The sequence below is a fragment of the Coregonus clupeaformis genome, chromosome 17 (assembly GCF_020615455.1).
Source record: "Coregonus clupeaformis isolate EN_2021a chromosome 17, ASM2061545v1, whole genome shotgun sequence".
NCBI classification, from domain to species: Eukaryota; Metazoa; Chordata; class Actinopteri; order Salmoniformes; family Salmonidae; genus Coregonus; species Coregonus clupeaformis.
Window position 1 is genome coordinate 49739293 of NC_059208.1, and position 207074 is coordinate 49946366.

The 207074-nt window shown below is 46.0% G+C and overlaps 2 protein-coding genes and 1 pseudogene across 3 annotated transcripts; 1 reads left to right on the forward strand and 2 right to left on the reverse strand.

The window, feature by feature from the left end:
* Positions 1-20608: 20608 nt before the first annotated feature.
* LOC121585795 lies at positions 20609-75110 on the reverse strand (annotated as a pseudogene).
* An 18115-nt stretch (positions 75111-93225) lies between these two features.
* LOC121586688 (tax1-binding protein 1 homolog A) lies at positions 93226-145817 on the forward strand. Its single transcript, XM_041903605.2, has 17 exons — positions 93226-93340; positions 94077-94296; positions 97974-98076; positions 99643-99833; positions 99937-100095; positions 102295-102443; positions 103680-103770; positions 128255-128440; positions 129880-130131; positions 130372-130560; positions 130916-130984; positions 131423-131641; positions 132866-132952; positions 134649-134835; positions 135449-135663; positions 144020-144105; positions 144331-145817. The coding sequence occupies exons 2-17, from the start codon at positions 94105-94107 to the stop codon at positions 144539-144541; spliced, it is 2586 nt and encodes an 861-aa protein (XP_041759539.1). The 5' UTR covers positions 93226-93340; positions 94077-94104; the 3' UTR covers positions 144542-145817.
* A 65-nt stretch (positions 145818-145882) lies between these two features.
* Positions 145883-175897, reverse strand: LOC121586689 (juxtaposed with another zinc finger protein 1). Of its 2 annotated transcripts, XR_006003956.2 has the most exons (6): positions 175634-175897; positions 154557-154629; positions 150414-150610; positions 149180-149349; positions 147560-148729; positions 145883-147501 (listed from the first exon to the last, which is right to left on the reverse strand). XR_006003956.2 is itself a non-coding variant. In XM_041903606.2 (5 exons), the coding sequence occupies exons 1-5, from the start codon at positions 175746-175748 to the stop codon at positions 148553-148555; spliced, it is 732 nt and encodes a 243-aa protein (XP_041759540.1). In that variant the 5' UTR covers positions 175749-175897; the 3' UTR covers positions 145883-148552. The 2 variants fall into 2 exon arrangements, 1 of the variants encoding a protein (XP_041759540.1); XM_041903606.2 differs by having other exon boundaries at positions 145883-148729.
* Between the last annotated feature and the right edge of the window lie 31177 nt (positions 175898-207074).

Genomic DNA, 207074 nt, shown 5'->3' on the forward strand with positions numbered 1-207074 from the left:
CCTTGAAATGCTTCTTACGAAGCCACTCCTTCGTTGCCGGCGGTGTGTTTGGGATCATTGTCATGCTGAAAGACCCAGCCACGTTTCATCTTCAATGCCCTTGCTGATGGAAGGAGGGTTTCACTCAAAATCTCACGATACATGGCCCCATTCATTCTTTCCCTTTACACGGATCAGTCGTCCTGGTCCCTTTGCAGAAAAACAGCCCCAAAGCATGATGTTTCCAACCCCATGCTTCACAGTAGGTATGGTGTTCTTTGGCTGCAACTCAGCATTCTTTGTCCTCCAAACATGACGCAGTTGAGTTTTTACCAAAAAGTTATATTTTGGTTTCATCTGACCATATGACATTCTCCCAATTCCTCTTCTGGATCATCCAAATGCACTTCAGACGGGCCTGGACATGTACTGGCTTAAGCAGGGGGACACGTCTCGCACTGCAGGATTTGAGTCCCTGGCGGCGTAGTGTGTTACTGATGGTTGGCTTTGTTACTTTGGTCCCAGCTCTCAGCAGGTCATTCACTAGGTCCCCCCCGTGTGGTTCTGGGATTTTTGCTCACCGTTCTTGTGATCATTTTGACCCCCACGGGGTGAGATCTTGCATGGAGCCCCAGATCGAGGGAGATTATCAGTGGTCTTGTATGTCTTCCATTTCCTAATAATTGCTCCCACAGTTGATTTCTTCAAACCAAGCTGCTTACCTGTTGCAGATTCAGTCTTCCCAGCCTGGTGCAGGTCTACAATTTTGTTTTTTGGTGTCCTTTGACAGCTCTTTGGTCTTGGCCATTGTGAAGTTTGGAGTGTGACTGTTTGAGGTTGTGGACAGGTGTCTTTTATACTGATAACAAGTTCAAACAGGTGCCATTAATACAGGTAACGAGTGGAGGACAGAGGAGCCTCTAAAGAAGAAGTTACAGGTCTGTGAGAGCCAGAAATCTTGCTTGTTTGTAGGTGACCAAATACTTATTTTCCACCATAATTTGCAAATAAATTCATTAAAAATCCTACAATGGGATTTTCTGGATTTTTTTTTCTCAATTTGTCTGTCATAGTTGACGTGTACCTATGATGAAAATTACAGGCCTCTCTCATCTTTTTAAGTGGGAGAACTTGCACAATTGGTGGCTGACTAAATACTTTTTTGCCCCACTGTAGATGGGGAGAGAGAGAAAGAGATGGGGAGAGAGAAAGAGATGGGGAGAGAGAAAGAGATGGGGAGAGAGAAAGAGAGATGGGAGAGAGAAAGAGAGATGGGGAGAGAGAGAAAGAGAGAGAAAGAGATGGGGAGAGAGAGAAAGAGAGATGGGGCGAGAGAGAAAGATGGGGAGAGAGAAAGAGATGGGGAGATTGAGAAATAGATGGGGAGAGAGAGAAAGAGATGGGGAGATGGAGAAATAGATGGGGAGAGAAAGAAAGAGATGTGGAGAGAGAAAGATGGGGAGAGAGAGAGAGATGGGGAGAGAGAGAAAGATGGGGAGAGAGAGAAAGCGATGGGGCGAGAGAGAGAAAGATGGGGAGAGAGAAAGATGGGGAGAGAGAGAAAGATGGGGAGAGAGAGAAAGAGATGGGGAGATGGAGAAAGAGATGGGGAGAGAGAGAAAGAGATGGGGAGATGGAGAAAGAGAGATGGGGAGAGAGAAGGAGAGATGGGGAGAGAGAAAGAGATGGGGGAGAGAGAGAAAGAGATGGGGAGAGAGAGAAAGAGAGAGAAAGAGAGAGAAAGAGATGGGGAGAGAGAGAAAGAGAGATGAGGAGAGAGAGAAAGAGATGGGGAGAGAGAAAGATGGGGAGAGAGAGAAAGATGGGGAGAGAGAAAGAGAGATGTGGAGAGAGAGAAAGATGGGGAGAGAGAGAAAGAGATGGGGAGATGGAGAAAGAGAAAGAGAGATGGGAGAGAGAGAAAGAGAGATGGGAGAGAGCAGGAGAGATAGGGAGAGAGAAGGAGATGGGGAGAGAGAAAGAGATGGGGAGAGAGAAAGAGAGATGGAAGAGAGAAAGAGAGATGGGGAGAGAGAGAAAGAGAGAGAAAGAGATGGGGAGAGACAGAAAGAGAGATGGGGAGAGAGAGAAAGATGGGGAGAGAGAAAGAGATGGGGAGATGTAGAAATAGATGGGGAGAGAGAGAAAGAGATGGGGAGATGGAGAAATAGATGGGGAGAGAGAGAAAGAGATGTGGAGAGAGAAAGATGGGGAGAGAGAGAGAGATGGAGAGAGAGAGAAAGATGGGGAGAGAGAGAAAGAGATGGGGAGAGAGAGAAAGAGATGGGGAGATGGAGAAAGAGATGGGGAGAGAGAGAAAGAGATGGGGAGAGAGAAATAGATGGGGAGAGAGAGAAAGAGATGGGGAGAGAGAGAAAGAGAGAGAAAGAGAGAGAAAGAGATGGGGAGGGAGAGAAAGAGAGATGGGAGAGAGAAAGAGAGATGGGGAGAGAGAGAAAGAGATGGGGAGAGAGAGAAAGAGAGATGGGGAGAGAGAAAGAGATGGGGAGAGAGAGAAAGAGAGATGGGGAGAGGGAGAAAGATGGGAGAGAGAGAAAGAGATGGGGAGATGGAGAAAGAGATGGGGAGAGAGAGAAAGAGATGTGGAGAGAGAAAGATGGGGGAGAGAGAGGAAGAGAGATGGGGGGAGAGAGAAAGAGAGATGGGAGAGAGAATGAGAGATGGGGAGAGAGAGAAAGAGATGGGGAGAGAGAGAAAGAGAGAGAAAGAGAGAGAAAGAGATGGGGAGAGAGAGAAAGAGAGATGGGAGAGAGAGAAAGAGATGGAGAGATGGAGAAAGAGCGATGGGGAGAGAGAGAAAGAGCGATGGGGAGAGAGAGAAAGAGAGATGGGGAGATGGAGAAAGAGATGGGGAGAGAGAGAGATGGGGAGAGAGATAAAGAGAGATGGGGAGAGAGAAAGAGAGATGGGGAGAGAGAAAGAGAGATGGGCAGAGAGAAAGAGAGATGGGGAGAGAGAAGGAGAGACGGGGGAGAGAGAGAGAGAGAGATGGGGAGAGAGAGAAAGAGAGAGAAATAGAGAAAGAGATGGGGAGAGAGAGAAAGAGAGATGGGGAGAGAGAGAGAGAGAGATGGGAGAGAGAAAGAGAGATGGGAGAGAGAAAGAGAGATGGGGAGAGAGAAAAAGAGATGGGGAGAGAGAAAGAGGAAGAAATAGAGATGGGGAGAGAGAAAGAGATGGGGAGAGAGAGAGAAAGAGAGATGCGGAGAGAGAGAAGGAGAGATGGGGAGAGAGAGAAAGAGATGGGGAGATGTAGAAAGAGATGGGGGAGAGAGAGAAAGAGAGGGGGAGAGAGAAAGAAGGGAGAGAGAGAAAGAGAGATGGGGAGAGGGAGAAAGAGAGATGGGAGAGAGAAAGAGAGATGATGAGAGAAGGAGAGATGGGGGAGAGAGAGAAAGAGATGGGGGAGAGAGAGAAAGAGTTGGGGAGAGAGAGAAAGAGAGATGGGAGAGAGAGAAAGAGAGATGGGGGAGAGAGAGAAAGATGGGGGAGAGAGAAAGAGATGGGGGAGAGAGAGAAAGAGAGATGGGAGAGAGAGAAAGAGATGGGGGAGAGAGAGAAATAGAAAGAGATGGGGAGAGAGAGAAAGAGAAAGAGATGGGAGAGAGAGAAAGAGATGGGGGAGAGAGAGAAAGAGAGATGGGAGAGAGAGAGAAAGAGAGATGGGGGAGAGAGAGAAAGAGAGATGGGGAGAGAAAGAAAGAGATGTGGAGAGAGAAAGATAGGGGAGAGAGAGAGAGATGGGGAGAGAGAGAAAGATGGGGAGAGAGAGAAAGAGATGGGGCGAGAGAGAGAAAGATGGGGAGAGAGAGAAAGAGATGGGGGAGATGGAGAAAGAGAGATGGGGGAGAGAGAAGGAGAGATGGGGGAGAGAGAAAGAGATGGGGAGAGAGAGAAAGAGAGAGAAAGAGAGAGAAAGAGATGGGGAGAGAGAGAAAGAGAGATGGGAGAGAGAGAAAGAGAGATGGGAGAGAGAAAGAGAGATGTGGAGAGAGAGAAAGATGGGGAGAGAGAGAAAGAGATGGGGGAGATGGAGAAAGAGAAAGAGAGATGGGAGAGAGAGAAAGAGAGATGGAGAGAGCAGGGAGAGATAGGGAGAGAGAAGGAGATGGGGAGAGAGAAAGAGATGGGGAGAGAGAAAGAGAGATGGGAGAGAGAAAGAGAGATGGGGAGAGAGAGAAAGAGAGAGAAAGAGATGGGGAGAGAGAGAAAGAGAGATGGGGAGAGAGAGAAAGATGAGGAGAGAGAAAGAGATGGGGAGATGGAGAAAGAGATGGGGAGAGAGAGAAAGAGATGGGGAGAGAGAGAGAGAGAGATGGGAGAGAGAAAGAGAGATGGGAGAGAGAAAGAGAGATGGGGAGAGAGAAAAAGAGATGGGGAGAGAGAAAGAGGAAGAAATAGAGATGGGGAGAGAGAAAGAGATGGGGAGAGAGAGAAAGAGAGATGCGGAGAGAGAGAAGGAGAGATGGGGAGAGAGAGAAAGAGATGGGGAGATGTAGAAAGAGATGGGGAGAGAGAGAAAGAGATGTGGAGAGAGAAAGATGGGAGAGAGAGAAAGAGAGATGGGGAGAGGGAGAAAGAGAGATGGGAGAGAGAAAGAGAGATGATGAGAGAGAAGGAGAGATGGGGAGAGAGAGAAAGAGATGGGGAGAGAGAGAAAGAGTTGGGGAGAGAGAGAAAGAGAGATGGGAGAGAGAGAAAGAGAGATGGGGAGAGAGAGAAAGATGGGGAGAGAGAAAGAGATGGGGAGAGAGAGAAAGAGAGATGGGAGAGAGAGAAAGAGATGGGGAGAGAGAGAAATAGAAAGAGATGGGGAGAGAGAGAAAGAGAAAGAGATGGGAGAGAGAGAAAGAGATGGGGAGAGAGAGAAAGAGAGATGGGGCGAGAGAGAAAGAGAGATGGGGAGAGAGAGAAAGAGAGATGGGGAGAGAAAGAAAGAGATGTGGAGAGAGAAAGATGGGGAGAGAGAGAGAGATGGGGAGAGAGAGAAAGATGGGGAGAGAGAGAAAGCGATGGGGCGAGAGAGAGAAAGATGGGGAGAGAGAGAAAGAGATGGGGAGATGGAGAAAGAGAGATGGGGAGAGAGAAGGAGAGATGGGGAGAGAGAAAGAGATGGGGAGAGAGAGAAAGAGAGAGAAAGAGAGAGAAAGAGATGGGGAGAGAGAGAAAGAGAGATGGGAGAGAGAGAAAGAGAGATGGGAGAGAGAAAGAGAGATGTGGAGAGAGAGAAAGATGGGGAGAGAGAGAAAGAGATGGGGAGATGGAGAAAGAGAAAGAGAGATGGGAGAGAGAGAAAGAGAGATGGGAGAGAGCAGGAGAGATAGGGAGAGAGAAGGAGATGGGGAGAGAGAAAGAGATGGGGAGAGAGAAAGAGAGATGGGAGAGAGAAAGAGAGATGGGGAGAGAGAGAAAGAGAGAGAAAGAGATGGGGAGAGAGAGAAAGAGAGATGGGGAGAGAGAGAAAGATGGGGAGAGAGAAAGAGATGGGGAGATGGAGAAAGAGATGGGGAGAGAGAGAAAGAGATGGGGAGATGGAGAAAGAGATGGGGAGAGAGAGAAAGAGATGGGGAGAGAGAAAGAGATGGGGAGAGAGAGAAAGAGATGGGGAGAGAGAGAAAGAGAGAGAAAGAGATGGGGAGAGAGAGAAAGAGAGATGGGAGAGAGAAAGAGAGATGGGGAGAGAGAGAAAGAGATGGGGAGAGAGAGAAAGAGAAATGGGGAGAGAGAAAGAGATGGGGAGAGAGAGAAAGAGAGATGGGGAGAGGGAGAAAGATGGGAGAGAGAGAAAGAGATGGGGAGATGGAGAAAGAGATGGGGAGAGAGAGAAAGAGATGTGGAGAGAGAAAGATGGGGAGAGAGAGGAAGAGAGATGGGGAGAGAGAGAAATAGAGATGGGAGAGAGAATGAGAGATGGGGAGAGAGAGAAAGAGATGGAGAGAGAGAGAAAGAGAGAGAAAGAGAGAGAAAGAGATGGGGAGAGAGAGAAAGAGAGATGGGAGAGAGAGAAAGAGATGGAGAGATGGAGAAAGAGCGATGGGGAGAGAGAGAAAGAGCGATGGGGAGAGAGAGAAAGAGAGATGGGGAGAGAGAGAGATGGGGAGAGAGATAAAGAGAGATGGGGAGAGAGAAAGAGAGATGGGGAGAGAGAAAGAGAGATGGGCAGGGGGAAAGAGAGATGGGGGAGAGAGAAGGAGAGACGGGGGAGAGAGAGAAAGAGATGGGGAGAGAGAGAAAGAGAGAGAAATAGAGAAAGAGATGGGGAGAGAGAGAAAGAGAGATGGGGAGAGAGAGAGAGAGAGATGGGAGAGAGAAAGAGAGATGGGAGAGAGAAAGAGAGATGGGGAGAGAGAAAAAGAGATGGGGTGAGAGAAAGAGGAAGAAATAGAGATGGGGAGAGAGAGAAAGAGAGATGCGGAGAGAGAGAAGGAGAGATGGGGAGAGAGAGAAAGAGATGGGGAGATGTAGAAAGAGATGAGGAGAGAGAGAAAGAGATGTGGAGAGAGAAAGATGGGAGAGAGAGAAAGAGAGATGCGGAGAGGGAGAAAGCGAGATGGGAGAGAGAAAGAGAGATGATGAGAGAGAAGGAGAGATGGGGAGAGAGAGAAAGAGATGGGGAGAGAGAGAAAGAGTTGGGGAGAGAGAGAAAGAGAGATGGGGAGAGAGAGAAAGAGAGATGGGGAGAGAGAGAAAGATGGGGAGAGAGAAAGAGAGATGGGAGAGAGAGAAAGAGATGGGGAGAGAGAGAAATAGAAAGAGATGGGGAGGGAGAGAAGGAGAAAGAGATGGAAGAGAGAGAAAGAGATGGGGAGAGAGAAAGAGAAAGAGAGATGGGGCGAGAGAGAAAGAGAGATGGGGAGAGAGAGAAAGAGAGATGGGGAGAGAGAGAAAGAGATGGGAGAGAGAGAAAGAGATGGGGAGAGAGAGAAAGAGAGATGGGAGAGAGAGAAAGAGAGATGGGGAGAGAGAAAGAGAGATGGGGAGAGAAAAAGAGAGATGGGGAGAGAGAAAGAGAAAGAGATGGGGAGAGAGAGAAAGAGAGATGGGGAGAGAGAGAAAGAGAGATGGGGCGAGAGAGAAAGAGAGATGGGGAGAGAGAGAAATAGAGATGGGGAGAGGGAGAAAGAGAGATGGGAGAGAGAAAGAGAGATGAGGAGAGAGAAGGAGAGATGGGGAGAGAGAGAAAGAGATGGGGAGAGAGACAAAGAGATGGGGAGAGAGAGAAAGAGATGGGGAGAGAGAAAAAGAGAGATTGGGAGAGAGAAAAAGAGAGATGGGGAGAGAGACAAAGATGGGGAGAGAGAAAGAGATGGGGAGAGAGAGAAAGAGATGGGGAGATGGAGAAAGAGATGGGGAGATGGAGAAAGAGATGGGGAGAGAGAGAAAGAGATGGGGAGAAAGAGAAAGAGAGATGGGGAGAGAGAAAGAGAGATGGGGAGAGAGAAAGAGAGATGGGGAGAGAGAAAGAGAAAGAGATGGGGAGAGAGAGAAAGAGAAAGAGATGGGGAGAGAGAGAAAGAGATGGGGAGAGAGAGAAAGAGAGATGGGGAGAGAGAGAAAGAGAGATGGGGAGAGAGAGAAAGAGTTGGGGAGAGAGAAAGAGAGATGGGGAGAGAAAGAAAGAGAGATGGGAGAGAGAGAAAGAGAGATGGGGAGAGAGAGAAAGAGATGGAGAGAGAGTAAGAGAGAGAAAGGGAGATGGGGAGAGAAAGCGAGGGAGCGAGAGAAAGGGAGAGAAAGAAAGAGTAACTACACACAAACAGAGGGGAAAGAGGAAAGAGATCCACATCAAGGAGAGAGATGAATGAGAGACTAACAGAGAGGATGAGAGAGGGAGAAAGAGACAGTACCACAATATATAATGAGAGGTGAGGAGGGGACAGGTAGAAAGAGCCCCCCACCCACCCCACTGTTATGTACCCATGTTGTTGAGTAGTGACCTCATAATCCACCAGCGGGGTCGATGCATCATAACAGCTCAATACATCCTCATAAATATCCTAATGATGATTCCATAGGAATATAATTAGGCTGTGTTGTGTGCCTTCCTGTCACCAGTGAAATATTGTCAGTGGTGAAGTGCTCTTCATTACTGAACCTAAGTGGTGTGGAAGTACTACATTATATGTACAGTTGAAGTCTGAAGTTTACATACACCTTAGAAAAATACATTTAAACTCTGTTTTTCACAATTCCTGACATTTAATCCTAGTAAAAATGCCCTGTATTTGGTCAGTTAGGATCACCATTCTATTTTAAGAATGTGAAATGTCAGAATAATAGTAGAGAGAATGATTTATTTCAGCTTTTATTTCTTTCATCACATTCCCAGTGGGTCAGAAGTTTACATACACTCAATTAGTATTTGGTAGCATTGCCTTTAAATTGTTTAACTTGGGTCAAACGTTTTGGGTAGCCTTCCACAAGCTTCCCACAATAAGTTGGGTGAATTTTGGCCCATTCCTCCTGACAGAGCTGGTGTAACAGAGTCAGGTTTGTAGGCCTCCTTGCTCGCACATGCTTTTTCAGTTCTGCCCATACATTTTCTATAGGATTGAGGTCAGGGCTTTGTGATGGCCACTCCAATACCTTGACTTTGTTGTCCTTAAGCCATTTTGCCACAACTTTGGAAGTATGCTTGGGGTCATTGTCCATTTGGAAGACCCATTTGCGACCAAGCTTTAACTTCCTGACTGATGTCTTGAGATGTTGCTTCAAAATATCCACATAATTTTCTTTCTTCATGATGCCATCTATTTTGTGAAGTGCACCAGTCCCTCCTGCAGCAAAGCACCCCCACAGCATGATGCTGCCACCCCGTGCTTCACGGTTGGGATGGTGTTCTTCGGCTTGCAAGCCATCCCCCTTTTTCCTCCAAACATAACGATGGTCATTATGGCCAAACAGTTCTATTTTTGTTTCATCAGACCAGAGGACATTTCTCCAAAAAGTACAATCTTTGTCCCCATGTGCAGTTGCAAACCGTAGTCTGGCTTTTTTATGGTGGTTTTGGAGCAGTGGCTTCTTCCTTGCTGTGCGGCCTTTCAGGTTATGTCGATATATGACTCGTTTTACTGTGGATATAGCTCCTGTTGTATCTGTTTCCTCCAGCATCTTCACAAGGTCATTTGCTGTTGTTCTGGGATTGATTTGCACTTTTCGCACCAAAGTACGTTCATCTCTAGCAGACAGAACGCGTCTCCTTCCTGAGCAGTATGACGGCTGCGTGGTCCCATGGTGTTTATACTTGCGTACTATTGTTTGTACAGATGAACGTGGTACCTTCAGGCATTTGGAAATTGCTCCCAAGGATGAACCAGACTTGTGGAGGTCTACAATTTATTTTCTGCGGTCTTGGCTGATTTCTTTTGATTTTCCCATGATGTCAAGCAAAGAGGCACTGAGTTTGAAGGTAGGCCTTGAAATACATCGACATGTACACCTCCAATTGACTCAAATTATGTCAATTAGCCTATCAGAAGCTTCTAAAGCCATGACATCATTTTCTGGAATTTTCCAAGCTGTTTAAAGGCACAGTCAACTTAGTGTATGTAAACATCTGACCCACTGGAATTGTGATACAGTGAATTATAAGTGAAATAATCTGTCTGTAAACAATTGTTGGAAAAATTACCTGTGTCATGCACAAAGTAGATGTCCTAACCGACTTTTATTTATTTATTTTTATTTCCCCTTTATTTAACCAGGTAAGCCAGTTGAGAACAAGTTCTCATTTACAACTGCGACTAGGCCAAGATAAAGCAAAGCAGTGCGATAAAAACAACAACACAGAGTTACATATGGAGTAAAACAAAACATAAAGTCAGAAATTCAACAGAAAATATAGATACAGTGTGTGCAAATGTAACAAGTTATGGAGGTAAGGCAATAAATAGGCTAAAGTGCAAAATAATTACAATTAGTATTAACACTGGAATGATAGATGTGCAAGAGATGATGTGCAAATAGAGATACTGGGGTGCAAATGATAAAAAATATATAACAATATGTGGATGAGGTAGTTGGGTGGGCTAATTTCAGATGGGATGTGTACAGGTGCAGTGATCGGTAAGGTGCTCTGACAACTGATGCTTAAAGTTAGTGAGGGAGATAAGAGTCTCCAGCTTCAGAGATATTTGCAGTTCGTTCCAGTCATTGGCAGCAGAGAACTGGAAGGAATGGCGGCCAAAGGAGGTGTTGGCTTTGGGGATGACCAGTGAGATATACCTGCTGGAGCGCATACTACGGGTGGGTGTTGCTATGGTGACCAATGAGCTAAGATAAGGCAGGGATTTGCCTAGCAGTGATTTATAGATGGCCTGGAGCCTGTGGGTTTGGCGACGAATACGTAGTGAGGACCAGCGTACAAGAGCGTATATGGGGCTTTGGTGACAAAACGGATGGCACTGTGATAGACTACATCCAATTTGCTGAGTAGAGTGTTGGAGGCTATTTTGTAAATGACATCGCCGAAGTCAAGGATCGGTAGGATAGTCAGTTTTACGAGGGCATGTTTGGCAGCATGAGTGAAGGAGGCTTTGTTGCGAAATAGGAAGACGATTCTAGATGTATCTTTGGATTGGAGATGCTTAATGTGAGTCTGGAAGGAGAGTTTACAGTCTAACCAGACACCTAGGTATTTGTAGTTGTCGACTCCAACACCATCATTAAGTTTGCCGACGACACAACAGTGGTAGGCCTGATCAACGACAACGATTAGACAGCCTATAGGGAGGAGGTCAGAGACCTGGCCATGTGGTTTCAGGACAACAACCTCTCCCTCAACGTGACCAAGACAAAGGAGATGATTGTGGACTACAGGAAAAAAAAGAGGACTGAGCACGCCCCCATTCTCATCGACGGAGCTGTAGTGGAACAGGTTGAGAGCTTCAAGTTCCTTGGTGTCCACATCACCAACGAACTATCATGGTCCAAACACACCAAGACAGTCGTGAAGAGGGCACGACAAAGCCTATTCCCCTCAGGAGACTGAAAAGATTTGGCATGGGTCCTCAGATCCTCAAAAAAATTCTACAGCTGCACCATCGAGAGCATCCTGACTGGTTGCATCACCGCCTGGTATGGCAACTGCTTGGCCTCCGACCGCAAGGCACTACAGAGGGTAGTGCGTACGGCCCAGTACATCACTGGGGCCAAGCTTCCTGCCATCCAGGACCTCTATACCAGGCGGTGTCAGAGGAAAGCCCTCAAAATTGTCAAAGACTCCAGCCACCCTAGTCATAGACTGTTCTCTCTGCTACCGCACGGCAAGTGGTACCGGAGTGCCAAGTCTACGTCCAAAAGACTTCTCAACAGCTTCTACCCCCAAGCCATAAGTCTCCTGAACAGCTAATCATGGCTACCCGGACTATTTGCACTGCCCCCCCACCCCATCCTTTTACGCTGCTGCTACTCTGTTAATTATTTATGCATAGTCACTTAAACTCTGCCCACATGTACATATTACTTCAACTACCTCAACTAGCCGGTGCCCCCAGCACATTGACTCTGCACCGTACCCCCTGTATATATAGCCTCCCTACTGTTATTTTATTTTACTTCTGCTCTTTTTTTCTCAACACTTTTTTTTGTTGTTGTTCTATTTTTACTTTTTTGTTAAAAATAAATGCACTGTTGGTTAAGGGCTGTAAGTAAGCATTTCACTGTAATGTCTGCACCTGTTGTATTCGGCGCATGTGGCCAATAAAATTTGATTTGATTTGATTTGATTTGTCCACACACTCTAGGTCAGACCCGTCGAGAGTAGTGATTCTAGTCGGGTGGGCGGGTGACAGCAGCGTTCGATTGAAGAGCATGCAATTTAGTTTTACTAGTGTTTAAGAGCAGTAGGAGGCTACTGAAGGAGTGTTGTACGGCATTGAAGCTCGTTTGGATGTTTGTTAACACAGTGTCCAATTAAGGGCCAGATGTATACAAAATGGTGTCGTCTGCGTAGAGGTGGATCTGAGAGTCACCAGCAGCAAGAGCGACATCATTGATATACACGGAGAAAAGAGTCGTCCCAAGAATTGAACCCTGTGGCACCCCCATAGAGACTGCCATAGGTCCAGACAACAGGCCCTCCGATTTGACACATTGAACTCTATCTGAGAAGTAGTTGGTGAACCAGGCGAGGCAGTCATTTGAGAAACCAAGGCTATTTAGTCTGCCAATAAGAATGCGGTGGTTGACAGAGTCGAAAGCCTTGGCCAGGTCGATGAAGACGGCTGCACAGTACTGTCTATTATCGATCGCGGTTATAATATCGTTTAGGACCTTGAGCGTGGCTGAGGTGCACCCATGACCAGCTCGAAACCGGATTGCCATAGCGGAGAAGGTACGGTGTGATTTGAAATGGTCGGTGATCTGTTTGTTAACTTGGCTTTCAAATACTTTCGAAAGGCAGGGCAGGATGGATATAGGTCTGTAACAGTTTGGATCTAGAGTGTCACCCCCTTTGAAGAGGGGGATGACCGCGGCTGCTTTCCAATCTCTGGGGATCTCAGACGTTACGAAAGAGAGGTTGAACAGGCTAGTAATAGGGGTTGCGACAATTTCGGAGGCTATTTTTAGAAAGAAAGGGTCCAGCTTGTCTAGCCCAGATGATTTGTAGTGGTCCAGATTTTGCAGCTCTTTCAGAACATCAGCTGTCTGAATTTGTGTGAAGGAGGGGGGCATGGGTAAGTTGCAGCGGAGGGTGCAGAGCTGGTGGCCGGGGTAGTGGTAGCCAGGTGGAAAGCATGGCCAGCCGTAGCAAAATGCTTGTTGAAATTCTCGATTATTGTAGATTTATCGGTGGTTATAGTGTTTCCTAGCCTCAGTGCAGTGGGCAGCTGGGAGGAGGTGCTCTTATTCTCCATGGACTTTACAGTGTCCCAAAACTTTTTGGAGTTAGTGCTACAGGATGCAAATTTCTGTTTGAAAAAGATAGCCTTTGCTTTCCTAACTGCTTGTGTATATTGGTTCCTAACTTCCCTGAAAAGTTGCATATCGCGGGGGCTATTCGATACCAATGCAGTACGCCACAGGATGTTTTTGTGCTAGTCAAGGGCAGTCAAGTCTGAGGAGAACCAGGGGCTATATCTGTTCTTAGTTCTGAATTTTTTGAATGGAGCATGCTTATTTAAGATTGAGAGGAAAGCACTTTTAAAGAACAACCAGGCATCCTCTACTGACGGAATAAGATCAATATCCATCCAGGATACCTGGGCCAGGTCAATTAGGAAGGCATGCTCGCTAAAGTGTTTTAGGGAGCGTTTGACAGTGATGAGGGGTGGTCGTTTGACCGCGGACCCGTTACGGATGCAGGCAATAAGGCAGTGATCGCTGAGATCCTGGTTGAAGACAGCGGAGGTGTATTTAGAGGGTAAGTTAGTCAGGATGATATCTATGAGGGTGCCCATGTTTACGGATTTAGAGTTGTACCTGGTAGGTTCCTTGATAATTTGTGTGAGATTGAGGGCATCTAGTTTGGGCCGGGGTGTTAAGCATATCCCAGTTTAGGTCACCAAGCAGTACGAACTCTGAGGATAGATGGGGGGCAATCAATTCACATATGGTGTCCAGGGCACAGCTGGGGGCTGAGGGGGGCTGTAGCAAGCGGCAACAGTGAGAGACTTCTTTCTGGAAAGGTGGATTTTTAGAAGTAGGAGCTCAAACTGTTTGGGCACAGACCTGGATAGTATGATAAAACTATAGTTTGTTAACAAGAAATTTGGTTGAAAAACAAGTTTTAATGACTCCAACCTAAGTGTATGTAAACTTCCGACTTCAACTGGCCTGTATGCAAAGTACTAGATATGATTTGTTACACTTGGCTGTACATGTGTACTGTTAGTGTAGGTTTAAATAAAGGGTGAATTTGTGGCGTGTTCATGTACAGATGTAGAATCTTTAATTTGATCACTCTTTTGTTGCTGAGAATTTTCCTGCATAGCAGGAAATGCAAACTTGTAGTGTATTCGAGGTTTAAAAAGGCTTCCAAAGTTTGTATTTTCCACTTTAAAATGTCAGACTTGATTTGCCCTAACAAAAATGTATAAACCCCTACAAAAAATTTCCATAAATTATAATCCACATAATAATTCAAATTTCTTGTTGCTGCACGATGACTTTTTATAGCAAACTGGCTCAAATTAAGATCCTGCATCTGTATTTGCGCAAGACAAGTGTGGTCCTTTGTTTTACCTGCCACCAGGCTCTCCATCAGTCTCTCCAACAGGCCCTCCATCAGGCTCTCCAATCAGCCTCTCCTATCAGGCTCTCCAACAGGCCCTCCATAAGGCTCTCCAACAGGCCCTCCATCAGTCTCTCCATCAGGCTCTCCTATCAGGCTCTCCAACAGGCCCTCCATCAGTCTCTCCATCAGGCTCTCCTATCAGGCTCTCCAACAGGCCCTCCATCAGGCTCTCCAACAGGCCCTCCATCAGTCTCTCCATCAGGCTCTCCTATCAGGCTCTCCAACAGGCCCTCAATCAGGCTCTCCATCAGGCTCTCCTATCAGGCTCTCCATCAGGCCCTCCATCAGGCTCTCCAATCAGCCTCTCCTATCAGGCTCTCCAACAGGCCCTCCATCAGGCTCTCCAATCAGCCTCTCCTATCAGCCTCTCCTATCAGGCTCTCCTATCAGGCTCTCCAACAGGCCCTCCATCAGGCCCTCCATCAGGCTCTCCAACAGGCCCTCCATCAGGCTCTCCATCAGGCTCTCCTATCAGGCTCTCATTTTACATTTTACATTTGAGTCATTTGGCAGACGCTCTTATTCAGAGCGACTTACAGTTAGTGAGTGCATACATATATATATATATATACTTTTTTTTTTTCATACTGGCCCCCGTGGGAATCGAAACCCACAACCCTGGCGTTGTAAGCGACATGCTCTACCAACTGAGCTACACGGGGCTACACGGGGCCTATGGGGCCTAATCCTTCTACCCCGCCCTTACCCCACCCCCCAAAAAACAAATATATATATATTTTAAAGTGGTTATCCCACTGGCTATAAGGTGAATGCACCAATTTGTAAGTCGCTCTGGATAAGAGCATCTGCTAAATGACGTAAATGTAAATGTATAGGAGAGCCTCTCCTATCAGCCTCTCCTATCAGCCTCTCCTATCAGCCTCTCCTATCAGGCTCTCCTATCAGCCTCTCCCATCAGCCTCTCCTATCAGGCTCTCCATTTTAGGCTTATCAAAAGCCACTGATTAATGAAAGAGAAGGACGAGAAAGAGATGGAGGGACAGGAAATGGTGCAGTCACACCATTCCAGTCACACAGCCACTAATACTTCTGCATTTCTAGGTTTCTCGCTCTCTCTCAGTGCGTGTATGTGTGTGTGTGTGAGAGAGAGAGTCGTTATGCACCACTGAGTGAGCTATTATTCCTGCTAATACACAGCCACCAATTCACCCGCGCGCCACTTAACGCCCGTTTGATATGAATCACGGGCAGCTTTGTAGGAGACTCATTCCCCCCTCTTCGTGAACCCAGCACTCTCTCTGCTTTAAAGAGCAAGTCGTTAAATTAAACCGCGGAGGGGAAGGATCCACTGACGGTTAAAAACTGAGAAATAATGAACATTGCTACCCACAGGTATTTATCACAGCATCTAGCCTACTAACTACTTCTGTTTAACAGAGGCACATAGTGAAGGGGCAATTAGTGTGCCACAAGCCATGGATACCCCTGACATGGTGGGCAACAAGCCCTGTTTACCCCTGACATGGTGGGCAACAAGCCCTGGATACCCCTGACATGGTGGGCAACAAGCCATGGATACCCCTGACATGGTGGGCAACAAGCCCTGGTTTCCCCTGACATGGTGGGCAATAAGCCCTGGATACCCCTGACATGGTGGGCAACAAGCCCTGGATAGCCCTGACATGGTGGGCATGCAATGATACAATTTAGTAGGGCTCATATGAGTCAAACCGGGTATTCAGGTTTCCAGGAAAGGCTATGAGTCAAAAGGAAACCCTTTCTTGTGCTACAGGGATGCATCTTTCTAACTTTCTCCATACAAAACAACAGTGTGAATCACTCAGTGGAGAGCTAGGTGGGAACAGTATCATGTTGCTTATACCCTGACCTATCCAGCACTGAAGGGCCAGAGTTAGGTGCTAGGCTGGAAACAGGGCTTGTTTTTAGACCAAATCAACAAATACAGGCCACTGCTCAGACAGCTGAATAACTTCAGCAACAAATACACATCCAAAGCCCACTGTCCCACCACTGGTTGACTGGCTGAGGCAGGGTGAGGCCGTGCAGACTGGTCCTGTGTCCCAAATTGCACCCTATTCCCTACATAATGCACTACTTTTGACCAGGGCCCATAGGGGAATAGGATGCCATTTGGGACTGGGGAAGGCTGTTCTGGGCCATTCCCGTCGTCGCGTCGTCCCATAGCCTACATACGTCAGCACGCGGCCGGTCTCACCACGGCTCCTTTATAGCGCCCTTTCATGTCCTCTTAATGAGGAAACCGCCGGCTCAGCTGCCTGCTCATAAACACAGACGGATTAAAACACTCAAATATGAAATCAGATAGGTTATAAGGTTAGGGCTGCTAGAGTAGAGTGTAGCCTGGACTGGCATAGACTGACCACAGACAGAATATCCCTTGGCCAGGACAGTCAGATGCTACTGGACTGGACTGGTATAGACTGACCACAGACAGAATGTCCCTTGGCCAGGACAGTCAGATACTACTGAACTGGAGTGGAGTGGAGTGAACCAAACTGTCTGACATTTTAGTGGCCCCAGTGACAAATCACAGAGTAGGCTAAATAAGTAGTACATTTGTTTGACCCACCATGAAACAAAGCAGTGTTTATATGCACAACTGTCTTCCGCTTCTCCTTCGACCCAGTAGGATTTAACCACAACCCACCAGTGTGTGCAAATCCACCTTTAATACTGAAGTGATCATAGCTTCAACATGAAGCTTCAGTATGAAAATGTATGCACTCACTAACTGTAAGTCGCTCTGGATAAGAGCGTCTGCTAAATGACTAAAATGTAAATGTAATGAAGACCACCCGGCCTCAAGGCTACTGCACTGGGTGTTTGCTGACAGCCTGACACTGAAGTTTTCCCTTTTTGGTTATGAGTGGCATTCTCTGTCCTCACAGTCTTGTAGGCTTGGATGTGTGTTAGTTCAAGTTCAGTGTCAGGTCTGTGCAGGTCTCTGCCCCGTCGGTGCACCCCGTGGCAACGAGACTACCAGCTCTGGTTGCTGACACTGAAGTTTTATTTTTGAGTCATTAGTGTTATCCTCTGCACAGTCACTACAATTTTTGGGAGTGTTGCTGTAGACTTGGGGTTGGGTTAATTGGGGTTAGGGTCGGGTGTGTGCAACATTATCCCAGGGTTAGCAATACTAATGTTACCCATTGTTATAGTTCAATTTTAGGGTCAGGCCTGTGCAGGTCTCTACCCTGTCTGTGCTCCCAATGGCCCTGAGACTACAGCTCTGTGCCGTGCCAGGCCTCAGCCCTGTGGTCGACTGCCTGCCTGTTGTTCCATTGTTCCTCTCAAGCTCTCTACCAGAGGCTCGTATAACGCCCAGCGTCACACAGGGAGAAATAGAAGCACTAATGTCAGAATGATACCCTTATTTCCATCATTACAATGAAATGGGAGGGGGAAAAAACATGGCTTGGATATAAAAAAATATTTGGTTTAGTGTTTTTATTTTCCCGCTGTGTTTTATTAAGCTGGTGCCATCTAAAGTGCCAGTCAGACAGTGCTGTAGCCCTGACGGAGGTACATGTGGGATTGTTGGGTTGTGATTCACACTGTTAGTCTTAGTAAATAACAATCAACATGTTTCCCCACCCCAATGATCAATAAGCCAATCCTTTAGCAGAGCCATGCAGTCTTTACCTGTTTTATTGTCCATTCAATATGAATATATACACTGCTCAAAAAAATAAAGGGAACACTTAAACAACACAATGTAACTCCAAGTCAATCACACTTCTGTGAAATCAAACTGTCCACTTAGGAAGCAACACTGATTGACAATAAATTTCACATGCTGTTGTGCAAATGGAATAGACAACAGGTGGAAATTATAGGCAATTAGCAAGACACCCCCAATAAAGGACTGGTTTTGCAGGTGGTGACCACAGACCACTTCTCAGTTCCTATGCTTCCTGGCTGATGTTTTGGTCACTTTTGAATGCTGGCGGTGCTTTCACTCTAGTGGTAGCATGAGACGGAGTCTACAACCCACACAAGTGGCTCAGGTAGTGCAGCTCATCCAGGATGGCACATCAATGCGAGCTGTGGCAAGAAGGTTTGCTGTGTCTGTCAGCGTAGTGTCCAGAGCATGGAGGCGCTACCAGGAGACAGGCCAGTACATCAGGAGACGTGGAGGAGGCCGTAGGAGGGCAACAACCCAGCAGCAGGACTGCTACCTCCGCCTTTGTGCAAGGAGGAGCAGGAGGAGCACTGCCAGAGCCCTGCAAAATGACCTCCAGCAGGCCACAAATGTGCATGTGTCTGCTCAAACGGTTATAGAAACAGACTCCATGAGGGTGGTATGAGGGCAAGACGTCCACAGGTGGGGGTTGTGCTTACAGCCCAACACCGTGCAGGACGTTTGGCATTTGCCAGAGAACACCAAGATTGGCAAATTCGCCACTGGCGCCCTGTGCTCTTCACAGATGAAAGCAGGTTCACACTGAGCACATGACAGACGTGACAGAGTCTGGAGACGCCGTGGAGAACGTTCTGCTGCCTGCAACATCCTCCAGCATGACCGGTTTGGCAGTGGGTCAGTCATGGTGTGGGGTGGCATTTCTTTGGGGGCCGCACAGCCCTCCATGTGCTCGCCAGAGGTAGCCTGACTGCCATTAGGTACCGAGATGAGATCCTCAGACCCCTTGTGAGACCATATGCTGGTGCGGTTGGCCCTGGGTTCCTCCTAATGCAAGACAATGCTAGACCTCATGTGGCTGGAGTGTGTCAGCAGTTCCTGCAAGAGGAAGGCATTGATGCTATGGACTGGCCCGCCCGTTCCCCAGACCTGAATCCAATTGAGCACATCTGGGACATCATGTCTCGCTCCATCCACCATTTAAATTGCGACATGTAGCCAACATGAACCTTAATTTAAACAGCTGCCATGGTTACAGTTACAGCAGGATGAGGATCTTCAGAAAGACAGAGGCTGTTGAGATTAGAGAGAACCTCCTCTTTATTTCAGACAGTAGTGTGATAGAGGATGTCTTCACAAGACAGAGAAAGACAGACAGACAGAGAGAGAGAGAGAGAGAGAGAGAGAGAGAGAGAGAGAGAGAGAGACAGAGAAAGAGATAGAGAAAGAGAGAGAGAGAGTGAGAGAGAGAGAGGTGCTCTAGTAATGTACAGCGAAAAATAACATGTGACGGCGAGGATTCTCTGGTTCTCCTTAATACAGCCAACAAATAAATATACATTATGTACATGCACACAGGGCGGGATGGAGCCTACCCTAGGTGGCGCTTTACACAGACATGCTGCATGTTCTGAGCGACAGACAGAAAGAAGAGGGAGAAAGAGAAGGGGATGGAAAGAGAGGGAGAAAGAGAAGGGGATGGAAAGAGACAGAGCAAGGGAGAATGACCGAGCATGAAAAGAGAGGAGAGAAGTAAAAGAAAGCGACGAAGGAGAGGTACTGAGCATTTTGACAGACAGTAAAAAGATAAACAGAATGTTCCATAGGTCATGAAAATGAAACTACAGATGTATATAAAACAGAAGCTGAGATTACAGTATAGATGTATAGTAAAACAGAAGCTGAAACTACAATAAAGGAGGTATATTAAAAGGACTAACTGGCCCCGCTCCATACTGATTGGTCAGAGTGACCAGGGAGCTGCTGCCAATCACGGCTCACAGTACTGGACAGTAGTAGTGAATCTGTCCAATGAGAAGTGACCATGGTGGATGATCCCACATTTTTTTTACACAAACACTACTGTGCTCGAGTTGAAAACACGTGACTAAATGAAAAAATAAGTGAATGAAAAAATGAATAAATGGATGGACAAATAATGGAAGGTCTACATTAGTAGAATGGTCATGTGTATATGTGAGTCCTTAGACAAAGGGCAGTGGTATGCCCTTCCCTAATTGTCTTGAGCTCTATGGTGTCATCATCATAATCATAATTAAATCAGGCTAATGCTGAACAGGTGGGACATAGTCAGTCTCGCAAACATATCTATCGCTGTTCACCCAGACTAAACCATGGAGGAGTGCTGCTGCTTTTCTGCTTGTTTCTGACAAAGAGGCAGGATCATCGGTCGTAACGTGGGCAAGAAAAACTAATAGTATTGAGCTCGATGGTGTCTTCTAACTACAGATCTAGGACCGGAGCACCTACCCCGAGTCCTAACCTTAACAATTAGGGGGATGAAATCATACCTGACCATGGATCAGCAGTTAAAAGGCAAATTCTACCCACCCACTTCTCAGCCAAGGTGGGACAGAGGGAGAGTAGAATTAAGTCGCTCCTAGAAACTGATCCAAGATTAGTTTTGAGTTTTTACCTTAATAGTTACTGTTAAGACTCAGCTAATCCTAATCTGATTCTAGATCTGTGCCTAGGGGCAAATTCAAATTCTACCTACTGGGGGAGTAAGGGTGTGGCTGGGGGGTACTGGGGGAGTAGGGGTGTGGCTGAGGGTACTGGGGGAGTAGGGGTGTGGCTGAGGGGGTACTGGGGGAGTAGGGGTGTGGCTGGGGGTTACGGGGGAGAGAGAGAGAGGAGGGAGATGGAGAGAGAGAGAGAGACAGAGACAGAGACAGAGAGGGATAGAGAGGTAGAGATACAGAGAGGTAGAGATACAGAGAGGTAGAGATACAGAGAGGTAGAGATACAGAGAGGTAGAGAGAGGTAGAGGTAGAGAAAGGTAGAGGTAGATAGAGGTAGAGATAGGTAGTGATGAGAGAGTGAGTGAGAGAGAGTGATAGAGAGAGGTAGCGATAGAGAGAGGTAGAGATAGGTAGAGATAGAGAGAGGTAGAGATAGAGAGAGGTAGAGATAGGTAGAGATAGAGAGAGGTAGAGATAGAGAGTGAGTGATAGAGAAAGTGAGTGATAGAGAGGTAGTGATAGAGAGGTAGTGATAGAGAGGTAGTGATAGAGAGTGAGTGAGAGAGGTAGTGATAGAGAGTGAGTGATAGAGAGAGGTAGTGATAGAGCGAGTGAATGATAGAGAGAGTGAGTGATAAAGAGAGGTAGTGATAGAGAGAGGTAGTGTTAGAGAGAGTGAATGATATAGATAGTGAGTGATGGAGAGAGGTAGTGATAGAGAGGTAGTGATAGAGAGAGTGAGTGATCGAGAGAGTGTGAGAGAAAGAGTGATAGAGAGAGAGTGATAGAGATAGAGTGATAGAGAGTGATAGAGGGAGAGAGTGATAGAGGGAGAGAGTGATAGAGGTAGTGATAGAGGGAGGTAGAGATAGAGCGAGGTAGTGATAGAGAGAGTGAGTGATAGTGGGAGGTAGTGATAGAGAGAGTGAGTGATAGTGGGAGGTAGTGATAGAGAGAGTGAATGATAGAGAGAGTGATAGAGAGAGAGCGTGAGAGAGGGAGTGATAGAGAGAGGGAGTGATAGAGAGAGTGAGTGAGTGAATTATAGATACTGGTAGGCCAATAGAGAAAGAGAATGAAAGAGTGTGTGAAAGAGAGATACTAATACAGTGATCGAGAGAGCGTGATATTGGAATAGAAAGAGAGAAAGAAAGAGGGAGATAGTAATATAAAGAAACAGAGAGAGAGAGAGAGCTGGTGACCTATGTTGAACCCAAAGTCCTGTCTCTCTCAGTTCCATCTCTCAGTGTTAATGGCTGGTTAGGTGGAGGACTGGGTAATGCTGCCTAATGCAGTATTGATGTTTACCCCTCCTATCCTTCATCATCCCTCCATCACGGAAGAAAGAGGACAAGTGGTTAAGGAGCACAGGGGGCCATAAACCTTGCTGACACACACAGATGTCCACACATACACACACAACCCCTTCCCCCGCCTCATTCAACAGCACTCTGCCTCCAGAGGCAAGGGATGAAGACAGCACTAGGTAGAAGGAACAATAACTACAGGAAATGTGTGTGAGCGTAGAACGTCACGTGACTGAGTGAGTACTAAGTAAGGTATCAGGTGTGACATCATCAGGTTAACCAACACACCTCCATATTACAGCAATATAACATAGAAGAGGAGAGAGTATGAAATAAAGTGAAAAGGTGACTTTTAGGGCACAAGTCTTGAGAGTGGGTGTAACTTACTCTGTCGTCTGTCTGGTGCGTAGTGCTAGTCATCTGTCTGTGTGGCTGGTGTGTAGTGCTAGACATCTGTCTGTGTGTCTGGTGCGTAGTGCTAGTCATCTGTCTGTGTGTCTGGTGCGTAGTGCTAGTCATCTGTCTGTGTGGCTGGTGTGTAGTGCTAGTCATCTGCCTGTGTGTCTGGTGCGTAGTGCTAGTCATCTGTCTGTGTGGCTGGTGTGTAGTGCTAGTCATCTGTCTGTGTGGCTGGTGTGTAGTGCTAGTCATCTGCCTGTGTGTCTGGTGCGTAGTGCTAGTCATCTGTCTGTGTGTCTGGTGCGTAGTGCTAGTCATCTGTCTGTGTGGCTGGTGTGTAGTGCTAGTCATCTGTCTGTGTGGCTGGTGTGTAGTGCTAGTCATCTGTCTGTGTGTCTGGTGTGTAGTGCTAGTCATCTGTCTGTGTGGCTGGTGTGTAGTGCTAGTCATCTGTCTGTGTGTCTGGTGCGTAGTGCTAGTCATCTGCCTGTGTGTCTGGTGCGTAGTGCTAGTCATCTGTCTGTGTGGCTGGTGTGTAGTGCTAGACATCTGTCTGTGTGTCTGGTGCGTAGTGCTAGTCATCTGCCTGTGTGTCTGGTGCGTAGTGCTAGTCATATGTCTGTGTGTCTGGTGTGTAGTGCTAGACATCTGTCTGGGTGGCTGGTGCATAGTGCTAGTGGTTGTGTTGTAACAGTTTTAAAGACAGTGTAAAGTTGGCCACATCAAGCCCTGGCCGTCTCACCCTGGCATAGGTTACAGGACCATAACTCTATTCTGCTCTCAATATGACTATTAAAACATCATGGCTCCTTAAGGACAGAATGTGGGCTTCCTAGGCCAGCCCTCCCTCCTTCCTTTTCACTCTCTTCCCTCCCTCCACCTGGCTCTCATTCTACCATTACTGCCTGAGCTTTTATTGGCTGTCTACTAACTAATTAAGACAGGGACTTTCATTTAGTCTTCCTCTCCTTCTCTATCACTTTCTCTCCTCCTCTCTCTCTCTCTCAATATATTTTACACTCAAAACATTTATGTCTCTCCTTTTCTCAATTTTCGCTTCTTTTTCTCTGTCTCTCCCTGGTCTTTCCAGTGTGTTTTGGAAATGTGGGATAAGTGACACTGTGTGTGTGTGTTTTATGGAAGTCTCACTCATGATGGCTTTTTCAGTTTATGTCTGTATACTGTCCTGCTGCCACACTCCTTCACTCCCCCTCCTCCTTCTCCTCTCATTCCCTCGCTCCATCCTGCCCCAGCCGACACCTTCCTGTCTAAGGACTCAAGGGGACATGTTTGACATCCTCACACACACGGCCCAGCCCTCCCAGTGCCTGTGTTCTGGGTCAGCAGCTGAAAAGGTTACTGGCTGTGCTACAATAAAGCACGCCCGGGCTCACAGATCGTTTGTTACAGCGGCCAGATACACCGCTGACACAGAGCTGTTGTCGTCTGTTTAACTATAAATCAATGATCCTCCCTCTCCTATCACTAACTCACACACCCTATCGCGGTTATTAGCCATGAGCCCCCCTCCCTTTCCTATCACAGTTGTGGTTATTACCCATGAGCCCCCTCTCTTTTCTATCACAGTCGCGGTTATTACCCATGAGCCCCCTCTCTTTTCTATCACAGTCGTGGTTATTACCCATGAGCCCCCTCTCTTTTCTATCACAGTCGTGGTTATTACCCATGAGCCCCCTCTCTTTTCTATCACAGTCGTGGTTATTACCCATGAGCCCCCTCTCTTTTCTATCACAGTCGTGGTTATTACCCATGAGTCCCCTCTCTTTTCTACATTTACATTTTACATTTTAGTCATTTAGCAGACGCTCTTATCCAGAGCGACTTACAGTTAGTGAGTGCATACATTTTCATACTGGCCTGCCGTGGGAAACGAACCCACAACCCTGGCGTTGCAAGCACCATGCTCTACCAACTGAGCTACACAGTCGTGGTTATTACCCATGAGCCCCCTCTCCTTTCTATCACAGTCGTGGTTATTAACCTTAGCGCCAGTGTTGTTCTTTAGTGGTGCAGTTAATGTGTGTGGAGAAGAGGACATGTCACGCTTCAACAGGATTGACATGGATACACACACAGTACAACAAACGTGCTGCAGAGAGATCCCATCACAGCTGACGGAGAAACAGCTGAGAGAGAAAGGGAAAGATACAAAAGGAGACAGAAGTAGAGAGAGAGAGAGAGAGAGAGAGAGAGAGAGAGAGAGAGAGAGAGAGAGAGAGAGAGAGAGAGAGAGAGAGAGAGAGAGAGAGAGAGCAACTGAAAGAGGGAGAAAGAGGGAAAGATGGAGAAAGAGAGAGGGAGAAAGAGGGAGAGCGGGACAAAGAGAGAGAGCGGGAGAAAGGGGGAGAGAGGGAGAAAGAGGGAGAGAGGGAGAAAGGGGGAGAGAGGGAGAAAGAGCTAGACAGGAAGAGAATTGAGAGGTAAAAAGAGAAAAAGATGGAGAGGGGGAAAAGCTAGTAAGGGAGCAGAAAAGGACAGAGGGAGAGGGACAGAGGGAGAGAGAGGGACAGAGAGAGAGAGGGACAGAGCGAGAGGGGGACCGAGCGAGAGGGGGACAGAGGGAAAGGGACAGAGAGAGAGGGGGACAGAGGGAGAGGGACAGAGGGAAAGGGACAGAGAGAGAGAGAGAGAGAGAGAGAGAGAAGGACAGATAGAGAGGGGGACAGAGAGAGAGGGGGACAGAGGGAAAGGGACACAGAGAGAGGGGGACAGAGGGAGAGGGACATAGAGAGAGGGACAGAGAGAGAGGGGGACAGTGGGAAAGGGACAGAGGGAGAGGGACAGAGGGAAAGGGACAGAGAGGGGGACAGAGGGAGAGAGAGAAGGACAGAGAGAGAGACACAGAGGGAGAGAGAGACACAGAGAGAGAGGGACAGAGAGAGAGAGGGACAGAGAGAGAGAGAGGGACAGAGGGAGAGGGACAGAGAGAGAGAGGGGCAGAGGGAAAGGGACAGAGGGAAAGGAGAAGGGACAGAGGGAGAGGGACAGAGGGAAAGGGACAGAGGGAAAGGGGAAAAGGACAGAGGAAAAGGGACAGAGGGAGAGGAACAGAGGGACAGAGGGAAAGGGACAGAGGGAGAGGGAAAAAGGGAACGGGACAGAGGGAACGGGACAGAGGGAACGGGACAGAGGGAAAGGGTCAGAGGGAGAGGGGAAAGGGACAGAGGGAGAGGGAGAGAGAGAGGGGGACAGAGGGAGAGGGGGACAGAGAGAGATGGGGACAGAGAGAGATGGGGACAGAGAGAGAGGGGGACAGAGGGAGAGGGACAGAGGGAGAGGGACAGAGAGAGAGAGGGACAGAGAGAGAGGGACAGAGAGAGAGAGGGACAGAGAGAGAGGGGGACAGAGAGAGGGACAGAGGGAGAGAGAGAAGGACAGAGAGAGAGAGAGACACAGAGAGAGAGAGAGAGAGACACAGAGAGAGAGGGACAGAGAGAGAGAGGGACAGAGAGAGAGAGGGGCAGAGGGAAAGGGGAAGGGACAGAGGGAGAGGGACAGAGGGAAAGGGACAGAGGGAAAGGGCCAGAGGGAGAAAGAGAGAGATGGAAAAAGAGGGAGAGAGGGAGAAAGAGGGAGAGAGGGAGAAAGAGGGAGAGAGGGAGAAAGAGGGAGAGAGGGAGAAAGAGCTAGACAGGAAGATAATTGAGAGGTAAAGAGAGAAAAAGATGGAGAGGGGTAAAAAGCTAGTAAGGGAGCAGAAAAGGACAGAGGGAGAGGGACAGAGGGAGAGAGAGGGACAGAGAGAGAGAGGGACAGAGCGAGAGGGGGACAGAGCGAGAGGGGGACAGAGGGAAAGGGACAGAGAGAGAGAGAGGGACAGAGAGAGAGAGAGGGACAGAGAGAGAGAAGGACAGAGCGAGAGGGGAACAGAGGGAGAGGGACAGAGAGAGAGAGGGACAGAGAGAGAGGGGGACAGAGGGAAAGGGACAGAGAGAGAGGGGGACAAAGAGAGGGACAGAGGGAGAGAGAGAAGGACAGAGAGAGAGACACAGAGGGAGAGAGAGACACAGAGAGAGAGGGACAGAGAGAGAGAGGGACAGAGAGAGAGAGGGACAGAGAGAGAGAGGGACAGAGAGAGAGAGGGACAGAGCGAGAGAGGTGCATAGGGAAAGGGACAGAGGGAAATTAGAAGGGACAGAGGGAGAGGGACAGAGGGAAAGGGACAGAGGGAAAGGGACAGAGGGAAAGGGGAAAAGGACAGAGGGAAAGGGACAGAGGGAGAGGAACAGAGGGACAGAGGGAAAGGGATAGAGGGAAATGGACAGAAAAAGAGGGGAAAGGGACAGAGGGAAAGGGTCAGAGGGAGAGGGACAGAGGGAGGGGGGAATGGGACAGAGGGAAAGGGACAGAGGGAAAGGGACAGAGGGAGAGGGGAAAGGGGCAGAGGGAAAGGGACAGAGGGAGAGGGGAAAGGGACAGAGGGAAAGGGCCAGAGGGAAAGGGCCAGAGGGAAAGGGCCAGATGGAGAGGGACAGAGGGAGAGGGACAGAGGGAGAGGGACAGAGGGAAAGGGACAGAGGGAGAGGGACAAAGGGAAAGGGACAGAGGGAGAGGGAAAGGGACAGAGGGAAAGGGACAGAGGGAGAGGGACAGAGGGAGAGGGACAGAGGGAGAGGGGAAAGGGGCAGAGGGAAAGGGACAGAGGGACAGAGGGAAAGGGACAGAGGGAAAGAGACAGAGGGGAAGGGACAGAGGGAGAGGGACAGAGGGAGAGGGCCAGAGGGAGAGGGTCACAGGGAGAGGGACAGAGGAACAGAGGGAAAGGGACAGAGGGAGAGGGGAAAGGGACAGAGGGAGAGGGACAGAGGGAGAGGAACAGAGGGACAGAGGGAAAGGGACAGAGGGAGAGGGGAAAAGGGAACGGGACAGAGGGAACAGGACAGAGGGAACGGGACAGAGGGAGAGGGGAAAGGGACAGAGGGAGAGGGACAGAGGGAGAGGGAGAGAGAGAGGGGGACAGAGAGAGAGGGGGACAGAGAGAGAGGGGGACAGAGGGAGAGGGACAGAGAGAGGGGGACAGAGGGAGAGGGACAGAGAGAGAGACAGAGGGAGAGAGAGAAGGACAGAGAGAGAGAGACACAGAGAGAGAAGGACAGAGAGAGAGAGGGACAGAGAGAGAGAGAGGGGCAGAGGGAAAGGGACAGAGGGAAAGGGCCAGAGGGAAAGGGGGAAAGGACAGAGGGAAAGGGACAGAGGGAGAGGGACAGAGGGGCAGAGGGAAAGGGACAGAGGGCGAGGGACAGAGGGAACGGGACAGAGGGAACGGCGAAAGGGACAGAGGGAGAGGGACAGAGGGAACGAGACAGAGGGAACGGGACAGAGGGAAAGGGTCAGAGGGAAAGGGCCAGATGGAGAGGGACAGAGGGAGAGGGACAGAGGGAAAGGGACAGAGGGAGAGGGACAAAGGGAAAGGGACAGAGGGAGAGGGGAAAGGGACAGAGGGAAAGGGACAGAGGGAAAGGGACAGAGGGAGAGGGCCAGAGGGAAAGGGCCAGAGGGAGAGGGACAGAGGGAAAGGGCCAGAGGGAAAGGGCCAGAGGGAGAGGGCCAGAGGGAGAAGGACAGAGGGAAAGGGCCAGAGGGAGAGGGACAAAGGGAAAGGGACAAAGGGAAAGGGACAGAGGGAGAGGGACAGAGGGAGAGGGACAGAGGGAGAGGGACAGGGACAGAGGGCGAGGGACAAAGGGAGAGGGACAAAGGGAAATGGACAGAGGGAGAGGGACAGAGGGAGAGGGGAAAGGGCCAGAGGGAAAGGGCCAGAGGGAGAGGTACAGAGGGAGAGGGACAGAGGGAGAGGGACAGAGGGAGAGGGACAGAGGGAGAGGGACACAGGGAAATGGACAGAGGGAGAGGGACAGAGGGAGCGGGACAGAGGGAGAGGGGAGAGACACAGAGGGAGCGGGACAGAGGGGAAGGGACAGAGGGAGAGGGCCAGAGAGAGAGGGTCACAGGGAGAGGGACAGAGGAACAGAGGGAAAGGGACAGAATGAGAGGGGAAAGGGACAGAGGGAAAGGGACAGAATGAGAGGGGAAAGGGACAGAGGGAAAGGGACAGAGGGAGAGGGGAAAGGGACAGAGGGAGAGGGACAGAGGGAGAGGGACAGAGGGAGAAGGACAGAGGGAAAGGGCCAGAGGGATAGGGACAGAGGGAGAGGGGAACGAGACAGAGGGAGAGGGACAGAGGGAGAGGGACAGAGGGAGAGGGACAGAGGGAAAGGGACAGAGGGAGAGGGGAAAGGGCCAGAGGGAGAGGGACAGAGTGAGAGGGTCAGAGGGAGTTGGACAGAGGGAGAGGGAGATGGACAGAGGGAGAGGGAGATGGACAGAGGGAGAGGGACAGAGGGAGAGGGACAGAGGGAGAGGGACAGAGGGAGAGGGACAGAGGGAGAGGGACAGAGGGAGAGGGAGGGCCTGCTGTTGCGTGATGTGTAGCAGGTGGAGTTAATTTAGAGGGATATTAACTTTCTGTTTCATTACGATTAGCTTTAATTCATTCTCTAAACCACAAGAGATGAAGCGTGCTCAACATTTATTATTAGATTAAAGGGGTAACAAGCCTGTTTCCAAACACAACACGTACACACACTTACAGTTACAGACACACACACCATTTAAGAGGTAACAAGCAAGTTTATCACATGACTTTAATCTATCACTGGAACATATGCTCTCAATCCAATACACTACAACCAGAGAGGGAGTGTGTGTGTGTGTGTGTGTGTGTGTGTGTGTGTGTGTGTAACTGTATATGTATTTATGCATGTATGCAGGTCTGTGAGGTGAAGCGTAAGCTCCAAAGCCCTTATCTCCATCTCTCTATCCCTCCCTCTGAGTCATCCTCTCCTCTCTTCAGGAGCATCATTAAAAATAGGTCTGCTCCTCAGACAGACTGAAAGATACGAGCCTGAGAAGAGACAGACCAGAGGGAGTGGGCGATAGAGAGAACGAGAGAGAAAGAAATGGGGAGAATTTATTTTTAAAAGAAATGAAAGTGAGAAAGGTAAACATAGTGAGGAGAAAAAAAGAGACTAAACTCCCCCTGAAAAACAGATAGAAGAAAAAAACAGAGAGAGAAAGAGGGAGAGTTTAGCGCAATGTTCCAAATATCATCAAGGTTTTCATTTGTTTTCATTTTCATGAGCGTTCTGTCTTTTTGGTCTCGTCTCCTTCTGTGCTGTGTGCACTGTGCACCTTCCCACTCGCACACAGACACCAAGCCCCTCTCCTTGCTACTCAAAGCAACAAAGATGAAAGCTCATTTCTTTCTGTCTGATAACAAGCAGTTTCAACTCACTATTTGCATCTGAGGTTTAGTCCAACATAAATTGGTCGATTCCCCTTCTAACGATACCCTTTTTATTGTCTCAACTCCCAAAATGTAGAACAGAGCAGACCCTACTAAAACAGGAGTATCAATGAACCTGATTGTGGAAAATGAATGCTCAGTTTGTCGAGCAAGGATTTGTGGTACCGCTAGCAGCATTATAGCCACAGACTTATGTGCTAGTTTCTAATCTGTGTATTATACATGTGCAGTATTAAAATAAGCATTTATATAAGGAATTGGCAACTCGTTCTCTTTCTGATAAATAATAATCTTCTTATCCAGGTAGTTCCACTTGATTTCAACATCTAAACAAAGTGAACAGGCTGTTGTTCAAACAGTTGGCGACAGACAGGAGGGTGAGTTCATAACAGTTCAACTGTTCTACATTTTTTAGCAAGCAAATAGATCAAAGTTGTCTAGACTTGAAATATAAAGATTAGCTGGCTACTCACTAGCAAATGGGCTTGTGCTTCAGGAGATCAGAACTGTGTTAATGTTCTATAATGCCTGCTACAAGTTGGTCATTATTAGTGGATGTGCACTGTGAATGGTTCCGGTTAAATTTGTAACAAAAAGGCAATTTTCAGACATGATGAGGCCAGATCAGTGATTATTGCAAAAAAGCAGGTTAAATTATTTTTTTATAAAATAATGTCATTATTAGTGGGTTTTATGGTTGTGGAAGGCTTATGTTTAGCCTAGGTATAATTTTACAATGAATTCATGCCCTGAATTCATTAGATTAGTCCTGATGGTTAGAAATGCAGTGTATTGACCTTTAATTGTGCAACAAAGCTTATTAAGAGAAAATGTTAAAAAATATATATATATATTTTGTGAATCGCCCATAAGTTAAAACAATATTTTTCGGCCATATCGCCCAGCCCTAGGGGGAGAGAGTGTGTGTGGTTATAATTGTCATTCGGGGCCCTTCTCTGCTCTAAGGGAACGTCATGCTCTGTTGGTGACGGCCCAACCTTCCATCTGAAATCAACAAATTAGCCGTGTGGACGGTACAGGCAGCGTGTGTGTGCGTGTGTGTGTGTGTGTGTGTGTGTGTGTGTGTGTGTGTGTGTGTGTGTGTGTGTGTGTGTGTGTGTGTGGGGACAGGTATTGGAAAGGGCAGCTCTATCAGGCCCTACTCCAGCATGATCAAATGTTATTGCTGTTTTCCTGTAAATTGGCTCCGAGCGTGTGTGTGTTCTTGTTCCCTTCTGCAATGCAGCGTAGGAGATTTATGGCCGTCTCCTCTCTAAACGAAGACAGTCTTTGTCAACCCCCCTAATAAAGCTCCAGAGATGGACACACACCCACGCACAGTCGAACACACTCTCCATAGATGGACCAGTCACTGTTAGAAAGATATGAAATGATATAAACACACTGTATGTGCAAGTGCAAATGTGTGTAGCACAGAGTGGTATGTACATCTCTGTTGATTTCCTGCAATTCTACACATTTTGCCATGGGGCTGAGATAATTTTCAGTTTTAAAGCTAATTTCCTGCAATTCTACACATTTTGCCATGGGGCTGAGAGAATTTTCAGTTTTAAAGCTAATTTCCTGCAATTCTACACATTTTGCCATGGGGCTGAGATAATTTTCAGTTTTAAAGCTAATTTCCTGCAATTCTACACATTTTGTCATGGCGTATGCCTTGTTCTTATGCTATCTGAGTGACAAACATTATAACTAAATCAATTGGGGCCCCATGCCATGACATTTTGGAATTTCAGATTCTCCCTGACGACTAGTTTTTATTTTGGTGATTGTTAGTTCTCAAAGATTATATATATATATATATATATATATATTGCGTCATTATCTCTACATACTCTATATCTGTCACGCCCTGACTCAGGGGACTCTTATTTGTTGAGTCAGGGTGTGATTTTCTATGTGGTGTATATCTATGTTCATGTTCTAGTATGTGTAGTTCTATGTTGGCCGGTGTGGTTCCCAATCAGAGGCAGCTGTCACTCGTTGTCTCTGATTGGGGATCATACTTAGGCAGCCTATTGGCACTCGTTAGTTGTGGGATCTTGTTCCGTGTAAGGTATGTTGTTTGTGTCTACCTTGGACTTCACGTTTCGTTTCGTTTACTGTTTTGTCGGGTGTTTATTAAGTTTAAATAAACATGCATATCACGCTGCGCCTTGGTCCGACCCGTCCTTCAACGAACGTGACAGAAGATCCCACCAAACAAGGACCAAGCAGCGTGTCCAGGAGCAGACAGCCTGGACATTACATTTTACATTTTAGTCATTTAGCAGACGCTCTTATCCAGAGCGACTTACAGGAGCAATTAGGGTTAAGTGCCTTGCTCAAGGGCACATTTACGTCATTTAGCAGACGCTCTTATCCAGAGCGACTTACAAATTGGTGCATTCACCCTATAGCCAGTGGGATAACCACTTTACACTTTTTTTTTTTTTTTGGGGGTAGAAGGATTACTTTATCCTATCCCAGGTATTCTTTAAAGAGGTGGGGTTTCAAATGTCTCCGGAAGGTGGTGAGTGACTCCGCTGTCCTGGCGTCGTGAGGGAGCTTGTTCCACCATTGGGGTGCCAGAGCAGCGAACAGTTTTGACTGGGCTGAGCGGGAACTATGCTTCCGCAGAGGAAGGGAGCCAGCAGGCCAGAGGTGGATGAACGCAATGCCCTCGTTTGGGTGTAGGGACTGATCAGAGCCCGAAGGTACGGAGGTGCCGTTCCCCTCACTGCTCCATAGGCAAGCACCATGGTCTTGTAACGGATGCGAGCTTCAACTGGAAGCCAGTGGAGTGTGCGGAGGAGTGGGGTGACGGAGAGAACTTGGGAAGGTTGAACACCAGACGGGCTGCGGCATTCTGGATGAGTTGTAGGGGTTTAATGGCACAGGCAGGGGAGGCCAGCCAACAGCGAGTTGCAGTAATCCAGACGGGAGATGACAAGTGCCTGGATTAGGACCTGTGCCACTTCCTGTGTAAGGCAGGGTCGTACTCTCCGAATGTTGTAGAGCATGAACCTGCAGGATCGGGTCACCGCCTTGATGTTAGCGGAGAACGACAGGGTGTTGTCCAGGGTCACGCCAAGGCTCTTCGCACTCTGGGAGGAGGACACAACGGAGTTGTCAACCGTGATGGCGAGATCATGGAACGGGCAGTCCTTCCCCGGGAGGAAGAGCAGCTCCGTCTTGCCAGGGTTCAGCTTGAGGTGGTGATCCGTCATCCATACTGATATGTCTGCCAGACATGCAGAGATGCGACATGGGAGGAGATCCTGGAAAGAAAGGGATCCTGGACATGGGAGGAGATTCAGGCCGGGATGGATCGCCGTCCTTGGGAGGAGACAGTGGAGGCCCGGTATAGAGAGGAGCAGCGGCAACGCAGAAGGCGCCGGCAGAGGAAGAAGCCCGGTAGACAGCCCCAAGATAATGCTTTGGGGGGGCTAAAAGGGTGGTTGGCAGAGCCTAGTGTTAGAGCAGAGCCAACTCCCCGTACTCACGCGAGGAAGCGTGACTGGGCAGGCTCCGTGTTATGCGGAGCTACGTACTGTGTCGCCAGTGTGCCGGCACAGTCCTGTACGTCCTGTGCTAGCACCACGCACGTGCCGTGCGAAGATCGGCATCCAGCCAGGACGGGGTGTGCCGGCTCAACGCTCCTGGTCTCCAGTACGCCTCCTCGGTCCCGCATATCCTGCGCCAGTTCTACGTACTGTATCGCCAGTGCGCGTGCACAGCCCTGTGCGTCCTGTGCTAATGCCTCACACATACTGTGCGGAAGTAGGCATCCAGCCAGGACGGGTTGTGCCAGCTCTCCGCTTCAGACCTCCAGTCCGCCTCCACAGTCCGGTACGGCCTGTTCCTGCTCCTCGCAGCAAGCCAGTGGTGCGCGTCGCCAGCCCGGCCCGCCCTGTTCCTGCTCCTCGCACCAGACCAGTGGTGCGTGTGTCCAGTCCGGCACGGCCCGTGCCCGTTCCACCGGTGCCTGGTCCGGCACCAGTCAGCAGCTCCAGTCCGGAGCCAGAGTAGTCCGCTCCACCGGTGCCTGATCCAGCTCCGGTCAGCTGCTCCAGTCCGGAGCCAGAGCAGTCCGCTCCACCGGTGCCTGATCTAGCTCCGGTCAGCTGCTCCAGTCCGGAGCCAGAGCAGTCCGCTCCACCGGTGCCTGATCTAGCTCCGGTCAGCTGCTCCACTCCGGAGCCAGAGCAGTCCACTCCACCGGGGTCCAGTCCAGCGCCGGTCAGCGGCTCCACTCCGGAGCCAGAGCAGTCCGCTCCACCGGTGCCTGATCCAGCTCCGGTCAACGGCTCCACTCCGGAGCCAGAGCAGTCCGCTCCACCGGGGTTCAGTCCAGATCCGGTCAGCTGCTCCACTCCGGAGCCAGAGCAGTCCGCTCCACCGGTGCCTAGTCCGGCTCTGGTCAGCGGCTCCACTCCGGAGTCAGAGCAGTCCCCTCCACCGGTGCCTGGTCCAGCTCCGGTCAGCGGCTCCAGTCCAGACCCAGACGTCAGCCCCTCTCCAGGTTCGGGGTCTCCCACACCAGGGTCCAGACAGGGCTTGGAGTATAGTGGGAGGAAGGAGAGGGGAAGCAGCGCGCCGAGGTCCAGACCAGACCAGGGGCGCAACAGGGAGGCGGAGAATAGGTGGTTGTCACGCCCGGAGCCGGATCCGCCTCCGAGGCGGAATGCCCACCCGGGCCCTACCCTGTTAAGTAAAGGTTGTGCGGTCGGAGTCCGCACCTTTGGGGGGGGGGTACTGTCACGCCCTGACTCAGGGGACTCTTATTTGTTGAGTCAGGGTGTGATTTTCTATGTGGTGTATATCTATGTTTATGTTCTAGTATGTGTAGTTCTATGTTGGCCGGTGTGGTTCCCAATCAGAGGCAACTGTCACTCGTTGTCTCTGATTGGGGATCATACTTAGGCAGCCTATTGGCACTCGTTAGTTGTGGGATCTTGTTCCGTGTAAGGTATGTTGTTTGTGTCTACCTTGGACTTCACGTTTCGTTTCGTTTACTGTTTTGTCGAGTGTTTATTAAGTTTAAATAAACATGTATGCATATCACGCTGCGCCTTGGTCCGACCCGTCCTTCAACGAACGTGACAATATCTGGTTTTAGTCATTTAAGTTTACACTGAAAACGTTTTACGATCCCTCCCCCCACAAAAATAAAAGAATAACAAATATATTTTTTAAAAACTGCAGTGACTGCCACGATTTAGCAGCGGCGGTGCAGGACTGCTAAATGCATATAGGCGAAACACTGCTCTATGTACGTGTTCATACTGTGTGTGCATTTAATGTGTGTTTGTGTATGTATGTGTATGTTTGTACTCTGCGTCTGTGTGTGTGTGGCAGGAACAGTGGTGTGTGAATCTGTGTAACTCTCGTTATGCCTCCATATTTCAGAGGCCTGGGGGGGGATTTATGTTTGTCTGCCCGTGACAGTTTTCCCCCTCTGTCTCCGCACAGATAAATCAGCAGCACTAATACAGCTGCACTAAGGACACACACACTTACGCACACCCAGGCACACGCCCACACACATACGCATGGAGGCACACAAGCACGGACACAAGCACACACGCACCCATAAACACGCAGGCAAGCACACACACACAAACACACATTGCACCTACACACCGCACCAGAGGCAAATACAATACACACATTTGATACAATGATGGGTACAATAATCATATGACTGTGTATACATGAGCACATAACAGACACACACACACGCACACCCACACCCACTACAGCTTCACACAAACACACATTGTTTGACTAGAGGCCTCAGACACAACAGAGAGGAATAGATGAATCCTTCACAACCCTAATAGCAGAAGCAATGGCAGGACAGAGGGATGGGGAATATAGTTTGTCTTTTTATTTATTTATTTATTGATATATAAAAAGACAAACCATATTCCCCATTCCTCTGTCCGGCCATTGCTTCTGCTATTAGGGTTGTAAAGGATGCATCTATTTCCTCTATGTTGTATCTATATATTTTTTTAGATCAGCTTTAATATTCCAGATATATTTTGGGTTCTAATAACTGTTTGCATCATTACGTTTTTCCCCCAACCCTACCACCCCTCCCCTGATTGGAGTAAACTAATGGACAACAATACGTCTTCTTCTGCTACTTACAGCTATTTTCGCTCACATATACAGTACATGTAGTTAACTAATTATACAAATATTCCTAATTTTCTCTTTCTGGAAGTGCTGGATTTTCACCCACAGCGGTCAATCCACCATTCATTCCGATCTTAATTCCAACCCTCCGATGTCCACAGATTAACCCATCTTTCCCAGTCTAATGCCATTTTGCTATTTCCTTCTGCAATACATCCCTCCATTTTACTGTGATGTCCTACTGAACTACTGAAGGGTCCTGATCCTCCCTATTTGTAACATTTCTACCGATATTGCCCTAAAAATAAATACTTTACCCAAGAGTATAACGATATTTCCCATTGCCTGGTTGTCTTTTCAGATCCCCTAACAATACAGTTTGCATGTCCATCTGAACCCTGATATTATGACATTACAACCATTCCTGGACCTGACTCCAAAAGCGACCCACCGATGGACAGTACCAGAAATTATGTTCTCTTAATTCTGTTTCCTTGTGGCAGAGTCTGCACAGGGCTGACTGTTCAATGCCTCATATATTGAGCTTTCTTTTTGTATTTTATATAATAGCTTAAATTGAAACAAACGGATTGATGTGTGAATTGTTGTTTTATATATGTCAGTTCATAGACCTGACGCCAAGGTATTGGGACACCAAAGACCTGTTCCCAACTGACTTGAATTTTATGCGGCATAGCTGTCAAACCTTTTGACTAAGTGAAACTGATAAATTTTTCGATTTATACTAAATCCTTTTAAGCCATTGTTTTTTAATAGGTGGAAGAAAGATCATTCTTTAATTTCTTCTTTAAGTAATTGTAGTTTTACAGTCTTATCGACTGAGGCAGTGTCAGGGCTGGGAGTGATGGAATATGTAGTTTGTAAGCAGCTAAGTCTCAAGGCTGGGAGTGGTAAATGCTGGGAGATGTACACTTCCCCACGTATTTATTTGGACAGTGAAGCTAAAACTTTTAATTTGGCTTTATACTCCAGCATTTTAGATCTGAGATCAATTGTTTTATATGAGGTGGCAGTAAGAATGTCACCTTTTATTTGAGGGTATTTTCATATCTGTTTTACCATTTAGAAAGCACTATGTATCTAGTCCCCCCGTTTGAAGGTATCATAAGTATTTGGACTACATTCAATTTAGTCAAAAGTGTAGTATATTTGGTCCCATATTCCTAGCAGGCAATGACTACATCAAGCTTGTGACTCTACAAACTTGTTGGCTGCATTTGCAGTTTGTTTTGGTTGTGTTTCGGATTATGTTGTACCCAATAGAAATGAATGGTAAATAATTTATTTTGTCATTTTGGAGTCACTTCTATTGTAAATAAAAATAGAATTTGTTTCTGAACACTTTTACATAAATGTGGATACTACCATGATTACGGATAATCATGAATTAATCGTGAATAATGATGAGTGAGAAAGTTCATGCTGGAGTATAGAGCCAAATTAAACATTTTAGCTTCACTGTCCAAATAAATACGTATGGGGAGTATAGTTTGTAAGCAGCAGGGCTGGTTGGTTGTGAGTTGGCTGTACTGAGAGCTCAACCAGTCGATGTAAATGAGAGTCTCTTCATCAGTCTCCCTCTACCGCTGACAGCTCTGAGGGTTGGGCTGAGCCCCTTAAACCTCCCCCCACACACACCACTTTTTCTGTGCTTGTAGTTGATCCCCCAAACTGTTTTTTTTTATATTTTATTTTGTTATAGAGAAAATTGTTTGTCACATTTTGCTGGGACCTCACTTGCCATTGACTACAATGCATTATGAAAATGTGTCTAAAGCATGTTATGAAACGCTCCAAAACACTCCAAACACTCATATTACATCAGAATCTCATTCTGGATAATGTCTCTGCACAAAATTATTTATTTATTTTTCACTGTGCCTTAAATCCATGTTTGAATGATGCTGTTTATAACAAAAATATGCAAATATGGATTTATGGGACAGTGGAACATAAAAAATAAAAATGGAGTGCAGAGAATTATCTGGAATGAGATTCTGATGTAATATGAGTTGGTTTGGAGTGTTTTGGAGCATTTTATAACATGCTTAGACACATTTTCATAATGCATTGTAGTCAATGGCAAGTGATGACTCTCTAACGAAACAAAATATTTAAAAAACAGTTTGGGTGATCAACTACAAGCACAGAAAGAGTGACAATAAGGCCACATGTAAAAATGGGTGAACTTCCCCTTTAATTGGTTTCTGGCTGGGCAAATAAGTGGAGGTGGTATAGCTCATCTATATGTTTGCTCATCTATCACTGATCAGAAACATTTAGCATGCAATAATGTAGCCTAAATCGAGTGTAGGCCTATTATTTTGCTCGATCGCGTATAGTAGTGTTTCCGCTACAGTGGTAAAATCATTGCCGCCACGCCAAAGAATATGAAACATGAAAAAATATTTGTCAAGGCGTACTTTGAAGATGCTAGAACAGTCCATATTAACTTTTCCTCTGCAAACAAATAAGTAATGAATAGAAAAATCTGACAACCCCATAGTAGAATAGTTTATCTATTTACCTAGTTGGCTTGTTGTGTGTTCTATGCGTGATACATTTTCCTCTCGAGGCGCATTCAAGTTACGAGTGCCATAGGGAGGGAAACTTGCAATCATGCAAGAAATGGCATTTGTTAAAAAGAGGGCGATCCCAGCTTTCCATTCCTACTTTATTTCTCAACTCCTAAATACTGTATGTTGAAACTGTACCCTTTTAAACACAGAGTTTTTAGCAGCGTCATGGTTCAGCTTGTTACCGCTACGCAATTCGCCATGAGTGCGTGGGGGAAAGTAGGGCTACAGTGCATTCGAAAAGTATTCAGACCCCTTGACTTTTTCCACATTTTGTTACGTTACATCCTTATTCTAAAATGTATAAAATAATTGTTTCCCTCAATCTACAAACAATAACCCATAATGACAAAGCAAAAACAGGTTTTTAGATTTTTTTGCAAAAATAAATAACGGAAATATTACATTTACATAAGTATTCAGACCCTTTACTCAGTATTTTGTTGAAGCACCTTTGGCAGCGATTACAGCCTCGAGTCTTCTTGGGTATGACACTACAAGCTCAGCACACCTGTATTTGGGGAGTTTCTCCCATTCTTCTCTGCAGATCCTCTCAAGCTCTGTCAGGTTGGATGGGGAGTGTCGCTGCACAGCTATTTTCAGGTCTCTCCAGAGATGGTCGATCGTGTTCAAGTCCGGGCTCTGGCTGGGCCACTCAAGGACATTCAGAGTCTTGTCCCGAAGCCACTCCTGCGTTGTCTTGGCTGCGTGCTTAGGGTCATTGTCCTGTTAGAAGGTGAACCTTCGCCCCAGTCTGAGGTCCTGAGCGCTCTGGAGCAGGTTTTCATCAAGGATCTCTCTATACTTTGCTCCGTTAATCTTTTCCTCGATCCTGACTAGTCTCCCAGTCCCTGCCGCTGAAAAATATCCCCACAGCATGATGCTGCCACCACCATGCTTCACCGTAAGGATGGTGCCAGGTTTCCTTCAGATGTGACACTTGGCATTCAGGCCAAAGAGTTCAACTTTGGTTTCATCAGACCAGAGAATCTTGTTTCTCATGGTCTGAGAGTCCTTTAGGTGCCTTTTGGCAAACTCCAAGCGGGCTGTCATGTGCCTTTTATTGAGGAGTGGCAACCGTCTGGCCACTCTACCATAAAGGCCTGATTGATGGAGTGCTGCAGAGATGTTTGTCCTTCTGGAAGGTTCTCCCATCTCCACAGAGGAACTCTGGGGCTCTGTCAGAGTGATCATCGGGTTCTTGGTCACCTCCCTGGCCATTGCCCTTCTCCCCGGATTGCTCAGTTTGTCTGGGCGGCCAGCTCTAGGAAGAGTCTTGGTGGTTCCAAAATTCTTCCATTAAAGAATGATGGAAGCCACTGTGTTGTTGGGGACCTTCAATGCTGCAGAAATGTTTTGGTACCCTTTCCAAGATCTGTGCCTCGACACAATCCTGTCTCGGAGCTCTACAGACAATTCCTTCGACCTCATGGCTTGGTTTTTGCTCTGACATGTACTGTCAACCGTGGGACCTTATATAGGCAGGTGTGTGCCTTTCCAAATCATGTTCAATCAATTCAATTTACCACAGGTGGACTCCAATCAAGTTCTAGAAACATCTCACGGATGATCAATGGAAACAGGATGCACCTGAGCTCAATTTCGAGTCTCATAGCAAAAGGTCTGAATACTTACGTAAATAAGGTATTTGTTTTTTATTTGTGATAAATGTGCAAAAAAAATTTTTTACCGGGTTTTCGCCTTTTCATTATGGGGTAGTGTGTAGATTGATGAGGAAAAAAATGAATTTAATCCAGTTTAGAATAAGGATGTAACGTAACGTAAAATGTGGAAAAAGGGAAGAGGTCTGAACACTTTCTGAATGCACTGTACACACTCAACTCTCTCCTCCTGTTTCCTTGTTTTATGTATTTAGTGGGTAGATCAGCTTTAATATTGCAGATAGATTGTGGCTTCCATCAATGTAATTGTCTGCATCATTTCCAATCCCCAATATTATTTTTGTAAATATAAATATCATTAAAATATTTATTCCTTTATTATTTTCCCCTAACCCTACCACCCCTCCCCTAATTGGAGTAAACTAATGGACAACACTTAGGCTTCTACTTCTAGCTTATACATATTTTACGGACACAATATATTTTACAATAGTTATCTTTTGTTTGTTTTTAGTCCCATCCTTCAGCTCCACTCAACCCCTCCCATCTATCTCTGAACACCATCCAGTTTGGATTTCTATTTACCATATATATTTTTCAACTGTGCTGTGATGTTTCACAAAAGTTCTGAACCTTTCTATTCTCATAGATTCTACTGATTATAAATTAAAGATAAACATTTTTGGTAAGAGTATTATTATATTATTGATCGATTGACTATTACTTTTTAAATCACCCAGCAGTGCTATTTGCAGAGTTAGCTCCAGGTAAATGTTGCAATTCTTCAGCCATTCCTAAACCTGCGACCAAAAACAAGCTACATATGGACACTACCAAAACAAATGATCTAATGATTCTGTATCTTCGCAGCAAAATCTGCAGAGCTGGGATGGTTATATCCCCCATATATATATAACATTCTATTGGTTGCAAGAATTTTGTATAATAATTTAAATGGAAAACCATTTTGAATCCAGCGTTGTTTTGTGTATCAGTTCATAAACCATGTGCCATGGAATCGGTACATCGAAAATCTCTTCCCAGCTATTTTTCAATCTATATGGCACAGCTGTCTCCTTGTTCCCATATAGGCCTTAACACTCTCCGAACACAACGCAAAAATAAACCTCAAAACAACAGACATCCAGTCCAGGTCCAGGTCCAAGACAAAAACCTCTTTAAAAAGACAGTAAACCTATTCATGGTGAATGGAAGTGGAACTGAGATGAAGGCTTGCTAACCAGGGTAGTGGTTGACTGTACCTGATTCCGAGGTTCATGGTCTCTGCAGTCCCGATCATCCCAATCGCTAACAGCATGTTGTTACAGATCCTAGCTGCCTGTGAGACAGAGAAACTTACTTTTCAGTGCATGGCATTTGCTTGTGTATGTAGGCTATAATACAGAGAGATTGTGTGTAGGTGTGTGTCTCTCGATGTGTGCATGTGTGTCTTGGTGTGTGTGTGTGCGTGTCCTCTGTGTTAGTTACCGGTCCCGTGCCGACCTGTCCACAGTACACAACGTTAGCTCCCATACAGGTGAGGAGTTCATGGGCTGCAGTGTACTCCTCCTCTACCCCTCCTACCATGAAGGTTAGCTTAGCCAGGCTGGCTGCTCCCACACCTACAACACACAGGACACAATATATGGTCATTAGTACACTTCCTGCTTTTACTTCCTGCTTTTACTTCCTGCTTTGCTCCCATGGGTACACTCACAATGGCCGCCAGTCCACCCATAAAGCCATCATTGCATTGAATGGAGACGCCCATTCTATTCATTCTATTTCTATGGCAGCACATGCAGGACGAGCAGAGGAGAAAATGTGCATTCAAAAAGTAATACAAAATTGTTTTGCTATTCAAACAGTTATAAACGGAGACCACGGTCACTTGGTTGGCCAATTACAGTCATCCAAAATTCCATGACTATCACAGCTCTAACTCCTACCACTCCTAAAATGTTCGTAAGCGCTCACAGGCTCACAGACACATTGCTAAATGGTTTACCAGTAAAGAAGTAAGCCTTGGATAAGTAAGTCTTGTTTCGAGCCAGAACGGCCCATAGGGGCAAGAGCCTATCTCCGGTCCCTGTAGCCTACAAGTACACCCCCTGGACAAGACGCTAGGTTCACCAGTAAGGGCCCTATCCAAAAAAACTCAACATCATGTCAGTCTCATGACGGTGTAATGAAGGTTAACGTGAAGAGTTGCCAGAAAGCTCTCTCACAGTACAAGAATACTATTTTAATAGCAGCCAGATTATTTTATTTGGTCTATGGAGCTCAGCATCAGTTAACCACTTAATGTGTAGAGACAATCTGGGATAGGGTTGTGTTTGTTGTGATGGGACAGGAGTGTTAAGGAGAGGCACACCAGAGGGACAGGGGGCGTCTTTAAAAGCCAATTGTTCCCATCATCCTCCACACGACCCCCATGGGAGGGGTCCCATTGTCCCCCCCACCCCTCTCTTTCTCCTTCACTCACTCACACACACACAACTCTGTCACACACACCACTAGCCCCCTGCCCCACCCCACCCCAAAGCCGACAGCTGTGCCCGAGGCTCCCCCCCCGGGAGTATCAGTGACAGCAGTGAGGGGTAATTAACTTTACACTTTATCATGTTCAATTAGGCCTCTCACACACACACACACACACACACACACACACACACACACACACTCCCCCGTCCCCCTAGTGCCTGATGGCTTAAGGAGCGTTCCGTGTTTTGGCAAGGACCTCTCCGCCCCCCGACGGGTCCTGATGACACAGATAGATGGCCAGAGACATGCCAGATTAACACAGAAATAAAACAGTTAAAACGGAGGCGGAACCCTCGCTCCCAAATCTCATCTGCCACGGCCTGGCCCCTTCATGTACCATTGATTAAACACATACACGCACACACGCAAATTGTCGCTACCTGTAAGTATTCAAAGAGCACAACTTCTTCATACTGTATTCTGGTGATAGGTAAACAAAAAGCACTCACATCTATACTATCTAGTAGATATTTACAAATACTGAATCCCAGAGTTTCTGAAACCCAGGGATAGATCCATAGAACAGGCCATGTTGAGCTGTGCTTGGTAACAGTGGACAGGACAGTGTGTCATATGTCCCATTCACAACCACCTAAAGAAAATACATATTAACAACACTGTTAGAGGTGTGTGTATTTAGAATGTCTTAACAATGGGAAGTGTGTGTGTTTGTTTGATGGAGTGTGTGGTGTGTGTATGAGTGTGCTCAAGGAAGTCGGAGGTTGTGTGTGTGTGTGTGTGTTCAGTCTTCAGGGTGCTGTGTTGCTCTAATGAAAGGCCACTTGATGGTGAAGGCCTAATAATATTGGTGTTAATAATTAAAGAGGGCGAGAAAAGAGCTGAAACCACACAACCAGGAGGAGGAGAGAGGGAGTAGAGGAGAGAGGAGGAGATAGCAGAAGGGGGAGAAAAGAGATGGGAGAGAAGAGGGGGAGGTGGAGAAGGGAGGAGAGGGGAAAATGAGATGGGGAGAAAGGGGGATGAGAGGGAAGGAGGGGAGGTACAAAAGAGTGACTGAGGTACACTGTGAGTTGACTGTACTGTATGTTGCGGTTGTCCATTGAGTAATGGTGTGTATGCATTACCCTAACAATCTCTCTTCCTACCCTCTCGCGCTCTGATAATTAGCGATCTGTCTGTGAGCGTGTCTGTGTGTGTGTGTGTGTGTGTGTGTGTGTGTGTGTGTGTGTGTGTGAGATACAGCAGTGATGGCTTGTCAGTTAGGCCACATAATGAACCCAGTCCATACTGCAGCAGCTGCCTATGGACCACAACATACGCTCTACACACACACACACACAGGTCATACATACATATGTTCAACACAGATCATTCAGAACACAGTGAGAGAGAAGGCTCTACCTTTGGAAAAAAAGAGGGAGATAGAGAGATTGAGTAATCAGGAGAATAATAGAGAGAGATGTTCTGAATCCCAATCACCATACAGACAACCACCAACATTCACACTAACACTAGGTTTAGATAATGCTGACACAACCAAAGCCAAGCTAAGCAGCATTGCACATTTCCACTGGTTCATTAGTGGGAGATGACTGGGGACAGGATCATTAAAGACGAGATTATTGATATCACAGTCAACATGCTGATCAATATACATCTCTACACAGAGGGAGAGGGGGAGAGAGAGATAAGATGAAGAGGGAGAGGGGTGAGCGATGAAAGCGGGATAGAAAGAAACAGAGAGAGAGAGATGGAGAGTGGAGGAATACTTTCTCTCTCTCTCTGCACTGCTTACCTCCCCCCTCCCTCTCTCTCTCAGAATAACTAATCACCCATAATAAGCTCCTATGATCTGTAGTGGATTTCTATAAGCAGTGACAGAGGGATGATGGAAGATCGCCGGTGCAGGAAGAAGAACACATCATTAGCATAAAAGAGAGGGACAGAGAGTGTTTTTTTCTTGAAAATGTGTGTGTGTGTGTGTCTTCTTGAAAATGTGTGTGTGACTTCTTGCAAATGTGTGTGTGAGTGTGTGTGTGTTGAGGGACGTCCCGTGGCCCGGTCAGTCCCGTACTAGACGGATTAAACAGGAATCCTAATGAAGCTGTGGGAGCATTGGGAATGCGATGGGAACACTGCCTGCTCCGGTCTGTCTCATCCATCCCACAGGAGAATGACACTCCTGCATCGTTAACACAGACTTGCCACACATCGCCCCCTAGGGCTAGCTGACGGGAATATACCCAGAGAAAGAAAAAGGGTGACAAATTGAGTGGGAGAAACTGAGGGGGAGAGAGACAGACTGTTAGGAAGAGGTAGAGACCTGAATGCTCAGGTCTATAGTGAGGGACTGTGGGGGAGGTAAAGAAAGAGAGGTAGAGGCAGAGAGAGAGAAAGAGGGAGAGAAATGGAAGGGAAGAAGAGGCAGAGAGAGAGAGAGAGAGAGAGAGAGAGATAAGGGTAGAGAGAGACCTAGACCAGGATAGCTGAGCCTCTATTCTCTGAGAAACAATTCCCTTGGGAAAGAGCAGACAAGAGTCCCTCTTATCCTGCTCCAGGGACAAGTAATGGCTGGCCAACATTAAACCCAGAGGCTCAGTCGAACCAGCCTGACCACGGTACAACCACGGTTAGACCACGGTGAGCTGGCGTTGGTATTAATGACCGTTAGAGAGAGGGGACAGCCAAAGCCACTCCTAGTCCAACATTGTGGGAGGTAGATTCAATGACTGGGAGGCTGGGAGCATTTCAATACCCTAAAGAGGCTTCCTTTCCTTGTCTCCTCTCCTTCAAGGAGAGAGGGTGAGGTGGGGTGAGACGGGGGATGGTGATCAGAGAGAAGTCTTTGGTTTCTAACAAGAGCTGAATTAATTCCCGCTTGTTTCATTACAGACAAATTATTAACTGAAGCGATTCATTATTCTAATAGCCTTTTAAACTGGAGCCCTTTTTGAAGCGGTCTGTCTGTGTTTGTGTGTGTAAATCTTTGTGTATGTGTGCGTGTGTGTAGCATCAAGGACAGGTGTAGATCCCAAACTTGGCCGTCGTAGAGACGTCAGCCGATGCTCCTGAGGCAATATCCTCAGTGTTACGAGGCTCGTGTAAAACAGTAAGCACTTTTATTGGTGGTAGGGTTAAATTAAACTACATGTGTGAATATGAGGTTGTACAAACACACACACACACACAGTGGCTGTTCCCACACATTAGGAGTAAATGACACATTTGACCGTGTTTGTGTAGAATCCCCTTTACAGGACAGTCCTATAGCACTACCGACAGCATTAGGACATGGGGCCAGATGTATCAAGAGTCTCAGAGTAAGAGTGTTTTTAGGATCAGTTTATGATCAGTTTACCTTTTAGATCACAATGAATCCATTCCATGGACGGGACGGGACGGGGGAATCTGATCCTAGATCAGTACTCCGACTCTGAGACACCTGATACATACGACCGTGGCTGATTTCTACCAGAGCCCACACACCTGAAGAGGGAACTCGGGCGCTGCAAGTACACTGGCCAAAAGTATGTGGACACCTTCTCATCAAACATCTCATTCCAAGATCATGGGCATTAATATGGAGTTGGTCCCAAATTTTGCTGCTATAACAGCCTCCACTCTTCTGGGAAGGCTTTCCACTAGATGTTGGAACATTGCTGCAGGGACTTGCTTCCATTCAGCCACAAGAGCATTAGTGAGGTCGGGCACTGATGTTGGGCGATTAGGCCTGGCTTGCAGTCAGCGTTCCAAATCATCCCAAAGGCGTTAGACGGCGTTGAGGTCAGGGCTCTGTGCAGGCCAGTCAAGTTCTCCACACCGATCTCGACAAACCATTTCTGTATGGACCTCACTTTTCTGCATGGGGGCATTGTCATGCTGAAGCAGGAAAGTGCCTTGCCTAAACTGTTACCACAAAGTTAGAAGCACAGAATCATCTAGAATGTCATTGTATGCTGTAGTGTTAAGATTTCCCTTCACTGGAACTAAGGGGCTTAGTCCAAAACATGAAAAACAGCCCCAGACCATTACTCCTCCTCCACCTAACTTTACAGTTGGCACTATGCATTGGGGCAAGTAGCGTTCACCTGGCATCCACCAAACCCAGATTCATCCACCGGACTGCCAGATGATGAAGCGTGATTCATCACTCCAGAGAACGCATTTCCACTGCTCCAGAGTCTAATGGCAGCGAGCTTTACACCACTCCAGGCGACGCTTAGCATTGCGCATGGTGATCTTAGGCTTGTGTGCGGCTGCTCGGCCATGGAAACCCATTTCATGAAACTCCCGACGAACAGTTCTTCTGCTGATGTTGCTTCCAGATGCAGTTTGGAACTCGGTAGTGAGTGTTGCAACAGAGGACAGACGATTTTTACGCGCTACGCGCTTCAGCACTCGGCAGTCCCATTCTGTGAGCTTGTGTGGCCTACCACTTCGTGGCTGAGCCGTTGTTGCTCCTAGACATTTCCAATAACCTCACAGTTAACCGGGGCAGCTCTAGCAGGGCAGAAATTTGACAAACTGACTTGTTAGAAAGGTGGCATCCTATGACGGTGCCAAGTTGAAAGTCACTGAGCTCTTCAGTAAGGCCATTCTACTGCCAATGTTTGTCTATGGAGATTGCATGGCTGTGTGCTCAATTTTATACACCTGTCAGCAACGGGTGTGGCTGAAATAGCCGAAGCCAGTAATTTGAAGGGGTGTCCACATACTTTTGTATATATAGTGTATCTTTGGAATAGTTTGGATCTGGAAACTGACTACCTGTACAAAACAGTGATCTTCTCCTGGAAATCTAAAGGGATTGATAAGCGATCTTTGTTCTAATCATGGGAGATAAATCTCTAGTGGAAACATTTCTCACAGCATTCTAAACGTTGATAACGTTTCTCAGTGAGGCTTCTTAACGTTGCAGTAACGTTTCCCCCTCCCCAAACCCCTGGGCAGAGCCTGTTTTCAGGCCTTCGGTGCAGCCTCATGTGGTCCAGTTACATAATTATACCCAATAGGAGATATTTTCTCAAAACTAAAAAACAAGCGCCGTAAAAAATATCTACGGATATCAAGTAAGTAACTAAAATGGAGAGAGAAGAGGGAGAGTGCTAACCCAAATCACACACACATAAAAAAATCTGCACTTTCAACAGTTTATTTGCCAAAGTCGCTAACGCTAGTCCTTAATGTTAAAAACAGAGTCTTTATCTGCTGCGTTAACGAGCGCAAGCCTGAGAACCACCCTACACTGACACGCACACACACACGTCATGAGAAAACACACACACACACACACATCATGAGAAAACACACGCCTCATGAGAACAAACACACACACAAACCACGAGAGACTGAAGCAGAGAGGGAGAAAGTCTCAGAGAATGATGCTGAAAAATATGCAACAGCAGAGTCTCTCTTCACAGTGCATCTTCATTGACCAGTACCCTGACCTCATCATCATCACTGCCTGCTCTATTTCATGGGGGAGAGTGGTCAATGCCAGGAGACAGAGGAGAGAGGGAGAGGGAGAGGTGTAGGAGAGATGAATGAAGAGGAGAGAGAGATCATTCCAGAATCAATCCTTCCTCTGGTCCAAAGCAGACCCATTGAGTTTGAGGTAGACTGATAATGATCCCTAATTAACAGCCCTGATACAGAGGGCCTAAACACACACACTGCAAATGTTCTTAAGATGAGTGACATACAGGGTGTGGTTAAGGGGAATTTGATGGACAGAGCTTTATAGTAAGACTGGCACATACAACAGCTGACAAATAGGCTTACACACCCACAGAAAAAGACACCACACACACACACTGCGTTGAAAGAGCCAGTCCCCCAGCTGCTGTGGGTCTGCTTCCATCTGGAGTTCAGGCTAGACCCCCACCCCCTTACGCCCCTCCTCTCACCCCCTATCCTCCCCCACCCCTGACTGCCCTACCTCCTTCTCCTCCATTACCTCCTTCCTCTCTACCCCCCTAATCAGCCTCCCCCTGTCCCCCTGGTCCCCCTAGTGAAGGGCTTGTTATGCTAATATAGTCAGTCCAGTGCTGGTTAGTTAGTCATCACTGACAGCAGGCCCAGCCAACTACCCACGACTATGATCCCTACTAGGCCTCTCTCTCCTGCTCTCATTCCCTACCCTAGACCCTTGTAAGGTTCTTAACATGCCTTCTTTTGGCCACTCTCTTACTTGGACAATGGTTAGCTGTGGTAATGTGCCTGTGGCCTGATGCAGAATGCAATGAGCTACAAGGTAGCGGTTCCACACACAGGTCACACAGAAAACCTGCACTGTCTGAGACACACTGTATACAAACACATTAAGCTCCCACGGTCGCACCAAAGTTAGTGCAGCGCAGTCCCTTAACCAACACACACACGCGCACACACACACACACACACACACACGCTCCCGACCACTGATAGTGTGCAGTTCCCAGCGTTGGGAAAACAATGAAAGGTTTTTAAAGCCTTTTAAAGTCGCCGTCCGTTAGCGATGTGGCAGCCCACCGCGGGCAGACAAGATGCAGGCATGCGGGGTAATTACCGCTAATGACCCCGCCGCTCGTTAGCTACCGCTCCCATTTCTGCCATCGCCATGCCAATAGAACGAGCCTGTGACGTCAGAGCCCGTTTTGTTGTGGGTCTAGTTTGCATGTGGATACTTTTAACAACACCAGACAGTGGTGGAAGTGTGTGTGTGTATTTCAGTGTCCATGTGTGTGAGTGTGTGCCAGGACACAGCTGGGGTCAGGCAGGGCTAGGCCAGACAACTGGTCAGAAAGAGCAAGACCGACAAAGAGAGAGAAAGAAAGCAAGGACATTATTGTTGTTTTTTAACAAGGTTATTATTCCTCGTCTTACACCCCAGGGGCGACTGCCAAACCCCTAGTGACGCACTCGAGGTGGGAACCACACACACACACACAACTTTTAAAAAACACACTACCTCACTCAGCACTCAGACCAGAGAGGATTCATTTTGAATCTAAATAAAATCTATATGAAAAAACTAAGAAAACCATCTGCTGCTGTGAGGATGCATGAGTGTATGAAGTGACTGCAAATGTGTGTGTGTGTGTGTGTGTGTGTGTGTGTGTGACAGTGCTTTATATATCATAAGCATTAACTCACACAAACAGGAGTGTGTCAGGGGTCAATGCATATCCCTGTGTCTGTGTGTGTGTGTATCTGTGCCTGTGTGTGTATCTGTGTCTGTGTATCTGTGTGTGTGTGTGTGTGTGTGTGTGTGTGTGTATCTGTGCCTGTGTGTGTATCTGTGTCTGTGTATCTGTGTGTGTGTGTGTGTGTGTGTGTGTGTGTATCTGTGTGTGTGTGTGTGTGTGTATCTGTGTGTGTGTGTATCTGTGTCTGTGTGCAGTGGCGACTTCACAATATAGATTAAGTGTGTGTGACTGTGTTTATATCTGGATCTGATATCAAGAGATCACAAGAAGCAAGTGATGTTCTCCCTCTATCACACACAGACACACTACAACCATACACACGGCTCTCCATGGCTCCCTATTGGGATAGAGTGCCACCTCCTGGACAAATGCAGCAAGTGAAATCCCCTCCCCCACTCTACCAGAGAGAGAAGCCCCCACAACACATCACACACTGTAGTTTACCCTCCATCTCCTGACATCTCTCTCAGTCTTATCATCCATCTCCTGACATCTCTGTCTTCTACTCCTCCTGACCTCTCTCTCTTCTCCTCCTCCTCCTGACCTCTCTCTCTCTCTTCTCCTCCTCCTCCTGACCTCTCTCTGTCTGTCTTCTCCTCCACCTCCTCCTCCTCCTCCTAACCTCTCTCCCCATCTTCTCCTCCCCAAGTTCAGCTTATCACCGATGGGCCACTTTCATCCTCAGCAAGGGGGTTAGAGGCCAGGCCAGTTATGTTAGTAGTATGTGTACATGTCTGAGCTTTAGATAGTGGGCGGTCAAGTGTGTGTACATTTGTGTCTGAACGTGTGTGTGTGTGGGGGGGGGGGGGGGTAGCAGATAAATCATTTGCCATTCCAGAGCAGTAAACCAGGCTTAGCTAAGAGCCCAGAGAAGACGTGTGTAAACACTGTACCTGTGTGTGTAACAGGCTTAGTAAAGAGTCCTTCGAAAACGGGTCTCCACACAGGACGGCACACACTAAATACAGGCTGTCTACACTGCACAGACGCCAGCCTGTAAACAGACAGAGGGTGTGTGTGTGTGTTGTATGTAAGGAATGTGTGTGAGAAAATGAGTGTTGGCAGGAAAGCATACGACCACGCTGTGAGCTGTTGGTGATCGTCAAAAAGTGTATCTGCAGAAACGTCAATCTGTGTGTCTGTGTATTTGTGTGTTTGTGTGTGTCTATTTGCATGTGTGTGTGTTCCCCACTGGTTGGTCTGGCCAAGGTTAGAGGGAGAGTTTTACAGCTACATGTCTCCCTCCAGTCTTAACTCCCCCTCTCACTCCCTGTGGGGCCAGTTTCTCTCCTCTTTATGGCTCTTTATCTACATTGTCTTGCAAAAGTATTCATCCCCCTTGGCATTTTTTCCTATTTTGTTGCATTACAACCTGTAATTTAAATTGATTTTTATTTGGATTTCATGTAATGGACATACACAAAATTGTCCAAATTGGTGAAGTGAAATGAAAAAAATTACTTGTTTCAAAAAATTTGAAAAAATAAATAACGGAAAAGTGCATATGTATTCACCCCCTTTGCTATGAAGCCCCTAAATAAGATCTGGTGCAACCAATTACCTTCAGACGTCACATAATTATTTAAATAAAGTCCACCTGTGTGCAATCTAAGTGTCACATGATCTGTCACATGATCTCAGTATATATATACACCTGTTCTGAAAGGCCCCAGAGTCTGCAACACCACTAAGCAAGGTTGCACCACCAAGCAAGCGGCACCATGAAGACCAAGGAGCTCTTCAAAAAGGTCAGGGATAAAGTTATGGAGAAGTACAGATCAGGGTTGGGTTATAAAATAACATCAGAAGCTTTGAACATCCCACGGAGCACCATTAAATCCATTATTAAAACATGGAAAGAATATGGCACCACAACAAACCTGACAAGAGAGGGCCGCCCACCAAAACTCACGGACCAGGCAAGGAGGGCATTAATCAGAGAGGCAACAAAGAGACCAAAGATAACCCTGAAGGAGCTGCAAAGCTCCACAGCGGAGATTGGAGTATCTGTCCATAGGACTACTTTAAGCCGTACACTCCACAGAGCTGGGCTTTACGGAAGAGTGGCCAGAAAAAAAGCCATTGCTTAAAGAAAAAAATAAGCAAACACGTTTGATGTTCGTCAAAAGGCATGTGGGAGACTCCCCAAACATATGGAAGAAGGTACTCTGGTCAGATGAGACCAAAATTGAGCTTTTTGGCCATCAAGGAAAACGCTATGTCTGGCGCAAACCCAACACCTCTCATCACCCCGAGAACACCATCCCCACAGTGAAGCATGGTGGTGGCAGCATCATGTTGTGGGGATGTTTTTCATCGGCAGGGACTGGGAAACTGGTCAGAATTGAAGGAATGATGGATGGCGCTAAATACAGGGAAATTCTTGAGGGAAACCTGTTTCAGTCTTCCAGATTTGAGACTGGGACGGAGGTTCACCTTCCAGTAGGAGAATGACCCTAAGCATACTGCTAAAGCAACACTTGAGTGGTTTAAGGGGAAACATTTAAATGTCTTGGAATGGCCTAGTCAAAGCTCAGACCTCAATCCAATTGAGAATCTGTGGTATGACTTAAAGATTGCTGTACACCAGTGGAACCCATCCAACTTGAAGGACCTGGAGCAGTTTTGCCTAGAAGAATGGGCAAAAATCCCAGTGGCTAGATGTGTCAAGCTTATTTGCTGCAAAAGGTGGCTCTACAAAGTATTGATTTTGGGTGGGGTGAATAGTTATGCACGCTCAAGTTTTCTGTTTTTTTTGTCTTATTTCTTGTTTGTTTATAAAAAAAATATTTTGCATCTTCAAAGTGGTAGGCATGTTGTGTAAATCAAATGATACAAACCCCCCCAAAATCTATTTTAATTCCAGGTTGTAAGGCAACAAAATAGGAAAAATGCCAAGGGGAGTGAATACTTTCGCAAGCCTCTGTACATGAAAGGCACCGACACGGGATAACCGCCATTACGTAATGAAAATGTATGCACTCACTAACTGTAAATCGCTCTGGATAAGAGCGTCTGCTAAATGACTAAAATGTAAAATGTAAATTACGGCTCAATCAACATGAAAAACACTGACACGGGATACTCCATTGCGGCTCAAGCCATTAAGGAGAACGCTGTCCTGTGCACTGTCATGAAGCCATCAGACAGGACTAACATATTGATGACTTAAAACCTTGCCTTTAAGACCAGGTCAAAAGCAACAATAAAACCAACTTACTGGACTGGCTATCCTGCTCTATGCTGACTACAAAGGGTGTTCACTGTCTGGCCATGCTAGATTGGACGGAGGAACTACTGCACCAGAAACAACGGACTTGAACTAGCTACCTTTACTGGAATTTTTTAGATCAGGGTCGTATTCACTAGGGCACACAATAGCAAAACGTTTTGCAACGTAAAACGAAAAACTAGCATTTCTTATTGGACAAATTCACGTAGTTCTTCCCAGTTTCGGACAGTTTGCTTCTGTTTCGTTTCAAGAGAATAGGATCCTGATCTGACAATATTGCCTTAAATATGTTGCCATCAATTTCCACCAGCTGTTGATCTGTCACCGGTGTAAAGTCAGTGGCCTGTAGCCTACATACGGTTTCAATTATAATATATAGCACCAGAGTCTATAAATACAAGCACTAGGGTATCTATAGATACACATAGGAACACATGACAGGGTTAGCATTGCTGCTAAGGCTCTACAGTTGATGTGTCTGTGTCAAAGGTGAAATGACTCTATACAGACAGAGAGAACGAGAGAGACAGAGAGAAAGAGTGAGAGAGAAATAGAGGAGAGAAAGAGAATGAAAGAGAAAGAGAGAGAGAAGGAGAAGGAGAGAAAGAGACAGAAGGACAGAAAGAGAGAGAGAAAGAGAAAGAAAGAGTGTGTGTGTGTGTGTGTGCGCGCTATCATGTCTATCCAGAGACTGAACGACAAGTAGGCCAGAGGCAGGAGGAGGAAAACCTTTCTATGGACATGGCTAGTATGTGATCGCCATACCAACGGAATGTTGACATCCCACACCCCACCTTTACCTCCTGACACGGGAGCGTCCATGAAGATGGCGCCTATCTTCTCGGCGGCGAGGGCAATCTCCTTGGAGACGGTTGGGTTGATGGTGGAGGAGGCGATGAGCAGTGTTCCCCTTTTCACTTTCCTGAGAAAGAAGAACAGGAGGAGAGGGTGTTCTTTAATCGTAGTCCTGGGGACCCACAGTACCGTGCTCTGTTTTAGGGCCAGCACTAGCACACCTGATTTAACCCCTTATTTTTGGCACTAAACAGTCTCCATATATACATCCATTAATTTTTTTAGCTGGTACGGGGGACCTTCAGACAAGTCTTGTGAGGCCTGTGGGCGTCCTAAAGCCAAATAAAACCGACATGTATGTGTTCATGAGAGTCATCTTTAAGTTTGTAGGCCATACCGTTCGTACACTACAGACAATTTTGTGAGAAGACACATTTTCGGGATGTCTCATGGTCTGACAAACACCGCTCTAGCTCTGTCACCTTTCACGGCAGATGTGGAAGTGTGACATAGGCGGATGCGGTGGACTGAGACGCATCCAATGCAAAAACAGATATCTCTAGCTTAAGCTGACAGATTTTTATGGGGATTTTTAAAATTATGATAATTAGATTTCCACTGGGGCGCCGACATCAACCTGACAGAGACCATGACCTCTACCTAGCCTTCCAATGAGGCTTACAACAATCCAATTCCTTCCGATTTGTGAACACCAGTTATAGGAGATAGGCCAGTTATAGTGGGCAGGATCGTTATAAGGGACAGGCCAGTTATAGGGGATCAGGTCTGTTTCTACACCAATTTCTTTACATCTATAGTTCCGGGGATGAGGACCAGAGAGAGGGAGCTGCTTACTTGAGGATGCCGTTGGGTCCAGTGTAGACCTCCATGACGTTGGGACTGGAGGGTAGCATGGTGATGATTCTGTCTACTTTATCTGCAACCTCCGCTGGGGAGTCCAGGATCTGGACAGGGAGGAAACAGAAGGAAAGAAGGGGTGAGAAATACAAAGAAACACTGACAGCGATACTATAGGTTGCATCCTTATTCTCCACTTGCACACTCCTCTGTCATGGATTTAAAAGCGCTGGATTGGTGTAAGCATTGGCTGAAGGGAGTTTTCACCATTGGTAAATCCATGATGGGAAGTGTGCAAGTGCACACTTTTGAGAGAAGGGTGGAGAATCGGGACGCAACCCAAGAAATACATACAAACCGATCTACTTTGACCATCACCTCAAGACTCTAGGTACACGAAACACCAGAGTTGTGGACTCGAGTCACATGACTTGGACTCCAGTCTCACTGGAGTTACACATTTGATGAATTGAGACTCGACTTGATAGAAAATAAAATAACTTGAGACTTGGAGCCTCAAGACTCATTCACATTTTAGCCAACGCTCTTATCCAGAGCGACTTACAGTTAGTGAATACATTTTTTTTTTTATACTGGCCCCCCGTGGGAATCAAACCCACAACCCTGGCGTTGCAAACGCCATGCTCTATCAACTGAGCTACATCCCTGCCGGCCATTCCCTCCCCTACCCTGGACCAATTGTGTGCCGCCCATGAGTCTCCCGGTCGCGGCCGGCTGCGACAGAGCCTGGATTTGAACCAGGATCTCTAGTGGCACAGTTAGCACTGCGATGCAGTGCCTTAGACCACTGCGCCACTCAGGAGACACTCGACTTTGACTTGAGACTGATGACTTGAATTTATCTGGCCAGGATTTGTAATGTTTTGTCACTCATTGTGTGGCAGAGTCTACGTGGATTACTCTACAGGCAGCCAGAGACTGTAGCCGCAGCATCGACCTTGCAAAAAACCTGCAACAGATTGGCAAGTGAAACGCAGACTCGGCACTCTGATTGGACCAGCAAACTGTCAATCAACACAGGTCGGTGGTGAGCTAGCGAACAGATTGCTGCTTTGCTATACGGCTATAGGATCGGGTGCAGCACAAACGTCAAACTATAGGAAGAGAGGATTGCCATAATAAATAAATATGCAGCTCCAAAATAAATGTGTGAACAAGAATATGAACTGTACTATAACCTGGACACCCAACTGAGCGACCCATACACCAAAGAGAAGTTCCCATCTCTTTTATGGACCTGCTGTGAGTATGCAGCCTAAACAGAGAAATAAATGCGGTCAGAGACCTACTTGAGCAGCACCGCCCCCTCAGGATTCTGAGCCTGCCTGGCAGGGTTGGTCCTACAAAGCCAGAGCCCCCTGATGGGAGAGCATAATATACAAGGAAATTCTCAAAGCTGCTAATGAGAACCTTTACGACCTTTTTACCTAGCCGGTGGGGATTCCGGTGGGGTACGCCCACCCAGGTAGTGGCAGTGCTGGCAACACTGGCTGCAGTAACCCATGGGGGAGGGGTCACACTCGGACAATCAGAGAGGGGGTTTATCATTGTGGCCCAGGTGGCACAAAATAATCAAAGGTCTGACCGCATGGAGATGCTTGGGAAAATGGTTACAACAGGGGATCAGAGTGTTTGTGTCTCAGGTGAAGAGGGTGGATCTGATCTCCATCACCTAGGACTTGACATATATTAACTAGATTAATCAAATCTCACATTGTTATCAATTTCTGCTCAATCTGCATGCTTTCTCAATCAGCTTTAACTGTATGTGCACTCGTAAATCAAGTTATTTCTTGAGTTGGGCTCTGGGATATAACAGCCGTTGAGTATCTGATTTTATGGTGGATTGTGGAGGAGGGGGGTTGAGTGTGTTGGAGTATGTGAGTATGTGCGTGTGTGCTTGTCTGGCATCTGTTGTGGGGGGGTGGGGATGTTGGGGGGAGGGTATGGGATGGACCGCGGGGATTATTTGCTAGGATAATAATTGCTTGTCAATGAATTAAGTGTAATACAATGGCAATCCGGGTTATATGTTGGAATCCTACGTGTGAACTGCCGACATTATTACGCATATTAATTGATAATGATGGAAAATAGGATATGCATAATTTAAAAACAAAAAAAAATATATATATATAGAGGTGAAAGCATTGGAAATGCTTTTGGCGGTTAATCTGCTTCTGTTTTGTGGGTGCCACTGTGTGCTGTTTTCGATGGATGGGTCCTGGCCTCGCGGGGCCTTAGGGATACGGAGGGACGTGGGTGGGATGCTGATCACTGGGATGACGGCTCAACTTGGGATGGGGAGGGGCTTTAGCGGGGGAATTAGTGGAGAACAATTGAAGGGTTAGTCCGTAGCAATGCAAATATCATGGTACAGCTATATGGACACTCAATCATTATGCTATTTTTTATTGGTAAATTTACAAACATATATAATGATAAATAGACTTGAAACTTGTATCTCATTATGGTGTATGGTGAAATAAGTATAGCCAGTTATAATTGTAATGGCTTAGCTGATAATAACAAAAGAAGAACAATATTTACATGGCTCAAAGAGAAGGAATATAATATCTATTGTATACAGGAAACTCATTCAACAATTCGAGATGAAGTAGCGTGGAAAAAAGAATGGGGGGAAATATACTTCTCCCATGGGCAAAGAAATTCAAAAGGGGTGATGATATTAATTAATAGTAATTTCGATCCGAATGTGCAAATTGTCCAAATAGATACGCAAGGTAGATGGATTATTTTAAATATGTTATTGGACCATAAACAGATATGGCTCATTAACCTTTACGGACCAAATAATGATGATCCACAATTCTTTGACAATATATATAATAAATTATCAAGCCTGCAAGCAACTCAAGACAATATTATTATGGTGGGGGATTATAATACTGTTTTAAATAGCTCAATGGACCGTAAAGGAAATCACACCACAAACAATCACCCACATGCTCTTAAGGAAATTGTGAATGTCATGGATACATTAGAACTAGTAGATATATGGAGGCTTAAATATACTGATCTAGTGAGATACACATGGCGGAGACTGAATCAAGCTAGTCGTCTTGACTTCTTTCTTAACTCATTCTCGTTGGCACCAAAAGTAAAAAAAAGTGTTGATAGGGGACAGAATGCGGTCGGACCATCATATAATAGGCATATACATTACTCTTACTGAATTTCCACGTGGGCGAGGATATTGGAAATTTAATCAAAGCCTATTGGATGATAATTTTTTCATAATTAGAACAAAGGAATTTATAACTGACTTTTTCCAACATAACATAGGTACAGCGAATCCCCTTATTGTATGGGACACCTTTAAATGTGCCTTTAGAGGCCATGCAATTCATACTCATTGTCACGCCCTGGCTCTGGGGACTCTAGTATGTTGAGCCAGGGTGTGAGTTTTCATGTGTGTTGCTTCTAGTTGTTGTTTATCTATGTTGGCCAGGGTGGCTCCCAATCAGAGACGGCTGTAGCTCGTTGTCTCTGATTGGGAGTCATACTTAGGTAGCCGTTAGGCATTCATTCATTGTGGTTTCTTGTTCCGTGTTGGTTTGTGTTGTAACCAGGGACGTCACGTTTTCGTTTTGTTGTTTTTGTTTCGTGTGATCATCTATTAAATAAAATGTTCGCATTCAACGCTGCGCATTGGTCCTCTGTTCCCGACGATCGTGACAGAAGAAACCACCAAAACTGGACCAAGCAGCGTGTCCAGGAGCCATCGCCAGGGGAGTCGCTAGCAGATCTCCGTGGCAACCTCGACTGGGTCAAGCCTAATGAGGAGCAGAGAGGGTGGACTTGGGAACAGTGGAGGAAGAGTCTCGACTGGGTCAAGCCAAAGGAGGAGCAGAATGGCTGGAGTTGGAAGCAGGAGAGCGAGAGTTGGGCGAGAACGATAGAGGCCTGGTCCACGGGGAAGAGAGACCCCCAGAAATTTTTTAGGGGGGGGGGCTCACGACGTCGGGGCTGCAGGAGGCCGCGATAGAGCGGTCCAGCGGGTTGGCAGAGGAGGCCGCCAGGTTACGGGGGCCACTGGTCGAAGAGGGGATGGAAGGTGTAGAGGCACGGCGAGAGGTACTGGGGTGTGTTACCAGTCCGATCCGGCCCGTTCCAGATCCCGGTGTAGGGCCAGTGGTATGTGTCCCCAGTACGGTCCGGTCGGTTCCTGCTCCCCGCACCAAGTCAGTGGTGCGCTTCGTCAGCCCGGCTCGGCCCGTTCCTGCTCCCCGCACCAAGTCAGTGGTGCGCTCCGTCAGCCCGGCTCGGCCCGTTCCTGCTCCCCGCACCAAGTCAGTGGTGCGCCCGTCAGCCCGGCTCGGCCCGTTCCTGCTCCCCGCACCAAGTCAGTGGTGCGCCCGTCAGCCCGGCTCGGCCCGTTCCTGCTCCCCGCACCAAGTCAGTGGTGCGCTCGTCAGCCCGGCTCGGCCCCCCTGCTCCCCGCACCAAGTCAGTGGTGCGCTTCGTCAGCCCGGCTCGGCCCGTTCCTGCTCCCCGCACCAAGTCAGTGGTGCGCTTCGTCAGCCCGGCTCGGCCCGTTCCTGCTCCCCGCACCAAGTCAGTGGTGCGCTTCGTCAGCCCGGCTCGGCCCGTTCCTGCTCCCCGCACCAAGTCAGTGGTGCGCTTCGTCAGCCCGGCTCGGCCCGTTCCTGCTCCCCGCACCAAGTCAGTGGTGCGCTCCGTCAGCCCGGCTCGGCCCGTTCCTGCTCCCCGCACCAAGTCAGTGGTGCGTTTCGTCAGCCCGGTTCGGCCCGCTCCTGCTCCCCGCACCAAGTCAGGGGTGCGTTTCGTCAGCCCGGCTCGGGCCGTTCCTGCTCCCCACACCAAGCCAGTGGTGTGCGTCGTCAGTCCGGCACAGCCCGTGCCTGTTCCACTGGTGCCTGGTTCAGCACGGGTCAGCTGCTTCACGACGGAGCTAGAGCAATCCCCTCCACCAGTGTGCAGTCCAGCTCCGGTCAGCAGGGCCAGACCGGACCAGGGGTACTTTGGGGGGTTAGAGAGCGAGTGGGGATCATGCCCGAGCCGGATCCGCCGCCAAGGCGGAGTGCCCACCCGGTCCCTCCCCTGTAGATTTGGTTGGCGCGGTCGGAGTCCGCGCCTTTAGGGGGGGGTACTGTCACGCCCTGGCTCTGGGGACTCTAGTATGTTGAGCCAGGGTGTGAGTTTTCATGTGTGTTGCTTCTAGTTGTTGTTTATCTATGTTGGCCAGGGTGGCTCCCAATCAGAGACGGCTGTAGCTCGTTGTCTCTGATTGGGAGTCATACTTAGGTAGCCGTTAGGCATTCATTCATTGTGGTTTCTTGTTCCGTGTTGGTTTGTGTTGTAACCAGGGACGTCACGTTTTCGTTTTGTTGTTTTTGTTTCGTGTGATCATCTATTAAATAAAATGTTTGCATTCAACGCTGCGCATTGGTCCTCTGTTCCCGACGATCGTGACACTCATCTCGAAAACAAAAGCAATTTAGGTCAAAAGAGTTTATACTAAGAAAGGAAATAGAAAATCTAACAGAACAGATAGATGGCAATAAAAACTGTAACATAGAGGCTCTGAATAAATTAGAGGAAAAACAAAAAGAAATGGAGAAACTTATTCAAGAAAGATCAAGTGTAATATATTATAAAAATAAAGCAAACTGGATGGAATATGGGGAAAAATGCACAAAATTCTTTTTTAATCTTCAACATAGGAATGCTACCAAAAAGAACTTAATGAAACTGGTTACAATTGACGGAGTCACCCATAATTCACCAAATGATATTTTGAAGGAAGAAACAAAGTACTTTAAGCATATGTTTTCTTTTCAGTCGCCTCCATCTCCTCTAACTGAAGCTAATTGTAGAGATTTTTTATCTATTGATAATGTCAAATTAACAGCCACACAGAAAGACTCATGTGAAGGTGAAATTACAGAGGAGGAACTTCTGGATGCAATTAAAGACTTTAAGTCCGGGAAAACTCCAGGGTTGGATGGCATACCAGTCGAGGTATACCAAACCTTTTTGATATACTAAGCGGACCGTTATTAGCATGTTTTAACCACTCCTATGTAAATGGTAGATTATCTGACACTCAAGAAGAAGGTCTGATCTCATTATTACTGAAACAGGATACAAGTGGAAAATATAAAGATCCAGTCCATTTACAAAATTGGAGGCCCCTTACACTTCAGTGTTGTGATGCAAAAATCCTAGCAAAATGTATAGCGCATAGAATTAAAAAGGTATTGTCGGATATTATTCATTCTAATCAGACAGGTTTTTTACATGGAAGATACATTGGAGATAATATAAGGCAAGTATTGGAAACAATAGAACACTATGGAAAATATGGGAAACCAGGCCTGCTATTCATAGCAGACTTCGAAAAGGCATTTGATAAAGTTCGACTGGGGTTTATATATAAATGCCTGGAGCATTTCAATTTTGGAGAATCTCTTATAAAATGGGTCAAAATCATGTATAGTAACCCTAGGTGTAAAATAGTAAATAATGGCTATTTCTCAGAAAGTTTTAAACTGTCAAGAGGAGTGAAACAAGGATGTCCACTATCGGCATATCTATTTATTGTAGCCATCGAGATGTTAGCTATTAAAATCAGATCCAATAATAATATCAGAGGATTAGAAATACAAGGCTTAAAAACAAAGGTGTCATTGTACGCTGATGATTCATGTTTTCTTTCAAATCCACAACTAGAATCCCTCCACAGCCTCATAGAGGATCTAGATACATTTTCTAACCTCTCTGGATTACAACCAAATTATGACAAATGTACTATATTACGTATTGGATCACTAAAAAATACAATTTTTACATTACCATGTAGTTTACCAATAAAATGGTCTGATGGTGATGTGGATATACTCGGAATACATATCCCAAAGGAAATAAATGATCTCACTTCAATAAATTTTAATAGAAAGTTAGCAAAAATAGATAAGCTCTTACTACCATGGAAAGGAAAATACCTGTCAATTTGTGGAAAAATCACCCTGATTAACTCTAGTATTATCCCAGTTTACCTATTTGCTTATGGTCTTGCCTACGCCTAGCGAACAGTTTTTTAAATTATATGAGAAAAAAATATTCAATTTTATTTGGAACGGCAAGCCAGACAAAATTAAAAGAGCATATTTATATAATGAATATGAATTCGGAGGACAGAAATTATTAAATATTAAAGCATTAGACCTATCACTAAAAGCTTCAGTCATACAAAAGTTATACTTAAATCCGAACTGGTTCTCAAGCAAATTAGTAAGATTGTCTCACCCAATGTTCAAGAAAGGCCTTTTTCCCTTTATTCAGATTACAACCTCTCACTTTCAGTTATTTGAAAAGGAAATAATCTCCCAAATGTCACTATTTCTAAAACAAGCCATAGAAAGTTGGTTGCAATTTCAATTTAATCCTCCAGAAACGACAGAACAAATAATGCAACAAATATTGTGGTTAAATTCAAATATACTAATTGACAAAAAACCTTTATTTTTTGACAGAATGTTTAAAAAAGGTATAATCGTCGTAAATGATATCATCGGTAGGACTGGTGGAGTTATGTCACACATGCAGCTAACAAAAACATATGGAAATGTCTGCTCTACCCAAAACTACAACCAAATAATTGCAGCCTTACCGCAAAAGTGGAAGAGGAAAGTGGAAGGGGGAGAAAGTAAGGAACTTGTCTGTCGGCCTTGCATTAAAGAACATAATTGGTTAAGGAAAACTGTGATAAATAAAAAAGTATATCAGTTTCACTTAAGGACCAAAGGATTGACAGCCGTCCCATATAGATTGCAAAATAGTTGGGAAGAGATCTTTGACGTACCGATCCCATGGCATAGTGTTTATGAACTGACACGCAAAACGACACCGGATTCAAAAATTAGAATCTTTCAATTTAAATTATTATATAAAATTCTTGCTACCAATAGAATGTTATTTATATGGGGGATACAATCTTCCCAGCTCTGCAGGTTTTGCTGTGAAGAGACAGAATCATTAGATCATTTGTTTTGGTTCTGTCCATTTGTAGCTTGTTTTTGGACACAGGTCCAGGAATGGCTAAAGGATTGCAATATTTACCTGGAACTAACCTTGCAGATAGCATTACTGGGTGATCTGAAAAGTCATAGTCAATCAATCAATAATATAATAATACTTTTAGCAAAAATGTTTATTCTTAATTCACAATTTGTAGAAGCAATGAGAATAGAAAGGTTCAGAATTTTTGTAAAACATCACAGTACGGTTGAAATATATATGGCAAATAGAAATCCTATATGGATGGTGTTAAGAGATAGATGGGAGGTATTGAATAGAGTTGAAGGGTGGAACTAATAACAAATAACAACAAATAATAACAAAGATAGCTAATAATGTAAGCATACTGTGTCCATAATAAGTATATAGGTTGTATGTTGGGAGCTTTTGGGAAGGAGCACAGTTAGAAAGATATGCCATATAGAAGCAAACCGGATGGACACCATGAAAATGATCGGAGAGGTTGAGAGTAGAAGAAGTTCAGGAACAAAAAAAAATATATATATATATATATATATATATTTATATATATATATATATAATAAAATTATTGTAAAATTAACTCTGTCCATAAGGTGTAGATAGTAAGTATAGACCGGAAGTAGAGGCCTGGGCATTGTTGTTCACTAATTTACTCCAAGTAGGGAAAGGATGGTGGGGTTGAAAAGTAATAAAGGGGAGTATATATATAAAAAATAAAAATAAACATGGGGGATTGGAAGTGATGCAGACAATTACATTGATAGAAGATACAATCTATCTGCAATATTAAGCTGATCCATCCCCCCCCAAAAAAAAATAATTAAAAAATTAAAAAATTAAAATTAAAATTTAAAAAAAAGAATATGAACTGTTTACTTTGCAAGCTCATCAGAAATCGGGCAACAAATACTAGTATAGGCCTACTGGTATTTTGGTATGTAACAATTGCTTGAAACTGATAATTTATTTATGAAGCTTGCATTTGGAATTTGTTTTAAATGAATTATTACTGTGGCGAAGACGCACCATAGGAGCGGCTCTTCACTTGCGCTCTCCAAACTCCCGCCAGTGGAGAGTGATTTTTTTCTCGTTTAAATGTTTGCTCTTGCTTTCACACGTTTAAATGCACAGGCCCTATGTGGTAAATCTATTTCCCATTTAATGCTACAATAATAGCTAGCGTTTCAACATTCCATCCCCGTACGGTCTATTGCAACACGTTGACATTTCTGTTTCATGTTTGATAGGCCTACGATACATTTTCATTTCGCCAACCATTTCTTACACGCTGAGTGGACGCGATGTTTATTGTGCATATGAACGTTCACAAGACTCACGAGGTAAAAGTTATGTTTATTTAAATGTATGGTTTCCTTTGTTCATATTTCCTGGGTTATGTCTGAGTTCCGTGTGTCCGTGTCCTATGTCTGTCATTTTGGTTGTAAGTAATAGGATCGCACGCGCCTCAGTGCGCATAGAAATAGGCTACATGTCCTGCGCTCCACGCTTTGGTGTCAGAACGTTGAATAAGAGAAAATGATTGTTCCATCTATGCATGGTGTTGAAATACCATTAATAATCATTAAGTCTGATTAAGCCGAATGTACCAATGGATGTGGAAATTGCCTTTTACATTGTACAACCAGTTTATTGGTTGTAATTGCCAATTGGGTAATTGTATGGTGCTGGGGGCCAAGTGCTTTTATTATGTAGGCCTACCTGTTTGAGCTCCTGTGAGACAGATTCGATTTGGTTTCTCAAGGGGAACCTGTACAGTCTTGCCCTCTACTTGTGTCCGTTCCAATAGGACAGGTTAAGCCTGATACAGAGGTTATTTCTTTTGGGCTATTGCATGTGTATACTGTATTTGGTAAATGTACTTGTATATTTTGTATGATATGGCACTTTCACCATTGGATCACCAAGACCTGTAAATAAATCTACACTCTGAGCAAGTCAAAATGCCTTGCCTTCTGCTGATTTCACGCCCTTACGACTGCTACAAGGTCCCCATTTTACAACTACATAGGCTAATCAAAATGTGTTGTAGACAAAATAATGAAAAGGGTTGTCTGGTAGCCTCAATAAATAGACAAAGATTTGTAGTTGAACAAGTCATTGCATGTATAGATTTTTTTAAAACTTGACTTGAGGCTTGACTTAAACTTGTGACTCGGCTTGACTTGCTCTTAGAATGCATGACTTGGACTTGACTCGAGTCTTGACCCATTCTACTTGTGACTCGACTTGAGACTCAGACCTTGTGACTTGTGACTCGAATAATAGTGACTTGGTCCCACCTCTGCAAAACACACACACAATACTGTTATCTGTAGACGACACAACACATAGGCTACAGATAACAGTATTGTGGCCTATGCTTGTCTCCCTGCCATACAAGTGTGTGTGTGTGTGTGTGTTGACCTAGTGCTATGATTCATGGGTAATGTAGAGCAATACTGTAAAGTCATAGAGAATACATACCAGGTCGACGAATGGTTAAAAGATGCAGTGGGCATCCTCCTATCGCCACTGACCAGAATATCGGCCTTCATTATTTTATAGATTTCCGGGCGTTTCAACAAGACATCCAGCAGGTGATCTATAGCGCATGGTCAAAACTCATTATGATGTGTCTTGCCTACTGCTATGATTCAGTGGTAATGTAGAGCAATACAGAAAGTAGGCTAGGTGACGTAAGTAGGTATTTACATTTACGTCATTTAGCAGACGCTCTTATCCAGAGCGACTTACAAATTGGTGCATTCACCTTATGATAGCCAGTGGGACAACCACTTTACAATATGTTTTTTTTTTTCTCTTTGGGGTGGGGTAAGGGGGGATAGAAGGATTACTTTATCCTATCCCAGGTATTCCTTAAAGAGGTGGGGTTTCAAGTGTCTCCGGAAGGTGGTGAGTGACTCCGCTGTCCTGGCGTCGTGGGGGAGCTTGTTCCACCATTGGTGTGCCAGAGCAGCGAACAGTTTTGACTGGGCTGAGCGGGAACTATGCTTCCGCAGAGGTAGGGGGGCCAGCAGGCCAGAGGTGGATGAACGCAATGCCCTCGTTTGGGTGGAGGGATTGATCAGAGCCTGAAGGTGCGGAGATGCCGTTCCCCTCACAGCTCCGTAGGCAAGCACCATGGTCTTGTAGCAGATGCAAGCTTCAACTGGAAGCCAGGGGAGTGTGCGGAGGAGTGGGGTGACGTGAGAGAACTTGGGAAGGTTGAACACCAGACGTGCTGAGGCGTTCTGGATGAGTTGTAGGAGTTTAATGGCACAGGCAGGGAGCCCAGCCAACAGCGAGTTGCAGTAATCCAGACGGGAGATGACAAGTGCCTGGATTAGGACCTGTGCCGCTTCCTGTGTAAGGCAGGGTCGTACTCTGCGAATGTTGTAGAGCATGAACCTACAGGATCGGGTCACCGCCTTGATGTTAGCGGAGAACGACAGGGTGTTGTCCAGGGTCACGCCAAGGCTCTTTGCACTCTGGGAGGAGGACACAACGGAGTTGTCAACCGTGATGGCGAGATCATGGAACGGGCAGTCCTTCCCCGGGAAGAAGAGCAGCTCCGTCTTGCCGAGGTTCAGCTTGAGGTGGTGATCCGTCATCCACACTGATATGTCTGCCAGACATGCAAAGATGCGATTCGCCACCTGGTTATCAGAAGGGGGAAAGGAGAAGATTAATTGTGTGTCGTCTGCGTAGCAATGATAGGAGAGGCCATGTGAGGATATGACAGAGCCAAGTGACTTGGTGTATAGCGAGAATAGGAGAGGGCCCTGGGGGACACCAGTGGTGAGAGCTCGTGGTGCGGAGACAGATTCTCGCCACGCCACCTGGTAGGAGCGGGCTGTCAGGTAGGACGCAATCCAAGAGTGAGCCGCGCCGGAGATGCCCAACTTGGAGAGGGTGGAGAGGAGGATCTGATGGTTCACAGTATCAAAGGCAGCAGATAGGTCTAGAAGGACGAGAGCAGAGGAGAGAGAGTTAGCTTTAGCAGTGCGGAGAGCCTCCGTGACACAGAGAAGAGCAGTCTCAGTTGAATGACCAGTCTTTAAACCTGACTGGTTTGGATCAAGAAGGTCATTCTGAGAGAGATAGCAGGAGAGTTGGCTAAAGACAGCACGCTCAAGAGTTTTGGAGAGAAAAGAAAGAAGGGATACTGATCTGTAGTTGTTGACATCGGAGGGATCGAGTGTAGGTTTTTTGAGAAGGGGTGCAACTCTCGCTCTCTTGAAGACGGAAGGGACATAGCCAGCGGTCAAGGATGAGTTGATGAGCGAGGTGAGGTAAGAGAGAAAGTCACCGGAAATGGTCTGGAGAAGAGAGGAGGGGATAGGGTCAAGCGGGCAGGTTGTTGGGCGGCCGGCCGTCACAAGTCGCAAGATTTCATCTGGAGAGAGAGGGGAGAAAGAAGTCAAAGCATAGGGTAGGGCAGTGTGAGCAGGACCAGCTGTGTCATTTGACTTAACAAACGAGGATCGGATGTCGTCAACCTTCTTTTCAAAATGGTTGACGAAGTCATCCACAGAGAGGGGGGAGGGGGAGGAGGATTCAGCAGGGAGGAGAAGGTGGCAAAGAGCTTCCTAGGGTTAGAGGCAGATGCTTGGAATTTAGAGTGGTAGAAAGTGGCTTTAGCAGCAGAAACAGAGGAAGAAAATGTAGAGAGGATGGAGTGAAAATATGCCAGGTCCGCAGGGAGTCTAGTTTTCCTCCATTTCCGCTCGGCTGCCCGGAGCCCTGTTCTGTGAGCTCGCAATGAGTCGTCAAGCCACGGAGCAGGAGGGGAGGACCGAGCCGGCCGGGAGGATAGGGGACATAGAGAGTCAAAGGATGCAGAAAGGGAGGAGAGGAGGGTTGAGGAGGCAGAATCAGGAGATTGGAGGGAGAAGGATTGAGCAGAGGGAAGAGATGATAGGATGGAAGAGGAGAGAGTAGCAGGAGAGAGAGAGTGAAGGTTGCGACGGCGCATTACCATCTGAGTAGGGGCAGAGTGAGTAGTGTTGGAGGAGAGCGAGAGAAAAGGATACAAAGTAGTGGTCGGAGACTTGGAGGGGAGTTGCAGTGATATTAGTAGAAGAACAGCATCTAGTAAAGATGAGGTCCTTTAGACTTTTGGAACTACAGTGGGGAAAATAAGTATTTAGTCAGCCACCAATTGTGCAAGTTCCCCCACTTAAAAAGATGAGAGAGGCCTGTAATTTTCATCATAGGTACACGTCAACTATGACAGACAAAATGAGAAAAAATAATTCAGAAAATCACATTGTAGGATTTTTTATGAATTTATTTGCAAATTATGGTGGAAAATAAGTATTTGGTCAATAACAAAAGTTTCTCAATACTTTGTTATATACCCTTTGTTGGCAATGACACAGGTCAAACGTTTTCTGTAAGTCTTCACAAGGTTTTCACACACTGTTGCTGGTATTTTGGCCCATTCCTCCATGCAGATCTCCTCTAGAGCAGTGATGTTTTGGGGCTGTCGCTGGGCAACACGGACTTTCAACTCCCTCCAAAGATTTTCTATGGGGTTGAGATCTGGAGACTGGCTAGGCCACTCCAGGACCTTGAAATGCTTCTTACGAAGCCACTCCTTCGTTGCCCGGGCGGTGTGTTTGGGATCATTGTCATGCTGAAAGACCCAGCCACGTTTCATCTTCAATGCCCTTGCTGATGGAAGGAGGTTTTCACTCAAAATCTCACGATACATGGTCCCATTCATTCTTTCCTTTACACGGATCAGTCGTCCTGGTCCATTTCCAGAAAAACAGCCCCAAAGCATGATGTTTCCACCCCAATGCTTCACAGTAGGTATGGTGTTCTTTGGATGCAACTCAGCATTCTTTGTTCTCCAAACACGACGAGTTGAGTTTTTACCAAAAAGTTCTATTTTGGTTTCATATGACATTCTCCCAATCCTCTTCTGGATCATCCAAATGCACTCGAGCAAACTTCAGACGGGCCTGGACATGTACTGGCTTAAGCAGGGGGACACGTCTGGCAAAGCAGGATTTTAGTCCCTGGCGGCGTAGTGTGTTACTAATGGTAGGCTTTGTTACTTTGGTCCCAGCTCTCTGCAGGTCATTCACTAGGTCCCCCTGTGTGGTTCGGGATTTTTGCTCACCGTTCTTGTGATCATTTTGACCCCACGGGGTGAGATCTTGTGTGGAGCCCCAGATCGTGGGAGATTATCAGTGGTCTTGTATGTCTTCCATTTCCTAATAATTGCTCCCACAGTTGATTTCTTCAAACCAAGCTGCTTACCTATTGCAGATTCAGTCTTCCCAGCCTGGTGCAGGTCTACAATTTTGTTTCTGGTGTCCTTTGACAGCTCTTTGGTCTTGGCCATAGTGGAGTTTGGAGTGTGACTGTTTGAGGTTGTGGACAGGTGTCTTTTATACTGATAACAAGTTCAAACAGGTGCAATTAATACAGGTAACGAGTGGAGGACAGAGGAGCCTCTTAAAGAAGAAGTTACAGGTCTGTGAGAGCCAGAAATCTTGCTTGTTTGTCGGTGACCAAATACTTATTTTCCACCATCATTTGCAAATAAATTCATTAAAAATCCTACAATGTGATTTTCTGGATTTTTTTTCCTTAATTTGTCTGTCATAGTTGACGTGTACCTATGATGAAAATTACAGGCCTCTCTCATCTTTTTAAGTGGGAGAACTTGCACAATTGGTGGCTGACTAAATACTTTTTTTCCCCACTGTAGCTAGGTGTTACCTGTGCTCCCTAGTCTTGCAGCTCCTTAGGGAAGACATCGGTGGCGATGACAGGGTGTCCGTGCTTAATAATATGCCATTTAGCAGACGCTTTTATCCAAAGCGACTTACAGTCATGCGTGCATACATTTTTTTGTGTATGGGTGGTCCCAGGGATCGAACCCACTACCTTGGCGTTACAAGCGCCGTGCTCTACCAGCTGAGCTACAGAGGACCAGGTTCTTGGCCATGGGACTGCCCATGTTCCCCAGCTCAATGAACACCACTGGAGTCTTAGAGGCCATCGACCTGCTCGACACTGGACAGCGCAGAGGCAGTAATTCAATACATAGGCATACTACAGACAATTGTAGTGGCATAGGCTATGGTTAAGTTAGCACATTACAACTTAACCAATCATTTAGCCATTTTATGCAGTTTGTATTGTGATATCTTTGAGAGCTGAAGCACGACTTTGGCATTAGTATAATTTGTGTCTTAAGTGAACGGTTTATCATAGTTATTTTAGTCTGGTTCCATATCCCAGTGTGTTTACCATATATTTTACTCCTTGCTGTGGCAAACCCCCCCAAAGCAACATTCAGGGCTGCAAACGCCAAACCTTTCAACTGTAACCAATACAGGGCCTATTTTTTTGTAGTTGAGGGCGAGGCAACAGAAAGTAGCGTTAATGGAAAGGGGAACTGATATCCCGCTGCCACAGCCACAAAGCCAGGTTAGGCTAGCTGATAACAGCGCTGGTTAACATACACTGAGTGTACAAAACATTAAGAACACCTTCCTAATATTGAGTTGTCAGGGCATGGACTCTAAAAGGTATCAAAAGCGTTCCACAGGGACGCTGGCCAATGTTCCCTCAAAATGTGGTCCTCTGTAGCTCAGCTGGTAGAGCACGGCGCTTGTAACGCCAAGGTAGTGGGTTCGATCCCCGGGACCATCCATACGATTTGATTAGTGTAATGTTAGCTAGCTACATAGTTGTATTTGTATCAAAGATAAAGGTGTAGTATAGAGAAACTATCGAGGTTAGCTAGCCAGCTACATTCGTTCGCAGCGACGCCGTTTTTCAAACAAAGTCAACACCGCAGCCATTGCTAGCTAGCCAACGCTACCAGCTAGCAGTACTGTAGCAACTAAATCCAATATAATTTTAGCCAGCTACATTCGTTCGCAGCGACGCCGTTTTTCAAACAAAGTCAACACCGCAGCCATTGCTAGCTAGCCAACGCTACCAGCTAGCAGTACTGTAGCAACTAAATACAATATAATTTTAGCCAGCTACATTCGTTCGCAGCGACGCCGTTTTTCAAACAAAGTCAACACAGCAGCCATTGCTAGCTAGCCAACACTACCAGCTAGCAGTACTGTAGCAACTAAATACAATATCATTTTAGCCAGCTACATTCGTTCGCAGCGACGCCGTTTTTCAAACAAAGTCAACACCACAGCCAATGCTAGCTAGCCAACACTACCAGCTAGCAGTACTGTAGCAGCTAAATACAATATAATTTTAGTCAATGAGAATTTTGCAACATAAAGCTTCCCTTTCTGAACATTCGAGATGTGTAGTCCACTTGTGTAGCTAGCATGACTGACTTTGTGCTAGCTAGCCAACGTTTAATTATTGCTGCATTATGAAAGGAACTAGACACGGACACGAATTATCTGTTTAGTGCGTTAACACACTATTGGTAGTTTGTTGTAACCAAGTATTGGTGCTAAACCGTGTGTTATTGGATGCTAGCATGCTAGTTAGCTATGGCGTCATAGGATACGGTGCCCTGGGCGGTTTTCATGGAAGAATACTGTACCAAGTTAGCTAGCTGAATAAAATAAGTTAGAGTCTATTCCTAGAAACATTGAACCGCTGTAGTTTACAACAATTATAATTTCTAAAGTGGAAGTTGGGAGAGTTATATTCGGGTGTTTCAGTGAAACAATTATAGTTTCTGAGGTGGAAGTTGGGAGAGTTATATTTGGGAGTTGTGGTGAGGGAGGCCCCGCTCTCTCCTTTCCCAGATGTTTAGTTCATTTCATTCCGATCTCCTCTGCATTATTGTAGCCATTTGCTGCAGCCTGTCAACTATGCCTCTGCCTATCCCTGTACTCTCCTCTCCGCACAGGCTACACAAACGCCTCACACCGCGTGGCTGCTGCTTCTCTAACCTGGTGGTCCCTGCACGCACCACCCACCTGGAGTTCCAGGTCTCAGGCAGCCTCTGGAACTGCCGTTCTGCTGCCAACAAAGCAGAGTTCATCCCAGCCTATGCTACCCTCCAGTCCCTCGACTTCTTGGCGCTGACGGAAACATGGATTACCACTGAAAACACTGCTACTCCTACTGCTCTCTCCTCGTCTGACCATGTGTTCTCGCATACCCCGAGAGCATCTGGTCAGCGGGGTGGTGGCACAGGAATCCTCATCTCTCCCAAGTGGACATTCTCAATTTTTCCCCTAACCCATCTGTCTATCTCCTCATTTGAATTCCATGCTGTCACAGTCACTAGCCCATTTAAGCTTAATATCCTTGTCATCTATCGCCCTCCAGGTTCCCTTGGAGAGTTCATCAATGAGCTTGACGCCTTGATAAGTTCCTTTCCTGAGGATGGCTCACCCCTCACAGTTCTGGGGGATTTCAACCTCCCTACGTCTACATTTGACTCATTTCTCTCTGCCTCCTTCTTTCCACTCCTCTCCTCTTTTGACCTCACCCTCTCACCGTCCCCCCCTACTCACAAGGCAGGCAATACGCTTGACCTCATCTTTACTAGATGCTGTTCTTCTACTAATCTCACTGCAACTCCCCTCCATGTCTCCGACCACTACTTTGTATCCTTTTCTCTCTCGCTCTCCTCCAACACTACTCACTCTGCCCCTACACAGATGGTAATGTGCCGCCGGAACCTTCGCTCTCTCTCTCCCGCTACTCTCTCCTCTTCAATCCTATCATCTCTTCCCTCTGCGCAAGCCTTCTCCCTCCAATCTCCTGATTCTGCCTCCTCAACCCTCCTCTCCTCCCTTTCTGCATCCTTTGACTCTCTATGTCCCCTATCCTCCCGGCCGGCTCGGTCCTCCCCTCCAGCTCCGTGGCTTGATGACTCATTGCGAGCTCACAGAACAGAGCTCCGGGCAGCTGAGCGGAAATGGAAGAAAACTAGACTCCTGCGGACCTGGCATCTTTTCACTCCCTCCTCTCTACATTTTCTTCATCTGTTTCTGCTGCTAAGGCCACTTTCTACCACTCTAAATTCCAAGCATCTGCCTCTAACCCTAGGAAGCTCTTTGCCACATTCTCCTCCCTGCTGAATCCTCCCCCCCCCTCCTCCTCTCTGTGGATGACTTCGTCAACCACTTTGAAAAGAAGGTTGACGACATCCGATCCGCGTTTGTTAAGTCAAATGACACTGCTGGTCCTGCTCACACTGCCCTACCCTATGCTTTGACTTCTTTCTCCCCTCTCTCTCCAGATGAAATCTTGCGACTTGTGACTGCAGGCCGCCCAACAACCTGCCCGCTTGACCCTGTCCCCTCCTCTCTTCTCCAGACCATCTCCGGTGACCTTCTCCCCTACCTCACCTCGCTGATCAACTCATCCTTGACCGCTGGCTATGTCCCTTCGGTCTTCAAGAGAGCGAGAGTTGCACCCCTTCTCAAAAAAACAACGCGATCCCTCTGATGTCAACAACTACAGACCAGTATCCCTTCTTTCTTTTCTTTCCAAAACTATTGAGCGTGCCGTCTTTAGCCAACTCTCTTGCTATCTCTCTCAGAATGACCTTCTTGATCCAAACCAGTCAGGTTTCAAGACTGGTCATTCAACTGAGACTGCTCTTCTCTGTGTCACGGAGGCTCTCCGCACTGCTAAAGCTAACTCTCTCTCCTCTGCTCTTGTCCTTCTAGACCGGTCTGCTGCCTTTGATACTGTGAACCATCAGATCCTCCTCTCCACCCTCTCCGAGCTGGGCATCTCCGGCGCGGCTCACTCTTGGATTGCATCCTACCTGACCGGTCGCTCCTACCAAGTGGCGTGGCGAGAAGCTGTCTCCGCACCACGTGCTCTCACCACTGGTGTCCCCCAGGGCTCAGTTCTAGGCCCTCTCCTATTCTCGCTATACACCAAGTCACTTGGCTCTGTCATATCCTCACATGGCCTCTCCTATCATTGCTACGCTGACGATACACAACTAATCTTCTCCTTTCCCCCTTCTGATAACCAGGTGGCGAATCGCATCTCTGCATGTCTGGCAGACATATCAGTATGGATGACGGATCACCACCTCAAGCTGAACCTTGGCAAGACGGAGCTGCTCTTCCTCCCGGGGAAGGACTGCCCGTTCCATGATCTCGCCATCACGGTTGACAACTCCGTTGTGTCCTCCTCCCAGAGTGCGAAGAGCCTTGGCGTGACCCTGGACAACACCCTGTCGTTCTCCGCTAACATCAAGGCGGTGACCCGATCCTGTAGGTTCATGCTCTACAACATTCGCAGAGTACGACCCTGCCTTACACAGGAAGCGGCACAGGTCCTAATCCAGGCACTTGTCATCTCCCGTCTGGATTATTGCAACTCGCTGTTGGCTGGGCTCCCTGCCTGTGCCATTAAACCCCTACAACTCATCCAGAATGCCGCAGCCCGTCTGGTGTTCAACCTTCCCAAGTTATCTCACGTCACCCCGCTCCTCCACACACTCCACTGGCTTCCAGTTGAAGCTCGCATCTGTTACAAGACCATGGTGCTTGCTTATGGAGCTGTGAGGGGAACGGCACCTCCGTACCTTCAGGCTCTGATCAGTCCCTACACCCAAACGAGGGCATTGCGTTCATCCACCTCTGGCCTGCTGGCTCCCCTTCCTCTGCGGAAGCATAGTTCCCGCTCAGCCCAGTCAAAACTGTTCGCTGCTCTGGCACCCCAATGGTGGAACAAGCTCCCTCACGACGCCAGGACAGCGGAGTCACTCACCACCTTCCGGAGACATTTGAAACCCCACCTCTTTAAGGAATACCTGGGACAGGATAAAGTAATCCTTCTACCCCCAAAAAAAAAATATAATAATAATATTTTTTTGTAAATTGGTTATCCCACTGGCTATAAGGTGAATGCACCAATTTGTAAGTCGCTCTGGATAAGAGCGTCTGCTAAATGACGTAAATGTAAATACACAAGAATGTATGCACGCATGACTGTAAGTCGCTTTGGATAAAAGCATCTGCTAAATGGCATATTATTATTATTATTAAAATGTTTTGGCCACTGAGCAAATTCCAGGTCTGCTGAGCACAAACTTGAACATTATGAAAATTCTGTCGCACGTTTATTGTGAACACTGAGGGTGTACCCGCTTTAAGTTACAGTTATAACAGTGGCCATTTGATCATAATGTAGGCCTATCAGAGTGGCCTACCATAAAAAACTATGGAGAAAATGCATCCCATAACATTTTAACATGGAAATAGCAGTTATATCATTCAGCCTACAGTAGCAGCCAATGTGTGGTGTCCAATGTAGTCCTACATTCCATTAGACTTTTGGAAAAAATATGCAGGGCTTGACATTAACCTGAGGTGACTGAAAATGTGTTGTTTGATGCAAGAAACCACTTTACAAAATAAAGTTCATTATTATTCCCATACCATTATTACAGAGAATCAGACAAATGCTACCCTCTGCCTATTGGCTACTTAGCTAATTCAAGCCTGTCTCAAAATACAACATTGCCCCTTTAAGACAGAAAAATTTGTCTTTACCTGACATGCTTTTCAAAGATGGCTAGAAATGCACACATTTTGTGCTCTTATAGGAAGCAACAACTCCCCCATTGCTGACTACAAATGAGCTATAACTGGTGCAAATAACTCACTTACTAGCAAATAATATGAAAATGTGCACACGTGGCTACATGCAGCTCTCGCTTTGATCTCAAAATAAGCGCATCTACTCGTGACCACTCATGCTGTAAACACAGTCCAGTTCAAAGTGAATGGCACAGATCCATGACAATGGTCTATTTGCATATAGGGATACTGCAGCTCTGATTGGTTATGCCGCACCGGTCTGTAGAGTATGGGCTGAGTCGTGCCTGTCAATGCAATAGAATCCTACTCCGGTGCGTTCTGCCTACAAGAAAATCTCTTGACTAGTTAATTTTGTTTCGGTATGTTGCATTGAAAGTGGCTAATATTGGCAATTCCACAGTAGTGGGAAACTTTGATAATGTTAACTAAAGGGGAAAAGGCATGGCGTTTGCAACGCCAGGGTTGTGGGTTCGATTCCCACTGGGGGCCAGTATGAAAAAAAAATATGCACTCACTAACAGTAAGTCGCTCTGGATAAGAGCGTCTGCTAAATGACTAAAATGTAAAAATGTATCTTCTTCCTGGGGTGCTTTTGTTAAGAGCCCTGACGCTTGCTCTAAACGTGAACATGTATCACTTGCGTTACAGTTTCGGAAACATATCTTTCATATCAGGGAGAAATAATAATTTAAAAAACAACACTTAAATTACTACTCACCTTTATAGGGTTAGGGTTCCCACATGGTCATATCTCCATGTTTCAGCGCGTTTATGGAAGACAGGCGACCACCTGTGGTAACTAGCTAACTAGCATGCCTCCGAACACCTGTTTGTAAAGGAAGAAGGCTGCCAGAAACATGTTGTAACTGAAAAATACTGTCGGCTGCAACTGTGATAAAACGGGTTAAAATACTGTACAGTAAGAGTATATTTTGCATTTGTGAAATTATTTTGTTGTGATATGAAAGTAAAGGGCTTTATGTTTCTAGAACCATACTGCAATTGAGAATCGATTGACGTTTAGATGCCAGCCTACCTCTGAAAACAACATAAGGTCCTTGGACCTTAAGGAGTAATGGTAGGACACTTCTTAATAAGAGTACATTCTTGGGCTATGACATAACAAGAGAAACTGCACACAGATGCACTACCAAATTTCGAAATTGCACCTTGTGTATTCTACCATTTTAATGCTCAATAGTGTCAAGTTGCGTCAATTCAAATCTAGTATAGGAACAAAAAGAGGTCAATACACGTCTTCTAAAATAGACTAGTATTTTAATTAATGCAAACACTTGAAAGGTAAATATGATGTTCGTATATATGGGCCCACTGAAACACCACGCAGGGCAGTCAGAGAACTGAGCCATTGTTATAAGTTCTTCTTTAAATACTCTGACAGAGATAGTTCCCGCTCCCTGCTGGGCCTGTCAGAGTAGAGGCTGGGTGTGGTTTAAACTTACCCAACCTATCGATGGCGCACAGGCTGGTCCCAGCCGCTTGGTGCTTCACTGTTGCCGGGCATTAGTTGTTATCTTTACAATTTGTCTCGAGTCAGCAAACTCAGACATAGTTTGTTCTTCTTTGTAGCAGAACACATGTCCTTGAGCGGTTTAACAAAGAGGCAGTGTGTGTGTGAATCACAAGTCTGTCTCAGCCTACCCCCTAACGGTTCCTCACATTAATCACAGCTTGTTATGTTAAACAATCTATATCAGTACAGCACAAACGTATTATGTTTAATCATTAATGTATTCTTTCTAAGCTAGGCATCACATCTAGTTATAAGAAAATAGATCCCCACAATCCCCCTTTTCACACCCGCTGGGTGTGAACCCAAAATAAGAAATTGGGTGTCACTCATTAAAATACAATACAAACAAAAAGAATCACACTTTTATTAATAGGCAATAATGATAATAAAAAGGCCTTCAGTCCTTCCATCTACACCTAACTTGTACTAGGTTGGCTACCAGCCACCCAGGAACTTCAAACCTTCACATAAGGAAAGACAAATATTCACAATAGTTAAAATGGATTTATAAAACATAAAAACACAAACAGGGAATTTTGATTCCCCCTTTAGACACCCACTAGGGTGTCACTCCACCACCTCACCAATAGCAAACCAAGGGTCATCCTTTGTCAACCCCAGTTTCCTCCGAAAGCTAGACTCAGTGTCTGCATCTCCTTCTTGAGCCCCTAGGAGGGGCATCATACCAGCCGTATGCATGACATCTGTAACAGACTTTCTCAAACAAGGAATTACACAGGCAGCACAGCACATTAATATTAGAAACACAACTACTAGGGTCAGAAATCCAGTAACCACCAGTGCAGCATACTTACCAAACCACTCTCCCAACCAGGAGAACAGTCCGTTTCCCTCCATTCCAGCCATGCTCTTCATTTCAGCTGATAGTTTATCTAAACCAACTAGGGCTTTAGAGATACTCCCGTCAGGACTGGTATTGTTAGGGATAAACGTACAACAATGGCTTACCATTCTATAGACACCACCCCTTTCTGCCTGATCTAGAGCCAACCTCTTTTTACTAAGTCATAAGAGTGAGATGGCGGATAATTGTTCAAAGATCCCTTTTGTTGCATCCCTAGTCTAGCCAATAAATCGTTGTTGGTCGTAACAGATATAATTAATCCAATCCACAATTTTGCTTGTCACCCATCAAAAGAACGTGGTAGTAAACCCTTCCCCTAATTGTTTCATAGCTCGGTATTCATCCGATACCCCCCTTGGTATCCCAATCGCATCCATCTAAATAGGGCTATTCTCCTTCTTGTTAAAACTCCTCCTACATCTGTTTAATCCTTGGTTCCTGGTGACTAATTCTAACTAGCTGAACCAGTAGAACCAGGGCACACGTATCTAGCCACCCTTTTGGAATTCTCTGCCTTATACTGCCTTTAATGGCACACGCCCACCACACATCGGTTACAGGGGCTGTAAGGTTTAGAATTCTCTCCTGTGCTTCCGAATTTAAGTCTGTCACATTACTACTATCTTCAATTGATAATTGGTGATGTCTTTGTTTCTCTTTACCCCCCATCTGGATGTTCAGTCCCCCTCGGTCTCATATCCCCATCCCCAAGTGTGTTTAAACACTTGAGTCTAGGAACAATCCGCCGTGGGGGCCGAAGACGAATATAATGGGATTTTATAATCCCAAATTGCTTATTGACATGTACCCCACCCATTGGCTACGTCCCTAACCCTTATTCTGAATCTGACAGTCTGCCCTTCTCTGACTCCCATTTTGTAGGCCACTCGTCCTTGACGGTCAGTATGTCGGGTCGCTTCTCTTCTCTTTTACTTCTTAACAATGATAAGGGCATAGCACAATTGGTGGTGGATCTTGACATATCAAGACCATTGCCGAGACTATGATGCAACTCAAGTTATCCATATTCCCAAAAACCGCCAACCCTCTCCTGTCCTCAGTCTTTCTGCTTGGTACTACCCCATACTCACACCCTGAGAACACACTACAGTGATGATAGGTCGGGGTAGGAGATCTTCGTTAACAGAGGTGATCCCCAGACCCTATTGGTCCAGTTCTTCTCTCTAACTCTGCATGTGTTCAGTGGTGCTTGCATGTGTTTTTACCTTTTTGCAGTGGGTAACGTGGACCCAGGTTGCTCTTTCTGCTATTCTAATGGCAAAGGCAGTGACCAATATAACCTGATAGGGCCCTTCCCAACAGGCCTGCTTCCAGTTTTTCTTCTTTAGGGACTGGATGCTCACCAGTCACCTGGTTAGATAGAGTGGGTCACCTTCTCCTTTAGTTCACCTGTGGGGCACAAAACCTCTGACATACGGGTGTGGTTAATAAACTATCTTCACACGTGTTCAGCTCTCAATTTCTGACTGCATTCTCTTTCTAGACTGTATCTAAAAAATTTTTTTATTTTTTTTGTATTTTGTCCTCTCCTTCGTATATATTTATTGTTTAATCCTACCATCTACTATCATCCCCCTTTTGACACATGATTCTGCTCATGTGTCAATATTACCACCTACCTAAATAATCACTTAGGTAATATTGGTAATTTATCATCCAATTGCCATCCCTTATTTTATTATATTTTTTTAGACTATCCCTTGCTTCTTTATTGCTCCTCCCACTTCCTTTGTATTTTATGGCGGCTAAATTAGACTTTCATTCAGTTCAGAATCAATAGTAATCCAATCAATCAATCCCTTATCTTGTAAAAACACTCATGTTTAGTTCAAACTCTGTTCTACCCCGGCTCTCCCGGGCTTGACCTGAAGACTGATGGTTGGACATGACAGGTCCATATTTAAATCTTTCAAACCTAACACAAACCCCCTAAGTTTAACATAACAACCCTTTATAACCATCATACTAGGTGTGTTGTTTTTTTATTTGAAAAACCCAATTTGAAAAACAACAACCACAAATAGCCAGGCCCCACTTAATTTGGTAGCTCACTTTTATGACCTAAATACTGCCTAACTTCACTACTGCTCCCCCTCGCCCTGGGCAACATTCCAATGAGATAAGCTAATCTCTTTCTCCTGGTTATACATTTTGTTAACCTTCAATTACCATCAGTAATCTAAAGATGGTAGTACACACAAAACATGATACAGATATCCCCAGTCCTAACCCATCAATAATTGTTTGTATCAATCTAATTCCTCATAACTAATCCATAAAACCACTAAAAATTCCTCGAGTATACAATGATTATTTAATTGATTACCCTAAATCTGCTACATGTGATCTCATCTCAAATGATCCATTATCAATTATTTGATCAACCCCCCTAGGAAAATCTGTCTCCCCTTCTATTGTTCCTGTCCCCCCTGTAAATGTCATATTTCATTTTTTTGCCAATACAATCACGGTTACATCAAATGTTCCCTCCTTTGGCCATTTAGTTACTATCTTTCTGGTCCTTTTTCTCATTTGTTAGAGATATTACCAATATCTTCACTATTTTCTGGGAACCTTCTCTTCATGATTGCTACTGGTGATCCTGCCATCTCTACTTCTGGTGTGGTCTAATGTCTATATTAGGGTGTAAGGTAAATTATTCCTGTTGTCTTTTTCAGCTAAACATTTTATATCCCTCAGTTAATGGTATTTTCTCCCTAATATATCTTCATACTCTTCCTCTTTCCCTAAATGAGATTTAATCCCTTGCCTTTCCTCTACTATCCTTCTATCATTACTGGATCAATGATAATAACTGTAATAACTATTAATAATAATTGTAATAACTATTTAACATTAAATTGTGCCTTTTTCTGATAATGTTATAATTGTAGCCTATTGCATTACTTTAGTTTAAAATATACGTTTGTTTATTTAACAAATCTAGAACCCACTATAGGTTGGTGCTATTCCCTCAGCATAATAGCTAAAGCTACTTGCATCCCCTGGTCCCCGTAACGAAAATAAATTATCGTTCTAGAATTCACCACTGGTGTTAAGCAACCTATCGAATAAAGTAATAACAATTAGAATTTATCAAAGCACTGCTTTCCAGTCAAGTATTTAGACCTCTACTTGAAATCTTACAGCTCAATCTAACTCGCTGGTCTGTCTCTATTTTTTTTCTCTCCCGCTAACCAGAGCCATAAATTATTCTCCTTTGTCCTCAACTCAATTTTCACAGCTCTATCGCCATTTCAGTTCGCTATTCAATTTCTTTAACTGTTCTCTCTGAGGCTATTACACAATTCAGTTATTTTCCCAACATACTCTCCGTGATCGGCCCATGGCAAAAGTGTCCTCTGGGCATCCCCTGAAACCCATTGCCCTCTAACGGCAGCCCAAACCTTACTATTCCTGTTTTGGGGTGGGTCATTCCTTCTACCGCTCTGGCCACATCCTCTGTGTTCATGGCCTGTCTGCTAAATGGCATATTATTATTATTATTATTACTGTATACATCTAAGGTTGCTGGGGACCCTTTCATTCCCCGCCAATAGATTAGGTAAGGCTATCAGTGGGTACTGGCCCCCTCCTAGTCTCTCTCTCTCTCTCACTGCTTCTTCATGCTCTTCTCCCATGTCTATATAGTGCCCTCTGGGAGGTGAAACCGGTCTGTGCATCATTTGTGGAGAGGTTGCTCTACTTCCTTGTTTCCTCTCCTCGCTCAGGTCTTGCATAGTTTGTTCCATTTCCTTCAGCTGTTTCGCGCCTCTTCTTACTTCCTCTTCCAATATTTTCACTTTCCTTTTTCTTTCTTCTCTCTCTCTGTCCTCCCTTTCCTGATTCTTCAGTTCTGTTTGGGTCAAACCCCCATCAAGCATCAGGCTTCCCCTGTCGCCGTCACCCATCAGGCTCATACGACTTTCTTCTTCCTGTAATCTGGACATGTTCTCAACCCCGTCTCGTATAGCTCTTGCTGCTTCTAGCAGTGCCCCACAATATCCAGTGTTGGAGCCATTAGCTTTGGTGCCTCGTATGGGGGTGGAGACGTAGGCAGTTCTGGGTATAATCTTGGTGGCGGTTCCGTAGGAAACCTGGATCCTTCCTTCTTGTTCTGCTTCTCATTATTGTTCTGTTGTTCTTCCCACATTTTCTTAAGTTTTCCCAACATTGCCAGTCCTATTCTTTCCTTCAGCCTTGCTTTTTCCATTGCTTCCTTGATTTTACCCCTTCTGGGTTCTCCCTCTTTCTTCCATTCCCCCTCTGTTTTCTGGGTTTTCCGCTTCAACGTTTCCAGTATTCTCCCTGGTTCGCCTCCTACAGGCACTCCATCGGGGGATAGTATACAACCATTCTCTATCCATTCCTTATAGAGTTTCTCTCCTCGCCTGCTCCATTCCTTCCCGTCCTTTCCTCCATTAGTTTCAAGTGTTATTAGGCTTGGTGGGGGTGAATTAGGATGTCGTTTATTCAGCGTGAATTGGCAGAGAGAAACAGTTCAGGGTGGAATAGCTTCAGACCGGGGTAGGAGCTGAGTGGGGGGGAGAGCCAGTAGTCCGGAGAGCTGGATGACGAGGATATCAGACAACAGATGAGCAGGTTGCGGCGTCGGAATGGCAGGTAGGCAGGCAGCAGGAACAGACGGGATCTGGTCGAAGGAGAGACAGGTTACAAAACGTGGCAGAAACAACTATAATGCTGAGATAGTAACAACTAGACTGAGATTGCTGTACGGGGCCAAGTTACCACAGGTAGTGTAGGAACGAACTGGCGCTGGAGAGGTGTCCAGCCCGGGTAGATAACTGCTGGTTGATTGATGACAATGAGCCGCAGCTGGAAGTAACGGAGCATGAGAGAGAATGGCCACGCCCCCTGACCTAGATCCTCTGACTGGGCTGCACAGCAGGGGGAGACAGACACAGACAACACACACACACAGGGGGAAAAAGGAAAAGGGAAACAAGCGGGAACCGGACCAACAGTGCCGAACCGTAACAGTACCCCCCTCAACGGGCGCCACCCGGCGACCCACCCGGCTTGTCAGGGTGGTCCCTATGGAAGTCAGCCACCAGCTGCGGATCCAGTATAAATCGTCGGGGAATCCAGGACCTCTCCTCGGGACCGTATCCCTCCCAGTCCACCAGGTACTGAAGCCCTCTACCACGCCTCCGGACGTCCAGCAGTCTCCGCACCGTGTAGGCTGGATGGTCGTCAATATCTGCGGTGGCGGAGGGGGATCCACAGGCGGACACAAAGGGCTGGAGGAGACCAGCTTCAGCTGGGACACGTGAAATGTAGGATGGACTCTCATGGCCTGGGGAAGCTTCAACCCGAACAGCCGAAGGGTTGATGATGGAGTCGATCTCGAAAGGACCCAAATACCGGGCGACAGCTTACGGGAGTCAGTGCGCAGGGGATGTTGCTGGAGGAGAGCCAGACTCGCTGACCAGGCTGGAACTGGGGAGCGACTACCCTGTGCCTGTCCGCCACCCTCTTGTTACGCTCTGCTGTCCGTAGAAGGGCCTCACGGGTGTCCACCCACACCTTGCGGCAGCGACGAAGGTTATCCTGAACTGACGGGACGGCTAACTCCTTTTCTTGAGACGGGAACAATGGCGGTTGGTACCCCAAAGCCGCCTCAAAGGTGAGAGGCCGGTGGCAGATGAGGTGAGGGAATTGTGGGCATATTCGACCCACGGGAGATGTTTGGCCCAGGTGGACGGGTTCTGGGATGTCACACAGCGTAGAGCAGCCTCCAGGTCCTGATTGGTCCTCTCAGTCTGGCCATTGGACTGGGGATGGAAACCTGATGAGAGACTGACAGAGGCACCCAGAGCCGAACAAAACTCCTTCCATACCCGAGAAATGAACTGTGGACCTCTATCGGACACTATGTCCACAGGTATTCCATGGGGACGGAATACATGTAGGACAAAGAGGTCGGCTGTCTCACTGGCAGACGGTAATTTTGGTAATGCAACAAAATGGGCAGATTTAGAGAATCTGTCCACGATGGTGAGTATGGTGTCATTACCCTCAGACATAGGAAGTCCAGTGACGAAGTCCAAGGCCACGTGAGACCAAGGACGACTCGGGACTGGGAGAGGCCGCAGCAGGCCCGAAGGAGCCCTGTGGGAAGCCTTATTTTGGGCACAGATGGAACAGGCCGCCACGTACTCCCGGACGTCAGCCTCGGCGGATGGCCACCAAAAGTGCCTCTTAAGTAGCGACAGTGTACGGTTCATACCAGGGTGGCAGGAGAATCGTGAGGTGTGGATCCAGTTGAGCACTTGCGGCCGCACGGCTGCGGGAACATAGAGAAGGTCGGGGGCCATCGGCCGGTCCAGGTTCCAACTCTTGTGCCGATCGGACGAGGGACTCGATTTCCCAGTGAACAGCCGCCACCAAACAGGAAGCGGGCAGAACAGGTTCAGGATTGCTGAAGTCTTCATTGTCTGTAAACTGGCGAGAGAGAGCATCAGGCTTGACATTACGTGTGCCAGGACGATATGTTAAAATAAACTTGAACCTGCTGAAGAACAGAGCCCATCTGGCCTGACGGGAGTTCAGCCTCTTGGATGACTGGATGTAAGCCAGGTTCTTGTGGTCTGTCCAGACTATGAAGGGTTGCTCTGCTCCGTCTAGCCAGTGCCTCCACTCCTCCAACGCCAACTTGACAGCAAGCAACTCCCGGTTACCCACGTCGTAGTTCTTCTCAGCAGGGGTCAATCTCCTGGAGAAAAAGGCCACAGGATGGAGCTTCTGGTCCGTGGGGGAACGTTGTGACAGGACTGCCCCCACCCCGAATCAGAGGCGTCCACTTCCACAATAAACTGCAAACTAGTGTCTGGATGAATAAGAACAGGTGAGGTGGTGAACAGTTCCTTCAATGTACTCACAGCTGACTCGGCCTCAGGCGTCCACAGGAATGGCACCTTAGGGGAGGTGAGCTTGGTCAGGGGGCAACCACTCGGCTGAAACCCCTGATGAAGCGGCGGTAGAAGTTGGCGAAGCCCAGGAAGCGTTGTAGCTGCTTCCGAGACGTGGGTGTGGGCCACTCCACAACCGCTCTGATCTTGTCAGGGTCTGGTGACACTTGTCCCCGCTCGATAATAAAGCCCAAAAAGGGGACGGACTGCCGGTGGAACTCACATTTTTCTGCTTTCACATACAGTTTATTTTCCATGAGGCGTTGGAGAACCAGACGGACGTGGGAGACGTGTTCATCCTGTGACTTAGAGAATATTAGAATGTCATCCAAATAGACAAACACAAAACGGTGTAGAAAATCCCTCAACACATCGTTAACCATGGCCTGAAACACTGCTGAGGCGTTAGTGAGACCGAATGGCATGACTAGGTATTCAAAGTGTCCGAGAGGGGTATTGAACCCAGTCTTCCATTCGTCTCCCGGCCTGATCCTAACGAGGTGGTAAGCGTTACGTAGGTCGAGTTTGGTAAACACGGTGGCACCATGAAGGGGTTCAAATGCTGAGTTGATGAGAGGCAGGGGGTACGTATTTCTGACTGTGATGTTATTAAGTCCTCTGTAGTCAATGCAGGGGCGTAATGTTTTGTCCTTCTTCTCTACAAAAAAGAACCCAGCACCAACAGCGGAAGATGAGGGACGAATGATGCCAGAGGCTAGGGAGTCGCCTATGTAGGTTTCCATAGCTTCTCTCTCAGGACGGGACAGATTGAAAAGCCGACTGGACGGCAAAGGGGCTCCAGGCAGTAACTCAATAGCGCAATCGTATGGCCTATGAGGTGGTAATGAAAGTGCCTTGGACTTACTGAATACCTCGGCCAGGTCCAGGTACTCCTCAGGGACTGAAGAGAGGTCTGGGGTTTTGACAGGGGAAGCAGGGGAACCTACCGAGGGCGGAATAGCCGACCCAAGGCAAACAGAATGGCAGTGAGTGCTCCAACTGTGTATTTTGTGGTTTTGCCAGTCAATATGGGGGTTGTGAATGCTAAGCCAAGGGAAACCGAGGATAAGGGGGAGGCCGAGGAGGAGACTACTTTAAACTGGATGGTTTCTTTGTGATTGCCGGACAGCATGAGAGAAACGGGGACAGTTTGATGGGTGATGTTGGCAAACTGATGGCCGTCAATAGCGGTTACTGTTATAGGCTTAGGCAGGGGCTTAACAGGGATCTCAGCCTGAGTGACCAGGTTAACGTCAAGGAAACTATCCTCAGCACCAGAGTCGATGAGAGCAGCTAGTGGGAGAGATAGATTCCTGAACTGGACTGTAGCTGGGATAACTAGACGGGGTGCTGTGGGCATTGAGTCAGGTGTAGCACTCGCAAGTATGCCCACTTTTACCTGCGAGCTTGGTCTTTTGGGCGAACCGGACAGTTAACCAGGAAATGAGTGCGGTCCCCACAGTACATGCACTCACCAGCCCGCATGCGCCGTTCCTTTTCGGCAGGGGACAGACGAGCACGGCCCAGCTGCATGGGCTCGTCTAGTTCCGTGGAGGGATCCGCTGCGGTGTGTGGGCGGTGTCCGAGTGGTGGTGTAGCTCGGGCTGCAGAAAGCGAGGGGGCCCCGCCTGCGGTGTGGACCCGACCGCCCCTCTCCTGTCTCCTCTCCCGTAGCCTGTTGTCTATTCGTGTAGCAAGGGAAACGAGAACATGAAGGTTAGCAGGCTCATCACGAACAGCTAGTTCATTCTTAATCGTGTCACTTAGACCGTTAACAAACGCTCCCTGAAGAGCTTCGTCATTCCACTTGGAATCGGCTGCCAAGGTCCAAAAATCAATGGCGTATTCAGCCACGCTACCCGTGCCCTGTCGTAGCTTCAATAGTCTCTTTGTGGCGGTCCCGGCATGGTCCGAGTGATCAAACACAACTTTCAATTGAGAGGAAAAATCGTCAAACGACAGGCTGGCAATCTGCTGAGTAGAACAAGCCGCTTCTGCCCAAATCAAAGCTTTGCCCCTCATTAACCCCAGTGCGTAATGTACCTTTGAGGATTCCGTGGAGAAAGACAGGGGCTTCTGTTGGAACACCAAGCGGCACTGAAGCAGGAAACCACGGCATTTGTTCAGGTCCCCGGTGAAAGGTTCGGGTGAGGTTGTAGGGGGTTCCCGAAGGGCAGGAGCGGAAGCCGAGCCTGGAGCCACTGTAGGAGGAACAGGCGGAGGAGAAGCAGAGGGAGGAAGGGTAGTGAGTGTTACCAGGTTAGCTACCTGAGAGGTGAGATGAGATACTTGATCCAACAACTGCTGGTTGTTATCCACAAGAGTCCGGATGAGTTGGTCGTGTTGTCCCAATAACATTCCCTGTGAATGGAGGGCGCATTGTACGCCATCACCCGTTGTTTCATGTGGCATCTCTGCTGAGTCCATGTTTGGCCAGTTCGTTCTATTAGGCTTGGTGGGGGACTCAGGTGCAGAGACGGACACACGGACAACAGAGGGTGAATTAGGATGTTGTTTATTCAGCGTGAATTGGCAGAGAGAAACAGTTCAGGGTGGAATAGCTTCAGACCGGGGTAGGAGCTGAGTGGGGGGGAGAGCCAGTAGTCCGGAGAGCTGGATGACGAGGATATCAGACAACAGATGAGCAGGTTGCGGCGTCGGAATGGCAGGTAGGCAGGCAGCAGGAACAGACGGGATCTGGTCGAAGGAGAGACAGGTTACAAAACGTGGCAGAAACAACTATAATGCTGAGATAGTAACAACTAGACTGAGATTGCTGTACGGGGCCAAGTTACCACAGGTAGTGTAGGAACGAACTGGCGCTGGAGAGGTGTCCAGCCCGGGTAGATAACTGCTGGTTGATTGATGACAATGAGCCGCAGCTGGAAGTAACGGAGCATGAGAGAGAATGGCCACGCCCCCTGACCTAGATCCTCTGACTGGGCTGCACAGCAGGGGGAGACAGACACAGACAACACACACACACAGGGGAAAAAGGAAAAGGGAAACAAGCGGGAACCGGACCAACAGTGCCGAACCGTAACAAGTGTGGATTTTAGAACCTTCAATATTCTTTCCGCTTCTCCACTGGTAGTCATGTTTTTCGTTTTAATTTGTAATATTCGTCCGTTATTTAATTATTTAAAGTATATCTATCTATTTATTTAAATCAAATTATTCCCACCTAATTAGTTAAAGTCGGTGCATATTTATATTTCAACGATAAACCAAATTATTTCAGTCTAATTATTTAACCAGTATTTTGCAGGGTCAAACATCAAACGTTAAATTAAATAATAAACCAAATTGCTTCAACTTAATTATTTAAAACCAGTATTATGCTATGTCAAACATCAAACGTTACAGTTCAGTTATATCAGTTCAAACGTTTCAGTTTAGTCATACTAGTTATTAATTATTCTACCTTTATGTTCCCAATTGTTATTAACGGGTTATACGGTTTAAGCAGCTACAGACTTCTTTAACTCCTAATTTGTTTTCTATCAAGGTATAAAGGTTTATTAATTTTAATAACCCGCATTCACTCTTTTATTTCATTTGCAATCACTCTTTTATTACACTGGGATCATTCGCACTCTCATTCATACAACACCCTATACTTTAAAGTGCTCCTCCGATCTGGGCTGTACCCCCAAGTACAACTCCCTGCCGAAGCGCAACACTATAGTGTACTTTAAAGTGCTCCTACGATCCTAGCCGTACTAGTTACGGACCTTGCCGATAGCGCAACACTATCTAAAATTTTAAGTGTCCCTCTGATCCTAGAAGTACCCTCGTAGTTACGATCCTTGCCAGTAGTGCAACACTTTTAATCCAATAATTCCCTATACCCCCAGTTCCCACCCCTGGTGTTCCTAGCCTGAGGGTTTCAGTATTTTCCCCGATCCTAGCCGTACCCTCGTAGTTACGGACCTTGCCGGTAGAACAATACTTTATGGTACCATGGTTTAACATCACATTCACCACAGGTTTGCATGTCACAATATGGTGCTTATCTACTCAGAATAATTCGTATAATAATTCATAATTTAGTTCACTTACATCAAACAGGTGTTTCACAAAATTAATTTGGATAAAGCCAATGTGCAGAACTTTAGTTATATAACAATAGGTGTCTGCTTACCTGTTTTTAGTTGTCCGGACTCTTTGTGAAACACACCGTCCAACGACAGCGATGTCCAATCGGCCGGACAATACCCAGCGAAGTCCCTCTACCAGATCACGTCGGGGTCACCAATTGTCAAGTTGCGTCAATTCAAATCTAGTATAGGAACAAAAAGAGGTCAATACACGTCTTCTAAAATAGACTAGTATTTTAATTAATGCAAACACTTGAATGGTAAATATGATGTTCGTATATATGGGCCCACTGAAACACCACGCAGGGCAGTCAGAGAACTGAGCCATTGTTATAAGTTCTTCTTTAAATACTCTGACAGAGATAGTTCCCGCTCCCTGCTGGGCCTGTCAGAGTAGAGGCTGGGTGTGGTTTAAACTTACCCAACCTATCGATGGCGCACAGGCTGGTCCCAGCCCCTTGGTGCTTCACTGTTGCCGGGCATTAGTTGTTATCTTTACAATTTGTCTCGAGTCAGCAAACTCAGACATAGTTTGTTCTTCTTTGTAGCAGAACACATGTCCTTGAGCGGTTTAACAAAGAGGCAGTGTGTGTGTGAATCACAAGTCTGTCTCAGCCTACCCCCTAACGGTTCCTCACATTAATCACAGCTTGTTATGTTAAACAATCTATATCAGTACAGCACAAACCTATTATGTTTAATCATTAATGTATTCTTTCTAAGCTAGGCATCACATCTAGTTATAAGAAAATAGATCCCCACAATAGTAAATTGAGACTGACTGACATAAATTAAAATGATCAGGCTTGTGCAGGGATGCTGGTAGTTACTACAGTCACGAATAACGTTGGGTTCCATCCAGTTGGTCGCATGAAGAGTCAAGGAAACATGATTTTACAGAATTGACTGATAGGGATGTGAGATAGAGGAGCGTATAGCCATGTCCATTGTTACAAGCTGTCACTGGAAATCAGTTCATGGTTAAAATTGACGTATTTCATGAACGTCAACTTGGGAGGAAATTGTATTTAACTAATGCAAAACAAAAACACAGCGGGTAACCAACTGTTCAGAAGATATGCAGAAAAACCGCCACTCACATACCACAAATTCTTATCTAGGATGTATTTTTCGGTTGCATTTTCTGTTATTATGTACATGCACACCACGAAAAAGACGGTGAAAACATGTAAACACGTTACCGACTGTCACGCCCTGGCTCTGGGGACTCTAGTATGTTGAGCCAGGGTGTGAGTTTTCATATGTTTTCCATTCTAGTTTAAGTATTTCTATGTTGGCCAGAGTGGTTCTCAATCAGAGGCAACGAGTGTCAGCTGTTGCTGGTTGTCTCTGATTGGGAACCACATTTAGACAGGCTGTTTTCCCACAGTGGTTGTGGGATCTTGTTCCAAGTAGGTTGTGTTTATCTAAGGACGTCACGTTATCGTTTTGTTGTTTTTGTTCGTGTTATCTTATTTAATAAATATGTTCGCAAATAACGCTGCGCATTGGTCCTCTGTTCCCGACGATCGTGACAGAAGATCCCACCAAAACTGGACCAAGCAGCATGTCCAGGAGCCATCGCCAGGGGAATCTCTAGCGGATCTCCGTGGCAACCTCGACTGGGTCAAGCCTAGTGAAGAGCAGAGAGGGTGGACTTGGGAGCAGTGGAGGAAGAGTCTCGACTGGGTCAAGCCAAATGAAGAGCAGAGTGGTTGGACTTTGGAGCAGTGGAGGAAGAGTCTGGCGAGAGATAGGGAGGCTTGGTCCACGGGGAGGAGAGACACCCAGATTTTTTTTAGGGGGGGGCTCACGCCGTGGACGACGGGGCAGCAGGAGGCCGCGATGGAGCGGTCCAGCGGGTTTGCAGAGGAGGCCGCCAGGTTAAGGGGGCCACTGGTCACAGAGGAGAGGGAAAGTGTAGAGGCACGGCGAGAGGTACTGGGGTGTGTTACCAGTCCGGTCCGGCCCGTTCCTGATCCCTGCGTAGGGCCAGTGGTGTGTGTCCCCAGTACGGTCCGGCCTGTTCCTGTTCCTCGCATCGAGCCTGTGGTACGTGTCGTCAGCCCGGCCCGGCCTGTTCCTGCTCCCCGCACCAAGCCTATGGTGCGCGTCGCCAGCCCGGCCCGGCCTGTTCCTGCTCCCCGCACCAAGCCTATGGTGCGCGTCGCCAGCCCGGCCCGGCCCGCTCCTGCTCCCCGCACCAAGTCAGTGGTGCGCTTCGTCAGCCCGGTCTGGCCCGTTCCTGCTCCCCGCACCAAGACAGTGGTGCGCTTCGTCAGCCCGGTCCGGCCCGTTCCTGCTCCCCGCACCAAGCCTATGGTGCGCTTCGTCAGCCTGGTCCGGCCTGTTCCTGCTCCCCGCACCAAGCCTATGGTGCGCGTCGCCAACCGGCCCGACCTGTTCCTGCTCCCCGCACCAAGTCAGTGGTGCGGCGTCGCCAGCCCGGCCCGGTCCATTCCTGCTCTCTGCACCAAGTCAGTGGTGCGCCCGTCCAGCCCGGTCCGGCCCGCTCCTGCTCCCCGCACCAAGCCTATGGTGCACGTCGCCAGCCCGGCTCGGCCTGTTCCTGCTCCCACACCAAGCCAGTGGTGTGCGTCGTCAGTCCAGCACAGCCCGTGCCTGTTCCACCGGTGCCTGGTCCGGTACCGGTCAGCTGCTCCACGCCGGAGCTAGAGCAATCCGCTCCACCAGTGTTCAGTCCAGCTCCGGCCAGCAGGGCCAGACCGGACCAGGGGTACTTTGGGGGGTTAGAGAGGGAGTGGGGATCATGCCCGGAGCCGGATCCGCCGCCAAGGCGGAGTGCCCACCCGGTCCCTCCCCTGTGGTGTTTGGTTGGCGCGGTCGGAGTTCGCGCCTTTGGGGGGGGGTACTGTCACGCCCTGGCTCTGGGGACTCTAGTATGTTGAGCCAGGGTGTGAGTTTTCATGTGTTTTCCATTCTAGTTTAAGTATTTCTATGTTGGCCAGAGTGGTTCTCAATCAGAGGCAACGAGTGTCAGCTGTTGCTGGTTGTCTCTGATTGGGAACCACATTTAGACAGGCTGTTTTCCCACAGTGGTTGTGGGATCTTGTTCCAAGTAGGTTGTGTTTATCTAAGGACGTCATGTTATCGTTTTGTTGTTTTTGTTCGTGTTATCTTATTTAATAAATATGTTCGCAAATAACGCTGCGCATTGGTCCTCTGTTCCCGACGATCGTGACACTGACAACCAGGTCGATATGTTTATTACACCTTTGCAATAGATTCCGAGACCCTCTGAACAAGGCATCCATGCTTATTTCCCCTTGACCTCGGCGTTTATAGGGTCATGTCTAATAAGAATACAGCTTTTGTCAAATTGACGTCAAAAGTTGTTGCATTTTAGCTAACCCTGACGGACCCTAACCATTTTCCGAACCTTAGCCTAATTATCCTAACCTGCTACGTTAATTATCCTAACCTGCTGCGTAAATTCTCCTAAACCTCTTCGTGAATTTTGACAAACGCTGTATCCCTTCTAGACAAAAACCCCTTCACAATGTTGACAGCTGACAGCCAGGACTAAAGGGGAGTTGGTCATGATTGAGCGCTATTTGGACCACTCACGAATCTTAGCTGAGCGCAACAACCAATGGGAAAAAATGTAAAGGCGGGACATCCTGTGTGTTAATATCTTAACCCCCCTGTACAGGACATTGTTTGTCAGGTAATGCACCATAACGTTGGATGCCAGCCGCCGATAAACCCCACTTAAGAAGAAGAAGAAGAAGAAGAAGAAGATTGTTTGTCAGATACAGTAATTAACTGGTCTCAAACGCTAACAGCAATGTTTTGAGTGCAGCCTCTTCGTTTGATACAAGATTACTGAATATAACGATTAAAACTACTCAAACGCAAATCGTTTGTGGTCATTAACATGTTTCAACATAATATTTTCGGATAAGGGGAACCTTGATTACGTTCAATCAACCATAGTTTGCAACCATACTTTCTAAACATGCTGTGCAAATGTAATAGTTCCGGCAGTAATATTTGCTATTACCCTAATTGATGTGCATGCTCAGTAGAGTAATTTGATTTAGGCTATCAAATGTACTTAACGTTACAGTGGTGTAATGCAGTGGTTCCCAACCAGGGATACTAGGACCCCTGGGGGTACTTGGCCTATCCACAGGGGGTACTTGAGAAGACTCATGAGACCATAGGCCTAGTGGTAAAATGCACACAAGGGGGTACTTCAAGGGTACTCTGGGCAGAGCAAAATTCAGTTGGTGGTACAGTAACCGAAAAAGATTGCGAACCACTGGTTCTGTGTGTCTTTTTGGTGAATTCATGCCCGTATCTCTATCAAAATACATGCAGAGACTCACTCCGTCATCACTCTGTGTTGCATTCGTTTCGCTCTATTCCCAGTGAAAATATGCAGCAACTGTGCAAATAACCTGACATTTGCCAGAGATAGCTACTAAATTATAAATTATTCATAAATTATAAGCATTGCTTTATACTTGCAAATAGATTGTTTTGAGGCATCACATCATTGGAATTTGCGCGTGGGACAACTGGAATCTCTCTCCTCAGCACCACCACCATCCCATCCCGGAAGTGACACCATCAGTTTTCCCATTTCAGGAAGAGCATCAGCATCTTCAATGCGTTGACAACGGAGGTTGAAGCCGTGACCACAACCGCGTTTGGACTGTCACATTTTTTCTTTTAAAACACAATTTGTCGCAGTTTGGATTCATAAGACAGGTAATGAATCGATTCAAGCGGAAACAATAGCTGTTGTTGTCATATTGCTAGGGGATTTGGCCTGCTAAGACATATAGCTAACCCTGAGGTTATTGCTAGCTAGCTAGCAAGATAAGCTAGCTTGTTGTCAGATCCACTTTAGCCAACGTGACGTTAGGTAGCTACAAGGCCCTTGCAGGTTAATGCGTAGATATCTTAATCGATCCAGTTGTCAATGAACATGATAGTTACGTTAGGGAAACGTTATATATACGAACAGTATAGCTAGCTAGCTAATCATCTTACATGTGTTTGTGTCAGATGCAGGCTCTTGGAAAATGTCAAGAGAATATTAGCTAGCTACCTAGCTATAGTTAGCCACTCCCCGTGCGCCTGTGGTAAGTGACACCTGTGCTGGCTGTGTTGTTAAATTTGTTCGTCCATGTTTTGGCACTCACGCGCTTCAACTCTTGGCAGCTTTTAGTGTGTTTTTTAGTTGACATGATCTCATGCAGTCTGACGTTTGCAATATCCTTATTTCAACATGCGTAGGCAGGCTTGGAATTCTTCTATGTTACATTTCAGTTCACTGTAGCCTTCATTTACATTTTATTGTAAATGGGTAAAATGTCAATTTGATAGGTGTGTGTGAGAGAGAGAGGGGGAGGGAGAAGGAGAGGAGAAAATATGCATGCCCAACCAGACATTTTTTCATATCCCTTCCCTATATTCTCTGTCTTAATTATTTTCCCTGCAGTTCGGACAAATGAAGTGACAAACAGGATATGATGTCATCGTTCCAGGTGGTGGGCTCTTCGCCCAGCAGTGTCATCGGCGTCATGGAAACATCAAACTTTGCCCATGTCATCTTCCAGAACGTTGGGAAGAGCTTCCTGCCCCAGGAGGCACTGGAGTGTCGCTACACCCTCACCTCCTACATCACCCCCAACCCCAAAGACTGGGTGGGCATCTTTAAGGTACAACCTACCCTACTTACAACCCACCCCAAAGACCAGTGGGCATCTTTATTAAGGTACACCCTACCCTATCTACACCCCACCCAAAGACTGGGTGAGCGACACTAGATCTCGCTTAGCCCTGCATCAGTACTTCTCACACAGTTTGGTGCATTGACTCATCAGAAGCTATTCAGTCATCCTATGCAGTCATCACAGGTCCTAAATGTAGCTTCATGACCCTCCAACTAAAAGATCATGTCTTTTTTGTTTTACTTTCTTTCATCAACCTGATTCTCTTCTCTCTATTTCAGTGTTTTGGTTTTTGCCCTAACGTTACACAGTTGATTGAAATTATCAAAGCTTGATAGTGCTAGGGCAAAAACCAAAACGTGCACCCCTTGGGGTCGCGAGTACAGCTGGCCTATTTCCTTCTACAGATATTTTTCCAGTAGCTGTGGTGTGGTTATTAAATGTACAGAGGGAGGTGGGAGGAGGCAGGGAGAACAGATAGGTTTTGCTGGGGGGTATTTTCTGGTCCGTCTCTCTGGTCTAACCAGATATTTTTTTCTATTTGCACACATCCTTATTTCTTTCTCTCTCTTCCACCTCTCCCTCTCTTGTTGCCCTCTCCCTCTCTCCCTATTTCTCTCTCTTCTCTTTCATCAGGGCCATCAAATCTCACACTGAATTAACAGGAAATGTGAACGAGGAAACCTAATGTCTCGTAAAGACACAAAGCAAACATTTATCATCCTTTAAGAAGTTACTTCAAATCCACCCAGCTAAATTAAAAAGGAATATAGATGGTGGGTTTATTTGGAAAATGTAGATTGGAAAATGTAGATGGTTAATCTGCACTAATGAAAACTGTTTCATGGTGAAGTGTTGTGTGTGATAAAGAGTGTTTATTTCCGCAGTTAGAGGTGGTAGGCTTTTCACATGAAAAGCTTGGCATGAAAGAGTGAAACTCGGTCACAGGAGAAATTATCAAAAACCGTCAGTTTTTCAACCCAACACTCCTCCCTCTTCACGCTTTTATCTTCTCCTAATGCTTTTCTCTTGTGCCATGACACTAACCCCCATCCTCCTTCCCCCCGTCTCTCGCTGTGTGTATGTGTGATTGCACTACTGAGAGAGCTCCAGACACATACATCTAGCACAGCTGCTTGGGCACTTACTCACACTACCCTTGACACACACACACACACACACACACACACACACCCTGAGGCTCGCTGACACACAATATGTAGGTTAGGTACAGGCTCCCCCTACTGGCTATATACTGTCATTGATACTTGCTTCCAAAACCCAGGTTTGGTAACACAGGGATTGGTATTGGCAACACAAGGCCCTGATGATACCATGTTGATACCATGATAATAGTCATACACTTAACACACTTACCCATGTATCAAACAAAGTAAGATTGGAATGAGATTTTAAGTTTTTAGACATATTGTTTTCTAATGCAATTATATGCATCAATGCACTTGGATCAGCTCTTATGATGTAAAACACACACACACACACACACACACACACACACACACACACCTCTATAGCTCTGAAAAAGCCCCTGATTCAGGAGGTAGTGGAGTTGTGGCATGTAGCTGGGAGAAACCCGTGCAGTAAGAGTGTAATTAACATGTCATCGGACCGCGTGCATACACCTCTAAGTCGTGATGGATGGAAGCTTCGTCTGTGATTATTTTATAACATCACTCCTGAGTCTGAACACTCCAAACCAAACTCCAGTCACCTGCAACCTGCAACCCTCCACTATACAATTAGCAAGTAATTTATGTGTTTAAACCTCCCCATAGATCAGTGTTTCCCAAACTCGATCCTCGGGCAAACAATCTAGGCCTTATTGCAATTTGACTTGTGATTTAGAGCAAAACACTTGGGTGAACTGTTGGAATCATGGAAATAGAATAATAATTCTAATTCTATAGTTAGAATATAATAGTGAGCACTTTGAATACAGTGTTTGACATGACAACAAATAAAAAATGCCAGGTAGGAGTTATTGTGACAGGGTAGAAACCAAAGTGTTGACAAGTGTTTTCTTGGGGACCCTATCATCTTTGGCTACATTTAATGTTTTCTCCTAGCTACTTCATGTAGCTAACATTCTTGCTTCGTGTATTACTCTTTGATTTAGAAGATACTGTTGCACAAAAAAAACATTCCCCTGTAGGTCTATGCCATCACTGGTATTATCAGGCTGTATAGCTAGTTAAGTTTGCTCTGACTCAGTACATTATTAGCTAGCTAGCGATTAGCGTTAGCGGCTAACAAGATTTAGGCCCAACTTGCTAAGAAAAGACAAACTAGCTGTTTGCAGATGTAAGAAACACAAACTAATAGTGTAATTCTAGAACGTTAGTGGATTTACATTAAGAAGGAAAGTGAAAACAGCATCGTCATCATCAACATTGTTGCATTGACCATGCAGACTGAACGCAAGTGTCTCGTGGTCGAGGAACAAATCCTTGAGTGACGGGGCAGGACTAGGTCTGTGTGGAGAGCGGCATGGAGAGCGAGAGAGAGGAGAGGGATGACTCAAGTAGCGAAGTAAATTATAAAAATGGACGTTACACACAGCATATCACATTTTAACAAACCAAACATTCAAATACCGTTATAGAAGGTCAAGTAAAAACCCAAACCGGTCTGTGCATCAACACCGGTATATGGTAATAGACATTATACTGCCCAGCCCTACATCAAGGTAATACTGGCCTGGGGTGTAGTTCCATAGGATGACTCATGTTGAGTAAATTATGGTCTGTTTCAGTAACTCTCAGCCAAGGCCGTCTCCATGGAGATCTGGTCAGAGTGAATGCCCTCTCACCTGAGTTTGAACTCAACACTAATTTCAAGTATTTAGGAGAATATGAATGTTTCATAATCTTGTTAGGTTTTTTTGTTAGAGAGAGAGAGAAGAACAGAGAGAGATGGAGAAAAGGAGGGAGAGTGATTGTGAATGACAGTTTTACGGTGTATGGTTGGTTATGATGTTCTGTCGTCTCTTCATCAGCCGTCACTTAACAACACGACATTCATATCATTACATCTCTCTCCCGCCATTTAGAAGAATGTGTAAAATTAGCACCTCTTTCTCTTCTGCGTCTTCTTCCGTTTTAAACTAGGCTCTGCTGCTCCCCTCTGTCAGCCCTTAACACACACACACACACACACACACACACACACACACACACACACACACACACACACACAGGCTCACTTGCACGCACACACACCTTCTCCAAGGAGAGAACTGGAAAGGATTGAGGGAGGGATTGGGGTTTTAAATAAATGTATGTAGAACATTATTTTGGTTTAGCCTACTCTTAAAAGATAAAATAACTGGTGTGCATGATGTAAAACGAACTGATTTGATGCTCTCATTAACCCATCTTCAACTTTGGCTTTCTTTCTATCACAACTCAGCTGGGATATAAATGCTTTTTACTTCTCGGCTGCTGGGCTGTTTAAACTTGTTGATCTTGCTTTGTGCAATACCACTCTTGTATTATGATTAACAAGGTACGTAACAGGTATTTGTGAGATCCTAGTCTTGTTGTGTGTCCTGTGTTGTTGTGAGAACAATATGGTAGTGTGTGTGTGTGTGTGTGTGTGTGTGTGTGTGTCTAGCTGTAACCTGTCCTCCTGCTTTGGGTCTGTAGGTGGGTTGGAACACAGCGAGGGATTACTACACGTTCCTGTGGTCTCCCATGCCGCAAGACTATCAACCTGGAAGCACCGTACACAGGGCTGTGGTGTTCCAAGGTACACACACAGTTTACATTTACACACACACACACACACACACTGTACATTGACACACTTACTTACGAACGTACACACACACACTGAGCATGGGAAGCACTGTGGTATACTAAGGTAACCCCTGGATTTAGCAGTCCCTGTATTAAACCAGCTACCTTATTTTATTGATGGAACAGAACCGTGGTCAGAGACTTGAAAACCTCTCTCCCTCTGTAGAGATATTACACACACACACCATGGAGGGCCGGTGAACTGGTTTTACAGGAGCTGACATGGTCAGATATGACACAGTGAAAATATGAGCCCACTGTGGTGTCAGTGGAACTCTGCATATGTTTATATCACAGACCATGATCTTTACCTCAAATACAGTGCAGTTGAATTACTGTACTTTTACTCTGATTGTAACTCTGACCTTTGATTGAATTAAGTGTTTACTATGAGTTTAAGATGTAAGGTAGGGAAGATAAGTGATATATATATATATATATATATATACACATTAGATTTATACAAAGTCAGGATTCAGCCCATGGACTGTGAACTGCCGACGTTCACAATGCCTCTCAGAGTGCTGATCTAGGTTATTTATTTTTTTAGATCATAATGCATATGATTATATGCACAGGGGGGACCAGATCCTTGATTAGCACTCCTATTTAGGGCACAGTTAATCGAATATCCGAACGGACGTTAGTATTCGATTACTTGGGAGAGTATTCATTTTTGAGGCTTTGTCTAAAAGTCAATAAAATGATCTATGTGATATTGCTACATAGCCTATAAGGACAGACCATTACAAGTAACATTTAAATAAAACAACAGTTTCATGACAGTTGTTAAGAGTGTGCCCCATAAAAAAAAAGACGCACCATTACCCTAAACACTTGTTTCACACGTGTAGCTTGTTGTTATTGTCGGTCAATCACAGCGGCGCTACAGTCAGAGGCTTCATGTGAAGTGGAAGATTTCTAATCAATGCAAAATGGAATTAAAATTACGGAATTCAGTTGGCTAAATGAGAAGGAGTAGGCTACAATGATCAACCAACAGGTAGGCTGTTGTTTAATATGAATGGAGTTGATGTAGACAAGGATGGGAAGCGCAGGCAAAATAGCCTCAATTAGCCTTGCTACTTTAGCTAGCTAGCTGGCTAACTTAGCTGGCTACTGTAGCTTCTTTACAACGATTTGATGTAGTCAACAGGCACTACCAGATGGTATGATAGATGAACTTGTTGCTTCCATAAGTTATCTAACTAGCGCAAGTCGGTTTGGCTACTTTCTCTCTCATGTCCCCCCCACATTCTGAAATTGCATTTTTGTCCCCCCCAGTTTTATCTTACATTTACATTTACGTCATTTAGCAGACGCTCTTATCCAGAGCGACTTACAAATAGGTGCATTCACCTTATAGCCAGTGGGATCACCACTTTACAATGTTTTTTTTATTTTTTTTATTTTTTTTAAACAAACAAAACGCAACCAATTCACCTGACGATACTGTCTCATAATGCCACGCTGCACAACCTTCCAAACATTCTCACACTGTCTCCTCCCTCCGCAGGGTACTATGTTCCCAAGAGTGATGGGGAGTTCTATCAGTTCTGTTACGTCACACACACGGGTGACATCAGAGGCGCCAGCACGCCTTTCCTGTTTCGCCCGGCCACGCCCACCGAGGACTGTCTCACCGTTACCGAGGACGACAGCAACTCAGACATACTGGTGGTGACCACCAAAAGCAGTGTGCTGGAGGTACACACACACACACACACACACACACACAGCGAGAGCGATACAGTATAGCCGTCTAAATGTTACCAGTATACAGTCTCCTCTTCTCTCCTCTGGTGAGCAGCAGCGTATAGAGGAGGCGCAGCAGGAGCGCAGGGAGCTGTTGAAGACCATGCACCACCTGCAGGAGGAGAACCAGCAGCTGCAGGAGGAGCACAGGAGGCTGCACAGAGAGAGGGAGCAGGAGAGGGAGACCTGCAGCCTGCTACGCATACACAACCAGGTGAGGAGGGGGGACGAGAGGAGAGGGAAATACTTAGCACAGGAGACTGTACAGAGCGAGGGAGCAGGAGAGGGAGACCTGAGTGCCAGTTCCTATTCAGTGATCACAGGTTCAAAACATCAACATTTAGGAAGTTTAAGAATGATCTGTGTCCATAGTTGAACACACATAACAGTGTGTGTGTGTGTCTCTGTGTGCACTATGTATTTGCACAGAGTGTGTCATATTTTTCTTTTGTTTCGTGTGTGTGTGTATGTATGCCCGTTTCTCTGTCCCTCGTTAACGAGCTGACTCACTGGGCCCGGATGCTAACTGGACGCGGTCTCCCGGGCATCTGGCATCAGGGCAATGCCATCTCAACCACAGAGTGAGCAAATATGGCATCAAGGCCACACACACACACAGACTACTACTCCTCCCCCCACACACACATTCTAATTCACACCCACATACACACACTCAAGCCCCCTTACACACACACTCACAATGCCACCCACTTGCAACCTCTTTTAGAATGCGTGTGGAATGAGAGACGGTTATCTGCAAAACCGCCTGAGTGAAAAAACGCCCTGCACAGTTTAGGGACTAAGATGACTCAGTCACGCCATTGTACAAGGGCACTACTCTCTCTCTCGCGATCTCTTTCTCTATCGCTCTCTTTCTCTCTCATCTTTCATCTTAGTACAACTGCTGAGAATGACTTCAATTTTGTAATTTATTTTAAGTACCATTTGGTGTGTTGTTCAGTGAATAAACATTTCCATATGACTTAACCAGCAAAGTAAGATTTAACCCACTGAAACTAGAAGAAAGAGGGGGAGGATTAAAGGAGAGAGGAGGAAACTGTCAGGGGAGAAGGTTGATGATATGGAAACAAAACCAGTCTCTTACTGCCCCCTGGTGCTTTTTCCTAGTGTGTGTTTTGTTTTAGTATCCTTATGGGGACCAGAAGTCCTCACAAGGATAGTAAAACAAGGCTATTTTAGGCTTAGGGGTTAGGTATAGGGTTTGAATTAGGGTTAGGTTAGGGGTTAGGGAAAATAGGGTTTTGAATGGGAATCAATTGTTTGGTCCCCACAAGGATAGTAAAACAAATGTGTGTGTGTGTGTGGTAGACAGCTTTGAGAGATGTCCTACTTTGCTCTTTTTATGAAGTACTAAATCGCTGTAAATAAAATGTACACAGATTATTATTATTAATGTCGGATTCTTCATTCAACAAGGGTTTCTCTTATTAAATAAGTAATGTGTGTGTACTCGTGTTCGTTTGTGTAGTACACAATAACATTTTGAGTATATTCACCATGGCCCTATAGTGCAGCACTGATGAAAATATCCTTTAGCTGGACCATGAAAACGTAAGTACATATTTTGCGGCTGCTAATTTTACGACAACACGTTTTATAAGGTCTTTATGCGCTGCTAAAGTGCCTCCCAAACGGCTGCAGTTAAATCATACAGTCATCCAGGGAGCCAGAGGGCTGTACCTGAACTACACATGACATCTGGGTGTGACACTGTGTGTGCAAATATTATATACTACACCTGTATATTTGTGTTTGATGGATGTGCTGTATCTGTCTATCTGATGCACAAGTGTGTGTGTGTGTGGGTGTGTGTGTGGGTGTGTGTGTTGAGAGATGGAGGGGTGTTTATGTAGGCGTGCTGGTCTGTCAGGTGCAGTGTGCTGTGGGTGAATTAATGTCCTCTACTTCGCAACGTGTTCCAACAGGGGAGATCACTGGCAGGACCAGGTACAAGATACAGGATATATAGTACGCCAACTGGCTTCCTCTCCTTGTCTCCTCTTATTCAGAACATTAGGATGGAAAACTACGCTGTGCTTTTGAAGGGAAATGGGCGGTTCAATGCCAGACATTCATTATCACACAGCATTTTGATAAAGGAGGGTCTAACTCAGGGGTGTCAAACTCAATACAAAGCCAAGCATCTACAGCATTTCCCCCCTCCCTTTTACTTGATCGATCAATTAAGGTCATTGATTAGATAGGAACTCCCCACATCTCGTTGTCCAGGTCTTCATTGAACACAAATTGAGAGGAAATGACAAAAACCAGAAAACACTCAGTCCTCCAGGAATTGAGTTTGACACCTCTGGTCTAACTGGACAGACCGACAGGACCTGTGATTGGTTAACAGTGTGATTGACAGCTGAAGCTGCCTGTGGTGTGGTTGCAGGAGCTGCTGCGCTCCTCCCAGGGCCTGTCAGAGGAGAGGGAGGAGGTGAGGAGGAGGCTGCAGGAGGCCACAGACAGGGTCAGACAGCTGGAGGAGGACCTACTGGGAGTCACACAGAAAGGACTGCAGAAAGAGACCGAACTGGACTGGTGAGGAGGAACGCACACACCAGGGTTTTCATTAGGAAAATGTGGCACTGGACATTTGGCCGGCAACATTTTAATTTACCGGGCATTTGAGAAATCTGCCGTTCTCATATGCATTGGGTGTGTAACCTGATTAAGGCGTCCACCCACACTGCTCAGAATGAAAGAAATCACATTTTAATTATGGTAATTCATATTAACAGAACATGCAAGTTGAGCATGCAACGATGTGTGGTCCTTCATACCGAATTCTGATGTGCACTTTGAAGATGTTAGAATAACTGTCCACATTTGCTTTTCCTCAGCCAACAAGACGAGTAACGAACAGCAAAATCACTAGCCTATGTCAATCCTCAATCCCCCATAGTAGAAGAGTTTACCTATTCTATTGGTCAGCTTGTCGAGAAATAGCCTATTCCAAACAGACTCTGGAACAGTTGTGGGAAGATAGAGCTCAAATTCATCCAACCAGTAGGTCAGAAAGTTTCTTAAAATGTTGATAAACTATTATTTCTTCACATTATAAGCACAGCATTGCGCACAAGGCAGTAGTCTACACGCAAATGTTTGTTCCAATTAGCAAATAACACCTTTGTCAAACACCGCACATGGGAGCGGTTTCATGTCACAGAGATGAAAATATCTGTAAGAAATTTTAGGAAGAGATCTAATAGGCTACTTTGAAGCAAGGTAAGACATGCCTCATAATATGTATTAAAATATTTCAGGTTTCAAACAATTTAAGTATGCCTTTACAAAATGCATAGCCTACTGCCTCCAGCCCATTGCCAAGTGGTGTGTGACGCGCTGATGAAGCCTGCCTTCTGTTGCAGTTTGAGATGCTGCAGCAGCAGCTCTTGCGCTGTCTAATAGATTTTCCACTCAAAGGCGCTCTATCTGTATGCTGTAGGGGTGTGATAAATACGATCCATAACGAATATACTGTAGACCGATAAGCATGACCAATCAAATGTATTTCCATCTATGAAGAGGATAAAAAGCATTATTTCGCAATGGATTTTTTCTTCTTCTGGCGGCAATTTTAATTACCCCCCCACACACACACACACACACACACACACAGCTAGACTACTGGGAGTCACACAGAAAGGACTGCAGAAGAAAACTAACTGGACTGTTGATGAGAAACACACCATAGATACTATACTCAAATGACATACAGTACAGAAAACTAGAGAGAACATTATTGGTATTAATGAAGTTGTTGTTGTTGTCCAGTCTGAGAGACAGGTTGGAGAAGCTGACAGCAGAGAGAGACAGTCTGGAGACCCAACTGAAGAATGAGAAGGACGAGAGGGACCTCTACAAGGTGAGAGGATACACTGTGTGTGTGTTCATAATGGTCTGTGTGTCTATAATGGTCTCTCTGCGTCTGTGTGTCTATAATGGTCTCTCTGCATCTGTGTGTCTATAATGGTCTCTCTGTGTCTGTGTGTCTATAATGGTCTCTGTGTCTGTGTGTCTATAATGGTCTCTCTGTGTCTGTGTGTCTAATGGTCTCTGTGTCTGTGTGTCTATAATGGTCCCTCTGTGTCTGTGTGTCTAATGGTGTATCTGTGTCTGTGTGTCTATAATGGTGTCTGTGTGTCTATAAAGGTCTGTGTGTCTATAATGGTCTGTGTGTCTATAATGGTGTCTGTGTGTCTATAATGGTCTCTCTGTGTCTGTGTGTCTATAATGGTGTCTGTGTGTCTATAATGGTCTCTGTGTCTGTGTGTCTATAATGGTCTCTGTGTCTGTGTGTCTATAATGGTCTCTCTGCGTGTGTCTATAATGGTCTCTCTGTGTCTGTGTGTCTGTAATGGTCTCTCTGTGTGTCTATAATGGTCTCTCTGTGTCTGTGTGTCTATAATGGTCTCTGTGTCTGTGTGTCTATAATGGTCTCTGTGTGTCTGTGTGTCTAATGGTCTCTGTGTGTATGTGTGTCTATAATGGTCTCTCTGTGTCTGTGTGTCTAATGGTGTCTGTGTCTATAATGGTCTCTGAGTCTGTGTGTCTATAATGGTCTCTCTGTGTCTGTGTGTCTATAATGGTCTCTGTGTCTGTGTGTCTGTAATGGTCTCTGTGTCTGTGTGTCTATAATGGTCTATGTGTGTCTGTGTGTCTATAATGGTCTCTGTGTGTCTGTGTGTCTATAATGGTCTCTGTGTGTCTGTGTGTCTATAATGGTCTCTGTGTGTCTGTGTGTCTATAATGGTCTCTGTGTGTCTGTGTGTCTATAATGGTCTCTGTGTGTCTGTGTGTCTATAATGGTCTCTGTGTGTCTGTGTGTCTAATGGTCTCTGTGTGTCTGTGTGTCTAATGGTCTGTGTGTCTATAATGGTCTGCGTGTCTATAACGGTCTCTCTGTGTCTGTGTGTCTATAATGGTCTCTGCGTCTGTGTGTCTATAATGATGTCTCTGCGTCTGTGTGTCTATAATGGTCTCTCTGTGTCTGTGTTTCTATAATGGTGTCTCTGTGTCTGTGTGTCTATAATGGTCTCTCTGTGTCTGTGTGTCTATGATCGTCTGTGTGTCTATAATGGTGTCTGTGTGTCTAATGGTCTCTTTGTCTGTGTGTCTATAATGGTCTCTCTGTGTCTATGTGTCTATAATGGTCTCTGTGTCTGTGTGTCTATAATGGTCTCTGTGTCTATAATGGTCTCTCTGTGTCTGTGTGTCTATAATGGTGTCTGTGTGTCTATAATGGTCTTTGTCTGTGTGTCTATAATGGTGTCTGTGTGTCTATAATGGTCTTTGTCTGTGTGTCTATAATGGTGTATCTGTGTCTATATAATGGTGTCTGTGTGTCTATAATGGTCTCTCTGCGTGTGTCTGTGTGTCTATAATGGTCTCTCTGTGTCTGTGTGTCTATAATGGTCTCTCTGTGTCTGTATGTCTATAATGGTGTATGTGTGTCTATAATGGTCTCTGTGTGTATGTGTGTCTATAATGGTGTCTGTGTGTCTATAATGGTGTCTGTGTGTCTATAATGGTCTCTCTGTGTCTGTGTGTCTATAATGGTGTCTGTGTGTCTATAATGGTCTCTGTGTCTATGTGTCTATAATGGTCTCTCTGTGTGTCTATAATGGTCTGTGTGTCTAATGGTCTGTGTGTCTATAACGGTCTCTCTGTGTCTGTGTGTCTATAATGGTCTCTGCGTCTGTGTGTCTATAATGATGTCTCTGCATCTGTGTGTCTATAACGGTCTCTCTGTGTCTGTGTTTCTATAATGGTGTCTGTGTGTCTATAATGGTCTCTCTGTGTCTGTGTGTCTATGATCGTCTGTGTGTTTATAATGGTGTCTGTGTGTCTATAATGGTCTCTCTGTGTCTGTGTGTCTAATGGTCTCTTTGTCTGTGTGTCTATAATGGTATCTCTGTGTCTGTGTCTATAATGGTCTCTCTGTGTCTGTGTGTCTATAATGGTCTGTCTGTGTGTCTATAATGGTCTCTCTGTGTCTATGTGTCTATAATGGTCTCTGTGTCTGTGTGTCTATAATGGTCTCTGTGTGTCTATAATGGTCTCTGTGTCTATAATGGTCTCTCTGTGTCTGTGTGTCTATAATGGTCTCTGTGTGTCTATAATGGTCTTTGTCTGTGTGTCTATAATGGTGTCTCTGTGTCTGTGTGTCTATAATGGTCTCTCTGTGTCTGTGTGTCTATAATGGTCTCTGTGTCTGTGTGTCTAATGGTATCTGTGTGTCTATAATGGTGTCTGTGTGTCTATGTGTCTAATGGTCTCTCTGTGTATGTGTGTCTATAATGGTCTCTGTGTCTGTATGTCTATAATGGTGTATGTGTGTCTATAATGGTCTCTCTGTGTCTGTGTGTCTAATGGTATCTGTGTGTCTATAATGGTCTCTGTGTCTATGTGTCTATAATGGTCTCTCTGTGTCTGTGTGTCTATAACGGTCTCTCTGTGTCTGTGTGTCTATAATGGTCTCTCTGTGTGTCTATAATGGTCTCTCTGTGTCTGTGTGTCTAATGGTCTCTCTGCGTGTGTGTGTGTATTTAATGGTCTGTGTGTCTATAATGATCTCTGTGTCTGTGTGTCTAATGGTCTCTGTGTGTATGTGTGTCTATAATGGTCTCTGTGTCTAATGGTGTCTCTGTCTGTGTGTCTATAATGGTCTCTCTGTGTCTGTGTGTCTATAATGGTCTCTCTGTGTATGTGTGTCTATAATGGTCTCTGTGTCTGTGTCTATAATGGGGTGTCTGTCTGTGTGTCTATAATGGTCTCTCTGTGTCTGTGTGTCTATAATGGTCTCTGTGTGCATGTGTGTCTATAATGGTCTCTGTGTCTGTGTCTATAATGGTGTCTCTGTGTGTCTATAATGGTCTCTGTGTCTGTGTGTCTATAATGATCTCTGTGTGTATGTGTGTCTATAATGGTCTGTGTGTATATAATGGTCTCTCAGCGTCTGTGTGTCTATAATGGTCTCTGTGTGCATGTGTGTCTATAATGGTCTCTGTGTCTGTGTCTATAATGGTGTCTCTGTGTGTCTATAATGGTCTCTGTGTCTGTGTGTCTATAATGATCTCTGTGTGTATGTGTGTCTATAATGGTCTGTGTGTATATAATGGTCTCTCAGCGTCTGTGTGTCTATAATGATGTCTCTGCGTCTGTGTCTATAATGGTCTATATGTGTGTCTATAATGGTCTCTGTGTGTGTGTGTGTGTATATATAATGGTCTGTGTGTCTATAATGGTCTCTGTGTGTCTATAATGGTCTGTGTGTCTATAATGGTCTCTGTGTCTGTGTGTCTATAATGGTCTCTCTGTGTCTGTCTGTCTATAACGGTCTCTCTGTGTCTGTGTTTCTATAATGGTGTCTGTGTGTCTATAATGGTCTCTCTGTGTCTGTGTGTCTATGATCGTCTGTGTGTTTATAATGGTGTCTGTGTGTCTATAATGGTCTCTCTGTGTCTGTGTGTCTAATGGTCTCTTTGTCTGTGTGTCTATAATGGTATCTCTGTGTCTGTGTCTATAATGGTCTCTCTGTGTCTGTGTGTCTATAATGGTCTGTCTGTGTGTCTATAATGGTCTCTCTGTGTCTATGTGTCTATAATGGTCTCTGTGTCTGTGTGTCTATAATGGTCTCTGTGTGTCTATAATGGTCTCTGTGTCTATAATGGTCTCTCTGTGTCTGTGTGTCTATAATGGTCTCTGTGTGTCTATAATGGTCTTTGTCTGTGTGTCTATAATGGTGTCTCTGTGTCTGTGTGTCTATAATGGTCTCTCTGTGTCTGTGTGTCTATAATGGTCTCTGTGTCTGTGTGTCTAATGGTATCTGTGTGTCTATAATGGTGTCTGTGTGTCTATGTGTCTAATGGTCTCTCTGTGTATGTGTGTCTATAATGGTCTCTGTGTCTGTATGTCTATAATGGTGTATGTGTGTCTATAATGGTCTCTCTGTGTCTGTGTGTCTAATGGTATCTGTGTGTCTATAATGGTCTCTGTGTCTATGTGTCTATAATGGTCTCTCTGTGTCTGTGTGTCTATAACGGTCTCTCTGTGTCTGTGTGTCTATAATGGTCTCTCTGTGTGTCTATAATGGTCTCTCTGTGTCTGTGTGTCTATAATGGTCTCTGCGTCTGTGTGTCTATAATGGTCTGTGTGTCTATAATGGTGTATCTGTGTCTGTGTGTCTAATGGTCTCTCTGCGTGTGTGTGTGTATTTAATGGTCTGTGTGTCTATAATGATCTCTGTGTCTGTGTGTCTAATGGTCTCTGTGTGTATGTGTGTCTATAATGGTCTCTGTGTCTAATGGTGTCTCTGTCTGTGTGTCTATAATGGTCTCTCTGTGTCTGTGTGTCTATAATGGTCTCTCTGTGTATGTGTGTCTATAATGGTCTCTGTGTCTGTGTCTATAATGGGGTGTCTGTCTGTGTGTCTATAATGGTCTCTCTGTGTCTGTGTGTCTATAATGGTCTCTGTGTGCATGTGTGTCTATAATGGTCTCTGTGTCTGTGTCTATAATGGTGTCTCTGTGTGTCTATAATGGTCTCTGTGTCTGTGTGTCTATAATGATCTCTGTGTGTATGTGTGTCTATAATGGTCTGTGTGTATATAATGGTCTCTCAGCGTCTGTGTGTCTATAATGGTCTCTGTGTGCATGTGTGTCTATAATGGTCTCTGTGTCTGTGTCTATAATGGTGTCTCTGTGTGTCTATAATGGTCTCTGTGTCTGTGTGTCTATAATGATCTCTGTGTGTATGTGTGTCTATAATGGTCTGTGTGTATATAATGGTCTCTCAGCGTCTGTGTGTCTATAATGATGTCTCTGCGTCTGTGTCTATAATGGTCTATATGTGTGTCTATAATGGTCTCTGTGTGTGTGTGTGTGTATATATAATGGTCTGTGTGTCTATAATGGTCTCTGTGTGTCTATAATGGTCTGTGTGTCTATAATGGTCTCTGTGTCTGTGTGTCTATAATGGTCTCTCTGTGTCTGTCTGTCTATAATGGTCTCTCTGTGTCTGTGTGTCTATAATGGTGTCTGTGTGTCTATAATGGTCTGTGTGTCTATAATGGTCTGTGTGTCTATAATGGTGTCTCTGTGTCTGTGTGTCTATAATGGTGTCTCTGTGTCTGTGTTTCTATAATGGTGTCTCTGTGTGTCTATAATGGTCTCTCTGCGTGTGTCTGTGTGTCTAATGGTGTCTGTGTGTCTATAATGGTCTCTCTGCGTGTGTCTATAATGGTCTCTCTGTGTCTGTGTGTGTATAATGGTCTCTCTGTGTCTGTGTGTCTATAATGGTCTCTCTGTGTCTGTGTGTCTATAATGGTCTCTGTGTGTATGTGTGTCTATAATGGTCTCTGTGTATGTGTGTCTATAATGGTCTCTCTGTGTCTGTGTGTCTATAATGGTCTCTCTTTGTCTGTGTGTCTATAATGGTCTCTGTGTCTGTGTGTATATAATGGTCTGTGTGTCTATAATGGTCTGTGTGTCTATAATGGTCTGTGTGTCTATAATGGTCTGTGTGTCTATAATGGTCTCTCTGTGTCTATAATGGTCTCTCTGTGTCTATAATGGTCTCTCTGCATGTGTCTATAATGGTCTCTCTGCATGTGTCTATAATGGTCTCTCTGTGTGTCTATAATGGTCTCTCTCTGTCTGTGTGTCTACAATGGTCTCTCTGTGTCTGTGTGTCTATAATGGTCTCTCTGTGTCTGTGTGTCTAATGGTATGTGTGTCTATAATGGTCTCTCTGCGTCTGTGTGTCTATAATGATGTCTCTGCGTCTGTGTCTATAATGGTCTCTCTGTGTGTCTATAATGGTCTCTGTGTGTATGTGTGTCTATAATGGTCTCTGTGTATGTGTGTCTAAATGGTCTCTGTGTCTGTGTGTCTATAATGGTGTCTCTGTGTCTGTGTGTCTATAATGGTCTCTCTGTGTCTATAATGGTCTCTCTGTGTCTGTGTGTCTATAATGGTCTCTGTGTCTGTGTGTCTATAATGGTCTGTGTGTCTATAATGGTGTCTCTGTGTCTGTGTGTCTATAATGGTGTCTCTGTGTCTGTGTTTCTATAATGGTGTCTGTGTGTCTATAATGGTCTCTCTCGTGTGTCTGTGTGTCTATAATGGTGTCTGTGTGTCTATAATGGTCTCTCTGCGTGTGTCTATAATGGTCTCTCTGTGTCTGTGTGTCTATAATGGTCTCTGTGTGTCTATAATGGTATCTGTGTGTCTGTGTGTTTATAATGGTCTCTGTGTGTCTGTGTGTCTAATGGTCTCTGTGTGTCTGTGTGTCTAATGGTCTCTGTGTCTGTGTGTATATAATGGTCTGTGTGTCTATAATGGTCTGTGTGTCTAGAGTGGTGTCTGTGTGTCTATAATGGTCTCTGTCTGTGTGTCTATAATGGTCTCTCTGTGTCTGTGTGTCTATAATGGTCTCTGTGTGTCTATAATGGTATCTGCGTCTGTGTGTCTATAATGGTCTGTGTGTCTATAATGGTGTCTGTGTGTCTATAATTGTGTATGTGTGTCTATAATGGTGTGTCTGTGTGTCTATAATGGTCTCGCTGCGTGTGTCTGTGTGTCTATAATGGTCTCTCTGCGTGTGTCTGTGTGTCTACAGTCGTGGTCAAAAGTTTTGAGAATGACACAAATATTAATTTTCACAAAGTCTGCTGCCTCAGTTTTAATGATGGCAATTTGCATATACTCCAGAATGTTATGAAGAGTGATCAGATGAATTGCAATTAATTGCAAAGTCCCTCTTTGCCATGAAAATTAACTTAATCCCAAAAACGTTTCCACTGCATTTCAGCCCTGCCACAAAAGGACCAGCTGACATCATGTCAGTGATTCTCTCGTTAACACAGGTGAGAGTGTTGACGAAGACAATGCGGGAGATCACTCTGTCATGCTGATTGAGTTAGGATAACAGACTGGAAGCTTTAAAAGGAGGGTGGTGCTTGAAATCATTGTTCTTCCTCTGTTAACCATGGTTACCTGCAAGGAAACACGTGCCATCATCATTGCTTTGCACAAAAAGGGCTTCACAGGTAAGGATATTGCTGCTAGTAAGATGCACCTAAATCAACCATTTATCGGATCATCAAGAACTTCAAGGAGAGAGGTTAAATTGTTGTGAAGAAGGCTTCAGGGTGCCCAAGAAAGTCCAGCAAGCGCCAGGACCGGGGCACCACCAGTGCAGAGCTTGCTCAGGAATGGCAGCAGGCAGGTGTGAGTGCATCTGCACGCAGAGTGAGACGAAGACTTTTGGAGGATGGCCTGGTGTCAAGAAGGGCAGAGAGGAAGCCACTTCTCTCCAGGAAAAACATCAGGGACAGACTGATATTCTGCAAAAGGTACAGGGATTGGACTGCTGAGGACTGGGGTAAAGTCATTTTCTCTGATGAATCCCCTTTCCGATTGTTTGGGGCATCCGGAAAAAGCTTGTCTGGAGAAGACAAGGTGAGCGCTACCATCAGTCCTGTGTCATGCTAACAGTAATGCATCCTGAGACTATTCATGTGTGGGGGTTGCTTCTCAGCCAAGGGAGTGGGCTCACCCACAATTTTGTCTAAGAACACAGCCATGAATAAATAATGGTACCAACACGTCCTCCGAGAGCAACTTCTCCCAACCATCCAAGAACAGTTTGGTGACGAACAATTCCTTTTCCAGCATGATGGAGCACCTTGCCATGAGGCAAAAGTGATAACTAAGTGGCTCGGGGAACAAAACATCAACATTTTGGGTCCATGGCCAGGAAACTCCCCAGGCCTTAATCCCATTGAGAACTTGTGGTAAATCCTCAAGAGGCGGGTGGACAAACAAAAACCCACAAATTCTGACAAACTCCAAGCATTGATTATGCAAGAATGGGCTGCCATCAGTCAGGATGTGGCCCGGAAGTTAATTGACAGTATGCCAGGGCGGATTGCAGAGGTCTTGAAAAAGAAGGGTCAACACCGCAAATATTGACTCTTTGCATAAACTTAATGTAATTGTCAATAAAAGCCTTATGGAATGCTTGTAATTATACTTCAGTATACCATAGTAACATCTGACAAAAATGTCTAAAAACACTGAAGCAGCAGACGTTGTGAAGACCAATACTTGTGTCATTCTCAAAACTTTTGACCACGACTGTATAATGGTCTCTCTGTGTCTGTGTGTCTATAATGGTGTCTCTGTGTCTGTGTCTCTATAATGGTGTCTCTGTCAATGTGTCTATAATGGTCTCTCTGTGTGTCTATAATGGTCTCTCTGCGTCTGTGTGTCTATAATGGTGTCTCTGTGTCTGTGTGTCTATAATGGTCTCTCTGCGTGTGTCTGTGTGTCTATAATGGTCTCTCTGCGTGTGTCTGTGTGTCTATAATGGTCTCTCTGCGTGTGTCTGTGTGTCTATAATGGTCTCTCTGCGTGTGTCTGTGTGTCTATAATGGTCTCTCTGCGTGTGTCTGTGTGTCTATAATGGTCTCTCTGCGTGTGTCTGTGTGTCTATAATGGTCTCTCTGTGTGTGTCTGTGTGTCTATAATGGTGTCTCTGTGTCTGTGTGTCTATAATGGTGTCTCTGTTTATGTGTCTATAATGGTCTCTCTGTGTGTCTATAATGGTCTCTCTGCGTCTGTGTGTCTATAATGGTCTCTCTGTGTCTGTGTGTCTAATGGTCTCTGTGTCTGTGTGTCTATAATGGTCTGTTTGTCTATAATGGTGTCTCTGTGTCTGTGTGTCTATAATCGTGTGTGTGTCTGTGTGTCTATAATGGTCTCTCTGTGTCTGTGTGTCTATAATTGTGTCTCTGTCTGTGTGTCTATAATCGTGTGTGTGTCTGTGTGTCTATAATGATCTCTCTGTGTCTGTGTGTCTATAATGGTCTCTCTGTCTATGTGTCTATAATGGTCTCTCTGTGTGTCTATAATGATGTCTCTGCGTCTGTGTATCTATAATGGTCTCTCTGTGTCTGTGTGTCTATAATGGTCTCTCTGTGTCTGTGTGTCTAATGGTCTCTGTGTCTGTGTGTCTATAATGGTGTCTGTGTGTCTATAATGGTCTCTCTGCGTGTGTCTGTGTGTCTATAATGGTGTCTCTGTCTCTGTGTGTCTATAATGGTCTCTCTGTGTCTGTGTGTCTATAATGGTCTCTGTGTCTGTGTGTCTATAATGGTCTCTCTGTGTCTATAATGGTGTCTGTGTGTCTATAATGGTGTCTCTGTCTCTGTGTGTCTAATCGTCTCTCTGTGTGTCTATAATGGTCTCTCTGTGTCTGTGTGTCTATAATGGTCTCTCTGTGTCTGTGTGTCTATAATGGTCTCTGTGTGTCTATAATGGTCTGTGTGTCTATAATGGTCTCTCTGTGTCTGTGTGTCTATAATGGTGTCTCTGTGTCTGTGTGTCTATAATGGTGTCTGTGTGTCTATAATGGTGTCTGTGTGTCTATAATCATCTCTCTGTGTCTGTGTTTCTATAATGGTCTCTGTGTCTGTGTGTCTATAATGGTCTCTGTGTGTCTATAATGGTCTCTCTGTGTGTCTATAATGGTCTCTCTGTGTCTGTGTGTCTATAATGGTCTCTGTGTCTGTGTGTCTATAATGGTCTCTGTGTGTCTATAATGGTCTCTGTGTCTGTGTGTCTATAATGGTCTCTGTGTCTGTGTGTCTATAATGGTCTCTCTGTGTCTATAATGGTCTCTCTGTGTCTGTGTGTCTATAATGGTCTCTGTGTCTGTGTGTCTATAATGGTCTCTGTGTCTGTGTGTCTATAATGGTCTCTCTGTGTCTGTGTCTATAATGGTCTGTGTGTCTATAATGGTGTCTCTGTGTCTGTGTGTCTATAATGGTCTCTCTGTGTCTGTGTGTCTATAATTGTGTCTCTGTCTGTGTGTCTATAATCGTGTGTGTGTCTGTGTGTCTATAATGATCTCTCTGTGTCTGTGTGTCTATAATGGTCTCTCTGTGTCTATAATGGTCTCTCTGTGTCTGTGTCTATAATGGTCTCTCTGTGTCTGTGTGTCTATAATGATCTCTCTGCGTGTGTCTGTGTGTCTATAATGGTCTCTCTGCGTGTGTCTGTGTGTCTATAATGGTGTCTGTGTGTCTATAATGGTGTCTCTCTCTCTGTGTGTCTATAATCGTCTCTCTGTGTGTCTATAATGGTCTCTCTGTGTCTGTGTGTCTATAATGGTCTCTCTGTCTGTGTGTCTATAATGGTCTCTGTGTGTCTATAATAGTCTCTGTGTCTGTGTGTCTATAATGGTCTCTCTGTGTCTGTGTGTCTATAATGGTCTCTCTGTGTCTGTGTGTCTATAATGGTCTCTGTGTCTGTGTGTCTATAATTGTCTGTGTGTCTATAATGGTCTGTGTGTCTATAATGGTGTCTCTGTCTGTGTGTCTAGAATCGTGTGTGTGTCTGTGTGTCTATAATGATCTCTCTGTGTCTGTGTGTCTATAATGGTCTCTCTGTGTCTGTGTGTCTATAATGGTCTCTCTGTGTCTGTGTGTCTATAATTGTATGTGTGTCTATAATGGTCTGTGTGTCTATAATGGTGTCTCTGTGTCTGTGTGTCTATAATTGTGTCTCTGTCTGTGTGTCTATAATCGTGTGTGTGTCTGTGTGTCTATAATGGTCTCTCTGTGTCTGTGTGTCTATAATGGTCTCTCTGTGTGTCTATAATGATCTCTCTGCGTGTGTCTGTGTGTCTATAATGGTCTCTCTGCGTGTGTCTGTGTGTCTATAATGGTGTCTCTGTGTCTGTGTGTCTATAATGGTGTCTCTCTCTCTGTGTGTCTATAATCATCTCTCTGTGTGTCTATAATGGTCTCTCTGTGTGTCTATAATGGTCTCTGTGTCTGTGTGTCTATAATGGTCTCTGTGTGTCTATAATGGTCTGTGTGTCTATAATGGTCTCTCTGTGTCTGTGTGTCTATAATGGTCTCTGTGTGTCTATAATGGTCTCTGTGTCTGTGTGTCTATAATGGTCTCTCTGTGTCTGTGTGTCTATAATGATGTCTCTGTGTCTGTGTGTGTATAATGGTGTCTGTGTGTCTATAATGGTCTCTGTGTGTCTATAATGGTCTCTGTGTCTGTGTGTCTATAATGGTCTCTCTGTGTCTGTGTGTCTATAATGGTCTCTCTGTGTCTGTGTGTCTATAATGGTCTCTCTGTGTCTGTGTGTCTATAATGGTCTCTCTGTGTCTGTGTGTCTATAATGGTCTCTCTGTGTCTGTGTGTATATAATGGTCTCTCTGTGTCTGTGTGTCTATAATGGTCTCTGTGTGTCTATAATGGTCTTTCTGTGTATGTGTGTCTATAATGGTCCCTCTGTGTCTGTGTGTCTATAATGGTCTCTGTGTGTCTATAATGGTCTTTCTGTGTCTGTGTGTCTATAATGGTCCCTCTGTGTCTGTGTGTCTATAATGGTCTCTGTGTCTGTGTGTCTATAATGGTCTCTCTGTCTGTGTGTCTATAATGGTCTCTGTGTCTGTGTGTCTATAATGGTCTCTGTGTGTCTATAATGGTCTCTGTGTCTATGTGTCTATAATGGTCTCTCTGTGTCTGTGTGTCTATAATGGTCTCTCTGTGTCTGTGTGTCTATAATGGTCTCTGTGTGTCTTTAATGGTCTCTGTGTGTCTATAATGGTCTGTGTGTCTATAATGGTCTCTCTGTGTCTGTGTGTCTATAATGGTATCTCTGTGTCTGTGTGTCTATAATGGTCTCTGTGTCTGTGTGTCTATAATGGTCTGTGTGTCTATAATGGTGTCTCTGTGTCTGTGTGTCTATAATCGTGTGTGTGTATGTGTGTCTATAATGGTCTCTCTGTGTATGTGTGTCTATAATGGTCTCTGTGTCTGTATGTCTATAATGGTGTATGTGTGTCTATAATGGTCTCTCTGTGTCTGTGTGTCTAATGGTATCTGTGTGTCTATAATGGTCTCTGTGTCTATGTGTCTATAATGGTCTCTCTGTGTCTGTGTGTCTATAACGGTCTCTCTGTGTCTGTGTGTCTATAATGGTCTCTCTGTGTCTGTGTGTCTATAATGGTCTCTCTGTGTCTGTGTGTCTATAATGGTCTCTGCGTCTGTGTGTCTATAATGGTCTGTGTGTCTATAATGGTGTATCTGTGTCTGTGTGTCTAATGGTCTCTCTGCGTGTGTGTGTGTATTTAATGGTCTGTGTGTCTATAATGATCTCTGTGTCTGTGTGTCTAATGGTCTCTGTGTGTATGTGTGTCTATAATGGTCTCTGTGTCTAATGGTGTCTCTGTCTGTGTGTCTATAATGGTCTCTCTGTGTCTGTGTGTCTATAATGGTCTCTCTGTGTATGTGTGTCTATAATGGTCTCTGTGTCTGTGTCTATAATGGGGTGTCTGTCTGTGTGTCTATAATGGTCTCTCTGTGTCTGTGTGTCTATAATGGTCTCTGTGTGCATGTGTGTCTATAATGGTCTCTGTGTCTGTGTCTATAATGGTGTCTCTGTGTGTCTATAATGGTCTCTGTGTCTGTGTGTCTATAATGATCTCTGTGTGTATGTGTGTCTATAATGGTCTGTGTGTATATAATGGTCTCTCAGCGTCTGTGTGTCTATAATGGTCTCTGTGTGCATGTGTGTCTATAATGGTCTCTGTGTCTGTGTCTATAATGGTGTCTCTGTGTGTCTATAATGGTCTCTGTGTCTGTGTGTCTATAATGATCTCTGTGTGTATGTGTGTCTATAATGGTCTGTGTGTATATAATGGTCTCTCAGCGTCTGTGTGTCTATAATGATGTCTCTGCGTCTGTGTCTATAATGGTCTATATGTGTGTTGTGATGTCACGAGAGGCTGTGTCCTGGAGGGACGTTACATCCCCCTGAGGTGGCTGCAAACCCAGACAGCTATGGCTCCATCTGCTGGTATGGTCGGGAACTCCACCCCTCTATGGCCAATCTTCCCACGCAGCTGAAACAAATGAGGAGCTGATGAGCTGAAGGTTTGGGGAAGTGAAGGAACACGGTCTCCAAGCTGGGCTCTCTGGAGGACAAGAGTGCTGCACGTCCACTTCCAGGAGGAATATAAGGATTTGGAGATACTTACCTTTGGGGAAATACTCACCTTTGGATATATGCACCGGTGGAAATACGTGTGGGACATTTGGAAGGACGTTTTGCTGGGTTGGCCACTAGCTGCAACGTGGAAGACAGTAAGACTGGGGAAAAGTTATTTGAGCGAGGGAGAGTTATGATTTTGGATGTGGAAGAGACATCCCTGAACTGTTAACCCTTAAGAGCCACCAGAGAACAGTATTGTGTTATACTTTCGTTAGTTTCCCAAGACCTTTAATAAAATCCTTGTTTTGGTTGAACCTGGTCTCCTTGCACTACTTGAGCAATCCCGCTGAAAGCTGTGTAGCCTCTCGTGACATCACAGATGGTGGAGAATACGGGCACGCTCAGCGTTAATAGTGCATGTCAGAGGAGGATACCGAAGGTTTGATCACCCAGTTTTCCAAGTTGGCCGTAGGCTCCCCGCCCGACTGAAATGGAGGACATATTGAAAGCCCTTGTTGCTGGCCAGCAAGCCCAGATGCAAGCAAACGTGGCTCTCTTGGAGGAGCAAAGAAAGCCAACCTTCTGAAGGCAGAGGAATTGCAGTTGCAGAGACAGAGGGTGGTCCAAAATACCCGCCCAATAAAGGCAAGTGACTTTATATCTAAGATGGGAGCTACCGATGACATTGAGGCATACCTGCATGCATTTGAGGCCACGGCCACTAGGGAAGCCTGGCCCAAGCAACAGTGGGTTGGTCTGTTAGCCCCTTTCTAACCGGGGAATCGCTGAATGCTGTCCGGGACCTGGGCCCTGACCAGGTTACTGACTATGATGCCCTGAAGTCTGAGATCCTCAGCAGATATGGACTCACAAAGTTTGGTATGGCCCAGCGCTTTCACAGCTGGACCTTCCAACCAGACCAACCTCCTCGGGCACAGATGCATGAACTTGTCCGAATCGCAAGGAAATGGCTGGATCCGCAGAGGAATACAGCAGCGGCGGTGGTGGAGGCCGTTGTGGTGGATCGTTACCTCACGCGCCCTGCCTTATGAGGCAAAACGGGTCATCAGTCACCCAGGCCTTGACCACGGCTGATCTGACCGTGGAAGCTGTGGAAAAGTACCAGGCCACAGCGGAGATGCTGAATGCTTCCCCGAAAGACCCCAGGAGGGAGGCCCCACCACAAATGGGGAAACCCGTCCAAAGGACCCCCAAGGTCTCGGAACCCAGCCACGTCAGGACTTATCCCGGCTCCAGGGGGAGCCAGAAACCAGGCGGGTCCAAGAAGAGTACACCAGGAGGGGGAAACTTCGACAGTGTTACCGGTGTGGGGAGATGGGACATATCTCCTGGCAGTGTGGGAAACCAGCCGATGAACCTATGCCCACTGCGGAGTCCTCCAGCTCGGCACCCACACACCGTTTGCCTCGCTCTTGGGAGTCGTAGATGGCGGCCCAGATCGACCCCCACCTGCCCGGTAACTGTGAATCACCATGATGTGGAGGCCTTACTGGATTCTGGTAGCCGGGCCACCCTGGTGCGTAAGGATTTGGTGGGCCCAACGTGTCTGACCCCCGGGGAAAGTCCTCCCAGTTTCCTGTGTCCATGGGGACACCAGAGAATACCCCATTACTGAACTTACAATGACCAGCACACGGGGAACCATACACACGACGGCGGGGGTGGTTGATTCCCTCCCCGTCCCTGTCCTAATTGGACGAGACTGCCCAGCCTTTTACCCACTCTGGAGAGAGTCTCAGGAGAGGATAACCCGAGTACCTCGGAAACGGAGAGGCAAGACTCATCCTGGGAAGGCTCGGTGCAATCCTCCGAATTACTCACTCCCGCCCCGGGCTCTGATAGGGATGGCAGGTGCCCAGACCGACACAGAGACGGAGCTACAGAATCTGGACAAAGAACTGTCTGGTCTGAAGGGGACCGCTGAGAGGTATCGTTTGTTAAAGCAACAGTTAGACATGAAGACAGAAGAGTTAGATATCCTCCAGGCTAAACTCCAACAGAGCTCCTTCCATAAGCAACAGGAGGAGCTGGAGAGGCTGCGCAGGACCATCGAGGAGTGTGAGGAGACCCTGCGCAGTAGTAGGGAGGTCCAGAAGACGGCAGAGGAGAAGTACAAGGTGTTGGAGAACAAGATGAAGAATGCGGAGGCAGAGAGAGAGAAGGAACTGAAAGCTGCTCAACAGAAGCTAAACTCTGCTAAAACCAAGGCTGATGCATTCAGTAAGAAACTCCAAGGAGAGACAACAGGAGGCTGAGTCCCTGGTCCTAGAGGTGGAGGAGTTGAAGAGAGAGCAGGCTGGCAAGCACCACGGCAATGCGGACGCCCTCTCCCGGCGTGATGCCTTCTTCGCTGCCTTTACCCGACGAGGACGTCGGTCCCGAGGAGGGATGTGTGATGTCACGAGAGGCTGTGTCCTGGAGGGACGTTACATCCCCCTGAGGTGGCTGCAAACCCAGACAGCTATGGCTCCATCTGCTGGTATGGTCGGGAACTCCACCCCTCTATGGCCAATCTTCCCACGCAGCTGAAACAAATGAGGAGCTGATGAGCTGAAGGTTTGGGGAAGTGAAGGAACACGGTCTCCAAGCTGGGCTCTCTGGAGGACAAGAGTGCTGCACGTCCACTTCCAGGAGGAATATAAGGATTTGGAGATACTTACCTTTGGGGAAATACTCACCTTTGGATATATGCACCGGTGGAAATACGTGTGGGACATTTGGAAGGACGTTTTGCTGGGTTGGCCACTAGCTGCAACGTGGAAGACAGTAAGACTGGGGAAAAGTTATTTGAGCGAGGGAGAGTTATGATTTTGGATGTGGAAGAGACATCCCTGAACTGTTAACCCTTAAGAGCCACCAGAGAACAGTATTGTGTTATACTTTCGTTAGTTTCCCAAGACCTTTAATAAAATCCTTGTTTTGGTTGAACCTGGTCTCCTTGCACTACTTGAGCAATCCCGCTGAAAGCTGTGTAGCCTCTCGTGACATCACAGTGTCTATAATGGTCTCTGTGTGTGTGTGTGTGTATATATAATGGTCTGTGTGTCTATAATGGTCTCTGTGTGTCTATAATGGTCTGTGTGTCTATAATGGTCTCTGTGTCTGTGTGTCTATAATGGTCTCTCTGTGTCTGTCTGTCTATAATGGTCTCTCTGTGTCTGTGTGTCTATAATGGTGTCTGTGTGTCTATAATGGTCTGTGTGTCTATAATGGTCTGTGTGTCTATAATGGTGTCTCTGTGTCTGTGTGTCTATAATGGTGTCTCTGTGTCTGTGTTTCTATAATGGTGTCTCTGTGTGTCTATAATGGTCTCTCTGCGTGTGTCTGTGTGTCTAATGGTGTCTGTGTGTCTATAATGGTCTCTCTGCGTGTGTCTATAATGGTCTCTCTGTGTCTGTGTGTGTATAATGGTCTCTCTGTGTCTGTGTGTCTATAATGGTCTCTCTGTGTCTGTGTGTCTATAATGGTCTCTGTGTGTATATGTGTCTATAATGGTCTCTGTGTATGTGTGTCTATAATGGTCTCTCTGTGTCTGTGTGTCTATAATGGTCTCTCTTTGTCTGTGTGTCTATAATGGTCTCTGTGTCTGTGTGTCTATAATGGTCTGTGTGTCTATAATGGTCTGTGTGTCTATAATGGTCTGTGTGTCTATAATGGTCTGTGTGTCTATAATGGTCTCTCTGTGTCTATAATGGTCTCTCTGTGTCTATAATGGTCTCTCTGCATGTGTCTATAATGGTCTCTCTGCATGTGTCTATAATGGTCTCTCTGTGTGTCTATAATGGCTCTCTCTCTGTCTGTGTGTCTACAATGGTCTCTCTGTGTCTGTGTGTCTATAATGGTCTCTCTGTGTCTGTGTGTCTAATGGTATGTGTGTCTATAATGGTCTCTCTGCGTCTGTGTGTCTATAATGATGTCTCTGCGTCTGTGTCTATAATGGTCTCTCTGTGTGTCTATAATGGTCTCTGTGTGTATGTGTGTCTATAATGGTCTCTGTGTATGTGTGTGTCTAAATGGTCTCTGTGTCTGTGTGTCTATAATGGTGTCTCTGTGTCTGTGTGTCTATAATGGTCTCTCTGTGTCTATAATGGTCTCTCTGTGTCTGTGTGTCTATAATGGTCTCTGTGTCTGTGTGTCTATAATGGTCTGTGTGTCTATAATGGTGTCTCTGTGTCTGTGTGTCTATAATGGTGTCTCTGTGTCTGTGTTTCTATAATGGTGTCTGTGTGTCTATAATGGTCTCTCTGCGTGTGTCTGTGTGTCTATAATGGTGTCTGTGTGTCTATAATGGTCTCTCTGCGTGTGTCTATAATGGTCTCTCTGTGTCTGTGTGTCTATAATGGTCTCTGTGTGTCTATAATGGTATCTGTGTGTCTGTGTGTTTATAATGGTCTCTGTGTGTCTGTGTGTCTAATGGTCTCTGTGTGTCTGTGTGTCTAATGGTCTCTGTGTCTGTGTGTATATAATGGTCTGTGTGTCTATAATGGTCTGTGTGTCTAGAGTGGTGTCTGTGTGTCTATAATGGTCTCTGTCTGTGTGTCTATAATGGTCTCTGTGTGTCTATAATGGTATCTGCGTCTGTGTGTCTATAATGGTCTGTGTGTCTATAATGGTGTCTGTGTGTCTATAATTGTGTATGTGTGTCTATAATGGTGTGTCTGTGTGTCTATAATGGTCTCGCTGCGTGTGTCTGTGTGTCTATAATGGTCTCTCTGCGTGTGTCTGTGTGTCTACAGTCGTGGTCAAAAGTTTTGAGAATGACACAAATATTAATTTTCACAAAGTCTGCTGCCTCAGTTTTAATGATGGCAATTTGCATATACTCCAGAATGTTATGAAGAGTGATCAGATGAATTGCAATTAATTGCAAAGTCCCTCTTTGCCATGAAAATTAACTTAATCCCAAAAAACGTTTCCACTGCATTTCAGCCCTGCCACAAAAGGACCAGCTGACATCATGTCAGTGATTCTCTCGTTAACACAGGTGAGAGTGTTGACGAAGACAATGCGGGAGATCACTCTGTCATGCTGATTGAGTTAGGATAACAGACTGGAAGCTTTAAAAGGAGGGTGGTGCTTGAAATCATTGTTCTTCCTCTGTTAACCATGGTTACCTGCAAGGAAACACGTGCCATCATCATTGCTTTGCACAAAAAGGGCTTCACAGGTAAGGATATTGCTGCTAGTAAGATGCACCTAAATCAACCATTTATCGGATCATCAAGAACTTCAAGGAGAGAGGTTAAATTGTTGTGAAGAAGGCTTCAGGGTGCCCAAGAAAGTCCAGCAAGCGCCAGGACCGGGGCACCACCAGTGCAGAGCTTGCTCAGGAATGGCAGCAGGCAGGTGTGAGTGCATCTGCACGCAGAGTGAGACGAAGACTTTTGGAGGATGGCCTGGTGTCAAGAAGGGCAGAGAGGAAGCCACTTCTCTCCAGGAAAAACATCAGGGACAGACTGATATTCTGCAAAAGGTACAGGGATTGGACTGCTGAGGACTGGGGTAAAGTCATTTTCTCTGATGAATCCCCTTTCCGATTGTTTGGGGCATCCGGAAAAAAGCTTGTCTGGAGAAGACAAGGTGAGCGCTACCATCAGTCCTGTGTCATGCTAACAGTAATGCATCCTGAGACTATTCATGTGTGGGGTTGCTTCTCAGCCAAGGGAGTGGGCTCACCCACAATTTTGTCTAAGAACACAGCCATGAATAAATAATGGTACCAACACGTCCTCCGAGAGCAACTTCTCCCAACCATCCAAGAACAGTTTGGTGACGAACAATTCCTTTTCCAGCATGATGGAGCACCTTGCCATGAGGCAAAAGTGATAACTAAGTGGCTCGGGGAACAAAACATCAACATTTTGGGTCCATGGCCAGGGAAACTCCCCAGGCCTTAATCCCATTGAGAACTTGTGGTAAATCCTCAAGAGGCGGGTAGAAAAACAAAAACCCACAAATTCTGACAAACTCCAAGCATTGATTATGCAAGAATGGGCTGCCATCAGTCAGGATGTGGCCCGGAAGTTAATTGACAGTATGCCAGGGCGGATTGCAGAGGTCTTGAAAAAGAAGGGTCAACACCGCAAATATTGACTCTTTGCATAAACTTAATGTAATTGTCAATAAAAGCCTTATGGAATGCTTGTAATTATACTTCAGTATACCATAGTAACATCTGACAAAAATGTCTAAAAACACTGAAGCAGCAGACGTTGTGAAGACCAATACTTGTGTCATTCTCAAAACTTTTGACCACGACTGTATAATGGTCTCTCTGTGTCTGTGTGTCTATAATGGTGTCTCTGTGTCTGTGTCTCTATAATGGTGTCTCTGTCAATGTGTCTATAATGGTCTCTCTGTGTGTCTATAATGGTCTCTCTGCGTCTGTGTGTCTATAATGGTGTCTCTGTGTCTGTGTGTCTATAATGGTCTCTCTGCGTGTGTCTGTGTGTCTATAATGGTCTCTCTGCGTGTGTCTGTGTGTCTATAATGGTCTCTCTGCGTGTGTCTGTGTGTCTATAATGGTCTCTCTGCGTGTGTCTGTGTGTCTATAATGGTCTCTCTGCGTGTGTCTGTGTGTCTATAATGGTCTCTCTGCGTGTGTCTGTGTGTCTATAATGGTCTCTCTGTGTGTGTCTGTGTGTCTATAATGGTGTCTCTGTGTCTGTGTGTCTATAATGGTGTCTCTGTTTATGTGTCTATAATGGTCTCTCTGTGTGTCTATAATGGTCTCTCTGCGTCTGTGTGTCTATAATGGTCTCTCTGTGTCTGTGTGTCTAATGGTCTCTGTGTCTGTGTGTCTATAATGGTCTGTTTGTCTATAATGGTGTCTCTGTGTCTGTGTGTCTATAATCGTGTGTGTGTCTGTGTGTCTATAATGGTCTCTCTGTGTCTGTGTGTCTATAATTGTGTCTCTGTCTGTGTGTCTATAATCGTGTGTGTGTCTGTGTGTCTATAATGATCTCTCTGTGTCTGTGTGTCTATAATGGTCTCTCTGTCTATGTGTCTATAATGGTCTCTCTGTGTGTCTATAATGATGTCTCTGCGTCTGTGTATCTATAATGGTCTCTCTGTGTCTGTGTGTCTATAATGGTCTCTCTGTGTCTGTGTGTCTAATGGTCTCTGTGTCTGTGTGTCTATAATGGTGTCTGTGTGTCTATAATGGTCTCTCTGCGTGTGTCTGTGTGTCTATAATGGTGTCTCTGTCTCTGTGTGTCTATAATGGTCTCTCTGTGTCTGTGTGTCTATAATGGTCTCTGTGTCTGTGTGTCTATAATGGTCTCTCTGTGTCTATAATGGTGTCTGTGTGTCTATAATGGTGTCTCTGTCTCTGTGTGTCTAATCGTCTCTCTGTGTGTCTATAATGGTCTCTCTGTGTCTGTGTGTCTATAATGGTCTCTCTGTGTCTGTGTGTCTATAATGGTCTCTGTGTGTCTATAATGGTCTGTGTGTCTATAATGGTCTCTCTGTGTCTGTGTGTCTATAATGGTGTCTCTGTGTCTGTGTGTCTATAATGGTGTCTGTGTGTCTATAATGGTGTCTGTGTGTCTATAATCATCTCTCTGTGTCTGTGTTTCTATAATGGTCTCTGTGTCTGTGTGTCTATAATGGTCTCTGTGTGTCTATAATGGTCTCTCTGTGTGTCTATAATGGTCTCTCTGTGTCTGTGTGTCTATAATGGTCTCTGTGTCTGTGTGTCTATAATGGTCTCTGTGTGTCTATAATGGTCTCTGTCTGTGTGTCTATAATGGTCTCTGTGTCTGTGTGTCTATAATGGTCTCTCTGTGTCTATAATGGTCTCTCTGTGTCTGTGTGTCTATAATGGTCTCTGTGTCTGTGTGTCTATAATGGTCTCTGTGTCTGTGTGTCTATAATGGTCTCTCTGTGTCTGTGTCTATAATGGTCTGTGTGTCTATAATGGTGTCTCTGTGTCTGTGTGTCTATAATGGTCTCTCTGTGTCTGTGTGTCTATAATTGTGTCTCTGTCTGTGTGTCTATAATCTGTGTGTGTGTCTGTGTGTCTATAATGATCTCTCTGTGTCTGTGTGTCTATAATGGTCTCTCTGTGTCTATAATGGTCTCTCTGTGTCTGTGTCTATAATGGTCTCTCTGTGTCTGTGTGTCTATAATGATCTCTCTGCGTGTGTCTGTGTGTCTATAATGGTCTCTCTGCGTGTGTCTGTGTGTCTATAATGGTGTCTGTGTGTCTATAATGGTGTCTCTCTCTCTGTGTGTCTATAATCGTCTCTCTGTGTGTCTATAATGGTCTCTCTGTGTCTGTGTGTCTATAATGGTCTCTCTGTCTGTGTGTCTATAATGGTCTCTGTGTGTCTATAATAGTCTCTGTGTCTGTGTGTCTATAATAGTCTCTCTGTGTCTGTGTGTCTATAATGGTCTCTCTGTGTCTGTGTGTCTATAATGGTCTCTGTGTCTGTGTGTCTATAATGGTCTCTCTGTGTCTGTGTGTCTATAATTGTCTGTGTGTCTATAATGGTCTGTGTGTCTATAATGGTGTCTCTGTCTGTGTGTCTAGAATCGTGTGTGTGTCTGTGTGTCTATAATGATCTCTCTGTGTCTGTGTGTCTATAATGGTCTCTCTGTGTCTGTGTGTCTATAATGGTCTCTCTGTGTCTGTGTGTCTATAATTGTATGTGTGTCTATAATGGTCTGTGTGTCTATAATGGTGTCTCTGTGTCTGTGTGTCTATAATTGTGTCTCTGTCTGTGTGTCTATAATCGTGTGTGTGTCTGTGTGTCTATAATGGTATCTCTGTGTCTGTGTGTCTATAATGGTCTCTCTGTGTCTGTGTGTCTATAATGGTCTCTCTGTGTGTCTATAATGATCTCTCTGCGTGTGTCTGTGTGTCTATAATGGTCTCTCTGCGTGTGTCTGTGTGTCTATAATGGTGTCTCTGTGTCTGTGTGTCTATAATGGTGTCTCTCTCTCTGTGTGTCTATAATCATCTCTCTGTGTGTCTATAATGGTCTCTCTGTGTGTCTATAATGGTCTCTGTGTCTGTGTGTCTATAATGGTCTCTGTGTGTCTATAATGGTCTGTGTGTCTATAATGGTCTCTCTGTGTCTGTGTGTCTATAATGGTCTCTGTGTGTCTATAATGGTCTCTCTGTGTCTGTGTGTCTATAATGATGTCTCTGTGTCTGTGTGTGTATAATGGTGTCTGTGTGTCTATAATGGTCTCTGTGTCTGTGTGTCTATAATGGTCTCTGTGTCTGTGTGTCTATAATGGTCTCTCTGTGTCTGTGTGTCTATAATGGTCTCTCTGTGTCTGTGTGTCTATAATGGTCTCTCTGTGTCTGTGTGTCTATAATGGTCTCTCTGTGTCTGTGTGTCTATAATGGTCTCTCTGTGTCTGTGTGTATATAATGGTCTCTCTGTGTCTGTGTGTCTATAATGGTCTCTGTGTGTCTATAATGGTCTTTCTGTGTATGTGTGTCTATAATGGTCCCTCTGTGTCTGTGTGTCTATAATGGTCTCTGTGTGTCTATAATGGTCTCTGTGTGTCTATAATGGTCTTTCTGTGTCTGTGTGTCTATAATGGTCCCTCTGTGTCTGTGTGTCTATAATGGTCTCTGTGTCTGTGTGTCTATAATGGTCTCTCTGTCTGTGTGTCTATAATGGTCTCTGTGTCTGTGTGTCTATAATGGTCTCTGTGTGTCTATAATGGTCTCTGTGTCTATGTGTCTATAATGGTCTCTCTGTGTCTGTGTGTCTATAATGGTCTCTCTGTGTCTGTGTGTCTATAATGGTCTCTGTGTGTCTTTAATGGTCTCTGTGTGTCTATAATGGTCTGTGTGTCTATAATGGTCTCTCTGTGTCTGTGTGTCTATAATGGTATCTCTGTGTCTGTGTGTCTATAATGGTCTCTGTGTCTGTGTGTCTATAATGGTCTGTGTGTCTATAATGGTGTCTCTGTGTCTGTGTGTCTATAATCGTGTGTGTGTATGTGTGTCTATAATGGTCTCTCTGTGTATGTGTGTCTATAATGGTCTCTCTGTGTCTGTGTGTCTATAATGGTCTCTCTGTGTCTGTGTGTCTATAATGGTCTCTGTGTCTGTGTGTCTATAATGGTCTGTGTGTCTATAATGGTGTCTCTGTGTCTGTGTGTCTATAATCGTGTGTGTGTCTGTGTGTCTATAATGGTCTCTCTGTGTCTGTGTGTCTATAATTGTGTCTCTGTCTGTGTGTCTATAATCGTGTGTGTGTCTGTGTGTCTATAATGATCTCTCTGTGTCTGTGTGTCTATAATGGTCTCTCTGTGTCTGTGTGTCTATAGTGGTCTCTGTGTCTGTGTGTCTATAATGGTCTGTGTGTCTATAATGGTGTCTGTGTGGCTATAATCGTGTGTGTGTCTGTGTGTCTATAATGGTCTCTCTGTGTCTGTGTGTCTATAATTGTGTCTCTGTCTTTGTGTCTATAATCGTGTGTGTGTCTATAATGATCTCTCTGTGTGTCTATAATGGTCTCTGTGTGTCTATAATGATATCTCTGTGTCTGTGTGTCTAATGGTCTCTCTGTGTCTGTGTGTCTATAATGATCTCTCTGCGTGTGTCTGTGTGTCTATAATGGTCTCTCTCCGTGTGTCTGTGTGTCTATAATGGTGTCTCTCTCTCTGTGTGTCTATAATCGTCTCTGTGTGTCTATAATGGTCTCTGTGTCTGTGTGTCTATAATGGTCTCTATGTGTCTATAATGGTCTGTGTGTCTATAATGGTCTCTCTGTGTCTGTGTGTCTATAATGGTCTCTGTGTCTGTGTGTCTATAATGGTCTCTGTGTGTCTATAATGGTCTCTGTGTCTGTGTGTCTATAATGGTGTCTCTGTGTGTCTATAATGGTGTCTCTGTGTCTGTGTGTCTATAATGGTGTATCTGTGTCTGTGTGTCTATAATGGTGTATCTGTGTCTGTGTGTCTATAATGGTGTATCTGTGTCTGTGTGTCTATAATCGTCTCTCTGTGTCTGTGTGTCTATAATGGTCTCTGTGTCTGTGTCTATAATGGTCTCTGTGTGTCTATAATGGTCTCTGTGTCTGTGTGTCTATAATGGTCTCTCTGTGTCTGTGTGTCTATAATGGTCTCTCTGTGTCTGTGTGTCTATAATGGTCTCTCTGTGTCTGTGTGTCTATAATGGTCTCTCTGTGTCTGTGTGTCTAATGGTCTCTATGTGTCTGTGTGTCTATAATGGTCTCTGTGTCTGTGTGTCTATAATGGTCTCTGTGTGTCTATAATGGTCTCTGTGTCTGTGTGTCTATAATGGTCTCTGTGTCTGTGTGTCTATAATGGTGTGTGTGTAGGCCCACCTGCGCAGCACAGAGCAGGAGAACACTAAGCTGAGTGCAGAGCTGCAGATGCTGAAGGCTGTGGAGCTCAACAGAGAGGTGACCATCGCTCAGTTCCAGGAAGAACTGGACAGGCTCCGAGCCTGTGTCACTCAGAAAGATCGCCTGGAGAAAGACCTGCACACACACGCTGTCGACAAGGTGAGGAGGGAGGGAGGGGGGAGTGTGTGTGTGCATGTGGGTCTTTCTCTAAATTAGGGTACCAGTGAGCATTTGTTGTAGTGGACAGCTGTTTGGAGCTGTTACAATGTCAATAATACTATTTTTTTCTTCATGTTAATACATTAAGATATAAAGGGGGAACATACAGTACCATTGAAAAGTTTGGACACCTACTCATCCCAGGGTTTTTCTTTATTTGTACTATTTTCTACATTGTAGAGTAATAGTGAAGACATCAAAACTATGAAATAACACATATGGAATCATGTAGTAACCAAAAACGTGTTAAACAAATCAAAATATATTTTATATTTGAGATTCTTCAAATAGCCACCCTTTGCCTTGATGACAGCTTTGCACACTCTTGCTCTCACCATGTCACCACCCATCAATCCCCCTCAGATCTCCACAAGTGTCTAGACTGGGCAGTAGGGGCTAGGGGTGGTTTCTGGACAGGCCCTGGGTATTATGGTAGTGCAGTCAGTCAGTCTGGCACTGTCAGAAAAATGTTAATAGCTGTCAAATACTTGCTTCCTCTGGCCTTGGGAGAATCTCAATTGCATTTTGTTGATTCTTTGCGTCCTCTCTCCTCGTCTCCTTCTTAAAACCCATTGGATGAGAAGGTCAGAGGTCCCTCCCCTCTCACCTTCTTATCAATGGGTTTTTGAGAAGGAGACGAGGACGTGAGGAATTAAGGAAATGCAATTGAGATTCTCCCCTTGTTTCCTCCATTCCTTACCTTCCTCTCAAAGCCCATTGTGGGAGTGGAGGGAAGGTTCCTCCCCTCAGGCTCCAATGCACTTTCAAGGAGAGGCAAGGAGTGGAGGAAGAAAGGACAGCGGAAGCAAGAATGTGATGTCTAGTTTTCACCCACACACACACTGTGGAAACTTTACTGATTATAATCATTTCATTAGTGGTTGTTATTATTATTGTCAATGATTTTGTTGACAACCCATTGTATTATATTATTGTATTATATGATCATGTAAACTATTACAAAATATAGAAATGCTGTTTATCTTTTGCTGTTTAGCATGGCTATACATGATAGAGAAGTTGACTAAAGCACAAACAGACATGCAGTGCATTTTGAATGACATGTAGATGTTTTGTTGTTGCTAGGTGGAGTTATGGTCTTGTCGTGCATACCTAGACTCTTATTCCTGTAACTACACATGTGAAGCCGCAAGAAAATCATATTTAAATGTGTATCAAATTATTTAGAAATGTTTACCCTGATGTCACATATTGGCCTCTTTATTTATAGAAAGACTGTAGGCTAAGATAGCCCTTCTGAGGTAGCAGTTACTGTATGTCAGGCCTCGCAGCACCTGTGTGTGAATGTGTGTGTAAAAATGTTTGTGCGTTTACCTGTGTAAAAGTGTATTAGCCTGTCTGCCCCTCCCTCTCTACAGGCTGAGATGGGTCGTCTGAGGGAGAAGCTTCGCCAGGCCGAGGAGCAGCTCCAGGCGTCTCGCCAGCAGGCCGCCATGTTGGCGTCGGAGCTCCGTGACTCAGCGAGTGCCCGCGACCGCACCATGACCGAGCTGTACCGCGCCCGCCTGGAGGCCGACTCCCTCCGCGCCAGTCTGGCCGATGCCCAGGCCGAGTGCCGGCGAATGGAGACGCAGCTGGACCGCATGAGGACCACCTCCCAACAGGAAGTGGTAAGGGGAACATATATAGATTAACAGAGTCTTACGGTTGGACCAGGAAGTAGCTTCAGGCTTGAACTTTCAAGGATTTATCTTTCTTAGTTTTTAAGGATAGAAATAGAAGATGAATTTACAACTGCTATGTGCTGTAGACAGGTTTAGTAACAGAATTCCAGTACTGAATTATTTTATTTGTGCTGAACTACTCCCCCATCCCCTGACCCCCTCTATCTCCCCCTCCCTCTTTCTTAGGGTGTGGGGACCACCAGTGAGGGGGTGTGTGTGGTATCTGAGGCGGAGGCTGAGCTACAGAGAGAGGTGGAGGAGCTGAAGCTGCGTCTCCACATGGCCGCTGAGCACTACAAGGAGAAGTACAGGGAGTGTCAGCGGCTCCGCAGGCAGGTGGCCAAGCTCAGCGAGGCCCAGGGGGTGAGTCTGTCTGTCTGTCTGTCTGTCTGCAGAACTGTACTACACCACACCACATCGTCACAGCGGCATCTAGTGGTACACACCCAAGGCCACTGATGGGTTGTGTGTGAAATGGCACCCTCTTCCTTATATGGTGCCATTTAGGGAATAGGGTGCCATTTCATGCGCAGCCAAGCTGTCTCTTATGTCCACAGCCTGATTCAGCAACAGAAACATTCTACCAAATGACTGGGATTTTGTCATTGGGGTACATCTCAATGGTCTGAAGTGGCTTCCTCAACTTGTCAATGCATGAGATTATATCATTGAGGTGCATCTCAATAGTCAGAAGTGGCTTCCTCAACTTATTTCCCCCTTATGTCTGTAGGAGTCAAAGAGAAACGCTGCTACTGAGACGACACAGGAGCCACTGACACCCAGTCCAGAGTCACCTACCGCAGGTACTGACACATACATACACACACACTCTTTTCTCTTTAATACTAAATCCTCTAACTTGTGTGTGTTTGCAGGCAATCTGGCTGCAGCTGTGCTGAGAGGAGACACTGAGAGGCCTGCAGTCCCTAAACGCAGGGAACACACACACACCAATACATTCTCAGGCATGGAAACCATGAGAGTAGGGGAGAAAGACTGGAAGGGGATAAATAGGGAAGTGAGTGGAGGAGAGGAATGGAAAGAAGAGGGGAGGAAGGAGGACAGGAGTGTAGGAGGGGAGTTCATGAGCGTGAAGATGGAGAGTTGGGTGGAGGTGGAGAATGAGAGGAGGAGTGCTGAAGAGGGGGATGAGGGGAGGAGTGCTGAAGAGGGGGATGAGGGGAGGAGTGCGGAGGAGGTAGAGGGGGATGAGAGGAGGAGTGCGGAGGAGGTAGAGGGGGATGAGGGGAGGAGTGCGGAGGAGGTAGAGGGGGATGAGGGGAGGAGTGCGGAGGAGGTAGAGGGGGATGAGGGGAGGAGTGCGGAGGAGGTAGAGAAAGACCAGACTCGTTCGGTGGAGGAGGAGCTGGCGAGGATGGAGGAGAAGTGGGCGGAGCAGTGTGCTATCAACGAGACGCTTAAACAGAGACTGGCCAATGAGGAGGAGCGATTCAGGGTGAGTCATCCACACACTCACACACACGATCATGCTCACATTTAACAACATTTGTACACACACACACACACACACACGGACGCACACATTCGGGCACACAAACACACCCAGTCTCTCTGCCAGGGTGATAAGGTTGTGTCTAGGTCAGCCCTGTGAGGTTAGCTTGGTTGTTACTCTTCAACCGTTCATCACCAAGGTCCTCTACACTGAGTGTGTATGTTTCTCACAATTAAGTGTGTACTTCTCTCACAGTGAGGGTGTTTGTGTGTGTGTGTGTTTCAGTTACAATGTCACATGCACAAGTACAGTGAAATGCCTTCCTTTCTAGCTCTGTGTGTGTGTTTGACCTCTGGGAGTGAGTGTGGGTGTGTTTGACCTCTGGGAGTGGGTGTGTTTGACCTCTGGGAGTGAGTGTGGGTGTGTTTGTCCTCTGGGAGTGAGTGTGTGTGTGTGTGTGTGTGTGTGTTTGACCTCTGGGAGGGAGTGTGTGTGTGTTTGACCTCTGGGAGGGAGTGTGTGTGTGTTTGACCTCTGGGAGGGAGTGTGTGTGTGTTTGACCTCTGGGAGGGAGTGTGTGTGTGTTTGACCTCTGGGAGGGAGCGTGTGCTTGATCTCTGGGAGTGAGCGTGTGCTTGATCTCTGGGAGTGAGCGTGTGCTTGATCTCTGGGAGTGAGCGTATGCTTGATCTCTGGGAGTGAGCGTGTGCTTGATCTCTGGGAGTGAGTGTATGTTTATCTGTGCAGTAAATAGTAGGCTCTCTCCTTCGATAGTGTCTCCAGATAGAGATAAATACACACAGTTAGTAACCCCAGCCCTAATGCTCCTGAGACAGACACAGATACACATGCTTTATAGCTGTTTACATCACACACACTGGGGAGGATATACGAGGAGGAGATGAGACACGAGGAGGAGAGGGAAAAACGAGGTGAGAGAGAGAGAGAGACAGCCTGCCTGCCTTTTGTAGTTGTTTGAGAAGAGCCCAGACACACACAGTCATGTAAACTATCCCACAGGGTCAAAGCTTTGTACAAGTGCTTGATTTATATTCACCCCCAGTGCACTAGACTAGGTTATGTCTGGGATGGTGTATACATGATGACTTACAATGGTTCCTTAAAGGCTAAATCTGTAAGTTCTCTGTCCCTTGTGGCCAATGGGTACAATGTATTTCTAATGTTTGTCTGATGGTCTGATGTTTTTCCAACGTTTCCTCTGTGTAGATCCAGATGGCAGAGAGGGCCATGGAGGTGACAGAGCTGAAGGAGAGTCTGGCTCAGGCCCTCAGAGAGAAGGACCAACTCAAGGAGGTACTATGAACATTCATACAGCTGTCATAGCATAAGACCTCAGGAAATACACAGTTTACACAACTGTTAAAACATCAGGACACTGGACCCATGAGCTGTCATATGTTTGAGATGTTATAAAGTGCTTTCATAGAGCTACTGCTGAAGCCTGCAAGGGTTTAGCTGTTATAAGCCTACCAAAAGCACTGGATACCCCAACATAGCTTCCTCCCTCTGCCCCAATTTCTAGATTCCAACTAATGATACACCCATCCCTGTACTGTACTGCCGTAATACACTAACCATTAAATGGTGCAAATGCCATCCTCCGTGTCTGTTTCACCCCCGCGGTCACTCTTTTTAAAATGTTATACCGGATAGCCCTGCACTAATGAAGTCATCAAGAGTGGGAGGAAGAAAAAGGTGGGAAGGAGAAAGAAAGGAAAGAGGGGGGAAGTGGGCGAGCACCTTTAGCATGCGAGAGCTATGTGGGCTGGAGTTTGACACCTCGTACTGTAAGACTAGATTATTATAGCAGTTGACTTCAGATAGAACTGCTTGGAGTTCAACGATAGAAAACCCTGAAGTTGCTCCTAATCTTATAATCTTACAAAGCTCCAATGGATCATTTCAGATCTAGGAGAGGTGTCTAGGATAAGGTATTTCAGACTGGGCATAGATATGACATCCTGCTTCAGTGGTACCTAGTCCATGGCCATGGATATTTATACAATGGGTGGGTCTAATCCTGGATGCTGATTGGTTAAAACCGTGTTCCAGCCATTGTGTATTTCACAGACTACCACCAGCTATGGTGGCTAAATGCCTATTTACTGTTCCATCTGAAAAGTCCCTGCGCTTCGGTCTCAGCCCAGCCAGGCAATTCGTAAACCTGATCTCCACTGTCCCATAGAGAATGAACGTGTCGGGACGAGACAGACGGCTTTCCTCAGCCAGTCGAAATCATGAATTCGCAACATTTTATGGATAAATGCAAAGAAATATTAATAGAAGAACAGGTAAAAACGAAATGAAATGCAGCTCGTTTGCTGTCTTTCCAGCTTCAGTTTGAAGTGATTGTGTTAGCTGTGTAGTTGGCTATCTAGCAAGGAGGAAAAGCCTGCATAGCAACCATTTTTGTTTGGCATGGCAACGATGCCAATCGAACCAACTACCAGATGGCTTGGATAGCAACCTCGGGACTATATCCTCATGGAAGGATGAAATGGTATGAATAAATTCATAGAAATAAAGTTTTTAATGAAAATATGTCAATCATTATTTGAATATGTTGGTAACCATTGTATAAAAGTGATAATGCCCTCAAAGCCTTGGTTTGGAGGAAATATTGGAACAGTTTGCTGGCCCGAGACAACACCCATGCCAATATATCCTCCAAACCACGGCTTCTCTGGCATTATCACTTAAATACATAGCTATAGTTACACATACAGTCATGCATTTTCTGTATATCTAAGATTGTGGCCCAGCCTGAAAGGACATTTCACTCATAAATGTAAGTTTGTCAAATGTTTTCAGACTTTACAAGTAGAGTAATGTCAAGATGAAACCACGCCCCATGGCATTGGTTTTGTATATCCAGCTATATGAATGGAAAATATCAGCACTGTCTGATTTCCTGGTTTTATTCGGTGCTAATATTTTTTTCATATCATGTAAGTTGTTCTCAGTGGTCATCTCCTTGTCCCCATACCAGGAGCTGCAGCAGTGTCAGGACCGACAGAGGGAGCAGGAGGCTGATGGTCAGGGGTCAGAGGTCAAACAGCCCGTGTTGTTGCGCTACCCCCTGCCCTACCCCCAGGACCCCTCCCCACCCCCCCTGGTACCCCAGAGACCTGCAGAGCTGCAGTATGGGAACCCCTACTCCACCAACAACACACGAGGTGAAACCCTCGGCACCCATCTATCTATCTGTCTGTCTCTTTGACTGTCATCTCGACAGGCATCTCTACATCACTCTAGATATCTACAGTATCTACAGGGGCGGCAGGTAGCCTGGCGGGTAGGAGCGTTGGTTGCCGAAAGGTTGCTGGATCGAATCCCCGAGCTGACAAGGTAAAAATCTGTCGTTCTGCCCCAGAGCAAAGCAGTTAACCCACTGTTGCCCGGGCGCCGAAGACGTGGGTATCGATTAAGGCAGCCCTCCGCACCACTCTGATTCAGAGGGGTTGGGTTAAATGCGGAAGAAACATTTCAGTTGAATGCATTCAGTTGTACAACTGACTAGGTATCCCCCTTGTGTGTCTATGTGCTTTCTCCATTTTTCTTCCCTAAATTTTATCTTACTCTACCAGTCTATCTCAACTGTCTCTCTCGATCTCCCCCTCTCTTCTCGCTGTAGCTTCCCTCTCTGTCAACCCCTTACATTCTCTCCCTCACATCGGTCTGTTGAACCACAGCCACATCTCCCTCTCTCCCACCTAAAGAGACACCGATCCTGCTCGTTTTGAGTGGTGACACTTCCTGTTTCCTGTGTGATTGTTGTGTTTTCTCCAGATGGGGCAGACGGTGCCCTGTCCCCTGAGCAGATGCCCCGCCCCCCTCCCGAGGCCCCTGGTGCATTCGCCCCTCCGTGCGCCCCTCCGGCCACCCCCCCATCCCCTGGTGCAGGTGCAGGCTGGGAGAGAGAGGTGGTCTGCATCCAGCCCTCCTCCTCACGAAGCATGAGCCCCCCTGACGGACTGGAGCACCCCCCCGAGGAGCCACGCAACGTGAGTTCACACACACACTGAGCAGACACTCTGCTAAGTTCTGCGACCTAGTCATCTTTTATTGCTGTTTGTGTATGCCCATTTCTGTCCTCCACCGCCAATCCTTTTTCCACTTACACTGAATATACCAAACATTAGGAACACCTTCCTAATATTGAGTTGCACCCACCTTTGCCCTCAGAACAGCCTCAATTCATCAGGGCATGGACTCTACAAGGTGTCGAAAGCGTTCAACAGGGATGCTGGCCCATGTTGACTCCAATGCTTCCCACAGTTGTCAAGTTGTCCTTTCGACTACCATACCCCGTTCAAAGGCACTTCGATTTTTTTGTCTTGCCCATTCACCCTCTGAATGGCACACATACACAATCCATGTCTCAATTGTCTCAAGGCTTAAAAATCCTTCTTTAACCTGTCTCCTCCCCTTCATCTACACTGATTTGAAGTGGATTTAACAACTGACATCAATAAGTGATCATAGCTTTCACCTGGATTCACCTGGTCAGTCTATGTCATGGAAAGAGCAGGTGTTCTTAATGTTTTGTATACTCAGTGCATTTACTTCAGCTTGTTCTCTTGCATACCACTTTCTATTTCTACCTCTTGTCTCTACAGTGGGGAAAAAAAGTATTTAGTAAGCCACCAATTTTGCAAGTTCTCCCACTTAAAAAGATGAGAGAGGCCTGTAATTTTCATCATAGGTACACGTCAACTATGACAGACAAAATGAGAAAAAAATATCCAGAAAATCACATTGTAGGATTTTTAATGAATTTATTTGCAAATTATGGTGGGAAAATAAGTATTTGGTCACCTACAAACAAGCAAGATTTCTGGCTCTCACAGACCTGTAACTTCTTCTTTAAGAGGCTCCTCTGTCCTCCACTCGTTACCTGTATTAATGGCACCTGTTTGAACTTGTTATCAGTATAAAAGACACCTGTCCACAACCTCAAACAGTCACACTCCAAACTCCACTATGGCCAAGACCAAAGAGCTGTCAAAGGACACCAGAAACAAAATTGTAGACCTGCACCAGGCTGGGAAGACTGAATCTGCAATAGGTAAGCAGCTTGGTTTGAAGAAATCAACTGTGGGAGCAATTATTAGGAAATGGAAGACATACAAGACCACTGATAATCTCCCTCGATCTGGGGCTCCACGCAAGATCTCACCCCGTGGGGTCAAAATGATCACAAGAACGGTGAGCAAAAATCCCAGAACCACACGGGGGGACCTAGTGAATGACCTGCAGAGAGCTGGGACCAAAGTAACAAAGCCTACCATCAGTAACACACTATGCCACCAGGGACTCAAATCCTGCAGTGCCAGACGTGTCCCCCTGCTTAAGCCAGTACATGTCCAGGCCCATCTGAAGTTTGCTAGAGTGCATTTGGATGATCCAGAAGAGGATTGGGAGAATGTCATATGGTCAGATGAAACCAAAATAGAACTTTTTGGTAAAAACTCAACTCGTCGTGTTTGGAGGACAAAGAATGCTGAGTTGCATCCAAAGAACACCATACCTACTGTGAAGCATGGGGGTGGAAACATCATGCTTTGGGGCTGTTTTTCTGCAAAGGGACCAGGACGACTGATCCGTGTAAAGGAAAGAATGAATGGGGCCATGTATCGTGAGATTTTGAGTGAAAACCTCCTTCCATCAGCAAGGGCATTGAAGATGAAACGTGGCTGGGTCTTTCAGCATGACAATGATCCCAAACACACCGCCCGGGCAACGAAGGAGTGGCTTCGTAAGAAGCATTTCAAGGTCCTGGAGTGGCCTAGCCAGTCTCCAGATCTCAACCCCATAGAACATCTTTGGAGGGGAGTTGAAAGTCCGTGTTGCCCAGCGACAGCCCCAAAACATCACTGCTCTAGAGGAGATCTGCATGGAGGAATGGGCCAAAATACCAGCAACAGTGTGTGAAAACCATGTGAAGACTTACAGAAAACGTTTGACCTGTGTCATTGCCAACAAAGGGTATATAACAAAGTATTGAGAAACTTTTGTTATTGACCAAATACTTATTTTCCACCATAATTTTCAAATAAATTCATTAAAAATCCTACAATGTGATTTTCTGGATTTTTTTTTCTCATTTTGTCTGTCATAGTTGACGTGTACCTATGATGAAAATCATATTTTTAAGTGGGAGAACTTGCACAATTGGTGGCTGACTAAATACTTTTTTCCCCACTGTATCCCTCTCCTCTGTCCCGTCTTTACCATGTTTCTTTCCTTTCCATATCCCCTGTTTTTACCCTCTAACCATTTATGTTCTTTATCTTCCTCTTATCTCTCTCTCTCTCTCTTACACCCTCCATCTCTTCCTCCCTCTCTCCCTTCTGTTTCGTTCCCCTATATACACCTTTCAAATCAATACGTTCTTTTGCCAACTTTAGCATTCCGCCAACTTTTTTCCGCCTTTTCTTTATATCTGAAAAGTGTTGCCAGTATCAAAGCCTAAACTTTAATTTCAGCGAACCAACCTAGTCATGATTGGGGTAAAGTTCTGTAATGCTGAGACGGCATTGGCACGCACTGCGCTGTTAAGTTATTGATGGTTGCTAGGCAGTGCCCATTACTACTATCCTCCTGTCAGTTGTAAACTTGCATGTCACTTCACCCATCTCTTCGCATAGCCCAGCACATGTACTGTTTTCTTAACCCAGCGTTTCCCTAACTCTGTCCTGGGGACCCCAAAGGGTGCACGTTTTTGTTTTTTGCCCTAGCACTACACATCTGATTCAAATAATCAAAGCTTGATGATTATTTAAATCAGCTGTGTAGTGCTAGGTCAAAAAACAAAACGTGCACCCCCTGGGGTCCCCAGGACCGAGTTTGGGAAACGCGGTCTTAACCACAACATTTTTTTCTTTATTTTTCACTGACTCTCAGTTTGGATATTGGTTAGGCTACAATTATGCTGTGGTAATATTAGCTGAGTTGAGGTGAGTGCTGCTCATGATCATCTTGGCTCATTTATTAGCACTGATCAGAACATTTTGCCAGCATGTTATGTAGTTTAACAAGTGGATTATTTTGCTATTCACTCGCAGTCGCTTATGCTGCGTTCAAAACACCTGGGAACTTGGAACTCGGAAATCTCGGACTTCAGTGCGTTCAAAACAACCGGGAACTCTGGGGGAAAAAAAAAACGAGCTCCGACTGGGGAAAAATAATTTTGAACGGTCATCCAACAAGGCATTTCAACTCGGGAACTATTTCGTTGAAGGTGAAGTTCACCAATTTTTACATGTGGCCTTATTTTCACACTTTATGTGCTTGTAGTTGATCCCTCAAACTGTTTATTTTATTTTGTTATAGAGAAAATTGTTTGTCACATTTTTCTGAGACCTCACTTGCCATTGACTACAATGCATTATGAAAATGTGTCTAAAGCATGTTATGAAACGCTCCAAACACTCATATTACATCAGAATCTCATTCTGCACAAAATTATTTATTTATTCTTCACTCCATGTTTGAATAATGCTGTTTATAACAAAAAGATGCAAATATGGATTTATGGAAATATGAAAAATGGAGTGCAGGGATTTATCCAGAATGAGATTCTGATGTAATATGAGTTGGTTTGGAGTGTTTTGGAGCATTTTATAACATGCTTAGACACATTTTCATAATGCATTGTAGTCAATGGCAAGTGATGACTCTCTAACGAAACAAAATATTTAAAAAACAGTTTGGGTGATCAACTACAAGCACAGAAAGAGTGACAATAAGGCCACATGTAAAAATGGGTGAACTTCCCCTTTAATTGGTTTCTGGCTGGGCAAATAAGTGGAGGTGGTATAGCTCATCTATATGTTTGCTCATCTATCACTGATCAGAAACATTTAGCATGCAATAATGTAGCCTAAATCGAGTGTAGGCCTATTATTTTGCTCAATCGCGTATAGTAGTGTTTCCGCTACAGTCATTTAACTGTGGCGCTGCGCCACGGTAAAATCATTGCCACCACACCAAAGAATATGAAACATGAACAAATATTTGTCAAGGCGTACTTTGAAGATGCTAGAACAGTCCATATTAACTTTTCCTCTGCAAACAAATAAGTAATGAATAGAAAAATCTGACAACCCCATAGTAGAATAGTTTATCTATTTACCTAGTTGGCTTGTTGTGTGTTCTATGCGTGATACATTTTCCTCTCGAGACGCATTCAAGTTACGAGTGCCATAGGGAGGGAAACTTGTATTCTGACAAGCAGTCAATGCACAACAATTCTTGCAATCATGCAAGAAATGGCATTTGTTAAAAAGAGGGCGATCCCAGCTTTCCATTCCTACTTTATTTCTCAACTCCTAAATACTGTATGTTCAAACTGTACCCTTTTAAACCCAGAGTTTTTAACAGCGTCATGGTTGAGCTTGTTACCGCTACGCAATTTGCCATGAGTGCGAATTATTTAAGAATGATGGAGGCCACTGTTCTTGGGGACCTTCAATACTGCAGAAATATTTTGGTACACTTCCCCAGATCTGTGCCTCGACAATCCTGTCTCGGAGCTCTACAGACAATTCTTTCGACCTCATGGCTTGGCTTGGCTCTGACATGCACTGTCAACTGTGGGACCTTATATACACTGCTCAAAAAAATTAAGGGAACACTAAAATAACACATCCTAGATCTGAATGAATGAAATAATCTTATTAAATACTTTTTTCTTTACATAGTTGAATGTGCTGACAACAAAATCACACAAAAATTATCAATGGAAATCAAATTTATCAACCCATGGAGGTCTGGATTTGGAGTCACCCTCAAAATTTAAGTGGAAAACCACACTACAGGCTGATCCAACTTTGATGTAATGTCCTTAAAACAAGTCAAAATTAGGCTCAGTAGTGTGTGTGGCCTCCATGTGCCTGTATGACCTCCCTCCAACGCCTGGGCATGCTCCTGATGAGGTGGCGGATGGTCTCCTGAGGGATCTCCTCCCAGACCTGGACTAAAGCATCCGCCAACTCCTGGACAGTCTGTGGTGCAACGTGGCGTTGGTGGATGGAGCGAGACAGGATGTCCCAGATGTGCTCAATTGGATTCAGGTCTGGGGAACGGGCGGTCCATAGCCTCAATGCCTTCCTCTTGCAGGAACTGCTGACACACTCCAGCCACATGAGGTCTAGCATTGTCTTGCATTAGGAGGAACCCAGGGCCAACCGCACCAGCATATGGTCTCACAAGGGGTCTGAGGATCTCATCTCGGTACCTAATGGCAGTCAGGCTACCTCTGGCGAGCACATGGAGTGCTGTGCGGCCCCCCAAAGAAATGCCACCCCACACCATGACTGACCCACCGCCAAACCGGTCATGCTGGAGGATGTTGCAGGCAGCAGAACGTTCTCCACGGCGTCTCCAGACTCTGTCACGTGCTCAGTGTGAACCTGCTTTCATCTGTGAAGAGCACAGGGCGCCAGTGGCGAATTTGCCAATCTTGGTGTTCTCTGGCAAATGCCAAACGTCCTGCACGGTGTTGGGCTGTAAGCACAACCCCCACCTGTGGACGTCGGGCCCTCATACCACCCTCATGGAGTCTGTTTCTGACCGTTTGAGAAGACACATGCACATTTGTGGCCTGCTGGAGGTCATTTTGCAGGGCTCTGGCAGTGCTCCTCCTGCTCCTCCTTGCACAAAGGCGGAGGTAGCAGTTCTGCTGCTGGGTTGTTGCCCTCCTACGGCCTCCTCCACGTCTCCTGATGTATTGGCCTGTCTCCTGGTAGCGCCTCCATGCTCTGGACACTACGCTGACAGACACAGCAAACCTTCTTGCCACAGCTCGCATTGATGTGCCATCCTGGATGAGCTGCACTACCTGAGCCACTTGTGTGGGTTGTAGACTCCGTCTCATGCTACCACTAGAGTGAAAGCACCGCCAGCATTCAAAAGTGACCAAAATATCAGCCAGGAAGCATAGGAACTGAGAAGTGGTCTGTGGTCACCACCTGCAAAACCAGTCCTTTATTGGGGGTGTCTTGCTAATTGCCTATAATTTCCACCTGTTGTCTATTCCATTTGCACAACAGCATGTGAAATGTATTGTCAATCAGTGTTGCTTCCTAAGTGGACAGTTTGATTTCACAGAAGTGTGATTGACTTGGAGTTACATTGTGTTGTTTAAGTGTTCCCTTAATTTTTTTGAGCAGTGTAGATAGGTGTGTGCCTTTCCAAATCATGTCCAATGAATTGAATTTACCACAGGTGGACTCCAATGGTGAAATGGTGACATTAAGTGGTTTCTGAGAGAAGTACAGGCGCGTTACCCACAGATGGCGTTTTACCCCACGTTACCCTAACAGGGAGCCCTAACTTATATTCACTTATGCAAGTTTTAGGGACATAAAATTCCTCAATAGGATGCTAACTAGTTAAAAGGTTACACTTGGGATCTAGCTAATGGTTAGCCCAATAGGGTAAATGCAGATAGGCAACCCCATGCTTCATCCTATGTATTTATTGCGACTATGCTGCATCAGATGGGCTACAGGTGATAATGCTTATTGCTAATAGCATACCTGATAATATGGACCATCCATAGGCTATATGCATGGTCCAATATGTTAAAATAATTAATAATAATAACGTTTTGAGGGAGCGTGCAATTGGCATACTGACTGCAGGAATGTCCACCAGAGCTGTTGCCAGAGAATTGAATTTTCATTTCTCTACCATAAGCCGCCTCCATCGTCGTTTTAGAGAATTTGACAGAACATGGCATTGTGTGGGCGAGCGGTTTGCTGATGTCAATGTTGTGAACAGAGTACCCCATGGTGGCGCTGGGGTTATGGTATGGGCAGGCATAAGCTACGGGCAACGAACCCAATTTTATTTTATCAGGCAATTTGAATGCACAGAAATACAGTGACGAGATCCTGAGGCCCATTGTGAGGCCCTTTTTTTTTTTAAGGGATCTGTGACCAACAGATGCATCTCTGTATTCCCAGTCATGTGAAATCCATAGATTAGGGCCTAATTTATTTATTTCAATTGACTGATTTTCTCATATGAACTGTAACTCTGTAAAATCTTTGAAATTGTTGCATGTTGCATTTATATTTTGGTTCATTATACATAAATATGATCTGGGGGGACCCCCCCTGCCTGGAGATTGTGAAATATGAACACGAGACTCGCATGCTTTTGAAATGTTATAGATTGCTATTATTTTCTATTGGTATCCTCTGTAGCTCAATTGGTAGAGCATGGCGCTTGTAACGCCAGGGTAGTGGGTTCGATCCCCGGGACCACCCATACGTAAAAATGTATGCACACATGACTGTAAGTCGCTTTGGATAAAAGCGTCTGCTAAATGGCATATTATTATGATGAAGATACTCTCTCAATGTAAGACCCTAAGCCTGCTCCCAAACAAAGTGGAGTAAGGGTAGGAAAGCAATGAAATATGACAGTGGTTCCACACGTTGCTGTGACACAAAAATATTATTTGTATTTTATTCTGTTATTTCATTTATTCTTAGCCTACTATAAAATGTGTGTTGACTGTGATCAGGGTAGCCTAAGTGTGTCTTGTCTGTTTAATGAACAAAATAACTATAGGCTGCGCAGACCAGTAACATAATTAAACTCAAAATATGCCATTCTATTCTTTTGAAAAATAAATGTTATTAGTTTTATAATGTTTCTTAGGACCTGCCTAAAACTAATTAATGATTTCTTTGTGATGGTGAATATTCAATGGATTTATTAAAGTAGGAGTCCCACATCTACTCCCACTCCTAAACTTGCTGGCATGTGCACAGGAGATATAAAAGGCTTGTCCGGGCAAGAATGTGGTATAAATGGGACTGTACGAATTGGGTTCTAAAAAATTGCCAGATATTTTATTTTATTTTATTTTACTGGCAACATACTGTAAAGGGTATTAAACAGGAGGACCCCAGGGTGACCAGAGAGATGGTAGAGGAGAGTTAATTTAAATAAAAGTCAAATTAACGTCTCCCACTCTGAGCTCGTTAGTGTTAGACTGATGACCGCGGGGGCTGGATGAGGCTAATTGGTAGAAGTTGCCCTTGGGCGCAGATCTAGGATCAGTTTATCCTCCCCAAATCCAGACCTCAAGCATTAGGGAGGGAAATGCAAAATTGACCTTAGATCAGTTACTATAGGCAACTTCAAGGGTGTATTGGGAGGGCATCGCAGACTCACACACTGCTCTTCACTGATACACTGGTATCATGACCCTCTCCTCTCTAGCTCTATTAACACACTATTAACCTTTGGAGAGAGCCATCAGTGTTCAGACAGCCATGGTTTCTACTAGAGAGAGTGTGTGTGTGTGTTGCATGCAGTAATGGTGTGTGTATATTATAGGTCGGTGATGGGGAGCAGCCTGCCTGCAATCATCAGGCCAGCAGCAGACGCAACGACAACAGGGGCAGCTTCTGTTTCGACCCCAGGTAACACACACTCCACACAGACAATACAGAAAATGCTATCCCAGCTTTACCAACACACACAAAACCTAACCCTACTCTCTCGCTCCCCCTCTCTGCTCCTCCTCTCTCGCTCTCCCTCTGCTCCCCTTCTCTCTCTGCTCCCCTTCTCTCTTTGCTCCCCCTCTCTCTGCTCCCTCTCTCTCCCTTTCTGTCCCACTCTCTCCTCCACATCTGACTCCCCCTCAGTAGTGAGGTCCACAAGCGCTGTCCGTTGTGCGAGGTGATCTTCCCGCCCCATTTTGAGCAGCGTAGCTTTGAGCAGCATGTGGAGAGCCACTGGAAGGTGTGTCCCGTGTGCTCTGAGCAGTTCCCCCTCGACTGCCATCAGCAGCTCTTCGAGAAGCACGTGCTCACACACTTTGACGGCCATGTGCTGAACTTCGACAACATGGAGTAGCGGGGAGGTTGGGGGGGTGTGTGTGTGTGTGTGTGTGTAAAAGGGAAGGTTGGATTGGATTAAGGGATGTAAAAAATTATAAAAATTCTAGGAACGTGTGCTCAAATCGGGGTTGGCGATGATTTCATTTCAATTTAACTCTGACTAGGAGGGGAGATTACAAGTCATCCACATCAACAATTGAAAAATCATTGGGAAAATTGCTCTTTTAAGGATCTGAATTTAAATGGAATTAACTCCAATCCTGGCCTCACATGCTACCTTTCAAAAACATCAAGGAGTGTGTATGATTGTGTAAGGGGGAGTTTGTCATTTGCGGTTTAGGGAAATAACAACATAAATACTTGGCGTGAGAAGGTCGGAGCCTTAGATTCTACAGTTGGAGCACTTTGGTTTTGTCCCATGTTGATGTCATCTTTCTGCTTCGAGGTTGTAGCGTCATCATCACTGCATGTGTTTAGTATCCGTAGGATTCATCCGCGCTAATCAGCCAGACTTCGCTTTCTGTTCCTGTTCCCAGTCACTGTAGCCACACGTAGAAACAGGTGACATCCAGGGATTGGAGGGGGAGTAGGATGATGTTGCCTCTAAACATTGATCTAAGGTCAGTTTTGGGTTTTACCTCCTAATGGTTAAGGTTGAGATTGGTGTTGGGTAATCTGATCCTAGATCTGTGGTTAGGGGAAACTAATTAATAGTATGACAGTTGGACTCTTGTCAGCAAAAGACGGACGTTTTAAAAAATAACATGAAATAGCACTATTGTTTGAATTTGACTGCACTAAAGGCTTTATTATTCTGAATGTATACTGTATAAATGAGAAGTAGAACTATTATGGAGAAATGTGGCTGACTTGCTCGTGACCTCAATGTATTCACTCATGTTTTAGTAATGACAGAATGATGATGGACCAATGATGTTTTACTTCCTGGTGTGCAATTCCTGGTCTCTGTTCACTGGATAGGGTAACATTCTCCTAGACATTCCGCTTCAGTTGATTGGAGGGAAGGTAACTGGAAATATGGCTATGGACTCTTTCACTTATCTTTTCCTCCTTTGTTGGGGTCCAAGTCAGTTTCTCTTGGCTGTGCGTGCGTCTCCACATTGAGTGTCCTTTAATTCTTGTCATCTGTCTGTGAGATTTTACTGTTCTTTCAATGTGACCACAGTGCTGTACTTTTGGCTTCAAAGTTGCACCTTTATGAGAGTGAGTGTGTAGGTTTGTATGTGTGCATTAAAAATATCTTTATGAATAAAGTACGACTGTCAAATGGATACAATTGTCATTTTGTCTTTCCATCTTTTGGGTCACAACACACACCAATCAACCACACAGACAGTTCTGGGCTCCAGAGCTCTTTTTAATTATTTTTATGTAATCGCGTTTACATTTGAAGCAGCTTCTTGTATATAAAGACAGTTTAACGTAGTACACAGGTCTCCCTACTCAAACTCTGCCTCCGTACAAATAGGAAACATATGAAAATATAATTTAAAAGCACATTACAATACATTCACTGTACACAGTATATCGAAATAGAAATAGTCCCCCTCACACACACACACACGACTAATGTACTCCTCCCATCCCCGCTCTGTTAAACAGTGTATTTAAACTGTAACCATGGCGACCTGCATCTCCATCTAACAGTCTCTGATCCCTTGCCAGAACGCTACAGAGCCAAGGCTTCCAAGTACGGAAAACCCGGCACAGAGTACGGAACAAGTTGTGTACGGCACACACAAACACTACCCCAACAATGCTACCTTCCTCTTTCACTGCCATTTTCTTTGTATTGTATTCAGTGTCTCCGAGTAGGAGTGCTGATCTAGGATCAGGTCCCCCCTCCTACTCATTATGATTTAAAGGAAAATCTGATCCGAGATCAGCACTCCTACTCTGAAATGCTTTGTGAATACGAGCCCTGACCTTAACGGCACTTTACCACACCCATGTCAATGTGTGTGGTGGGGGACCATCACAGAACAGAATGACAGGTTAGAAATGTTTTACGGCCTTTCACAAAATGGCACCACTTTTTGACATTCCACCACTCCGCTGTACTCTGAAGGCATGATATCCCAACTGGATCACAAAATGCCCACCTTTACACTATGAGAGTACACCAGACAGTCTCCTGCTCTACAGCAGCAATTGGCAAGGCCTTGGTTTGACACTATCTACGACCCAAATGGTGCACTATTCTCTATATAGTGCACTACTTTTGACCAGAGCCCTTAGGGAATAGGGTGCAATTTGGGACACACACCCAGTGACCTGGCACTGTAACACATATGGTTCTATGACATTTGAGCTTCAGCCATAAATTGTAACACTATAATGGACTAACAGAAAGCAAAATAATAACACTAGAAGCTGAAAAGCTCAGATACTGCAGAAAGACTCGGCTTAGAAGCAACTCACACTGACTACTGGAATGCTGTGGTCTACAACGCAAGGCAATCAAAGGTTGTAGGTGTAATCTCTCTCGACACACACACACGCCCTTTTAGACAAAAGCATGCACAAAAACTTACCATCACACACACAGTCACACTTGAGGCGCAATGAGGCAGTATTCCCTTGACACTTTTGCGCGCCTCTTAGATGAAACCTCTTATGACAGTCGCTCTCCCCCCTCAGGCACATAGTATGGTCAATGTTTGGCAGTAGAGAGCTGTTGGCAATGATCATGGAAAAGAAACCAGTAACAACACTTGGCAACTGGAACAGAATACAGCATGATGCCTCAACTGGTCTGCTCACACTACAGTCTGGAATAACCTTCTAGAATACAGCATGATGCCTCAACTGGTCTGTTCACACTACAGTCTGGAATAACCTTCTAGAATACAGCATGATGCCTCAACTGGTCTGCTCACACTACAGTCTGGAATAACCTTCTAGAATACAGCATGATGCCTCAACTGGTCTGCTCACACTACAGTCTGGAATAACCTTCTAGAATACAGCATGATGCCTCAACTGGTCTGCTCACACTACAGTCTGGAATAACCTTCTAGAATACAGGATGCACAATCCATTCCGGAATCATTGGGGATCAGTCCTAAAACTGTTCTAGAACAGTGGGAATGAAGGGATTCAATACTTTACCTGTTTCTCTATATGGGCCGAATGATAACATGAAATCTGCATGTGTAACTTTAGCGCAAATCGTGCATTAAATAGCAATAGGAAAAACTTAAAAATGTATTTTGGACGCAGATCTCAAGTTAGGATTCAAGCCATAGTCAGTTATTATTTTGCTCATGGGAATATCTAGACCTGAGGTCACCTAGCTGTTTCAACTTTGAACTATGACACCACAGAACAGGTTGTCTCAGGGGGTTGAGGAATGAAAAACACACTTATCGATAAAATATCAAAGAAAATATCTGGAAAATATATTGAAAAATAAAGTATAAAATAAAGCTTGAAAATAAAGTAACTTTTGTATATGCTTATGAATACTTATATTTGTATATACACACATATCTATTGTTTATATATCTATATATAGACTGTTTAACGCAACTCAACATCCATCCACTCCTTCCTCTTGCCTCATCCCCCTCTTTTCTCTTTTTCTTTTTTACAGTTAGCACCGTATGTCAATACAAAGAGTAATGACAATTGTTGTGATAGCAGAAGAATGTGCAAATGTACAACAACAAAACTTAAGCCTATAAAGATACATATCATTCAAAAAATAACTAGAGATAGCATGTGAAAACCATAGAACATTATACAAGACATAAAAAAGGCTAACGACAAAACAACTTAAAGCATGCACTAGATCCTTTAGTGTGTGGGAGGAAGGAATAGGGTTTTGGGTTGTCACCCCTAAAGTTGGGACAGAAGGGATAGGGGTATGTTTTGGGTGGTTGGGAGAGGTGGGGTGGATATTGACGATTGAAAAGGTTTGGGGTGGTTGGGTTGGGTGGGTATTGCTGGTGAGGAATAGGGATATGTTTGGGTGGGTGACCAGGGGTTGTCACGACGATCGTCTCTAGCCCTGCATCTTGCGGATGATGTCGGCGGAGACGGGCGGGTGGAAGTTGATGGTGTGGTGCCTCAGGCCCTGGGACGTCTTGTAGCTCTTCCCACAGCGGCACTTGAAGGGCTTCCGCACACGAATCTGGGTCCGGTGGCCGTTCTTGGCGTGGTATTTAATACCGTTCACATTCTGAATGACGGGGAGAGACATTAGCAGGAGGACAGCAGGAGAACCCTGGCCTGGGGTGGTCTAGCGGTCTAAGCCTCTGCCTCCAGAATACATGTACCTGTGCAAGTGTGGGTTTGAATCCTTCCGACTGCTATTCTAACACACCCTCTCCTCCCATCTTTTTCTTACTATCCCATCTAATGAAGAAAAAAAATACAAAAGGAATCAAAATAATAATTTCCCTTTACATTATCTTAGTGAGGATCCCTAAAAGCAACATCCAGGAACAACATTGAAAACGTTGACATTGCTAGTGGAAACTTCCCCTCAGATCCTGTATTGAAGTGAAAACCTCCAGTACTCAGATCATAGGCTACACTGAACTGATCTATAGAGGACTAGCGTGTAGCAGAAGAATAGAGCTAGGGACCAAATACATGGAAGTGAGCTGGGGCTGTGTGTGTACTGCACCTTGTATCTCTTCTTGCAGCCAGGCACAGGGCAGGCGAAGGGTTTCTCCTCTCCTCCATTCATACACATGGAGCTGAGGATAGACTCTGAGCTGATGGCACTCTCTGTGGTCCAGGACTCATCACTGTCTGACTCCTCATAGTCCACCTCCTCATCATCATACTCACTGCCTGGAGGGGGAAAACACACACAGACAGAGAAAAGAGAGAGAACATTACTATAGGGGAAACACAGACAGTTACATCTGTCTATTGTCTTGAGGAGAGGGGCATGGAGCAGACAGAGGGTTTGGTGTGTGTCAGTGGCACCCAGGGGGAGGGTGTTGGCTCCCTGAAAGAGATCATTAAGTGGGAGGTGTCCTCATTGTTTTGTCTGGAAAAAGTGCAACACTTTTTCCACTCACACACTGACTATCACAACCCCATCCCCCAATGTACACCCACACTGTACCCCCCCACCACCATTACACAGGAAATGCTTCACCTCAGCAGGAGGAAGTGGATGGCACCCTGGCACATGTTAAAAGGATTTCAACAAGGGTGTGTGTGCGTGCGTGCGCGGTTGTGTAAGCGCAGACCTAGTGCTGCGATTGAAAACATTTGGGCAGGAATTGCACATCTGCTTTTGGGCTCTGAAACACACACACACACACACACACACACACACACCCATGCAAACATGTAATTACCAGTGTTGACTGGGATCACTGCAGGAACACGCTCTCTCTCTACTGAACACACGTGTTGAACTGGCATGTAGTCTGGATCACTCACAATAGGAGTGTTCCATTGACACTCAGTCTAGAACATTAGAGGCAAATCCATTCAGCAGACGCTTTTATCCAAAGAGATTTACAGTAGTGGGTGAATACATTTCCTTATGGGTGAACCCAGGTAAGCAAACCCACAATCCTGGCATTGCGATCACCATGCTTTACCCAGTGCATCACACAAGACCACAAGGGGCCATACATCTTCAGCAGGGCCGAGACGCTACCAGTATCGAAATATTTTTTCCATGCCAAAAATGAAAACCGAAGCACACCAAATTCTTTGGTCCTTTAAAAACTGTCTGTATGTAAAATATTGTATGCCATAGCTTGGGAAATAAATAAATGTGACTCTGGATGACAACATAAATCAGATTCTTGTTATGTTTTCTTGCCATGATACTAACGAGTATCGCGATACTGGTATCGTCCCAGCCCTAATCCTAAGTGTCCACTTTCTCTTACCTGTGGGTGTGCTGCTACGGAACGAGGAGGAGGGTGTGATGGGTGGAGTCACGGGAGGAGTCAGGTTGCCGTTGCTGTGGCGTGGAGGCGTGGCCACGCTGTTCCGAGACACGCCCCCTGTGATTGACAGGGAAAGTTTGGGTGTGGCCCTCTTCTTCAGGGTCTCCTGCTCCCGACGCGCCGCGTCAGTCATGAACCTGGACACACGTTACACACAATACACACGTTACACACACACACTCATACAAATAAAGATTACTTAAACAATGATACAGTAGTATCTCCTCCTCTTCTCTCTCCCTCTTCTCACTCCCTACCTCCCTCCCTCCCTCTTCTCGCTCCCTCCCTCCCTCCCTCCCTCCCTCTTCTCTCGCTCCCTCCCTCTTCTCCCTCCCTCTTCTCGCTCCCTCCCTCCCGCTTCTCTCGGTCCCTCTTCTCGCTCCCTCCCTCCCTCTTCTCGCTCCCTCCCTCTCTCCCGCTTCTCTCGCTCCCTCCCTCTTCTCACTCCCTCCCTCCCTCTTCTCACTCCCTCCCTCCCTCTTCTCGCTCCCTCCCTCCCTCTTCTCGCTCGCTCCCTCCCTCCCTCTTCTCGCTCGCTCCCTCCCTCTTCTCCCTCTTCTCCCTCCCTCTCTTCTCGCTCCCTCCCTCGCTTCTCGCTCCCTCCCTCCCTCTCGCTCTCTTCTCGCTCCCTCCCTCCCTCCCGCTCTCTTCTCGCTCCCTCCCTCCTCCCGCTCTCTTCTCGCTCCTCCCTCCCTCTCTCTTCTCGCTCCCTCCCTCCCTCTCTCTTCTCGCTCCCTCCCTCCCTCTCTCTCTCTTCTCGCTCCCTCCCTCCCTCCCTCTCTCTTCTCGCTCCCTCCCTCCCTCTCTCTTCTCGCTCCCTCCCTCCCTCTCTCTTCTCGCTCCCTCCCTTATAGAAATAAGGTTCATGAAATTAATAATTTGCTAGTAACATATTACATTCATATTCTGACCATCTCTGAAACTCACTTAGATAATACATTTGATGATACAGTGGTAGAAATACATGGTTATAACATCTACAGAAAAGACAAATGCCAATAGTGGAGGTGTTGCTGTTTATATTCAGAACCACATTCCTGTAAAGCTTAGAGGATCCCATGTTAAATACTGTTTAAGTAATATGGCTACAGGTTCATCTGCCTCACCTAAAGCCCATTCTTGTAGGAAGCTGCTATAGACCACCAAGTGCTAACAGTCAGTATCTGGATAACATGTGTGAAATGCTTGATAATGTATGTGTATCAACAGAGGTATATTTTATGGGTGATTTAAATATTGACTGGCTTTCATCAAAGGTGGTCCTCTGTAGCTCAATTGGTAGAGCATGGCGCTTGTAACGCCAGGGTAGTGGGTTCGATCCCCGGGACCACCCATACGTAAAAATGTAAGTCTGCTAAATGGCATATTATTATTATTATTATCAAGCTGCCCACTCAAGAAAAAGCTTCAAACTGTAACCAGTGCCTGCAACCTGGTTATCAGTCAACCTACCAGGGTAGTTACAAACAGCACAGGAATGAAATCATCAACATGTATTGATCACATCTTTACTAATGCTGCAGAAATGTTATTTAAAACAGTATCCAAATCCATCGGGTGTAGTGATCACAATATAGTAGCCATATCTAGGAAAACAAAAGTTCCAAAGGCTGGGCCTAATATAGTGTATAAGAGGTCATACAATACGTGTTATAGTGATTCCTACGTTGTTGATGTAAATAATATTTGTTGGTCTGTGGTGTGTAATGAGGAGCAACCAGACGCTGCACTTGACACATTTATGAAATTGCTTATTCCAGTTACTAATAAGCATGCACCCATTAAGAAAATTACTGTAAAAACTGTTAAATCCCTGTGGATTGATGATTAATTGAAAAGTTGTATGGTTGAGAGGGATGAGGCAAAAGGAATGGCAAATAAGTCTGGCTGCACAACCAATTGGCAAACGTACTGCAAATTGAGAAATCATGTGACTAAACTGAATAAAAAGAAGAAGGAACTATACTATGAAACAAAGATAAATGATATAAAGATAGTAAAAAGCTTTGGAGCACCTTAAATTAAATTTTAGGCAAAAAGGCAAACTCAGCTCCATCATTCATTGAATCAGATGGCTCATTCATCACAAAACCCACTGATATTGCCAATTACTCATTATTTTTTAATTGGCAAGATTAGCAAACTTAGGCATGACATGCCAGCAACAAACGCTGACACTACACATTCAAGTATAACTGATAAAATTATGAAAGACAAGCATTGTAATTTTGAATTCCGTAAAGTGAGTATGGAAGAGGTGAAAAAAAGTATTGTTGTCTATCAACAATGACAAGTCACCGGGGTCTGACAACATGGATGGAAAATTACTGCAGATAATTGCAGACGATATTGCCACTCCTATTTGCCATATCTTCAATCTTAGCCTACTAGAAAGTATGTGCCCTCAGGCCTGGAAGGAAGCAAAAGTAATTCCGCTACCCAAGAATAGTAAAGCCCCCTTTACTGGCTCAAATAGCTGACCAATCAGCCTGTTACCAACCCTAAGTAGACTTTTGGAAAAAATCGTTTGACCAAATACAATGCTATTTTACTGTAAACAAATTGACAACAGACTTTCAGCACACTTATAGGGAAGGACATTCAACAAGCACGGCACAAATGACTGATGATTGGCTGAGAGAAATGTATGATAAAAAGATTGTGGGAGCTGTTTTGTTAGACTTCAGTGAGGCTTTTGACATTGTTGATCATAGTCTGCTGATGGAAAAACTTGTGTTATGGCTTTACACCCCCTGCTATATTGTGGATAAAGAGTTACCTGTCTAACAGAACACAGAGGGTGTTCTTTAATGGAAGCCTCTCCAACAAAATCCAGGTAGAATAAGTAATTTCCCATGGCAGCTGTCTAGGCCCCTTACTTTTTTCAATCTTTACTAAGGACATGCCACTGGTTTTGAGTAAAGCCAGTGTGTCTATGTATGCGGATGACTCAAGACTAGACACGTCAACTACTACAGCGAGTGAAATCACTGCAAAACAAAGAGCTGCAGTTAGTTTCAGAATGTGTGGAAGGAATAAGTTAGTCCTAAATATTTTAAAAACTAAAAGCATTGTATTTGGGACAAATTATTCACTAAACCCTGAACCTCAACTAAATCTTGTAATAAATTATGTGGAAATTGAGCAAGTTCAGGTGACTAAACTGCTAGAAGTAACCCTAGATTGTAAACTGTCATGGTCAAAACATGTTGATAGAACAGTAGCTAAGATGGGGAGAAGTCTGTCCATAATTAAGCACTACTCTGCCTTTTTAGCAACACCATCAACATTAATAATATGCATGTAAATCTCTCATGGCTCAAAGTGGAGGAGAGATTGACTTCATCACTACTTGTTTTTGTTAGAAGTGTTGACATGCTGAATACACCGAGGTGTCTGTTTAAACTGCTAGCACACAGCTCAGACACCCATGCATACCCACAAGACATGCCACCAGAGGTCTCTTCACAATCTCCAAGTCCGGGACAGACTATGGGAGGCGCACAGTTCTACATAGAGCCATGACTACATGGAACTCTATTCCACATCAGGTACCTAATGCAAGCAGTAGAATCAGATTTTAAAAAACAGATACAAATACACCTTATGGAACAACGGGTACTGTGAAGAGACACACACAGGCACAGACACACATTCACATGATAAGACACGCACTCTACACACACGTACACATGGAGTTTGTATTGTAGATATGTGGTAGTAGAGTAGTGGCCTGAGGGAACACACAATATGTTGTGAAAAGTGTTAGGAAATATTATGTCATGTATGCTAGTCTTTGTCAAAACTGCTCCATCATTAGAGCAACACTGCTCTCTATAGAGTGTGTGTGTGTGTGTGTGTATGTGTGGCATTTACGTGTGTATCAGTGGAGGCTGCTGAGGGGACGACGGCTCATAATAATGGCTGTAACGGAGTCAATGGAATGGCATCAAACACCTGGAAACCATGGAAACCATGTGATTGATGTATTTGATACCATTCCACTGATTCCGCTCCAGCCATTACCATGAGCCTGTCCTCACCAATTAAGGTACCACCAACCTCCTGTGGTGTGTATGTTACCTGTTGATGTAGCTCAGGGCCAGGTAGGTGGGCTGTTGTTGCTCCTGTTTCTCCAGAACACGAGGATCTGTGTCTGAGAGAGAGAGAAAGAGAAAGAGAAAGAGAAAGAGAGAGAGAGAGAGAGAGAGAGAGAGAGAGAGAGAGAGAGAGAGAGAGAGAGAGAGAGAGAGAGAGAGAGAGAGAGAGAGAGAGAGAGAGAGAGAGAGAGAGAAAGAGAAAGAGAAAGAGAGAGAGAGAGAGAGAGAGAGAGAGAGAGAGAGAGAGAGAGAGAGAGAGAGAGAGAGAGAGAGAGAGAGAGAGAGAGAGAGAGAGAGAGAGAGAGAGAGAGAGAGAGAGAGAGAGAGAGAGAGAAGAGAGAGAGAGAGAAGAGAGAGAGAGAGAGAGAGAGAGAGAGAGAGAGAGAGAAGAGAGAGAGAGAGAGAAGAGAGAGGAGAGAGAGAGGGGCGAGAGAGGGGCGAGAGAGAGAGAGAGAAAGAGAGAGCGAGAGAGAGGGGCGAGAGAAAGAGGGGGCAAGAAAGAGAGACAGAGATAGAAAAGGGGGTAGTTAGTTACTGTAAAATAGATTCATATGGATATTTAGATTTTTTTTTAAACTTAAATACGGAAATAGATTCTGAGTCTTGAAATCTTTCAGTATGTATCAGCATAGTACATGAGAAGCACAAGGGGAGACAAACTGTTAGCAAACATCCAGTACAGTTGTTCTTGATTACATAGAACCATGTTACAGAGAGGGTTATGTAACCAAGAACTCTGTACATTACACCATGTTACAGAGAGGGTTATGTAACCAAGAACACTATACACAGCACCATGTACATAACCCTCTCTGTAATATGGTGCTATGTACAGGGGATGGAAGGAGGTGGAGGTTATGGTGGATATACTAGAAATATCACACAAACACACCTCAGTAACACTGCAGCAGGCAGCTTCCACTGCCTGGGGCCACCAGGCCAAACTTAAAAAATGAGCGTGAGAGTGTGTGTGAGAGACAGTGTGTGTGCAATGTGATGAATGTGTGCTAAGCCACAACTGCACACTACCACAGTATACCACACTGAGTAGAAATACAGTCAATAGCCGAATATATATGCAATGCAATGGCTTGTTGTGAATGTGTACAGCCTAATTCATAAGGCCTAACATACGTACACACGCAACGCAAGAACGCAATTAGCTAAGCAAAATGGTGATCCTGCGTACTTGCGTCAAGATTATATAATTGATATCTTTGCTCCGCAACTATGCTGTGTAATGCACTGTACTTGACAGAGTTTACACGTATCTAATCTGATGTGCACTTATCAGGAGTCAACCATACTGTGTGTATACTATGACATGTGTTTAACTTTTAGAATATATTGTGTTTCTGAGTATCAGTTCAGCCTTGGTGTGAGCCTCAATACGTGTGAGAGTGAGTGAGAGTAAGTGGAGACAATGTGTGTGTATGTATGTAATTATGGTTGTGTGTATCATGGTTCACAGATGACCAGAGCTAGATTATCTCTGTGCCATTTTTAACAGTCTCCCTCTGTGTGTGTGTGTGTGTGTGTGTGTGTGTGTTTGGTCTTGGCCTTAGCAGTACTTTGGCTTCAGACATTCACACCTCATAATTAAGAAATAATTCAGACTTCCCACAGTAGAGGAGCACACCAGGGAGACCAGCAAACACCCATACAACCTGACATGTGTGTGCACACGCACACACACAAAGCAGTCTCTCTCGCATTCTCTCTCTGTCCCTCCCTCTCTCTGAATCTCTCGCGCACACGTCTGAGGTGGTCCACTGAGGTGGTCTTAAGCAGGTTTTTACTGCCGTGCTTTAATCATTCTACCTGCTGCTGAGATCCAGAAACCAGAACACTTAACTTAGCCTACATACACTCTATGAGAGAGAGAGAGACAACAACACAATTAGACCCAACCAAATCATGAGAAAACAAAAAGAGAATTACTTGACACATTGGAAAGAATTTTAAAAAAACAGAGCAAACTAGAATGCTATTTGGCCCTAAACAGAGAGTACACAGTGGCAGAATACCTGACCACTGTGACTGACCCAAACTTAAGGAAATCTTTGACTTTGTACAGACTCAGTGAGCATAGCCTTGCTATTGAGAAAGGCCGCCGTAGGCAGACCTGGCTCTCAAGAGAAGACAGGCTATTTGCACACTGCCCACAAAATGAGGTGGAAACTGAGCTGCACTTCCTAACCTCCTGCCAAATGTATGACCATATTCGAGACACATATTTCCCTCAGATTACAGAGATCCACAAAGAATTTGAAAACAAATCCAATTTTGATAAACTCCCTTATCTACTGGGTGAAAAACCACAGTGTGCCATCACAGCAGCAAGATTTGTGACCTGTTGCCACAAGAAAAGGGCAACCAGTGAAGAACAAACACCATTGTAAATACAACCCATATTTATGTTTATTTATTTTCCCATTTGTACTTTAACTATTTGCACATTGTTACAACACTGTACATATACATAATATGACATTTGAAATGTATTTATTCTTTTGGAACTTCTGAATGTAATGTTTACTGTTAATATTTGTTTATTTCACTTTTGTTTACTATCTACTTCACTTGCTTTGGCAATGTTAACATACGTTTCCCATGCCAATAAAGCCCTTAAATTGAAATGAGAGAGAGAGAGAGGAGCAGAGGACATAGGTGGGTGAAGAGAGAGAGAGAGAGAGAGAGGAGCAGAGGACATAGGTGGGTGAAGAGAGAGAGAGAGAGAGAGAGAGAGAGAGAGAGAGAGAGAGAGAGAGAGAGAGAGAGAGAGAGAGAGAGAGAGAGAGAGAGAGAGAGAGAGAGAGAGAGAGAGAGAGAGAGAGAGAGAGAGAGAGGGAAGCGGAGGACATAGGTGGGTGAAGAGAGAGAGAGAGAGAGCGAGAGAGAGAGGAGCAGAGGACATAGGTGGGTGAAGAGAGAGAGAGCGCTGTAGTTTAACAGCGCCGGAGAAGATGGCTGCCGTTTTACAGCCCTCTAACCAATTGTACTATTATGTGTGTTTTTCCGCGTTATTTGTAATTTATTTTGTACATAATGTTTCTGCCATCGTCTCTTATAACCAAAAAGAGCTTCTGGATATCAGGACAGCGATTACTCACCTCGCATTGGACGAAGATTTTTTCTTCAACGAGGCGGCCGCGAAGGATATCCTACAGACACCCGACAAGGCCCAAATCCCCGTCATTCGCATGAGGAAGAGACGGAGATATCGTGGACGTAGGTCGGGGTGCCTTGTAAGGATCCGACGGCGAGCGAATAAACTGCCGCTCCCATCAATCCTATTAGCCAATCTTCAATCATTGGAGAACAAATTGGATGACCTAAGATTACGGTTATCCTACCAACGGGACATTAAAAACTGTAATATCTTATGTTTCACCGAGTCGTGGCTGAACGACAACATGGATAACATACAGCTAGCGGGCTATACGCTACATCGGCAGGATAGAACGGCTGACTCCGGTAAGACAAGGGGTGGCGGTCTGTGTATATTTGTAAACAACAGCTGGTGCACAAAATCAAATACTAAGGAAGTCTCGAGGTTTTGCTCGCCTGAGGTAGAGTATCTTATGATAAGCTGTAGACCACACTATTTACCAAGAGAGTTTTCATCTATATTTTTCATAGCTGTCTATTTACCACCACAAACCAATGCTGGCATTAAGATTGCACTGAATGAGCTGTATAAGGCCATAAATCAACAGGAAAACGCTCATCCAGATGCAGCGCTCCTAGTGGCCGGGGACTTTAATAAAGGGAAACTTAAATCCGTTCTACCTAATTTCTACCAGCATGTTAAATGTGCAACCAGAGGAAAAAAAAACTCTAGACCACCTTTACTCCACACACAGAGACGCATACAAAGCTCTCCCTCGCCCTCCATTTGGCAAATCTGACCATAACTCTATCCTCCTGATTCCTGCTTATAAGCAAAAACTAAAGCAGGAAGCACCAGTGACTCGGTTAATAAAAAAGTGGTCAGATGACACAGATGCTAAGCTACAGGACTGTTTTGCTAGCACAGACTGGAACATGTTCCGGGATTCTTCAGATAGCATTGAGGAGTACACCACATCAGTCACTGGCTTCATCAATAAGTGCATCGATGATGTCGTCCCCACAGTGACCGTACGTACATACCCCAACCAGAAGCCATGGATTACAGGAAACATCTGCACTAAGCTAAAGGGTAGAGCTGCCGCTTTCAAGGAGCGGGACTCTAACCCGGATGCTTATAAGAAATCCCGCTATGCCCTCCGACGAACCATCAAACAGGCAAAGAGTCAATACAGGACTAGACTAAGATTGAATCGTACTACACTGGCTCTGACGCTCGTCGGATGTGGCAGGGCTTGAAAACTATTACAGACTACAAAAGGGAAGCACAGCCGCGAGCTGCCCAGTGACACAAGACTTCCAGACGAGCTAAACCACTTCTATGCTCGCTTCGAGGCAAGCAACACTGAAGCATGCATGAGAGCACCAGCTGTTCCGGATGACTATGTGATCACGCTCTCCGTAGCCGATGTGAGTAAGACTTTTAAGCAGGTCAACATTCACAAGGCCGCAGGGCCAGACGGATTACCAGGACGTGTACTCCGAGCATGTGCTGACCAACTGGCAAGTGTCTTCACTGACATTTTCAACATGTCCCTGACTGAGTCTGTAATACCAACATGTTTCAAGCAGACCACCATAGTCCCCGTGCCCAAGGACTCTAAGATAACCTGCCTAAATGACTACCGACCCGTAGCACTGACGTCTGTAGCCATGAAGTGCTTTGAAATGCTGGTCATGGCTCACATCAACAGCATTATCCCAGAAACCCTAGACCCACTCCAATTTGCATACCGCCCCAACAGATCCACAGATGATGCAATCTCTATTGCACTCCACACTGCCCTTTCCCACCTGGAAAAGAGGAACACCTACGTGAGAATGCTATTCATTGACTACAGCACAGCATTCAACACCATAGTGCCCTCAAAAGCTCATCACTAAGCTAAGGATCCTGGGACTAAACACCTCCCTCTGCAACTGGATCCTGGACTTCCTGATGGGCCGCCCCCAAGTGGTAAGGGTAGGTAACAACACATCTGCCACACTGATCCTCAACACGGGGGCCCCTCAGGGGTGCGTGCTCAGTCCCCTCCTGTACTCCCTGTTCACCCATGACTGCATGACCAGGCACGACTCCAACACCATCATTAAGTTTTCCGACGACACAACAGTGGTAGGCCTGATCACCGACAACGATGAGACAGCCTATAGGGAGGAGGTCAGAGACCTGGCCGTGTGGTGCCAGGACAACAACCTCTCCCTCAACGTGACCAAGACAAAGGAGATGATTGTGGACTACAGGAAAAAAAAGAGGACTGAGCACGCCCCCCATTCTCATCGACGGGGCTGTAGTGGAACAGGTTGAGAGCTTCAAGTTCCTTGGTGTCCACATCACCAACGAACTATCATGGTCCAAACACACCAAGACAGTTGTGAAGAGGGCACGACAAAGCCTATTCCCCCTCAGGAGACTGAAAAGATTTGGCATGGGTCCTCAGATCCTCAAAAAATTATACAGCTGCACCATCAAGAGCATCCTGACTGGTTGCATCACCGCCTGGTATGGCAACTGCTTGGCCTCCGACCGCAAGGCACTACAGAGGGTAGTGCGTACGGCCCAGTACATCACTGGGGCCAAGCTTCCTGCCATCCAGGACCTCAATACCAGGCGGTGTCAGAGGAAAGCCCTCAAAATTGTCAAAGACTCCAGCCACCCTAGTCATAGACTGTTCTCTCTGCTACCGCACGGCAAGCGGTACCGGAGTGCCAAGTCTAGGTCCAAAAGACTTCTCAACAGCTTCTACCCCCAAGCCATAAGACTCCTGAACAGCTAATCATGGCTACCCGGACTATTTGCACTGCCCCCCCACCCCATCCTTTTACGCTGCTGCTACTCTGTTAATTATTTATGCATAGTCACTTTAACTCTGCCCACATGTACATATTACTTCAACTACCTCAACTAGCCGGTGCCCCCGCACATTGACTCTGCACCGGTACCCCCCTGTATATATAGCCTCCCTACTGTTATTTTATTTTACTTCTGCTCTTTTTTTCTCAACACTTTTTTTGTTGTTGTTCTATTTTTACTTTTTTGTTAAAAATAAATGCACTGTTGGTTAAGGGCTGTAAGTAAGCATTTCACTGTAATGTCTGCACCTGTTGTATTCGGCGCATGTGGCCAATAAAATTTGATTTGATTTGATTTGAGAGAGGAGCAGAGGACATAGGTGGGTGAAGAGAGAGCGAGAGGAGCAGAGGACATAGATGGGTGAAAGAGAGAGAGAGAGAGGAGCAGAGGACATAGGTGGGTGAAAGAGAGAGAGAGAGAGAGAGAGAGAGAGGGGAGCAGAGGACATAGGTGGGTGAAAGAGAGAGAGAAAGGAGCAGAGGACATAGGTGGGTGGAGAGAGAGAGAGAGAGAGAGAGAGAGAGAGAGAGAGAGGAGCAGAGGACATAGGTGGGTGGGTAGAGAGAGAGAGAGAGAGAGAGAGAGAGGAGCAGAGGACATAGGTGGGTGAAGAGAGAGAGAGAGAGAGAGAGGAGCAGAGGACATAGGTGGGTGAAGAGAGAGAGAGAGAAGCAGAGGACATAGGTGGGTGGAGAGAGAGAGAGAGAGAGGAGCAGAGGACATAGGTGGGTGAAGAGAGAGAGAGGAGCAGAGGACATAGGTGGGTGAAGAGAGAGAGAGAGAGAGAGAGGAGCAGAGGACATAGGTGGGTGGAGAGAGAGAGAGAGAGAGGAGCAGAGGACATAGGTGGGTGGAGAGAGAGAGAGGAGCAGAGGACATAGGTGGGTGGAGAGAGAGAGAGAGAGAGAGAGAGGAGCAGAGGACATAGGTGGGTGGAGAGAGAGAGAGAGGGAGAGAGGAGCAGAGGACATAGGTGGGTGGAGAGAGAGAGAGAGAGAGAGAGAGAGAGGAGCAGAGGACATAGGTGGGTGAGAGAGAGAGAGAGAGAGAGAGAGAGAGAGAGAGAGAGGAGCAGAGGACATAGGTGGGTGAAGAGAGAGAGAGTAAAGCATGAAAAACACTGATAAACTGAGTGCCGATAGACTGACAATAGGTACTTATCACAGGAGGAGGCCATTCCTTCTATTTCTAGAACAAAAGACGTACCTGCTGCGTACCGATGAAACTGCCATTTCTACTTGTAGAATTGCAATGTCGGCAGTGGCTGACAACTTGACTTTGAGCCAATCAGAGAATACGAACCTCCACGTGGGGGAGCCGAGAGGAGTGACCCAAAAAAAAAAAAAGAGGCCACCCTTTTCATCAGAATTGTTCTAACTAAAACAATATCGCTGCAAACAATAAAGCGGCCACTGTAGCTAGTAACATAATTAAATCACAATGGATTCGTTTCCATGAAGTAACTGCCTGTAGCTGGCTGCCGAGAGTCAAAGCAGTGTCTTTACTTTACCTAGCTAGCACAACAGCTAGCGAATCATGCTAACAATTTAGCTAACGTTAGCCAGCTTGCTAAAAATCTATGGGCTGTATGTGATAATGGGCTAGCTAGTTATCTAGCTGTGGCTATCTGGCTAGTATCAACATTGGCTTTCTACAACAATAGCAACATTAGCGCAGTTGGCTAGCTAACATTGACTAGACCGTAAAGCAACACACAAGGACATGCATTGCCAAACAATGCTACTGCCACCTTCTGGTTTGGAGTATTTTAACAGGGCTGAGTGGCTGACGACTTCAAGGTCTTTGCTGTGTGAACACAAAAGAGATTGACTGCCGGCAGTCCTTAGCACCTCTGAACAGATTGTTGGCAGTCAATGTACTGTCGGCAGGCAAACGTTTGACAATCCTACCGGTGTGAGAAAGAGAACAGTGCTGTAGCAGTGCCTTTAGCTAGCATACAACAGAATGTCAAGCTCCCCAAAACAAACCACATGCTAACCATACAGCATATTGCATTATGATTAAATATGGTTAGCATGTCCATTTTAATATGCCTTTATTTTAGCAGAGTCCCATTGAGACCGAGGTCTCTTTTACAAGGGAGCCCTGCATTTCACAATTACACAACAATTACACAATCACGGCAGCGTAGGAGCATAGGAAATACACCAAGAAAAGACAAATACTGGGATAACCCTACAAAATACAAATCATGCAAAACAACCACATTCCTCAGTAGAGGTCCTCAACCAACATTCTGAATTGCCTGTAAGGTATTCTGAAGATCGCACCTCACTTATGTAACAAGGAACTAAAAGCAGTTTTTTCCCTAAATCTTTTAGTGACAGACGGAATTTCAAGAATTCGCCATCCTTGTAACCGGGTATGGCATCTCGTGCTTCTAAATGTTAGTAACAATGTTAGGTAATGCAGGAGTTTTTGTTAAAGGGCTTTATTAATTAACAGAATGCAGTGTTTCGACCTAGCTAGCATACAACAGAATGTCAAGTAGGGCTGGGCGATGTATCAAATTAATTTGATTAATTCAAATTCATGTTTTTACACAATATTCCAAATGCCTGTATCCCAAGAATAGAGGTATTGTTATTTTTCGTTTTTATTAGTGTTAATGTCCGCTTGTTCTCATGTTGTATTTTTGGTCTCGTCTCCTTCGCTCCTCTGAGCGCCAAGCATCACGTCTGGAGGAAACCTGGCACCATCCATACGCTGAAGCATAGTGGTGGCAGCATCATGCTGTGGGGATGTTTTTCAGCGGCTTAGACTGGGAGACTAGTATTTGTATTTATTATGGATCCCCATTAGCTGCTGCCTTCCTGGGGTCCAGCAAAATGAAGGCAGTTATACATTTTTAAAACATTACAATACATTCACAACATATTAAGTGTGTGCTGGTCTCTACTCTACTACCGCATATCTATAACACAAAATCCATGTGTACATGTGTGTATAGTGCGTATGTTATCTTGTGTTTGTATGCATGTGTCCATGTTTGTGTTGCTTCACAGTCCCCGCTGTTCCATAAGGTGTATTTGTATATTTTACTGCTGGCATGAGTTACTTGATGTGGAATAGAGTTCCATGTAGTCATGGCTCTATGTAGTACTGTGCGCCTCCCATAGTCTGTTCTTGACTTGGGGACTATGAAGAGACCTCTGGTGGCATGTCTTGTGGGGTATGCATGGGTGTCCGAGCTGTGTGCCATTAGTTCAAACAGACAGCTCGGTGCATTCAACATGTCAATACCTCTCACAAGTACAAGTAGTGACGAAGTAAATCTCTCCTCCACTTTGAGCCAGGAAAGATTGACATGCATATTATTAATGTTAGCTCTCTGTGTACATCCAAGGGCCAGCTGTACTGCCCTGTTCTGAGCCAATTGCAATTTTCCTCTTTGTGGCACCTGACCACACGACTGAACAGTAGTCCAGGTGCAACAAAACTAGGGCCTGTAGGACCTGCCTTGTTGATAGTGCTGTTAGGAATGCAGAGCAGCGCTTTATTATACACAGACTTCTCCCCATCCTAGCTACTGTTGTCTCAATATGTTTTGACCATGACAGTTTACAATCCAGGGTTACTCCAAGCAATTTAGTCTCCTCAACTTGCTCAATTTCCACATGATTCATTACAAGGTTTAGGGTTTAGTAAATGATTTGTCCCAAATACAATGCTTTTAGTTTTTGCAATATTTAGGACTAACTTATTCCTTGCCACCCATTCTGAAACTAACTGCAGCTCTTTGTTAAGTGTTGCTGTCATTTCAGTCGCTGTGGTAGCTGACGTGTATAGTGTTGAGTCATCCGCATACATAGACACACTGGCTTTACTCAATGTCGTTAGTAAATATTGAAAAAAGTATAGGGGCCTAGACAGCTGACCTGGGGAATTCCTGATTCTGAACTGACCTGGGGAATTCCTGATTCTGAATCCTGACCTGGATTTTGCCGGAGAGGCTTCCATTAAAGAACACCCTCTGTGTTCTTTTAGACAGGTAACTCTTTATCCACAATATAGCAGGGGGTGTAAAGCCATAACTCATACTTTTTTCCAGCAACAGACTATGATAGATGTCAAAAGCTGCACTGAAGTTTAACAAAACAGCCCCCACAATCTTTTTATCATCAATTTATCTCAGCCAATCATCAGTCATTTGTTTCAGTGCTGTGCTTGTTGAATGTCCTTCCCTATAAGCCTTCCCTAGTCAGGATCGAGGGAAAGATGAACGGAGCAAAGTAGAGAGATCCTTGATGAAAACCTGCTCCAGAGCGCTCAGGACCTCAGACTGGGGCAAAGGTTCACCTTCCAACAGGACAACGACCTTAAGCACACAGCCAATACAATGCAGGAGTGGCTTTGGGACAAGTCTCGGAATGTCCTTGAGTGGCCCAGCCAGAGCCCGGACTTGAAGCCTCTCCAATCATTACCAATGACATGCCACTGGCTTTGAGTAAAGCCAGAGTGTCTATGTATGCGGATGACTCAACACTATACATGTCAGCTACTACAGCGACTGAAATGACTGGAACACGTAACAAAGAGTTGCAGTTAGTTTCAGAGTGGGTGTCAAGGAATAAGTTAGTCCTAAATATTTCTAAAACTAAAAGCATTGTATTTGGAACAAATCATTCACTAAACTCCAAACCTCAATTAAATGTAATAAATAATGTGGAGATTGAGCAAGTTGAGGTGAGTAAACTGCTTGGAGTAACCTGGATTGTAAACTGTCATGGTCAAAACATATTGATACAACAGTAGCTAAGATGGGGAGAAGTCTGTCCATAATAAAGCGCTGCTCTACCTTCTTAACAGCACTATCAACAAGGCAGGTCCTACAGGCTCTAGTTTTATCGCACCTGGACTACTGTTCAGTCGTGTGGTCAGGTGCCACAAAGAGGGACTTAGGAAAATTGCAATTGGCTCAAAACAGGGCAGCACGGCTGGCCCTTGGATGTACACAGAGAGCAAACATTAATAATATGCATGTCAATCCCTCCTGGCTCAAAGCCACTGCTTGTGTTTGTGACAGGTGTTGACATGTTGAAAGCACCGAGCTGTCTATTTGAACAACTGGCACACAGCTCAGACACCCATAAGACATGCCACCAGAGGTCTCTTCACAGTCCCCAAGTCCAGGACAGACTATGGGAGTCGCACAGTACTACATAGAGCCATGACTACATGGAACTCTATTCCACATTTATTAATTTTTTTAGTCATTTTAGCAGACGCTCTTATCCAGAGCGACTTACAGTTTGTGAGTGCATACATTTTTTTTTTTTCATACTGGCCCCCGTGGGAATCGAACCCACAACCCTGGCGTTGCAAGCACCATGCTCTACCAACTGAGCTACACGGTAACTGATGCAAGCAGTAGAATCAGATTTTAAAAACAGATAAAAATACACCTTATGGAACAGCGGGGACTGTGAAGCAACACAAACATAGGCACAGACACATGCATACACACACATGATAATATACGCACTATACACACAAGTACACATGGATTTCGTGTTGCAGATATGTGGTAGTGGAGTAGGGGCCTGAGGGCACACACTTAGTGTGCTGTGAAATCTGTTATGAATGTATTGTAATGTTTTTTTAAATGTATAACTGCCTTAATTTTGCTGGACCCCAGGAAGAGTAGCTGCTGCCTTGGCAGCAACAGCTAATGGGGATCCATAATAAATACAAATACAAACCCAATCGAACATCTCTGGAGAGACCTGAAAATAGCTGTGCAGCGACGCTCCCTGACAGAGCTTGAGAGGATCTGCAGAGAAGAATGGGAGAAACTTCCCAAATATAGGTGTGCCAAGCTTGTAGCATCATACTCAAGAAGACTCGAGGCTGTAATTGCAGCCAAAGGTGTTTCAACAAAGTACTGAGTAAAGGGTCTTAATACTTATGTAAATGTAATATTTAGGTTTTCTTTTAGTTTTTTTAATAAATTTCCAAAAATTTCTAAAAACCAGTTTTTGCTTTGTCATTATGGGGTATTATGTGTAGATTAATGAGGGGGGAAAACACCATTTAATCCATTTTAGAATAAGGCTGTAACGTAACAAAATGTGGAAAAGGTAAAGGGGTCTGAATACTTTCCGAATGCACTGTATAATGACGAGATGCACGTCTCCGCCCTAACAATGGGATTTGTTGTCTCAAAGGCGGGAAGGCAGGCGACAAGATTAGGTCCAAAATAGATTTTAGCGAGAGGTTGCTTCGCCTCTTCCTCTATGGTTTACACACACACCGAGCCCCTCCCCCTGTCTCTCATGCCAACAAAGTTCAGAGATCACATCTTCCTCTCTGACAAGTGGTTTCAACTCGCTATTTGCATTTGAGGTTTGGTCCAACAGAATCGGTCATATGGACACCAAAACACATTGAAACATTATTTTACTGTAATAGAGAAGTTCACTTTTCTAACGATACCCTTTTTACGTCTCAACTACTCAAATTGCATGCAGAGCAGACACTACTAAAACGAGAGTATCAACAAACATTGAATCTGGAAAATGAATGCTCAGTTTGTCGTGCGCGGCATTGGTGTATCACGTACCGCTAGCAGCATTTTAGCCAAAGACTGTGTTTTATAAATGTGCAATAAGCATAAAACACAATTATATACGGAATTGGCAACTCGTTCTCATTGGCCTCCCTTGATAAAAAAAAACTATAAAAGAATTAGCCAATCAGCATTGAGCTGAGCTCAACTGTAGGTTGTCATGGTGCAGCAAAACGCCCCCAAGGGAGGCAAGTTTGGATTTGGCTACAGACCAATCAAATCACTTCCTTTGCAAAACCTCATTTTCAGAAAAACTTGTCAATTTGTGGTCTGCTTGTGTTGATGTCCTGCAGTAGCTAGCTTGCTAAATCGTCCCTTTCCTAAGTAATGGATGGAGATGGGGATTTGGACTTGTGGTTTTGACTTCATTATCTGTACAGGCCAATGATTATGACGGCAATTCTAATCTAACCATAAATTAATATGTTGTGCCACTGGCCTGAGACGATTGAAGTTCAATATGTAGCCTAGATGTAGGCTAGCTAGCTAACTTAGTGGTTCAAGTCCCCTGAGTGGCGCAGTGGTCTAAGGAACTGCATCGCAGTGCTAACTGTGCCACTAGAGATCCTGGTTCGAATCCAGGCTCTGTCGCAGCCGGCCGCGACCGGGAGACTCATGGGCGGCGCACAAGTCGTCCAGGGTAGGGGAGGGAATGGCCGGCAGGGATGTAGCTCAGTTGATAGAGCATGGCGTTTGCAACGGGGGGCCAGTATAAAAAAATAAATAAATAAATGTATTCACTAACTGTAAGTCGCTCTGGATAAGAGCGTCTGCTAAATGACTAAAATGTCAAATGTAATTGTTGCCCATGCGAAGAAGTCAGGCTAGCAAGCATTTTAGCTAGGTAGCCTATGACAACAAAAACTAAGTGTACCGTATGACAGAGCCATAGAACGTTTTGCTAACATGAAAGAGAAGAAGATGGCATTGGCGTTCAACTAGTCTACAAGTAGGGTGAGTCAACATGTTTTGTTTTACACACACACAAATCAGTAGCCTACCATGGACAGCCACATTTAGCAACATTGATTGGACTAAATTGTTTTTGGTATCTTTAAGTTTATTTTCAGTGTATTAAACTAACCATATACAGCCTTGTTGATTTGATTATGTTTAAATGTTTAAGTTGAAATGGTGCTGCAATAGCGGAGGCAGTGCTCCTGTTGTCTTTGTGCTGACTTGCGGTAACTCTGTGGTTCTAAATCAGTAGTTGTTTAGTAAACTGTCGAAAACATTAACTTGCTGGACCATGTTGCAGGTGATATAACGGTATGTATGAAATATTTGCTTTGTGGACGTCGCCGGACAGATGTAGCTCAGTTGGTAGAGCATGGCGCTTGCAACGCCAGGATTGTGGGTTCGATTCCCAAGGGGGGCCAGTATGAAAAATGTATGCACTCACTAAAACTGTAAGTCGCTCTGGATAAGAGTGTCTGCTAAATTACTAAAAATGTAAACGTAGCTCTCCGGTTTTGTGATTAAACAAATATATGTGTAGTTGAATTTATTCCACCGCTTTGTGACTGTTGTCTTTTTGCTGTCACGGCCTTATTGTATATCACTGTGGCGTATGAACGAATGGGTTATAGAGCAAACAACGCAATTATCACAACATAGGTTGTATATGGCTTTTTAACTGGCTTGGCTTCCTCAGTGATTTTACCCATGCACCACTACTGCATTTTTATAGACAGACTTGAAAGCCAGATCAGTGATTATTGCAACAAACAAAAAAAGCATGCTAAACTATTTAGATCAAATCATTTAAATATTAGTGTGTCTTATGGTTGTGGAAGGCTTTTATTTAGCCTAGGTATAACTTCACAAGCCCTGAATTCGTTAGATTATTGCTGACTGTTTGAATTGCAGTTTATTTTACCTTTAAATTGTACAGTTGCTCTGCGAAACTATATTTTGGCGAGTACCGAACGTATTTTGACATTATAACGTTTGCAGAGCTGGTTAATCGGACTTTTAATTTAAGGATCCTGAGCGTCAGAGGAGATCATGTCATCTTCATCGTCTCCTCAAGCCCAGGTACTGATTTAGTAGCTGAGAAAAAAGAAGAAACCTGTACACTGCTCTTGCTAGTATCACTGCTCTTTATTAAGCTTTACGTATCGGCCTCAAGGCCTTCGTCAGAGCTTATTAAAGAGCAGTGACACTATCAAGAGCAGTGTGCGGGTTTCTTCTTTTTTCTCATCTTATTCAATTGTTACCATGCACCTGCAACAAAGATAGCTCAGATGTGCAAGTGCCTTTAGAATTTTGAATCACTGGTTCAGTAGCTAGCATACAACAATGCTAACCAATAGCTTATTTTCCTTTGAGCCTTGCTGTGGCCTTGCTAGGGAGAGAATTAAGTAAACCAGGTGCAGAGAGAGGGAGAGCAATAAATGTTCCTCAACTTTATGGCTTCCGTTCACCTAGCAGGACAGGAAGCAAGTACACTGCTGATACCGCCACTGTAACAAGAAGAGGCACACACATAGGGCGAACGCGAACACACACACACTACACAGTTCTATCATGACTGAGCATTTGTGTCACAGCTGTCACACTAGTCCAGTTCTCTCCTAAAGACAGTGTGTGTGTGAGTGTGTGGCATGGGTCTACATGGGTATGTGTGTACCAGTGTATAAGAGTGTAAGTTGGGGGCACAAGGGAGTCATAAATATAGTCCAAATTAGCATTCCTGTCTTTAAATCAGCTACCCATCAAACAGCACTCTACTCACTTCAACACAACGTCACTTTTCTGACCAACAGTCTACTACTGCCTCCTACTGGTCAAAGATAAGGACCCACCTGTGTGAGCGTGTGTTTTTGTTTAACTATCCTTGTGGCTACCAGAAGTCCTCAAATGGATAGTAAAACAAGGAAGATTCTGACAAGTGGGGACATTTTGCCGGTCCCCACAAGGAAAAATGCTATTTTAGGCTTAGGGGTTAGTTTTAGGGTTAGAATTAAGGTTAGGGGTTACGGTTAGCTTTAGGTTAGGTATAGTTTTAGGGTTAGGGGTTTAGGTTAGGTTTAGGGTTAAGGTTATATTTAGGGAAAATAGGATTTTGTATGGGAATCAATTATTTGGTCCCCACAAGGATAGCAATACAAAACTGTGTGTCACAGCAGGCCAAGAATGCAGGTCTTGTTTTCCAGACTGCTAATTAAGCCAGAGTGTGTTTTAATGTGTTTCTGAAGCAGCAGGCACCGGATGGAGAGAGAGAGGGAAGAGAGAAAAGGGAGGAGAGTGGGGAAAGAAGGGGAGGGTACACCCCTCTGTAATTAGACTTCCCAGTGCATGGTGGGGCTTTCAGGCCCTACGACTTCTGAGGGTGTGCGTGTGTTGGGGTGGTGTATTTTCCATTCTGGGACACACTAATTGCCTCGTTACGCCCAGACAGGTCATTTGGAGCACACACACACACACACACACACACACACACACACACACACACACACACACACCTTCCGTGTCACACCTCAGCATTGAGGTCAGGGGGGAGAGAGGAAATGGAAACCAACACACCAGGCATCAACAACAAACACAAACATAAACCCTGTTCAAATACTTATACAGTGTACCCTACCTTCCACCCTTCATGTCCTGGATTAAATCACTGATCTGACATGACTGGGTTAGTAAGATATGTTGTCGTGGAATCACTGCTTTCACATCCTACACACATAACGTAATCACACAAGAAAAAGCACATAGGCCTACTCCAAAAATTGAGTTGAGACAAACTAATAACACAGGAAAGGATGCCTCCTTCAACTACAGAGATACACTCCAAAGTTGGAACAGCAATGGTACAGTAGTCAGTAAGCAATAGTAAGCACTCAACAGAACAGTGAAAAAACACAGTGCTACACTGACACCTTCTGGTCACAGACGGATACACAGTGCCTGTATTATCATTACATTATATTAGCAGACTCATATACAACAACAACCTTAGCTCTAGGTTACATTTGACAGCTAACAGGATACATGAGTAACTGAGACAAGTTGTACTAGCAACATTTTCCAATTTGGGAAGCACTGTGAGTGGCGTCTCTGCCTCTATCTCGCTCTCCTTCACCCTCTTCCACTCCTCTTTCTCCCCCCCCCCCCTCTCTCTAGGTAGGACAGGGGAAGAGGTGGGTTCTGGTGAAAGGCAGGTATACACTTGTTCAGGTAAAGACAACAGAACACTGGCAGTCTGGCACACAGCTAGCCAAGTATGACATCACTACATTCCTCTTCTCTGACTTCACCCACACACACACAGAGGGACAGACCTATATCTAACTTAAAGTCATGATCATACATGTAACCTACATACAGGACAAACCTGTACCTCAGAAACACACACACAAACGTACACAGTCTTGAAGGGCCATTGAACATCTTTAGATGATCATTTGTCCTATATACACACACTGAACAAAAATATAAACGTAAAGTGTAGGTCCCATGTTTCATGAGCTGAAATAAAAGATCCCAGAAATTGTCCATATGCACAAACAGCTTATTTCTCTCAATGTTTTTGCACACATTTGTTTACATCCCTGTTAGTGAGCATTTCTCCTTTGCCAAGATAATACATCCACCTGACAGGTGTGGCATATCAAGAAGCTGATTAAACAGCATGATCATTACACAGGTGGACCTTGTGCTGGGGACAATAAATGGCCACGAAATGTGCAGTTTTGTCACACAACACAATGCCACAGATGTCTCAAGTTTGTGTGCAATTGGCATGCTGACTGCAGGAATGTCCACCAGAGCTGTTGCCAGAGAATTTAATGTTAATTTCTCTACCATAAGCCGCCTCCAACGTCGTTTTAGAGAATTTGGCAGTACGTCCAACTGGCCTCACAACCGCAGACCACATGTAACCACGCCAGCCCAGGACCTCCACATCCGGCTTCTTCACCTGCGGGATTGTCTGAGATCAGCCACCTGGACAGCTGATAAAACTGGAGTATTTCTGTCTGTAATAAAGCCCTTCTGTGGGGAAAAACTCATTTTGATTGGCTGGGCCTGGCTCCCCAGTGGGTGGGCCTGGCTCCCAAATGGGTGGGCCTATGCCCTCCCAGGCCCACCCATGGCTGCGCCCCTGCCCAGTCATGTGAAATCTATAGATTAGGGCCTAATGAATTCATTTAAATTAACTGATTTCCTTATATAAACTGTAACTCAGTAAAATCGTTGAAATTGTCGCATGCTGCGTTTATATTTTTGTTTAGTATATTACATGTCTATGTTGGGATGGCTCTTTGATATCAAGTCTTCTTTAGAGGAGGTCCCCTTAATATTCATGATAGAGTTCCCTTTCAAAATTCTGTAACAAAACCTAGCATGATGCCACTGAATAAACCCTATCAATAGTACTGGAGTTCCAGTGGATGATGAACAGCATACTATTACATTCTCTGACACTAGAGGGCAGCGCTGTATCTCTAAATATGGAGTTCACACTTTCTGCAGCTAAACATGTCTGAGTCCTGGTGGACAACCAGGCATTTCAATAATCAAATTAGTCTGTTCACCTGTACAGAAAATACTAATCTTCTGTATTGTAATTATCGATTTGGTAACAATTGTATGGCGAATATACTGCAGTGGTAGAGCAGAAGTGGAACCAAAGACAAACAACAAACACGCACACTCCTTGCTGGGTAGACAGATCTAATGAGAGTATTGATCTGATTATGTGTTATTAATGGTTTCAGTCATTGTAGCAATGCAGCTGTAGGGTTGACTCATTGACCCCACTGATCAGACTGGTGACCCCTGTTCTGCTCAGCTGCCTCAGGAGCCAGATGGTGAGTGCGTGGGGGAGGGGGGATGGAGTTGTATTTCTATCCTCGTGGGTACCAGAATCCCCATAAGAAGAGTAAAACAAGGACATTTCCCAGGTCCCCACGAGGACACAGGCTATTTTAGGCTTAGGGGATAGAATTAGGGTTAGAAATAGGGTTAGGGGTTAAGGGTAGATTTAGGGTTAGGGTTAGGGGTTAAGGGTAGGTTTAGGGTTAGGGGATAAGGGTAGGTTTAGGGTTAGGGGTTAAGGGTAGGTTAGGATTAGGGGTTAAGGGTAGGGTTAGGGGTTAAGGGTAGGTTTAGGATTAGGGGTTAAGGGTAGGTTTAGGATTATGGGTTAAGGGTTAAGGGTAGGTTTAGGGTTAGGGGTTAAGGGTAAGTTTAGGGAAAATTGGATTTTGAATATAAATACATTTTTGGTCCCCACAAGGATAGTAATACCAAACGTGCGTGTGTGTGTGTTTGATCTACTATCCTCGTGGGTACCGGAAATACCCAAAAGTCCCCACAAGGATAGTAATACCAAACGTGCGTGTGTGTGTGTGTTTGATCTACTATCCTCGTGGGTACCGGAAATCCCCAAAAGTCCCCACAAGGATAGTAAAACAAGGAAAAGGCTTTGGGGTTAGGTTTAGGGTTACAATTAGGTTTAGGGGTTAGGAGTTAGGGGTTACGTTTAGGGTTAGTGAAAATAGGATTTTGCATGGAAATCAATTTTAGGTCCCCACAAGGATAGTCAAGCATATGCTCTGTGTGTGTGTGTGTGTGTGTGTGTGTGTGTGTGTGTGTGTGTATACAGTATATGGATGAGTGCTCAGTGCTCTAAGCCTACCTGAGATAATCATATTGCTCTCAGCTAACCTACTCTGAGATAGATAGCTAACCCTTTCTTTCATCAGCTGATGTGTGTGTATATGATGTATGGTGATGATAGGTATTCTGCTCCACCTCCACCAAAACCCCCACTGCACCCATGTCCTGTAATTAAACAACATCACGGTCACAGCTGGCTGGGGCGGAGCCTCCTTTGTATGAGAGGCAGCAGGTGTGCTGTCCCTTGGCCAATAGCATGCTCCCATCCCCCTCTGTGACAGCCTGTCTCCATGGAGACCAGCTCAGTGGAGCATTCCTTGCCTGCCTCCTCCAAGTGTCCATACTGGTAAGAAACACATGGACATAAGGGATGGACATACCCTTGGCACTAATGTAGCAAAATACATAGCCTTAAATGTGATTACCTCACATGATGAAAGGACTAATTTTTTTAAATCTAATGGGCAAGATTAGAGAAGATATCTGATTTAGGGGCCTCTGTGCTCCTGAGACAACCTAACCAAAAGGACACATTTGTTGGCTTCCTCTTCTGAGAACCCTGTGATGTTTTGGAGTAAATCGCCATGTTATAGTCTGACCTGGCTGGCCAAATTCCGATCTTTCATGCATAGATAACATTGATCATCCCATTAGGCCTATTCTTACGAGATAACCTAATATTTTGCTCATTGCTGCAGCTGTTTTGTGATGAGTGACTCAGACAAATGTTTTTTGCTAGCATATTAAACCTCTAAGGTCTCGTAGTTATGATAACTATGTGCAATAGCCTATGGTGAAAATATTGCATTGTAAGATATAGTGATACATAGGAATATGTTTTAGAACCATTTTTATATCAAATGAGTGCAGTCTAAATGTGGTTGATGATTGCTGTAGGTTTGAACTGTAGCATATCGCCTGCAGCCAAGCAAATGATCAAATCAAATGTTATTTGCCACATGCACAGAATACAACAGGTGTAGACCTTACAGTGAAATGCTTACTTACAAGCCCTTAACCAACAATGCAGTTTTAAGGAAAAAAAAGTGTTAAGTAAAAAATAGATAAGTAAAAAAAAAAAAAAGGGAGGCTTGTGCGGGCACGGGTTAGTCGAGGTGAGCGCCTATCTATATGATCGCCTATCTGGTGGTAATCTGCAACAAGTTGAAACAATGTATTGTTACATTGTTGCAAATCAAGCACTTGAGAGACTGCAGACTGGCAACAATCTATCTAGAAAACGGGGAAACAACTTTGCTGGCACAAAATTCAAAACATTTCAGCTGACAACACCCAAATATTATGATCAACTCTGATTTACAAACATAACATAGGCTACCTGATAGGTACAAGTCTACTACTAAACTAGCGGTATTTTGTCATCTAGTTGTGACTGAGTCAAATCAATTATAATGTACACATAGTATTATCCTAATGCATCTTCAGGGTGAGAACGGCTGAGCACTTGGGGTGACAATGGCGAGAGATAATCCCCAATCAGCGAATGGTGCTCCGCTGCATTGTAACACGGGCCTAAACGTAAACACAGCGACCAATGCAAAACCTCTGCCTGGCTACACTACGCTAGCCTAGCCACCTATGACAACGTTATTAGTTTAATATAAATAGCTAAACTTACGCCCTTGCTGCATAATAATAATGCAAAACTAAAGCCATCCGCTAAATCCGAGGGGAAGTTTGGTTTCTCATTTTTTATTCTGCATTTGCAGCGAACGGTGCAATCCGAGTTGGAAAGGGTAGCAAGCAGGCAGGCATAGCGGAATGCAATGGAACCGTGTTCTTCTAGCCTAGCATTAGGCTAGCTAGCTAACTATGCTACCTCTCTCCCTCCCCGACTCACCGATGTGATTGTCCTCGATGTGGACGATGAGCTCGGCCAGAGACTCGAACTGGAGCCCGCAACCCCCGAACCTGCAGGAGTTGGAGAAGAAAGACGCGGCCGCGATGCCTGTCATGGTTGCTGGCTAGTGCATTCACTGGGAGTTCGGTAGCCGAGGCGGGCTTCGGGTCCAGGGAAGGAGCAGGGCAGAGCGGGGAGCAGCGTAGCAGACACCCGGCGGCCAGGCAGGACAGTCACCACAGCGGTGGACGCAGCTGGGGGTTGTAACTAGTTACCACAGCCACAAAGTCATAAACCCCGCCTATTTTTACAATGTCTCTTCTTTATAAGGTCGATGTCCGCGCCCCAGCGGAAATCGAATTAGCATAATATAAAAATCCCCATAAAAATCTATCAATTTAAGCTAGCAATATCTGGGTTTTTTGCATTGAATGCGTCTCAATCCACCGCATCCGCCGATGTCGCACTTCTGCGGTGAACGGTGACAGAGCTAGAGCAGTGTTTGTCAGACCAGGTTCTTGTTCTTATTTGGTTTGTGTTAAACCGGAGACATCACGTTATCGTCTGTTGTTTTGGTCGTGTGATCATTAATATATTAAATATGTTCACCTTCAACGCTGCGCATTGGTCTCTCCCTGACGATCGTGACAATATATTTTATATTTGAGATTCTTCAAATAGCCACCCTTTGCCTTGATGACAGCTTTGCACACTCTTGGCATTCTCTCAACCAGCTTCACCTGGAATGCTTTTCCAACAGTCTTGAAGGAGTTCCCACATTTGCTGAGCACTTTTGAGCTGAGCTTTTCCTTCACTCTGCGGTCCGACTCATCCCAAACCATCTCAATTTGGTTGAGGTCAGGGGATTGTGGAGGCCAGGTCATCTGATGCAGCACTCCATCACTCTCCTTCTTGGTAAAATAGCCTGGAGGTGTGTTGGGTCATTGTCCTGTTGAAAAACAAATGATAGTATGAAAATGTATGCACTCACTAACTGTAAGTTGCTCTGGATAAGAGCGTCTGCTAAATGACTAAAATGTAAATATTCACACTAAGCCCAAACCAGATGGGATGGTGTATCGCTGCAGAATGCTGGGATAGCCATGCTGGTTAAGTGTGCCTTGAATTCTAAATATATCACAGACAGTGTCACCACCAAAGCACACCCACACCATAACACCTCCTCCTCCATGCTTCACAAATACACTGCGGTTGGAACCAAAAATCTCCAATTTGGACTCCAGACCAAAGCACACATTTCCACTGGTCTAATGTCCATTGCTCGTGTTTCTTGGCCCAAGAAAGTCTCTTCTTCTTATTGGTGTCCTTTTGTATTGGTTTCTTTGCAGCAATTCGACCATGAAGGCCTGATTCACACAGTCTCCTCTGAACAGTTGATGTTGAGATGTGTCTGTGACTTGAACTCTGTGAAGCATTTATTTAGGCTGCAATTTCTGAGGCTGGTAACTCTAATGAACTTATCCTCTGCAGCAGAGGTAACTCTGGGTCTTCCATTCCTGTGGTGGTCCTCATGAGAGCCAGTTTCATCATAGCGCTTGAAAGTTTTTGCGACTGCACTTGAAGAAACATTCAAAGTTCTTGACATTTTCCATACTGACTGACCATCATGTCTTAAAGTAATGATGGACTGTCGTTTCTCTTTGCTTATTTGAGCTGTTCTTGCCATAATATGGACTTAGTCTTTTACCAAATAAGGCTATCTTCTGTATACCCCCCCTACCTTGTCACAACACAACTGATTGGCTCAAACGCATTAAGAAGGAAAGAAATTCCACAAATTAACTTTTAAGAAGGCACACCTGTTAATTGAAATGCATTCCAGGTGACTACCTCATGAAGCTGGTTGACAGAATGCCAAGAGTGAGCAAAGCTGTCATCAAGGCAACGGTTGGCTATTTGAAGAATCTCAAATATAAAATATATGTTTATTTGTTTAACACTTTTTTGGTTACTACATGATTCCATATGTGTTATTTCATTGATTTGATGTCTTCACTATTATTCTACAATGTAGAAAATAGTAAAAATATAGAAAAACCCTTGAATGAGTAGGTGTTCTAAAACTTTTGACCGGTAGTGTATGTGCCCCCGGGGCAGACGTTTGCATTCCTCTCCAAAAATGCATTCACAAGGTTGAGCTGACCCACTAACCAATTGCATGCAGTAGCCTATGTCAGGGTTCCCCAACTGCCGGTGGTTTTATACGTTTTCTGAGCAAAAAAATAAAAAATAAAATATAATAATATATATAAACGGTAAAAACACCAGGAAATCAGCTCCAAGTTAATTTAACTTGGGAAATCTGTTCCCAAGAATTCCCACGCGTAATAGAGACGTGATCATATTCAAATATAAGCAAGGTTTGAAATTATTATGTTTTAGTCAAATATATATATGCGTCAATTTGTAGTCTACTAATTATTTGTAATTACGTTCCGGTCCCATGACCATCCGCTCAATAAAAAAATCGGCCAGCGGCTGAATCCAGTTGATGATCCCTGGCCAATGTCATGCAATAATGCATGGTAGGAATGCATAGCCTAGTTGCTGGATGTTATTAATGTGTTGTAGGCCTAGGAGACTAGGCCTATTCCGGCAGACACCTAACTCAAAGTCCTGTCCATAGAATTAGGAATCTCTATGATCCTGTCAGCCAGGCTAGACTAGGCCTACTTGATTACTAAATGTATAACTGTAATGACACACACATAGGCCTATAATATATTAAAGGGAAAATCCACTCAAAATCTATCATTTAGGGGAGCCTCCCGAGTGGCGCAGCGGTCTAAGGCACCGCATCGCAGTGCTAGAGGAGTCACTACAGACCCAGGTTCGATCCCATGAGGCGGCGCTCAATTGGCCCAGCGTCGTCCGGGTTAGGGGAGGGTTTGGCCGGCCGGGATGTCCTTGTCCCATCATGCACTAGCGACTCCTGTGATGGGCCAGGCGCATGCACGCTGACTTCGGTTGTATGGTGTTTCCTCCGACACATTGGTGCGGCTGGCTTCCGGGATAAGCGGGCAGTGTGTCAAGGGCCGTATTTCAGAGGACGCATGGCTCTCGACCTTCGCCTCTCCCAAGCATGTTTGGCAGCATGAGTGAAAAAATTTAACGATCCCGGCAGTCTGAGTCGGGTCCTGTCTGTGGACTAGTTTTTCTGCTCGTGAGCTCCAGTTTCCCGAGGGTTCTGGAACGCTCCGGGGAGCTCTCTTGATTTCCGCACCTGCATCCCATCAGCAATCTGCACACCTGGTCCTGATCATCACCCTTCTTAGGCTCTGGCCTAACATCCATTCCCTGCCGGATCGTTAGCCATGAACAGTAGGTTTACCAGAGTATCAGTCTTAGAGCTTCTAGCGTTAGTTTTGTTGTTTTGCACCTTGTTGGTTTGTTGTTTACTTACCTCCGTTTTGTTCCATCTGCAGTCACTCGTCCGGAACCTTCATCCAACCTCTGCCTGGTGGTCGGCGGCTGCCGAGCCATGATTGGATCAACCACTGCACCCCCAACAACTAATCAACGCCGCCCGCTCTGTTCCCTGGATTATTCAGCATCACTCTTGAATTTGTAAATAAACACTCACCTTCGTTTCAACTTACCTTGTCCTGGTCTGCTTCTGGGTTCTGGCTTTGTAACTCGTGACAGAACGATCCGGCCAGTAATGAACCCAGCGGACCTGGACTCTGTTCGCCATGCCATTACCCATCAGGAGAAGATGTTGGGCCATCATAGCACGGAGCTACAGGAGATCGCGTTGGCAGTTCGGAACCTTTCTACCGGTCTGACGGAGGTCCAGAACCAGCGCAAGTTTCCGGTGGAGGATCCACTACCGGTTTCACCCATCTCGCCTGCCGCGTCTGGAGCGGTGTCCTTCCGTGAGCCCAAGGTTCCGACGCCGGATAAATATGAGGGGAGCTGGGAAGATGCCGTTCTTTCCTTATGCAGTGTGGGTTAGTGTTCGATCTACAGCCCTACTCTTATGCCACAGACAAGGCTAGGATAGCCTTTGTGATTGAGTTGCTGCGTGGTCGAGCGCTGGAGTGGGCTTCAGCCGTTTGGGAACGACAAGACCCTGCATGGCTTCATACCAGGGGTTCACGGCCGAGATGAGGAAGCTTTTCGACCATTCCGTCCGAGGGAGGGACGCAGCTAGGCGCCTGTTTTCGCTTCACCAAGGAACTGCAGGCGTGGGCCGACTTCGTGATCGAGTTCAAGACGTTGGCTGTGGAGAGTGGGTGGAATGAGGAGTCTCTGCAAGCGGCCTTTTACCAGGGTCTGTCGGAGCAGCTCAAGGATGAGTTGATCTCCCTATCCGGAGCCTAGTGACCTGGACAGCTTGGTAGCCTTGTCTATTCGGGTGGATAATCGAGTCCGAGAGCGAAGGAGGGAGAAGCAATGGGGTCCGTCCAATCGATCAGCTTCTCAGGTTCCAGTCGGGTCGGGATTGGACCAGAATACGTCGATCATCGTCCACCACACAGGATTAGTGGAGAGGTCCTGTCTCCCGATTCGGAACCAATGCAAGTAGGGCGGCACGGGTTAACCAAGGAGGAACGCCAACTCAGACGTAGGGACTAACTGTTGCCTCTACTGTGGTGGTTCGGGACATTACCTCGCCACCTGTTCCCGGCGGTCGTCAAACTGCGCGGCTCGCTAAAGTTGGGAGGACTTTTAGCGAGCCAGTTTCGACCTCTCAATACCTCTGTCAGACCCGTTTCCCGGCTACCCTTGTGAACAGGAATCAGAGCTTAGCGATTAACGCTTTCATCGATTCAGGTGCCGATGGAAGCTTTCTTGATGCCGAGTTGGTGGAACAGCTGGGGCTTTCCAAGGAGCAATTGCCGGGAAGCCATTGAAGCGACCACTCTGAACGGCAGTAGTCTGGCACGTATCACGATGAGGACTGAACCGGTTAAGATGCTGTTGTCGGGGAATCATTCGGAGATGATTTCATTCTTCATTCTGCCGTCTTCCCATGTTCCTCTGGTCCTTGGATACCCCTGGCTGAAGGAACACAATCCCACGTTCGATTGGGTGACGGGCAAGGTAACGAGTTGGAGCCTTGATTGTCATGCTAACTGTCTCAAGACTGCCTGTCCCCATTCGGTTCCCAGTCAGGTGATTGAGGCTAAACCCCCAGATTTGTCCCTGGTTCCCGAGACATATCACGATTTGGGGGAAGTGTTCAGTAAGCAGAAGGCTCTGTCACTCCCTCCCCACCGACCATATGATTGTGCCATCAACCTGTTCCCTGGAGCTGTCTACCCCAAGGGAAGGTTATACAGTATCTCCCGCCCTGAACGTGAGGCTTTGGAGACCTACATCAAGGAGTCCCTAGCTGCTGGTCTCGTTCGTCCCTCGCTCATCACCCCTGGGGGGCAGGATTCTTCTTTGTGGGTAAGAAGGATGGCTCTCTTCGACCGTGTATTGATTATCGGGGGGTTGAATGACATCACGGTCAAGAACAAGTATCCCCTGCCCTTGATGAGTTCTGCCTTCGACTCCTTACAGGGTGCTACGGTGTTCACCAAACTAGACCTACGCAATGCGTATCACATGGTCCGGATCAGAGAGGGAGACGAGTGGTTGACGGGTTTCAATACACCGATGGGTCACCGAGTATCAGGTGATGCCGTTTGGACTGACCAATGCTCCAGCGGTATTCCAGAGTATGGTGAACGACGTCCTGAGAGATATGATCGGTCTCTTTGTGTTTGTTTATCTGGATGACATTCTGATCTTCTCGAAGGAACCTTCCCGACCACGTCCAGCATGTCCGGCAGGTTCTGCAGCGATTGTTGGAGAATCGCCTGTTCGTGAAGGCCGAGAAGTGCGAGTTTCACGCCCACACGACATCCTTTCTCGGGTACATCATCTCCAGGGGAGAGATTAGGATGGACCAGGAGAAGGTTAGAGCGGTTCTGGAATGGGCCCAGCCCGGTACGAGATTGCAGCTCCAGAGATTTTTGGGGTTTGCGAATTTCTACCGCAGATTCATCCCGGGATTACAGCCGTGTGGCCGCTCCGTTAACTGCCTTGACTTCCAGTATCAGGAGCTTCAAGTGGAATCCGGAGGCGGATCGAGCGTTTCTGGATTTGAAGAGGGGCGATTCACCAACGCACCGATTCTCTCTCAACCGGACACGGCCCGTCAGTTCGTCGTTGAAGTGGGACGCGTCTGATGTGGGAGTTGGCGCCATCCTGTCGCAGCGATGCTCCACGGACAGTAAACTCCATCCCTGCGCCTACTATCTCGTCGCCTTTCGCCTGCGGAGAGGAATTACGATGTGGGTAACCGGGAGCTTCTCGCGGTGAAACTTGCCTTGGAGGAGTGGCGCCACTGGTTGGAGGGGCGGAGCAACCGTTTATTGTCTGGACTGACCACAAGAATCTTGCTTACGTGCAATCGGCTAGACGTCTCAACTCCCGTCAGGCCAGGTGGTCGTTGTTTTTCGGACGATTCAATTTTTTCCCTGACGTTCCGACCTGGATCTAAGAACGGCAAGGCGGGACGCCTTGTCTCGGATGTTCTCCAAGACGGAGGAGAGTGGGTCCAAGACCGAGACAATTCTCCCCCGGAACTGCGTCGTGGGAGCTGTTAGGTGGAAGATTGAGGAGGAGGTGATGGCGGCCCTTCGGACGCAGCCCGGTCCCGGTAACGGTCCACCCGGTCGGTTGTTTGTGCCTGAGTCGGTTCGTCCTGCGGTCCTCAAATGGTCCCACGCCAGCAAGATGGCTTGTCACCCTGGCGTGGCTCGGACGATGGCGTTTCTTCGCAGACGTTTTTGGTGGCCTGCCATGGCCGAGGATACTCGGGGTTATGTTGCTGCCTGTCCAGTGTGTGCGCAGAATAAGAGTACCAATCGGCCCAGCTCTGGACTACTTCACCCCCTTCCTATTCCCGGCGACCATGGTCGCATCTGGCCCCTGGACTTTGTCACTGGGTTGCCCGCTTCTGAGGGAACACGGTCGTTCTGACTATCGTGGACAGATTCAGCAAGTTCGCCCACTTTGTGCCAATTGCCAAGCTTCCCTCTGCCTCGGAGACGTCCGAGATCCTGGTTAGGGAGGTTTTCAGGGTCCACGGTTTGCCCAGTGATATCGTTTCCGACCGGGGTCCTCAGTTTACCTCTGCTGTCTGGAAGTCCTTCTGTTTGGCCATTGGAGCTACAGTAAGTCTCACATCTGGTTTTCACCCCCAATCTAATGGTCAGGCGGAGAGAGCCAACCAGAAGATGGAATCCACGCTACGCTGCCTGGCCTCTTCCAACCCCACCTCCTGGGTCTCTCAGTTGCCTTGGGTTGAGTATGCCCACAATACTCTCCCTACATCTGCCACTGGGATGTCTCCCTTCCAGTGCCTGTATGGCTACCAACCTCCCTTGTTCCCTTCTCAGGAGAAGGAGCTCTCAGTGCCTTCTGTTCAGGCCCATATTCGTCGTTGCCACCGGACCTGGCATCGGGCCAGAAAGGCACTCCTTAGAGTTTCGGACCGGTATCAGCTCCAGGCGAATCGTCGCCGGATCCCCGCTCCCACCTATACCATCGGAGATAGGGTCTGGTTGGCCACACGGGATCTTCCGTTACGGACTGAGTCTAGGAAGTTGTTACCGAAGTTCATTGGCCCGTTTGTGGTGGAGAAGGTGATCAATCCGGGGTGGCAGTTCGACTCAAACTCCCGAGGACGCTCAGAGTCCATCCCACCTTTCATGTCTCCTGCCTCAAGCCTGTTTTCCTCAGTCCTCTGTTGCCTCCTCCGCCTCCTCCTCCTCCTCCTCGGATGATCGGAGGTGGTCCTGCCTACACGGTGCGACGCATCATGGATTCCAGACGGCGGGGCCGGGGTTTCCAGTATCTCGTGGACTGGGAGGGGTATGGTCCTGAAGAGAGGAGTTGGATTCCGCGGCGATAGATCCTAGATGCTGACCTCATCCGTGACTTCTACCGCCTCCATCCTGGCGCTCCGGGAGTCCGCCCGGTGGCGTTCGTCGGAGGGGGGGTACTGTAACGATCCCGGCAGTCTGAGTCGGGTCCTGTCTGTGGACTAGTTTTTCTGCTCGTGAGCTCCAGTTTCCCGAGGGTTCTGGAACGCTCCGGGGAGCTCTCTTGATTTCCGCACCTGCATCCCATCAGCAATCTGCACACCTGGTCCTGATCATCACCCTTCTTAGGCTCTGGCCTAACATCCATTCCCTGCCGGATCGTTAGCCATGAACAGTAGGTTTACCAGAGTATCAGTCTTAGAGCTTCTAGCGTTAGTTTTGTTGTTTTGCACCTTGTTGGTTTGTTGTTTACTTACCTCCGTTTGTTCCATCTGCAGTCACTCGTCCGGAACCTTCATCCAACCTCTGCCTGGTGGTCGGCGGCTGCCGAGCCATGATTGGATCAACCACTGCACCCCAACAACTAATCAACGCCCGCCCGCTCTGTTCCCTGGATTATTCAGCATCACTCTTGAATTTGTAAATAAACACTCACCTTCGTTTCAACTTACCTTGTCCTGGTCTGCTTCTGGGTTCTGGCTTTGTAACTCGTGACAAAAAAAAAAAAAAAAACATATTGTAAAGTGGTTATCCCACTGGCTATAAGGTGAATGCACCAATTTGTAAGTCGCTCTGGCGCGAGAGCGTCTGCTAAATGACGTAAATGTAAATGAGTCAGTGCGGGAGTTGCAGCATTTTTATTTATTTATTTATTTCACCTTTATTTAACCAGGTAAGCCAGTTGAGAACAAGTTCTCATTTACAACTGTGACCTGGCCAAGATAAAGCAAAGCAGTGCGATAAAAACAACAACACAGAGTTACATATGGGGTAAACAAAACATAAAGTCAAAAATACAAGAGAAAATATATATACAGTGTGAGCAAATGTAGCAAGTTATGGAGGTAAGGCAATAAATAGGCCATAGTGCAAAATAATTACAATTAGTATTCACACTGGAATGATAGATGTGCAAGAGATGATGTGCAAATAGAGATACTGGGGTGCAAATGAGCAAAATAAATAACAATATGGGGATGAGGTAGTTGGGTGGGCTAATTTCAGATGGGCTGTGTACAGGTGCAGTGATCGGTAAGCTGCTCTGACAACTGATGCTTAAAGTTAATGAGGGAGATAAGAGTCTCCAGCTTCAGAGATATTTGCAGTTCGTTCCAATCATTGGCAGCAGAGAACTGGAAGGAATGGCGGCCAAAGGAGGTGTTGGCTTTGGGGATGACCAGTGAGATATACCTGCTGGAACGCAGACTACGGGTGGGTGTTGCTATGGTGACCAATGAGCTAAGATAAGGCAGGGATTTGCCTAGCTGTGATTTATAGATGGCCTGGAGCCAGTGGGTTTGGCGACGAATATGTAGTGAGGACCAGCCAACAAGAGCGTACAGGTCACAGTGGTGGGTAGTATATGGGGCTTTGGTGACAAAACGGATAGCACTGTGATAGTGTCACGCCCTGGCTCTAGGGACTCTTTTATGTTGAGCCAGGGTGTGTAGAGTCTATGTTTTGTGTTCATTGTTTCAGTTTCTAGTTCATGTGTTTCTATGTTGGCCGGGGTGGTTCTCAATCAGAGGCAACGTGAATCAGCTGTTGCTTGTTGTCTCTGATTGGGAACCATACTTAGGCAGCCGTTTGGCACTTGTGTTTTGTGGGATCTTGTTCCGTGTTGGTTTGTGTATGTACCCAAGGACTTCACGTATCGTTTTGTTGTTTTTGTTCGTGTGGTGAATATAATAATAAAGTATGTTCGCATTCCACGCTGCGCATTGGTCCAATCCTTTCGACGATCGTGACAGATAGACTACATCCAATTTGCTGAGTAGAGTGTTGGAGGCTATTTTGTAAATGACATCGCCGAAGTCAAGGATCGGTAGGATAGTCAGTTTTACGAGGGCATGTTTGGCAGCATGAGTGAAGGAGGCTTTATTGCGAAATTGGAAGCCGATTCTAGATTTAATTTTGGATTGGAGATGCTTAATGTGAGTCTGGAAGGAGAGTTTACAGTCTAACCAGACACCTAGGTATTTGTAGTTGTCCACATACTCTAGGTCAGACCCGTCGAGAGTAGTGATTCTAGTCGGGTGGGCGGGTGCCAGCAGCGTTCAATTGAAGAGCATGCATTTAGTTTTACTAGTGTTTAAGAGCAGTTGGAGGCTACTGAAGGAGTGTTGTATGGCATTGAAGCTCGTTTGGAGGTTTGTTAACACAGTGTCCAATGAAGGGCCAGATGTATACAAAATGGTGTCGTCTGCGTAGAGGTGGATCTGAGAGTCACCAGCAGCAAGAGCGACATCATTGATATACACGGAGAAAAGAGTCGGCCCAAGAATTGAACCCTGTGGCACCCCCATAGAGACTGCCATAGGTCCAGACAACAGGCCCTCCGATTTGACACATTGAACTCTATCTGAGAAGTAGTTGGTGAACCAGGCGAGGCAGTCATTTGAGAAACCAAGGCTATTTAGTCTGCCAATAAGAATGTGGTGGTTGACAGAGTCGAAAGCCTTGGCCAGGTCGATGAAGACGGCTGCACAGTACTGTCTATTATCAATCGCAGTTATAATATCGTTTAGGACCTTGAGCGTGGCTGAGGTTTACCCATGACCAGCTCGGAAACCGGATTGCATAGCGGAGAAGGTACGGTGGGATTCGAAATGGTCGGTGATCTGTTTGTTAACATGGCTTTCAAAAACTTTCGAAGGGCAGGGCAGGATGGATATAGGTCTGTAACAATTTGGATCTAGAGTGTCACCCCCTTTGAAGAGGGGGATGACCGCGGCAGCTTTCCAATCTCTGGGGATCTCAGACGTTACGAAAGAGAGGTTGAACAGGCTAGTAATAGGGGTTGCAACAATTTCTGCGGCTAGTTTTAGAAAGAAAGAGTTCAGATTGTCTAGCCCAGATGATTTGTAGGGGTCCAGATTTTGCAGCTCTTTCAGAACATCAGCTGTCTGAATTTGTGTGAAGGAGAAGCGGGGGTGGCATGGGCAAGTTGCAGCGGAGGGTGCAGAGCTGGTGGCCGGGGTAGTGGTAGCCAGGTGGAAAGCATGGCCAGCCGTAGCAAAATGCTTGTTGAAATTCTCGATTATTGTAGATTTATCGGTGGTGATAGTGTTTCCTAGCCTCAGTGCAGTGGGCAGCTGGGAGGTGCTCTTATTCTCCATGGACTTACTGTATGGACCATACAGTGTCCCAAAACTTTTTGGAGTTAGTGCTACAGGATGCAAATTTCTGTTTGAAAAAGCTAGCCTTTGCTTTCCTAACTGCTTGTGTATATTGGTTCCTAACTTCCCTGAAAAGTTGCATATCGTGGGGGCTATTCGATGCTAATGCAGTACGCCACAGGATGTTTTTGTGCTGGTCAAGGGCAGTCAACTCTGAGGAGAACCAGGGGCTATATCTGTTCTTAGTTCTGTATTTTTTGAATGGGGCATGTTTATTTAAGATTGAGAGGAAGTTACTTTTAAAGAACAACCAGGCATCCTCTACTGACGGAATGAGATCGATATCCATCCAGGATACCTGGGCCAGGTCAATTAGGAAGGCCTGCTCGCTAAAGTGTTTTAGGGAGCGTTTGACAGTGATGAGGGGTGGTCGTTTGACCGCGGACCCGTTACGGACGCAGGCAATAAGGCAGTTATCGCTGAGATCCTGGTTGAAGACAGCAGAGGTATATTTAGAGGGTAAGTTAGTCAGGATGATATCTATGAGGGTGCCCATGTTTACGGATTTAGGGTTGTACCTGGTAGGTTCCTTGATAATTTGTGTGAGATTGAGGGCATCTAGTTTGGATTGTAGGATGGCCGGGGTGTTAAGCATATCCCAATTTAGGTCACCAAGCAGTACGAACTCTGAGGAAAAGTGGGGGGCAATCAATTCACATATGGTGTCCAGGGCACAGCTGGGGGCTGATGGGGGTCTGCAGCAAACGGCAACAGTGAGAGACTTATTTCTGGAAAGGTGGATTTTTAGAAGTAGAAGCTCAAACTGTTTGGGCACAGACCTGGATAGTATGATAGAGCTCTGCAGGCTATCTCTACAGTAGATTGCAACTCCACCCCCTTTGGTAGTTCTATCTAGACGGAAAATGTGGTAGTTGGGGATGGACATTTCAGAATTTTTGGTGGCCTTCCTAAGCCAGGATTCAGACACTGCTAGAACATCAGGGTTAGCAGAGTGTGCTAACGCAGTGAATAACTCAAACTTAGGAAGGAGGCTTCTGATGTTAACGTGCAGAAAAACAAGGCTTTTACGGTTACAGAAGTCAACAAATGATAGCTCCTGGGGAGTAGGAGCGATACTGGGGGCTGCAGGGCCTGGGTTAGCCTCTACATCACCAGAGGAACAGAGGAGGACTAGAATAAGGATACGGCTAAAGGCTTTAAGAACTGGTCTTCTAGTGCGTTGGGTACAGAGAATAAAGGGGGCACATTTCTGGGCGTTGTAGAATAGATTCAGGGCATTATGTACAGACAAGGATATGGAAGGATATGAGTACAGTGGAGGTAAACCTAAGCGTTGGGTAACAATGAAAGAGTTAGCATCACTGGAGGCACCGATTGAGCCAGTCTCGGCGTGTATGGGGGGTGGAACAAAGGAACTATTTGAGGCAGTTTGAGAGGGACTTGGGGTTCTACAGTGAAATTGTATAATAAGAACTAACTGGAACAGCAATAAGCAAGGCATATTGACATGGGAGAGAGGCATAAAGTAATCACAGGTGTTATTAGAGAGAGCTAAGACAACAGCTGGTAATGGTGACGAAGTTTGGGCTGAGGCTAAACAGATAAACACGACAGAGTACCATGTAAAGGAACAGTCCAGCAAGCATCAGCTGTGCAGCTGAGTGATCATAAGGTCCAGTGAACAGCAATATGTGAGTCCGAGAGCAGTTCGAATTGGTGCTACAGCACAGCGAGCAGGAAGCACGGCTGTTGTTTGCGTGTGCTAGCTGGCCCGGGGTTAGCAGATGGATCTTCGTGGTCATCGCAACGGGAAGCCTGTTGAAACCACATACGATTACATCGGCAGACCAGTCGTGATGGATCGGCGGGGCCCCGTGTCGGCTCTAGGAGGTCCCGTCCGGTTGACAGAGAGGTAGATAGCCGGGAGATGTGCCTGACTCAAGGCTAGCTTAAGGCTGATTAGCCAACAACAACGTTCATTTGGTTGCAGCTAGCTAGTTGCGATTATCCAATGTTAAAGGTCCAGTGATTCAGTGATTCCGGCAGAAAATCCGATAGGTTCTGGGTTGATAACGCGCTGTGCAGACAGTGCAGACTGGCCGATAATAGTTCAGGCTAGAGCTGGCTGGTAGGTAGTGCAGGCCACGGACAATGGTGAAAAACACAAGAGAACACGACCGCACTGCTACGCCATCTTGGAATCAAAGATGGGACAAGACTGTCCCGAAATTGGGGAGAAACAAGGGTAAAAGAATTCAACATTATATATATATATTTTGGTATTTTCTTCTTGATACAGTCACAAAATGTGTTGCATGTCAGTAGTCAAGTTTTCAAGATATTGGACTTTCAAGAAGCAAAGTATCACTGACCACATCATCATGATGATGCAAAATGCAGGCCACAATGTCTTGAAAACTTGACTGCTGAAATGCATAACATTTTGGGTCTGTATCAACAGTGGACTAATGAAAAAGTACAGAAATATCATTTTTTTGTGGCTTTTCCCTTTAATGAATCAATAGAACATCCATAATAGCTAGCCTACTCTGATACTGTGCATGGGTAGGCTTACTGTGACTGAGTCAACTTTTAGCATGAATTACTGCGAGAGTTTGGAAGGATGTGTAGGAGTCATATTTCACTGTTAGTTTTACAAACAAAATAATTGTACAGTTTCGGTTAATAAAACGGACAACTGTCTATGTTTGATGAAAGTACTCCCACTCGCCAAGTGCCCTTTTGGGTGGTGGTATAATTATATTTTTTATACAGTTTTTGTTGCCCGCAAGACGTCTTAACATTACCAAGTTCGCTACCCCCCCAGCCTGTGCGTTGGTTGGTTGCACCTGTTGGTCTGCCCTGTAGACTAGGGGTTCTCAAAGTGGGGTCCGTACTGCAGAGATTAAGTCTTAACCCTCTAACCCTTAGATTAAAGGTTAAGTGTGAAGCCTAAAGGTCACCACAAATACAACCACCAGGTATACATCACAATAACTAGTGTGTGTGTGTGTGTGTGTGTGTGTGTGTGTGTGTGTGTGTGTGTGTGTGTGTGTGTGTGTGTGTGTGTGTGTGTGTGTGTGTGTGTGTGTGTGTGTGTACGTGTATATAAAAGCAGTAAAGAGGGATATTGCACAGTAATGAAAACATCAGCCTATTGACTAAAGTATCAATTACAGCCAGTTTAGTGATTAATGGTCCTCCATTATAAGCCTCAATGCAATGGAGAAGACTGCTGTGTGTGTGTGTGTGTGTGTCTGAGAGAGAGAGAGCTTGTTGTTGTGTGTGTGTCTGTATTTTTGCAGTGAGACTGTGAAAGCTTGTTGGTGTGTATGTGTGTGTGTTGGCTAGAGATAGGGGAGAATGTCCCTTAAATCATAGAGCTTGACCAACCAAGGCCAGTGGTCGACTGTTAATCGACCATTAAACTGGGAGTCATAAACTACTGAACATCCCCAGGACCAGGGAACACAGCCAGACATTTTCCAGACTGCTCTCTGACCAAAGTAGCAGTACACACACACACACACACACACACACACACACACACACACACACACACACACACACACACACACACAACACAAAACACACACACAAGCACACACACACACACCCACAAGCACACAAAAAACACACATACAAGCACACACACACACACAAGCACACTGTAACACGCACAAACATAACAAAACACCCAGGCACTCACAGACCATGACATCACTGTATGTTATTGCGTGTGTAGCGAATTGCTTGTGTTCCTAGCTCCAACAGTGCAGTAACATCTAACAAAACACAACAATACATACAAATCTAAAAGTAAAAGAATGGAATTAAGAAATATAGTCTGGAGTATAAATATATATACAGTACCAGTCAAAGGTTTGGACACACCTACTCATTCAAGGTGTTTTCTTTATTTTTACTATTTTCTACATTGTAGAATAATAGTGAAGACATCAAAACTATGAAATAACACATATGGAATCATGTGGTAACCCAAAAAGTGTTAAACAAATCAAAATATATTTTATATTTGAGATTCTTCAAAAAGCCACCCTTTGCCTTGATGACAGCTTTGTACACTCTTGGCATTCTCTCAACCAGCTTCACCTAGAATGCTTTTCCAACAGTATTGAAGGAGTTCCCACATATGCTGAGCACTTGTTGGCTGCTTTTCCTTCTCTCTGCGGTCAGACTCATCCCAAACCATCTCAATTGGGTTGAGGTTGGGGGATTGTGGAGGCCAGGTCATCTGATGCAGCACTCCATCCCTCTTCTTCTTGGTAAAATAGCCCGTACACAACCTGGAGGTGTGTTGGGTCATTGTCCTGTTGAAAAACAAATGATAGTCCCACTAAACCCAAACCAGATGGGATGGCGTATCACTGCAAAATGCTGTGGTAGCCATGCTGGTTAAGTGTGCCTTGAATTCTAAATAAATCACAGACAGTGTCACCACCAAAGCACCCCCACACCATAACACCTTCTCCTCCATGCTTTACGGTGGAAAATACACATGCAGAGATCATCCGTTCACCCACACCGAGTCTCACAAAGCCACAGCGGTTGGAACCAAAAATCTCAAATTTGGACTCCAGACCAAAGGACAAATTTCCACCAGTCCAATGTCCATTGCTCGTGGTTCTTGGCCCAAGCAAGTCTGTTCTTATTATTGGTGTCCTTTAGTAGTGGTTTCTTTGCAGCAATTCGACCATGAATGCCTGATTCACACAGTCTCCTCTGAACAGTTGATGTTGAGATGTGTCTGTGACTTGAACTCTGTGAAGCATTTATTTAGGCTGCAATTTCTGAGGCTGGTAACTCTAATGAACTTATCCTCTGCAGCAGAGGTAACTCTGGGTCTTCCATTCATTTTACATTTACATTTTAGTCATTTAGCAGACGCTCTTATCCAGAGCGACTTACAGTTAGTGAATACATATTTTTTTTTATTTTTTTATTTTTTTTTATACTGGCCTCCCGTGGGAATCGAACCCACAACCCTGGCGTTGCAAACGCCATGCTCTATCAACTGAGCTACATCCCTGCCGGCCATTCCCTCCCCTACCCTGGACGACGCTGGGCCAATTGTGCGCCGCCCATGAGTCTCCCGGTCGCGGCCGGCTGCGACAGAGCCTGGATTCGAACCAGGATCTCTAGTGGCACAGTTAGCACTGCGATGCAGTGCCTTAGACCACTGCGCCACTCAGGAGTACCATTCCTGTGGTGGTCCTCATGAGAGCCAGTTTCATCATAGCACTTGAAAGTTTTTGCGACTGCACTTGAAGAAACATTCAAAGTTCTTGACATTTTCCGTACTGACTGACCTTCATGTCTTAAAGTAACGATGGACTGTTGTTTCTCTTTGCTTATTTGAGCTGTTCTTGCCATAATATGGACTTGGTCTTTTACCAAATAGGGTTATCTTCTGTATACCCCCCTACCTTGTCACAACACAACTGATTGGCTCAAACGCATTAAGAAGGAAAGCAATTCCACAAATTAACTTTTAAGAAGACACACCTGTTAATTGAAATGCATTCCAGGTGACTATCTCAATGAGCTGATTGAGAGAATGCCAAGTGTGTGCAAAGCTGTCATCAAGGCAAAGGGTGGCTATTTGAAGAATCTCAAATATAAAATATATTTCGATTTGTTTAACACTTTTTTGGTTACTACATGATTCCATATGTGTTATTTCATAGTTTTGATGTTTTCACTATTATTCTACAATGTAAAAAATAGTAAAAATAAAGAAAAATCCTTGCATGAGTAGGTGTGTCCAAACTTTTGGCTGGCAGTGTATATGTGTGTGTGTGTGTGTGTGTGTGTGTGTGTGTGTGTGTGTGTGTGTGTGTGTGTGTGTGTGTGTGTGTGTGTGTGTGTGTGTGTGTGTGTGTATGAATGTATAGACAGTATACATGTGATGGGATGTATAGACATTATGGGCAGTATGTGGATAGAATATATAGTATATCTGTAGAATACATGGATAGAATAGTATATGTACAGCAATAGTTGAATAGGATGGACTTGACTAGAGCACAGTATATACATATGAAATGAATAAAACAGTATGTAAACATTATTAAAGTGACCAGTGTTCCATGTCTATGTACATAGGGCAGCAGCCTCTTAGGTGCAGGGTTGAGTAACCGGGTGGTAGCCGGCTAGTGACAGTGACTAAGTTCAGGGCAGGGTACTGGGTGGCTAGTGATGGCTATTTAACAGTCTGATGGCCTTGAGATAGAAGCTGTTTTTCAGTCTCTCGGTCCCAGCTTTGATGCACCTGTACTGACCTTGCCTTCTGGATAATAGCGGGGTGAACAGGCTGTGGCTCGTGTGGCTGAGGTCCTTTATGATCTTCTTGGCCTTCCTGTGACACCGGGTGCTGTAGATGTCCTGGAGGGCAGGCAGTGTGCCCCCGGTGATGTGTCGGCACCACCCTCTGGAGAGCCCTGCGGTTACAGTGCATCTGTAAAAGTTTGTGAGGGTCTCAGGGGCCAAGCCAAATTTCTTCAGCCTCCTGAGGTTGAAGAGGCGCTGTTGCACCTTCTTCACCTCACTGTCTGTGTGGGTGGACCATTTCAGATTGTCAGTGATGTGTACACCGAGGAACTTGAAGCTTTTCACCTTCTCAACTGATGTGGATGGGGGCGTGCTCTCTCCTGAAATCCACAATCAGCTCCTTTGTTTTGTTGATGTTGAGGGAGAGGTTATATTCCTGGCACCTCCGCCAGGGCCCTCACCTCCTCCCTGTAGGCTCCATGGGACACAGACACAGATACATTACACACAGTCAACACATGGCGCACATCAGAGTTGTGTCAGTGACTCACCAACCTTAACACCTTTGCGTAAAAGTGAAATGCTAGCATCTTTTGTTCTGGAGGGAGAGAGAGAAAGAGAGAGAGGGGCTAAGAGAGAGAGACCAAGAGAGAGAGAGGGAGAGGGAAATAGAGAACAAAAGAGAGAGAGAGCGAGAGACCAAGAAAGAGGGAGAAGAGATAGAAAGAGAGAGAGAACAACTCAGTGAGAGAGAGAGGGAAAGAGAGAGCGAGACATGGCAGTTTCAGTTTATGGCCGATGACATCAGCAGTGTGTCTGAGCTACTAGGCTAGTGGCCCAGATTACGGTACAGTTAGATAGATTATTACTGGATTATCTCAGATAGATTTCAAGGCCTGTTTAATGAGGCCAAAGACCAGACAGAGGAGTCAGATAAGGCATTAGAGGAGCAAACCCACATGAGAATATACTACAGTTTAATATAGAATACTACTGTCAGCGTCTGGGTGAAGTGGTGAAACGGAATCAGGCGCAGGACACAGAACTGGGAAATGTATGGCTTTACTAAACACAAAGTAAACCATATCAAACCCTCCACGCAGGGAAGAGCAAAAACAACAGCTCAACAGACGACGTAACAACGAACAATCACGCACACACCCAGGAGGGAGAACAGAGGTAATATAGGGAAACCAATAAGCCTAATGAGTAACAGGTTTGAATAATAAAGACAGGACTAGTGTGACACAGAAACATCGATCGGTGGCAGCTAGTATTCCGGTGACGCCGAACGCCGAAGCCTGCCCGAGCAAGGAGGAGGGGCAGCCTCGTCGGCTGTATCCGTGACAGTACCCCCCCCAACACGCGGCTCCAGCCATGCGTCGACGTTCCTCCGAACCGTACCCCTCCCACTCCACAAGATACTGCAGGCCCCCCACCCGACGCCTCGAATCCAGGATGGACCGGACCGAGTACGCCGGTGCCCCCTCAATGTCCAATGGGGGCGGAGGAACCTCCCGCACCTCATTCTCCTGGAGCGGACCAGCTACCACCGGCCTGAGGAGAGACACATGGAACGAGGGGTTAATACGGTAATCAGGGGGAGCTGTAACCTATAACAAACCTCGTTCAACCTCCTCAGGACTTTAAAGGGCCCCACAAACTGCCGACCCAGCTTCCGGCAGGGCAGGCGAAGGGGCAGGTTTCGGGTCGAGAGCCAGACCCGGTCCCCCGGTGCATAAACCGGAGCCTCACTGCGGTGGCGGTCGGCACTTGCCTTCTGTCTCCTAATAGCCCTTTGCAGGCATACATGGGCAGCGTTCCATGTCTCCTCCGAGCGCCGAAACCATTCATCCACCGCATGTGCCTCGATCTGGCTCTGATGCCACGGTGCCAGGAACAGCTGGTAACCTAGTACACACTGAAAGGGAGACAGGTCAGTGGAGGAGTGGCGGAGGGAATTTTGTGCCATCTCTGCCCAGGGGATGTAAACTGACCAATCCCCCTGCCGGTCCTGGCAATACGACCTCAGAAACCTACCCACATCCTGGTTTACTCTCTCCACCTGCCCATTACTCTCGGGGTGAAACCCTGAGGTCAGGCTGACCGAGACCCCCAGATAGTCCATAAACGCCTTCCAGACCCTCGATGTAAACTGGGGACCCCGATCAGACACTATATCCTCAGGTACCCCGTAGTGCCGGAAGACGTGTGTAAACAGGGCCTCTGCGGTCTGTAGGGCAGTAGGGAGACCGGGCAAAGGAATGAGACAACAGGACATAGAAAACCGATCCACAACGACCAGGATCGTGGTGTTACCTTGTGACGGAGGAAGATCCGTAACAAAGTCCACCAATAGGTGTGACCACGGCCGTTGTGGAATGAGGAGAGGTTGTAATTTACCTCTGGGCAGGTGTCTAGGTGCCTTGAAACATAAACCCTCACGTCCTGAGCTAAGGTAGGCCACCAGTACTTCCCACTAAGACAGCGCACTGTCTGACCGATGCCAGGATGGCCAGAAGAGGGTGACATGTGAGCCCAATAGATCAAACGATCGCGAACCTCAGACGGAACATACACACGACCCACTGGACACTGGGGGGGGGGAGTGGGCTCCGTGCGTAACACCCGCTCGATGTCCGCGTCAACCTCCCATACCACCGGTGCCACCAGACAAGAAGCCGGAAGTATGGGAGTGGGCTCCCTGGTCTGCTCCTCTGAGTCATACAGCCGGGACAGAGCATCTGCCTTAGCATTCTGGGAACCTGGTCTATATGATAGGGTGAACACAAAACGCGTGAAAAACATGGCCCACCTTCCTGACGAGGATTCAGTCTCCTCGCTGCCTGTATGTACTCCAGATTGCGGTGGTCAGTCAAAATGAGAAAAGGGTGTTTAGCCCCCTCAAGCCAATGTCTCCACACCTTAAGAGCTTTCACAAAAGCTAACAACTCCCGATCACCCACGTCATAGTTTTGCTCCGCCGGGCTGAGCTTCTTCGAAAAGAAAGCACAGGGGCGAAGTTTAGGAGGCGTACCCAAGTGCTGAGACAGTACAGCTCCTATCCCAGCCTTGGACGCGTCCACCTCGACTGTGAATTGCAAGGAAGGATCCGGATGAGCCAGCACGGGAGCCGAGGTGAACAGCGCCTTCAGCTGACCAAAAGCCCTGTTTGCCTCAGCTGACCACTGCAGGCGCACCGGTCCGCCCTTTAGCAAAGAGGTTATGGGAGCTGCTACCTGGCCAAAGCCCTGGATAAATCTCCGGTAGTAGTTGGCAAAACCCCAAAATCGCTGCACCTCCTTTACCGTGGTAGGAGTCAGCCAATTACGCACGGCTGAAATGCGGTCACACTCCATCTCGACCCCTGACTCTGACAAGCGGTATCCTAAGAAAGAGACGGACTGTTTGAAGAACAGACATTTCTCAGCCTTAACGTACAGGTCATGCTCCAACAGTCTACCAAGCACCTTGCGCACCAGGGACACATGCTCGTCGCGTGTAGCGGAGTAGATGAGAATATCATCTATATACACCACAACACCCTGTCCGTGCAGATCCCTGAAAATCTCATCGACATAGGATTGAAAGACTGAGGGAGCATTCATCAAACCGTACGGCATGACGAGGTACTCATAGTGACCAGAGGTGGTACTAAATGCCGTCTTCCACTCGTCCCCTTCCCGGATACGGATCAGATTGTATGCGCTCCTGAGGTCCAATTTTGTGAAGAAGCGCACCCCGTGCAATGACTCCGTCATACTAGCTATGAGAGGAAGAGGATAGCTGTATTTTACGGTTATCTGATTTAGACCTCGATAGTCAATGCACGGGCGTAAACCTCCATCCTTCTTCTTCACAAAAAAGAAACTTGAGGAGGCAGGGGAAGTGGAGGGCCGAATGTATCCCTGTCCCAGAGATTCGGTGACATATGTCTCCATCACCACCGTCTCCTCCTGTGACAGAGGATACACGTTACTGCTGGGAAGTGCAGCGCCCTCACGGAGATCTATCGCACAATCCCCTCGTCGATGGGGTGGTAATTGAGTCGCCTTCCTTTTACAGAAGGCGAGAGCCAAAACGGCATATTCTGAGGGAATGTGCATTGGAGAGACATGGTTTGGACTCTCCACCGTGGTTGCCCCTACGGAAACACCTACACACCTTCCCGAGCACTGAGGTGACCATCCCTTAAGAGCCCTCTGTTGCCACGAAATACTGGGGTCATGGGTGGTTAGCCAGGGAAGCCCCAGCACCACGGGAAACGCAGGAGAATCAATAAGGAAGAGACTAATTCTCTCCTCATGACCCCCCTGCGTCTCCATCCGGAGTGGAACTGTGACCTCCCTAACCCTAAAGGGCGACTATCTAGGGCACGTATGGGGAAGGGCACATCTAAAGGCAATATAGGAATCCCTAATCTATGCGCAACCAGCCTATCCATGAAATTCCCAGCTGCGCCGGAATCTACGAGCGCCCTATGCTGGGAATGTGGGGAAAACTCAGGGAAAATAACATTACCATCATGTGAGCAACAGGGAGCTCTGGGTGAGTTTGGTGCCTACTGAGTTTGGCACCGCTCTCCACTCTGGCGGATGATCGAATACTGCCCGGCAACGGCGGGTAAAATTCTCATAACGAACAGACTCAGCGTCTATTTCACCCCACTCTGCGTTGGCCCATTCCAGCACTCTGCCCGACAGACAGGAGATGAGGGCGGACACGCTCTTGTATCCCGAGGGAGGCGGGTGGATGGTTGCCAGGTAGAGCTCCACCTGGAGCAGGAAACCCTTACACCCGGCAGCTGTCCCATCATATTCCCTCGGGAGCGAGAGCCGAATACCACTGGACCCAGGGTTTGATGGTCTTGATGGAGGAGAAATCGGAGGAGGAGGAGGTGTAGAAAACCCAACTCTCTCCCATCGATCCATGGTGTTTATCACCCGATCCATAGCCAAACCTAGTCTCTGCAGTATGGTCGAGTGCTGTTGGATGCGTTCCTCCACCGAGTCGCTGGGATCGGACGTGCCTGCTGACACCATAATGGTGCGTGATTCTGTCAACGTCTGGGTGTAGTGGTGAAACGGAATCAGGCGCAGGACACAGAACTGGTAAGTGTATGGCTTTACTAAACACAAAGTAAACCATAGCAAACCCTCCACGCAGGGAAGAGCAAAAACAACAGCTCAACAGACGACGTAACAACAAACAATCACGCACACACCCAGGAGGGAGAACAGAGGTAATATAGGGAAACCAATAAGCCTAATGAGTAACAGGTGTGAATAATAAAGACAGGACTAGTGTGACACAGAAACATCGATCGGTGGCAGCTAGTACTCCGGTGACGACGAACGCCGAAGCCTGCCCGAGCAAGGAGGAGGGGCAGCCTCGGCTGTATCCATGACAACTACAGTACTTACTATATAATTCTGTAGTAAACTGTAGTACACTGTAGAATACTACACTGAGGGTACAAATATTAGGAACACCTGCTCTTTCCATGACACTCTGTGTCAGCTTCCTGCCTCCTGTTTGTCTCCGGGCCTCTAGAGGTCATCTGTGTTCCCCTCTGCCTTAGTTCTTCCTCGTGTGTCCTAATTAGCTTGATCCAGGTCACCTGTGCCTTGTTTCCCCTTGTGTATTTTAGCTGTGTGTTTTCCCCTTGTTTCTCACTTGGTTATTGAGTCCTGGCTATGTGTCTCCTGCTTTGTTCCACCGTGTCTTTCCAAGTAAGGTTTTCTAAGTTATCTTTAGTTTGTTTTTTCTCCCCTCGTGGAGTTATTTTGTTTTGCCTCCTGTTTTGTTAACATACCTCTTTCTGAGAAGAACTTTTGTTGGACTATTTGTGAATGGCGAAGAACCTTTGTTTTTACATTAAATCTACTGGCCTGGAGTATTGCCTTGGGTGTTTCATTTGGGTCCTACTACACCTCCTCTGTGGCTAAGGGGTATTACCCCCAGCTCTCCACATCTGAGACCGGAGTTCTAGCACGGCTTGTGACAGAATAACCAAGTCAATCATGGACCCAGAAACACTCAGTTCCCAGGACCTGTTGGCGGTGATCACTCGACATGAGGCTTCTTTCCAGCGCCATGAAGCCGTTCTCAGCCGACAAGAGGAGCTGATGGCTAGACATTCTCAACTCCTGGCCGAAATGATGAGTTCCCTTCACCAGCTCTTTGAACGCCTCCTTGGTCCTCTCCCTTCCCCCAGGTCACCTCCCAGTGACGACAGGCCTTCTCGGTTGGCGGAGCCCCGACTACCACCTCCCAAGCCCTTTTCTGGGGATCCAAGCTCTTGCCAGGGTTTCCTCACCCAATGCTCCCTCACCTTCGAGCTCCAATCCTCAAGTTTTCCCACAGACCGTTCCAAGATTGCCTACATCATTACCCTTCTTTCAGACAAGGCGCTCGCCTGGGCCTCTGCGGTGTGGCAGTCCCAGGAGGCCTGTTGTGATTCCCACGCTGCATTTGTAGAAGAGTTCAAGCGGGTGTTCGATCATCCTGTCAGTGGGCGGGAGGCTTCCAAGCGCCTACTGTCTCTCCGTCAGGGCTCCCAAGCACGGCAGATTTCGCCATTGATTTTCGGACCATAGCAGCAAGGAGCGGATGGAATGATGAAGCGCTGAGGGTCTGCTTTCAGGGAGGGTTATCTGAGCCCCTTCAAGATGAGTTAGCCACCCGAGAACCAGCTGGAGATCTCGAGTCCCTCATGGCCTTGGCCATCCGCCTGGACAATCGTCTAAGAGAGCGGAGAACGGCTCGCCGCCAGGTGTCTCAGTCCCAAGTTCCTCGGAGCAGCTCTGTTTCTCCTGTTTGGACTCCGTCATTCAGAGCTTCCCGGCTCCTGAACTGCTCCAGGATTCCCCGGAGAGCATGCAGTTAGGCCGTTCCAGGCTTTCTCCCAATGAAAGGGAACGTCGCATGAGGGAGCGTCGGTGCCTCTACTGCGGGGTTGCCGGCCACTTCCGATCCACTTGCCCCGAGCTTTCGGGAAACGCCAGTCCCCGCCCAGCTACAGGAGGGCTGTGATGGGGAGAATTAGAGCTCCTCCTACTAACGCTGTCCTGGCTATTCCAGCCACTCTGTCCTGGGAGGGCCACCAGCATCGGGTCCAGGCTATGATCGATTCCGGTGCCGCAGGTGATTTCCTGGATGTAACCTTGGCTAAGGAACTTAAGATCCCTACCCAACTATTTCCTCATCCCCAGGCAGTTACAGCCTTAGATGGCAGACCTCTGGAACCAGGAAAGGTTACAGAGGCGACTCAGTCCCTGCGACTTACCATCTCTCAACACCAGCAGGAGGAAACCTTCTATCTCATTGACTCTCCCGAGTATCCTATTATCCTGGGTCACCCTTGGCTATGCAGACATAATCCCCAGATCGACTGGCCTACTGGCACCATTCTAAGCTGGGGTCCCACTTGCCAACTCACCTGCATGCTTCAGAGTCCCTCAGCCCCTAGTACCCAGTTTCAAGAGTCTGTTGACGTCTCCCTAGTCCCCAGTGTTTACCATCGGTTCAAGGCTGTGTTCAGCAAGGCCCGGGCTACTTCCTTACCGCCTCATCGCACGTATGACTGTGCCATTGATCTACTCCCTGGGTGCTGCCCTCCTAGAGGTCGGATCTTTTCCTTGTCCTCCCCGAGCACGCAGCTATGGACACCTACATTAAGGAGTCCTTGGCAGCCGGCCTCATCCATGCCTCTACTTCCCCGGCTGGGGCGGGCTTCTTTTTGTTGAAAAGAAGGACGGGGGTCTTAGGCCTTGTATTGATTACCGGGGACTCAACAAGATCACGGTTCGGAATCGATATCCTCTTCCTCTCATGACCACTGCTTTTGAGCTGCTTCAAGGGGCTTCCATTTTTTCTAAACTGGATCTCCGCAATGCTTACCATCTCGTGCGGATCCGGCAAGGTGACGAATGGAAGACGGCGTTCAACTACGCCCACGGGGCACTATGAATATCGGGTGATGCCGTTCGGGCTCACCAATGCCCCCGCAGTATTCCAAGCCCTGATTAATGATGTTCTCCGGGATATGCTTAATCTGTTCGTCTTCGTGTACCTGGACGATATCCTCATCTTCTCGAGGTCACTGAAGGAGCATGAGGGGCATGTTAGCCGGGTTCTCCAGAGGCTCCTTGACAATCACCTCTATGTTAAACCTGAGAAGTGTGAATTTCATGTTTCTCAGACTCAGTTTCTCGGGTTTATTGTCACTCCCGGGCACCTAGAGATGGATCCCAAGAAGGTCGAAGCGGTCCGCAGCTGGCCCACACCTGCCACGGTCAAGGAGGTTCAACGGTTCATTGGCTTTTCTAACTTCTATCGGAAGTTCATCAAGAATTTCAGCTCAGTGGTAGCCCCCTTGACGACGCTTACCAAGGGAGGAGGGACCAAGGTTCACTGGGGTCCGGAAGCAGCAGGGGCCTTCGAGGATCTCAGCGCCGCTTCACGTCTGCTCCGATTCTGGTGACTCCTGACCCAGAAAGACCTTTCGTGGTGGAGGTGGACGCCTCAGAGGTGGGGGTGGGAGCCGTCCTGTCACAGAGGGGTGAGGATGGGAGATTACACCCTTGTGCCTTCATGTCTCGCCGCCTGTCTGAGGCCGAGCGCAACTACCACGTGGGGGATCTAGAGTTGCTTGCAGTAAAACTGGCCTTGGAAGAGTGGCGCCATTGGCTTGAGGGGGGCTCAGCACCCGTTCCAGGTTCTCACAGACCACAAGAACCTGGAATATCTCCAACAGGCTAAGCGGATGAACCCTCGGCAAGCACGATGGTCCCTTTTCTTTAATCGATTCCAGTTCCTCCTGTCTTACCGACCTGGCACCAAGAACGTCAAGCCGGATGCCCTGTCTCGAGCCTATTCTCCCGAGGTACAAGAGAAGCCCTTGGCATCGATTATTCCGAGGTCTAGGATCGTCGCACCTCTTCAGTGGGAACTAGAAAGAGGGGTACGAGAAGCCCTTGTCCATGAGCCCGATCCAGGCGGTGGTCCTGCCCGGTCGCCTGTACGTTCCTCTCTCTGTTCGGGCCCGCGTCTTGCAGTGGGGTCATGAGTCGCCCTTGACATGCCATCCAGGCAGTGCTCGCACACTGGAATTCCTCCGACGGCGGTTTTGGTGGCCGTCCATCAAGAAGGACGTGCAGGTCTATGTTGAGGCCTGCCCGGTGTGCAACCAGGGGAAAGTCGACGCGCCAGCGACCCCAGGGACTGCTCCATCCCTTACCTATTCCTCGAAGGCCATGGTCACACCTTTCTCTGGACTTTGTTACGGGACTTCCTCCATCCCAGGGCAACACCGTCATCCTAGTGATCGTTGACCGGTTCTCTAAGGCTGCCCGGTTTATTCCCCTGCCCAAGCTGCCCTCGGCTAAGGAGACTGCTGAGCTCCTCATGAACCATGTCTTCCGGATATTTGGCATTCCCCTGGACGTGGTCTCTGACCGAGGTCCCCAATTCTCGTCCCGGTTTTGGGGGGCCTTCTGCAGGCTTATTGGGGCCACAGCCAGCCTATCGTCAGGGTTCCATCCAGAGTCTAATGGCCAAACGGAACGGATTAATCAGGATCTGGAGACCACCCTGCGGTGTATGGCGGCCAGTAATCCCACGTCTTGGGCCACCTATATCATTTGGGCTGAATATGCCCACAACACCCTCCAGTCTTCAGCCACCGGATTGTCCCCCTTCGAATGCCAGTTCGGTTACAACCCTCCATTATTTCCAGAGGAAGAGGCGCAAGTTGGTGTTCCCTCGGCCCAGCGCTTTGTCCAACGCTGTAGGCGGACCTGGAAGAAGGCCAGGTGTATCCTCCTTCGGACCTCCCAGAGATACCAAAGTCAGGCTAATCGACACCGCCGGACGGCCCCTAGTTTCCGAGCTGGTCAGAGAGTTTGGTTGGCCACTAAGAACCTGCCCCGCCGGGTCGAATCCAAGAAGCTTTCCCAGAGATACATCGGCCCTTTCCGCATTGCTAGAAAGGTTAACCCTGTTTCGTATCGTTTGGTTCTGCCTCGCTCCCTTAGAGTTAACCCCACTTTCCATGTTTCACTCCTTAAACCTGTCTTGTCTTCTCCTTTTGCCCCCCCCACGCAGACCCCCCGCCACCTCCCAGGATCATTGACGGCCAGCCAGCCTACACAGTCCGCCGGATACTGGACTCCCCGGAGGGTCCAGAACTCTCTGCAGTATCTGGTGGACTGGGAGGGCTACGGGCCAGAGGAGCGCTCCTGGGTTCCAGCCAGGGACATCCTGGACCCAGGTTTGATCCGAGATTTTCGCACCCCTGGGGCCGGGGTGTTCTGGAAGGAACGTCAGGAGTCGTTCCTAGAGGAGGGGGTCCTGTCAGCTTCCTGCCTCCTGTTTGTCTCCGGGCCTCTAGAGGTCATCTGTGTTCCCCTCTGCCTTAGTTCTTCCTCGTGTGTCCTAATTAGCTTGATCCAGGTCACCTGTGCCTTGTTTCCCCTTGTGTATTTTAGCTGTGTGTTTTCCCCTTGTTTCTCACTTGGTTATTGAGTCCTGGCTATGTGTCTCCTGCTTTGTTCCACCGTGTCTTTCCAAGTAAGGTTTTCTAAGTTATCTTTAGTTTGTTTTTTCTCCCCTCGTGGAGTTATTTTGTTTTGCCTCCTGTTTTGTTAACATACCTCTTTCTGAGAAGAACTTTTGTTGGACTATTTGTGAATGGCGAAGAACCTTTGTTTTTACATTAAATCTACTGGCCTGGAGTATTGCCTTGGGTGTTTCATTTGGGTCCTACTACACCTCCTCTGTGGCTAAGGGGTATTACCCCCAGCTCTCCACATCTGAGACCGGAGTTCTAGCACGGCTTGTGACACTCTGACCTGGTGAATCCAGATGAAAGCTGTGATCCCTTATTGATATCACTTGTTAATTACACTTAAATCAATGTAGAATAGAAGCAAGTAGGCTAATAGTAGGCCTACTATATAAACAGATAAATTAGGCTGTCAACTGAGTCAGAAATTCACAGGGTTCTGATTTCCCCCCCCTTTTTTTCAGGTTCATAACAATGCTTAAACCACATCAGGAGACCACTTCTGAGGTCTGGGAAAAAACTACAACATTTTTATTTTTTTGCGTAGTTAGCCTTTAATTCAAGTGCACAGGCACCTAACACTGTTGTTTGGTTAGCTGTTTCTGTAGCATATGAGATGGAGTGCAAAACAAATGGCCACTGGAGTGATGCAAATAATCATGATATCGTTCTGCTAGGTAGGCATAGTCTACCGTGTAGCTAGTTAACATTTAATTGAGAAGGTTTTTGGGAAAGCCTTTCCATCTACCAGAAGATGGTTAGGCCTATCATTATCATCATTATACATTGAGTGTACAAAACATTAGGAACACCGGCTCTTTCCATGACATAGACTGACCAGGTGAATCCAGGTGAAAGCTATGATCCCTTATTGATGTCACCTGTTAAATACAGACAGGTTAAAGAAGGATTTTAAGCCTTGAGACAATTGAGAAACGGATTGTGTATGTGCGCCATTCAGAGGGTGAATGAGAAGACAAAAGATTTAAGTGCCTTTGAATGGGGTATGGTAGTAGGTGCCAGGCGCACCGGTTTGAGTGTGTCAAGAACTGCAAAGCTGTTGGGTTTTTCACACTCAAAAGTTTCCTGTGTGTATCAAGAATGGTCCACCACCCAAAGGACATCCAGCCAACTTGACAAAACTGTGGGAGCGTTGGAGTCAACATGAGCCAGCATCCCTGTGGAACGCTTTCGACACCTTGTAGAGTCCATGCCCCGACAAATCGAGGTGTTCTGAGGGCAAAAGGGGGTGTGGAACTCAATATTAGGAAGGTGTTCCTAATATTTTGTACACTCAGTGTACACTACACACTGTAGTATCCCTCGATCATGTATAGTACTTATTATAGAATTGTGCAGTATACTGTAGAATACTACAGTAAATACTACAGACCACAAAAACACTTCAGAAAATAGTAATTACTATAGTATATACTAGTTTTATTACTACAGTATTTATTCCACAGGAGGTTGGTGGCACCTTAATTGGGGAGGACAGGCACATGGTAATGGCTGGAGCAGAATCAGTGGAACGGTATCAACATCATCAAACATATGGTTTCCATGTGTTTGATGCCATTCCATTTGCTCTGTTCCAGACATTATTATGAGCCATCCTCCCCATAGCTGCCTCCACTGATTTATACTATAGTAAACTGTAAATGCTACAGTATACTACAGTCTTGTCCGCCACAGTAAATACTACAGTATAGTCCGCAAAAACACTAAAATAAATACTATATTTATACCATAGTATACTATAGTATTTTTTCATGTGGGAAGACACACACACACACACACACACACACACACACACACACACACACACACTCACACAAACACATATACAGTCAATCTGTTCTGAACGTGAGGCCGGAACTCTGACCCAGGTGAATAGGGTTCAGTGACCTGTCTCTGTTTGTCCCGTTTCTCTCACACATCTACAGGCAGAGTGATGCAAGGCCCACAGCAGGCGTCTAGGGGCAATAAAAAGACGCCATTTTGTCTGATAAAAGCCCAGGCTGGCTGAAGATGGCAGATAGTAATGGCTGATAATAATGGCTGAGTTATGGCAGTGGTTCTAATGGAAGTGGCAGTGTCCCAAATGGAACCCTTTTCACTATACATTGCACTACTTTTGACCAGTGCCCTATGGTCCACAGTCAAACGTAGTGCACTATAAAGGGAATAGGGTGCCGTTTGTGATGTAACCAGTGTCTGCTCTTGGGCATCCGCAGGAGTCTCACTGTCTGCCTGAATACAGTTATTACAGCAAGATAACTTTTTATTTCCTCTGTTTCTTCTTCTCTTTTTATGTCTTGGTCTCTCTTCACTCTGTGTCTGTTCTTTCCCTTTCTCTCACTCTGAGTCACACACACACACACACACACACACACAAACAAACACACACACACACACCGTCTTCTTGGTGGCCCACAAAGTTCCATATGAGGAATAGTATCTCCAGTATGCAACCCTGTAGTGTCATCACTACTTCCTGTTTTCACAGTTGCCACAGACACCACTAGGATCATTAGCATATTTGATTTTGGTTGGAGGTGAGTCACAGAGTCAGAGGGTTTAGTTTGGTTTCACACTTCAGCCACATCAACAACACAACCTGGGCCAATAGTAATAAAGCCTCCTAGAGTAGGAGTGCTGTTCTGGGATAGGTTTAGCCTTTTCAATCATATTGAATAATATTGCATGGACTGGGGTGAGCTGATCCTAGATCAGCTCTCAGACGAGACATTTTATGAATACAGGCCCAAGTCACTCTCTGTCTCTACAGCTGCTGCAGGACATGCAGTAAGGCCTGACCAAATATGGCAAATTAATCCAATTCAAATTTAAGGTTCAACAAAAATAAATAAATTGCTCATTTCTCTGTTGACCATTTCCAGACAAGACTCTTTGATTGGTTAAATCATGACTTTTTTTTTTTTTTTTCGAAAAAGGGCATGTTGCAGTTGCACCAGAAACATAGACAACTTTGGTGCCAGTCACGGGCGGCTGGTGGCACCTTAATTGGGGAGGACGGGCTCATGGTAATGGCTGGAACGGAATATATGGAATGGTATCAAACACATCAAACACATGGTTTCCAAATACATATACGTGAATTTGTCCCAATACTTTTGGTCCCCTATAATGGGGGGACTATGTAATGGATGCAAATACCCACAAATTAAAGCTGACAGTCTGCTGGGGTACTGAGCCAAAACAACAAAACATTTGTCACTGTCCCAATACTTTTGGAGCTCACTGTATATAGGCAATCTGAGGCTGCTGTCATTCCACCTAATGGGGTCTTGGTGTGACTGTCCCGGTGTGCCGTGAGTGGCTCGAAACCTGGTCTGAAATTCTCTCTATTTTGTTTA

What these genes read in the sequence shown, in the direction of transcription:
- LOC121586688 (XM_041903605.2), top strand. Translation starts at nt 94,105, where the DNA reads ATGATGTCATCGTTCCAGGTGGTGGGCTCTTCGCCCAGCAGTGTCATC. An exon ending in CCAGTCCAGAGTCACCTACC is followed by an intron (nt 130,985 to 131,422) that starts GCAGGTACTGAC and finishes GAGGAGGTAGAG; the next exon opens with GGGGATGAGGGGAGGAGTGC. An exon ending in AGCTTCTGTTTCGACCCCAG is followed by an intron (nt 144,106 to 144,330) that starts GTAACACACACT and finishes ACTCCCCCTCAG; the next exon opens with TAGTGAGGTCCACAAGCGCT.
- LOC121586689 (XM_041903606.2), bottom strand. Translation starts at nt 175,748, where the DNA reads ATGACAGGCATCGCGGCCGCGTCTTTCTTCTCCAACTCCTGCAGGTTC. An exon ending in GCCCTGAGCTACATCAACAG is followed by an intron (nt 150,611 to 154,556) that starts GTAACATACACA and finishes ACGTGTGTCCAG; the next exon opens with GTTCATGACTGACGCGGCGC. An exon ending in CCGTAGCAGCACACCCACAG is followed by an intron (nt 149,350 to 150,413) that starts GTAAGAGAAAGT and finishes TTCCCCCTCCAG; the next exon opens with GCAGTGAGTATGATGATGAG.